Raw genomic sequence first — 272,972 nt, forward strand, 5'->3', positions numbered from 1 at the left:
CCCATTGGCTCAAGCCCCCCTAAAATATTCTTAAGCCCCCCTAAATAATTTGGTGTTTGTTTATTTATTTATTTGTTTATTTATTTATTTTTTTACAAATACATGCCGACATATTCATTATAAAGTGGCCCGAATATGAGTTTAAATAAATAATCATTTAACCTGTCATTATATACTCAGTTTCCCCTCACTTCATAGCGTATGGTAGAGAGCCCCTTTAATGCGTCTGTATCCAATCCATTCCACTTGTTCATATAGAAAATGCACACATCACTCAAAATCCAGTCTGCATTTTCTCTGCGACCTTGCTTGCGGTCCTTGGACTTGTTCATATAGAAAATGCCCACATCACTCAAAATCCAGTCCGCATTTTCTCTGTGACCTTGCTTGCGGTCCTGCAGGTGTACGAAGCACATTAGCACACAGCACTGCAGAACAAGAACGTGAACGGATGCAAAATGGACATAAGAAAAAAAATTTCAAGACAGTACGTATTCATCACTGCTTGTAGTAAAATGTATTAGCTCCACTTTACACCAGGTTTGTGTTTTACAAAAAGTTACATTCCCGCTCAAAACAATGCTGCTACTTAGTTAGCTAGTTAGCCTGCAATGCATCATGGAGGTCCTGGTTATTTATAAAGTTAAATGTGCTCTCTTTTTTTTACCATTTGCTATCTTTGGGGTTACTTCCTTCTGGAGCATCAGCTGTTTCTCACTTTACAGTACACATGGGGGAGAACAGGAGCTGAGCTCATTCATGTATGACTATCATCAGTAGATAATAATAATAATAATCACTCCACAACCCCTATTGACCTGTAGGAGTCAGGGCAGAGGAGCCTCTACTGGAAAGGTGAGTAGGAGATTAATGATACATATAAATAAATATTAAAACAATTTTTTTTTTTAAATGGCTTATCGATAAGCCATTTGTTTTATTTATTTCTGGTTGGATCATGTTTACTATTGGTCCTCCTAATTGTCAATCATTCTGGTGATGTTACGTAAGGAGGTATATATATATATATATATATATATATATATATATATATATATATATATATATATATATATATATATGTATGTGTGGGAAAAAAATCACAAGACTATTTCATCTCTACAGGCCTGTTTCATGAGGGGGGGTACCCTCAATCATCAGGAATCTCCTGATGATTGAGGGTACCCCCCCTCATGAAACAGGCCTGTAGAGATGAAATAGTCTTGTGATTTTTTTTCCCACACATACATATATTGCGCTCTACTACGGTATCGAGCACTATTTTTTGGATAACCTTATTAAGACATATATATATATATATATATATATATATATATATATATATATATATATATATATATATATATATATATATATATATATATATATATAATTTATTTATATAATAGATTGTATTTGTAATCAACATTTGATTCCAAATCTCAAAGTGCTACAGATTTACGACCATTGGCGTTGTTAGGCCTATTTTGGCGTTGTAATATATAACTAAATAAAAAATGGCTTATCGATAAGCCATTGGTTTTATTTAATATATATATATATATATATATATATATATATATATATATATATATATATATATATATATATATATATATACAAACCCCGTTTCCATATGAGTTGGGAAATTGTGTTAGATGTAAATATAAACGGAATACAATGATTTGCAAATCATTTTCAACCCATATTCAGTTGAATATGCAACAAAGACAACATATTTGATGTTCAAACTGATAAACTTTTTTTTTTTGCAAATAATCATTAACTTTAGAATTTGATGCCAGCAACACGTGACAGAGAAGTTGGGAAAGGTGGCAATGAATACTGATAAAGTTGAGGAATGCTCACCAAACACTTATTTGGAACATCCCACAGGTGAACAGGCAAATTGGGAACAGGTGGTTGCCATGATTGGGTATAAAAGTAGATTCCATGAAATGCTCAGTCATTCACAAACAAGGATGGGGCGAGGGTCACCACTTCGTCAACAAATGCGTGAGCAAATTATTGAACAGTTTAAGAAAAACCTTTCTCAAACAGCTATTGCAAATAATTTAGGGATTTCACCATCTATGGTCCGTAATATCATCAAAGGGTTCAGAGAATTTGGAGAAATCACTGCACGTAAGCAGCTAAACCTGTGACCTTCGATCCCTCAGGCTGTACTGCATCAACAAGCGACATCAGTGTGTAAGGATATCACCACATGGGCTCAGGAACACTTCAGAAACCCACTGTCAGTAACTACAGTTGGTCGCTACATCTGTAAGTGCAAGTTAAAACTCTACTGTGCAAAGCCAAAGCCATTTATCAACAACGCAAAGTGGAAAAGTGTTCTGTGGTTTGAAGAGTCCACATTTCAAATAGTTTTTGGAGACTGTGGATGTCGTGTCCTCTGGACCAAAGAGGAAAAGAACCATCCGGATTGTTATAGGCGCAAAGTTGAAAAGCCAGCATCTGTGATGGTATGGGGGTGTATTAGTGCCCAAGGCATGGGTAACTTACACATTTGTGAAGGTACCAATAATGCTGTAAGGTACTGTAGAGGATGCCTTCTAGTGGGTTCTGCAGACCACCACACACTGCCAGGAGAGCCCAGGATTGAGGGTATAACACTGTTTTATTGTCATATAATCGTGCCAGTCTTTTGCTTTCCAGTAGGGATGGGTCCGGCAACACCGATGCATCGGCGCATGCGTCAAGCTCATAGAGCAAAACCCTGTGTCGGTGCGCGTACCGCTTTTAGAAAGTCACGTGACCGATCATGAGCTGTTTTGGTCACGTGACCGATACGCAAACTGTGTCGCACTGACGCCTCCTCTGTGCCCTGTGAGCGGGTCTTTTCTTCAGCCGGAGAAATAATAACTAAGAAGAGAAAGCGTCTAAAATTGAATACGTTGGAAAAACTGTTTTTTTTTTTTTTAATAAAAATGTGTAAAAAAATAAATAAATAATTTCCCAGTCCACAAGCATCCTCTTTCACAACACGTTCTCTTAGATTTCCATGTTATGATACATGTTCTCATTATTTATTGACTGTATCTAAAAAAGATAAAAAAATATATTTTTATTTAAATGAAGTTATGAAATAATCCTAAATGAAATACAATGACTTGGTTTATATTATTGTATATACTAGGTCATAAAATCAGTGTCAGTTGAGTCGGTCCATAGGTTGCCTGTAGGGATTTTTAATGTCCAGCAGATGTCAGTATTTAGTGACACAGTATCGACACCGTATCAATACAGTTTCGCAATGTGTCAAAACGCTTTATGACGCCTCATCAACCCATCACTACTTTCCAGCAAGGTGTCTGTTTGCGTCCGTTTCTCGCTCGCTCTCTCTCGCTCCCACTCCAGCTCCAACAACGTGTCTCATCCCGGCTGCTGCTAATAAAGGCGACAGGTGATTAGATAACAAGGCCCACCTGGGCCATTTACACACCTGTCGCTGTCTTCGAGGCCGGCCTTGGCACACCCCATTCCGCGGCAGGCCCGCAGGCCACGCCCCCCTCCACAGGTACATACAGGTTTTGGAGCAACATATGTTGCCATCCAAGCAGCGTGTTTTTCATGGACACCCCTGCTTATTTCAGCAAGACAATGCCAAGCCACGTGTTACAACAGCGTGGCTTCATAGTAAAAGAGTGCAGGTACTAGACTGGCCTGCCTGTAGTCCAGACCTGTCTCCCATTGAAAATGTGTGGCGCAATATGAAGCCTAAAATACCACAATGGAGACCCGGGACTGTTGAACAACTTAAGGTGTACATCAAGCAAGAATGAGAAAGAATTCCACCTGAAAAGCTTCAAAAATAGGTGTCCTCAGTTCCCAAACATTTACTGAGTGTTGTTAAAAGGAAAGGCCATGTAACACAGTGGTAAAAATGCCCCTTTGCCAACTTTTTTTACAATGTGTTGCTGCCATTAAATTCTAAGTTAATGATTATTTGCAAAAAAAAATTAAGTTTCTCAGTTCAAACATTAAATATCTGGTCTTTGCAGTCTATTCAATTGAATATAAGTTGAAAAGGATTTGCAAATCACTGTGTTCTGTTTTTATTTACGAATTACACAACGTGCCAACTTCCCCCGTTGTGGGTTTTGTATATAAGAACATATTTTAGTGGATTCTTTAACCTTGGAAGAGGTCAATCTGAGGAACTTTCAATGAAGTCAAATCAGTCTTATAACCATTTATGGTGCCCCCCAAAAAATGTGTTATGTTTCCTGACTACAATGACATGTTGGCGGACACTGACATCACATTTTTATCCCCTCCTGTGATCTGTGTACCTGTACAAAAATACACATTCCTCCAGTCTCATTCCGCACTGATGCAAATAAAACCAGTCTGACAAAGCCGCGCAAATACCAGACACTCCAAAAAAGATCTGCCAAGATTAATGGAGGCACTGGTGTTTTCATGCAGTCAGCTCACTTTGAAGGGGCCACAAGTATGTGTGCCCCCATGTCGGTTCCTTTGTGTGTGTGCGTGTGTGTGTATGTGTGTGTGTGTGTGTGTGTGTGTGCGTGTTTGTGTGTGTGTGTTAAGGGGGCTCCAGCTTCAGTCAGTCTATGGAACCTGATACTGGATGACTCCCCATCACAAGAATGTGAGTTTCCTTCTCTCTGAGCATCTGGCCAGGCGCCCAGCCACATCTCCGTGTGTGTGTGTGTGTGTGTGTGTGTGTGTGTGTGTGTGTGTGTGTGTGTGTGTGTGTGGCTATTTGCCCCTTCTGAGCCTCTTTCAGCACACTGAAACATTCTTTGAGTCTTTCTTAGGCCATCGGCCTTCTAGTCTTTTGCTAGTCCCTATTGTTCTTCATCTTTATGAGTGTCTGAGGGTGATGCAACACCAGGACAAGGTCTAGGACAGGGATGCAACACAACCATGTGCAAGATCTTTTTTTTTCTTCTTTTTTTGGGGGATAATACCGCGCTTAGCCATGAACGGATGAGGTCGCAAATGGGTTTTCATTGTTGCAGATTGAAGGAAACTCGAGTCGTTTGTTTTGCTGAGAGTACGTTCACACTGCAGGATCGGATGTCCAGTTCAGATTTTTTTTGGTCAAATCCGATTTTTTTAGTGGCCGTTCACATTACAAAATAAAATGCAATGTCTAATGTGAGGGGCAGCACGGTGGAAGAGGGGTTAGTGCATCTGCCTCACAATACGAAGGTCCTGAGTAGTCTTGGGTTCAATCCCGGGCTCTGGATCTTTCTGTGTGGAGTTTGCATGTTCTCCCCGTGACTGCGTGGGTTCCCTCCGGGTACTCCGGCTTCCTCCCACCTCCAAAGACATGCACCTGGGGATAGGTTGATTGGCAACACTAAATGGTCCCTAGTGTGTGAATGTGAGTGTGAATGTTGTCTGTCTATCTGTGTTGGCCCTGCGATGAGGTGGCGACTTGTCCAGGGTGTACCCCGCCTTCCGCCCGAGTGCAGCTGAGATAGGCTCCAGCGCCCCCCGCGACCCCAAAGGGAATAAGCGGTAGAAAATGGATGGATGGATGGATGTCTAATGTGAATGTAATCTGATCCGCATGCGGACATGACGTCATGACATCGCACGCTCAGCAGTGTTTACGGAAGCAAACATGGCTTCCACTCCAGTCGGTCTCAGTGTTGGCGCATTTGTGGCAATTTCAAGGATTTTGGCCAATCAAATTCAACATTTTCTGAGCAGAATTATTGCACGTTGATACAGGTGTGTCAAACGTATTTTAGCCCAGGGACCGCATGGAGGAAAATATGTGCCGGACTATTAAAATCATGGCATTAAGACAAAAAAAAATAAAGACAACTTCAGATTGTTTACTTTGTCTTACTTTGGCCAAAAATAGAACAAACACATTCTAAAAATATTACAATAAAAATATAGAAAAAAACATCGGCAGCGGTAAAGTTTAGATCCATGAAGGAAAGAAGAAAGTGAATGAATGTTTATAACTGAATACATGCATAAAAATGTGTTTTCTTTTGTATTATTTTTTTAAATTATTTAAGTAGCGTTTATGACAACCTTTCTCCAAAACACAATATAGAATGTGAGATATAACAGGATAATGCATTTAATTTATATTTGTTTTCAAAACGGTTACAAAAAAGTGGGACCCAAAAAATGTTATGTGAGACCCAATTTTTATGACTTGATGGGGTCCCTGGGACCCCGTTTTGAAAATTCCTAGCACCAACACTGATGAAGTATTGGTGCGTGCAAAACAGCAGCACACGGCTGTGGCCTGTGGGCCAGTTCTAATACTACTCAAATATCATCCCGGGGGCCATAGATAATTCAGTCATCCAGCCCGCGGCACATGACTTTGACACATAGGGCGGAGAAGATTAAGAAGGAAGAGGACTAGTATTTTGGCTCTCGCAGTTTTACTGGATATTTTGCTTCGATGTCTGCTTGAAGAGCGAGCAGTCGGAGTCAGTAATGGTGGAAGTTTCACGTGAGTTGCTGAAAGTTATGATTTTCACCTGTTTTCTGCTACGTTGTCAACTATTTATCTTGTAACGGTCTACTTTGGCGACTAATTACGACGCTGATCGCTTTTTAATGACGTTCTGATCGGAAGAATGCGACCTGAGTGTGGGAGTGTTCACATTGAGGACACATCGCATATACGGTATATCCAATTTATATCCACATATGAAAGAGGCCTGGGTCGGAAATGAAAAATGTGTAATTGCACTGTTCACACTGACAGGAAAAAATCCAATACAGGTCACATATGGGCAAAAAAATCGGAATTGTGAACAAGGCCAGAAAGCATTCATCCAGATAAAAATAACCCTAAGTGCATCCAGAAGGTATTAACAGCGTTTCACTTTTTCCACATTTTGTTATGTTACAGCCTTATTCCAAAATGGCATAAATTAATTGTTGTCCTCAAAATTCTACATACAATACCATAATGACAATGTGATTTATTTATTTTTAAATTTAGAAAATTTATTAAAACTGAAAAAAAAACACATTTTCATAAGTATTCAGACCCTTTTCTTAATATTTTGTTGATACACCTTTGGCAGCAATTACAGCTTCAAGTCGTTTTGAAAACGGTGCCACGAGCATCACATTTTTATTTGCAGCACCTCTCAAACTCCATCAGGTTGGATGGGACATGTTAGTTTTCACCCAGGATGTTTCCCTACATTGTTGTATTTGCTACCAAAGGTGCATCAACAAAGTATTGAGCAAAGGCTGTGAATACTTATGGACATGTTTTTTATTTATTTTATAATGCATTTGCAAAAAAATAAAACACCTTTTCACATGGTCAATATGGGAATTTTGGATATAAAAATATAATATTTTTCAATGTGGAATAAGGCTGTAACATAACAAAATGTGGAAAAAGAGAAGCAATGTGAATACTTTCCGGATGCACTGTATGTTGGAAATATTTGGAAGTTCAAAATTCTGAGACTTGTTTAGTAATCAATACTATACAAGCCCATAACATGCGTGAAGTGGACATATTCACATTTACGGCCTACATTAGCCCAGACGTGACATCTATTTAATGTGATTTGTCCTCTCGCCAGTAATTAATGACAACGGCCACCTTTCACAAAAGAAATCCAGTCCACCCTCGCCACATTGTGCTTAAAATATTGCGACTTCAGTACATGGCAGCTTTTTTTAAATAATATTCTGCATATTTTCAGCATAATTAAGTGTTAACTTAGGTATTATTTTCGTCTTTTCAGTTTTGCCCGATACCGATATTAACCCAATACGATATCGCAGTACATACTTTTATCATTTTGTAGTGTGGACTGTTGGAAAAAGCTTCATCAGATCAAATTACTCAGAGAAAAATGGTTGGTATGAAAAACAATAACTGTTTGACAGATGTATGTTTTGAATTGGAGTGAAACACATTTTCTTGGTGACGCCTCGTCGTCACAAAACTTCTTTAAAACAAATTCATGACCCAGAAAGTACAAAACCCAAAACCAGTGAAGTTGGCACGTTGTGTAAATCATAAATAAAAACAGAATACAATGATTTGCAAATCCTTTTCAACCTACACTGCAAAGACAAGATATTTAATGTTCGAACTGGAAAACGTTATTTTCTGCAAATTTTAGCTCATTTGGAATTCGATGCCTGCAACATGTTTCAAAAAAGTTGGCACAAGTGGCAAAAAAGACTGAGAAAGTTGAGGAATGCTTATCAAACACTTATTTGGAACATCCCACAGGTGAACAGGCTAATTAGGAACAGGTGGGTACCATGATTGGGTATAAAATCAGCATGCATGAAATGCTCAGTCATTCACAAACAAGGATAGGGCGAGGGTCACCACTTTGTGAACAAATGCGTGAGAAAATTGTCCAACAGTTTGAGAACAACATTTCTCAACGAGCTATTGCCAGGAATTTAGGGATTTCACCATCTATGGTCCGTAATATCATCAAGAGGTTCAGAGAATCTGGGAAAATCACTGCACGTAAGCGATGATATTAAGGACCTTCGATCCCTCAGGCGGCACTGCATCAAAAAGCGACATCAGTGTGTAAAGGATATCACCACATGGGCTCAGGAACACTTCAGAAAACCACTGTCAGTAACTACTGTTGGTCGCTACATCTGTAAGTGCAAATTTAAACTCTAATATGCAAAGCGAAAGCCATTTATCAGCAACACCCAGAAACGCCGCCGGCTTCGCTGGGCCCGAGCTCATTTAAGATGCACTGATGCAAAGTGGAAAAGTGTTCCGTGGTCTGACGAATTCCCATTTCAAAATGTTTTTGGAAACTGTGAACGTCGTGTCCTCCAAGACCAAAGAGGAAAAGAACCATCCGGATTGTTCTAGGCGCAAATTTCAAAAGTCAGCATCTGTGATGGTATGGGGGTGTATTAGTGCCCAAAACATGGGTAACTTACACATCTGTGAAGGCACCATTAATGCTGAAAGGTACATACAGGTTTTGGAGCAATATATGTTGCCATCCAAGCAACGTTATCATGGACGCCCCTGCTTATTTCAGCAAGACAATGCCAAGCCACATGTTACAATAGCGTGGCTTCATAGTAAAAGCGTGCGGGTACTAGACTGGCCTGCCTGTAGTCCAGACCTGTCTCCCATTGAAAATATGTGGCGCAATATGAAGCCTAAAATACGACAACAGAGACTCCGGTCTATTGAACAACTTAAGTTGTACATCAAGCAAGAATGGGAAAGAATTCCACCTGAAAAGCTTCAAAAATAGGTCTCCTCAGTTTCCAAACGTTTACTGAGTGTTGTTAAAAGGAAAGGCCATGTAACACAGTGGTAACAATGTCCCTGTGCCAACTTTTTTGCATTGTGTTGCTGCCATTAAATTCTAAGTTAATGATTATTAGGAAAAAAAAAAGAAATTTCTCAGTTCGAACATTAAATATCTTGTCTTTGCAGTCTATTCAATTGAATATAAGTTGAAAAGGACTTGCAAATCATTGTATTCTGTTTTTATTTACGATTTACACAACGTGCCAACTTCACTGGTTTTGCGTTTTGTAGAATAATGTAGATGCGTTTGTCACTGGATACTTTGTATTACATTTTATTCGACCCCTTTTACCGTATTGCATTTGCACTATCTTGTTCAGCACATTCATTGTTTATGTTCTTTGTTTGTTTTTGTTTTTTTCTGTTTTGTTTAGTTTTTTGCTCTATGCTTTTTAACCTGTAAAGCACTTTGGTTCAATTTAAAAGTTGTTGAAAACGTGCTCTATAAATAAAGTTGACTTGACTTGACTTGACTTGTAAATAATATGCAACTATAATTATTTGATACTTCTTTATATTAACAAATGTGCTGTTTTAAACAATATCTATTTAGCAATGTATTTTGAAATCTAGCACACCTATTATGGGAGTGTAGCTTATGTGCTATTGTGTGCTTAGCTGTTGTGTAGAAATACCAATTTAAAAATACCAATGTATTACTTATATGAGGACATTTAGATGTTCACTGGTTGTCCGGCTTGCACAAGTAAACATGGCTGCTTGTAACGGAGCTTATGTCGGAGACTTTAGATGCAAGCCCATTATCGATTTTCTGCTTCTTTGATGATATCGGACCAATATTTTATCTCAGATTGGAATACTCTAGTGATTTTCTAGTATGTTGTGTCGATCCATAAAGATATTCACCAAGCAAGCGTCCTTTACGGGTGGAGGGTGAACATCGCTAACAACAACACAGCGGCTAATCTTCACGGTATCTTCTCGTCTTGAACCGTCAATCAAGTTGACCAACATTTGGTACAACAACTTTTTGATGGACTACATCTACAACCCCTGCCTCGTCAATAACACATCTCCACATGGGTGAACCTTTGACGCGAGCGATATCAAAAGACGAGACGTATCAGGAAGAAAGAACGCTAACAACACGGTTAATGGTTGTAGCTGCGACTCTCAATTTGACCAACTTTTTGCGGAATAACTTACGCCCGTGATTTTAGCACATGGAAGCCTAGTTCTAACTTAGAGGAATTACCTGGGATGTAGGGCTGGACGATTATGTCACAAATAATAATCACGATTATGTTGTTTAATGTTGTAATCACGATTAGTTACAAGATTGTTAATTCATTTGAAAACATGAGTATTTATTTTACAACCAAAACTCAACTTTAGATATAGTTAAAAAAAAACTGGTAAAAATAGTAATAATAACAATATATTTTAAAAATAGCAATATAAAAAAAAAACCAATCAAATTATTTTTTTCCTGTTTGTTTTTAATGCAGTTTTTTAGATTTTACACTTATTTTAACACCGTAGAGCAGGCCTGGGCAATTATTTTGACTCGGGGGCCACATTTAGAGAAAAAAATGTGTCTGGGGGCCTGTATATATATTTTTAGGAACACTAATACAAAACCTCACAATAATGTCTGATTGAATGCTAAAAACGTTATGACAGACCGCCTTAAAAAAACGTAATGGAATTTTACATTTTTCTATGAACGATAAAACACTAAATATTGACAAAATATGAACGTCACACCCCCTTTCGGTCGACATATTTTACAATCAAGTGAAACGCAACAAAAATGCAATAAACAGTGAAATATGAACGTGAAGGGTACAAAATAAACCCACCTACAATCTGATACATCTGATATTTGCTGAATTCCCCCCAGGAATCAATAAAGTACTTTCTATTCTATTCTATTCTACACATCACTAAGCTTTAGAACTTTGTTGTGAAAATCTCCTTCAACGTCTGTGGAAACGCTTCCCACCCACATTGCTTGGTGCCTCGTCTGAGCTGCTGTGACTTAGATGACCATAGTAACTAATTAGATGACTATAGTAACTAATTAGATGACCATAGTAACTAATTAGATTACCATAGTAACTGGTATATCATCCATAAGCGCAGATTCCAACCATTGAAAGACTTAGTATAGTTCAAGACTTACGGCCATTAGAAAACATCACTGCACATCACAATGGCAGCTACACTTTACATCTTAAACATCTAAAAAAATTATTTGGGAATGTCCGGCGGGCCAGATTGAAAAGCTCAACGGGCCGCATGTGGCCCCCGGGCCTTAATTTGCCCAGGTCTGCCGTAGAGTGTGTGCTTTTTGTGTAAAATACAATTCAATACAATGTTTCTTAATTAAATGCAAAACTCACATTTATTGGCGCAACACATTTTGAGCAGTATTTTAGGTCAAAGCATAATAATTGTGTAAATATATCAATAAGTGCTTTAAGTACATTATGCTTGTGGAAGGTACTTTCTTGAAGGGGGAAAGTGTTCTGTGAGCTTGACCAGTAAAGAAGCGAGGCTTTAAAAAGAAAAAGAAAAAGAGGGAACCTCTCAAATTGTGACCACTGTTTGTAGATTAATGTAACGTCGACGATGTCGTTCACAACAACACATGCAGATAAGATGTGGCTGTCTCGACATTGTTTCATTTAGGACGGCCTGCGTTTGAGTGTGTCTGGAATAAATGAGCGCTACCGGACTAATTATTTCCCCAAATAAATGTCTCTCCTCTTCACAAGGACAACATTTTACCAACATTTATGTCAATTTTACTGATATTATTTGGCGTTTATCAGCGGAATCCATTTTATTGGCCAATTGGGTGACTCCCGTCACAGTTTCGTGAACCCGGAAATCACATGCCTTCTTATATTGAGTTTAGTGATTACTGATTAGGCATACTTGCACTGTGTCAAATAAAAGTAGCAACCATGGTGAGATCCCAAACTTCTAGTAGACATGCTCTTTTTTCACTCATTTGCTTCTCATCAGTTTCACTGTCACTAGCTCCAGAATTTGCCCATTAACCTTTTTTTTTTTCTTCCAATTATTATATTTTAATAATCGTGACAAGCCATAATCAAAATTGAAATTAAAATGGGTTTAATTGTCTAGCCCTACTAGGATGTGACAAAGTATTTTCACGTTGTGGCCGTGTTGTAGTGGCCGGGTGACGACCATAGCAAGGACACTTGGGGGGGGTCCTCCGGACTACAACTGAGTACTGTAATCTACAGCAGAACTACTATATGGCTGTTATTTCCTGTTTAGAGGGCTCTGATTATGTCTGAAAACATATTTAGAAGGTCGTAGGCAGTTTGTTTTAATTTACTTTGCGCCTTTCTTCCCGTGACCCACTCGTCCAGAGGTGTCAAAGTCATTTTCACTGAGGGCCACATCGCAGTTATGTTTGGCCCCAGAGGGCCGCTTCTAAAAGTGGATACTATTGTCACACAATTGTTTTTATGCATTTTATTAGTAGATTTTTTAAAAACTAAAATGTGGTAAGTTGCAATGTTTTCACCTCAAAATGTAGTGTGTATTACTGTAAATGGAAAAACACTACAGCTGTTTTTATGGTAAAAAAAAAAAAAAAAAAAAAAGGCAGCTCAGTTGCCAGAATTTTACTGTAAAATTTACATTTGTTTTTTTTTTACTGTAAATTAAAAAAAAATGCAATTTTACAGTAAAATGTTGGCACCTGAGCTGCCAGTTTGTTTGTTTTTTTAATACCGCAAATCAACAACTGTATGATTTGTCTGTGTTTTACTGTAAATGCCAAAACGGCACCACAGTTTATTACTGTAAAAAAAAAGTACTGTTTTTTTAATTTTGAGAAAAATGCTGCAAAAACCATAGTACATTTTCACAATTTTACCAAGAAATCTACTGCTACTTTTACATTGCACAAATTGATGGATAACTTGCTTTGAAATCATCATTATTAGTATTTATTTCTATTTAAAAAATACTTTGAATGTTTGATAATATATTTTTGCATAATTAGACAATATTTAAGTTAGCATAATTTGCGATGACATGGAGTACGTATGTATTTTTTTCTCCCAAAATAGAAAGAAATAATACATTTAGTAAGAAAAGTTACAGTACTTTATTGATACATATTATTTCCAGGCTTTCGAGGGCCAAATAAAATGAAGTAGAGGGCCACATCTGGCCCCCGGGCCTAGAGTTTGACACCCGTGCACCAGTCAGTAGAGACTTACACACTATCACACTCCTGCTGGTGTATACAGGCACAAGACAACACTGCAAGTATAAAGTCTAACCACAGGGGGCAGTAACGCTCCACTTTCCAACCTCTCTCTCTCTCTCTCTCTCTCTCTCTCTCTCTCTCTCTCTCTCTCTCTCTCTCTCTCTCTCTCTCTCTCTCTCTCTCTCTCTCTCTCTTCCTCCCTTCCTCCCTCCCTCCCTCCCAGCTTATGAGCAAAATCACTTAAATGTAGGAAAACACAGTAGCTCAATGGAGAACGTGCATTTTTCTTTCAGTTTTGTCTGTCGAGAAATGTAATAATTGGGGTTTGGATAACAAGGCATTGATGTGAAGATCCATGAAGTGAACATGCTAGTTGGGAGTTAGCGTATGAGAGAAAGCACAAACTTTGCCACCTTAAGTGTTATGCAAACTCAAAGAAAGAGAGTTGAAATACAATTTCATTGTTATTATTATTATAACATTTAAATTCCCTTCTTCAGTTCTGATGAAGTAATGGCACTTCTCATTTAAAACAATTGAGCACACTGCAAAAAAACAGCCAAGATGGGGAAAAACCAAAATATCTTATCATAATAGTTATTTTCTCAGTTCTAAAATGTTTAAACTAAACTAGAAAAATATGAATATTCATGCTAAAATTAAGATTAGTCAATGACTAAAAATAAGTAAATTAAAACTTGGGACATTTCTAGAATTAAAATGTTCAATCTTGGCAAGTGGCAATGCATTTGCAGTGCAGACCTTATTATTGAACAACTTTTACGGTACATAAACTCCAATTGACCAATCAATTATTAAAATTCACATTGGAAGTATTAGAATGGTCAGCACCTGGCAGCTTCATCCACCTCTGCATGCGCTTTAAAATGGTGGTAACTTGTTCTCCTCAGCTGTTGGTGTGAAATGCGTGCATGTAATGCCTGCCGTACTGTTGTCAACAGCGAACATCCTGTTTGCCGTAATGGTGACTGAGCAGTTTAATCCTTCCCGCTGTTACAACATTGGTTCTGTTGCTGCAGTGTTGTGCAAAACATGTCATGTATCACGTGGTCAAAGAACACAATGCAATGCAACGTAATATAATGACACATTTGTATGGTGGCCGACAAGGGCAAACATGCAGAACGTCCAGAACACATGCAATATGGGGGTAAATACATCTCATTAAATCGATAGCTTTGTAATAGTGTTTTAGAAAAGTTTAACAAGCACAGAAAATGTTATTTTTTACTCAGCCATCTTTCTTCTGGACATCCTGCCCATGTATTTGTACATCCCTCTCAAACCTGGCACCACTGGTAGGGCTTACTTCCTGTTAGCATGTTAAGTATGGAGGGCCAAATAGGACACATTTTAAATGATTATGACATTTTAAAATAAATATGTAAATTTGTTATTAATTAAATAAATTAACAATTAATTAAATTCATAAAATATAGAAATCATTAAATAATGAAATATAGTTTTATTAAATTAATATATAGTTTTATATTGATTAAATTAATGGCACATTTAATAATACATTTATGTATTTAATAGCAATTACAATTAGTTGATGACACATTCAGGTAATTACTTAAAGAAATATTATTTAACCTATTTTTTCCCGTTGGGTCTCGATAGCTAACTTCATCTTACTTCTGTTGTGTTTTCATTGTTATTAACCACATGCGTTAACATGTGATTAATAAAAATAAATTATCGCGTTATCAAATATGAATGAGGGAGAGTGGGGAGAGTGGCTGTGCCGCAGTTGGGAGAGTGGCCGTGCCAGCAACCTGGGGGGTTCCTGGTTCAATCCCCACCTTCTACCAACCTCGGCACGTCCGTTGTGTCCTTGAGCAAGACACTTCACCCTTGCTCCTGATGGGTCGTGGTTAGGGCCTTGCATGGCAGCTCCCACCATCAGTGTGTGAATGTGTGTATGAATGGGTGAATGTGGAAATAGTGTCAAAGCGCTTTGAGTACCTTGAAGGTAGAAAAGCGCTATACAAGTATAACCCATTTACCATATATGAATAAAGATTAATCACATTGGGGTTGAGGCTAAAAACGCGTGCATTGATACACGGTCTGTGATCACGCTTCAAAACAAAACTTTCATAAAACGGAGGTAATTTGTTGGTATTGCAGCGACAAAGGTTTTTATCAAGTTTAATATACCATCTTACAGCAAAACACGTACTCGAGGTCGGTGCCACTAACATGAATGCTACATCGACAACAAGCAGAGGAGAATGCTACGCTTGGCGGTTTACCTGCGTCAATGTTGTCAACAATAGCAGCACAGTTAAGTTAAACAATGCCTTTCCTAAAGGGACAACTACCGCATGTAAACCACTTAACATCAGTGAAGACCAAGTCCTGTCATTCATGTAAACGCAGCTGATCTGTCGCACAATGTCTTGGAGAGGCACAATTACTAATAAACTGTACTACAGTAATAAGAGCATCAAGTTGCAAGTACCGGCTTGGAGAACATTAGGCATTTGTAAGTAATCACTACGACCTCTGGTCGCATTGTACCAAAAAAAGAGATCAGCATTGTCATCTGAAAAAGGTAAACAAGCTTGTTTGATTCAACAACTGGTTAAACTAAAGAAGAGTAAATGGTGCACTATGTTAAGTTTTTTATGAGTGTGTTTACTACATTATTGATTAATAACTTTACCTACTTTGCAATATTATTGCAAAAACAATTTAAATGTGCAATTAATTCTTATTATACTTACTGTCACCAGGTTTTGAGCAAATCAATGACTTTCAATTCAGTAAAACATTAAAAAAAACACGTCCCCGTATGACATTCTGACTACTAAATTACATTTGTATCCAAATATTGTGGTATTTTCTTCTAGAGTGTGAATAATCTGATTTTAAAAATGAATCACTTGACAGCCTCAGTTATAACATTTAAAATTTCAGAAAAACCTATCTCTCTTTAATTATTAATGCCTTGTCATATCTACGGTTAAAGGTTAATGGATGTTCCAGCTATGATTAGCACATGCAGGATACACATGCATTATTATAAACATGTGCTCTTAAATAACACAGGGAAATTATAAATTACATTTGCGGTGGTACCTCAACATAAGTGCCTTTTGGCACTAATTGCAGCCATTAGTTGGTGTAGAAAATGTCACATTAAACTTGTAAGAACCGCCCAAAACAACTGGTCTTACTTGCTAGCATTAGCTTGTACTAGAGATCCACATAACTTTGTTTGCCAACCTTTAGGAATGAATAAAGTCAGTGTGATGAACAGTGCTGAGAAAGAAGTGGATGATATTCATTGACTTAAAGAAAGAAATCATCACATGATGAAGCAATTTGAACATTATCTAGGCGGACGGCATTTATCCATGAAAATATGGAGAAGCCGCAGATGGTGTGTTTGACGGAGAAGTAGCTGTAAAGAAATAGCATAGAAGTCCACTTTACATCAGGGATTTAAACTTGTTTTTACTGGGAGCCACATCACAGTTAAGGTTACCCTCAAAGGGCTGCATGAAACAGTGAATAATATATGAATATGTATATACGTATAAATACATGTACAGTATATAATTGCCTATGCATTTGATTATTATATATTTTGTACGTATGCTGTAAAAAAAATCTCAAGACATTTCTGTAAAAAACAGAATTTTACCGTAATATTTGCAGTTGTTTATACCGTATATTACTGGAAATGGGATGGAAAAACAGTACCACAATTTTTTTTGCAATACAATTCATACCTCAGCTGCCAGTTTTATACTGCAAAATCTATGATGGTTGTTTTTATACTGTATTAGTGTAAATGGAAAAACGGTACCAAAGTTATTTTTATTGGAAACAAAAAAACAAAAAAACTGGCAGCTCAATCGCCAGAATTCCTTTTGTCATTTGCTTTTAAATCATAAATCAAGCAGATATTTAAGTATTTAGTTTGGAACATTTGAAAATAATAACACTATTAATTAGAGCTGTGAATATTTGGGCTCCACACGATTTGATTGGATTCCATTCTTTGGGGTAACAATTCCATTCAGAATCGATTCTCGATTAAAAACTATTCTTGATTCAAAATCAATGCTTTTTTAATAACATTCGGTGCACGTTCTATGATTAACTACATTCCTCCATTAAATAAACAGTTCGGATACATTTCTATATTACTTAAAAGAAAAACGGTTTTGTTTAATGAAATTCTACCCAAACATTTAATAAAGTCAAACACAAATAAGGCAACAAGAAAAGTATCCAACATTTCTCGTTTCTAAAGTAAATCTGTACAGCAGATATGGGCATCTTCATCAACTATATGATTTATCTGAGTTGCTGGACGGGACAGATGTAAATAATATTAAAAAATATATATATATAAACCCCCGCGACTCCGAATGGGACAAGCGGTACAAAATGGATGGATGGATGGATATCATTTTTTTAAATTAATTTTTGATTTTTTTAATCGATTAAAAATTGTTACAGGTAAGAATCGCGATTAATTCGTAAATCAATTTTTTTTTGGACACACTTGATAGTAAAATGTTGTTGCATAATTAGATAATATTAAAGTTAAATGTATTTTAAATGTATTTTTTTCCCAAACAAATACATTTAGCAAGAAAAGCTAAAGTACTTTATCAACGCATATTATTTCCAGGCGGGCCAGATTTGGCTCCCGAGCCTTGAGTTTATTACATTATTTCCTAAAACTACTGTAGTTGATAAAAGTAAATCTTATTATATTATTTTATACTAAAAGTTTGATTTTCTTTTTAAAAGGCATGGTAGATGTTAAAATTGTGCTTCTAGTTTGGGAGGGAGGGCAAAACAGCATCCATCCATCTTATACCGCTTGTCCCTTTTTGGGGTCGCGGGGGGGTACTGGAGCCTATCTCAGCTGCATTCGGGCGGAAGGCGGGGTACACCCTGGACAAGTCGCCACCTCATGGCAGGGCCAACACAAATATACAGACAAACTTCACACTCACATTCACACACTAGGGACCATTTAGTGTTGCCAATCAACCTATCCCCAGGTGCATGTCTTTGGAGGTGGGAGGAAGCCGGAGTACCCGGAGGGAACCCACGCAGTCACGGGGAGAACATGCAAACGCCACACAGAAAGCCCTCGAGCCCGGGCATCGAACCCAGGACCTTTGTTAAAGTTAAAGTTAAAGTACCAATGATTGTCACACGCACACTAGGTGTGGCAAAATGATTCTCTGCATTTGACCCATCACCCTTGATCACCTCCTGGGTGAGGGGAGCAGTGGGCAGCAGCAGTGGCTGCGCCTGGGAATCATTTTTGGTGATTTAACCCCCAATTCCAACCTTTGATGCTGAGTGCCAAGCAGGGAGGTAATGGGTCCCATTTTTATAGTCTTTGGTATGACTCGGCCGGGGTTTGAACTCACAACCTACCAATCTCAGGGCGGACACTCTAATCACTGTATTGTGAGGCACATGCACTAACCCCTTAAACCACCGTGCTGCCCGATTCAAAATCAATACTTTTTTAATAACATTGGGTGCCAGTTCTATAATTAACTACATTCCTCCATACAATAGATCTGATACATTTCTATGTTACTTAAAAGAAAACTGGTTTTGTTTAATAAAATTGATAAGTCAAACACAAATAAGGTAACAAGAAAAGTATCCAACATCTCTCCTTTCTAAAGTAAAATATATAATTGTTTTAAATCAATTTCTGATTTTTTGAATCGATTAAAAATCCTTACAGGCAAGAATCGCGATTCATTTTTTGGACACACTTGAGAGTAAAATTGTGTTCCATTATTATATAATATTAAAGTTAAATATATTTTAAATGTATTTATTCCCAAACAAATATATTTAGCAAGAAAAGATAAAGTACTTTATTATCGCATATTATCTCCAGGCGTTTTAAGACCGCATAAAATGAGGCCAGATTTGGCCTCCTGAGACTTGAGTTTATTATTACATTATTTTATAAAACTACTGTAGTTGATAAAAATACATTTTACTGCCTTGTTTTTATACAATACGTCTTATCTAAAAGTTTGTATTTCTTTTTAAAAGACATGATACATTGTGCTTCTTTTATGGGGGGGAAAACACCAGTTAAGATGATTTCAATGGGAGACATCGATTTGACAGGGCAGCACGGTGGAACAGGGGTTAGTGCATGTGCCTCACAATACGAAGGTCCTGACTGAGTAGTCCTGAGTTCAATCCCGGGCTCGGGATCTTTCTGTGTGGAGTTTGCATGTTCTCCCCGTGACTGCGTGGGTTCCCTCCGGGTACTCCGGCTTCCTCCCACCTCCAAAGACATGCACCTGGGGATATGTTGATTGGCAACACTAAATTGGCCCTAGTGTGTGAATGTTGTCAGTCTATATGTGTTGGCCCTGCGATGAGGTGGTGACTTGTCCAGGGTGTACCCCGCCTTCCGCCCGAATGCAGCTGAGATAGGCTCCAGCACCCCCCGCGACCCCAAAAGGGACAAGCGGTAGAAAATGGATGGATGGATGGACATCAATTTGACATACAAATGGTTTGAGTTAAGCGCTCTGTCACAAAACCAATTACTGTATTTTCCGTGTTTTAATGTTTTTCTAAATTTAAAACACTTCCTTGTGGTTCACCTTCGACAGCGTCTTCTCCCCGTCATCTTTGTTGTAGCGGTGTAGCGTACAATGACGGGAGTGGAAGAAGTGTCAAAAGATGAAGCTAACCGTTTTAATGACATTCAGACTTTACTTCAATCAACAACGGAGCAGCATCTCCTCACCCGTGGCTCACTAGTGCAATAACAACGCCGAAAATGTGTCCCATGAAAAACCGTCCGACCGGAACTCTCAAATAACTAAAGTTCCTTGGGTGAATAATGTAAACTCACTATACCGGTATGTTTTAGTGCTTTCATGGCGCGTTTACTGACAGATATAAGTAAGAACTTTACACTACTTTATATTAGAAATGGCAACAACTGAGGATGAATGTCCCATAACAAGAAGATAGAGAAAAAGAAGAAACTTATCGAGTACACACGGCACGGACTACAAAGGCGGACACGCGCACATTTTCAGGACTTATGCAGATCCTAAATACAGATCAGCAGGTACCAGAAGGTAAGAAAAGTTGCTTTTGCATAATACTGCGAAACAAAACGCCAGCTAATACGTCTTACCTTAAACACACACCATAATAATACGACTTCATAGTAGCAAAGTCATATTAAAACATTTTGATGTATTTTTGAGCGTAATGTTCTATATTTTCAATGGAACATATAACATTTTGGTGCTTTTGCAGTCTACTGGTCACACTTATCATTTAACCATGTACCAGCAGGGTGGCAGAGGGGTTAGTGCGCCTGCCTCACAATACGAAGGTCCTGAGTAGTCTTGGGTTCAATCCCGGGCTCGGGAACTTTCTGTGTGGAGTTTGCATGTTCTACCCGTGACTGCGTGGGTTCCCTCCGGGTACTCCGGCTTCCTCCCACCTCCAAAGACATGCACCTGGGGATAGGTTGATTGGCAACACTAAATTGGCACTAGTGTGTGAATGTGAGTGTGAATGTTGTCTGTCTATCTGTGTTGGCCCTGTGGTGAGGTGGCGACTTGTCCAGGGTGTACCCCGCCTTCCGCCCGATTGTAGCTGAGATAGGCTCCAGCGCCCCCGTGACCCCAAAGGGAATAAGCGGTAGAAAATGGATGGATGGACCAAATAAAATAGCTTCGAGGTTGGTAAGCACAACCAACATTATGCCGTACATTAGGCGCACCGGGTTATAAGGCGCACTGTCGAGTTTTGAGAAAATGAAAGGATTTTAAGTGCGCCTTATAGCCCGAAAAATACGGTATGCGTTGAGGTACTCCTGTACGGTTTGATCATGGTTTTTGTATTGTCAGACGTTTTATCCACCAGCTAACTGTTTGCCGGGTCAGTAACAGTTTGCACATTGTGTTCTGGCACACCGATGGACTGGCAGGGAAGACTGAACTTTGGCAAGACCGCTAAAAACAAAACACCATGAAGAGTCGTGCTCCCCTTGAATGGACTGCAGGATTCTGTTCGCCTCCTTAACGTCCAATAAACTGCACTTCTTGCCGACCCAAACACAACACGGCGCTTTAAATGCGTGCGTTTATGTGTGTGAGAAGACAAAGGCAGATTTGTTCGGAGCCACGTTTCATCCTCATTACACTTTGTTTATGTTGCGCACTCACTTCCTCACCTCTCTCTCTGGTGACGTTTTCATTCAGTGCACATAATGTCATCAACGTTCACACGCTCGCCATCCATCACTTATGACGTGCGCTGCGGCCCCAACAAGACGAGAACTTTGCGGGGCTAAGTAAACACAGATCGTACCAGCATGCTGATTAGGGGGGGGAGTCATTTGGATGAAAGTCAAGACTGGAGATGATTGAGGTCTGGGACTGAAAACCCATCTCAGAGGCAACCGACGAGGAAGACGGAGAAGCCAAGTCTTAGCTCACAAAGAGAAGCGAGGGTAAAAATCAGACGGAGAAATTGAAAGCAGACAGGAGAGATGAGGAGAAGGAGGGAGAGAAGAAGACAGAACGTAGTTGGGTGATGGCTTCCAGCTGCATGGCCCCCGTCCAAAGCAACACACACTGAACCAAAAGTTGCAAGTCCGACATCATGGAACGCTGTGACATTGTATGGTAGCAATTGTGACATACATGATTGCGCTATTCCATAAAAAAACAAAAAACGTATGTGAACGCAAGATGAAAAGAAGATTCCAATCCGTTTTTGTGGGATCAATAGAAACCAAAGGAGTGAGGGGTCACAGGTTTGCAAACCAAAACGTGGAAATCTGGGCCAGTCGGTGGGAAGAAGTCAGTCTGCCTATTAAAGGGAAATTATTAAATCCAGACTCCAGGGTGCAGAGACGGCAGGCCATGTGCATGTATGAAGCCCTTAAGGGAAAACAGAGGTCTTATGAACTAAATAGGTTTGCAGGGAAGTGTACAAAACACAAACGGGATTAGGAAGTAAAAGAAAGGCTATGCGGCAAGGAGATGCTAAGCACAAGATGTTAAAAAAAAAAAAAAAAAAAATAATCCAGCAACTGACAAATGACCAAGCTGAACTAAATACAACCTTGATTAACAATAGAAATTAGATGCACTTCTAAATAGGGGGTACTGTTCACATTTGAACCAATACGGTACCGACCCCCGGTACCTGAGAAGCGATACTCAAGGGTGATCATTTTCAATGCTTTTCTGTGTGTAAATAAATATTAATTGTATGGGCAGCACGGTGGTATAAGGGGTTAGTGCGTGTGCCTCACAATACGAAGGTCCTGGGTTCGATCCTGGGCTGGGGATCTTTCTGTGTGAAGTTTGCATGTTCTCCCCGTGACTGCGTGGGTTCCCTCCGGGTACTCCGGCTTCCTCCCACCTCCAAAGACATGCACTTGGGGATAGGTTGATTGGCAACACTAAATTGGCCCTAGTGTGTGAATGTGAGTGTGAATGTTGGCCCTGTCATGAGGTGGTGACTTGTCCAGGGTGTACGCCACCTTCTGCCCGATTGTAGCTGAGATAGGCTCCAGCACCCCCCGCAACCCCGAATGGGACAAGTGGTAAAAAATGGATAAGATCAGATTTTTTTATTGCAACATTTAAAAATGGGCTGATTTTGATAACTGCTGTCCAGTTGTTATATCTTGTTTCATTCTCACATTTCTGAATATCATTTGCAAGTATAGCAGTAGGTTGCAATTGCAGTTGCAAGTCCAAGACGTTAGATGGCAGCAGTGTATAATTTATGGTCTGTTGGTCATTTCAGGATTTGCTATCTGTTGCGCCCTACAAAGTGTTAATACTATATGTATTGTACTAATTACGCACCAGCTAGTTGATTGTAACGCGCATCTTAGTTGTCGTTTTCATTAACACGTTTGAAGGTGTTGAAATGAAAAAGTTTAAACCGCTATTGCGAATCAGTGGGGGTGTGTATCCTTGGGCACCTAACAACTCAATCCGATATTGACTCTTGGGTTGACGATTCAGAATTGATTCTTGATTCAACATACTTCTTGATTCAAACCGATTCTCGCAATGTATTATTTGGTTTAACAATTATAATGAAACTTTTTCAAAACAGGTATAGGTTAGAAAAACTCCTTCTGGTTACAAGTCTAAAAAAAAACGTCTTTCAAACAATTGTTGTATAGAAAAGTATAAAAAAGATTAATTAAAAAATAATTAAATAAAAAAAAATAAAAATAAAATAAAATAAAAAAAATAAAAAATAAAATATATATATATATATATATATATATATATATATATATATACATATATTTATTTATTTTTTTTATTATTATTTTTTTTCAAGCGATTTTTGAAAATTATGAATGAATAGGAATTGCGATACAGATGTGAATAAAAAAAAATTCTGCACCCCTACTCACCAGTAGCATGACACTAGCAACGCCTATGTACCATATATCGGTATTAAGCTAGCACATGTGTGAAAAAGTGGCACCTTACTTAACTTACGTTGGAGCGTTTTTTAAGCCAATTTCTTTGTTGGGATTGAAAATTGCAACATTACCCAGAGTAAGTTGGACTGAGTCGGCTCGAAGTGTACCAAAACATGGCACCGTTGGATTTTATTTTAATCAGCGAGATTGGGTCAGTGCCAAAACAGTCCTAGATTTGATACCCATTCCTACTTGTAGATCCTTCAAACAGGAGTGGAGGTGAAACACACGGTGACAAACAGGAACTAGAAATAATAAAATAAGAGTCTCCAACAGGAAATAATGGTGGAAACATAGGAAAATAACTCGGCTCCAAATTTGTCATGTGGGATCATGACAACAATTTTTCAACAATTTTCACAATTTTTATGTGAGACGAGAACACACGTTTTCCATTTTCTGTGTATTCTGAATAGTGACATACTGCTAGTACAAGGCGGCTAACAATGCAGGTAAGTGGATTCATCTAAAAACCACCACAAAGCTCCAATTACACACTGTGATCTGCATTATAACCACACTATAGCGACATTGGTATTCTCAGAGGAAATGCAGAGGAACTACTTTTTCTGGCGTAGTGACACATCGCCTTGCTCACACTGCTCCTCCAACCGCTAGCGAGGAGCCAGCTACTGCCATAAAATAAAGACGAAAGAGCTCGAGCTGCTTCTGCTGTATTGCCTTGATTTAGGAAATGTTATTACCAGATCATAAACCATGAATCTCACATGTAGAGGAGAAAGTTGTGGCAGCAAGCCGAGAAGTTGGTCAACTCTGAAAATTCACACACTACTAACTTCATGCAGTATGGCTCTCAACTCGGCTCTCAAAAAATAGAAAGCAGCATAACACCATCGCAACATCGCTAGGAAGCATTTTTTTTAAATCTGAGGAGTTCAGAAGTGCTGAAAGATACAACCGTCCCATCTGTCGGCATCCTCGTGAGAGCTAACATCATAAGTCACTGTTTTATGTTCTTAATTGAAATGTTTAGCACAAGTGCAACATAATAACGCTCCAAGGCACTCACAAAGTCTACCATTAGTGGTAACATGTTGTTGTCGGAAGTAGAGTTCATTCACTCTGTGAAATCAATGCGCCCTGGAAATAAGTTACAGTAATGCTTCAAATGATCAAAATACTCCGAGTGAGTAATAATGAAAGTGCATGTTACTACATTACATAAATACACGTAAAATGTTGGAGATGTTTTAGATCAGGGGTGTCAAACTCGTTTTCATTGAGGGCCACATCACAGTTATGGTTGCCCTCAAAGGGCCGCATTTAACAATGAGTAATATATGAATATACACGTGTGTGTGTGTGTATATATATATATATATATATATATATATATATATATATATATATATATATATATATATATCCATCCATCCATTTTCTACCGCTTATTCCCTTCGGGGTCGCGGGGGGCGCTGGAGCCTATCTCAGCTACAATCGGGCGGAAGGCGGTGTACACCCTGGACAAGTCGCCACTTCATCGCAGGGCCAACACAGATAGACAGACAACATTCACACTCACATTCACACACTAGGGCCAATTTAGTGTTGCCAATCAACCTATCCCCAGGTGCATGTCTTTGGAGGTGGGAGGAAGCCGAAGTACCCGGCGGGAACCCACGCAATCACGGGGAGAACATGCAAACTCCACACAGAAAGATCCCGAGCCCGGGATTGAACCCAGGACTACTCAGGACCTTCGTATTGTGAGGCAGACGCACCAACCCCTCTTCCACCGTGCTGCCTATATATATATATATATATATATATATATATATATATATATATATATATATATATATATATATATATATACAATATATATATATATATATATATATATATATACAATATATATATATATATATATATATATATATATATATATATATATATATATATATATATATATACACAATATATATATATATATAGTGAGGGAGCGGGAAAGGAAGTCGGCCACAGCCATCTGTGCCCCCGGTCTGTGAATCACTCTGAAGTTGTAGGGTTGCAAAGCTAGATACCAACGGGTGATCCGCGCGTTGGCATCTTTCATGCGGTGGAGCCACTGGAGGGGTTTGTGGTCCGAGCAGAGGCTGAATGAGCGCCCCAGGAGGTAGTATCGGAGGGCCCCGACCGCCCACCTGATGGCGAGGCACTCCTTCTCCACTGTGCTGTACCTTGCCTCCCTTTCGGACAGCTTCCGGCTGATGTAGAGAATGGGTCGGTCGACGCCCTCCACCTGCTGGGACAAAACCGCTCCCAGTCCTCTGCCCGACGCGTCAGCCTGCAGACAAAACGGGAGAGAAAAATCAGGCATGTGCAGGACCGGCTCCTCGCAGAGGGCCTTCTTAACCCTCTCAAACGCCTGCTGGCACTGCTCCATCCACTGGACCAGATCTGGAGCACCCTTTCGGGTGAGGTCAGTTATTGGGCTGGTAAGGTCCGCAAACCGGGGGATAAATCTCCGGTAGTAACCCGCCAGACCCAAAAACTGCCTCACCTCTTTTTTCGTCTTGGGGTTTGGGCAGGTCGCAATTGCCGCTGTTTTATCTACCTGCGGCCGCACCTGCCCTCCTCCCAAGTGGTACCCCAGATACTGTACTTCCCTCCGGCCAACCTGCCTGTCTCAGGGACTCGAGCACTGCCCCCACCCGCCGCATGTGTTCATCCCAGCCGCTACTCTGGATGATGACATCATCCAGGTAGGCCGCAGCGTATGCAGCGTGGGGTCGCAGCACCCGGTCCATGAGGCGCTGGAACGTGGCGGGCGCACCGAACAAGCCAAACGGAAGTGACACAAATTGGTACAAACCTTCCGGAGTGGAAAAGGCCGTTTTTTCCCTGGACTCTGGTGACAAGGGAATCTGCCAGTAGCCCTTGGTTAAATCCAGTGTCGTGAAGAAACGAGCAGCGCCCAGCCGATCCAGGAGCTCGTCGACCCGAGGCATTGGGTACGCGTCAAAACGTGAAATTTCGTTCACCTTGCGGTAATCCACACAGAACCGCACAGACCCATCCTTCTTCCCTACCAGAACAATGGGACTGCACCACGCGCTGTGGGATTCTTCTATTACCCCCAACTCCAGCATGGATTTTAATTCCTCCCGAACTACTTTGCGTTTGTGTTCGGGGAGCCTGTAGGGCCGAGACCGCACCGTAACACCCGGGCTGGTCTCAATATGATGCTGGATGAGGTTCGTGCGCCCGGGCCGAGGGGAGAACACATCAGAGAAGCGCTGCTGCAGTTTAGCAACATCCGCTCTCTGCGCTAACGTGAGCTGATCGTCACAGAGGAGGGGAAAGGGCGGACCAGCGCGCGGGACCTCCGGCCCGAACTCCCCCTCCTCCTTAACCACCGTTACCATGGAAACAGGCTCCGCCTCCTTCCATGCTTTCAGGAGGTTTATATGATAAATTTGGGTGGCTCCGCCCCGGTCCGAGCGCCGGACCTCGAGTCCACATCACCCACTTGCCGTGTGACCTCGAAGGGTCCTTGCCAGCGCGCAAGTAATTTCGAGCTGGATGTGGGGAGTAATATAAGCACTTTTTCTCCTGGTGAAAATTTTCTAAGCTGAGTCCCCCTGTTATACGTGCGCTGCTGACGTTCCTGGGCACGGAGCAAATTCTCGCGTGACAAGTGCCCCACCGTGTGGAGTTTTGCTCGCATGTCCATGACGTATTGAATTTCGTTTTTTGCTGGAGCTTGGCCCCTCCTCCCAGCTTTCCTTAATTACGTCCAATACTCCGCGCGGCTTCCTGCCGTATAGTAACTCAAAAGGCGCAAAGCCTGTGGAGGCCTGAGGTACCTCCCGCATCGCAAACAGTAGGGGATCCAGCCATTTATCCCAATTTGGTTTGTCCTTATGTGTAAACTTACGGATCATGGTTTTCAGCATTTTATTCAATCTCTCCACCAGCCCATCTGTTTGTGGATGGTATACGCTGGTGCGGATTGCTTTAATTCCCAATAATCCGTACAGTTCCTTTATCGTGCGTGACATAAAGGACGTGCCCTGGTCAGTCAGAATCTCTTTCGGGATTCCAACTCGGGAGATGACCTGAAACAGGGCCTGCGCTACACTCTTTGCAGAGATGGAGCGCAGGGGCACTGCTTCGGGATAGCGTGTTGCGTAATCCACTAGGACTAACACAAAGCGATATCCCCGTGTGCTCGGGTGGAATGGTCCGATGAGGTCCATACCCATTCTTTCGAAGGGGACCTCCATGAGCGGCAATGGGCGCAAAGGCGCCTTTGGGGTGGCCGCCGGGTTCACCAGCTGACAGTCCGGGCAGGCAGCGCACCAGCGGCGCATGTCTGCCCGGATGCCCGGCCAATAGAATCGGACCATGACCCGATTGAGTGTTTTATTATACCCCATGTGGCCAGCCATGGGATTGTAATGCGCCGCCTGGAAAACCATTTCCCTGCGGCGTTTTGGCACCAACAATTGGGTGGATTCCTCTCCGGTCTGAGTGTCACGGCTCACTCGGTATAATCTATCTCTAATAATCGAGAAGTGAGGGAACACCCGCGCTGCTCCCGGGCGCACCAGCTGACCGTCGATGTAATCCACCTGGTCCCAGGCCGCGCGCAAAGTTTCATCGCGAGACTGCTCGAGCGGAAAATCCTCCATAGGGTGCCAGTGGGGGGCCGGGGGGGCTTCCCGCGAAGCCCCCACCGGTTCCCGCTCGGCAGTATCGGACGGACCCGCGTCACCACTGAGAACCGCGCGGATGCTCCCCTTTCCTACGGTCCGTGAACGCACCCCCACACATTGTGTCAGTAAATGGTTAAACCCCGGCCAATTTGTACCCAAGATTACGGGGTGCGAGAGGTGCGTACTTACGGCTACCTCGACCCTATGCTTTTGGCCCTCATACCAAAAATTTCTACTGGCACCATAGGGTACTCGTGCACATCCCCATGAACACACCTGATTTTTAGCCGTGTTGCCTGCCTCAAAGCCCCGGGTCGAACCAGGTTCTGGTGGATCATGGTCTGCCCGCAGCCCGAATCCACCATCGCCTGGTATGTACTCCCCTGTATCGTTACCTTCATACCGTACGTCTCCCCCGGGCCGGGGGAGGGCACTGAAGGAGCGGCCACCCGGCTCACGCGTCCCACCTCCACCTGCGGAGGTCCTTGACGCGCGCGACCGGGCCGCCCACACCTCCAGCACGCCTGCCCAAGCGTTTGAGGGGCCGTCTGCGCGGGAGATGTTCTGGAAGCAGCAGCCGGGACCTGCGGAGACAGAGTAGAGGGAGGGTCACGTGGGTAAAAGTGGGGAATGTGTCGTTCTCTCTCCTTCTCATGTCGCACGCTCGGTCCGTGCGCCGCTGGTGTCCGTTGCTCCTCGCGGTGGACAGCCAGGTGGTTCTCGGCGAGGGTCACCGCTGCTGCGAGGTCCCGGGGCTGGTGGTACCGGATCCAGTTCGCCGTCCGCGTCGGGATCGCCTCCACAAACTGTTCCAGTAAGATCTGGTCCAGCAGTCGGCCATCTCCCTCTCCCGGCTGCAGCCAGCGCGTCGCCGCCTCTTGGAGCCACTGGCCAAAGGCGAATGGCCGGTCCTCCTTCCCCAGACGCATGGACCGGAACCGTCGTCGGTAATCTTCGGTGGTGCCTCCCGTCCGGTCCAGCACCGCCCTCCTCAGGTCCGGTCCACCGCACGCTGCGCCTCCCCCGTCAGGAGCGGCAAGAGCCGCACCCCCCACTCTTCTTCCGTCCACGCGCATGCTCTCGCAGTGGCCGCAAAAATGTCCAAAAAGGCATGGGGATCCTCTTTTTCTCCCATGCGGGGGATGGTGACGGTCGTCGGCACTGACAGTGCGCCGCCCCCCTGGTCCGCTAACGCCCGCAGGACCTGGCACTGTTGGCGGGTGGTCGCTGCCAGCTCAGAGAGCGCTCCCGCGAGAGCCGTCAGGGTGTCGTCTTCCCTTGCCTCCGGTGGTCCAGCCGAGTTGGGCGCCAAATTGTGGAAGTCCCTTACTTCCGGGTTCTTCTGGACACCAATCATGGACACGACCGCTTCGTTCATCGTGTAGAACAATGCTTTATTTTGCAATTGGTTGTCTCCGTGCTTTTCAGCAAGTGTCTGTTGGTTCGTCTGTCTCGCTCTCGCTCTCGCTCTCGCTCTCGCTCGTGCTCCACCCCTCTCTTCTTCCCGACTGCTGCTTTTAACAGAGCGACAGGTGATCAGACAAACACACTCAGCTGTGTCATCCACTCACCTGTCGCTAATCTCGAAGCCGGTCCCGACACGTCCCGCCTCGCTGCAGGTCCGCAGGCCACGCCCCTCACAATATATAAATATATAAATGTGTATATATATATATATATATATAAATGTGTATATATACATATAAATGTATACATGGACATATAAATGTCCATATATACGAATATATATATATAATATATGTGTCTATACATATAAATGTATATATGTACATATAAATGTGTGTGTGTGTGTATGTATATATATATATATATATATATATATATATATATATATATATATATATATATACATACCTATAATATATACATATATACACATATAAATGTATATATATTCATCTAAATATATGTATATATATATATATATATATATATATATATATATATATATATATATATATATATATATATATATATATATATACATGTATATACATACATATAAATGTATATATATTCATCTAAATATATAGATATATATATATACATGTATATATGTTAGAGATGCGCGGATAGGCAATTATTTCATCCGCAACCGCATCAGAAAGTCGTCAACCATCCGCAATCCACCCGATCTAACATTTGATCAGAACTGCATCCGCCCGCCATCCGCCCGCACCCGCCCGTTGTTATATATCTAATATAGACGATGCAAGGCATTAGTGAGGTTATAAAGCTTTTGCCTGTTAAAGAAAGGAGACTGATCCAACGCAGCACAGACATTCACGTGCCACGCTGTCACGACCCAGACGCACACCAGTGCGCAATCATATGGGAGCCGCGCTGAGCGCACCTCCAAGCGCGTCTCGCTGCCGGCGACGGCCGGGTATATGGCTCCGACGCTCCAGCGCCATCCATTTTCAGGGCTAGTTGATTTGGCAGGTGGGTTGTTACACACTCCTTAGCGGGTTCCAACTTCCATGGCCACCGTCCTAGCTGCTGTCTATATCAACCAGGGTGAGCCCCACCCCTTTCGTGAGCGCACTGCGCGCGGAGTGACCCCTGTTACGCGCCCCCGGCAACAGGGGTGGCGGGCAGGTAAGCTGCGCGGGCGGAGCGCGCGGAGTGACCCCTGTTACGAGCCCCCGGCCACGGGGGTGGCGGGCAGGTAAGCTGCTTACCTGCTGCGCGTGACGCCGGCCGCGGCGAAGGCGGACGAGGCGGGGTGTCGGTGCGGTGGGCGCGGTGGTGACCCTGGACGTGCGTCGGGCCCTTCTCGCGGATCGCCTCAGCTACGGCTCCCGGTGGGGCCCTCTCGGGGGAAGGGGCCTCGGTCCCGGAACCCGGCGAGGCGTCGGGGGCCTTCTCCGCTCCGTAAAAGTGTCCATCTCTTTTTTTTTTTTTCTTCTGTTGTGGCATATGCAGCAGGTGCCTGCTCGTTTTTCGTATGTGGGTAACAACATTTAACTATGTATATATATTTCCGAATTGGTTTAACTGCCACCCGCCTGAATCTATTTAAAATCTAATTTTTTTTTATTTCAATCGCCCGACCCGACCCGACCCGCTGATAAAATCTAATTTATTTAAATTTCATCCGCCCGATCCGCGGATAATCCGCGGACTCCGCGGTTGTGCCCGCAAACCGCGCATCTCTAATATATGTACATATACATATATATATACATCTACACATATATATGTATATATATATATACACACATTTATATATATACATATACACATATATGTGTGTATATGTATGTATATATATATATATATATATATATATACACACATATATATATAAGTATATATATATATATATATATATATATATATATATATATATATATATATATATATATACACACACACATATATATATATATTAATATATATGTGTACATGTATATATATATTTATATGTATACATATATTTATATGTGTATATATACACATATTTATAGGTATGTATATATATATATATATATATATATATATATACACACACATACATAGGTGTATATATATAAATATATATATATATATATCTTGTGACAATAGACTGTTGTGTTGCATCATTAGTGTTAACAGGGACAATATATATATTACAACAAACGGTCTCCTGTCACATGATCTTCCATTGTTTAGCCATGTTGTACTGAGCAACCAGGACACCTGTACAGTACCACTGAGGCTGCTGGGTCAACATCACCTTTCTATTCAGCTTTTAGTTGCCTTGCGTGACAGCTTTTGGGTTTCTGTGTTGTTTTCGTAGGTTTTGTTCCACTTCCTGTTTTGGTTATGTCTTGCAGGTTCTAAGCACTGTTCTCCGCACCTGCACTTGATTAATGATCAGGGGACTCACCTGCCACCGGATCACTAATCAGGAAGGTTTGCCTGTGAGTGTTGCAATCCATTTTCTAATTTGACTATTGTTCATGGATGGGGATGTATAGCCTTAATCGATACCAATACCAATATTGATATTCCTTTTTGATACCAGTATTCATCGGTCCTTTTTTTCGGTACTATATGTAATTTGTTAAGATAAAGATGTGGAAAAAATGCATGTTTTTATTTACAGTTTTATTCGCACAAGAGGTTGCGCACCAGCAACATAAATAAAAATAACATTACATAAATTAATATTGATGTATGGTGTTCATGTTCATTCACAGACCTTTAACATGATATCGCATATGTGAATTATATTTAATTGATATTTTCATATCAAATATGTAATATAAATCAACACAATCAATTATTATGTTTAGTGGGTGTGCATTTTGTAACAATAGGAATTGTTTTTTGTGTGTTATTCGCACAGACCTACTTAAGTGACGGAGCAGAAGCCAGTGTTGACGGCCTCCGACGTATTTGTGTCTGTGTCGTGTGTGTATTACATAATTTTGTTTACAATGTTCACTTTTATGAGTGCATTAATTTTAGCCTAGGGATTACTGGATCGCTTAGTAACTGACACCAACTCTTATCAGCGTGCGGTACCTTGGAGACGAGGAGGAAATATTGTTGTGTTACAAACTTTTGTGTGGTGTTGCTTCCTTAGTTGTGATGATTCCAAACTAAATATCATCTTCCCGTGGTCGTAGCGGCGCTTCAATTGAATGTGACTGTGTGTCATAATTACGACGGTTAGCTGGATAAAACAAAAAATACTGATAGCAGTATCATTAGTCGGTTTTCCTCGACATACCAAATTAGAAACCGGTGCCAAAGAGTATCAATACATGGTATACATCCGTATATGGTTTAACCTTCAAAAAAAAAATAAAAAATATATATACAGTATATTATCTGTACATTGCCCACCGTCTCTGCAGTCTGGGGTCACGCCAACAGCAGCGACTTCTGTTGCACACAATAAAAAAATCCAAAGAAAACCAGCTGTTGTTGTAGTTCACAGGTGTCAAACTCAAGGCCCGGGGACCAGATCTGGCCCACAACATCATTTTATCTGGCCCACAAATGCCTGGAAATGATGTGTCAATAAAGTATTTAATATTTTCTGACTAAATGTAACAGATTTTTTTTTATTTTGACTGAAAAAATATCCGCTGCTGCACACTGCTCCCCTCACCTCTAAGGGGGTAATCAAGGGTGATGGGTCAAATGTGGAGAATAATTTTGCCACACCTATTGTGTGTGTGACAATCATTGGTACTTTAACTTTATATGTACTCCTTGAAATTGCATACCTTTTAAACTTTAATAGTATCCATTATTGCAACACATATTACAGAATAGTATCATACTTTCCAAACATGTTTTTGTCAAAATAAAAATAAATAAAAATACTTAACTTTACAGCAAACTACCCATTAAATTCATAAAAATGACAATACATTTTATCTTCTTCTTTACAGCATATTACTGTAAATTGAAAAAATCTTTTGACTGACCTGCCGGTTTTTGACTGTAAAATCTACGGTTGTTGTTTTTAACGGTGTATTACTGTAAATGGAAAGACAGAACATTTGTTTTTACGGTAGAAAAACTGGCAACTAAGTTGCCAGAATAAAAAAAATAATTTGTACTGTTTTTCCATTCACAATATAATGTTGTAAAAACCAATGTAAATTTAACACAAACATTCTGGCAACTACTGTATTTTCTGCACTATAAGGTGCACCAGATTATAAGGCGCACCTTCAATGAATGGCCTATTTTAAAACTTTGTTCATATATAAGGCGCACCGCATTATAAGGTGCACCGCATTATAAGGTGCATAGAATAGATGCTACAGTTGAGGCTGGGGTTACGTTATGCATCCATTAGATAGAGCTACGCTAAAGGGAATGTCAACAAAACAGTCAGCCTGCCGATCTTATCGGCCGATAAATGCTTTAAAATGTAATATCGTAAATTATCGGTATCGTTTTTTTTTATTATCGGTATCGTTGTTTTTATTTGTTTTTTTATTTTTTATTAAATCAACATAAAAACAGAAGATACACTTACAATTAGTGCACCAACCCGAAAAACCTCCCTCCCCCATTTACACTCATTCACACAAATGGGTTGTTTCTTTCTGTTATTAATATTCTGGTTCCTACATTATATATCAATATATATCAATACAGTCTGCAAGGGATACAGTCCGTAAGCACACATGATTGTGCGTGCTGCTGGTCCACTAATAGTACTAACCTTTAACAGTTAATTTTACTCATTTTCATTAATTACTAGTTTCTATGTAACTGTTTTTATATTGTTTTACTTTCTTTTTTATTCAAGAAAATGTTTTTAATTTATTTATCTTATTTTATTCAATTAATTTTTTTAAAAAGGACCTTATCTTCACCATACCTGGTTGTCCAAATTAGGCTTTATAATGTGTTAATTCCACGACTGTATATATCGGTATCGGTTGATATCGGTATCGGTTTTTAAGAGTTGGACAATATCGGAATGGCGGATATCGGCAAAAAAGCCATTGTCGGACATCCCTAGTACTGTTTGTCTATTTACCGTAAAATGTTGTTAAAAAAATAAAAACCGCTATATTTTACAGTAACATTTTGTAAATGTAAAGATTTTACTGTAAAATCGACAGTCTACTTAAAACAATTTATATAATTAATATTGAAATCCAGAGGCAAATTCCTACATTATTTGCTGTTACAAGCGGCCCTCTGATGGCAGCCATAACTGCGGTGTGGCCCTCAATGAAAACCACTTTGACACCCCTGTTGTAGTTGACCTCTTTGCTGTTGTAGTTTTCTCCCATAACAAACTGCATTCTGCCCAATAATCCTCAATGCTGAAGTAAGACAGAAGAAGTATATGACTCTGACACTCTAAAGGCATTCTGACATTTAAACTGCCAGACTAAACTGAGGGGGAAAAAAACCAGAAAACTTAGATTTGTGCGTATGAGACGTGTGCTGAAGGACACTGACCGCTGGAAAACTGGTATAAAGCCACGTATTGTATGATGTGTTGAGTTTGCGACAACATCATAGGCGTCACCATGTGACATATGTTTGAAAGATAGCAAATGAGCAGGTTTCCTCTAATAAACCGCTCACTCCGGGCGCAGCATAACCACACAAACATGGCGCAAGCCGACGCGAACATTAAGTAGTCAAAAACGACGTAAATTACTCGGAGACGACCCGCAGCTTGTGCAGCACTTGGCAGATTGATGCTGGTGATCATGGTTTTACAACATACAAACACTGACAACAAATAAAACATGAAGATAAAACAAAGAATTATGTGTTAGTTATACGTTGCTAGATAAATTCATGAATTATTTGTCACAGTTGTTTTAATGGAGGAATCGAAACATAGTCACATGAAGACGTCGCAGTAATAAAATCATTATCATTCCAAGACAGGGCCACTCTTGGCTAAATTGGTGAGCTAAACAGAATTTTAATAACTTTATAATTAACTATTATAATAATTTCAATTAACATATTTTTACGCTTTTTATTTTATGTGATACCATTTTTTTTTACTTTTTTTAATCAAACATGAGTTTATTTGGTTAGATTTTAATAAGTGCGAATTTAAAAAAATAAATGTGAATTTATTTTATTTTAATTTATGGGGAAAAAATTATTCAATAATTTTTTAATTGTGGTAATTATTAATTTTTTTAAAGTAATTTTTTTTCTTGTATTCAAATGTATGGAAAATGAATTGTTCAATAAATAATTCCATGAGTGCGAAATAAACAATTTTAAAACTAGATTTTTTTATATATTCAAATTTATGGAAAGTAGATTGTTCAATAATTAATTTCTCAAGTGCAGAATTGTTTTTTTTTAAACATTATATATTTTTTTAAATTCAGATTTATGGGAAATACATGATTCAATTAATAATTTCTTAGGTGTGAAATAAAAGATTTAAAAAGGTGCATTTATCTGTTTCAAAGTTATGGGAAGCAAATTGTTCAATAATTAATTTCTCGAGTGCAAAATAAAAAATTTTGAAAATGTATTTTTTTATTTTATCCAAATGTATGGGAAATAAATTGCTCCATTATACATTTTTTAAGCGCGAATTAAAAAAAAAAAAAATAAAACATCCATCCATCCATTTTCTACCGCTTATTCCCTTTGGGGTAGCGGGGGGCGCTGGAGCCTATCTCAGCTACAATCGTGATAGGCTCGATTGTAGCTGAGATAGGGGGAAAATACAAGATATACAAGTCACGATGAGGTGGCGACTTGTCCAGGGTGTACCCCGCCTTCCGCCCGATTGTAGCTGAAAATAAAACATGAATTTATTTAAATTATATTTTTTTGGAAATAAATTGTTCAATTAATAATTTCTTGATTGCAAAATAAAAATATAATTTTTTTAAACGTTAATTTTTGTATTATATTAAAATGTATGAAAGATGAATTTTTCAATAATTAATCATTTGAGTGTGAAATAAACATTTTAAAAACTAGATTTTTTTTTTTTTAATTTATTTATGGGAAGAAAATTGTTCAATAATGAATTTCTCAAGTGCAAAATAAAAATTTACAAAACATTATTGTTTTATTTTATTCAAATTCAATGAAAAAAAATGATTGAATAAATAATTTCTTAAGTGCGAAATAAAACATTTTAAACGGAAATTTATTTGATTCAAATTTATGGGAAACAAATTGTTCAATAATTAATTTCTCGTGTGCAAAATAAAAAATGTTGAAAAACGTATTTTTTGTATTTGATCCAAATTGATGGGAAATAAATTAATAATTTCCCAACTGCAAAATAAAAATGTTAACATAAATGCAAGATCAATTTCCAAGCCTTCCAGACACAACTCCTACCAGCGGGGATCGATCCCAGTACCGCTGTCATACAACAAACACTAACTCTGTGCGTCACGGGGTTAAATTTGCAATTACATTTTTATCAGTGACGGAGCAGGGAGGGGCTAGGTATACGTTTTCACTAAACCTTCACGTGAAGTGCCCTGTCATTCATTAGGTGACATTTTCCATGCACCTTTTCAAGTTAAACAGGGCCCTACGCACAGTGATCTGTGGCCCTGAACATTAGCTACAACTTGCTTTGTCAGCATTTTTTTTGATTAGCAGTAGTACAGAAGCATGAGTGTACTGTTTATTATTATGGCGGTTAGATTTTGCAGTGTGCCAGGAATCATACTGAGAAATGTGCTTATTTTCCATACTTAATTTGCTAGCGACATGACTTCACTATAATACAGTGGAGTTTTACAACCATGATAAAAAGTATCACCTTTCAAGCAGGGTGCCCTTTTAAAGAGTTTATAACCTACTTAATAAGGATGTAATAAACTTGTAACATCTGTGCAAGGCTCTCATTCAACATTAAATTGAGCTTTACTTTTAACATAGTTAAACTAGTTAGCTCACATATTAAAAAATAATGTTTATTACGTAGTTAAATATGTACATGCGTATGTAGGTTATATTACGCGACCACCGCTGAACGACAAAAAAATGGAACGATTAATAGACGCACTTATGAAAACCTTCCAAAAATCTGTATTTTAGATACCCTATCAGAGTGGTTCTCTAACTTTTTTCACCAAGTACCTCCTCAGAAAACACTTGGCTCTTCAAGTACCACCATAATGACATTGAAATACAGTGGCATAGTAGGCATAAGTAATCATTAAAAACAAGGCAGAGGTTTTATTTAACAACAAGTATTTTTATTATTTTTGGACACTGTGACATTACACACATTTTGAACAGTAACACTGTGTTTGAAAATAGGAAAATACAGCACTGTTCTTTAATCAAATGATTCTTTGGCGTACTACCAAATGGAGCCTGTGTACCACTATTAGAGAATCACTGCTACATAACCTATAATATGCCTCTCAGGTTTTTTTAAACACATTGTCAACTGTATTGGCAGGCTACTTAACACTATCACTGATAAGGAAGAAGAACTTGGCGAGTCAAACCTCACACCATGGATGTCCAAAGTGCAACCACGGCTTGGTTTTTTTTTGGCACGTTCTGAAAATTGGATGAACTCATTGTTAATGAGGTATAATACAGTGTTTCCTAAACATAGGGCCGGGTACCCATTTAACAAATACATTTATTTTTTTAATCGCAATTAGAAGTTTGTAAAAATAATACATCCAAAATAAAGGATTTGCGCACAAACACAAAAAGAGATTTCGAAAACAAAAGGGACAGAAAAACGGATGCTATGGTTGTTATTTTGTTTTTGAAGCAGTGAGTATAATCATCAGATTTTCCAAACACTGCTTTTGTTAACATTATGTTATATTTTGGGAAGGGCCAAGACGAGGGTGCGGTTGCAGCTTGTTTGAACGCTTGCACCTTTTCGGCAGCCTCTTATCAGTGACACAAGCAAATTTGTAGAACGCAAAAAACATTTTACAAAAGTTTACTTGGTATTTATTAGTCATTTAGTACTAGGGATGGGTACCTTTCACATTTGAATCGATACGGCACCAATTTACTGGTACAGGTACCAACTTTTGGTACTTCTGTGCGTGTTCATGTGTGAATAAATGTTTAGCTTTTTTTTAATGATGAAATGTAATTGTTTATTTTAACATTTAACAGTGAGGTCATAATGATAACTGTAGATTTCTTAGACTTCCGAGTCCCATTTGCAAGTATTGTACAGTAGACTTTGCATACAGTCGCAATTTCAAGATGTTAGATGGAGTAGTGTATAAACTACGATGTGTTGCCTTAGCCAGCAAGTAGTCTTTCCCATTAAGCCGAATCTAGTCTTGTGTTGTGCCCTAAAAGGTGTTTATACTGTAAGTATTGTGTGTTTGATTGCATTGTGCATCTTAGTTGTAGTTTTGCTTACCAAGTTTGTAGGTGTTGAAATCGCCATGTATAATCGCTAATGCTAATCAGTAGCATGCCTATGGTAAATCCAATGTGTATTAGCATCAAGCTAGAGCATTTTGGAAAATGCTGGAGTGGTTTCTATCAGGCATACTTGCTTTGTTGGCATGGAAATGTGCAACACTACCTAGAGACAGTTTGGCTGAGTCTGTCTGTTTGAGCCTAAAGAAGTACAAAGTTTGCTACCCATCTCTAATTCTATTGCATTCTACAAAACCCAAAACCAGTAAAGTAGGCACGTTGTGTAAATCGTAAATAAAAAACAGAATACATTGATTTGCAAAGACAAGACAAGATACTTAACGTTTGAAGCCATTTATCAACAACTCTCAGAAACGCCACCGCCTTCGCTGGGCCCGAGTTCATTTACGATGGACTGATGCAAAGTGGAAAAGTATTCTGTGGTCTGACGATTCCACATTTCAAATTGGTTTTGGAAACTGTGGACATCGTGTCCTCTGGACCAAAGAGGGAAAATAACCATCCGAACTGTTATAGGCGCAAAGTTCAAAAGCCAGCATCTGTGATGGTATGGGGGTGTATAAGTGCCCAAGGCATGGGTAACTTACACATCTGTGAAGGCACCATTAATGCAGAAAGGTACATACAGGTTTTGGAGCAACATATGTTGCCATCCAAGCAATGTCTTTTTCATGGACGCCCCTGCTTATTTCAGCAAGACAATGCCAAGCCACATTCTGCAAGTGTTACAACAGCGCGGCTTCATAGTAAAAGAGTGTGGGTACTGGACTGGCCTGCCTGTAGTCCAGACCTGTCTCCCATTTAAAATGTGTGGCGCATTATAAAGCCTAAAATACCACAACGGAGACCATGGACTGTTGAACAACTTAAGCTGTACATCAAGCAAGAATGGGAAAGAATTCCACCTGAAAATCTTAAAAAATAGGTCTCCTCAGTTCCCAAACGTTTACTGAGTGTTGTTAAAAGGAAAGGCCATGTAACACAGTGCTAACTTGTTTGCAACGTGTTGCTGCCATTAAATTCTAAATTAATGATTTTTAGTTTCTCAGTTCAAACATTAAATATCTTTGTGAAGACGTCTCTGTCTCGGGTTCTTCTGGGACCACAGGAAAGGGCACAACACTTTGGGTCGGCGTTTTACAATTCTTTTAATTATATTCTCACACAAGTCTCTGTCGGCTTTTCAGCTCTCCTCCTCCTCACAATGTCTCTCTTTTCCGGCTTTTCAGCACTCTTCCGTGGCTTTTCATCTGCTTTCCAGGTCCCTCTGCCTCATGGTCTCCGACGCTGCTTAATAAAGGAACAGGTGATTAGATAACTCGTTCCAGCTGAGTCATCCACTCACCTGTCTGCTGCTTCATGGCCGGCCTCCGCACACACCCCGCCCGCAGGGAACGCGCGAACCACGCCCCTCTCCACATGCCTCCACCGCCAGATTTGAGGCCGGGCAGCCGTCCGGCCGCGCTCACTCCCCCCCAGCCCCTATAGCGGGCCGAGAGAGAAAATCGGCCACGGCCATCTGCACGCCCGGCCTGTGGACCACCCAGAAGTTATAGGGCTGTAATGCCAGATACCACCGGGTGATCCGTGCGTTGGCGTCCTTCATGCGGTGGAGCCACTGGAGAGGTTTGTGGTCTGAGCAGAGACTGAAGGCACGCCCCAACAGGTAGTAGCGGAGGGCCCCGACCGCCCACCGGATGGCAAGGCACTCCCTCTCCACCGTGCTGTACCTTGCCTCCCGGTCCGAGAGTTTCCGGCTGATATACAGCACGGGGCGGTCGACGTCCCCCACCCGCTGAGACAGCACCGCCCCCAGTCCCCGGCCCGACGCGTCCGCCTGCAGACAGAAAGGGATGTCAAAATTAGGCATGTGCAGCACCGGCTCCTCGCAGAGTGCTGTTTTTACCTTCTCAAACCCCCGCTGGCACTGCTCCGTCCACTGGACCAGTTCTGGAGCACCCTTTCGGGTGAGGTCAGTCAGTGGGCCGGTTAAGTCCGCAAACCGGGGAATGAACCGCCGGTAATAGCCCGCCAGTCCCAAAAACTGCCTCACCTCTTTTTTTGTCTTGGGGGGTGGACAGGCCGCGATTGCCGCTGTTTTGTCTACCTGCGGCCGCACCTGTCCCCCTCCCAAGTGTTACCCCAGATACTGTACCTCCCTCCGGCCAACCGCGCACTTCGCCGGGTTGGCGGTGAGCCCTGCCCGCCTCAAGGACTCGAGCACCGCCCCCACCCGCCGGACGTGTTGTTCCCAGCTGCTACTCTGGATGATGACATCAGCCAGGTAGGCAGCCGCGTATGCAGCGTGGGGGCGCAGCACTCGGTCCATGAGACGCTGGAACGTGGCGGGCGCACCGAACAAGCCAAACGGAAGTGTCACAAATTGGTACAAACCGTCCGGAGTGCAAAAGGCCGTTTTTTCTCGGGACTCTGGTGACAAGGGAATCTGCCAGTAGCCCTTGGTCAAATCCAGTGTCGTGAAAAATTGAGCAGTGCCTAGCCGATCCAGGAGCTCGTCGACCCGAGGCATTGGGTACGCGTCAAACCGTGATTGTTCATTCACCCTGCGGTAATCCACACAGAACCGCACAGTCCCATCCTTCTTCCCAACCAGAACAATGGGACTGCACCACGCGCTGTGGGATTCTTCTATCACCCCCAACTCAAGCATAGTTTTTAATTCCTCCCGAACTACTTTGCGCTTGTGTTCGGGAAGCCGATATGGCCGACACCACACCGTAACCCCCGGGCTGGTCTCAATATGATGTCGGATGAGATCCGTGCGACCGGGCCGCGAGGAGAACACATCAGAGAAGCGCCGCTGTAACCACATCCGCCCTCTGCGCTGATGTGAGCTGGTCGTCACAGGACAGCCGGGGGGCCGGGCCAGAGCGCGGGATCTCCGGCCCCAACTCCTCCTCCTCCCCCACTACTGTCACCATGGAAACAGGCTCCGCCTCTTTCCATGCCTTCAGCAGGTTCAAATGGTAGATCTGAGTGTCTCCGCGTCGGTCCGAGCGCCGAACCTCATAATCGACATCACCCACTTGCCGTGCGACCTCAAAGGGTCCCTGCCACTTTGCAAGTAATTTGGAGTTTGAGGTTGGAAGCAATACAAGTACTTTTTCTCCCGGTGTGAATTTGCATAGTTGGGTCCCCCTGTTATACGTGCGCCGCTGACGTTCTTGGGCACGGAGCAAATTCTCACGTGACAAGTGCCCCACCTTGTGGAGTTTTGCTAGCATGTCCATGACGTATTGAATTTCATTTTTGCTGGAGCTTGGACCCTCCTCCCAGCTTTCTTTAATGACGTCCAGCACTCCGCGAGGCCTCCGGCCGTACAACAACTCAAAAGGTGCAAAACCAACGGAGGCGTGGGGTACCTCCCGCATCGCAAACATTAGGGGGTCCAACCATTTATCCCAATTCTGTTTGTCCTCGTGCATAAATTTACGGATCATGGTTTTCAGCGTTTTATCTAATCTCTCCACCAGCCCATCCGTTTGCGGATGGTATACACTGGTGCGGATCGCTTTAATTCCCAGTAACCCGTAGAGTTCCTTTATCGTGCGCGACATAAAGGACGTGCCTTGGTCAGTCAGAATCTCTTTCGGGATTCCAACTCGGGAGATGACCTGAAACAGCGCTTGCGCAACACTCTTGGCAGAGATGGAGCGCAAAGGTACTGCTTCGGGATAACGCGTTGCGTAATCCACCAGGACTAACACAAAGCGGTATCCCCGTGTGCTCGGGTGAAATGGTCCGATGAGGTCCATCCCAATTCTTTCGAACTGGACCTCCATGAGCGGGGGTGGCCGCTGGGTTCACCAGCTGGCAGTCCGGGCAGGCAGCGCACCAACGGCGCACGTCTGCCCGGAGGCCTGGCCAATAGAATCGGACCATTACCCGATTAAGTGTTTTATCATACCCTAAGTGGCCAGACATGGGATTAAAATGCGCCGCCTGGAAAACCATTTCCCGGCGGTGTTTTGGCACCAACAACTGGGTGTGTTCCTCCCCGGTTTGAGTGTCGCGGCCCACTCTGTATAATCTATCCCTAATAATTGAAAAATGGGGGAATACCCGCGCTTTCCCTGGGCGCACCAGCTGACCGTCAATAAAATCCACCTGGTCCCAGGCCTCGCGCAAGGTTTCATCACGGGACTGCTCGAGGGGAAAGTCCTCAGTAGGTTGCCATCGGGGGGCCGGGGGGGCCTCCCGCGAAGCCCCCACCGGTTCCCGCTCGGCAGCACCGGATGAAGCCGCGTCGCCGCTGAGAACCACGCGGATACTCCCCTCGCCGACTGTCCGTGAACGCAACCCCACACATTGTGTCACCAAATGGTTAAATCCCGGCCAATTCGTCCCTAGAATTACGGGGTGCGTAAGTTGCGCGCTTATGGCAACCTTAACCTTATGCTTTTGTTCCTTGTATATAATTTCCACTGGCACCATAGGGTACTCGTGCACATCCCCATGAATACACCTAATTTTCACCCGTGTCGCCTGCCTCAACGCCCCGGGCCAAACCAGGTTTTGGTGGATCATGGACTGTTTTCAGCCCGAATCCACCATCGCTCGATATGTACCCCCTTGTACCCTTACCGGGACACAGTACGTCTCCCCCCGATCGGGGGCGGGTGCTGGAGGCCCGACAACCCGCAACACCTGCCCCACCTCCATCAGGGAGCACTCCCGGCGCACGTGCCCGGGCCGTCCGCACCTCCAGCACACCGGCCCTGGGGTTTGAGGTGCCATCTGCGAGGGAAGCCCTCTCCCCGCAGCGTCGGTACCCTGAAATGCACACACCATAGACATATTATGACCCCGTGTTCCCCCCCTTGTCGTCTGTCTCTGGGTGTGTGTGGGTGCACACACACACACACACACACACACACACATGCATGGAAACACCAATCAGTGTGTTCCCAGATGCAGCCCACACCTATCAGTTTATGGTTTTGCGTAAAGGCTAACACCCCCCCAGAGCGGGGCGAGTCGTCGGCGGGGTGCAGGGGTGGGTCCCTTGGCCGTTTTGGTTGTTGTCTCCCTCTGTACCGCCAGGTGTTCCACCGCCAGTTTCGCCGCAGCTTTGACGTCCGGGGGGCTGTGGTACCGTACCCACGCAGAGGTCCTGGGCGGGATTGCCTCCACGAATCGGGTCTCCTGGCCCCAACATCATGGCCCGGAACTTCCGACGATGGTCTTCGGGGCTGCTGCCGACCCGATCCAGTATGGCGCAGCGCAAGTTTGCATACTGCATGCGAGCGGACGCCGGGAGACTCACCGCCGCCCGCTGCGCCTCCCCCACCAGGAGCGGCAGCAGCTTCGCGCCCCATTCCTCCTCCGGCCACCTGCACGATGTCGCCGTGGCCTCAAAGACATCGAGGAATGTCTGGGGGTCCTCCCCCTCCACCATGCGTTTCATGGCGGACATTCCTCCCGCCGCCTCTGCTCTGTCCATTAATGCCTGCAGCACCTGTGTCTTCTGCCGGCTTGCCGTTGACACCTCGGCCAACACTTGGCCCAGTGCCTCCAGCGGGGATGTTGTCGACATTTCTGTGGTTCGCCTTGTTGGGTGCCACTGTGAAGACGTCTCTGTCTCGGGTTCTTCTGGGACCACAGGAAAGGGCACAACACTTTGGGTCGGCGTTTTACAATTCTTTTAATTATATTCTCACACAAGTCTCTGTCGGCTTTTCAGCTCTCCTCTTCCTCACAAGGTCTCTCTTTTCCGGCTTTTCAGCACTCTTCCGTGGCTTTTCATCTGCTTTCCAGGTCCCTCTGCCTCATGGTCTCCGACGCTGCTTAATAAAGGAACAGGTGATTAGATAACTCGTTCCAGCTGAGTCTTCCACTCACCTGTCTGCTACTTCATGGCCGGCCTCCGCACACACCCCGCCCGCAGGGAACGCGCGAACCACGCCCCTCTCCACAATCTTGTCTTTGCATCCATCCATCCATCCATTTTCTACCGCTTGTCCCTTTTGGGGTCGCGGGGGGTGCTGTAGCCTATCTCAGCTGCACATGGGCGGAAGGCGGAGTACACCCTGGACAAGTCGCCACCTCATCGCAGGGCCAACACAGATAGACAGACAACATTCACACACTAGGGACCATTTAGTGTTGCCAATCAACCTATCCCCAGGTGCATGTCTTTGGAGGTGGGAGGGAACCCACGCAGTCACGGGGAGAACATGCAAACTCCACACAGAAAGATCCCGAGCGCAGGGTCGAAACCAGGACTACTCAGGACCTTCGTATTGTGAGGCACATGCACTAACCCAGTGGTTCTCAAACTTTTTTTGTCATCCCCCACTTTGGACAAGGGGGAGTTTTCAAGCCCCACCTGCCCCCATCGCCCCAACAGAGCGCTAATGCCAAGCTTTAACATTTTAAAATTTATTGAACATCAAGTTGCATACATTCGAACTCAATAACATAAAATAACATTAAGTTCAATAATAAATAAAATAACTGTGCAGCTGTGGTATAACTTGCATCAAGTTCAATAATAAATAAAATAACTGTGCAGCTGTGGTATAACTTGCATCAAGTTCAATAATAAATAAAATAACTTCCATCAAGTTCAATAATAAATAAAACAAAAGTATTATAACTTGCATCAAGTTCAATAATAAATCAAAAAAAGTGTTATAACTTGCATCACGTTCAAAAATAAATCAAAAAAAGTGTTATAACTTGCATCAAGTTCAACAATAAATCAAAAAAGTGTTATAACTTGCATCACGTTCAATAATAAATCAAAAAAAGTGTTATAACTTGCATCAAGTTCAATAATAAATCAAATAAATGTGTTATAACTTGCATCAAGTTCAATAATAAATCAAAAAAAGTGTTATAACTTGCATCAAGTTCAATAATAAATCAAAAAGTGTTATAACTTGCATCAAGTTCAATAATAAATCAAAAAGTGTTATAACTTGCATCAAGTTCAATAATAAATCAAAAAACTTGCATCAAGTTCAATAATAAATCAAAAAAAGTGTTATAACTTGCATCAAGTTCAATAATAAGTAAAACAAAAGTGTTATAACTTGCATCAAGTTCAATAATAAATCACATAAAAGTGTTATAACTTGCATCAAGTTCAATAATACATCAAATAACTTGCATCAAGTTCAATAATAAGTCAAAAAAAGTGTTATAACTTGCATCAAGTTCAATAATAAATAAAACAAAAGTGTTATAACTTGCATCAAGTTCAATAATAAATCAAAAAAGTGTTATAACTTGCATCAAGTTCAATAATAAGTCAAAAAAAGTGTTATAACTTGCATCAAGTTCAATAATAAATAAAACAAAAGTGTTATAACTTGCATCAAGTTCAATAATAAATCAAATAACTTGCATGAAGTTCAATAATAAATACAATAAAAGTGCCACTTTGCAATCTTTGCAAAAAAAAAAGGAGGAGCTATGCATTTGGCAAGACAGGGCAAGTGACAGCACTTTCCCCCAGGAGAGCCACCTTGCTTCACTGTGAAACAGCACGGCTGTATGATCAGCTCCCATTTCCTCACACAGTGCAGAGAACAGTCGCGCTTTCAGTGGTCGTGTTTTGATCAAATTGACCGCGCTCACAACATCTGTTAAAACCTCATTGAGTTCGGGGCTGAGCTGCCTTGACGCGAGTGCTTCCCGGTGAATGACACACTGTGTGCCCGTCAGATTTTTGTTTCTCTGCAGGCGCTTGCTCTGGTTCGACGACATTTGAGGTGCGAGTCACAAATGTATATATTTGTGTAATTGTGATCCACACATTAGCCTGCTACCCATCCGCGCGAAAGTTTGTTCCGCTTAGCCCCGCCCCCATTAGTTACTGTTGCTATGTCTGTCAAACTTTCGCTCGTACCGAGAAATATAAAGCCTACAGTAAAAATAAGTACCGGTAATTTCCATTTATTTATATAGCGGATTTCACAGACAGAATCACAAAGTGATTTACAGTGTGTATAGAAAATGAAAGCATAGTAAAAAAATAATCTAAGAATATAATAATTAAAAAAAAAAATTTAAAGTGAAATTTCCTCCCGTTCCTCGCGCCCCACCTGTCATGTCTCTATTCCCCACCAGTGGGGCGCGCCCCACACTTTGAGAAACGCTGCACTAACCCCTGTTCCACCGTGCTGCCCCATCTTGTCTTTGCAGTCTATTCAATTCACAGCTCTTGTGTTGGGTCACATTTGATTGTGCAGCGGTGCCCATTAAAGTGTCCGACTCGGGTACGTGAAAGAACCGATGCAAGAACATTGGACTAGTTTTTGTGACATTCATCAGGAATGACAGACTTGACAGCTTTGTGTCAGTGTCACTTTGTAATTGACATGCAGACACACACTTGGAGCTCCTCTTTAGGTCACTTGCAGGCAGTTTGATAATTCCTTAACAGCTCCAACAAGACTGGAGATGCGTAATCCCTGTCATGAGTCAGTAAAGCCGACTGATGTTTGACATTCTCACAACTTCCTGCTCTCGCTTCACAGGCCTTGTCTGCTAAGTCAAAACATTGGCAGCTCCTATTTTTTAATTCCTTTTTTTTTTTTCCTTCTTCTTCTTCTTTACGGCTCAAAGCTCATGTGTTTTCTGTGCGACCGTGACCGTTATTAAGACAAAAAAGAAAAACACGGATCAGTCGAAGCTTGAGACGGCCCCCGCTCGCTTGCTGACAGACGTTTGGCTGGGAGGCAGATGGCCCACGGAGGCCTAAGGAGCTCCGTCTTCACCAGCCAGCAAATGATTATCTGTGACATTTCAATACAGCCTTTAGTCCAAGCTTCCGTGAGGGCTTCCCGCTCCATTCAGTCTAGTCGGAAGCCTCCTTCTAAACCTCCTGGATCCCCGCTCGTCAGACACCAGCTCAAACAATGTACAGTGTGAGGAGTGTCATGACATTTAAACTCTCGCACGCTCACTTGAAGTGACTCCATCCTTTTTCCCAGGGTGCTTTGCGCTCAGCGAGACACGGGTCCAGAGCACACTTTTGGGGGGAAATGAGATGTTGATGGCAGAGAACTCTCACAGCCTGAGGTTACGAGCCATTCTGATGGTCCTGGCGCGGATAGACTGAGTAATCAACCACAGGCAGGGTCTGAGATCTCTCACTCCTCCCTGATTCTCAAGTCCTCTTTTTGAAAAGACATTTTGGTTCTTTGTCCGGAGTTTGTGGGAACGGCTTTCCAGCATCACCGCAAGGTCCTGAATATAAAACTGCACCCCCCACCCCCAACCACCTCACATAATCTTTATGTGGGACAAGAACATACTTGTGTTGACCTGTTCTGTGTATTCTAAATAGTAAAAAACTACTAGTTAGAGGCGGCTAACAATGCAAGTAATGGGGATCATATTTGCCAACCCTCCCGAATTTTACGGAAGACTCCCGAATTTCAGTGCCTCTCCCGGGACAACCATTCTCCCGAATTTCTCCCGATTTCCAGCAGGACTTAAGGCACGCCCCCTCCAGGTCCGTGCGGACCTGAGTGAGGACAGCCTGTCGTCACGTCCGCTTTTCCTTCACATAAACAGCGTGCCGGCCCAGTCACGTTATAACATCTACGGCTTTTGGAGAGTGCACAACTGCACACACAACAAGAAGGAGACGAAGCAGAAGAACGATGAAGAGGCAGCCATGGCGACGACGAGTGACAGAGAATAGAAGGAGGATGGACAATTCAACCCTAAACTCACACCTTTCCTGCAAATTAAATTTCACAGATGCTGCCCATACCTATGCTCCTTCAAAGGCTGTGCTACTGGCTGCTAAGCATTGCACTTTCAAATACAACAATGAGTAGAGGAGTGTTATGTGTGTGTATATGTGTAAACTAATGAACACTGAAATTAAAGTATTTATTTTATTTATATATATATATATATATATATATATATATATATATATATTTGTAAAATAATATATATATATATATATAAAGCTAGAATTCACTGAAAGTCAAGTATTTATTTTATTTATATATATATATATATATATATATATATATATATATATATATATATATAAGAAATACTTGAATTTCAGTGAATTCTAGCTATAAATATACTTCTCCCCCCTTAACCCCGCCCCCCGGCCCCATCCACCGCGACCCCGCCCACCTCAACCTCCCTCCCAAATCTCCCGAATTCGGAGGTCTCAAGGTTGGCAAGTATGATGGGGAAAATATTTATGTTTGGTAGTTTTCCTGTTTTAGTCTGTTTCCTGGGTGCACCCTCTTTCCCTGTTTACTGTCGGTTTCCATGGGCACTGATTCTCCTCACCTGTCTTTGTTTGGCAATTAGTGTTCCCATCAGGTGTTTTGGTTAATCACTCCCCTTTATAGTTTTCTGTCACCCAGCATTAGTTGCTGGGTCAATGTTTGCTATAGGCAACAATTATGTTCTCCTGGTTTTTTCTACTCGCTCTAGTGATTTTTCTACACACTAGCATTCCTCGTTTTTCACCCTTGGTGACATTTTGGGTTGTTTTAGCTCCACGCTTGTTAGCGTCCTCAGTTTTGTATTTTTTGTCCTGCGTTTAATTTATTAAAAGGCTTAATCTTATCTGCATGCTGCTCCAGCTTGTTTTCTGCCTTGGAAGGAACACATGCGCCCCTAACGTAACAGATACGATATATTCCGTCTAAACAAAAAAAAGTTAAAGGACAATTGTGTACACTATGTGTGATGAAATTACTCTCTGCATTTGACCCTACCCCTTGTTCCACCCCCTGGGAGGGGAGGTGAGGGGAGCAGTGAGCAGCAGCAGTGGCCGCACTCGGGAATCATTTTGGTGATTTAACCCCCAATTCCAACCCTTGATGCAGGCAGGTAATGGGTCCCACTTTTATAGTCTTTGGTATGACTCAGCCGGGATTTGAACTCACGACCTACCGATCTCAGGGTGGACACTCTAACCACAAGGCCACTGAGCAGGTGATAGCCCGCAAAAAAAACCCTCTAACATTTAACATGTCATTTTTATAGTATTTTGCCAATTTTAGGCATTACCATAACTTATTTCCTGGGCACGTTGATATCACAGAGCGCTACTTCCATCAACAACAACAGCAAAGAAAGCCCTTTCTGTGTTTGCTACCACTAATGTCGATCAATCAATCAAAGTTTATTTGTATAGCCCTAGGGCTCGCAGATGTGGGGACCTGGAGTGGTTCATCCCGGGTCCCGACTTGGAACAGTTAGCGCCGCCTCCGTGGAAATTGATCCGTGGCCACCTGATAACCTCTCCATCAGGAGAGGGAGGCAGAGCAGAAAAGAGAGATGGCAGATCAACTGGTCTAATAAGGGGTGTATTTTTTTTTATGTCAGATTTTGTGAGAGCACTGGAGCGTTATCATGTAGCACTATTGCTAAACCTTTTAAAGTAAGAACATAAATTACTATGTCTGCTCTTACTGGGCTGCCGACGGATGGGATGGTTGTATCTTCCGGCACTTGTGCTCTCCTCGACATGCTAAATTCAGACTAATCCTCACCCCTCAGATAAAATATGCTGGGAGCAAATGCGCATTTGCTGGGTCTTCCCGTAGCGATGTTGTCGGGGGTCTACGTTGCGTTCCATTTGTTGAAAAGTATTATTTAGAATCTAGCACAACTTTTTCCAAACTCAAATGCAATATAGCGGCAGCAGAAGAAGCTCAAGTGGCTGGGATTATCTCTCACTAGTGATCGGAGGGAAAGTGTAAGCGAGGCGATGTGTTACTACGCCAGAGAAATAGTTTATCGACATGAGCTCTTACAATAACAATGTCGCTATCTATTAATATGCAGGTCACGGCATGTAAACGGAGCGTTGTTGGATGTTTTTTAGATTGCTTTATAGGCGGCATAGATGGTCCCCATTACTGCCACGTACTAGCAGTTGTTTACTATTTAGAATGCACAAAAAAGTGAAATGTATGTTCTTGTCTCACATAAGGGTTGTGGATGATGGCCACAATTCCAGTGCAGTTTTCATTTTAATGCATAATTGGATGAACTTGTGTGTAAGAACTGGACCGCCCCAGATCATTTTTTGTTTTGTTTTTGTTTGAATTGTGCTTTTTCATTAACAAACTTCTTCATTAAAAATACAAATAACTTTTTTTAAATTGGGAATTAATGACAAATCATTTTTTTTAAATATATTTTATAAACAAGTTTTATTGTGGGATAGTAACTTTGGAAAATTCCTAGGACTATCCTGGAAAAGTCTGTCTTGAATGCATTTTTTGAGGAGTATTTTTGAACACATTGATTTTGAGAGAGGATTTCAAACGGATGGTTTGTGTTCGTGTGTGGGACATTGAAACTAATTCTCTTTACTGCAGATACAGATTTATTTTCATCACTTCTGCTCGGATGGGAAAGTTTGCTTTACACGCTTCCTTTGTGTGACACTTTGTTGTATTGTCTGTTTTATCTCAGCTGACTTTGATGTCAGTTTTTTGGTGGTTGCTATTAACTGATTAATGTACCGTTTCCCTCAGTTCGGTCCCCTTTTTCATAATTTCCGTCATTTGTGCACTTTTAAGGAAATTACTTTTTTTTTGGCAGCACAGTGACCTAATGTTGGTGGCCTAGGGCAGTGTTTTTCAACCTTTTTTGAGCCAGGGCACATTTTTTGCGTTGAAAAAATGCAGAGGCACACCACCAGCAGAAATCATTAAAAAACGAAACTCAGTTGACAGCAAAACGTCGTTGTCACAATTGTTGGATATGACTTTAAACCATAACCAAGCATGCATCACTATAGCTCTTGTCTCAAAGTAGGTGTACTGTCACCACCTGGCACATCACACCCTGACTTATTTGGACTTTTTTGCTGTTTTCCTGTGTGTAGTGTTTTAGTTCTTGTGTGGCGCTCCTATTTTGGTGGCTTTTTCTCTTTTTTTGGTGTTTTCCTGTAGCAGTTTCATGTCTTCCTTTGAGCGATATTTCCTACATCTACTTTGTTTTTATCCTTCTTCGTGGGGACATTGTCGATTGTCATGTCATGTTCGGATGTACATTGTGGACGCCATCTTTGCTCCACAGTAAGTCTTTGCTGTCGTCCAGCATTCTGTTTTTGTTTACTTTGTAGCCAGTTCAGTTTTAGTTTTGTTCTGCATAGCCTTCCCTAAGCTTCAATGCCTTTTCTTAGGTGCACTCACCTTTTGTTTATTTTTTGTTTAAGCATTAAATACCTTTTTACCTGCACACTGCCGCCTGCTGTTTCTGACATCTACAAAGCAATTAGCTACCGGCTGCCACCTACTGATATGGAAGAGTATTACACGGTTACTCTGCCGAGCTCTAGACAGCACCGACACTCAACAACAACACATAATTTGCAGACTATAATTACTGGTTAGCAAAAAATATTTTTAACCCAAATAGGTGAAATTAGAAAATCTCCCACGGCACACCAGACTGTATCTCACCGCACACTAGTGTGCCGCGGCACAGTGGTTGAAAAACACTGGCCTAGGGTGTGCATGCGTGGGTTTTCTCTGCTCTCTGTAGTCCAGGGGTGTCAAACTTGTTTTAATTGCGGGCCACATTGCAGTTATGGCTGCTCTCAGAGGGCCGTTTGTTACAGTGAATAATATATGAGTATACATGTATCAGGATTCGCCTCAAGATATATAAAAAATCTGTAGATTTTATGGTAAAAACAAACAAACTGGTAGTTGCCTGAATTTTAATTTAAAATGTACTACAATATGATTTACCTGAGTAGCTGGACAGGACAAATAAAAAAAAAAAATGTACAGCAGTTTTTACCACATATTACTGTAAATTAAAAAAAACATACCACCGTTTTTTGTATTTTTAATGCAAAAAATCTGGCAAATGAGCTCAGTGCTTTTAGCAGTAAAAACAATTTCAATGTTTACAGTGTACAATTCCATCAATAGTGTGCTTTAAATTCATGCGTGAAGCAGATATTGAAATTTTAATTGATAAAAAAATATTTGAAATTTATGATAATATAATATTTGTTGGATCATCACATTAACATTTTTAATATATGCAATGGTATTCAGTGTGTGTATTTTTTAAAGTCCTGTTAAATGATTCGATTTTGTAATCAGAGCAATCACAGCTTATTATTTGCTTGCATAATTGAAGTTAAAGGTGTTGTTTGCAACTTCCTCACAGTTTTACTTTTCAGAGCAAAAAACATAACAAGAACAAAAAACATAAGAAGAACACATTATGTTACCATTGGTGGTTTAACAGAACACATTTGCTTGACAATTGTCTATATTTTTCATAATTACAAAGTTTATGTAATAAAAAATATTTTACCGGCCTGAATAAAATGATCGGTCTCGTCAACACTTATGCGCAAAGTTTTGGTGTTGGTTGCTTATTGGTACTTGCTAGCGTCATTTCTTGAATAGGCTTCAACCTGCAGTCCACACATGTACATATGTGTGGACTGCCATCTACTGGTCACACTTATCATTACACCATGTACCACATAAAATTGCCTAAAGGTCAGTAAACACAACCAGAATAATCCGTACATTAGGCGCACCGGGTTATAATGCGCACTGTCGATTTTTGTGAAAATGAAAGGATTTTGAGTGTGAAAAAAACGGTACATGCATGATTTATGTCGTATTTTTTGTGATTAATTGTACGAGTTAACAGCCAAACTTGTTTTCTGTCGAAATGGAAAGAACAACTATGTTTAGTAAGAAAAGAAAGTACTGTATTGACCTCATTTTTTTCCAGGCTTTTGTGGGCCACATAAAGTGATGTGGCGGGCCAGACGTGGCCACCGGGCCTTGAGTTTCACACTTGTGCTAGAGTCCTAAAACAGTCCTAAAAGGTGGGTAGAGTACCCAAATGTGTACTCAAGTAAGAGTAATTGTTACTTTAGAATAATATGGCTCAAGTATAAGTAAAAAGTATTTTCCAGACCGTAGAGCGCACCGGATTATAAGGCGCACTGCCAATGAATGGTCTATTTTGGATCTTTTTTCATACAAAAGGCGCACCGGATTATAAGGCGCATTAAATGGGTCATATTATTTATTTATTTTTCTAAATGGAAAACACTTCCTTGTGGTCTACATAACATGTAATGGTGGTTCTTTGGTCAAAATGTTGCATAGATTATGTTTTACAGATCATCTTCAAGACGCTTTCTGACAGTTGCTTCAGGATGCGCCGTTTTGTGGGCGGTCTTATTTACGTGGCTCACCTTCGACAGCGTCTTCTCCCCGTCATCTTTGTTGTAGCGGTGTAGCGTGCAAGGACGGGGGTGGAAGAAGTGTCAAAAGATGGAACTAACTGTTTTAATGACATTCAGACTTTACTTCAATCAATAACGGAGCAGCATCTTCTCATCCGGAAACAACAAGGCCAGAAATGTGTCCCGGAACTCTCTAATAACTAAAGTTCCTGGGGTGAATAATATATACTCACTACATCGGTATGTTTTAGCGCTTTCATGGCGAGTTTACTGACAGATATAAGTAAGAACTTTACACTACTTTATATTAGAAATGGCAACAGCGGAGGATGAATGTCCCATAACAAGAAGAGAGAGAAAAAGAAGAAGCTTATCGACTACGGCGTCAGCATGGACTACAAAGGCGGACACGCGCAATTGTTCATGATTTATGCAGATCCCAAATACAGATCAGCAGGTACCAGAAGGTAAGAAAAGTTGCTTTTGCGTAATATTGCGAAACAAAACACCAGATAATGTCTTACCTTATACACACACCATAATGATACTCGTATGTTGAAGCACATCAAGCGGTGCGGCTTCATAGCTTATCAAAGTCGTACTAAAGCATTTTGATTGATTATTGAGCGCCGTGTGCAATGTTCTATATTTTCAATGGAACATATAAAATGTTGGTGTTGTTTACTTGAGTCATATTGCCATCATAGTGCAGTCTACACGAGTCTCTTATGTTTGATGGTCACACTTATCATTACACCATGTACCAAATAAAATAGCTTTGAGGTGGGTAAGCTCAACCAAACGTATTCCTCACATTAGGCGCACCGGGTTACAAGGCGCACTGTCGAGTTTTGAGAAAAAAAAGGATTTTAAGTGCGCCTTATAATCAAAATAATTACTTGAGTAAGAGTAAGTAAGTATTCCGTGATAAAACAACTTATGTATTGATTAACTTGTGAGTAACTTTTTATTTGTTTATTAGCTATTTTTTAATGGTTCTTGGACTACAATTATAGTTGATGTGAGCGTGCGTATGTAAAACATAAAAATCATATACAATTAACTCCAGCATATTTTCTCTAGTTAGAAGTGGAGTTCTTATCGGCTGAAATGTTAAAATGTCTACTGACACAGAAGACAGCACATAATTTCAACGTTTTTTTTTACTAGTTCGAAAGCAATCATTTAAGACTTAATTTGCTGCCTTGTCTGACGTCATGTCACTTTTTACACGTTTCTATGCACTAAATTAGTCGGATTTGTCAAATAATTCACTTTCTCCTGTTTTCACGGCGACATGTGGAGTTCTAGTTTCCGTGCTCTTATCTTTGATGTGACTGATGGCCGTACGCAGTGTGCCTCTCGTACACTAGGGGGCGATTGTGGCCATTTCAGCTTGTTTAGTTGTGTGGTAACAAATACAGTAGAAGGAGAGAATGCTACATGCTAATAAGCTAAAAGCTAGTAACTTTCAGGCTCCGGATCTAACAGATAAGTACACATTTTTGCTGCTATTTAGAGCTGTTGGTAATGTTTTAATGTGTTTAAATGACACTTATAGGCATACTTGCCATACTTGACTTTCAGTGAATTCTAGCTATATATATATATATATATATATATATATATATATATATATATATATATATATATATATATATTAGAGATGCGCGGTTTGCGGACACAACCGCGGATTCGGCGGATTATCCGCAGATCGGGCGGATGAAATTTAAATAAATAAGATTTTATCCGCGCCGCGGGTCGGGTCGGGCGGATTAATGAGATATTTTTTATTTATTTTTTATTTTTTTGCGGGTGGCAGTTAAACCAATTCGGAAATATATATACATAGTTAAATGTTGTTAGCCACATACGAAAAACGAGCAGCACTCTTTGAAACAGGCAATTATTTATCAGCAGGCACCTGCAGCAGCCACAGGCACCTGCAGCACGCCACATCAGAAGAAGAAAAAAAAATGGCAACACCGGCAGCAAACGTGGTACGCGACAAACTAAAAAAGGGAATACTAAAGACCAGGGGAAAAAAAGGCCAGAAAAGTTCAGCGTGGACTCGTTTTTATGAGGTTGTAAATCAGGATGACAGCAATGCTGGCTACGTGAGTTGCAAGAGCTGCGACGCTGTGTACGTCTACGACAGTCATAAAACCGGGACATCGAACATGGTGCATGGTGCGAACAAAGGACTTCTTTCATTTAAGGTTTGTGATAAACCACCAAACTCATTCGTTAAAAGGACTCTATAGTAATATAAAGCGAATTTTTCTGGACATTATCATGCAAGAAAAGTTTATTTTTGGGACCGCGATCACCGCGTAATGATTTTTAAAGGTTGCATTACAAACATGTAACTGTCCCATGTGATCAGCCAGTGCGATTGGAAGTCCATGCTCAATTATTGCCTCCGTAAATAAAACTTCGGCATTTATCACATCCAAAGAATCTGTTTGGGCGACGAAAAACGTTGAAAGTTTTCCACTTGTAACGCTAGCAACGGCATTAGACTTGTGTTTTTTTGTCCCAAAGTGGTCTTTTACATCGCTAATTCCTCCGTGTCCGATCGAAAAATCTTGTCTGCACAAGGTGCAATTCGCGTAGTTTTCACCCTTTTTTTTTTTAATTAATGAAAAACCGTATTTTTTATCACTGCACCCGTAACCCGGAATAGGTTGATGAAAACCGTACGAATTACGGGAAAACCGGAGTAGTTGGCAGGTGCCTCACTAATGCCTTGCATCGTCTATATTAGATATAACGGGCGGGTGCGGGCGGGTGCGGGCGGATGGCGGGCGGATGCAGTTCTATTCAAACGTTACATCGGGTGGATGGCGGATGGTTGACGACTTTCTGATGCGGTTGCGGATGAAATATTTGCCTATCCGCGCATCTCTAATATATATATATATATATATATATATATATATATATATATATATTTATTTTATTATATATATATATATATATATATATGTATATATAAATAAAAGAAATACTTGAATTTCAGTGTTCATTTATTTACACATATACACACACATAACACTCATCTACTCATTGTTGAGTTAAGGGTTGAATTGTCCATCCTTGTTCTATTCTCTGTCACTAATTTTCTAACCATGTTTAACACCCTCTCTGATGATGCATTGCTGTGTGGCACGCACAAAAGTGCTTTCATCAAATGCATTAGAGTCTGGAATCTTCCATCTCTCCCTAGCATGGCCAAAAACCGGTCAATCTTTGCTTCCTGAGGAAGATCTTCAGTGCCAAGCACTTGGTAGTCCACTACTTCTTCCCGGAGGCTATCCAGGTCCAATCGCAGCTGCGGCTTGGAACTTACAAGCTGTTATGAGAGTAGCGTATGTGTGTGTGTGGCCCTTTAATATGTGAGCGTGTGAGGTGAGTGAGTCAGTGAGTGTGTGGGCGAGAGAAGAGAGGGAGCGGTAGCGTGAGTGCGGGCGGGGACTAGTTTGTTTTGTGTTGGATTGGCTGTGTGCAAGCAATCAATAAAGCAAGATTTGCAACTAATCGCCGGACTCAGGCAGGAAAGGTGCAACAAAGCGTATTTCTTCATCTTACTCGTCGTCGGCGTCGCCATGGCTGTATCTTCCTCGTTCTTCTGCTTCGTCTCCTTGTTGTGTGCGCAGTTGTGCACTGCACTCTCTAAAAGCCGTATATGTTATTGATGTTATAGATGGCAGTATTGTCCTGTTTAAGAGTGTCACAACATTGCTGTTTACGGCAGACGAACTGCTTTACGGTAGACAAAAACATGACTGCTGTTGTTGTCTGTTGTTACCGCGCTGGGAGGACGTTAATGAAACTGCCTAACAATAAACCCACATAAGAAACCAAGAACTCGCCCTCGATCATTCTACAGTTATAATGTGATTGGGCAGGCACACTGTTTATATCGTGGGAAAGCGGACTCAGGTCCGCATGGAGCTGGAGGGGGCGTGGCCTCCAGCTTCGCCTGAATTTCGGGAGATTTTCGGGAGAAAATTTGTCCCGAGAGGTTTTCAGGAGAGGCGCTGAATTTCGGGAGTCTCCCGGAAAATCCGGGAGGGTTGGCAAGTATGACTTATGGTTATTAGGATCATCACAGACATACAAAACTGTCAACTGTTTTAGGCGGTTTTGCTTACCAGTTGTCTCAAACAGCCGGGATGTGTTGGCTTCATGTCGTGTAATTAAAGTGTCTTATTTTTGGGACATTCTGACACTTGTTAAACAAGGACGTTTCTATTTTATCACACCGCTGCCTTGTTATTCCGAGCCAGGTAGCATGCCAGGCTCTGTTTGATTGGTGGAATGGAGTCAAATGTCACTACAGCTTAAGTTCCATTGGCGAAACAGAGTCATGTGACAGGGAAGAAGGCTCGCTGACAAATTACACATAATTATGATATACAATCCATTTAATTTATACAACACATTTGGAAAAAAAAAAAGTTTCACAAAGTGCTGCACAGAAGTTGAGACATACATACAAGGAGAGTCAGTAATATAAAACATTTAACTATAAAATAATGAATACATCAAAGATAATAAAATAGACTAAAATCACACAACTCTCATGCTGGTTTAAAAGCCAAAAAGTGAAATATATGTTTCAAGATGTGATTTAAAAGTCATTAAAGAGGGAGCCGTCTGAATAGCAAGAGGGATATTGTTCCAAAGTTTTGGAGCCACAGCAGAAAATCACCTCTGCATTTTAAACAGGTTTTTGGGACGACAAGAAGAAACTGATCATCTGACCTCAGAGACCTTGTACATTTTTAAAAGGTCTGTCATATATTGTGGCGCTAATCCGTTTAGAGATTTAAAAACTAACAATATTTTAAAAGGAATTCTAAAGAAGAAAAACAACATTTTATTTTTCACTAAAGAAGGGTTCGGTGAATGCGCATATAAAACTGGTGGTGTTCAGTACCTCCAACAAGGTTAAGAACCGCTGGACTAACTGCAATCGAGCGATTGAGGCCTGCTTCATTCCAATGTAGAGGGAGTTGCAGGAGTCCAAACATGATGAAATAAAAGCATAGATTACCCGCTCAAAGTTGTTAAAAGGTACAACTGATTTAATTTTTGCCAAAAATCTTAAATGATGAAAACTAGATCGTACAACGGATTTAATCTGCTGTTCCAATTTAAAATCATTGTCGAACTTAAAACCAATATTTGTGACTGTGGGTTTTAAATAAGGTATCAGGGGTTGCAGGTCACTGGGGGGAGCATTCTGTTTTACTATTGAGTTAAATAAAATGTCTCATTTAAGTTTAGAGAGTTTACCCCCAACCATGAGTTTATGTTCTCAAGACAATTTAAACATGTGTCACTTTTCTTTTTTAAAGTGACATAGATTTGCGTATCATCTGCATAAAGATGATATGATATATTATCAGTGTTGCGTTAGTTACTGAAAACCAGTAACTAGTTACAGTTACTAGTTACTTTATTTCAAAAGTAACTCAGTTACTAACTCAGTTACTTACACCAAAAAGTAATGCGTTACTCTGAAAAGTAACTATTTAGTTACTTCTTGTACTTTTTGTTTTTAAAGCTCCATTAATCCCCTTTTAGCCTTCATTTCAGTACTGTTATTGCACTGGAGAATAATACAATCTGTTGATCAACTTGACATACATTTGCATCACTCAACTCTGCTAAGCAATGTGGTCTACATACAACACACAAAGACAAAGATATGTTTCAAAGGGCCAATTTATTTCAGGCCAGAACAAACTGACAAAACTATTTTAAATAGCTGCAACATAACATACATAAGTAACAAACAGCATAATAACACTAACACTAACACTAACCACGTTAAACCCAGATTCCAAACTAACAAAGGTCTTAACTCATTCTCTTTCTATGCCACTTCAATATGGAATCCACTCCCAACAGGTGTAAAAGAAAGGGCATCTCTATCCTCCTTCAAAACCGCACTAAAAGAACACCTCCAGGCAACTACAACCCTAAACTAACACCCTCCCTTCCACATAATACCTCTTCGGATTGTAAATAATCAAATGTAGACATTTTTTCTTATACTTTCTGATCTCTCTCTCTGTGTCCATTACTTGCTATACATATCCTACCAAGTCAGACCTACACTGTTTCAATGTCCATTTCTCTGATGATGCAATTGTTGATGCTGATTGTTGATGACAGAAGTGTTGATACCAAACAAACCTAACCCCCCACGCCCCATATCCCACATCCCGGATTGTAAATAATTCAATGTATATACTCTGATGATTATCTTGTGTGATGACTGTATTATGATGTTAGTATATATTTGATAGTATATATCTGTATCATGAATCAGTGGACCCCGACTTAAGCAAGTTGAACAACTTATTGGGGTGTTACCATTTAGTGGTCAATTGTACGGAATATGTACTGTACTGTGCAATCTACTAATAAAAGTTGCAATCAATCAATCAACAACATAGCTGTAAAACTGGCTTCACCTAAGGAAGGCACACGTGACATACACAAAGCCTCACCAGGCAGATTTGAATTGTTGTTTTGGGCAGTAGACGGGATCTTTGATCCAAGACACAACTTACATTTAACTAAAATGTTCTTTTCTTTGTGCTCGACAAAAGAAAAGAAGTGAGAATATCTCATACTTGCCAACCCTCCCGAATTTCAGTGCCTCTCCCCGGGACAACCATTCTCCCAAATTTCTCCCGATTTCCAGCCGGATGTAAGGCACGCCCCCTCCAGGTCAGTGCAGACCTGAGTGAGGACAGCCTGTCGTCATGTCCGCTTGGCCAACCAAAAAGAAACCACAGAACACTAGTGTTCTGTGGTTACTTTTTTGTTGGCCAACGGTTTACGTTGTATTGCGCACCCCCCTCCCCTCCCCTCCCCTCCCCGCACCCAGACACACACACACAGAGAGCGTAGAGGAAGAATCAGAAGCATGTCGCTGCTTCGCTGCCATAAAACACGATCAGATCCTCGGTTTCTAGCCGATGCTACATAAAAAGTAACGTAAAATAACGCAGTAACGCATCATGTAGTAACGGTAACTGAGTTACTGAATATAAAAAATAACGCGTTAGATTACTAGTTACCACCGAAACTAACGGCGTTACAGTAACGTGTTACAAAGTAACGCGTTAGTCCCAACACTGTATATTATATCTTTTTTAAATGTGTTGAATGGGCAGGATGTACTCTGAAAACAGGATTGGTCCTAGGATGGAACCTTGAAGGACACCACATATCAAATAAATGTAACAATCGCAATGAAGCTCAATGTAACGGAGTAAAAGTAGCGTTTCTTCGTCAAAAAAACACTCAAGTAAAACTCAAAAGTATGTTCCATTAAAACTACTCTGACAAGTACAAAACCCAAAACCAGTGAAGTTGGCAGGTTGTGTAAATTGTAAATAAAAACAGAATACAATGATTTGCAAGTCCTTTTCAACCTACAGTATATTCAATTGGGGCGGTATAGCTCGGTTGGTAGAGCAGCTGTGCCAGCAACTTGAGGGTTGCAGGTTCAATCCCCGCATCCACCATCCTAGTCACTGCTGTTGTGTCCTTGGGCAAGACACTTTACCCACCTGCTCCCAGTGCCACCCACACTGGTTTAAATGTAATTTGGATATTGGGTTTTGCTATGTAAAGCTATGCCTGCAACTTGTTTCAAAAAAGCTGGCACAAGTGGCAAAAAGATGGAGAAAGTTGAGGAATGCTCATCAAACACTTATTTGGAACATACCACAGGTGAACAGGCTAATTGGGAACAGGTGGGTGCCATGATTACACAACCTGCCAACTTCACTGGTTTTGGGTTTTATACAATATTTTCAAATAGTTACTTAAGTAACTGTAATGGAGTAAATGTAGGGCGTTACTACTCAGCTCTGCCTAAAACATGCTCGTTAGGTTCATTGGAAAATCTATGTTGCTCTTTATTACAATATGATTAGTGGGTTAGAGCGCCACTTGGTGCTCTGGCATGTGTTAAACATCTATGCGCTTAAAAAATATATATATACATTTTTTTTTTAATTTAAAACATCCCTGAGTTCCGGTAAATGTACACACACTCTCACATCTTGTACTGCGCCTTTCTATAGCCGCAGAAATGGGAGACCTACTCCTTATTTTCTCCCCTCTTCCCTTGCAGTGGGCGTCCCAATACTTTTGAAACACCGATTAAGCTCTCAGATGGCGCTGCAGATTGAGTGGACCCCATGCAGAGCTCTTGGGCCCCCGGTAGGTAAACAGGCTCCATCCTTCTTGCAGCCAACACAAACAAACTCCCGAGTCCGACGTGAGCCGCTACTAAACCCAAATATGTTGCGGCCAGTCAGACCCGATCAGGCGGTGCACGGTGACGCTCAGGGAGGTTTTATCCTCACCTGATTTGGAGATTAAGTACGACACGAACACATTCACACACTGCGAGCACACATGAGAGAGGAAAGAGAAGTGACGTGTTATTAAAACAATATTTGGGATTTTAAATTTAATGAAAGAAAACAACTTCCATATTGAAACGATGAGGGGAGAGATGAGGTGAATGTTGAATAACTTGTAAGAGCAACCAATAGGATTTGCTGTCATTTACACACACACACACACACACACACACACACACACACACACACACACACACACACACACACACACACTCACACACACGCACACACACACACACTAAAGCATCTGCTCCCACTTTAAATAAATGAATGTGATCGGATTTGAATTCCTTTTTCCGACTCAAGACGAGTGCGAACATCTAACCCCTTCCCCTTGACTTGCACAGCTCAAATAAATGTGGTTTTTTTTTAGGATGAACCAGAGTGGTACTTCCACTTAAGAGTGTTTTGAGATAAGAGCTGTCCCTCAGCTAATTGAGTAGGGCCTTGAAAAATTGGCTGCCAAAAACCAAAATTGTTAAATTAAATTTAAAGTACCAATGATTGTCACACACACACACTAGGTGTGGTGAAATGTGTACTCTGCATTTGACCCATCCCCATCTTCACCCCCTGGGAGGTGAGGAGAGCAGTGAGTAGCAGCGGTGGCCGCGCTCGGGAATCATATAACGGGCTACTGGTGTAAATGAAAGTGTATACTATGAAATATGTGTTTTATTAATTGTTTTATGTATTTATGAAATGCAAAAGGTACATTTGTGATAGTGAGTGACTTATCCCTTGCACCTAAATTTTGGAACGTTATATTTCTAATATTGTGACTCTGTGTAATATGTTTTGATTTTGTTTGTCTTCATGTTAACATCAACTTGCCAGAGGACTGGAGATTGGCTAAAAGTTCAAGTTCAAGTTAAAGTATCACTGATTGTCACACACACACTGGGTGTGGTGAAATTACCCTCTGCATTTGACCCATCCCCTTGTTCCACCTCCTGGGAGGTGAGGGGAGCAGTGAGCAGCAGCGGCGGCCTCGCTTGGGAATCATTTTGGTAATTTAACCCCCAATTCCAATCCTTGATGCTGAGTGCAAACCCCCATATTTACATGTCAAATGTTGATTAAAATGAAATGTCCCTTTTAAAGCAACTAAATCTATCTAACATCATAATCTCTATAATTGTTATGCTTTAAATTTAAGCAAAAATTTGAGTTACAAGCATCCCCGCCATTAGTTAGCAGAGCAAGTGTCACAGTGAACCCCGTGAGATTCGACCAAAACATCCGGTAGTAGTGTAAACCACGCGGTTCAGTTTTTTGTACGAGTGTACCTGGGTCACCGGAATGAGAGACGAGCATGCTAGCTACCGAGCTAAAAGCCCAAGCTATGAACCCGCTAGCCAGCATTGCTCTTGAAGTTGTCAAGGAGTGAAGTTTACCAACGTACAAATGGCTGTTACACCATATATATATACATATATATATATATATATATATATATATATATATATACATATATATATATATATTTATATATATATATATATATATATATGTATATATATATATATATATATATATATATATATATATATATATATATATATATATATGTGTATATATATATATATATATATATATATATATATATATATATATGTATATATATATATATATATATATATATATATATATATATATATATATATATATATATATGTATATATATATATATATATACCGTATTTTTCGGACTATAAGTCACAGTTTTTTTCATAGTTTGGCCGGGCTCCAGTGCGATTTATATATGTTTTTTTCCTTCTTTATTATGCATTTTCGGCAGGTGCGACTTATACGCCGAAAAATACGATATATATATATATATATATATATATATATATATATATATATATATATATATATATAGGTATATATTCTATATATTTATTATTTTACGTTAGGTCAGGAAAAAACACAGAAGCTACTTCATCCCTACAATCCTGTTTCGTAGGTTTCCCTGAGCAGGGAAACCTCTGAAACTCAGGGAAACCTACGAAAACGGGGTCGTAGGGATGAAATAGCCTCTGTGTTTTTTCCTCACCTAACGTATATTCCACTCGACCCTGGTATTGAGCACTGTATAATGGATAAACCACAAATACCTCGACTATATTTATTATATTATATATTTATTGAGTTAAAGAAATAAATCAACAAAAACATGACGTATCACTGCTACTCTGCACTATACTGGAGCAGAATCAGTCTAAAGCCAGTAAAGATTGTTCCAATATTATCTGAACGGCAGACATTTATCCATGAAAATATAAAAAAAAGCTGCTGATGATGTTGACAGAGAAGCAGCTGAAAGGAGATATCGTAGAAGTCCACTCTCCCAGGTGACTAGTGTGCATTACTATTGCATTACTTCATAAAACTATCAGTTGTTAGTAGTACATTCTATTGGATTGTTTTTATACAATATTTATTATCTCAAATGGTTCTTTTGAAAAGGCATGCTACCCCGATAAAATTGAGTTTACTTCATTTTAATGGGGGACTTGTGTGATGATGAAGTATTTCCAGGCCGTGGCCCTGTTGTAGTGGCCGGGTGACCGCCACAGCAATGACCGACATAGCAGGCTACCGTAGTCTACAGTAGAACACACTCACAGCTAGGATGTTGGGTGAACCAAGTTTATAAGGGTGTTATTTCATGTTTACGTGGCTCCAATTACGTTAAAATAAAACGTATTTAGAAGGTCGTCAACACTTTTTTTATACTCCAACAAGGAAAACTCTCGATTTATTCGTAAAAATCCAACTTTGCGTGGATTCCTTAACCACGGTCAGGACCGGACTGCTGCAGAGGTTCTTCTAATGGTAGTCCGGACCCAGCAAGGACGAGCGCTCCAATTATTAACATTATATCCGACTGAGCTCAGCAAATCTGTTCCCCATTGAGTCCCGAACAGTTCATGGGCTCCGGCCCCTACAAACACACACACACACAAACACACACACACACACATGCACACACGCACGTCAGTGAGTGTTGACACAGTCCAGATGTTGGCAGCTCTGTTCCAAATAAAAGCGAGGCAACCAGCCAACAACCTGAACCAGTCTTGCCATCAAATGATATGTTTACAATAATACTGTTCTGGGACTCCGGAGACGCATGCACGCACTCGTGCACGTTCGTCCACGGACACACACGTGCAGTATGTCCATACATGAACAACCTCAAAATAATACTTCATCACCGCATGTAAATAAGTGACACAAATGAGGCGAAAAGCAGCATGTGTGACAAATCAATTGATCAAAAGAGACACTAAAAGATTCTCACGGCCTTGTTTGCATCGGTTTCTTGCCCACAATACTGGCCGTAGGAAAATAATAGTACAGTTATGTAATGTGCGGGCACGCAAGGCGGGCTAAGAAACAGACACACTATTGATCCCCCGCGTGAGGATCTGCATGGGTCATGTGATCATGCTCAGTGTTTGCTGCAAGCGTCGCCTTCAAGTGTTTTCAACCTGACCCATTTCTGCTAAACTTGTTGTTCTCAAACTGTGGTGCGGTACATGTAGTGCAGGCCTGGGCAATAATTTTGCCTCGGGCGGGCCAAATTTAGAGAAAAAAATGTGTCTGGGGGCCGGTATATCTATCTGTCTATCCATCTATGTATACATCAGAGGTGTGGAGTCGAGTCACATGACTTGGACTCGAGTCAGACTCGAGTCATGAATTTGATGACTTTAGACTCGACTTGACAAAATGTAAAGAGACTTGCAACTCGACTTGGACTTTAACATCAATGACTTGTGACTTCACTTGGACTTGAGCCTTTTGACTTGACATGACTTGCTACTTTCCCCAAAACCCAAAGCTTAAAAAGTTATTTGGGAGCGCTCCGTAATTTTTATTTTCTTCGTCTGTGTCTATCTGCGTGTTGTTCCTGTCAGCTGGTGTGCTCTCAGTACAATAACCAATCAAATTAGATCTACGTTGTTTTCATCACACAGCATTCATCCAATCAAATTGCAGGACAACCAATGACCAAGAGTTGTCAAACAACGCGCCAGTTAGAAACAATGATGCCAAAGTTGGTTTCATACGGGTATAAAAACTACGACTTGGTCAACAAAAAACGAATTGCCGTATGCAAATCACGTAGTTCGAATATTACAGACGGAGACGCAACAACTTCCAACTTCGTTCGACATTTGAAGTTGCACAAAGAAGGGTAAGTTTTGAATGTAAGATAACGTTTATTAGCTAAGTAACGTGACTTTTATTTGCTGTGTAGTTAAATGAGTGAGGCTGCAAACTCACTGCTAACGTTATAACCATAGACTTGTTCTAAGGGTACGCAGCATGGAGCGCTGTCTACTGGCGCAGACGAGACGCGGGGCCGCCATCTTGGAGTGGTGATCCGCTCCACTCAGTGCAATTCATTTGGCAGGAGCAATGAACTGTCAGCGCATTTAATTCATTTTACCTCACTAAATACCACTGATTTTCACCCGCTTTTTTGTCATACGTGTAGCTATGATAACAGACACATGTTTTAGCGTGTTTTATTATTCATAGTTTGCTTAACAGTAATATAATATTCTTATACGCTATAAGTGACCAGACGTCCGAGATCAAAACTGGGAATACAATCCCAGAGAAGGGGGACAAAAACGGTCAGCTATTTTTAAGTTGAAGAAACAATATGATAAGGTTATATTTACATGCGTATATCCTACATAAACAATGTATGAATACATTATCCATCCATCCATCCATCCATTTTCTACCACTTTTTCCCTTCGGGGTCGCGGCGGGCGCTGGAGCCTATCTCAGCTACAATCGGGCGGAAGGCGGGGTACACCCTGGACAAGTCGTCACCTAATCGCAGGGCCAACACAGATAGACAGACAACATTCACACTCACATTCACACACTAGGGCCAATTTAGTGTTGCCAATCAACCTATCCCCAGGTGCATGTCTTTGGAGGAAGCCGGAGTACCCGGAGGGAACCCACGCAGTCACGGGGAGAACATGCAAACTCCACACAGAAAGATCCCGAGGCCGGGATTGAACTCACGACTACATTAGATATCTATATATAGACTGTATCTCTGTTGCTGCAGCAGCAGAGAGTTTATTCTGTCTTGACACTTTGTATTGATATTTTCTATTACATTCTTCCCTTAAATGATCATGTTTGCAGTGATTGTTTTATATGTATTTTTTTATGTAAGTCGCTTTGGATAAAAGCGTCTGCCAAATACTTAAACATATATAAACACCTGAAAGTCTTTATATCAGCTAAAACCACCAATCTGTTTCACTGGATTCAGAATAAAACCAAATTCTGTCTTACCCAACAATGTTAGTATTTGAATATTGTTACTTGAAGACTTATGCCTGGTTACAATTATAATAATTATAATTTAATATATATTTTGCCTAAAATGAGAATGCATCATAATCAATGGCAGCTGGTGAATTTTGTTTTAGGTGGGGCTGAAAGTTTGTACACCAAACCCCTGTAGGGGGTCATCCTCCCCCAGAAAATTTCTTTGTGATTTTCACATACAAATATTGAAGATCTTTGCTCCTTCTCAACTCTGTGGTAATATTATTTACATAAAATGCAACCAATAGTACGTTAATGTTAAATCTTACTTGTGAAAAGTAATCCCCCGATTCCTATTTTCAACAGTCCGCTCATTTGAGCAGGAAAACGCTGAACACCATCTTTGTTTTCTACCTGTCAACTGTCAGTTTAGGTTGCTCGCCAGCTCCTACTTCAAGACGGCGGCCAAATTGCTCGCGTCACAGCAATTAATGCTGCGTCTACTTATAAGATGTCTATGGTTATAACGTCATTGCAAACACGGCAATATGTTGCGTCCACTGCAGTTCGCTACCTTAGTCATACTTTTTGTCAAGTGATTTTTTTAAGCAGGGTTGCATGAGGTACCTACACATAACGTTACGTTAGTCAATGTATCACACACAGTAACATAGCGTTAGTCAATGTATCACACACAGTAACGTAACGTTAGACGGCGATCAGCAGCACCGCGTATTTTAGCCACCTACAAAAAGACAAACATATTCAAATAAAGGTCAGTTAAAATGTATACTATATTAAGAATATGTGTACATATTGCATAGGGCAGGGGTCGGCAACCCGCGGCTCCGGAGCCGCATGCGGCTCTTTGATCACTCTGATGCGGCTCAGCTGCATACTTGCCGACCCTCCCGATTTTCCCGGGAGATTTCCGGAGACCCTCCCGATTTTCCCGGGAGATTTCCGGATTTCGATTCCCCTAGCAGAAAACTCCCTGGATTAATATTCTCCAATTTTCACCCTAACAATAATAATAAGGGCGTTCCATGATGGTACAGCATTTAGCACCCTCTACAATCTGTACCAACAGCGTACCAGCCTAACCTTTTGTTGTATGCATCAAGTGACAGCAAGGCATACTTGGTCAACAGCCACACAGGTTTATATGGCCACTGACGGTGGCCATATAAAACAACTTTAAGACTCTTACTAATAATGCGCCACACTTTGAACCAAAACCAAACAAGAATGACAAACACATTTCAGGAGAACATCTGCACCTTAACACAACATAAACACAACAGAACAAATACCCAGAATCCCATGCAGCCCTGACTCTTCCGGGCTACATTATACACCCCTGCTACCACCAAACCCCGCCCCCACCCCAACCCTGCTCCCCCACACATCAACCCCCCGCCCCCCTCCGTGCGTCGGTTGAGGTGGGCGGGGTTTGGTAGCGGGGGTGTATAATGTAGCCCGGAAGAGTTAGGACTGCATGGGATTTGTTCTGTTGTGTTTATGTTGTGTTAAGGTGCAGATGTTCTCCCGAAATGTGTTTGTCATTCTTGTTTGATGTGGGTTCACAGTGTGGCGCATTATTAGTAAGAGTGTTAAAGTTTTTTATACCGCCACCTTCAGTGTAACCTGTGTGGTTGTTGACCAAGTATGCCTTGCTGTCACTTACGTGAGCAAGCAGAAGCCCCATACAACGTGTGACTGGGCCGGCACGCTAGTTGAAGTGGGCGCTAAGTACTGTACCATCACGGCACGTTCGAGAGAATAAGGTGTGGGCCGCGTGTCTGAGACCCTTGGTTTATACATAGCACAAAGCAAAAAAAACAACCTTGTATGCAGTGTAATTTTGTTTTAAATTTCAAAATATTTTTGTGGCTCCCATTGTTTTTAATTTGTGAAACTGGTCAAAATGGCTTTTTGACTGGTAAAGGTTGCCGACCCCTGACATAGGGCCTTGACATCTAAAAAGTACAACTCTGTTCATTGTTATGTTCATGTATTTGTTATGTTTTTCATGTGTACGCACACATAAACACACAAACAGTATGAGATGAGATCAATGAGATAAGATAAGAACAGGATAGAAATTGCTGTGGAACTAGTTACAATGCAATATGCCATGGAAATACAATGTTAACACTTTTGTGCAAATAAGTACAGTTGCATTTGTTTTTTTTCAAATGTGTTTATTCTGTAAAAGAATGACTTAAATGTTTAAAATGACTGGTTAATAGTGCTATTATGAAGTGCAATGTCAGCACTATTTTTCCTGCAATTTCAAATGCCCTTGTTTTAATAAATAAATACAGCGTTTTAAAAGCATACACCATCTGTGTAAATATATTAGTCTGTGGTTAAAAGGACTTGAAAGGACTCAACTCAAAATGCAGGACTTGGGACTTGACTTGAGACTTTCCAGTCTTGACTTTGGACTTGACTCGGGACTTGCCTGTCTTGACTCGAGACTTGAGGGCAAAGACTTGAGACTTACTTGTGACTTGCAAAGCATATATATATATATATATATATATATATATATATATATATATATATATATATATATATGTATACTATACATATATATATATATATATATGTATATATATATATATATATATATATATATATATATATATATATATATATATATATATATATATATATATATATATATATATATATATATATACACTGCAAAAACTGAAATCTTAAGTAGGATGAAATATCTCAAATAAGGGTGATATTTGCTTATTTTCTGTCTGATAAGATCATTCTTCTCACTAAGCAGATTTTATGTTAGAGTGTTTTACTTGTTTTAAGTGTTTTGGTGCTAAATGATTTCAGTAAGATATCACAGCTTGTTGCTGAGATGTTATGACCTATATTGAGTAAATCATGCTTGAAACTAGAATATCAACTGTTGCAAAGCTGTGTCATCAACACTCACAAGTATAAAACTGCTTTTTTAAAGTAATAATTTCTTACTTCAAGCATGAAAAAAAAATCATGATGCCGAGCGCCGCCGGGTGGCGGGGCTCTCCCTTAGAGATAGGGTGAGAAGCTCTGCCATCCGGGGGGAGCTCAAAGTAAAGCCGCTGCTCCTCCACATCGAGAGGAGCCAGATGAGGTGGTTCGGGCATCTGGTCAGGATGCCACCCGAACGCCTCCCTAGGGAGGTGTTTAGGGCACGTCCGACCGGTAGGAGGCCACGGGGAAGGCCCAGGACACATTGGTAAGACTATGTCTCCCGGCTGGCCTGGGAACGCCTTGGGGTCCCACAGGAAGAGCTGGACGAAGTGGCTGGGGAGAGGGAAGTCTGGGCTTCCCTGCTTAGGCTGCTGCCCCCGCGACCCGACCTCGGATAAGCGGAAGAAGATAGATGGATGGATGGATGTATGTGGTTGTAGGGTATACCGGTATTAGTATAGTACCGCGATAGTAAAGAATTATATTCGGTACTATACCGCCTCTGAAAAGCAAACAAACAATTTATAATAGTAAGAGTAGTTTTTGTTTAGTTATTGTGTACTATTGAATGTGTTTTGCTGAAACAATTGTATGTAATATAAGAGAATAAGCAACTAGTTTAATTACTGTGTAGATTAGGGTTGTACGGTATACCGGTACTCGTGTAGTATCGCGGTACTAATGAATCAAAAACGGTACTATACTCTGTTTGAAAAGTACCGGTTCCCAACGGGCATGACGGCGCGCCATCACGTCATGACATTGCTGAGTTTACGAGCAGAGGAGCATTTTCGGCAGCGCACAATCACGGAGTACTTACAAGCAGACACAGTGTGTAGACAGAAAAGGGAGAACGGACGCATTTTGGCTTAAAACTAAAAGTAAAGGTGAAGTTATAACACTGAAACACCCTCAGGAAGAGGTGCTTTAAGACATGTTCAGCTAGTTAGCGGCTAACGTCCAGCCACAGTCTGCAGTGTTTTAGCTACTTCTAAATCACTAATCCTTGTCTCCATGGCGACAAATAAAGTAAGTTTCTTACAAGTATCATCCTTGCAGGACGAGGAATAGCTAAACATGTTTCACTACACACCGTAGCTCACCGACGTCACCGCTAATGACGCCGTTCCTGAATGTAAACAAACGCCATGGGTGGATCTACACCTGACATCCACTGTAATGATACCAAGTACAGGAGCGTATCTAGTCGATACTACTATGATTACATCTATAATTTTTATCATCACAAAATCTTCTTTCGTTTCTTTTTTTATTCATATTATGTTTATAAACTCAGGAAATATGTCCCTGGACACATGAGGACTTTGAATATGACCAATGTATGATTCTGTAACTACTTGGTATCGGATTGTTACCCAAATATGTGATATCATCCAAAACTAATGTAAAATATCAAACAACAGAAGAATAAGTGATTATTACATTTTAACAGAAGTGTAGATAGAACATGTTAAAAGAGAAAGTAAGCCGATATTAACAGTAAACGAACAAGTAGATTAATAATACATTTTCTACCTCTTGTCCTTAATAATGTTGACAAAATAATAGAATGATAAATGACACAATATGTTACTGCATATACAAGTTGTCTTGTTTGTTCACTATTTTATTTAAGGACAAACTTGCAATAAGAAACATATGTTTAATTTACCGTAAGATTTTTTGTTAAAATAAAGCCAATAACGCAATTTTTTGTGGTTTCCTTTATTTAGAAAAGTATCGACACAACAATAATGTATACATATATACACACAAACACACACACACACACACACACACGCATACACACACAGTATTCATATATATATGTATGCTGTGAAAATCTGCTGTACAATATGTGTGCTTGGGTCCTATTTTTAGGAACATTGATACAAAACCTCACAATAATGTCTGATTGAAAGCTAAAAACGTTATGACAGACCACCTCAAAAAAAACGGAATGGAATTTTATATTTTTTTTACTAAACGAGACACGCAGAATGTACATGAAAATAAAGAATGTGGGATTTACAATATTAACTATGAAGGATAAAACACTGAATATTGACAACATATGAACGTCACACCCCATCTCCATCGACATATTTTACAATCAAGCGAAACGCAACAAAAATGTAACAAACACAGCGAAATGTGAACGCGAAGGGTAAAAAAACCCCACCTACAATCTGATGCATCTGATACATCACTAAGCTTTAGAACTTTGTTGTAAAAATCTCCTTCCGCGTCTGTCCCTGACACCCGCATTTCAGGATAGCCGCTCTAGAAACACTCTGTGGAAACGCTCCCCACCCACACTGCTTGGCGCCTCATCTGAGCTGCTGTGACTTAGATCACCATAGTAACTAATTAGATTACCATTGTAACTAATTAGATTACCATAGTAACTAGTATATCATGCAAAAGCGCAGATTCAAACTTTTGAAATACTTTGTATAGTTCAAGACTTACGGCCATTTGAAAACATCACTGCACATCATATTGGCAGCTGCAGTTTCCATCTTAAAGATCTAAAACCAATTATTTGGGAATGTCTGACGGGCCAGATTGAAAAGCTTAACGCCCCGGGCCTTATTTTGCCCAGGTCTGATCTAGTGAATCACTTGATTAAACTGTTGTTGTTCAAACTGTGCCAAAAAGCATTAAATATACTTGTTATATAAAACCTCTGCTTTGTTTTTAATGAATGCTTAGGCCTACTTTGCTACTGTGTTTTAATATTCATCATAATGGTGTCACTTGGAGAGACATTTTTTCTTAGGTGGTACTTGGTGACATTTTTTAGGATCCACTATGCTAAAGTAACGCAAAAAAACAGTAAATAGATGCTAATTCATCTTGTTTCCTTCATGTTTGGTGCCCGTGGGAGGTAAATGTATTACTCACCTCTCCTTTATTAGGCATTCATTACAAATATTCAAGTTCATGAATCTCAATGTTTTTCTCATGACACTTGGTAAATTGCAGCTACAAAAACACACACAAGTGTAAGCCATGCATTGTAGATTAATTACACACGTGTCTCAATGTATATGTTAAGTTAAGTACCACTGATAGTCACACACACACTAGGTGTGGTGAAATCACCCTCTGCATTTGACTCATCCCCTTGTTTCACCCCCTGGGAGGTGAGGAGAGCAGTGAGCAGCAGCGGTGGCTGCGCTCGGGAATCATTTTGGTGATTTAACCCCCAATTCCAACCCTTGATGCTGAGTGCCAAGCAGGGAGGTAATGGGTCCCATTTTTATAGTCTATCTGCACAACAATACACAAAATACTTTTTTTTTTTTTTTGAAGAAAACATGAGCCTGTGCAGCTTTAAAAAAATAAGTGAAGTCTAATCATTTGAGACTTATTCTGAAATACTTAATGCACAATATAACAGTTTGCGTGGTGTTGCTCGGTAAACTCAATACCAGGGGTGTCCAAACTTTTTCCAACAAGGAAAAAAAAATGAAAGAATGCGGGTTATCCACTTTTATACTTTTTGTATATTAACGATGATTAAAAAAAATAATTAAATGCTCGTCAGTATATGCCAAACTATTGAAAAAAAACATTGCTATCTTATCATTTGTGTCATAGGTCAGTTGTCCCCAACCTGTTTGTAGCTGTGACGCTTGAAAATTGAAAATTTGAAAAAAAACCTGAAAAAAAATAAACTAAAATCGCATAACCCATAATGGTATTTTTTTAAATTTTTGTCATAAAGAAATACAATCATGTGTGCTTACGGACTGTATCCCTGCAGAGAGTTATATTGATATATAATGTATATATTGTGTTTTTTATGTTGATTTAATAAAAATAAAAATAAAAATTATTTTTTATTTTTTTTTATTTCTTGTGCGGCCCGGTACCAATCTGTTATAGGTGACAAAGCTGTATATTTCCGAACCCCTAATTGTACGAATTTGTCGAATGTTATGACCTGCCCCCACACAGGTCATGTCCTGTTTAGGTTCCTGTAATAGTTCACCTAGGTTTAGCTTTATTTCTGTTTCAGCGTTCCTTGTTTACCTCTGGTTGCTAGGGGCACTGATTTGAACACACCGGCCTCCGTTGGTTGAATGGGACAAGCGCCTGTGCCCAATCAGAATCATGCCCCTTATTCCTACCCGTCGAGCCTTGCCGGTCCTTGCAAGATTCTTCTTCGCTACTCGCAAAGGTTTATGTTGATATTAGCTGTATGCTACAGTTTACTTTTTCTGGTTAAACTATGCTAAGTTCTTCATGATATGCTATGCTAAGTTAGCCTCGAGCTCCCGTAAGTTTTGAATTCTTTTTTTCCACATCATGCCAAATGGCGACACCACAGACCGAATACAAATATGCTTTGTCGTAATGACGACTGTTCAGCGTGTTGTTGTTGTTCTGGCTTTGTCACTGAATAGAAAGTGGATGAAAGTGTTCATATTATTTAAAAAATACCATTCATACATCCGTTTTTCATACTGTAGCGCTGGCCTCATTAGGGTCGTGGGTAAGCTGGAGCCTACCCCAGCTGACCTACAGTGAGAGGCTTGATACAATATATCGGAATGTGTTTTGGAAAATAAAGTGCAAATGGAAATGGAAATACGGCGCCACCATTTTAGTCATAATTTTTGCGCTCAATGTACTTCTCTATGGCTTTTTTCATTTTGCACAATTTGAGGTTACCAAAACAACATTTACAACAACAAAAAAGTATGAATTATGTTTAGACAAGTAAATAAAACATGTTCATCTTTTTATACTATTTTCTTTTTTTACATTGACAAATGATTTTGGATTTTATTGTAGTTCTGCAAGCAAATTAATATTTCACCAAGGGGTTTTATTAGGGCTGTGAATCTTTGGGCTATGGGCCTTCAATTCTTAGGGGTATTGTTTCGATTCAGAATCGATTCTCGATTCCAAATCAATACTGTTTTAGTAACATTGGGTGCCAATTCTATGATTAACTACAATCCTTCATGAAATAGATAACAGCTGATACATTTCTATATTACTTAAAAGAAAACTGGTTTTGTTTGATAAAATTCTACCTAAACATTTAATAAAGTCAAATACAAATAAGGCAATAAGAAACACTTCTCTTTTTTAAAGTAAATTTGCACAGCTGATATGATCATCTACATCACATGTGTCAAACTTAAGGCCCGGGGGCCACATCTAGCCCGGCCCCATTATTCTTTGTGGCCCGCGATTGCCTGGAAATAATATGCATCAACTTTATTTCATCTTTATTGATTAATGTATCTACATTTTTACAGAAAAAAAGCATGAAGGCATGCAAATGCAGCTTTTAACTCAATATTGTTTGATGCAACAAGCTACAGTGGGGAAGGGATTTATACGGCCCCATTCCTGGGTAGATCTCGCATGAGAGGAAGAGTGGGGTTCATAGTTTTGCAATGCCATCTGCTGACAATGAGGGAAAGCTCCACTCTACATAGCAACTGACGCTGGGGTCAAAGTTGGAATGACGGCTAAAGCGGATCGTGCACAACCGCAATTCGTCACGTTTCGTGTGTCAGGTAAACCGCGACAAATAGTGCCTTCTGAATCCCGTTCCGACTGTATTCCTTGCCTTTGTTTGATTCAAACCCTTTTCTAATGAACATTCTACACTAGCAGGCTTTCCATTAGTTTGTTAGTAAACAACGATAACTGTGTAATATTAACATGAAGCGGCCCTCCAAGGGCTTTGGTATCTGCGATGGGGCCCAAGATTAAAATGACTGTGATCTACATCAACATGCACAAGACAGGTTTAAAGAAATACATAAAATATTTGTTTTGTTTTTTTAATCGTTTATTGAATCGTTACAAGTAGGAATTGCGATTCATTCGAAAATCAATTTTTTTTTGCACCCCTATGTTTTACATGTACATGTTTTTAAGAAGTATATATTTTGCCGTTTTGTGCATTTTTTAAAGCTGCCCTGCTGCATACTGTCATTGATCTGCTGGGAGCGTAATGAAGTGTGCAGTAACAGTAACCTACTTCATTAATATCACCTCGCCTTCTAGTGACACAATAAAAACTAACCTGGGACTTGAAATCACTTTTTAACACAAGAGGGCTCCTTCTGTGCGTCACATCATCGCATCCACTAAGAGGTATGCGTGTTCACCGCAGGGGTTCATTAATAAAATATGAGCGTATCATATAATAGACTCGTCTGCCAAATTACAGGAGACAGAAAGACGGCTTATTAGGAGATTTTGGGGGGGGGGGGGAGATGTGCAAGATGGAGACTAAAGAGAGAGATTAAGTGGCTTTTTCTCGTCAAACACTAAGAGAATCCCTTCTTGTTCCACAGGGGGGAAATATACAATGATGACACGCAGCATCAGGACCACAATCTTCCTCGGGGATATTTTACCAAGAGGGGAGAGGGACTTTTTTTCCCCTCTGTGCGACGTGTAAGAGAAAATGTGTAAGTATTTACACAACTGCATGTATTGCCCAGTTTTGCTCAGCACACTGTCGCCATGGCAACAGAGGCCAGTATTTCTATGTTTCCCTTAAAACAATTTTGGGCAGCAAGGATTGCTCTATAATAATTTCACCTTCCAAAAAAAGCAACTTAATCACAGCGTTTATTTATGATTATACCATTATTATGGTTATTTTGATACATTCATGAACATTCTGGGTCACAGTTGCACTATTCAGCATGTCCCAAAAGGATTATAAGAAGATGTTATATATTATTACAGTTTTCTAATTTGTATTTATATTTATTATATGTTGTATTTGTTATAGTTTGTCATTTAAAGTTTGTTCATTTCCTGTGTTTGAATGTCACCATTTTCTCATTAAAGAGAAAATAACAATGTTTGGAAATAATACTAATAAGCTAATGTGAGTCCCAAAAAAAAAAATATATATATTAAAATGCTGCGATGAGGTGGGGACTTGTCCAGGGTGTACCCCGCCTTCCGGCCGAATGCAGCTGAGATAGGCTCCAGCACCCCCCGCGACCCCGAACGGTACAAGCGGTAGAAAATGGATGGATGGATATATTAAAATGGAGATAAAATAAAATAAAAAAGCACAATCAGGGATATGTAACAAAAAATTATGCTATCTATAATAGACAATGTTTACAATGAAAATAATACAATTGTGATGATGTACAGAAAAATGTCAACATAATTATTCATGTATTATTATTTATAACTGATAAATATTTGGCACACATTTGCACTTTTTATTGCTATTCTAATAATTTTCTTAACTTTTGAGGACATACAGTACAGCATATGCATGTCACACATTATCAACAGTTATATTGATATCCAAAATGGAATATGTGCAATTTATTCTTAGAATGGCAATATATCTGTATTTTTAAGGCCATTGGTGATGCTCATGGCTTATTGTTCAGGACGATCGAGGAAATGCAACAATAAATGATGCTTTTTATAATAGAAGAAAATATATATAATGAAAAAAATACAATTGTGACAATGTATAGAAAATGTGAAAATAAGTATTCATGTATTATTATTTATAAATGATTAATATTCGTCACATTTGTATTGATATTCTTATATTTTTGATTTATTTAAACCAAAACAAGTGTTTCATTGAACCGACTTAAGATAATCACTTCAATTGTTGACACACGATGAAATTAGGTATTTAAATCAATAAATCCAGTTTGTTAAAATAATTTTTCAATTAAATTTAATTGAAATACTCTGTTGATCAAAACTAGCAATTTAAAAAAATCAACTCAATATTTTCTGAATTAATTTAGTCCTTTTTTTCCCTGTGTCAAAATGATATAAATTAACTCATCATCTATTATTTATTTTACTTTAAAAGCAATCAACAATAAAAAAATATTACCACATTTTTCTACTTATGCGAAAATAATAATATACCTATATGTAATTTATTCCTAAAGAAGCAATGTAAATATATATACATATACATATATGTATATGTATATGTATATATATATATATATAAACATACATCCATACATCCATCTTCTTCCGTCGCGGGGGCAGCAGCCTAAGCAGAGAAGCCCAGACTTCCCTCTCCCCAGCCACTTCGTCCAACTCTTCCTGGGGGATCCCGAGGCGTTCCCAGGCCAGCCAGGAGACATAGTCTTCCCAACGTGTACTGGGTCTTCCCCGTGGCCTCATACCCTAAACACCTCCCTAGGGAGGCGTTCGGGTGGCATCCTGACCAGATGCCAGAACCACCTCATCTGGCTCCTCTCGATGTGGAGGAGCAGCGGCTTTACTTTGAGCTCCCCCCGGATGGCAGAGCTTCTCACCCTATCTCTAAGGGAGAGCCCCGCCACCCGGCGGAGGAAACTCGTTTCGGCCACTTGTACCCGTGATCTTGTCCTTTCGGTCATAACCCAAAGCTCATGACCATAGGTGAGGATGGGAACGTATATCGACCGGTAAATTGAGAGCTTTGCCTTCCGGCTTAGCTCCTTCTTCACCACAACGGATCGATACAGCGCCCGCATTACTGAAGACGCCGCAACGATCCGCCTGTCGATCTCACGATCCACTCTTTCCTCACTCGTGAACAAAACTCTGAGGTACTTGAACTCTTCCACTTGGGGCAGGGTCTCCTCCCCAACCCGGAGATGGCACTCCACCCTTTTCCGGGCGAGAACCATGGACTCGGACTTGGAGGTGCTGATTCTCATCCCAGTCGCTTCACACTCAGCTGCGAACCGATCCAGTGAGAGATCTTGGCCAGATGAAGCCATCAGGACCACATCATCTGCAAAAAGCAGAGACCTAATCCTGCAGCCACCAAACCAGATCCCCTCAATGCCTTGACTGCACCTAAAATTATGTCCATAAAAGTTATGAACAGAATCGGTGACTAAGGGCAGCCTTGGCGGAGTCCAGCCCTCACTGGAAACGTGTCCGACTTACTGCCGGCAATACGGACCAAGCTCTGACACTGATCGTACAGGGAGCAGACTACCACAATCAGACAGTCCGATACCCCATACTCTCTGAGCACTCCCCACAGAGCTTCCCAAGGGACACGGTCGAAAGCACTTGTAAACTGGTTGGGCAAACTCCCATGCACACTCCAGGACCCTGCCGAGAGTATAGAGCCGGTCCACAGTTCCACGACCAGGACGAAAACCACACTGTTCCTCCTGAAGTCGAGGTTTGACTATCCGGCGTAGCCTCCTCTCCAGTACAATTAGTTAGACCTTACCGGGAAGGTGAGGAGTGTGATCCCACGATAGTTGGAACCACCACCCCGGTCTGCCAATCAAGAGGTACCGCCCCCGATGTCCACGCGATGCTGCAGTCTTGTCAACCAAGACAGCCCCACAGCATCCAGAGCCTTAAGGAACTCCGGGCGGATCTCATCCACACCTGGGGCCTTACCACCGAGGAGCTTTTTAACTACCTCAGCGACTTTAGCCCCAGAAATAGGAGAGCCCACCACAGATACCCCAGGCACTGCTTCCTCATTGGAAGACGTGTTGGTGGGATTGAGGAGGTCTTCGAAGTATTCCCACCACCGATCCACAACATCCGCAATCGAGGTCAGCAGAACACCATCCTCACCATACGGTGTTGACAGTGCACTGCTTCCCCTTCCTGAGGCGGCGGATGGTGGTCTAGCATCGCTTCGAAACGTCCAGAAGTTGTTTTCCATGGCTTCCCCGAACTCCTCCCGTGTCCAAGTTTTTGCCTCCGCGACCGCTGAAGCCGCACACCACTTGACCTGTCGGTACCTGTCCGCTGCCTCCGGAGTCCTATGAGCCAAAAGAACTCGATACAACTCTTTCTTCAGCTTGACGGCATCCCTTACCACCGGTGACCACCAACGGGTTCTAGGATTACCGCCACGACAGGCACCAACTACCTTGCGGCCACAGCTTCAATCAGCCGCCTCGACAATAGAGATGCGGAACATGGTCCACTCGGACTCAATGTCGAGCACCTCCCTCGTGACATGTTCAAAGTTCTTCCGGAGGTGGGAATTGAAACTCTAGCTAGACGTTCCCAGCAGACCCTCACACTGCGTTTGACCCAGCCAGGTCTGTCCGGCATCCTCCCCCACCATCGCAGCCAACTCACCACCAGGTGGTGATCGGTAGAAAGCTCCGCCCCTCTCTTCACCCGGGCGTCCAAAACATGAGGCCGCAAATCCGATGACACAACTACAAAGTCGATCATGGAACTGCGGCCTAGGGTGTCCTTCTGCCAAGTGCACATATGGACACCCTTATGTTTGAACATGGTGTTTGTTATGGACAATCCGTGACGAGCACAAAAGTCCAATAACAAAACAACACTCGGGTTCAGATCCGGGCGGACATTCTTCCCAATCACGCCTCTCCAGGTTTCACTGTCGTTGCCAACATGAGCATCGAAGTCCCCCAGTAGGACAAAGGAATCACCCGGGGGAGCACTTTCCAGTACTCCCTCGAGTGTATCCAAAAAGGGTGGGTACTCTGAACTGCTGTTTGGTGCGTAAGCACAAACAACAGTCAGAACCCGTCACCCCACCCGGAGGCGGAGGGAAGCTACCTTCTTGTCCACTGGGTTGAAGCCGGGGGACAACAAGAATTGCTACCCCAGCCCGTCCCCTCTCGGGAGAACTGGTTCCAGAGCCCTTGCTGTGCGTCGAAGTGAGTCCGACTATATCCAGCCGGAACTTCTCCACCTCGCACACTAGCTCAGGCTCCTTCCCCCCAGCGAGGTGACATTCCACGTCCCATGAGCTGGCTTATGTAGCCGAGGATCGGACCGCCAAGTGCCCTGCCTTCGGCTGCCGCCCAGCTCACAACGCACCCGACCTCTATGGCCCCTCCCATGAGTGGTGAGCCCATTGGAGGGGGGACCCACGTTGCCTCTTCGGGCTGTGCCCGGCCGGGCCCCATGGGGACAGGCCCGGCCACCAGGCGCTCGCCATCGTGCCCCAACTCCGGGCCTGGCTCCAGAGGGGGACCCCGGGGACCAACGTCCGGGTGAGGGAAATCGGAGTCTCGGTTGTTGTACTTTCATAGACGTCTTCGAGCCGCTCTTTGTCGGATCCCTCACCTAGGACCTGTTTGTCTTGGAAGACCCTACCAGGGGGCATGGAAGCCCCCGGCCAACTATATATATATATATATATATATATATATATATATATATGTGTGTGTGTATCTTTAAGGCCATTGGTGAAGTATTGAGGCATAGCCGCGTTCTTCGTCACACAGTAAATGACTGACCACCAGTCTGGTGGTGTTGTCACCGTAGGTCACATGTGTCAAACTCAAATCCCATCATTTTATGTGGCCTGCAAAAGCCTGCATCAATAAAGTACTTTATCTTTCTTACTTAATGTATTTGTTCTTTAAATTTTGATGGAGAATTGTATGTCTTTTAAACTCTGACTATGCAAAAAAACATTATGTTAACACAGGTTTCCTAAGAGCGGCCAGGACCTCAAGTTTTGTTGGCCCGCAGCATATTTTTGGATGAAAAACAACAAAAAAAATGTAAAAAAATAAATAAATAAATAAAAAATTCTGATGTAATGAGAAAAATACCATTTTAATTTTGATAGCTCAGGGGTGTCCAAACTTGTTCCACCAAGGGTCGTATACTAAAAAGTCAAAGTATGTGGGCCATTTTGAAATTATTTTATTTTGTTAATAAAAAAAAAGATAAAAACAAGCATTATAAACCGTATTTTCCGGGCTATAGAGTGCGCCCACAACCTCCAAATCTTTGAATATTTTTTTTTACATATATTAGCCACACTCAACAATGAGGCGCAGATATATACCGTTACAAAAGATTTTGTGGATGTTTATTTACATAATTGGTTCCAAATGATTTCTGTAACACGGCAGTAAAATGGCTGATCAAACAAAACGGAAGTCATCGACACGGACCCACTAGCTGCGGAAGCTAGCTCCCCATTCAGCCAAAAAGACTCAATAACTTCACACTGATGTTTTGGTGAATTTACGAAACTGAATACAAATACAATAAAATACAAAAATAATTCCATTATAAGTTAATAATACTAACAAAGATAGTTGGAAAGGTGTTAGCATATTAGCTAATGCTAACGATGCTAGCTTGACTACATTAAGATAGCACATAGAAATATGCATGAAAAAACTGCTACAGACATCACACATGGGTCGGTTTAGTAAGTATTAATTGTTTTAGTTATATTTTAAAACTTCCAAACACTATGGACAGTTATTATTCCAGTTCAATGCACGAAAACAGCAGCTGCAGTGTGTGAACTTTTCCAAATGATGGCACCGTAGCACTGACAATAACATACCTTTTCGGTGTCGCTGTCAATCTAATATGAAAACTTTTTGTTGAATACAAAACATTATGGCTGTTAGCGAAGAAAATTCCATAAAATAGTTGCATCGTTTGATAAACCACAGGGTTCAAAGGGTTGGAAAAAAGTTGTGGCCTATAATCTGGAGAATTCTGTATATTTAAAAGTTAGGGTCAGCTATGTGTTTTTAGTGACAAAGTGTATTACTAGTTATTAGTATCAAAATGTCTGCTTTTTCTCATTTCATTATCTATTTTTGTTTTTATATTTTTACTGTTTTTCTACCCCTGTAATAATTAATAATAGTGAACTTTGTCACCTATAACACAAGTTTTTTCTTTAAATATTAAACGAAATAAAAACATATCAAAATGGCCCCTGCATACCTTAACTTTTTTGGCCCTTGGTAAAAAAAAAAAAAAGAAGTTTAAAAACCCCTATATTATGATACTTTTTTTTGTCTTGTTCCCCTGAATTATGATTTCAAAGGCAAGTACAGTATGGTATCCATCGAAAAAAAGACCAATAATCAAATGCATAGGAAATTGTGTAGTACAAACCCCGTTTCCATATGAGCTGGGAAATTGTGTTAGATGTAAATATAAACGGAATACAATGATTTGCAAATCCTTTTCAACCCATATTCAGTTGAATATGCTACAAAGACAACATATTTGATGTTCAAACTGATAAACTTTTTTTTTTTTTGCAAATAATCATTAACTTTAGAATTTGATGCCAGCAACACGTGACAAAGAAGTTGGGAAAGGTGGCAATAAATACTGATAAAGTTGAGGAATGCTCATCAAACACTTATTTGGAACATCCCACAGGTGTGCAGGCTAATTGGGAACAGGTGGGTGCCATAATTGGGTATAAACACAGCTTCCCAAAAAATGCTCAGTCTTTCACAAGAAAGGATGGGGCGAGGTACACCCCTTTGTCCACAACTGCGTGAGCAAATAGTCAAACAGTTTAAGAACAACGTTTCTCAAAGTGCAATTGCAAGAAATTTAGGGATTTCGACATCTACGGTTCATAATATCATCAGGCATGGGTAGCTTACACATCTGTGAAGGCGCCATTAATGCTGAAAGGTACATACAGGTTTTGGAACAACATATGCTGCCATCTAAGCGCCATCTTTTTCATGGACGCACCTGCTTATTTCAGCAAGACAATGCCAAGCCACATTCCGCACGTGTTACAACAGCGTGGCTTCGTAAAAAAAGAGTGCGGGTACTTTCATGGCCCGCCTGCAGTCCAGACCTGTCTCCCATCGAAAATGTGTGGCGCATTATGAAGAGTAAAATACGACAGCGGAGAACCCGGATTGTTGAACGACTGAAGAAGAATGGGAAAGAATTCCACTTTCAAAGCTTCAACAATTAGTTTCCTCAGTTCCCAGTCGTTTATTGAGTGTTGTTAAAAGAAAAGGTGATGTTACACAGTGGTGAACATGCCCTTTCCCAACTACTTTGGCACGTGTTGCAACCATGAAATTCTAAGTTAATTATTATTTGCAAAAAAAAAATAAAGTTTGAGTTTGAACATCAAACATCTTGTCTTTGTAGTGCATTCAATTGAATATGGGTTGAAAAGGATTTGTATTGTCATTGTATTCCGTTTATATTTACATCTAACACAATTTCCCAACTCATATGGAAATGGGGTTTGTAATATCATGAGGGGATTATACATGAATTTATATTCATTCACTGTTAGAAGCGGCCCTCGGAGAGCAGCCATGACTGCGAAGCTGCCCCTTAGCTGCACTGGCACACTTGTCCACCAGGTGGTGTCTCCCATTGGGTACAGAAAATGGGGGGTGGGGGGTGGGGAGGGGGGGGGGGGGGTTAGTGACCAATGTTTCCAGCTCCATCCATCTTTGGAAACACAAGCAACAGAGATGAATGGAGGCTCTGCTGGGTGACACGGCAGCTTCTTGCTTAGTTGGCCTGAACTGCAACATTATCTGTGGTGAATTTATGGTTCTGTCTCCTGGTGCACTGGCTTGCCTTCGCTCATGCATCCTGACTTAATTATCAGGTCCTGTAGGCACCTCTTGCATATGTATGTGGTCACGCAGTCTAAATATGTAAACGCTTACTCGATACCCTGACAAAAAAGAAAAAAAAAGAAAAATGGACCCAATTTGTTTTTAGATTTACTACCTAATTTCAAACTGTTTCAAACAGTGCATTACATCGTCTTGTGTGTAAAATCTCCGATACAAGCAGTATTTTACAAAAGGTAAACATGCAAGGCATTGACTACCACGAGACTTGCAGCTACACAGCAGCTAAGTACACAATAGCACACAATAGGTAATAACTGTCCTTAATTGACCAGTATTGCCATCGAAATCACGTTTGTCAATATAAACAAGTATCAAATAGTTAAATTTGACTTATATATTTGAAAGTCAATCAATCAATCAATCAAAGATTATTTATATAGCCCTAAATCTCGAGCGTCTCAAAGGGCTGCACAAGCCACAACGACATCCTCGGCTCAGATCCCCCATCAGGGCAAGAAAAAACTCAACCCAATGGGCTACAATGAGAAACCTTGGAGGAGACCGCAGATGTAATATAATTTTCCCTTTGTTATTTTTTATTATAACCACATGGTGGTTATTGTTTTGGAGCGCACCAAAGAGACTTCTGTGTGTGTGCGCAGGTTGACATTTGAGCTTGCTGTTGTTGTGTTGTTTGGATAAAAAAGAGATTGTTGAGCCATTAACCACTTTTCATGTTGGTTTGATATGTACTGTATATATATATATATATATATGTATATATATATATATATATATATACGTTAGGTGTATATATGTATGTATATGTATATGTATATATGTATGTATATGTATATACTGTATATATACATGTATATGTATGTATATGTACATATATATACATATATATATATATATATATATATATATATATATATATATATATATATATATAATATATATATATGTATGTGTGGGAAAAAAATCACAAGACTATTTCATCTCTACAGGCCTGTTTCATGAGGGGGGGTACCCTCAATCATCAGGAGATATATATATATATATATATATATATATATATATATATATATATAGATATAGATATAGATATAGATATAGATATAGATATAGATATAGATATATACATATATACATACATATATACACATATATACCAGTGACGTGCGGTGAGGTTGATGGCTGGTGAGGCACTGACTTCATCACAGTCAGATTTACAAACATATGAACCCTAAAGAGTATCTTATTCACCATTTGATTGGCAGCAGTTAACGGGTTATGTTTAAAAGCTCATACCAGCATTCTTCCCTGCTTGGCACTCAGCATCAAGGGTTGGAATTGGGGGTTAAATCACCAAAAATGATTCCCGGGCGCGGCGCCGCTGCTGCCCACTGCTCCCCTCTCCTCCCAGGGGGTGAACAAGGGGATGGGTCAAATGCAGAGGACAAATTTCACCACACCTAGTGTGTGTGTGACAATCATTGGTACTTTAACTTAACTTTAACTTTACACATACAAACTGTAGCACACAAAAAAGCACATTTAATAAAAAAACGTTATTATGGTCTTACCTTTACTTATAAATGCGCCGCTGTTGTGCTGGATTAATGAACCCCCTGATGGGAGTGTTATATCAACTAAAGCCCTCACTTCAACTTTCCACGTGCAAGATTGAATCTATTTAAAAAAGTGTAACCGAGGATTTATAAATGTCGCCTATACTGTATGAAACTACAAAATAACAAACACGGAGGCTCCAGTTTACACGAGGACCACTTTATTTACCTTCTTTCAAAAACTTCCGCTCCACTCCAACGTGTCAAAATTCCGCTCTTAGCGCCTTCAAAATAAGAGCTCAAGGCATATACTGTATAACAGCGCATAACAGGAACTTAACATCACAAAGAGGAAAGCCCATAAAAATAGGTTACCAAAGTTATTTAATAAGAAGCCAAAAAGTGCAAAAACAATAATGTTCGTGTTGGAGGAGTTGTGAATTAGATACACCTGCAGTCTGCAGGTGTACCTAATGTTGTGGCCCAGCAGTCATTCGCAACTCCTCCAACACGAACATTATTGTTTTTGCACTTTTTGACTTCTTATGAAATAACTTTTTTAAATAGATTCAATCTTGCACGTGGAAAGTTTAAGTGTGGGCTTTAGTTGATATAACACTCCCATCAGGGGTTGCCGTGCATTCTACGGCGGGGGTGCAGGAGGCGAGCCTCAGCCAGTGCGTCTTTTGCAGCCGTTTTATGATCGCTCAGCACAAGAAATACTTTACACACATACAGTTGTTGACAAAATACACTGTACATTATATACCTCAGCTAACTAAACTATGGAAATGTATAATATAGTTCATATAGCAATACGGTCTCACTGCACAGCAGACCAGCAGATAGCCGAGTCCGTCCATGTTGAGGCACTGAGTGACGTGCCTCGACTGGCTGCTGTTCACCGCACCGTCTCTTCTCAGTATTTGAATGGCAAATGTAAAAATTCTGCGATTTTGAATAAAAATAATCTAAAACTGGTGAAGTTAATGGGTTGTACTTGTATAGCGCTTTTCTACCTTCAAGGTACTCAAAGCGCTTTGACACTACTTCCACAAGTTAAATGGAAAATAACTTTATAGTATAATCACTGGATACATATAACAATTTAATATATATTTTTTTCTTTTTAAATTTTTTTTCTTTCCATGATGGCAGGTGAGGCCCCCGCCTGCACGTCACTGATATATACATATACATATATACAGTATATATATGTGTATATATATATATATATATATATATATATATATATATATATATATATATATATATATATATATATATATATATATATATATATATATATATACTGTATATATGTGTATATATGTACACTTACATTATAGTGTCTTCAAAGTGTGCATTTTTCCACTAAAACAGGGACGTTTGAACTAATTATTCGTGTTTACATTGTTTTTTAAAGGGGAACCCTGCTTCACTATACAAACTTTTCTGTTTACAAACCATGTCAAAGAACTAATTAAGTTCATAAATCGAGGTTCTGCTGTATTTACTGTAGTATTCAGCAAAACTTGGAGCTTCAGCTGCTTACAGAAACTCCGACCTCGTAGTTTGAAGATAAATGTGAAATGAAGGATGAATGTAACGAACAAATATTCACTATTTACTTTGTTACATGCTGCAAAAGTCGTCAGTGAGACGGCATTTTTGTGACGTTATTCATCTCAACCCCGAGTGAAACAAATGCTCATGCTAACAGGCTAACGCCAAATCTTAAGCGTTTATGTTGTCGCCGTAAGATAAACATTGACATTAATTATTTATGTATTGTTATTTACAGCTGAAATGGATCAAAAGGAACCGCCTGACCCCAATGAATGCATCATTTACTGAGAGCACCACTTTCTGACCGTTGGACACTACGGACAAAAACCTGAGTTTTTATGTCAAATCAGGTACGTACACTTTGTTTTCAAGTCATAAAGATCTGTGGTAACACTTTAGTATGGGGAACAAATTCTAAGTAACAACAACTTAATTTAGAGTTATTTGGACACTAAGGGAACATATGAGAGTTAGGGTTAGGGTTAGGGTTACTAATAAGTAGAGATGTCCGATATTATCGGCCTGCCGATATTATCGGCCGATAAATGCTTTATAATGTAATATCGGAAATTATCGGTATCGGTTTCAAAATGATCGGTATCGGTTTCAAACAGTAAAATGTATGACTTTTTAAAACGCCGCTGTGTACACGGACGTAGGGAGAAGTACAGAGCGCCAATAAACCTCAAAGGCACTGCCTTTGCATGCCGGCCCAGTCACATAATATATGCGGCTTTAACACACACATTGGTGAGTGCAATGCATACAGGTAACACTGAGGGTGGCCGTATAAACAACTTTAACACTGTTACAAATATGCGCCACACTGTGAACCCACACCAAACAAGAATGACAAACACATTTCGGGAGAACATCCGCACCGTAACACAACATAAACACAACAGAACAAATACCCAGAACCCCTTGCAGCACTAATATTTCCGGGACGCCACAATGTACACCCCTGCTACCACCAAACACGATCCCCCCGCCCACCCCAACTCAACCCAGCCCCACCCCCCACCCCCCCACACCACGACTAATTCCACGACTGTATATATCGGTTATGGTTGATATCGGAATCGGTAATTAAAAGTTGGACAATATTGGATATCGGCAAAAAAGCCATTATCGGACTTCTCTACTAATAAGCAATAATTCTGAAGTTATTGAGGGAAGGCTCTTAGTTAATGGCTTGCTGGTTGTATAATAAGGCCATGCAGAATAAGGCATTAATTAGTACTTAGTAATGACTAATTAAGAGCCAATGTGTTACTAATTTGCATGTTAAAAAGCAACTAATTAATGGTAAATATGTTCCCCATACTAAAGTGTTAACATGTTTGCATATTATTTCTTTGGCAAAATAAATATGACCTAATATTGTGTTTATTTACACGCTATCAGTGTAGTAATATACTGGATCACTCATGCATTCGTCATCAGCCTGACTTGTGTCAACTACCCTGAACTTTGCAAACACAAAACACACACTTGTACTGGAACCTTTAGTTCCAGCTTCCAGGAACTTAAAGTCCCTGAACTTTTGCTAGAAAAGGGCCAGTTGACTGGTGACCAGGCCAGGCTGTTTCCCGCCTTACGCTTGAAGTCAGCTGGGATGGCCTCCACCTTGACCTTATGATGAGGACACACCGTACCAATAATAAAAGAATGGAGTTGTTTTGCAATGTGAGTGGAGTAAAATGCGTTTCTTCTCTATAAATATACTCAAGTAAAAGTAAAAGTATGTTGCATTAAAACTACTCTTAGAAGTCCAATGTATCCCAAAAGTTACTCAAGTAGATGTAACGGAGTAAATGTAGCGCGTTACTACCCACCTCTGCTCGCCAGGGACTTTCATCCTAGACCCTCTGTCTGTCGTACATGTGGGAATGAAGTAGTGTTTAGTGACGTGCTCATGAGATACAGGACGTGGGTTTGAGGCCATCAATTTGTGATGAAAATGAAAATCACTTAATTTTTACTCACTTTACCAGGAAATTGCCCGTATTTTGAAATGTAAATGAGGTCAGATGTGGTCTACAAGGCTGAAACTGTTTTTCAAATAGTGGGTCGGTGAGAATAGAGTATAGGGATAGATATTAGGGCTGTGAATGTTCAGGCACAACACGATAAGATTTTTGGTGGTAACAATTTGATTCAGAATCGATTCTTGATTCAAAACGATTCTCGATTCAAAATCCATCCATCCATTTTCTACCGCTTGTCCTTTTTGGGGTCGCGGGGGTGCTGGAGCCTATCTCAGCTGCATTCGGGCGGACGGCGGGGTACACCCTGGACAAGTCGCCACCTCATCACAGGGCCAACAGATAGACAGACAACATTCACACTCACATTCACACACTAGGGCCAATTTAGTGTTGCCAATCAACCAGGAATCAATACTTTTTAATAAGATTAGGTGCCAGTTCTATGATTAACCACATGCCTCCATAAAATGTACATCTCTAATAAATGTATTTATTATTTGAAAGAAAACTGGTTTTGTTTGAGAAAATTCTACCCAAAAATGTACTACATTTTTTTCGTTGAATGAAAATAAGTACTAAAATACTTGCTTGACTTATGATTTTAAAGCAAGCTATCCATCAAACTGTGAACTGTAAAAAATGTAAAAACTGTTAGCTTTCTTGCCAGAATTTGACTGTAAAATAAACAGCGACACCGTTTAAAAACACCAATCGTAGAAATTACGGTAAAATAGAATTAAAAAAAACCAAAAAACTGGCAGCTCAGTCGCCAGAATTTTACCGTAAACAGGGGTATATAAAAAACATAAAACATGAAGAAAAAAAACATGGTAAATTGCATGATAAAATTCTGGCGACTCAGCTGTCAGTTTTTATCGCAAAATATACTGAAAATGTTTTCTACAGTGGACGTAAAAAAAATGACAATAATGAAATGCATAGACAATTGTGTAACAATATCATTAGGCGAATCCTTATACAATTATATGCATATATCATTTTTACTGTTACATAACGGCGACGTGGCCCTCAATAACGAGTTTGACACCCCTGGTTTAGTGTAATTGCAGCCTGGGCGCCTATTAGCAATCTTCAACCCCCACTATAAAGAACGGTCCAAACACGAAAATTACCGTGAAACAAACACACATTGGACAGCACAAAGAGCAACTTCCTGACCGTCTCCTGGGGAATTCAACAGTGTGAAAATATAACATTTTTATATTCAATTTTACATTTATAATGAAGGTCTGTCATGGCTCTGGGTCGCCATAGCTGCTGGTAGAAGTAGATAACACATCTGATTAGATAACACATTTGGTCACGGGGGTTCAGAAGCGAATACTTTGTGTGGCCAAGCATCACCCTGACTCTACCTAAGGTAAATTGAGTTTGAGACCCTTAGTTTAAATAGACTCTGTTTTACACCACTTGACCTGCCGCTTCTCTTTTTCGCCTGTTTCTCCTGCATGGAGAAGTTACCAGGTGGCCACGCGTAATCTTTGGAGAGGTACCAGTCTGTTTTAAGTCGTGGCAGACCCTTCTCTATGACATGGATGTAGACCTCTGGACTGGACTCTCACATTGGTATGACTAATTCAGTAACTGTACCCACTTGGCATCCAAGTAGCCATGGATGAAGTGCTGGCTGTCCAGAGTCGAGACCCGGGGTGGACCGCTCGCCTGTGCGTCGGTTGGGGACATCTCTGCGCTGCTGACCCGTCTCCGCTTGGGATGGTCTCCTGCTGGCTCCACTATGGACTGGACTCTCACTATTATGTTACATTCACTATGGACTGGACTTTCACAATATTATGCTAGACCCACTCGACGTCCATTGCATCCGGTCTACCCTAGAGGGGGGTCCTCTCCAAGGTTTCTCAGTCATTCACATTGACATCCCACTGGGTTGTGAGTTTTTCCTTGCCCTTTTGTGGGCTCTGAACCGAGGATGTCGTGGTGGCTTGTGCAGCCCTTTGAGACACTCGGGCTATATAAATAAACATTGATTGATGATTGATTGATGAAGTAGGGCATTCCCCATGTCTGCAGTTCCTTCCCACTGTTTCTTCTTTGTCCCCATTTTGGGCTTTTGGAGTTTTTCCTTTGCCCGGATGCGGGTTCAGATCAGGGGATTATATAGATCAACTTTGATTGATTGATGATTGAACAATTTGCTCGTATCTCAAAAACGGTCAACTGTATTATCAAGTTTCAGTTTACTTCAGTTCAGTTTTCAATTTTAATCCCCCCCCCAGGAGGGTCATGACAGGCAATAATTGAAAAGCACTCGGCTAAAACGCAAAGTCTACCACAGTGCGTGTGTGTGTGACCCCAAAAAACTGCATGACTCCTGGTCAAGGTCCCCTTTTTTACTGCTTTTAATATCAAGTGTCCAGCTCTCGGTCCTTGATTCGGAATAACCTTCCATGCTGATGATGTCACATGTCTCTACCCAGTGTGTGAGGTCAACGTCATCTTGCCTAAGAAAAAAAAAAAAAAGGAAAGAAGACTAAGAAATATTAGATAGTGTTTATCTTGCTGCGTTCATACTTTGGTGCAGGGTCCAGGAAAGGAGACCACCAGACGGGGGACTTTTGTTCTCTCTCTGCACAACACCAGCGCTGCCAACACTTCCATCAGCACCACGGAGACACACAGGCACATTTGGGCAGCTCACCCTGCAACCATGGTAACAAGAAGAATTTTTACTCGTGGGCCGCGGCCAATAGTGTGGCACTTCCCAGTGAGCGGGGTCCAATAGGGGAGCGGTCTGCAGCCCGGCCCACTTGAAGGAACCATGATGGTGCTGCTGCAAGGGTTTGGAGATGGAGGCTTGGCTGTTGCGCAAGTATGAGAGTACGAGTGTGTGTGTGTGTGTGTGTGTGTGTGTGTGTGTGTGTGTCTGTGTGTGTGTGTGTGTGTGTGTGTGTGTGTGTGTGTGTGTGTGTGTGTTTGTGTGTGTGTGGCGGAGACTGCAGCATAAAATGAGGAGAGGAATCTCTCGGGTAATAAAGCTCATTCCCTGCAACTACCTGATGTTCAACACTCCAACACACACAGTCGTTGGTGATGTGCAGGTCGATACTGAAATACCAATACTGCCGATACCAGATCTTTATAATCTAATCGTTACTTTTGATACTTTAGTTCAGGGGTGTCCAAACTTTTTCCACCGAGGGCCGCATGCTGAAAAGTCAAGGTATGTGAGGGCCGTATTGATATATATATATATTTTTTTTAAAGTTAAAAACACATACTGTGTCAGCTTTGTATTATAGGTGACTAAGTATATTATTAGTATTATTATTTAATTAACATTTCAGCTTTTTCTTATTACATACCAATTTTTTTGGGCACTTTTTCTTACATTTTTATTGTTGTTTTCTTCCCCAGGTAATAATAGAATAACAATAATAATAATAATAATACTACGATTGTGTAACTCCATAACCTTGTGTGTCAAAAATTCTACCTGTCAAAAAATATAAACGTTCAGTTACACATTTAACAGCGTTTTTGTTTATATTTTAAGAATATTTTATTTTTATTTTGAGAGCTTTTAATATTTTACATCAGGGTGTCCAAAGCTTTCCTACTGAAAAGACAAGTATGACGGGCCATTTTGATATATTGTTTTATTTTATTTTTTTAAATGCTAAAAACAGATATAGACACAACTTTTTGTTATAGTTATATTATTATGAATTATTAGTTTTTAAATGTTTAGCTTTTTCTCATTACATTCCGATTGTTTGCTCCATTTTCTTAAATGTGTACTGTTGTTTTTCCCCCATGAAAGAATAGAATACAACTAATAATAAAATGATTGTGTAACTCCATTACCGTGTGTCAAAAATTCTACCTGCCAACAAATATCAATGTTCAGTTACACATTTAACAGTGTTTATGATGGTTATTGTAATTTTTTCAAATTAATGCATAAATGAGTATTGCATTTTTTATTTAACTAACTAACTAAACTTTGTTTAGATTTTAATTTGAGAGCTTTTAATATTTTACATCAGGGATGTCTAAACCTTTTCCACTGAAAAGTCAAGTTTGAGAGGCCATTTTGATATTTTTTTTTATTTAAAAAAGAAAAATGCTAAAAACAGATATAGACACAACTTTTTGTTATAGTTATATTATACATGATTAGTTTTTAAATGTTTGGCTTTTTCTCCTTACATTCCTATTTTTTGCTCTTTTTTCTTACATTTTTACTTTTGTTTTTTCCCTCATGTAAGAATAGAATACAAATAACAACTCGATAGTGTAACTGTATATAGTGTGTCAAAAATTCTGCCTGTAAAAAAAAAAATAAAAATTATGTTTAGTTACACATTTAACAGTGTTTATTATGGTTGTTGTCATATTTTAATGACTTCATAAATTAGTATTATTTTACTTTTTAATTAACTAACTGACTAAACCTTGTTTGTATTTAAGTATATATTTTTATTTTGAGAGCTTTTAATACTTTATATCAGGGATGTCTAAACTTTTTCCATTGAAAAGTCAAATATGAGGGCCCATAATGATATATTTCTTTTTTTTTTTGAATGATAAAAACAGATATAGACACACATTTTTGTTATAGTTAAACTATTATTAATTATCCATCCATCCATCCATCGATCCATCTTCTTCCGCTTATCCGAGGTCGGGTCGCGGGGGCAGCAGCTTGAGCAGGGAAGCCCAGACTTCCCTCTCCCCAGCCACTTCGTCCAGTTCCTCCCGGGGGATCCCGAGGCGTTCCCAGGCCAGCCGGGAGACATAGTCTTCCCAACGTGTCCTGGGTCTTCCCCGTGGCCTCCTACCGGTCGGACGTGCCCGAAACACCTCCCGAGGGAGGCGTTCGGGTGGCATCCTGACCAGATGCCCGAACCACCTCATCTGGCTCCTCTCGATGTGGAGGAGCAGCGGCTTTACTTTGAGCTCCCCCCGGATGACAGAGCTTCTCACCCTATCTCTAAGGGAGAGCCCCGCCACCCGGCGGAGGAAACTCATTTCGGCCGCTTGTACACGTGATCTTGTCCTTTCGGTCATGACCCAAAGCTCATGACCATAGGTGAGGATGGGAACGTAGATCGACCAGTAAATCAAGGGCTTTGCCTTCCGGCTCAGCTCCTTCTTCACCACAACGGATCGATACAGTGTCCGCATTACTGAAGACGCCGCACCGATCCGCCTGTCGATCTCACGATCCACTCTTCCCTCACTCGTGAACAAGACTCCGAGGTACTTGAACTCCTCTACTTGGGGAAAGATCTCCTCCCCAACCCGGAGATGGCACTCCACCCTTTTCCAGGAGAGAACCATGGACTCCGATTTGGAGGTGCTGATTCCCATCCCAGTCGCTTCACACTCGGCTGCGAACCGATCCAGTGAGAGCTGAAGATCTTGGCCAGATGAAGCCATCAGGACCACATCATCTGCAAAAAGCAGAGACCTAATCCTGCAGCCACCAAACCAGATACCCTCAACGCCTTGACTGCGCCTAGAAATTCTGTCCATAAAGGTTATGAACAGAATCGGTGACAAAGGGCAGCCCTGGCGGAGTCCAACCCTCACTTGGAACGGGTCCGACTTACTGCCGGCAATGCGGACCAAGCTCTGACACTGATTATACAGGGAGCGAACCGCCACAATAAGACAGTCCGTTACCCCATACTCTCTGAGCACTCCCCACAGGACTTCCCGGGGTACACGGTCGAATGCCTTCTCCAAGTCCACAAAGCACATGTAGACTGGTTGAGCAAACTCCCATGCACCCTCAAGGACCCTGCCGAGAGTATAGAGCTGGTCCACAGTTCCACGACCAGGACGAAAACCACACTGTTCCTCCTGAATCCGAGGTTCGACTATCCGGCGTAGCCTCCTCTCCAGTACACCTGAATAGACCTTACCGGGAAGGCTGAGGAGTGTGATCCCACGATAGTTAGAACACACCCTCCGGTTCCCCTTCTTAAAGAGAGGAACCACCACCCCGGTCTGCCAATCCAGAGGTACCGCCCCCGATGTCCACGCGATGTTGCAGAGTCTTGTCAACCAAGACAGCCCCACAACATCCAGAGCCTTAAGGAACTCCGGGCGGATCTCATCCACCCCCGGGGCCTTGCCACCGAGGAGCTTTTTAACTACCTCGGCAACCTCAGCCCCAGAAATAGGAGAGTCCACCACAGATTCCCCAGGCCCTGCTTCCTCATAGGAAGACGTGCTGGTAGGATTGAGGAGGTCTTCGAAGTATTCCCTCCACCGATCCACAACATCCGCAGTCGAGGTCAGCAGAACACCATCCTCACCATACACGGTGTTGACATTGCACTGCTTCCCCTTCCTGAGGCGGCGGATGGTGGTCCAGAATCGCTTCGAAGCCGTCCGGAAGTCGTTTTCCATGGCTTCCCCGAACTCCTCCCATGTCCGAGTTTTTGCCTCTGCGACCGCCGAAGCCGCACATCGCTTGGCCTGTCGGTACCTGTCTGCTGCCTCCGGAGTCCTATGAGCCAAAAGGGCCCGATAGGACTCTTTCTTCAGCTTGACGGCATCCCTTACCGCTGGTGTCCACCAGCGGGTTCTAGGATTACCGCCACGACAGGCACCAACCACCTTGCGGCCACAGCTCCAATCGGCCGCCTCGACAATAGAGGCACGGAACATCGTCCACTCGGACTCAATGTCTAGTTCCTCCCTCGTGACATGTTCAAAGTTCTTCCGGAGGTGGGAATTGAAACTCTCTCTGACAGGAGACTCTGCCAGGCGTTCCCAGCAAACCCTCACAATGCGTTTGGGCCTGCCAGGTCTGTCCGGCATCCTCCCCCACCATCGCAGCCAACTCACCACCAGGTGGTGATCGGTAGAAAGCTCCGCCCCTCTCTTCACCCGAGTGTCCAAAACATGAGACCGCAAATCCGATGACACAACTACAAAGTCGATCATGGAACTGCGGCCTAGGGTGTCCTGGTGCCAAGTGCACATATGGACACCCTTATGTTTGAACATGGTGTTTGTTATTGACAATCTGTGACGAGCACAAAAGTCCAATAACAAAACACCACTCGGATTCAGATCCGGGCGGCCCAATCACGCCTCTCCAGGTTTCACTGTCGTTGCCAACATGAGCGTTGAAGTCCCCCAGTAGAACGAGGGAATCACCCGGGGGAGCACTCTCAAGTACTCCCTCGAGTGAATCCAAAAAGGGTGGGTAATCTGAGCTGCCGTTTGGCGCGTAAGCGCAAACAACAGTCAGGACCCGTCCCCCCACCCGAAGGCGGAGGGAGGCTATCCTCTCGTCCACCGGGTTGAACTCCAACGTGCAGGCTTTGAGCCGGGGGGCAACAAGAATTGCCACCCCAGCCCGTCGCCTCTCACTGCCGGCAACGCCAGAGTGGAAGAGAGTCCAGCCCCTCTCAAGAGAACTGGTTCCAGAGCCCTTGCTGTGCGTCGAAGTGAGTCCGACTATATCTAGCCGGAACTTCTCCACCTCACGCACTAGCTCAGGCTCCTTCCCCCCCAGCGAGGTGACGTTCCACGTCCCAAGAGCTAGCTTATGTAGCCGAGGATCGGACCGCCAAGTGCCCTGCCTTCGGCTGCCGCCCAGCTCACACTGCACCCGACCTCTATGGCCCCTGCTATGGGTGGTGAGCCCATTGGAGGGGGGACCCATGTTGCCTCTTCGGGCTGTGCCCGGCCGGGCCCCATGGGGACAGGCCCGGCCACCAGGCGCTCGCCATCGTGCCCCACCTCCGGGCCTGGCTCCAGAGGGGGGCCCCGGTGACCCGCGTCCGGGCGAGGGAAATCTGGGTTCCTTGTTAATTATTGTTTTTTAAATGTTTAGATTTTTCTCATTACGTTCCGATTGTTTGCTCTATTTTCTTACATTTTTGCTGTTGTTTTTTTTCCACCATGTAAGAATAGAATAAAAATAATAATAATATGATTGTGTAACTCCATAACCTAGTGTATCAAAAATTGTACTTGTCAACAAATATTAATGTTCAGTTACACATTTAACAGTGTTTATTGTGGCTATTGTAATTCTTTCTAATTAATGCATAAATTATTATTATTGCATTTTTTATTGAACTAACTAACTTAACTTTGTTTATATTTTAAGAATATTTTATGTTTATTTTGAGAGCTTTTAATATTTTACATCAAAGGTGTCTAAACCAAGTATGAGGGGCCATTTTGATATATTTTCTTATTTAAAAAAACACAACTTTTTGTTATAGTTGTATTATTATTAATTATTAGTTTTTAAATGTTTAGCTTTTTCTAATTACATTCTGATTTTTTGCTCTATTTTCTTAGATTTTTGTTGTTGTTTTCCCCCTCATGTAAGAATAGAATAAAAAATAATAATTCGATTGTGTAACTGTATATAGTGTGTAAAAAAATAATGTTCAGTTACACATTTAACAGTGTTTATTATGGTTGTTGTGATTTTTAAAATTAATTCATAAATTAGTATTATTTTACTTTTTAATTAACTAACTAACTAAACCTTGTTTGTATTTTAAGTATATATTTTTTTACTTTTTTTTTTTAATTTTGAGAGCTTTTAATATTTTAGATCAGGGATGTCTAAACTATTTCTATTGAGAAGTCAAGTATGAGGGCCCATTTTGATATATTTCTTATTTTTTAAAATGATAAAAACAGATATAGACACATATTATTAATTATTGTTTTTTAAATGTTTAGATTTTTCTCATTACATTCCGATTGTTTGCTCTATTTTCTTACATTTTTGCTGTTGTTTTTTTTCCACCATGTAAGAATAGAATAAAAATAATAATAATATGATTGTGTAACTCCATAACCTAGTGTATCAAAAATTGTACTTGTCAACAAATATTAATGTTCAGTTACACATTTAACAGTGTTTATTGTGGCTATTGTAATTGTTTCTAATTAATTCATAAATTATTATTATTGCATTTTTTATTGAACTAACTAACTAAACTTTGTTTATATTTTAAGAATATTTTATGTTTATTTTGAGAGCTTTTAATATTTTACATCAAAGGTGTCTAAACCAAGTATGAGGGGCCATTTTGATATATTTTCTTATTTAAAAAAAACACAACTTTTTTTTATAGTTATATTATTATTAATGATTAGTTTTTAAATGTTTAGATTTTTCTAATTACATTCTGATTTTTTGCTCTATTTTCTTAGATTTTTGTTGTTGTTTTCCCCCTCATGTAAGAATAGAATAAAAAATAATAACTCGATTGTGTAACTGTATATATTGTGTAAAAAGATAATGTTCAGTTACACATTTAACAGCGTTTATTATGATTGTTGTGATTTTTAAAATTAATTCATAAATTAGTATTATTTTACTTTTTAATTGACTAACTAACTAAACCTTGTTTGTATTTTAAGTATATGTTTTTTTTTACAATTTTTTTTAATTTTGAGAGCTTTTAATATTTTAGATCAGGGATGTCTAAACTTTTTCCATTGAGAAGTCAAGTATGAGGTGCCATTTTGATATATTTCTTATTTAAAAATAATTATAAAAACAGATATAGACACAACTTGTTCTTATAGTCATATTATTATTCATTTAAAATGTTTAGCTTTTTCTAATTACATTCTGATTTTTTATAAAAAATGTTTAGATAAATACACAATTTTTTCAATATTAGCATATTAGCAGACACGTTAGTTATATTTGCACAAAGCATCGGTATCGCTGATACCAGCCTAAATTTGACTTGGTATCGGATCGGAAAGAAAATGAGCGGTATCGCATATCACAAAGAGTTGTCTTGCATCGGGCTCTTTAAAAACAAAAATCATTCCAGCGTCATAAACTGTCAATAAAGTCATTTATTATTTCACACAATGGATAACATGAACAACTGTAGTTCTTCTTAATAAGTGCTCAATGCAGCCAGCCAACAGAAGGACAGCAAAAAAAATGAGCTTTAATTTCTCAGGAAAAAAAAAAAAAGAAGTTACAAAAAAAAAAATACCTACAAGATCATGGAAGCATGCCGACAGACATGGATATACATATATATTGCATGTATATATGTGCTTCAGACATATATCTGTATGCTAGCAAATACAAAATATATGTGTACACTTACACATACATACGGTGGAGAATATATGCATATGCATGCGCATCTATTTACTATATATGTCAAATATTTGCAGTTTTTTTTAATATTCATACAATGTACAAAAATGCTTTATGAATTAAAAAATCCATTACAAAACCAAAATATCAAACAATGTACAAGTGTTGAAATTGCCTTTTCCTAAAATTATGTATGCATACCATCAAGTTGAGCATGCAAAGAAAAGCGAGTAAAAAGATTGACTTTCACTATACAAACTAAAGTATGCCCTCTTTGTGCTCTAATGATACATTTATTGGGTTTCTCCATGATTCGTGCGCACTTTATCACAGCAGGGAAGGGATTCATAAGGCCCCATTCCTGTGTTGAGAAAAAGGTTGATCATTTTGCAACCGACGCCGTGGTCAAAGGTGGAATTGCCACAAAACATATTTTAAGATGTGCACGCCCCCTATTCGTCACGTTTCATGTGTCAGGTAGACTGCGACGCACGGGGCCCGTATGAATCTCCTTCCTACTGGACGGGAACGGGGCTCTGTCACATAGAGGGGACCACGTTTCCAATCCGAAGAACAAAACCACTGCAGGTCCACGACAACTGGAGCAGTCTTTGCAAAACAAACTCCCCCCAGGGCCAATCGAAGTAGCGAGTGAAAGGATTAGGACAATACTTGTCAGTGATAGAAAGGCACCGGAGCGTTGGCTGGTGGCAGAGGACGGACAGGACGGACAGGAGCTCTACAATCGACGAAAGTGGGGCGGGGTCGGGCGCATGCAGTTCCAAATCACACTGACCCCGTGCGAGGGGGGATTTTAGTGCGGGTATTTCCTCTGAGAGATACCCAGACAAACGTGTCTTCATGCAACCCACATGTCTGCAGGCAAAGTCGTTGCTATTTTTGGTGGACTACCTTGGGGGTTCTCTCCTTGAACACTGTGTGGGATAAGGCATGTTTCACTGACTGGAACAACCACGTGTTTGGCATCTATATCACAACTGGGCAAATTAAGGCCCGGGGGCCACACGGGGGCCGTTGAGCTTTTCAATCTGGCTCGCCGGACATTCCCAAATAATAGTTTTAGATCTTTAAGATGGAAACTGTAGCTGCCATTATGATGTGCAGTGATGTTTTCAAATGGCCGAAAGTCTTGAACTATACAAAGTATTTCAATGGTTGGAATCTGCGCTTTTGCATGATATACTAGTTACTATGGTAATCTAATTAGTTACTATGGTAATCTAATTAGTTACTATGGTAATCTAAGTCACAGCAGCTCAGACGAGGCACCAAGCAGTGTGGGTGGGGAGCGTTTCCACAGAGTGTTTCTAGAGCAGCCAGCCTGAAATGCGGGTGTCAGGGACAGACCCGGAAGGAGATTTTTACAACAAAGTTCTAAAGCTTAGTGATGTATCAGATTGTAGGTGATTTTTTTTATTACCCTTCACGTTCATATTTTGCTGTTTGTTGCATTTTTGTTGCGTTTCGCTTGATTGTAAAATATGTGGATGGAGAGGGGGTGTGAAGTTCATATGTTGTCAATATTCAGTGTTTTATCCTTCATAGTTAATATTGTAAATCCCACATTCTTTATTTTCATGTACATTCCGGGTGTCTCATTCAGTGAAAACATTTAAAATTCCATTTTGTTTTTTTGAGGTGGTCTGTCATAACGTTTTTAGCATTCAATCCGACATTATTGTGAGGTTTTGTATTAGTGTTCCTAAAATCAGATATACTGGCCCCCAGATAAATTTTTTCAGACACATTTTTTTCTCTAAATTTGGCCCCCGAGTCAAAATAAAAGCTTAGTGATATATCAGATGTATCAGATTGTAGGTGTTTCGTTTATTACCCTTCGCGTTCATATTTCGCTGAGTTTGTTGCATTTTTGTTGAGTTTCGCTTGATTGTAAAATATGTCGATGGAGAGAGGGTGTGACGTTTATATGTTGTCAATATTCAGTGTTTTATCCTTCATAGTTAATATTGTAAATCCCACATTCTTTATTTTCATGTACATTCTGGGTGTCTCATTCAGTAAAAAAATGTAAATTCCATTCTGTGAAGTTTTGTATTAGTGTTCCTAAAAATCAGATGAACCGGCCCCCAGACACATTTTTTTCTCTAAATTTGGCCTCCCCGAGTCAAAATAAAAGCTTAGTGATATATCAGATTGTGGGTGGGGTTTTTTTTTTTTACTCTCCGCGTTCATATTTCTATGTGTTTGTTGCATTTTTGTTGCGTTTCGCTTGATTGTAAAATATGTGGATGGAGAGGGGGTGTGACGTTCATATGTTGTCAATATTCAGTGTTTTATCCTTCATAGTTAATATTGTAAATCCCACATTCTTTATTTTCAAGTACATTCTAAAAAAAATTTAAAATTACATTCCGTTTTTTCAGGCGGACTCTCAAAGTCTTTAGCATTCAATCAGACAATTATTGTGAGGTCCTAAAAATCAGATATGCCGGCCCCCAGACACATTTTTCTTCTCTAAATTTGCCCCCCCGCGAGTCAAAATAAAAGCTTAGTGATATATCAGATTGTAGGTGTTTTGTTTTTTTTACTCTCCGCGTTCATATTTCTATGTGTTTGTTGCATTTTTGTTGCGTTTCGTTTGATTGTAAAATATGTCGATGGCCCCCAGACACATTTTTTTTCTCTAAATTTGGCTCCCCGAGTCAAAATAATTGCCCAGGCCTGATCTACATTAAACTGTATATCCGTGTCAGTACCCTCCACTGCAGTGGTTCTCAAACTGTGGTGCCATGAGTGGTACGCGGGCTCCATCTAGTGGTACGCCAAAGAATCAAACACTATGTGTCATGTTACCCTGGCCAAAAATATTAAATATAATTGGTAAATACGTTTGCCTTGTTTTTAATCCATACTTAGGCCTACTACGCTACTGTATGTCCACGTTGGTCATGAAGGTAGTACTCGAGTGTTTTCTGAGGTGTAAAACGTTTGACAACCACTGCTCTACTGTTTTTAATATTTATAATACCATCCCAAGTATCCACTGACACTCCAGTCTAGTAGCGATGGGTTTAATGATTGATTCACATGGCACAACTCCTCTGTTTAACACAATACTTGCATTGAAACAGGAGTTCAGAACATTCCAACAGGCCCTTTCTTTATACATACATTTAAAACAACTGATTGTTTCTTTGTTTCCCCCCAACAAAATGTTGTCGAATGCCCAACACAACTACAAACAACAGAAAAAGACCCTCCTTTACGGATGTTGTGCATGAACAAAAATGACGGCTTTGATTCTCTATTTTTGTTGAGCTGAGTTCGAACGTATCCCTGCTAGCATCCTGAAGGTGTAACGCCAGGCAAGAATGTTTAAATGTATCCATGAAAATATGGAAGCGCTGCTGATGGTGTGTTTGACGGAAAAGCAGCTGTTACCGTAGAAGTCCACTCTCCAAGGTAAATGCTGTACTTTATGATTACTGTTTGTAGTACATTATATTGTATTGTTTTTAAACAATATTTCTGATTTAAAAAACGTTTTTTATCATGTTGAAATTGCGCTGTTTTTTTTAATTATTAATTAATTAATTTTAATTAATTTAAATGACAGATACACGTGTTTTGAGTTAAGAACCAATTTCGTAAGTTGAGGTACTACTGTCTACGGAATCGATTCACATCCAAACTGTGATTTTAATTTTTTTTATACCGATTCTAAATTGATTCAGAATTTTTAAGAACATTTGTATTTTTTTTTAAAATAAATTTAAAAATATATATATTTCAGGCCACCTCCTCGCTTACAAGTTGCACGTATACGTCGTACATCAGCAGCCATTAGGAGCTGTTTTGCAACCTGTAAACTTTTTGGAAAAGGCTTTATTAATGTTTTTTTTTAACAAATAATATATTGCGAGAAACACAATGAATCGGGAAACAATTCTGAATAGAATCGTGAGTTGTTGCAAGATTCACATCCCTAGTAAACGGGCATGACGACCTCCTCTGCGGACTATCCTCCAGACAGCCACCTTCCTCTGCGGTGTTTTTTGGTCTATTTATTTTGTCAAAGTTGAAAAAAAAATAGCCCTGTTATGCAAAAGCACAAATGTCCACTGCAGAGGACGCTGGTTCCCAGTTGTAAGTAACCCAATGTGGCTTCTACTCTACAACAAGGGTATTGTTAAAAAGAGCGAGCTGGTGAATTGGATCAATGTGGACTAGTATTAGGATTATGACTGAGAAAGCAGTTTTCATAAACTGGTGAGGGCTCACTATATAACATAGTAAGGGCCTGATCTGTACTCAAACAAATACTAACTAGCTGATTTACCTCCACTTCTTCATGAATATGCAGAAAATATGGCGTGTATTAGAACGCTGTAAGGAGAAGATTCAAATATAACCAATTAGCGCTCGAATTTAGGATTTATCAAGACTAAAACTGTTCTGCGGCCGCAGTTTTGCGTTTGAAATGTGCGTGCAAACTGGCACAGCTACGCACAAGTGGCTGTGAGAAAGGAGGTGATATCCAACATTTAAAAAAATAAAATATTAGACATAGTTTATTCAGCGATGACTTTTTATCATTTTTATAATACAAATAATGGGCTGATTATGAGTGATCTCCCATACTAAAATCTTTAATTTTTGCATGCATTTCTGGCTCACCGTCGGCGTGCTAAAAATAGCTTCTGATCGCACTTCTGCAGCGTATCCACAACATAACGAAATGCCACAGGTTGGACCATACGATGCCATAAATGCGTACTGAATTAGTGAAGTGAATTATATTTATATAGCGCTTTTCTCTAGTGACTCAAATCGCTTTTACATAGTGAAACCCAATATCTAAGTTACATTTTGAAACCAGTGTGGGTGGCACTGGGAGCAGGTGGGTAAAGTGTCTTGCCCAAGGACACAACGGCAGTGACTAGAATGGCAGAAGCGGGGATCGAACCTGGAACCCTCAAGTTGCTGGCCACTCTACCAACCGAGCTATACCGCCCGGTTGGTAGGAAATGAGTGTCTCCATGGTGACAGCCGGTATACATGCAAAACCCTTATTTAATTAGGGCACTTTTGCACAATTGTACACGCAGTCTTAGTAAATCACCCGAAACAGGCCCACTAATAGTACACACAATTGTATACGCTATTTACGCTATTTGGATCAGGCCCATAATGTAAAGTTATGTTTTCATCAGTTTTAACCCTTGTTGTAAAGTGATCTTTCACACCTCGAATGGAGTGGTACCAACGGACTGCACAATATGTCGAATGGTAAATGCTCGTTCTCCGGTCGAATGTCACTGGCGATAAGAGGACAACAAAAATCAGAAGGCACAAGTCGAGCTGCTGCAACTGAGAATCCCAAACCCCACCCAAAATGACACAGAATCTGCTGAAGTAGAACAAAGAATCTCTCTTTATATACGGAATATACACGCGTGAAGGGTTTGATGAAAGGACATGTTACACGTGGACATGAAAACAATCCTCGAGTGCACAAAGGGGATGAGGACGTTCTTTTTTTAAATAACACGTCCTCACTATTAATACTGAGACTTTGGTTGTTGTTTTTCAAAATACTGGATTTTTTGATTCTCTGTCCCAAAAAAATAGTTTTTCAGATGCAATTACAGAGAGAAGGAGGTTTGCTTATCATGAACACTGAAGGTGAGCCCGTCTCCTTTCAATTCATAGCCGGGCTTCGGTGTGACGCTTTTGGCTGCGCAGCCTGCATATACAAATTGATTAAAAGCAATGCATGCTCTCTGGAATGGAAATCCACACCATCCAAGGCCAAACAACATAAGGCGGGAACAAGCATTTAAGTGCTGCATTTGATTGATGCGAGTGTATGGTTTTTCATAGTGCATTAAACCCACTTTTAAGGTTTACCAATACAAAAAAAAAAAGAAACACACCTGATATATAATGCACCTCCCCTCTCCCGAGATATAAACACAATGTGTGACTGAATATATGTGGTTTTTTTCTTCTTCTCTCCAGCTGAAAACAAACGTGTCTTGAGTCGCACCCATGTCTGTTTTTTGGTTATAAAAAAAACGTTCATTGTCTATTGTACAAGAATTATATGGAATATACGGAATTCTACAGTCTGTGAGCTGGTTTGGCAGCCATGAGAGGAAGTTGTGCTAATGTACAGCAGGGATATTCAACTAACTTGTTTTGGGGGCCACATTTCCTTCATTTTTTTGGTCTTATTTTGTGAACAAGCGTCCTCTACAGTAGACATTTGATTTTGGTGTATTTAATTTGTCAGTTACAGGAGCGCTCTGCGTTTTTTTTTTTAAGAACCTTCTGCAAAAAAGCCAGTCAAAGATCATTTCTATGACAGTGGAATACTCCGAAATGACGAAAAAGAAGGGACATAAAATGGAGCCTTGAGGAACACCACTAGTATGACTAAAGAGGTTGAACAAATGACTACTGACTGCATCTGAAGTAAACAAGCTACGGCAACACCTTAGTTACATAAATCACATAACGGTAAAAATGTGTAACTGACAAAAAGGAGAGGACTTAAAGGGGTGGCTTGGGGAACGCCTCGGTTATGTAAATCGTAAGTTTGGCCCCCAGTGTTCTGTGTTAAACCGTCAATGCAAAGATGTGTTTATAGTGGTTTCTCTGTATGGCTCGAAAGCGCACATATTTCGCAATGCATTGTGGGGGCCGGGCAATCCATTTTTGCTGGCCAAAGATTTTGTTTACGTGGCGGCAGTATTGAGAGAGAAAGATATTGGATTAAAATGGATCACGAAAGAAAAAAAATCAAGGGACTGTACTGAGACAAACCAGACCCTGTTCCTGACTTAGGCTTGCTACCTTGAAAAAAAGAAGTACGATTGGTGGAATTGATCCATATAAACCCGTTCAATGGACAAGAGATTTGAGCAATCTGCCAAACTTGTCCTATATCTAGTCAACAGAGTCATTGACAAGACTTTCAGAAGTCGGTAAAGACTCACGGACAAACCAACTTTGGGTGTGTGCAAGACCTTGGAATTTGACATTAGGAAGAGAAGATTGCTCAAAAAGGTTCATTTTGTCTTCTTGTTCGTATACTTTTTCTAATGTACTTGTAATCAGACAATATTTTTCGGTATGTTAGATGGAATTTTTACTTGACATGTTTCGACTGGGGCAGCACAGTGAAACAGGGGTTAGTGCGTCTGCCTCACAATACGAAGGTCCTGGGTTCGATCCTGCGCTCTGGATCTTTCTGTGTGGAGTTTGCATGTTCTCCCCGTGACTGCGTGGGTTCCCTCCGGGTACTCCGGCTTCCTCCCACTTCCAAAGACATGCAGGTTGATTGGCAACACTAAATTGTCCCTAGTGTGTGAATGAGAATGTGAATGTTGTCTGTCTATCTGTGTTGGCCCTGCGATGAGGTGGTGACTTGTCCAGGGTGTACCCCGCCTTTCACCCGAATGCAGCTGAGATAGGCTCCAGCGACCCCCGCGACCCCGAAAGGGACAAGCGGTAGAAAATGGATGGATGGATGGATGTTTCGACTGTCATCTGCAGTCTTCTTCAGAAGGGTCACCTGATCACTGTGACTGTTGCCTATCAGCTGTTCTTATAGGCGTGGCCAACCAGGCAGACCTGTCAAGTCTACCTGGTTGGCTGTCCCCCCACCCGCCGCTTGATGGTTAATGGAGGATGGAGTCCCAGGTATGCGAAAGCATGAATGCAGCCTTATCTCGATTGATGGTTTCTTCCTTAGTTCGATCGTCTCCTTAATTCATCGTTTGAATTTGTTACTTTCAGTCCCAATGATTTTGGCGTTGTCCCAGTCCATGATGTGGTTATTTATTTTGCAATGATCTGATATGGCTGGTTTTAAGATTTCCTGTTCGGATTTTTGTTTTAGGCTTCTTGTAAACCTTCCAGTTGTCTCTTTTTCACATTCTTTCTGATGTTCTTTCTTCCTTGTGTTGAATGTCCTCCCTGTTTCTCCGATGTATGATTTTTTGCATGATTTACACGGGATTTCAGAAATTACATTGCATTTCTTGTCTTGTTCTTTGTCTTTTGGATGTACAAGTAACTGTTTTGTTTTGTGTGAGGTTTAACTGTTGTGTTCATTTTGTGTTTTTTCATGGTTCTGTTATTCTCCTAATGTATGGTAAGGTTATGTCCTCTTTGTTCTTTATTTCAGGTTTTTCTTTGGGTTTCTTCTTTGTTCTCTTTTCCTTGTTTTTTACTTGTTCTTCCCCTTTTTGGTGGCCCAGGTCAGATATTGGCAGTTTTTGAGTGCATTTTTGATGTGTTTCTCTTTTTTTCTATCTTGTTCTTCTGTTATGATGTTGGCCTGTTCACAGAGTGTTCTCACGACTGATAGTTTGTGTCAGGTAAAGATTCCATCTAATATACCGAAAATATGGTCGGATTACAAGAACATTTGAAAAAGTATAAGAAGTATAACTGTCGTTATTTCAGAGGTAAGTCAACAGTACTTGTCACTGTGTGGTGTCCCCTGAAGAAATTCCTTTTAAACTAAATATATTTCAAGCCTGAAATACACACTGCATTAATGTTGGATATATTAAAGGTCTTCTCAGTTATTGATTGATGAACCGGGGTATTGCTTTTTTCCAAAATACTGTACGTTGTCTGTAGCCCGCAGCTAGCTTAGCTAATGCTAACAACCTACTAAATGCTACGTGTGAAACAGAATAAAACATGCTTTGATTCAAACTTACCAGTGTGAAAATGCCATGAACACACCAAGAGGTACCAGGTGATGGCATTAAAAGTGATGTTCGATCGTCTATAATATCCAGGCTATTCGCAGTCTCTTTATTAGCTCACTAACCAGACTTTCTTGGCTTTACTTTCACACTGGAAATGAGACAATCTCATCAAATCAGGGGTTTTTTGTCCAAGAAGCAATCATAACAAGCATTGCGTCCTTCTCAAGGCGTTCACTCGATCACAACTGAACTGTTTAGTTTGTCTTAGACAACTTTATCAGTTCATGCTCATAGACTTAGATTGGTCAGATCTAGTCTTAGACTTAGAATGGTCAGATCTAGTCTTAGACTTAGATCGGTCAGATTAAGTTTTAGACCTCGATTGGTCAGATCCAGTCTTAGACTCAGATTGGTCAGATCTAGTCTTAGCCTTAGATTGGTCAGATCTAGTTTTAGACTTAGATTGGTCAGATCTAGTCTTGGACTTAAATTGATTAGATATAGTCTTATACTTAGATTGATCAGATCTAGTCTTAGACTTAGATTGGTCAGATCTACTCTTAGACTTAGATTGGTGATTGGTGAGAAAAACGAATGTTGACTTCACTACGATTGGGCAGAACCATCCTTGCCCAGACTCACCCTCATGGTATTGGAGTATATATATTTGGGGTTTTGGCACCAGCCTCCAGACTAGATCTGACCAATCTAAGTCTAAGACTAGATCTGATCAATCAAAGTCTATGAGCATGAACTTCTAAAACAAACCAAACAGTCCGCGCCATATTTGGAACTTAGTAAAGAAACGAACAAAACTTTATGACAGAGATTTGCATTCAGCCGTGTAAATAAGCTATTCATAAGCCAGCAAGGCCCACAATGCATTGCGTTTCCACGTCACAACAGGAGCATTCTTGTATTTTTAGGAATTTTCTGCAGAAATGTGTGTCGCCCAAGTTTTGAACTGAACTGGGAGCCGGTACGGTTTCATTCCCTGGCCGGATTTGGCCCCGGGGCCGCCAGTTGAATAGCCCTGATGTACAGTTTACGACAGTCTAGTCTACCATATTGCCTTGAAGCGGGAAGTAGGGTGCGTAGATCGGGGAAACGGGGTGGAAGAAGAGCAAACACTGAAGCGACATGAGCACAAACACTAGAGGATAAGTAGAAGGGGAGGGTGGCTTAATTACTGCTGGATTCTCTTTGACACGCTCCCTTAGAAAGGCAGAAAATATGCTGAGCTGCACAGTTTTATATGAACCGTAACCCCCCTCCCTCCCTCCCTCCCCTTGCTGGTAAATATATGGCTGAGGCCACATTCAGATACAGGATCATAAAGTACCATACACATCACTGTATCAGAGACAGAATATCCTATGCTAGCATAAGTACCACACAATAGTGCCGTGTTTTTAAACGTAGGTCCAAGGAATCTTTACAAACAAGTGCTCCCGAACCAAAGTGCACCATGAGTCCCGGGCTTAAGGGCACTGGATCTTTCAAAGCTTGTGTTCTATTGATTGGAGGGCGCCCATAAGTCGTCCCCGCTGTGGCCCCTGCCTCTGCGTTTGCCCCCCACTGACCGAGCCTTGTGGACCACCTTCTCGATGGTCGCCGAGATGGAATCGTGGTCTTTGAGGCTGCCCGCCGGCTGGTCGCACCTCTCCAGAACAGGCATCCCCTGAGTCCTGCCGTCAGCTCTCTGAGCGGAGTCCAAACCGCCGCCATCGCCCCGGTTCCCCTCCTGTCCGTCGGCCGGCCCCGCGTCCAAGGGCTGCTTCCGGGGCCGTCCGGGTCGTCTCTTGATGACGTTGTTCCCCGTTTTGGCTTGTCGCTGCAGGCGCTTGGCACGGAGGATCTTCTGCACATGCTCGAAGTTCAAAGAATGCATCCTCCTCACCTCCTTCTGGATCTGTTCCACCTCTCGACGCTTATACCGACGCTTACCGGGAGCACCTGGGAGAGTCAAAAAACAAAACAAAACAGAAAGGTAAATAAATCTCCAAGTTCTTTGATTAAAATGAGAAAGCCCTGCAAAGCCAAGGAGGAAACGATAGCAACTTTGCTCAGGAAGGGAATGTCTTCTTTTTTTTTTTTAATTTTACTTCAGCTTCAAGAGCTTCCTGGTAATTTTGACATATTCATGTAAGCCTTTCAAAGCCCAGCTGAGCCAGGAGAGCAGATCCTATCCTGTAATTGTGTGCTGGAGAGCAGAGAGGAGGAAACTGGCAGAAATGTCTCCTTCAGCCATTTAATATGTTTCCACACAATAACAACCCCGAGCATCTGGAGCAGAGGCTGCCAAAAGCCTTCTAAAGTCGCACATGTAATTAACGCCGCAATTTCTAATTTCCTTCTTGATTTCAGAAAGCCCTTTTCTGTCTCTGTCGCTCTTTTTGTTTTCCATTGCTTGGACTACATCGCCCTCCCTCTCTGTCTGGGCTTTCATTCCAATGAACCACTGCCAACATGGAGGAAAAGCGCAATCAGCCACTCGTCCCCAAGCAGCCTGCAGACAGAATGCTGTTTTTATTTTATTTTATTTTTTACCATTTACTCGTTTTCCATCATGCAGTTTCTCTTGCCAAAGACTCCCACATCTGCGGTCGTCTACATATTAAAGTGTGGTAAGCTGAATACAAATACAGTGATACCTCAACTTAAGAGTGTTTGGTCTTTTGGCTTATTATGCTTTAAGTTGCAAGCAGTGTTCTGAAAATTACTTTAAAAAAGTCATTAATTATAGTTACTTTACCAAAAAATGTATTTAAATACTAACGGAATTACTCCTTAATAAATTTAATTAAATACTACGGAAAGTGATTTGTAAGTTACTTTAAAAAAAAAATATATATATATATATATATACATATATATATATATATATTTATTTTTTTTATCACTTTTTTGAATATTATGAATGGACATTGAATTGGGATAAAAATAGTTCAGATGTAAATCGATTTTTTGTGCAGCTCTAATTACATCATTAAAAACTGTATATGTTAGTAGTGCATTCTGTTGCATTATTTCACACAATATTTCTTCTTTGAAATGTACTTTTTACATGTTAAAAATGTGCTGTTTGGGAGTTTGGGAGTCAATTCATTTTAATGGGCAAGGTTGATTTGAGATACAAGTGTTTTGAGTTAAGAGCTAATTAAGCTCATAAGTTGAGGTACTACTGTATATTTTGAAGGCTAAGATTGCATTTCACCCAGGTATTATAGCTTCATAAATAGTACTTTGTACCCTTGACATTTGGCTCTTGCATATCTATTCGACCCTGGAAAAGGTACTAACAGTTACCTCAGGAGTTGTATAACCTTGTGCTGCCTTGAGGGAGAGAAATAGACTCACGACTAATGACTAAAGACTAATGTACCAGTATAGTACAGTATTTTCATAAAAATATTTGTTTATTTCAACTATTTTTCCTAAAACAAGCATTGATGCCATTGATGCCCTTTTGACTTAAAAAAAATGCATTCCTTTATCTAATTTAATGACCACAATAATTTGTTCCATCAAATCATTATTCTTTTTTAAATCAGTTTAATCACACTTTTGTATTTGGATTAATCATGCATAAACACAGGTTGTTACTCGCTAGCATAATTAATTAATTAAATAAAGGAGCTCAATATTTCGACACAAATGCAGTTTTATGGTCAGAATGTCCTACGGGAACATTTTTTAAATGTTTTACTTGAATGCATGTCATTTATTTGTTCAAAAACTTGGTAAGTATTTTATCTAAATTCCCATCAGGGTGGATTTTGAAGTGAAATTTGTACTGATCACTGACCATATAAAAACCTGCGGCGCCTTTCATGTAACCATCTGCAGTTAAGGTCAAAGAGTGTCTACATGTAAAATAAATTGCTTGAGTAATCTGTATTTATATGATAAATACAAAACGTATTTGTGATTAATTACATGAGTTAATTTGTTATATTTGGCACCTCTATTAATAATTATCAATAGTTTTAGGTGTTCTTTCCATTTTCAATGAAATCCTAACTGTAACCGTCCAGTTATTTACTTTTTCCACTTGTTTGGAAAAGGCAATTAAAATAAAGCTAGCCGTGTCCCAAGACCTTTGCATATTAATGTATCCATCCATCCATCCATCCATCTTCTTCCGCTTATCCGAGGTCGGGTCGCGGGGGCACCAGCCTAAGCAGGGAAGCCCAGACTTCCCTCTCCCCAGCCACTTCGTCCAGCTCTTCCCGGGAGATCACGAGGCGTTCCCAGGCCAGCCGGGAGACATAGTCTTCCCAACGTGTCCTGGGTCTTTCCCGTGGCCTCTTACCGGTCGGACGTGCCCTAAACACCTCCCTTGGGAGGCGATCGGGTGGCATCCTGACCAGATGCCCGAACCACCTCATCTGGTTCCTCTCGATGTGGAGGAGCAGCGGCTTTATTTTGAGCTCCCCTCGGATGACAGAGCTTCTCACCCTATCTCTAAGGGAGAGCCCCGCCACCCGGCGGAGGAAACTCATTTCGGCCGCTTGTACCCGTGATCTTGTCCTTTAGGTCATAACCCAAAGCTCATGACGATAGGTGAGGATGGGAACGTAGATCGACCGGTAAATTGAGAGCTTTGCCTTCCGGCTTAGCTCCTTCTTCACCACAACGGATCAATACAGCGTCCGCATTACTGAAGACGCCGCACCGACCCGTCTGTCGATCTCACCATCCACTCTTCCCTCACTCGTGAACAAGACTCCGAGGTACTTGAACTCCTCCACTTGGGGCAGGGTCTCCTCCGCAACCCGGAGATGGCACTCCACCCTTTCCCGGGCGAGAACCATGGACTCAGACTTGAAGGTGCTGATTCTCATCCCAGTCGCTTCACACTCAGCTGCGAACCGATCCAGCGAGAGCTGAAGATCCTGGCCAGATGAAGCCATCAGGACCACATCATCTGCAAAAAGCAGAGACCTAATCCTGCAGCCACCAAACCAGATCCCCTCAACGCCTTGACTGCGCCTAGAAATTCTGTTCATAAAAGTTATGAACAGAATCGGTGACAAAGGGCAGCCTTGGCGGAGTCCAACCTTCACTGGAAACGTGTCCGACTTACTGCCGGCAATGCAGACCAAGCTCTGACACTGATCATACAGGGAGCGGACCGCCAAAATCAGACAGTCCGATACCCCATACTCTCTGAGCACTCCCCACAGGACTTCCCGAGGGACACGGTCGAATGCCTTCTCCAAGTCCACAAAGCACATGTAGACTGGTTGGGCAAACTCCCATGCACCCTCAAGGACCCTGCCGAGAGTATAGAGCTGGTCCACAGTTCCACGACATTAATGTATTTCAACTGTATTCCTTTCGACATCTCAAGACTAACTTTCCCATACAGTTGATGAGGTATGGTGAAATACAGCATGTGAAGCTGTAAAGTACTGTACATTCCGGACTATAAACCGCAAATGTTCTCCTAATTCATGGATTTTTCTTCGGTGGCGTCTTCGCTAACGCCATATGGAAAATAGTTTTTTCAAAAGTTTGCCCACTGCAGGTGGCTCTTCTGTTTAGAGCTTTGAACCGGAGGAACAATTGCCGTTCCGTCTTCTCAGTCTTCCATAGCGTTACTACTCGAAATGACTCTTCATTCATCACTTCAAGCAACGCGTGTATGTTTTACAATGTAACTAAAACAATATTATACTTATTACTCATGTGTGATGGCTGTAGGAGTGTTTTAATGCTTATTTGTACATGCTATCGTAATGTAATGAAGCTAGTGTCGTTAGGAATGCCCTCCCGGTAACAGTTAGAGATGCTACCTCAGTAGAAGCATTTAGGTCCCATCTTAAAACTCATTTGTTTACACTAGCCTTTAAATAGACCCCCCTTTTAGACCAGTTGATCTGCCGTTTCTTTTCTGCTCTGCCCCCCTCTCCTGCATGGAGAGGTTATTAGGTGACCACAGATGTTACAGATGATGCGCTAGCTGTTCAAAGTCGGGACCTGGGGTGGACCACGCATCTGTGCATCAGTTGGGGACGTCTCTGCGCTGCTGACTTGTCTCCACTCAAGATGATCTCCTGCTGGCCCCACCATGGACTGGACTCTCACACTATTAACTAGATCCACTCGACGTCCATTGCACCGGTCCCCTCCAAGGTTTCCTATTGTATCCCATCGGGTTGAGTTTTTTCTTGCCCTGATGTGGGATCTGAGCAGAGGATGTCGTTGCGACTTGTGCAGCCCTTTGAGACACTTGTGATTTAGGGTTATATAAATAAACTTTGATTGATTGAGTTTGCATGTTCTCCCCGTGACTGCGTGGGTTCCCTCCGGGTACTCCGGCTTCCTCCCACCTCCAAAGACATGCACCTGGGGATAGGTTGATTGATGACACTAAATTGGCCCTAGTGTGTGAATGTGAGTCTAAATGTTGTCTGTCTATCTGATGAGGTGGCGACTTGTCCAGGGTGTACCGCGCCTTGCGCCCGATTGTAGCTGAGATAGGCTCCAGCACCTCCCGCGACCCCGAAAGGGATGAGCGGTAGAACAAGAATGGATGGATGGATGATTGATTTGAGGTTAGCATTAGCTAATATATTAACACGTTTTCGACTGTCTGTGTTAGCATTATAAATTTACAATGGCATTATTTTTGTATTGTTTTAGTTTCATGAGTTCCTCAGTAAATTCACCAAAACGTCACAGTGGAGTTATTGAGTCTGTTTAGCTGGAGAGCTAGCTAGTGGGTCCATGGCGATGGCTTCTCTTTTGTTTGATCAGCCGTTTTACTGCCATGTTACAGACATCGTTTGTAAACAATTAAATAGATATTTAGAAAAAATGTATGTGTAAATAACTAATTTCATAATGTATCTGCGGCTTATATATGGAAAAAAATAATTGTTTCTTCCAAAATGTAGTGGTGTGCTCTTTAGTCCAGAAAATATGGTATCCTTTTCTTACATTTGAAAGGATAAAAAGAACATAAAGGTGCAAATGAAGAGACCGAGAGTCCTTAGCTCCATTTTGACGGATTTGCTAATGAAGTGAGGAGAGAGGGCAGATAAAGTAAGGCTTGACCACCCTCCATTTACAATTCAGAAGAACATCACATTCTATTGTCGCTGAAGAATTCAGGGCACACAATGAAATTAGTGTAATGCAGAAAGCAATAAGTATCAAGAGTTTATGAGCTGCGCATGTTATCAGCTCAACTAAGCGCTCTCTCTCTCTCACACACACACTCACACACACACACACATGCACACACACACGCACACACCAAGTAGATGAAATTTATGAGCTGCATACACGGAACATAAAACGGGTGACCTTCAACAGTGCGAGGGTCCATATAGCACTGAGGACTTGTTTCTCTGCGGAATAGTAAGCTCCCACTGCACACACACTGCAGGTTTGATCTTTGCCGTGTCTTATTTTATACCATCCTTCTTGGCATCATGAATACGTGTAAGCGTGGGACTCAAAGGAAATGCACCTCATTAATTCAGGACAGAACCTGCGTTAGTGCGAGTATGTATATGAGAAGTGTCACAAGCGACGAGACCTGCTTTAAAGGAGAAATACCATTAAAATGGTGCATGTGATATTGTAAGGATATATTTAATATGAAAACACCTTAGCTATGTACACTGCGCGTGCACGAGGGGTTCTTTGCCTGCGTGTGCGTGTCCGCGCACATGCGTGCACACGCGTGCACACGCGCTTGTATTTTAATTGGACTTAAGCTGTGAAGTGAAGCAGTAAGTCATGCTAGAGGAGGGGCAGAGGGACTAGGGAAAGGAGAGGGTAATGGGGGAACAAGGGGGAGGGGAGACCTGGAAAAAAAAAAAAGGGAAGTGGGAAAGAGGGGGAGGAAGACGTGTGCATGGATGTGTCGATTCCCAACCAATAGTAGAAAATAGGGAAACCTGCAAAAAGGAGTGTGAAAGAGAAGTAAAGTGGGAAAATGCAAGGAGGATGTGCAAGGTTTGAGTTGTGTGTATGTGAGTCATCCGTTCTGGATCCCCTGCGGGTGGCGGCGCAGGAGAGGGGAGGGGGGTACTCTATCGGAGCCCCTGGACTAGGCCCCAGTCATTAAACCCCTGGCTGCCAGCCAGCTCTTTTAACACAGGCAAGGGCCTTTTACGGCGTGTCTGTAGAAAATAAATCACACTGTGTGAATAATATATCTCTGGCAAAGGCATTGGCAGGAGCGGAGGGAGGGAGCGGGGGTTGGGGGGGTGGGGGGGGGCAAGATTGGTGAATTATAGTTGTCTCCATCCATGCATTACGTTCTCTTGATCCCAAGCCAGATGTGCTCAAACACAGAAGAATTCAGAATGTTGGAGGGGGAAAGCATATTGGTTTAGTTGTGGTATTTCTGGACTACACCGCCTCTTTACATGCGTTTAAGAGTACTTCATGCTTGCGTGTTAAATTAAAACTTGGGAACCCTGACATGGCGGAATAAAAATGTGATTAAATTGATGCCCCATTAGGAAATCACCTTGTTATATATACCACTAAGGAACAGAATAAGGCATTAGACACCAATTATATTTGTAAACATGCTCCCGTTTGACTAAATCCAATATCCTGACTGCTTGCACTGCACTTTTAAAATTAGATTTTGAACATGTCCGGTGTTGTTTTGATGCTATAGCTATTTAACAAGCAGGGAAGGAATTCCCACCAATGCCAACCAGGCTAATGTTGCAGTTCAAAGACTGATTTACACACACCCATTAAATCAGTGACATATATATTCACTGTGGTGTACGGCAAAACAAGTAAAAAACCCAATAAAGCGTAACAGGAAGAGCCACTATATTTTGTAGTATGCGTGTACACAGTGTGGAGTAGTAACGTAAGGGCTCATGCCTTGTGTCAGAGGTTCTTACCAGAAAGAGGAGGGCTGGAGCACTCGTTCATCTGTCCTGTCTCCTGCCGGGCAGACTGCAATGACATTAGGCCTTGATCTCCGAACACACTGGGTCTCATCTTCCTGCTCCTCGAACCACATTCATCCTCTTGTGACCCCAGGAAGAGAAAGGACGTGGATTCTGGCTGCTGTGATTGGCTACTGTAGCTATTCATGAAACTGTTAGTAGGCGGTCCAGTCTGACGGGAGTGGAAGTGGTTGTCGGAAAGAGAAGGTGAGGATAGCTTTTCTGATTCAAACATCCCCAATGTAGATCCCAGGCTTGGGCCTCTACTGTTCGCCCTCTGCTTCTCCTGATGCTTTGCAGGGCCTAGACTGGATGAGTCACTCAGCATGTTGCGATGTGAACTGGCCTTTGCCCCGCTGAAGAGGCCACCCAACTCCTGACAGTCTCGTGGGGAAAGCAAGGGCTCGTCTTTGTGCTTATGTTTATGCTTGTGCTTCCTCTTATGTAGGCGCATGCCTCCGAGACCACCTGAACTGCCATTCCCCAGGGATCCTAAAACCTCTCCTCTTGCTGAAGGTCCCTGAAGTTGACCACTGACGCTGCGATGTTTGACCCCTGCCTGGAGCTTTGCGTGGCCATTGGAGTGGAAAGCCTTGGGGGGAGGTACAGCAGGTCTCATAAAGGGTGATGGGGCGACATGTCCAAGGGAGTGGTGAGGCAGGTAGAACGGGGTCGCAGGGGGGAAGTAGCCTAGACTTAGATGGGGTGTGTAAGGCATGGCATACGGTGCATAGTAATTTCCCCCTGCCAGTGGATAGCCATATCCTTGAACAAAAGGTAGCTTCGAGGCAATGGGCTCACTGGCTTTGGCTGGACGACCCCGTCTCCTCTTGGCCTTTAGTTCAGCACTCCTGCGGATGTACGGACTGGAGTTGCAGGGGTATGTGTCATAGGTGAGCGGGTAATAATGGTGGAAGTTGAGACGGAAAATTGAGGGATAGGGATGCTGTGGGTAGCAAGTGTATCTTCTGTGAGACACTTGTAGCTCCTGGAGCTTTGACACAACCTAGAAGCAAGCAGTTCAAAGTGGGACATGGTTAGAAAAAAATGGAAATTTGACAGAGTTCACATTTTAGAAATTGCAAAAACAATGTATTACCTCCTCTAACTCAGAAAGAAATTGAAGATGATCCCGACTCTGAAGACACTTCCTCTTACGGCGATTATGTTTTTGCTTCTTCTCCTGTTGGGTAAGGAAGTTGTCTACTGTAGCTACTTGTCGTTCACTTCGAGCTCTACTGCCTTTGGCGGATGCTTCCAGAGCAGCAGCCTCGGTAGCCTCAAATCCACACAGATCAAATGAATACCTGAAACAATACAACACAACACTTTTGAAACACCACTGCTGTCAGATTGTCAGCTGATGTGAGTAAAAGTACTGCACCTGCGTCGAGAGGCGGGGCCTTTCTCAGTCTGATCTGAGGTGCTGTTGTTGTCAGTCCCAATCCCGCTGTCACTGGGAATAGTCTCTTCACTGTGGGACTCACTGATTGGAGACAAGGTGACCTCCTTCACTGATGCACCTTCCGATAGTTGAGAGGGTGAATTAGCGAGGAGACGGGGAGGTGACAGTTTCCATCCCCCAGACAGGAATCCTCTTCCTTGAGGTTTGGGGGGTAGGGCTGAAATGGGCTGCAGACTAGGCATAGTGGAATCAGAGTGGCTGGCTCGCATTGATGGTGCACTGGAGCAGGGAGAGGAGGTATTTGATGCCACAACTGAGCTCTCATACAGACTGGACATTGAGGCGCACATGGACGGCTTGTCCCTTTGTGATTTTGGAAGATTGGAGCCTTGCATTTCAGCTCGAGGTTTCCGGCCTCTCTTTTTACCAATGTAGATGGTTCCTCTCTTGCTGACATTTATTTGTTTTCCTAGACGAGCCTCAATGGTGGATGCCATGGCACTCATAGCAGAGGTAACAGGTGCAGAAGGAGACTTCATGTTGGTCTTACTGGAGCTCGACAGGATCTCATTTAGGATGCTCTGCATTTTACCAAGCTTAACTTTGTTCACTGGCCTTGAATTGCTTTTTCCACGTTTTACCTTCAGACCGTTATCATCCGCACTTGTTGCTGTTGGTGGCATCTGCAGTAATGTGTTTGGTGAGTGTGTCTTTCTCCTGCGGTTCAGCCCTGCAGCAGTTTCTTGTGTAAGGGGGCTTGGGGGGGAAGTGGACGTGCCCTCGTGGATGGTCTCCACAGTCAGAAGGGGCTGCTTTTTGGGGCGTCCTCGCTTTCTTTTGATGGGCATATGGACGGTCAGGCTGTCAGTATTTGTATAAAGTGGACTAGAAGGAGTGATAGGGAAGGCAGACGGTGGGTCGGCTACCATTGATGGACTACTGCAGATGTCTCTCTGGGGTGAGGTGATGCTTGTGTGGGTTTTAGCTTTCAGGTAAGACCATCTGTCTTTACCCTTGCTTGATCTAGAACTCACTGTCGAGATGGTGCTGTGACTTGGGCTAGGACTCAAGGTTCCCCACGGTCTGGGGCTGGGGCTTAAGTTTGGCCTGGGCTTAGGGCTTGGACTCATACTTCCCCTGGGGCTAGGACTGGGGTTTGGGCTAGGGAGTCTGGGATTTGTGGGGATGATAGGTTTGTTCATGTTAGGAGCAAGATCTCTGTGTTTATGTGTATCAGTGTTGTTCTTGGGACGGTCCAAAATGTTCTTTTTCATTCTGTTGATACTAAAAGTTGATTCTGGATCTGGCCCATTCCTAACTGCTTCATCTCTTTCTGTTCTGTCTACCTTTTCTCCCTTGTCTCTTTCATCACCTTTATCCAGTCTATCATATTTTTCTATCACCTGTCCACTGACGTCAAGCTGACTTGAGAGCTTGGAATCATTTTTGTAAGTCTCCATCTTATGAGCGACTTTGGATTCTGGAGGTTTATGCTGGTGTTTCTCTGTTGTGTCAGAGTCCTGTCGCTGCCGAGATTTTTCTTCAACAGAAAAGGACTCATCAAAAGAAGGCCTCCTTCGCCTCTTTCTTCCTTTTCCTTCCTCTGTCAGCATGGGCATCCCTCTATCCTCTTCAACCCCTCTCCTGCCAGGAAGTGTTCGCTCTCTTTCATCCTTCCTCCTTTCCTCTCTTTCTTCCCCAAACTGCTCAGTCATCTCCTCCAGTCGGTACCTTTGCCTGTCCTCTGTTTTAGATGGGCTCCCTGTTTCTTTTTCAGACTGTCTTCCCCACTGCGTATCAGGATTAGAAAGCATCTTCTGGGAGTCCTTCCTGCCATACTTCCTCTTGATGTTCCCAAAGAGCTGTTCGGTAACTTCCTGTATACCTCTCCCCCTGGATAAAGTATACAAAGAACAATAAGAATAAGACGCTGATGTAGAAAAACATTTCATGTATAAGAAAAAATGCACAGTCACTCGATGAAATCCTATTCAAACAGTCAAAACGCTTCCTCTTTAACATTTGTTTCTGTCACAATGAGAAGTGTCACAGCTCAACTCAAACGAAGGTCTCGTTCACACTACACGTCAATTCCAATTGTTTTGCCCATATGCGACCTTTATAGGATTTTTTTTATGTCAATGTGAACAGTGCAATTCCAACTTTTTCATATCCAACCCAGGCCTCGTTTGTAGGTTGATATAAATCCGATATATATGCGATGCGTCCTCAATGTGAACACTACTGCGTTTAGGTGATAAGCGCCGTAATTATTCGCCAAAATAGACGGTTACAAATAAATAGTTAACAACGAAGCAGAAAACAGGTGACAATAATATGTTTTAGGAACTCACGTAAAAGTTCCACCACTTCTGTCTACGACTGCTCGCCCACAGACATGCTCTTTAAGCAGACTTGGAAGCAAAATATCCTGTAAAACTGCCACAAATCCTAGAAATTGCCACAAATGTGCCAGTAGTGAGACCGACTGAAGTTGAAGCCCTTAAATACTGCAGTGCGTGCAACGTCATGACGTCATGTCCGCCTACAGGTCAGATGCATTTACATTAGAAATTACTTTTTTTTTTATTTGAATGGCCATATAAAAAAATCGGATGAGACAAAAAAACAGAATTGGATATCCGACCCTGCAGTGTGAATGTAGCCTAAATCAACAAACTTGATTTGTTGTCCCTCGGAGAACAAGTAAACTTACTTTTAAAACCATAAATACAGTATTTGCCAAAAATTCAATCAATCAATCCAATTTTACTTATATAACCCTTAATCACAAATGTCTCAAAGGGCTGCACAAACCACAACGACATCCTCCTCTGATCCCACGTCAGGGCAGAAAAAAACTTAACCCAATGGGAACAACGAGAAACTCTGGAAAGGACCCCCCCCCAAATCCCCACCCGCCGGGTGAACGATGCAGTGGATGCCAAGTGGATACGGTTAATAACGTACGAAAATGTTAAGAGAAATGGAATTTAATAGTCCAGGCGCAAAAAAACGATAAACGGACTCTGAACTCTTGAGTACCACTAAATAGTTTACACTCGGGGTGTCCAATCTTTTTGACTTTGGGGCCTCATTGGGCTAAAAGCCAACTATATATGCATACAGTCTATATATATATATATATAGACCAACACAACACTCCAATACGTGCACCATGACAGCAACCATCCACCCACCACCACGAAAAGAATACCTACCGGAATCAATAAAAGGCTATCGATGCTGTCATCTAGCAAAGCTGAATTTGACCAAGCAACCCCCCCGTACCAAAAAGCCCTTGATGAAAGCGGATACAATTTCACCCTCACCTATGAACCCACGCCAGGAAACCAGCCAAAAAAGAACAGAAAACGAAACGGCATCATCTGGTACAACCCCCCATACAGCAAAAACGTCTCAACGAACATTGGACACAAATTCCTCAACCTGATTGACAAACACTTTCCCAAAGACAACAACCTAAGAAAAGTATTCAACAAGAACAACATCAAATTGAGCTACAGCTGCATGAACAATATACGACAAATCATCTCAAACCACAACAAAACAATTGCAAATGAGCCGTCGACCCCCAGTCAGAACGACTCCAAAACCAACAAAGCATGTAACTGTTGAAAGAAACCTGATTGCCCCCTCAACGGGGGATGCTTACAAACATCAGTTGTCTACCAATCTAAGGTAATACGCAAGGACATTAACACATCCGACACATATGTAGGATTAACCGAGGGTGAATTCAAAACCAGATGGAACAACCACAAGGCTTCTTTCAGGAACAAAAACCTGCGAAATACCACAGAACTCAGCAAACACATTTGGGACCTCAAAGACAATAATGTTGAATATTCAATAACATGGCAAATTCTTGCATCCAGCACACCTTACAATAGTGGTAATAAAAGATGCAACCTATGCTTGAAAGAGAAACTGTTTATTATCTACCGTCCAGACCTGTCATCCCTCAACAAGCGCAGCGAAATTGCAACAACATGCCGCCATAGACGGAAACACCTCCTAGGTAACACATGAACCAATCACCACGCCCCTAGGCCAGCCTGTACCCACCCACTCTGTGCCCTATATAAACCATGGTATGCGAATGCTCCCATTAAAATCTCCTGACGATTGAGGGCACCCCCCTCATGAAACAGGCTTGTAGAGATGAAATAGTCTTGTGATTTTTTTTCCCCACACATACATATATATATATATATATACACATATAACTAGTATTAATATAATGGATGTATAATCAATATAATAACATAATAAAAGTATATGAAAGTTTGACTTCTACCTTGTTTACTTCCATGACACTTTTCTTAAAGTTTTGTAATTACAAATATCAAGCAGGTAATATGCGCCAAGCATTTTTCCTATAATGCTTTTTAGTGGATTTAAATGGGTGTAATTTTGAATTATGAATAGAGATGTCCGATAATATCGGTCTGCCGATATTATCGGCCGATAAATGCGTTAAAATGTAATATCGGAAATTATCGGTATAATTTTTTTTATTATCGGTATCGATATTTTATTTTTATTTTTTTAAATATTTTTTTATTAAATCAACATAAAAAACACAAGATACACTTACAATTAGTGCACCAACCCAAAAAAAAATCTTCCCCCATTTACACTCATTCATACGAAAGGGTTGTTTCTTTCTGTTATTAATATTCTGGTTCCTACATTATATATCAATATATATCAATACAGTCTGCAGTGATACAGTCCGTAAGCACACATGATTGTGCGTGCTGCTGGTCCACTAATACTACTAACCTTTAACAGTTAATTTTACTAATTTTCATTAATTACTAGTTTCTATGTAACTGTTTTTATATTGTTATACTTTCTTTTTTATTCAAGAAAATGTTTTTAATTTATTTATCTTATTTTATTTTTTTATTTTTTTTTAAAAGTACCTTATCTTCACCATACCTGGTTGTTCAAATTAGGCATAATAATGTGTTAATTCCACGACTGTATATATCGGTTGATATCGGTTTCGGTTGATATCGGTATCGGTAATTAAAGAGTTGGACAATATCGGAATATCGGATATCGACAAAAAGCCATTATCGGACATCCCTAATTATGAATGTTTTTTTTTATATCCACAAAGTTCATTGAAGGTTGTGTTATGTGTGACCATGTGTGTGGACTTTTTATAATTAATTTTTATCTTATTTTAAATTTTTGCAGTTTATTTGCGCCATGATTAGGAAAGGTTGTTTGGATTGGGTCATATTAGTTAATGCTGTGCTGTCCTCGCATCAAAATACAATTTCTGGTCATTGACCTGATTTACTTACGCCGTCCACAAGATGGCAGCAATTAGACAGTCAGATTTTCGAAAATTAAGCTGGGGGGTACCCTGCGGGCCTGATTCCTTATTATTAAAATCATGAGGTCTTACGGGCCGTTGTTTGGACACACCTGGTTTACACCATTCTCTACCAGGAGATAAATCTAGTTTTCTGCAAAAGCGACTTACCGGTCGCATTTCTTCAGAAACCGACCAGCGCTATGCTGTCTTTGCGGCAAAAACAAGACAAATCAATCAGAACCAATCAGCGCATCGAAAGTTGATGACGTCATCCATCCAATCAGTGCTCATGTTCGCTCGCTTTGTGTAATTTTTGCCCTGACTGCAACTAAATTAAAGCATCAATAATGAGGAACTTTGATGAAATCAGTAAGTGTGTGGTGCCCTCGCCTACTGGGCGTAAAGAGAGACACTATCCTGATAAATCAAAGAGGTCCGTGAGCAAGAAACCTGTGCACGTAAAGTATAGGATCTGTATATTAAAATTAATGTATCACAGTGATGGAATAAGCATCCATCCATCCATTTTTTACCACTTGTCCCTTTCACGGGTCGTGGGGGGTCGCTGGAGCCTAAGCTGCATTCGGGTGGAAGGCGGTGTACACCCTTCGTCTGAAAATACTGATATATTTTCACTCATATTTAGGGCGAGGTTGGCCCCATATTGGATTACCGTATTTTTCGGAGTATAAGTCGCACCGGAGTATAAGTCGCACCTGCCGAAAATGCATAATAAAGAAGGAAAAAAACATATATACTGTAAGTCACACTGGAGCCCGACCAAACTAGTCTGTTTTTGCAAAGAAACGTTGTTTTGAGTTATCTGTTTTTGCTGCAAAATATGTACAAAGTTATCAAAATTCAATTGCATTTTTTCAAATTGAGACTATCATTTTGGTTTTTAGATACGGTTCAGTTGGAACTAGTGTTGTAACGATAGTAATATTTTGGTGCCAGTACCAGTCCTAAAATAATTTTTCTAAATAAAGGGGACCACAAAAAAATAGCATTATTGGCTTTATTTTAACAAAAAATCTTAGGGTACATTAAACTTATGTTTCTTATTGCAGTTAAGTCCTTAAATAAAATAGTGAACATACTAGACAACTTGTCTTTTAGTAGTAAGTAAACAAACAAAGGCTCCTAATTAGTCGGCTGACGTATGCGGTAACATATTGTGTCATTTATCATTCCATTATTTTGACAACGTTATTAAGGACAAGTAATTAATTATTTATCTACTTGTTCATTTACAGTTAATATCTGCTTACTTTCTCTTTTAACATGTTCTGTCTACACTTCTGTTAAAATGTAATAATAATTTATTCTTCTGTTGTTTGATACTTTTTTAGTTTTGGATGATACCACAAATTTGGGTATCAATCCGATACCAAGTAGTTACAGGATCATACATTGGTCATATTCAAAGTCCTCATGTGTCCAGGGACGTATTTTCTGAGTTTATAAACATAATATACATTTTTAAAAACGAGGGACCGGTACGTTTCAGAGACGGTATACCGAAAATGATTCATTAGTATCGCGGTACTATACTAATACCGGTATACCGTACAACCCTAGCTGGAACCCACATCAGCAGGATGGCTGTGTTATGAAAAAACGTCGGTTTACTCAAAACAAGGAAAATGGAGATATCTGTTTTTGCGCCTGGACTCATCAATTCCTCATTGCCATTTTGTGCCGAGATGAAATATCCAGGAAAAGTGGGAGAAATGGACCGCACCTGCTGAGAGAGGTCAAGTTGAGAATACTGGCATCTGTAACAACTGGTAACTGCAGGTCTGGAGTCAAGGATCTTTGAGGTGAGTGGCTTTGAGTCACAGTTCTTGAGAAAGGTGCGTTCGAATCCATCAAAGAGCTCCTACTGGCCCCCGCCTGTTGTGCGGCTGGCTCGGAATCCGCAGGGTTGGCTTGAGAAGCAGAAGGTGCTCTGAACGCGATCCAGTCGGGACTGCCTTGGTGCTGAGAAGCGTGTTGGAACTGTTGCGTGGGGGTGTGTTGTATCGGTTGTACGAGGGAAAGAGTGGGTGCGGGGAGTGGAGTGTTGCGAGGCTGGTGTTTAGGTGGAGAGGGATCTCCCAGTAGTTGCAACAGGCCTCCTTGAACAGACCGGAACTGGCGCTCGTACGTCTGTGAATGACAGAGAAAAGAAACAATGAAGGGTTATTATAATCAGAAGACATGATGATTACAAAAGGTATGATAACGATAAAGGACCATTAAACAGTAACAATTTCCTGTGTTCCCAATATATGGCCACGAAGTGAGGTAATGCCACTCAGTTCCCATTTTTATGTGTACATATTTTTGTCAGCACAGAACGTGTCATTGATTTGTTGTGCTCTGAGATTCTTCTCCCTTCACTGCAGGTCTGACTGAGACTTTTAATACAGCTTGTGCGCACGAGCAAACAGTGCAGAGCCAAACAAAAGGCTTGTTTACAGAGCAATTAAATTCCTGTGGCAAGGATGTTGCATGCTGCGATAGCTGGGGGGAGCGAGGAGGGGGCGGTAGGGGTGTGTGAGTGCAGACACAGTGTATAAAACACAGTAGTGGAAGTTGGCGGTGTCCTTGTATGCCCTTTCACTTGTCTACACAGAACTAACTCCAATTGGTTCTTTTTTATATTGTTCTTTTTGCTACCGCCACAGAATCATGTTTTGTTAAAGTTAGTTTCCATCCAGGCATTTAGTTTTAAATGTTTTAAATGCTGTGTGGATGGGGGTGCGGGGTGCAGTGAGGTGTCAGGGTAGGGGGTGGCGGTCAATATCAGGGCTGCAGCTATCAATTATTTTAGTAATGGAGTAATCCATCAATTAGTTTCTTCAATTAATCGGACTAAACACAATTTATAACCTCAATGCATATTTTAGGTAAAACAATTCAACTTGTCTCAACCTTCATTCTTTTGTTCTAATAAATGCACATCATCAGCATTGAAATTGCACCACTTGCGTTAACACACACACAGATCGGACCTACACCTCTGATGTGCGCTCCACTACAGCGGCCGTGCGGAAACTAAGTCTGCATGTTTAAAGTTCCCGGCACTCCATGCAGTCCAGATTTCATAGATTTTTTTTTTTACTTGCCCTCATTAAAGGCCTACTGAAACCCACTACTACCGACCACGCAGTCTGATAGTTTATACATCAATGATGAAATCTTAACATTGCAACACACGCCAATACGGCCGGGTTAGCTTACTAAAGTGCAATTTTAAATTTCGCGCGAAATATCCTGCTGAAAACGTCTCAGTATGATGACGTCTGCGCGTGACGTCACGGATTGTAGAGGACATTTTGGGACAGCATGGTGGCCAGCTATTAAGTCGTCTGTTTTCATCGCAAAATTCCACAGTATTCTGGACATCTGTGTTGGTGAATCTTTTGCAATTTGTTCAATGAGCAATGGAGACAGCAAAGAAGAAAGCTGTAGGTGGAAAGCGGTGTATTGCGGCCGGCATGCAGCAACACAAACACAGGCGGTGTTTCATTGTTTACATTCCCGAAAGATGACAGTCAAGCTTTACCATTGGCCTTTGGAGAACTGGGACAACAGAAACTCTTACCAGGAGGACTTTGAGTTGGATACGCAGACACGGTACCGTGAGTACGCATGTAGCTGTGGCTTCCAAACATTTGATCGCTTGCCCGTACGTGCGTGCCGCTATGTACATGTCACGTACGTAACTTTGGGGACTTTGGGGAAATATATGTGCTGTATGAACTTTGGGGAGGTGAACGGTACTTTGGGCTGTGGGATTGAGTGTGTTGTGCAGGTGTTTGAGTTGTATTGGCGGGTTATATGGACGGGAGGGGGGAGGTGTTTGTTATGCGGTATTCATTTGTGGCATATTAAATATAAGCAGTGTTGGGTTAGTTACTGAAAAACAGTAACTAGTTATAGTTACTAGTTACTTCATTTCAAAAGTAACTCAGTTACTAACTCAGTTACTTACACCAAAAAGTAATGCGTTACTGTGAAAAGTAACTATTTAGTTACTTCTTTTTTTCTTATTATTTTTTTAAAGCTCCAATTAATGCCCTTTTAGCCTTTATTTCAGTACTGTTATTGCACTGGAGAATAATACAATCTGTTGATCAACTTGACATGCATTTGTATCACTGAACTCTGCTAAGCAATGTGGTCGACATACAACACACAAAGACAAAGATATGTTACAAAGGCCAATTTGTTTCTGGCCAGAACAAATTGACAAAACTATTTTAAATAGCTGCAACATAACATACATAAGTAACAAACAGCATAATAACAGCATAGCTGTAAAGCAAGAAAGGCACACACTACATACACAAAGTCTAACCAGGCATTTTTTCCTCAAGAAATTCTGACACAAAATCATGTCTGAAGCCCAGAACACTCTACACATTTCCCCAGTTTTAGTTTAGAGATAAGGAAAGATTGGCCTGGCCCACTAGCATCCCTCTTTATGATTGACAGAGTGTGTTTCAGAGTTCTGAAAGATGAGCAGAGGCAGAGTTAATCCTTACGTGGTGAAGTGTCATTGGAGTCTCTGTCTCTCTTTACTAGCTTCGTCGAAGCATGTTGCTATGTAGCTTGTTTCAGCAGATTTGAATTGCTGTTTTGGGCAGTAGATGGGATCTTTGATCCAAAGCACAATTTACATTTAACTAAATTGTTATTTTCTTTGTACTCGACAAAAGAAAAGTAGTGAAAATATTTCCATGTTAGCAAACTCGACTTCTGGCTCCGCCATGATCAGACACGCCCCCCTCCCCCCTCCACACACTCACACTCACACTCACACACAGAGCGCGTGTCTCTCTCTCTTCTCCGGCTTGTGACACAAGAAGAATCAGAACGATGACACAGTAGCCCTGCGATAAAACACACTTTATACTACAAAAAAAGTAACGTAAAATAACGCAGTAACGCATCATGTAGTAACGGTAACTGAATTACTGAATATAAAAAAATAACGCGTTAGATTACTAGTTACCGCCGAATCTAACGGCGTTACAGTAACGCGTTACTTTGTAACGCGTTAGTCCCAACACTGAATATAAGCCTGGTTGTGTTGTGGCTAATAGAGTATATATATGTCTTGTGTTTATTTACTGTTTTAGTCATTCCCAGCTGAATATCAGGTCCCACCCGCCTCTCACAGCATCTTCCCTAACTGAATTGCTCCCACTGCCCTCTAGTCCTTCACTCTCACTTTCCTCATCCACAAATCTTTCATCCTCGCTCAAATTAATGGGGAAATCGTCGCTTTCTCGGTCCGAATCGCTCTCGCTGCTGGTGGCCATGATTGTAAACAATGTGCAGATGTGAGGAGCTCCACAACCTGTGACGTCACGCTACTCGTCTGCTACTTCCGGTAGAGGCAAGGCTTTTTTATCAGCGACCAAAAGTTGCGAACTTTATCGTCGATGTTCTCTACTAAATATTTTCAGCAAAAATATGGCATTATCGCGAAATGATCAAGTATGACACATAGAATGGACCTGCTATCCCCGTTTAAATAAGAAAATCGCATTTCAGTAGGCCTTTAAACAATCAATTGAAGCGACAGACTATAAATCAAAGATTGTTTAAAGTCAAATAACGATATAACCCAGCAGGCACAAGACGTTGATACAACGTAGGGTTGTCCCAATACCAATATTTTGGTACCGGTACCAAAAGGTATTTCGATACTTTTCGATACCTTTCGATACTTTTCTAAATAAAGGGGACCACAAAAATGGCTTTATTGGCTTTATTCTAACAAAAAATCTTACGGTACATTAAACATATGTTTCTTATTGCAATCGAAGAACAATTTTGTCCTTAAATAAAATAGTAAACCTACAAGACAATTTGTCTTTTATTAGTAAGTAAGCAAACAAAGTCTCCAAGTAGTTACAGGATCATACATTGGTCATATTCAAAGTTATCATGTGTCCAGGGACGTAGTTCCTGAGTTTTTAAACATAATATACATTTTTTAAAAAGGGATAAAAAAAAATTGTGACGATAAAAAATATTGATGTAATCATAGTAGTATCAACTAGATACGCTATTGTGCTTGGTATCATTACAGTGGCTGTCAGGTGTAGATCCACCCATGGCAAGGGGTGCTACCTTGCTGTTAGCGGTGAGCTATTGTATCCTCCTACGGTGTGTAGTGAAGCATGTTTAGCTATTCCTCGTCCTGCAGGGATGATACTTGTAAGAAACTCACTTTATTTTCCTCGCCATGGAGACAAGGATTACTGATTTAAAAATAGCTAAAACACTGCCGACTGCGGATGGATGTTCGCTGCTAGTTAGCAGGCCATGTCTTAAAGCACCTCTTCCTGAGGGCGTTTCAGTGTTATAACTTCACCATTATCGTTAGTTTTTAAGCCAAAATGCGTTCGTTCTCCCTTTTCTGTCTACACACTGTGTCTGCTTGTAAGTACTCTGTGATTGTGCGCTGCCGAACATGCTCCTCTGCTCTTAAAACCAGCAATGTCATTACATGACGACGCGCTGTCATGCCCGGGGACCGGTACTTTTCAAACAGATTATAGAACCTTTTTGATTCATTAGTACCGCGATACTATACTAGCACCGTACAACCCTAATACAACGTTGATTATACATACATGTCTTTTAAAACTGACTTCGCAGCAACGTTGCAAAATAGTTGTATTAGTAAATTGAGACAACGTCCAACGTTGGATCCACATTGTTGGTTGGGAAATGACAACATTTCAAAGGTCAAATCAACCTCACAACCTGACAATGAATAAACGTTGTCAAAAAGCATGTTGTTTCAATGTTGTATTTGTGTTGTAGAATTGTGGTTGGGAAATGACCAAAATGTAATGTTCAAATCAACCTCACAACCTGACAACGAATAAACGTTGTCAAAAAGCATGTTGTTTCAACATTGTATTTGTGTTGTAGAATTGTGGTTGGGAAATGACCAAAATTCAATGTTCAAATCAATGTCAGAAGTCAACATTGATTAAATGTTGTCAACGTTTCAACGTTATGATTGAGTTGCTCAAGGTCAGGACCTAATTCAACAAGTTCTCAACGTTGTTTCAATGTCTTGTGCCTGCTGGGAAGCATTAATCATTAATAAAAATCCCAACTCCATTGATTGATTTGTAAATTTGTTCTGTTTTGAGAATCACATAGACTGAGTAGTCATATTTAAATGTTTTAAATAAAATTAATAAAGCATATTTGTATTACAAAATGTATTTGAGTTGTAGAATTGTGGTTGGGAAATGACCAAAATTCAATGGTAAAATCAACGTCAGAACCCCACATTGATTAAACGTTGTCAAAAAGCATGTTATTTCAACGTCATGATTGAGTTGCTCAATGTCAGGACCTACTGTAATACAATAAGTTCTCAACATTGTTTATGCCAACTCCATTGATTAATTTGTAAAAAAAATGTCTCTGTTTTGAGAATAACATAGACTGAGTAGTCGTATTCAAACGTTACAAATAGAATTAATAACCATGAATTGATTAACGTGGACCCTGACTTAAACAAGTTGAAAAACGTATTCGGGTGTTACCATTCAGTGGTCAATTGTACGGAATATGTACTGTACTGTGCAATCTACTAATAAAAGTTTCAATCAATCAATCAAAATGCATATTTGTTATAGGTTGTTGTCAGGCACCTGACCATTTGTCCCGCATGAGAAAGATAAAGCTGGAGTCCAATTTTTTGTCATTCGTTTAAGAATAACAATTACTCTCTTTGTCATCAATTACCCGCAACTATGTCTTGAAATCGGACGACTGCAGGCTATGTCTCGTCTGACCCAGAGCACCAGAGAGACGGGTAATAACGGCGTTTGAGCAACCCCCTGATGTTGTTGGGTGCTGAATTAACAACAATGTTAGCGCCACTAAAAATGTTATGGTACATCCATCCATCCATCCATTTCCTACGGCTTGTCCCTTTCGGGGTCGCGGAGGGTGCTGGAGCCTATCTCAGCTGCATTCAGGCGGAAGGCGGGGTACACCCTGGACAAGTCGCCACCTCATCGCAGGGCCAACACAGATAGACAGACAACATTCACACTCACATTCACACACTCGGGACCATTTAGTGTTGCCAATCAACCTATCCCCAGGTGCATGTTTTTGGAGGTGGGAGGAAGCCGGAGTACCCGGAGGGAACCCACGCAGTTACGGGGAGAACATGCAAACTCCACACAGAAAGACCCCGAGTCTGGGGATCGAACCCAGGACCTTCGTATTGTGAGGCACATTCACTAACCCCTGTTTCACCGTGCTTCCCCATTATGGTACAACATTTCCTAACACAAACAAACTAAACAAAAAAAAAACCTCACCAATTCAAGCCTTGTTCGCGTTGCTTGCCACTAAATTAACTACAACATTCTTACTGTTTCCTTAAAGAAAAACAACTCAAAAACCAGCTGTTTACTGACGTTCGTTATGTTTAATGAAGGCAGAGAGGGAGGCAGGCGGTTTAAGACAGTTTTACTGTTCAACACATAAGACAAATTGATTTCGTTTTGTTAACAGAAAATAATGAACAACCACATTTAGGCGTGCGGGAAATGGGAATTTGAATTAAGCCTAGTATTGTTTGTCATGCCATATACACAACATCAGTGACATGCAGTCAGGGGAGGCAGGTGAGGCGGGGCCTCATGTGCCATCATGGAAAGAAAAAAAATGTAAAAAGAAAAATAAATAATTAAATTGTTATATGTATCCAGTGATTATACTATAAAGTTATTTTCCATTTAACTTCACCAGTTTTAGATTTTCACATTTGCCGTTCAAATACTGAGAAGAGACTTGCGGTGAGTCAGCAGCCAGTTGAGGCACGTCACTGAGTTGAGCCTCACCATGGATTGCGCAATGACCCGGCTAACTGCTGGCCTGCTGTGCAGTGAGACCGTATTGCTATATGAACTATATTATACATTTCCATAGTTTAGCTAGCTGAGGTATATAATGTACAGTGTATTTTGTCAACAACTGTATGTGTGTAGCGTATTTCTTGTGCTGAGCAATCATAAAACTGCTGCGAAGACGCACTGTGTGAGGCTCGCAGTAATCCCGCCTCCTGGTGGTAGAGGGCGGTAGTGATCCCAGAGATCATTCTTGCGACTACTCGGCTGCAGAAGAAGTGACAACAAGCAGCAACAGTTAGCAGCGATCGTTTGTTTTTTCCTCTTGCCTGGACTATTAACATGGAGGATTACATATCTAAAATAAAACAGTTTTCCAAACTGGACTTTCAATCGAAGCAGGAGGTAATACTTAAAGGAAGATCTCCATCGAGACAGAGAGACTTTTAAAACTGAAGAAAGATAAGGAAGACTTCTATAAACAAGTTATCGATGCTTTTGTTCAAAAGGAGCGGCGCATGGACTTCATTTATAAGTAAAGGTAAGACCATAATAACGTTTTTTTTTAATTAAATGTGCTTTTTTGTGTGCTACAGTTTGTATGTGTAAAGTTAAAGTTAAGTTAAAGTACCAATGATTGTCACACACACACTAGGTGTGGTGAAATTTGTCCTCTGCATTTGACCCATCCCCTTGATCACCCCCTGGGAGGTGAGGGGAGCAGTGGGCATCAGCGGCGCCGCGCCCGGGAATCATTTTTGGTGATTTAACCCCCAATTCCAACCCTTGATGCTGAGTGCCAAGCAGGGAAGAATGCTGGTATGAGCTTTTAAACATAACTCGTTAACTGCTGCCAATCAAATGGTGAATAAGATACTCTTTAGGGTTCATATGTTTGTAAATCTGACTGTGATAAAGTCAGTGCCTCACCAGCCATGAACCTCACCGCAGGTCACTTCACAACATACATAACTTCAACTATTACAACGTGGAAAGCAATTATCCATCACCACACTTTGTTTGCATAATGTGCAGCTTCACAATGCACGTCATTATTTGTTGTCAAAGTCAAAGGTCGCGTTAGGTTGTTTTTACATTTTGCAGTGGTTAACCTTCTTTTATACTTGTATGTTAAGGAAAGTTACAAGGTTATTTAAACATTGACAGTTCTGTTTTTTTTATTGATTTACAAAACATACAATATCCTTCAAACCGTCTTACACACTTCTCACTCAGCTGAATGTCTCTCCTACAAAGGTAAGGGCATTGGGTATACATCACCCAGAGAAGATCTTTCAACTAAGGACGCTTGTCTTGAATTAAAATTCCCAAAGACAGCGATAGCACGATAATATAGTACCAGTGGGGATCGGTATCGAATTCGGTACTTTTATAGGCACTGACGGAATTCTGTCGGTACTACCGGGTATCGATACATTTAAAATCAAACGGTGCAATACTTCGACACCTTTGTGGCGTCCCATCTGGTTGCAGACTAAACACCTGCTCAAGGAGACAATCACTCAAGCACCATTCAGGGTGGACTTAACCAAAGTCCCTCTAAGTAATGTTGCCATTTTCAACACTAACAAAGCAAGTATGTGGTAAAAAATGCTTGAACATAAAGTAAGGCTCCACTCTTCAAAAATGTGCTAGCTTGATGCTAATTTACATTGGATTTGACCTTGAAAGGCTACTATTAGCATTAACGATTTTACATGGCCATTTCAACACCTCCAAATGTGATAATGATAACTACAACTCAGATGAATATTACACTCTAACAGCTGGTGTGTAATAAGCACAATACTTACAGTATAAACACGTAGTAGGGCGGAACATAACACATTCAGCCTCCTGGACAAAAAATTACGTCCTAGTTAGACAACATACGATAGACAGCCTACATCAGGGCTATTCAACTACGTAATGAAGAGGGCTACAGTTTCAAGAGCCCAAGTGCTCAGGAGCCGGACATCGAAATGTGGATGTTTTGTCAGAAAGTTCCTGTGCAGATTATATTCCTTTGAGACTACGTTTACTTAATTGCAAAGTAAACACATCGGCTTCCACACTGCACTGTCGATGAATTCATTATTCTGCCCTTGCTGTTTGTTTACAGCGTGTGCAGCTAGACAGATTGTTAACTGCATGAAGAAACAGAAGCTCCAGAAGTTTTGTTGATGATTGATGTTCCCTATTTTGAATTATTTTTCTTTCTCAGTTTTATTTCTTCACACTTTCTCCTTTATTTAGGTGTATTAGACTGAAATTATAAACATAAAGTAAACATTACAAAAGTATAACGTCCATTGTGTATTTTCCATAAATAAAATAAGTATTAATACATTCACACAATTAACTACAGATATGTATTCATATAGAAATTTAACAACATCCACAGCAAACATAGCACACTGGTGGCTCAACCCAAATAAATCTAAAGTGTAGCGTTATCGACCTGTACTAGTCAAATTCAGCGCTACATGTATTACACAAGCTTTGATCGCCATAGTCACTCAGCCAAAACACAACACGACATCGAATAAAAAAGACATGACAAAGTCAGCAATTTCAATACATTCATACTTTGTTAAAAATCAGATTGCCGCGATTTATTTTAATTTTTTTAGGGGTCGATAGCGCCATCTTCTCCTGAAGTACTGCATACATGAGCAACCCTAGTTTGAATGGTTTTATCAAGCCTATTTGGGTGATGTTCAGCAGGCCAAATTAAAAGCTTTGGTGCAGCCTGTGGGCCGTCAGTTGAATAAACCTGTCATACACAGTACTGCCATCTTAAAGGGGAACATTATCACCAGACCTATGTAAGCGTCAATATATACCTTGATGTTGCAGAAAAAAGACCATATATTTTTTTAATCGATTTCCGAACTCTAAATGGGTGAATTTTGGCGAATTAAACGCCTTTCTATTATTCGCTCTCGGAGCGATGACGTCACAACGTGACGTCACATCGGGAAGCAATCCGCCATTTTCTCAAACACCGAGTCAAATCAGCTCTGTTATTTTCCGTTTTTTCGACTGTTTTCCGTACCTTGGAGACATCATGCCTCGTCGGTGTGTTGTCGGAGGGTGTAACAACACGAACAGGGACGGATTCAAGTTGCACCAGTGGCCCAAAGATACGAAAGTGGCAAGAAATTGGACGTTTGTTCCGCACACTTTACCGACGAAAGCTATGCTACGACAGAGATGGCAAGAATGTGTGGATATCCTACGACACTCAAAGCAGATGCATTTCCAACGATAAAGTCAAAGAAATCTGCCGCCAGACCCCCATTGAATCTGCCGGAGTGTGTGAGCAATTCAGGGACAAAGGGCCTTGGTAGCGCGGCAAGCAATGGCGGCAGTTTGTTCCCGCAGACGAGCGAGCTAAACCCCCTATCGACCCTAGCTTCCCTGGCCTGCTGACATCAACTCCAAAACTGGACAGATCAGCTTTCAGGAAAAGAGCGCGGATGAGGGTATGTCTCCAGAATATATTAATTGATGAAAATTGGGCTGTCTGCACTCTCAAAGTGCATGTTGTTGCCAAATGTATTTAATATGCTGTAAACCTAGTTCATAGTTGTTAGTTTCCTTTAATGCCAAACAAACACATACCATTCGTTGGTTAGAAGGCGATCGCCGAATTCGTCCTCGCTTTCTCCCGTGTCGCTGGCTGTCGTGTCGTTTTCGTCGGTTTTGCTTGCATACGGTTCAAACCGATATGGCTCAATAGCTTCAGTTTTTTCTTCAATTTCGTTTTCGCTACCTGCCTCCACACTACAACCATCCGTTTCAATACATTCGTAATCTGTTGAATCGCTTAAGCCGCTGAAATCCGAGTCTGAATCCGAGCTAATGTCGCTATAGCTTGCTGTTCTTTCCGCCATGTTTGTTTGTGTTGGCTTCACTATGTGACGTCACAGGAAAATGGACGGGTAGTTAAAATCAGGCACTTTGAAGCTTTTTTTAGGGATATTGCGTGATGGGTAAAATTTTGAAAAAAACTTGAAAAATATAATAAGCCACTGGGAACTGATTTTTAATGGCTTTAACCATTCTGAAATTGTGATAATGTTCCCCTTTAATGTCTTGGAAGGGCAACTGCATTGTAAATGAGACTCAAATGTACTAAAAAAAACCAGCTATTAAAACTGAACAGCACAGGTATTATAATCAGCTCATTTTTAAAATTTTAAATCAAAAATAAAATTTTATCATCAAACAATCAACATTCATTAACACACACAAAAGTAACTAAGACTGGTATCGTTAAGAACTGGTATAGATTCAAGTACCGGAAATTGGTACCGTATCGGTTCAAATGTGAACGGTACCTAAGTATCAGTCGTCAATATTCGTAATAATCAAAATCTTGGTCATACAGGAGCAGCATGGATGTCAATGGTCCATCAGAAATGCTAGGAATTGATAGCCCACTTAATTGTTTCTGCAATATGTGTTATAAGGGTTATAAAAAAAAGAAAGAAAGAAAAGGTTTCCTATTCCAAGTACCGTATTTTCTGGACCATAGGGCGCACTAAAGGAGTCATATTGTGATTTTTTTTTCAAAATTTAAAACATTTCCTTGTGGTCTACATAACATTTAATGGTGGTTCCTTGGTCAAAATGTTGCATAGATTATGTTTTACAGATCATCTTCAAGGCGCTTTCTGACAGTTGCTTCAGGATGCGCCGTTTTGTGGGCGGTCTTATTTACGTGGCTCACCTTTGACAGCGTCTACTCCCCGTCATCTTTGTTGTAGCGGTGTAGCGTGCAAGGACGGGAGTGGAAGAAATGTCAAAAGATGGAGCTAACTGTTTTAATGACATTCAGACTTTACTTCAATCAACAACGGAGCAGCATCTCCGCATCCGTGGCTCACTAGTGCAACAACGCCGGAAATGTGTCCCGTGAAAAACCGTCCGACCGGAACTCTAATAACTAAAGTTCCATCGGTGAATAATGTAAACTCACTACACCGGTATGTTTTAATGCTTTAATGGCGAGATGTAAGTTAGAACTTTACGCTACTTTATATTAGAAATGGCAACAGCAGAGAATAAATGCCCCATAACAAGAAGATAGTGAAAAAGAAGAAGCTATGGTGTAGGCACGGACTACAGTGGCGGATGTGCGCAAATTTTCAGGACTTATGCAGATCTCAAATACACATCAGCAGGTACCAGAAGGTAAGAAAAGTTGCTTTTGCATAATATTGTGAAACAAAACGACAGATAACATGTCTGCTTATGGGTGCCATTTTGTGGTCCTTATACACACACCATAGTAATACTTGTATCTCTGATTATGGTAGCCGTAATGGGCCGACAATCCATCAAGCGGTGCGGCTTCAAAGTCGTACCAAAACATTTTGACAGATTTTTGAGTGCCGTGTGTAATGTCCTTTATTTTCAATGGAACATTTAAAGTATTGGTGTTGTTTACTGGCGTCATATCGCAGTCTACATGTATCTCTTATGTGTGACTACCATCTACTGGTCAGACTTATCATTACACCATGTACCAAATAAAACAGCTTCGAGGTCGGTAAGCACAACCAGAATTATTCCGTACTTTAGGCGCACCGGGTTATTAGGTGCACTGTCGATTTTTGAGAAAATTAAAGTATTTTAAGTGCGCCTTATAGTCCAAAAAATACGGTATTAAAAAAAAAGAGTGTTTTCAAAACCGCGTAATTAATTTCTATAGTTTAAGATTCAATAACACAATCCAATGGGAAAGGATGGGTGATTATTTCTATTGTCACTATTATTATTATTCCTCAAAATCCACCAGGCCTGCTACTCAACCTCAGTCGTTGCATTATAATTATCTTTCACTGAACCGCTTACAAACATTATCCTTGCCCCGCGGTGACAACGTGTTTTTCTACATACGACAAAGTCCACTTGGAATTCCACGCCTGCGACTTTTACTTGGAACCACTTAAAGAAAAAAGAAAAACCCGGGGAATGCAGAGGCCTGACATGCTGCGTTCTACAACAATACCTGCTTAACATGTCATGACGGCATCACCGCCGGCTGCTGGAAGATGAGAAATGGAGCGTCGGACTGACTGCCTTTTGTGGTCGAGCTTGTTATTAACAGACTCAGTATGATGCAACAAGACACTGTTCCTCTGCGCTGCAGGGAGATGTAACCTAACCACAGGCGGGACTCTCAGCATGTACACATTGGCACGCACGCATTATGACATATTTCACTCTTTTTTTGCTCGATTAGTTACAAACACGTACACGCGCACAGCCAGGGCACCAATTTTAATCAGGATGGCTCAGAATCTTGCCAGATAATTAGCTTCTTGCAGACAGATAGGCTGCGCTGAATATATAATACAATCATCACAGTGTACTTACAGGAAGAGAAAGTGCTTATTTTCTATATTTTAGCTTGCCAACGTCTGGTTTTACCCTCATTTCATCAACCACTTGCTTTTTTGTCCCCATCTCTCATCTCTCTCGCTCTCTGTCAGGCAGTGACACTCGGGTTGTCCTTGCACGCATGCTGCAAAGGCTGTTTGTAATGGCGCATTCTCATACCCACTGATTAACCCAACACGCAAGCTTGAGAACACACACTCATGCAATCAGTGAGCAGCATGAATGATTAATAAAGCCGGAAAACGCTCGTGTGCACATAACACACACACACACACACACACACACACACACACACACACACACACACACACACACACACACACACACACACGTTCTTGTATTTGTTACCTTATTGAGACCTCCGTAAAAAGCCTACCTCTTCAGGACCACCCTTTCTAGATATATACATTTTTTTATTTACAACCTTAATAATATATTCATACTATGCAAATATAAAAATTTAAACTTTTAGTTTATTTATTCATTCATTTTTTGTTTGTAATTGGTTTTTAATCTTCATTATTTACTTCAAGTTATTACAGTATGTCTCTATATACTGTAAATAGCAAATGGGTTATACTTGTATAGCGCTTTTCTACCTTCAAGGTACTCAAAATATATATATATTTTTTTAAATTAATTTTGGCCAAAGAGGGCGCAATTAATTTTCTTACACACACTTGTTATTACATATTTTGGCCAGAGGGGGAGCACTTCAAATGTTTACACCCAGTTGTTATTTTATATGTTGACCACAGGGGGAGCACTTTTAAAACCGACACAATCAATCAATTTGAAAAATCTCTCTAATTTTGATAGATTTCATCACCAGGGGTGCAGACATTCTCTATTAAATGCAATGGTTTTCCGTATTGGGACCATTATTTATGTCTAGAGATGTCCGATAATGGCTTTTTTGCCGATATCCGATATTCAGATATTGTCCAACTTTTAATTACCGATTCCGATATCAACCGATACCGATATATATAGTGGTGGAACTAACACATTATTATGCCTAATTTTGTTGTGCAATGTAACTTTACCATGAATTGATTAACGTAGACCCCGACTTAAACAAGTTGAAAAACTTATTCGGGTGTTACCATTTAGTGGTCAATTGTACGGAATATGTACTGAACTGTGCAATCTACTAATAAAAGTTTCAATCAATCAATCAAAAACAAGGTTTTCCAAAATAAGAGAACAACTTCAACTCAAGTTATGGAAAAAAGTGCCAACATGGCACTGCCATATTTATTATTGAAGTCACAAAGTGCATTCTTTTTTTTAACATGCCTCAAAACAGCAGCTTGGAATTTGGGACATGCTCTCCCTGAGATAATCCTGATACCCACTACAACTATGGGAAATACTATACTTTGACTTTCACAAAGTGCATTATTTTTTATCTTTTTTAAACATGCCTCAAAACAACAGCTATAAAAACAAAGATTGGGGGGGGGGGGGGGGGGGGGGCGTTGGTGGTAGCGGGGGGTGTATATTGTAGCGTCCCGGAAGAGTTAGTGCTGCAAGGTGTTCTGGGTATTTGTTCTGTTGTGTTTATGTTGTGTTACGGTGCGGATGTTCTCCCGAAATGTGTTTGTCATTCTTGTTTGGTATGGGTTCACAGTGTGGCACATATTTGTAATAGTAAGTTGTTTATACGGCCATCCTCAGTGTGACCTGTATGGCTGTTGATCAAGTATGCCTTGCATTCACTTATGTGTGTGTAAAAGCCACATATATTATGTGACTGGGCCGGCACGCTGTTTGTATGGAGGAAAAGCGGACGTGACGACAGGTTGTAGAGGACGCTAAAGGCAGTGCCTTTAAGGCACGCCCCCAATAATGTTGTCCGGGTGGAAATCGGGAGAATGGTTGCCCCGGGAGATTTTCGGGAGGGGCACTGAAATTCGGGAGTCTCCCGGGAAAATCGGGAGGTTGAAACCGATACCGATAATTTCTGATATTACTTTTTAAAGCATTTATCGGCCGATAATATCTATTTATGTCCTAACTTGTTCACCGGTCCTCATATCGACGGTACTTTTCCTTGTTTATGTCTCAAGAAGAAGAAATACAAGAATACACACACACGCACACACACACACACATTCTTGTATTTGTTACTTTCTTGAGACCTCCGAAAAATGCCTACCTCTTTAGGACCACCCTTTCTAGATATATAAAGATTTGTATTTACAACATTAATAATATATACATACTATGCACATATAAAAAAGGTAAGCTTTTAATTATTTATTTTTCCGAATTTTTTTGTTTGTAATTGATTTTTAATTTTTATTATTTACTTCAACGCATTACACTATGTCTCTATATACATATATATTTTAATTTTTTTTAATTAATTTTGGCCAAAGGGGGCACATTTCAATTTCTTACACATACTTGTTATTTCATATGTTGACCAGACGGGGAGCAATTTTAAAACTGACAGTCAATTTGAAAAATCCCTCCTTTTTTGGACCAGCCTAATTTTTATAGATTTTACCACCAGAAGTGCAAATGAGACATTCTCAATGGTAGCAATGGTTTTCCATTCGGTCATAACTTGTTCACCGGTCCTCATATGGATGCTACTTTTCCTTGTTTATGTCTCAAGAAGGATATACATACAAGAACACGTGGTGCAACTGTATGCATGTGTGCAAGTGGAAAAGAGATACCGGGGGTTCATGGACTATAAGATGACAGGCAACCGATACACGCGCACTTTCTCATTTTACTTACTGCTGCAGGTTAATGCAGGGCAAAGAAAACAGACAGCCCATAAGATGGAGTTGTTTCCGGTGACACTGATGCACACACAAACATAAACATGCTCGCAAAATGTACGCTCCCTACTCGCCACAAAGTGGCCACAGACCGATAATAAAGACACAAAGCATAGATCTTGCGCTTACCACTGAGAGGAGTGAGAAATACAACAACATGAACACAGCCCCCCTTCCCAGTTAAGGTTGATTTACTGGCACGAGTTCAGCTTTTTTGTCCTCAGCTTCGTCCCCTCTAACCTCTCCTCTGTGCCACCAACAAACCATGATTCCTTTTCACAGAAAACCAACTCTAACAGTCACACACATGACAAGAAAAGCACTTGGAGAGAGCAGACCTCTGCCAATCAATAGCAAATAATCCTTAAAAAAAAATCAGCCCCAAAATCAAATAAATTGATCCTTGTCCAATTTCGGACATTCCCTGAGAGTTTAATCAAATCCGGTCATAACTTTTTGAGCTATTTTGCTAAGCAACAAACAGACAAACAAACGCCAGCCAATATATAACGATCAATCAAAGGATGAATACAAATTTATTTTTTCTTTCCAAACGGGCTGCAACAGGGTTCACTCCAGCCGAATGAATTAAACAGAGTGAACCCTCTTGTCGGTCATCCGCTCTCTTTGTTTATGGCTACGTTCACACCGCAGGTTAGTATGTCCAATCTGATTTGTTTTTGTCAAATCCAACCTTTTTATGTAATCGTTCATATTACCAAAAAAATGTGGTTAGTGTGAACTAGGGTTGTACGGTATACCGGTACCATACTAATGAATCCTATTTGGTACTATACCGCCTCTAAAAAGTACCGGTCCCCGCCCCCATTTTTGTTTTAACGGGCATGACGGCGCGTCGTCACGTCATGACGGAAAATATATTTGAAGCCAGCGAAGTTAAACATCAATTTGTGAGGTATTTACATGATTAAAAGTTATATTTGTTAGTTTCCGAAGAAACAGCATTTTTTTAAACTGCTATAGAAATGTCCACTGTAGAGGACACTGCTTCTCATAAAGTAAACATTGAAAGTAAACATTATTGTTTTACACTTGTTACACTTCACTTCCTGCTTATGACATTCCAAGCCCCCACCTTGGCGCGCCCCCGCTGCGCAGAGGATTCTGGAAGATGTAGTTTATTTTCAGACCTAGGCAACGCTAAAGCGCCAGAAAAAAAACTACACTGTCCAAGTTTTTGTTTGATACCATCACAGGTCAGGACAATATTGTGGAGGCTTTGAAACCGAAATACCGCGGTATCTACAACACTGTTACATCCCTACTAATTTTTCAACTATTTATGTTGCAACACTTTATTTTGGAAAATAATTATTTTTGATGACAAATGGTCAGATGGATGCGGCTCGATCATTCAGAATGCAGTCACATTGAGTACATAACCGATTAAAATCTAGAAAAGAAAAATTCGGAAAATGATTGAAATGAAATTGATGTGCTCCTCTCTGAGCTGCCACCTTAACGTGGTAGAGGAGTTTGCGTGTCCCAATGATCCTAGGAGCTATGTTGTCCGGGGGCTTTATGCCCCCTGGTAGGGTCTCCCAAGACAAACTGGTCCTAGGTGAGGGATCAGACAAAGAGCAGCTCGAAGACCTCTATGAAGAAAACAAGCAAGGAACCCAGATCTCCCTTGCCCGGACGCGGGTCACCGGGGCCCCCCTCTGGATCCAGGCCCGGAGGTGGGGCACGATGGCGAGCGCCTGGTGGCCGGGCCTGTCCCCATGGGGCCCGGCCGGGCACAGCCCGAAGAGGCAACGTGGGTCCCCCCTCCAATGGGCTCACCACCCATAGCAGGGGTCACAGAGGTCGGGTGCGATGTGAGCTGGGCGGCAGCTGAGGGCAGGGCACTTGGCGGTCCGATCCTCGGCTACAGAAGCTAGCTCTTGGGACGTGGAACGTCACCTCGCTGGGGGGGAAGGAGCCTGAGCTAGTGCGCGAGGTGGAGAAGTTCCGGCTAGATATAGTCGGTCTCACTTCGACGCACAGCAAGGGCTCTGGAACCAGTTCTCTCGAGAGGGGCTGGACTCTCTTCCACTCTGGCGTTGCCGGCAGTGAGAGGCGACGGGCTGGGGTGGCAATTCTTGTTTCCCCCGGCTCAGAGCCTGTACGTTGGAGTTCAACCCGGTGGACGAGAGGGTAGCTTCCCTTCGCCTTCGGGTGGGGGACGGGTCCTGACTGTGGTTTGCGCTTACGCACCAAACCGCAGCTCAGAGTACCCACCCTTTTTGGATTCACTCGAGGGAGTACTTGAGAGTGCTCCCCCGGGTGATTCCCTCGTTCTACTGGGGGACTTCAATGCTCATGTTGGCAGCGACAGTGAAACCTGGAGAGGCGTGATTGGGAAGAATGGCTGCCCGGATCTGAACCCGAGCGGTGTTATGTTATTGGATTTTTGTGCCCGTCACAGATTGTCCATAACGAACACCATGTTCAAACATAAGGGTGCCCATATGTGCACTTGGCACCAGGACACCCTAGGCCGCAGTTCCATGATCGACTTTGTAGTTGTGTCATCGGATTTGCGGCCTTATGTTTTGGACACTCGGGTGAAGAGAGGGGCGGAGCTTTCTACCGATCACCACCTGGTGGTGAGTTGGCTGCGATGGTGGGGGAGGATGCCGGACAGACCTGGCAGGCCCAAACGCATTGTGAGGGTTTGCTGGGAACGTCTGGCAGAGTCTCCTGTCAGAGAGAGTTTCAATTCCCACCTCCGGAAGAACTTTGAACATGTCACGAGGGAGGTGCTGGACATTGAGTCCAAATGGACCATGTACCGCGCCTCTATTGTCGAGGCGGCTGATTGGAGCTGTGGCCGCAAGGTAGTTGGTGCTTGTCGTGGCGGTAATCCTAGAACCCGTTGGTGGACACCGGCGGTGAGGGATGCCGTCAAGCTGAAGAAGGAGTCCTATCGGGTTCTTTTGGCTCATAGGACTCCTGAGGCAGCGGACAAGTACCGACAGGCCAAGCGGTGTGCGGCTTCAGCGGTCGCAGAGGCAAAAACTCGGACATGGGAGGAGTTCGGTGAGGCCATGGAAAAAGACTTCCGGACGGCTTCGAAGCAATTCTGGACCACCATCCGCCGCCTCAGGAAGGGGAAGCAGTGCACTATCAACACCGTGTATGGCGAGGATGGTGTTCTGCTGACCTCGACTGCGGATGTTGTGGATCGGTGGAGGGAATACTTCGAAGACCTCCTCAATCCCACCAACACGTCTTCCTATGAGGAAGCAGTGCCTGGGGAATCTGTGGTGGGCTCTCCTATTTCTGGGGCTGAGGTTGCTGAGGTAGTTAAAAAGCTCCTCGGTGGCAAGGCCCCGGGGGTGGATGAGATCCGCCTGGAGTTCCTTAAGGCTCTGGATGCTGTGGGGCTGTCTTGGTTGACAAGACTCTGCAGCATCGCGTGGACATCGGGGGCGGTACCACTGGACTGGCAGACCGGGGTAGTGGTTCCTCTCTTTAAGAAGGGGAACCGAAGGGTGTGTTCTAACTATCGTGGGATCACACTCCTCAACCTTCCCGGTAAGGTCTATTCAGGTGTACTGGAGAGGAGGCTACGCCGGATAGTCGAACCTCGGATTCAGGAGGGACAGTGTGGTTTTCGTCCTGGTCGTGGAACTATGGACCAGCTCTATACTCTCGGCAGGGTCCTTGAGGGTGCATGGGAGTTTGCCCAACCAGTCTACATGTGTTTTGTGGACTTGGAGAAGGCATTCGACCGTGTCCCTCGGGAAGTCCTGTGGGGAGTGCTCAGAGAGTACGGGGTTTCGGACTGTCTGATTGTGGCAGTCCGCTCCCTGTATGATCAGTGCCAGAGCTTGGTCCGCATTGCCGGTAGTAAGTCGGACACGTTTCCAGTGAGGGTTGGACTCCGCCAAGGCTGCCCTTTGTCACCGATTCTGTTCATAACTTTTATGGACAGAATTTCTGGGCGCAGTCAAGGCGTTGAGGGGATTTGGTTTGGTGGCTGCAGGATTAGGTCTCTGCTTTTTGCAGATGATGTGGTCCTGATGGCTTCATCTGGCCGGGATCTTCAGCTCTCACTGGATCGGTTCGCAGCTGAGTGTGAAGCGACTGGGATGAGAATCAGCACCTCCAAGTCCGAGTCCATGGTTCTCGCCCGGAAAAGGGTGGAGTGCCATCTCCGGGTTGGGGAGGAGATCTTGCCCCAAGTGGAGGAGTTCAAGTACCTTGGAGTCTTGTTCACGAGTGAGGGAAGAGTGGATCGTGAGATCGACAGGCGGATCGGTGCGGCGTCTTCAGTAATGCGGATGCTGTATCGATCCGTTGTGGTGAAGAAGGAGCTGAGCCGGAAGGCAAAGCTCTCAATTTACCGGTCGATCTACGTTCCCATCCTCACCTATGGTCATGAGCTTTGGGTTATGACCGAAAGGACAAGATCACGGGTACAAGCGGCCGAAATGAGTTTCCTCCGCCGGGTGGCGGGGCTCTCCCTTAGAGATAGGGTGAGAAGCTCTGCCATCCGGGAGGAGCTCAAAGTAAAGCCGCTGCTCCTCCACATCGAGAGGAGCCAGATGAGGTGGTTCGGGCATCTGGGCAGGATGCCACCCGAACGCCTCCCTAGGGAGGTGTTTAGGGCACGTCCGACCGGTAGGAGGCCGTGGGGAAGACCCAGGACACGTTGGGAAGACTATGTCTCCCGGTTGGCCTGGGAACGCCTCGGGGTCCCACAGGAAGAGCTGGACGAAGTGGCTGGGGAGAGGGAAGTCTGGGCTTCCCTGCTTAGGCTGCTGCCCCCGCGACCCGACCTCGGATAAGCGGAAGAAGATGGATGGATGGATGAAATTGATGTGTAGTATGAACAAGGCCTCTGTGGGTGGAAGCAGGCCCACGAGCATACACACAGAAAGAAGTTCAGCCTCGTAATGAAATGTAAGCTAACGTAGTAGAAATAATCCGGATCACCCTCGAAATGTAATCACTGGGTCTGTACACCATTCCGGACATTTCCTAAAAGTTTAATCAGAATCCGTTCATAACTATTTGAGCTAGGTTGCTAACTAACACACAGACAAACCGCTAACCCAAGCAAAAACATATCCTGACTAGAAATAGTCTACTATACAAGCAATGGCCGGTGCCATCTGAGCAACCTTTTTCTATTGACAGAACATTTTAAATACATTAAAATGACTCTAAATAACCGCAAGTTTGTACCTGAATATATGACAAATGCATTAGTGCCAAGTTGTGACGTCACATATAATGGTTTTCATTTGTACATCAAGTTGTGCATATGTATTGACTGATGGTGCAACATGATATTATACCTCCACTGAGGGGTAATACTTTTAAAAGGATGTTTGAACATAGCCTCTTGTCAAATTTTATGATGGGTAAAACACCTTTGATTAATAAACTTTTGGTGGTTTCCCGCTACAAGATAATACCTCAGGCAACTGCAAAAAAAAACGTGCCGCATTGAATCCCTCGGTTGGAATGATAATAAAAGACAACAATAATGGAGGAGTGTTTACTTCTCAGCCTGTGGCTTTTTTCTTAGAGGAGAATGAGGTCAGAAAAAAGAAAGGGACCGCTGCAGCAAAGTGGAGAACGTGGAGTGTAATACTGCAGCATTGAGATCTAATGGTAGTCAATGAGCGACGAGCAGTGGTTTAGATCCCCCACTGGGTGTTGACTTGGCACACCGAACCCTGGCTGAACATGGAGTGAAAAGACGACCTGGGGCAGTGATCTTAAATCGTATAGTCAGTCCTTCCGGATTTCGCTGGCTTTTTTTGTAACTGTTGCAGCCTAAACATTCTGTATTAGCAGTAGCCTTTTTAGAAAGTTGCTGCAAAGGTGCAATTTTGTGAGACTTTTTTTCAACTTGTGATTTGAATCGTTTGTTATTCGCATTCTGAGTGTTCCTTGTAAGAGTTACCTCAAGAACCAAAGGATATTAACATTTGGAAAACAAATACAGTATTGATGTTTTACTCGTTTTATACTGCACAGACCTAAAAGTAGACACTAGATGGCAGTAACAGCACATACTCATAGGGCTGTAGCGGTATTGTAGGTATTTCCGTTTCAAAGTCTTCACAATAATAATGTGATGTCTGACGAGGCTGACGGTATCAAACATGAACTTTTTTGTTGTTGTTTCCAGCTCTTTAACGTTGGCCGGGTCTGGAAATAAACATCTCCCAGAATCCTCTGTGTCGCGCGGGGCACAGAGGTGGGGATGTGGAACGACGTAAGCAGGAAGTGAAGTTTGTTCGTAGTCGATGAGAGGATTTTTTTTTTTTTTGGGACATTTTCTGAAAAATGCCATCCAAATCTGTCCATAACTGTTTGAGCTATGTTGCTAGCAAACACAAACAAACCCTGGCGAAAACATAACTTATATGGCGGAGGTAAGAAAGTATGCATTCTGCAAAGCAATTCTTGTGTCTCGAGCGTTTCCGAGGCGACACAGAGCCAGCCGGTCACATCACACCAAATAAAATATATAGTCATTTTGATAGTATGCTATTATAGCTAATATAGACACTTACATCATGTGTTGCCTTCCTTACAACACGTATTTAAGACTTTTAAAGTCATTTTGATAGTAGGTTATTATAGCTAATATAGACACTTACATCATGTGTTGCCTTCATTATAACACTTATATACGATTTTTAAAGTAATTTTGATAGTAGGCTATTATAACTAATATAGACACTTAAATCATGTGTTGCCTTCATTATAACGCTTAAATAAGACACTTAAAGTCATTTTGATAGTAGGCTCATGTAGCAATATAAACACTTACATCATGTGTTGCCTTCATTATAACACATATAAGACTTTTAAAGTAATTTTGATAGTAGGCAAATAAAACTGATATAGACACTTACATCATGTGTTGTCTTCATTATAACACATATTTAAGACTTTTAAAATCATTTTGATAGTAGGCTAATATAGCTAATATAGACACTTACATCATGTGTTGCCTTCATTATAACACTTATATAAGACTTTTAAAGTCATTTGATAGTAGGCTATTATAGCTAATATCGACACTTACATCATGTGTTGCCTTCATTATAACACGTATACAAGACTTTTAAAGTAATGTTAATAGTAGTCTAATACAGCTAATATAGACACATACATGATGTGTTGCCTTCATTATTACACTTATAAAAGATTTTTAAAGTCATTTTGCTAGTAGGCTATTATAGCTAATATAGACACTTATATCATGTGTTGCCTTCATTATAACGCTTATATAAGATTTTTAAAGTCATTTTGATAGTAGGCTAATATAGCTAATATAGACACTTACATCATGTGTTGCCTTCATTACAACACTTATATAAGACTTTTAAAGTCATTTGATAGTAGGCTATTATAGCTAATATCGACACTTACATCATGTGTTGCCTTCATTATAACACCTATACAAGACTTTTAAAGTAATGTTAATAGTAGTCTAATACAGCTAATATAGACACATACATGATGTGTTGCCTTCATTATTACACTTATAAAATATTTTTAAAGTCATTTTGCTAGTAGGCTATTATAGCTAATATAGACACTTATATCATGTGTTGCCTTCATTATAACGCTTATATAAGATTTTTAAAGTCATTTTGATAGTAGGCTAATATAGCTAATATAGACACTTACATCATGTGTTGCCTTCATTATAACGCGTATATAAGAATGTTAAAGTAATTTTGATAGTAGTCTAATACAGCTAATATAGACACTTACATCATGTGCTGTCTTCAATATAACACTTAATATTTTTAAAGTCATTTTGATAGTAGGCTAATATAGCTAATATAGACACTTACATCATGTGCTGTCTTCATTATAACACTCATATAACACTTTTAAAGTCATTTTGATAGCAGGCTAATATAGCTAATATAGACACTTACATCATGTGCTGTCTTCATTATAGCACTTATATGACACTTTTAAAGTCATTTTGATAGTAGGCTAATATAGCTAATATAGACACTTACATCATGTGTTGCCTTCATTATAACGCATATATAAGAATGTTAAAGTCATTTTGATAGTAGTTTATTATAGCTAATATAGACACTTACATCCTGTGTTGCCTTCATTATAACACTTATATAACACTTTTAAAGTCATTTTGATAGTAGGCTAATATAGCTAATATAGACACTTACATCATGTGTTGCCTTCATTATAACATGTATATAAGGCTTCCATTTCTTTGCGGCTCCAGACAAATTTTTGTTTTAGTATTTTTGGTCCAATATGGCTCTTTCAACATTTTGGATTGCTGACCCCTGCACTAGATCAAGGAGGCGCTTCTCCTTTTAGCTTCAGAGTCGCTCACTTATTGATTTTAAACGAGACTAATGGTTAAGCCTTAGCGTGGGTTCGCCCTCTCCAAGTGCTCTTCATGATCTTTATTTGCACTCCCACTGGCTTGCAGCAGAGGGCAGCAGTATGGACATCATCGGCAAATTCCAGGTTCGAACCCCTTCTCTGTTCCTGTCCTGCCAGGTTGACCTAACATATATTTACTACATTAGCAACACCACACCCAAAACGCATCGGAGCGCTCCAAAGCTAGGTCTGGGGTCAGCGCTGCCGATAAATAACACGCATGGGTTTTTACCACCCAAATGGGTAAAGGCAGATATGGAAGTGTGCAAATTCCCTCCCACCGGTGATGTAACCACCAGAGCGCAGTGGAGGAGGTCATGGATAATAAGTGACTAAGTGCTGCAATCACCCAAGTGAGAGGCGACAAATCACTTGAGTCAGCACATTGTCAAACGCTGACAAAACGCACGGAGGCATTATCGCCGTCACTCTGCAAGCAGGTAAACAGTGGTGTAGATGAAGAGAAATATTTTATTTTTTTGGCTCTGTAACAGCCCCTCCCTCCTGCTGCTTTGCTCTGCTGCAGCCTCTTGTTTTCCACTCTTGAATAAACTCACAAGTGGAACTTTTCCCTCATGCACACACTGAGGCAACCCTAGTGCATACCGGGAAAGAACACCCTACTACACGGGCACACCCAGCTCTCACACACATGCACGCACACACACACACACACACACACACACACACACACACACAAACATGCTGCCCTTCAAATAGTTTTTCGCAGCCCTTTATTTGGCAGCATGCCCGGTGGTTAGAGTGTTTCATTTTTCCCTGTGTATGGAACTGGGCAGCTGTCCAGACAGACACACAAAGAGGAGGAGAGGGGGAGGCACGGCAAAAAAGAAAAAAAGGGTAGAATAGGCGAGGGGTGGGGGTTAGTGAAAGAATGAGAGCAGCAGCAGCAAGGGAGGGGAGGTAGAGGACCAGCAGAAAAACAAGGAGTGAGGTAGCTGGAACATTTGCAATTTGTTCCCTCGGACGCCTTATCATGATATGATCCACTTTTTTTTTCTTTCTTTTTTTTTTTTCCACAAACACTCCCAACTCTTGTCTCAAAGTACCCCCTGTGACCTTGAGACCCCCCCAGTCTCATCCCTTCTTTCCGTCCCCACTTTCTGCCCCTGTGGGAACTAACACCCCCTCTTGTCTCTAGCGCCATTCAGAGCACCGCTTCCCTGTGATCCCTGTTTCTGACAGCTCCGCACTCACACACACACACACACACACACACACACACACACACACACACACACACACTCACACACACACCACACACACACACACACACTACATACACATTCTTGTATGTAGTACCTTCTTGAGACCTCCGAAAAATGCCTACCTCTTTAGGACCACCCTTTCTAGATATATAAAGATTTGTATTTACAACATTAATATTATATACATACTATGCAAATATAAAAAAGGTAAGTTTTTAGTTAAGGATTTATTTTTTTATTGTTTTGGTTTTTAATCTTCATTATTTACTTCAACGTATTACAGTATGTCTCTATATACATTTTTTTTTTAATGTTTTTAATTAATTTTGGCCAAAGGGGGTGCATTTAAATTTCTTACACACACTTGTTATTTCATATGTTGGCCAGAGGGGGAGCACTTTTAAAACCGACACACAGTCAATTTGAAAAATCCTTCTCTTTTGGGACCACCCTCATTTTGATAGATTTTACCACCAGGGGTGCAAACGAGACATTCTCTATTAGATGCAATGGTTTTCCCTATTGGGACCATGATTTATGTCCTAACTTTTTTACCGGTCCTCATATGGACGGTACTTTTCGTTGTTGATGTCTCAAGAAGGGAGAAATTACAAGAACACACACACACACACACACACACACACACACACACACACACACACACACACACACACACACACACACACACACACACATTCTTGTATCTGTTACCTTGTTGAGACCTCCGAAAAATGCCTCCCTCTTTAGGACCACCATTTCTAGATATATAAAGACTTGTATTTATAACATTAATAATATATACATACTATGCAAATATAAGAAAGATATGTTTTCAGTTACGGATTTTTTTATTTTATTTTTTTTTTGTAATTGGTTTTACATCTTCATTATTTATCATTTATCATTTATTATTTACTTCAAGTTATTACAGTATGTCTCTATATACATATTTATGTTTTACATTTTTTATAAATTTTGGCCAAAGGGGGCGCATTTCAATTTCTTACACACACTTGTTATTACATATGTTGGCCAGAGGGGGAGCACTTTAAATTTTTACACGCACTTGTTATTCAATATGTTGGCCAGAGGGGGAGCACTTTTAAAACCGACACACAGTCAATTTGAAAAATCCCTCTTTTTTGGGACCACCCTCATTTTGATAGATTTCACCACCAGGGCTGCAAATGAGACATTCTCTATTAGATGCAATGGTTTTCCGTATTGGGACCATGATTTATGTCCTAACTTGTTCCACGGTCCTTTCATGGAAGGTACTTTTCCTTGTTGATGTCTCAAGAAGGGAGAAATTACAAGAACACACACACACAGACACACACACACACAAACATTATTGTATTTGTTACCTTGTTGAGACCTCCGAAAAATGCCTACCTCTTTAGGACCACCCTTTCTAGATATATAAAGATTTGTTTTTACAACAATAATAATATATACAAACTATGCAAATATAAAAAAGGTAAGCTTTTAGTTAAGGATTTTGTATTTTATATTTTGTTTGTAATGGGTTTTTAATCTTCATTATTATTTCAAGTTATTACAGTATGTCTCTATATACATATTTATTTAGTTATTTTTATTAATTTTGGCCAAATGGGGCGCATTTCAATTTCTGACACACACTTGTTATTACATATGTTGGCCAGAGGGAGAGCACTTTTAAAACCGACACACAGTCAATTTGAAAAATCCCTCCTGGCGCGGTTGGGAGAGTGGCCGTGCCAGCAACCAGAGGGTTCCTGGTTCGATCCCCAGCTTCTACCAACCTAGTCACATTTCCTTGAGCAAGACACTTCACCCTTGCTCCTGATGAGTTGTGGTTATGGGCCTGGCAGCTCCCACCATCAGTGTGTGAATGGGTGAATGTGGAAATAGTGTCAACGCGCTTTGAGTACCTTGAAGGTAGAAACGCACTATACAAGTATAACCCATTTACCATTTACCACCAGGGGTGCAAATGAGATCTCTACTTTTTGTTTTTTTGTAATGTGCTGAAGGCCGATGACAAACGAGTCACAGACCACAGATGGCCCCTGTGCCGCACTTTGGGCAACCCAGCAGTAGAAGCTAACTGTTAATGGCCACTATAGTCTTAGTACCGTAGTGTATTTGTTCATCCTATGGTCACATATGGGACGCGGGTTGTCTTACGTCAGCACCGGAAGTCGTAAAATCAGCTGTTCACCTGGCGGGGGTTTTTCGGGGATGAATAGGGAAGTCCTTCTTTAGCTGCCGTCTTTTTTTATCATATATTGCTGCCTTTGCACCTGTCAATGTTTACTTTTGCATGCACATTAAATCAACCAAAAAGCTTGACTTTGGAGCAATGTTCACGGACTCTAGTATTTGGCTCTCTATTAGATGCAACGGTTTTCCGTATTGGGACCGTGATTTCGGTCCTAACTTGTTCACCGGTCCTCAAATGGAAGGTACTTTTCCTTGTTGATGTCTCAAGAAGAGTAGAAATACAAGAACACACACACACACACACACACACAGTCCCTCTGCAAACAAACACCATGAATTCTAACAGGGCTTTGTAGCCGCAGCACTTAAAAACCTGACTAAAAAAGGGGGGGGGGGGGGGTGCAAAGGAGGGAAAAGTGAGAGAGAGCGGTGTTGATCTTGCAGTCACTCTCACAGGAGCCCCCCCTAGACCACCACCACCACCACGTCCCCCTCCACTCCACCCCCCCCCCCCCCCCCCCCCCCCCAACCCCTCTTGTCCCCGTTTCCCCGTTCCCTCGTTCTTCCCACCAGTTCTCCCGGGAATAAAGACTTCCATTCATGCGCCCGAGGAGACCCACAGCAGGGGAGAGAAAAGAGGGAGGAGAAGGAAAAGAGGGTGGGGGGGTGTCAAGGTGGGACACTGTGGATCACTGGGATCAGGGCACAGTACCATAAAATAGCATGTACGCGCGTGCACGTCTGTTTTCGCTCCCTCCCCCCGAGACAAAGCTTCACTATCTCCGACCTGCTGACATGTGTGCCAGCCAAAGCATCTTCTGGGAAAGTCGGGTGGGAAAGTTTGGAAAAAAACGGGACTCGATTCAGAACGTTTAGCGTCAAATAAATGACTTGTGGCGTGTTCTGGTGTTTCTGGCGGTGTAGGTTTGCAGGTAGTGATTGAGTGATTGTGCAGAAATATGGGGAAATAACTACAAAAGTACACTATATTCATTAACCGTGTTACAAAATAGATCAGTTAGAATAATACATAATGTTGGATATAGAGAACGTTCAAACCCTTTATTCATTGAATCGAAAATACTGAAATTCCACGACATAGTCAATTTGCAAACAGCTAAAATTATGCACAAAGCAAACTATAATCTTCTACCCAAGAATGAACAACAATTCTTCTCAACAAAAGAGAGGAGAAGTATAACCTTAGAGAAAAATGTAATTTAAAACATTTGTACGCACGTACAACACTTAAGACCTTCAGTATATCAGTATGTGGAATTAAATTATGGAATGGATTAAGTAAATAAATCAAACAAAGTACTAATATGATCCACTTCAAGAAACTCTTCAAACTTAAAGTGTTTACAAAGTACAAAGAAGAAGAACCATGATAAACATTCTGAATTTATTTCAACCATCCATTCATTTTCTAGATAATCTTACTTATCTCACCATATGAAATATTACGGAGCCCCTAAAGGGACATGGGGGGAACAAAATTTTTTAGATATGTATCTCGTGCGCACGAGAAACTCTCTTTTGTTTTAGTAGTACTTCCTGTTCCCTTGTTTTGCAGCACCTTTCACCTTCTGCTTAGTTCCATGCAAGTGCACCTGTTTTCTATTAGTTAATTAACTCTATTTAGCCTGTGTAACATGTTGCTCCTTGCCAGCGCTGGATTACTGTTTTTTATTAGTGTGCATTAGGGTTGTACGGTATACCGGTACTAGTATGGTATCGCAAAATCAATGCATCATATTCGGTACTATACCACCTCTAAAAAGTACCGGTAAATGTTTTCGTTTCGAATCTTTTTTTTCTTTTTTCTTTTTTATATTATGTTTATAAATTTAGGAAATACGTCTCTGGATACATGAGGACTTAAATGATGACCTTTTTATGATCTTGGTATTAGATCAATACCCAAATTTGTGGTATCATCCAAAACTAATGTAAAACATCCAAACAACAGAAGAATACGTGATTATTACATTTGAACAGAAGTAGGGCTGCAACAACTAATTGATTAAATCGATTAAAATCTATTATAAAAATAGTTGGCGATTAATTTAGTCATCGATTCGTTGGATCTATGCTATGTGCATGCGCAGAGGCTACTTTTTTATTATTATTTTTTTCATATAAACCTTTATTTATAAACTGCAACATTTACAAACAGCTGAGAAACAATAATCAAAATAAGTATGGTGCCAGTATAGTGCCAGTATGCTGTTTTTTTCCAATAAAATACTGGAAAGGATAGAAATGTAGTTTGTCTCTTTTATCCGATTATTAATCGCATAATCGAAGTAATAATCGACAGATTAATCGATTATCAAATTAGTTGTTAGTTGCAGCCCTAAACAGAAGTGTAGATAGAACATGTTAAAAGAGAAAGCAAGCAGATATTAACAGTAAATGAACTAATAGATTAATAATTAATTTTCTATCGCTTGTCCTTCATAATGTTGACGAAATAATAGAATGATAAATGACACAATATGTTACTGCATACGTCAGCAGCTAAATTAGTAGCCTTTGTTTGTTTACTTACTAATAAAAGACAAGTTGTCTAGTATGTTCACTATTTTATTTAAGGACAAAATTGCAATAAGAAACATATGTTTTATGTACCGTAAGATTTTTTTGTTAAAATAAAGCCAATAATGCCCTTTTTTTGCAGTTCCCTTTATTTAGAAAAGTATCTAAAAGTATCGAAATACATTTTGGTACCGGTACCAGTACCAAAATATTGGTATCGGGACAACCCTAGTGTGCATGTATAACTCTGCTGCCGCTATGTGCCTTACAGTAGCCTTCGATTTCTGCCATTGTTAAAGAATGTTTTCTTTGTCTTGCACGCCGCCTTCCGTCTCTGCATCCTGAGGTCACGCCTTTAGCCGACAGGCACCACCACCTTGACATTTGTGCAGTGGCAGAAGTGTCTGTGTGCGACTAAATACAACTTTGATGTTGTTTCCCGGGGTTTTGTGTAAGTGTACGCTGATTTTAAAGAACACGCCTAGCATATCACAATTAACATGATGACATTAACAAGCTTTTGATTGGACAAAATGTGCGTGATCCGGTTTTCCTGCGTACAGACACGGTTTACTGTTACTGTTTGAGTGGATTGAGATTTTTTTTTTTTGAAGAGGACACAACCTCAATGGACAGTTTCCCTTTGCTCTCTGCCGAGCAGAACCCGGATTTAACGCACAGCTGTGGGTCTGCAATAAAACGTCCCCCTCCTACGTTTACAGCAGTAATACTGCAGATTGAAGTGCTCCTAAAGATAGGAACGCAGCACACAAGAGTCTCCTTGTCAAGCTCTCTTCAGACAAGCGCGCGGTGAAATGACTCAATCTGAAGAAAAGCCTGTGATTGGCTGAATTGAAGCATGTCATTAAGGCCCAATTGGAGGTTGCCTCGTGCATAGTAATCACAGACACATTTACTTGCTATACAAAGTGTACGTATAATCCCCACAATTAGCGTTAATGGTGTGTGTGCAGGCATATGCGAGTGGGGTTGGCGAATAGTACAATAGAGGAGTATTTCGTAGTGATATGTACCATTTACTTCTTTCATAGGCAATGTGGACATCCAGTATAGAGAATTATGCATGCACTTGTTCATCCCAAAGGATAAGTAGTCTCACACACACACACACACACACACACACACACACACACACACACACACACACACACACACACACACACACACACACACACACACACACACATCTATATTGAAGTAATTTAACTGGTGGACTCAAGTATGGTATATTCAAGTATTAGCAATCCATGCGTTTGAGGGACCTGAGCTAAAAGAATTTCACACAACATCCTCAGACCACTTCTCTACGAACGGAAACAATTAGCGGCCGTAAGCTGCCCTAAACCGTAAGGGATGACTTCCTGTGTAGAATGATGGGTAATTCAAGACAGAAGCTGTGCTGAGATTAAACACTTCCTCTCTGACAAACTGGGGTCTCTAAGGCGTAGCTGACCTGAGTGATTGCTTATTCACACGTAATGCATCACTGTCTCGTTAATGATGCTACTTTCTGACCGTGTCCTTTAACAACTTGGAAGGCATAAAAAGCATAAACCCTTAAACTACGCTATTGTTTGAAATAGTGTTGCCTGCAGAAACACAAGCAGGTTTGACAATTTAACAATGTCAACGCCATATTCAAACATGCGCTTTATTCTCTTTTGTTACAAACAATTGTTTGAGTAAAACAAAGTCAAAAGTACGCAATAAGTACCGTATTTTCCGGGCTATACAGTGCACTCTCCAAACTATAGAAGAAAAAAATATTGTTCCATATATGAGCTGCATCGGACTATAAGCCACAGATATATATGTTGCGGAATTAGTTATTTACACATAAATATTTTGTAAATGTTTATTTACATACCTAAATTGTTTCCAAATGGTGTCTGTAACAAGGCAGTAAAACAGATGATCAAACAAAACAGAAGCCATCGTCATGGTCCTATTAGCTGCGGAAGCGAGCTCTCCAATCAGCTAAACAGACTCAACAACTCCACGGTGACGTTTTGGTGACTTTACTGAGGAATTTGTGGAACCGAAACAATACAAAAATAATGCCATTGTAAGTTCATACCTAAATTGTTTCTAAACGGGGTCCATAACTAGGCATTAAAACGGATAATCAAACAAAACAGAAGCCATCGTCATGGACCTACTAGATGCGGAAGCTAGCTCTCCAATCAGCTAAACGGACTCAACAACTCCACGGTGACGTTTTGGTGAGTTTACTAAGGAATTTGTGGAACTGAAACAATACAAAAATAATGCCATACCCAAATTGTTTCTAAACGGTGTCTTTAACAAGGCAGTAAAACGGCTGATCAAACAAAACAGAAGCCATCGTCATGGACCTACTAGCAGCGGAAGCTAGCTCTCCAATCAGCTGAACAGACTCAACAACTCCACGTGACGTTTTGGTGACTTTACTGAGGAATTTGTGGAACTGAAACAATACAAAAATAATGCCATACCGAAATTGTTTCCAAACGGTGTCTGTAACAAGGCAGTAAAACGGCTGATCAAACAAAACAGAAGCCATCGTCATGGATCTACTAGTTGCGGAAGCTAGCTCTCTAATCAGCTAAACGGACTCAACAACTCCACCGTGACGTTTTGGTGAATTTACTGAGGAATTTGTCAAACTGAAACAATACAAAAATAATGCCATTGTAAGTTTATAATACTAACACAGACACTCGTAAACGTGTTAGTATATTAGCTAATGCTAAAGACGCTAGCTTCATTACATTACGATAGCACGTGAAAATATGCATGACAACACTCCTATAAATAGCACACATGGAACGGATTAGTAAGCAGAAATTGTTTTAGTTACATTGTAAAACTTACATTGAATGAAGAATCCTTTCGAGTAATAATCCTATGGACGACTGAGAAGACGGAACGGCAATTGTACTTCCAGTTCAAAGCTCTAAACAGAAGAGCCACCTGCAGTGAGCGAACATGCAACAACAACTTTTCGGTGTATTTGCTTGCTTTTTAAAAACTATTTGCATTATGGCCGTCAGCAAAGGAAAATCCATTTCATAAGCCATAGGGTTCAAACGGTGACGTCTTGGTGAATTTATTGAGGAATTTGTGAAACTGAAAAAACACAAAAATAATGCTAATAATACTAACATAGACACATGTAAACGTGTTAACATACTAGCTAATGCTAACAAGGCTAGTTTGATTACATTGCGATAGCACGTACAAATAAGCACGAAAACACTCCGACAGACATCACCCATGGGACGGTTTAGTAAGTATAAACATTTAGTTATACTGTAAAACTTAAAAACATTTCTTGGAGTGATGAATGAAGAATCCCTACGAGTAGTAATGCTAGAAAATTAATGGCACTCCAGTTGAAAAAAAAAAAAAAAGCACTAACTGTCAATGGAAGGACACTGCAGCACCTGCAGTGAGCAAACTCGTCCAAAAGATGGCACCATATCACAAACAATAAAACAATTTTCCCCTAAATTTTAGTGGGTGCGGCTAATATACTGATACACTCTATAGTCCGGAAATTAACGGTACTTTAAAAAAACATATTTGTTATCAGTATTATTCTGGCATTAAACATTTTTGATTTGAATTATTTATTTCAGACATTTCTGAAAAATACAATACACAATATCAAGAAAAGTATGTTATCAACATAGTATCCAAACATATCTGAAAAGGAGTAGAATGAAGCACAATCTTATCCAAGTCTATTCATTTTTCTGGTATCGGCTTGAAACAAAAAAATACAACGTGCGGTTTTCATCATCGACTTTTTTACTGTTACTTTAAACTGATTTGTTCTTCTATTCCATTTTTTATGCAGTTTTTTTTTTGTAATAGCATTTTTAGAATTTTCAACGGGACGTTAAAATATTTGCTGCAGGCCGCAAATGGCTCCCGTGGCCCCTTTTTTGGACAGTAATGGGTTAGATAGCAGCGCTGCGTTTGAGTGCTGCTGGGACAAATTTGGTTGTTGAAAACGTCGATGACTGACCAAAATATGTGGGGAAATTAGTAGAGGTGGGATTCTTTGGGCACCTCACGATTCGATTCGATTCTGATACCTGGGGTGACGATTCTATTCAGAATCGTTTCTCAGTTTGACATGATTCTCGTAATATATTATTTGGTATATACATTATTATAAAACCTTTTCACAACAAGATACAGATTCCGACTTATACTGTACGTGCAGTGTTGGCCTAAAAACATATTTTTAAAAATGTATATTTAAAATTGTATGTACAAAAATCACAGAATCTAAATAATAATAAAATAGAATAGAGCAACACTAACTCCAACCCAATCCCAGCTGTGGAATACTTAGGTTATAAATGTACAAAGCAGTTGAAAAGCAGTGATGGGCAGTAACAAGCTATATGTAGCTAAGCTACGTAGCTTAACTACATTTTCCAGTAGCTTGGCTACTTTTTTAACAAGCAGCTTTTCCTGTAGCTTAGCTACTTAAAAACCCATGTAGCTAGGTAGCTTACATCAAAACTACAAGCTACTGTGAATCCAGGGCAAAAAAAAAAAAATGGAGGAAATCCAATGAGCTAGAACAGTGTTTTTCAACCTTTTTTGAGCAAAGGCGCATTTTTTGCGTTGAAAAAATCCAGAGGCACACCACCAGCAGAAATCATTAAAAAACGAAATTCAGTTTATAGTAAAAAGTTGTCGCAATTGTTGGATATGACTTTAAACCATAACCAACCATGCATCACTACAGCTCTTGTCTCAAAGTAGGTGTACTGTCACAACCTGTCACATCACGCCGTGACTTATTTTGAGTTTTTTGCTGTTTTCCTGTGTGTAGTGTTTTAGTTCTTGTCTTGCGCTCCTATTTTGGTGGCTTTTTCTCTTTTTTTGGTATTTTCCTGTAGCAGTTTCATGTCTTCCTTTGAGCGAAATTTCCCGCATCTACTTTGTTTTAGCAATCAAGAATATTTCAGTTGTTTTTATCCTTCTTTGTGGGGACATTGTTTATTGTCATGTCATGTTCGGATGTACATTGTGGACGCCGTCTTTGCTCCACAGTAAGTCTTTGCTGTCGTCCAGCATTCCGTTTTTGTTTACTTTGTAGCCAGTTCGGTTTTAGTTTCATTCTGCATAGCCTTCCCTAAGCTTCAATGCCTTTTGTTTATTTTTGGTTTAAGCATTAGACCCCTTTTTACCTGCACGCTGCCTCCCGCTGTTTCCGACCGCTACAAAGCAACTAGCTTTGCTGCTACCTACTGATATGGAAGAGTATTACACGGTTACTCTGTCGAGGTCTAGACAGCACCGACACGCAACAACAACACATAATTTGCAGACTATAATTACTGGTTTGCAAAAAATATTTTTAACCCAAATAGGTGAAATTAGATAATCTCCCACGGCACACCAGACCGTATCCCACGGCACAGTGGTTGAAAAACACTGACCTAGAAGATGAATAGGAACATCCATACATACAGAGAAAATCCATGATGATTGGTTTGTGTTCATACGATGAGTCATAATTGGCTATGGTTAGAGCGAAATATTAGGGAATAGCAAATCAGAAGCAAACTAGGGCGGGTCATCGAAACTAGTAAGCAAAATTCATAAGTCACATGATGAGGAGAGTGTCGGAGAAAGAGGGATGCTTCAAGCTGACCAAAAAAAAGAAACATACTTGAAAATGGCAGAGAGATTTTCTCCCGCACATTAGAAGATGACAACCAGGAAACCCACAATAATGCATGTCCTTGGCCTTGTTTAGACAAATGTATGCATTCAGAGAAAACCTTACTTTTCAGTTGTTTACTATTTCAACCAAAATCATAACTGCTCTCTTCATCGAAGACGTCCAACACAAATTTAGGAACACACATTAAGGTGAGTTGAGTTCATGAAAAGTTTTACTGCACATAACCACTACCAACTGTTACCAAACAACACACAAGTTATTGTTTTTGACAAAATATAGATAGATGCTGTTTTTTTTTAATTCATTTTTTACTGTAGGTAGAGAAAATGAATACCATTATATGGGAGAGTCAAAGAAAAGGCAAACTAGATAAATACATACAGTGGGATCCAGGTAACCCCTATAGGTAGTTGTAGGGTGTCCCCAGCTAAATGACAGATAGTTAATAGCAATTGACCCTTATTGGGTTCATTTGTACACTCTCAGTTACATTAACATTGATATTATACAACTGGCCCATAGATATACATATTGTTAAATGTAGCTTTGATGTAGCAAGCTACTTTTGTCGTGTAGCTTGCTACAATTCTCCTGGGATAGCTTCCCCTGTAGCTTAGCTACATTTAATCGAGAGTAACTTGTAGCTTAGTTTACTACATTTTCCATGTAGCTTGCCTATCACTGTTGAGAAGACATACAAATAAAATATTTATTAAATACAATACTAAAATAAATGAGAAAAAACAAATTAATAAAAGCAATTCATAATATCAATATTCATGATATTTGTTTGTTATTTTTGTTTTAAAAAAGTATTTAAAAAATAACAAAAATGCTACTAAAAAAGAAAAAAATTGAAAAAATATGAATAACAAAATTTTATTTATTTCAATGTATTAATTTTTTTTTTTAAATATGAAAAAATAAATGGGAATTAAATAATTATCAGTATTATTACTTTAATCGATTATGAATCAATTTAGAATTGGGGTATCTAAAAATCACTATTTGGATGTGTATCGATTCAATCGATTGGTTGAATTTCCATGAATTTGCATGAAATGGCGCCAAATCCTGGTTGGGACTGGCTTGTACACCTTCTTATAATATCTCATATTCCTCACACCCATGGAAACGTGCAAAGGACACGGTCTAAGCGGCGTGGGCGGAGCACAAGATGTTCGGCGCTAAACAAAGAGGAGCCGTAATTGATTATGTCAAGGATAATTCCTCTCGAAAAAAGACCTGGTGATCTCCGGCTAGTCAGCGGGAATGGTGGCGGGTTAGCGAGCCCGTGTAATGGCATCCCCTGTGACAGGCAGAATGGGCAAAGTGAGACACAATAGTCTTAACCAATCGCACTGCCCGCCTCCCTTCAGGCCTCCTCACACAAACAATAAACGGCTTTGTGCGAAACTGCACTCCACTTGCTTCACTTCACACACACGCTAAGCAGCACTAACTTGCAACGTTTCACTCACATCAACATACGTGCATTTAATAAGAATTCAAGCTTGTGCATTTTGTTAACAACTTTGCGCCGAGCGCGCGACGTGTGCTTTTGCACATGACTGCAGCTGCCCCCCCCGCCTCGATCCTTCCTTTAAAACGGCACCCCTCCTCGTTGTAGGTGAGAGGTCACATGCAGTGACATTCCTCTCGGTCTGAAAGCGAGCGAGCTTTGCGGCGAGCCAGGGGAAACATAGCGAGAGATGGAGAGGGCCAAAAAAAGGCAACGGAGCACAGGAGGTAAAAGGTGAGGAGCACGGGGGATTTGGGAATGTGTGTGTTGAAATGGACCACTAAACAGGAGACTCTAGTGACTCTCTTCCCTGCCTCATAGAAACAGCTGTTTGTTTAGTCTGAGCAGCCCCAAGGGACGGACACGCAGACAGAGGGACAGACAAACACAATTATAGATTTATTAATGTCCAGATCCATCCTTAAAAGACAACTAGAATAAATAAACATGCAACTACAGAAGGATTACTTTCCAACGCCTTGTACTAAAACAGCAGGGAACAAGGAGGAATGACTCCCATAACACAAGAGCGTATTGTATTTGGACAATCACATATTGGAATTGATGCCTCCTTCCAGGGGGTTGCCGTTTTGTTATGTTTTTGAGTGGACTGGTGGGTTATTGCATTTTTGTTACAGTTTGTTTTCCTTTTTTTGTTTTTCCTATTTTGAATGCACAATGTTAAACATTCAAAACATGAATTTAAAAATATGCATGACGAGATGGGTTGTAGCATTTGGTGTTGATGCAATTTGAGTTTGGCAGAAGTTGTGCATGTTTTAAAGGAGTCATATTAAAGCATCTTATTTGAATATTCCACAACATTGTAAATGTGAAAACTGTGTCAATTAAACCATTTGCTATGTTCCTTTATTGGAGTCTTTTTGATGTATTAGTTTGTTTTTTGTTGCATTGTCTTGTCCTTTTTGGGTTTTGTTTTTCGGGTTTTATTGGTGCTGCAATTTTCAATTATTTGAGTAACCGTGTAAGACAGGGGTGCCCACACTTTTTCTGCAGGCGAGCTACTTTTCAATTGACCAAGTCGAGGGGATATACCTCATTCATATATATAATTTATATGTATTTATTTATGAAAGAGACATTTCTGTTAACAAGTTAAATGTGTTTAATGAGAACACAAGCATGTTTAACAGATAAAGATTCCTTTCTTTCATGAAGACAAGAATATAAGTTGGTGCATTACCTGATTCTGATGACTTGCATTGATTGGAATCAGACAGTAGTGATGATAACGTCCACATTTTCAAATGGAGGAGAAAAAAAGTCCTCCTTTCTGTCCAACACCACATGATAGTGGTTGGTTTTTGAAATCTTATTTGTCCAGCTTCTATACTTGTTTTTATTCACTTTACAAGAAATACATTGGCGGCAAACTCCGTAGCTTGCTAGTTTGTGTACGCCCGCGTTCTGAGACTCTTATTTTGTTAGCGCAGGCAGGATGAAGCACTGCTTTTATTGTGAAGACAGGGACTGTGCAGTCGGTCTTTAGAATTTTGACGGCAGGTACGGCGCGATAGTCTGTTGAGATAAAAAGTGTTTCTCGCCTTGCTGTCGGTCATCTCACAAAACCCTTGGGGGCTGTGAATGTCAATCAAGTGACGAAACTGACGTCTTGGTGAAGATTGATGATCACTAATTTTTAGGTCTATTTTGTCAATGCCTGGCTGGCGAGCCACTGACACACCCTCCACGATCGACCGGTAGCTTGCGATCGACGTAATGGGCACCCCTAATGTAATACATAGATCAGTTTCTTTAAGTAATCGAATAAAACATATTTTACAGCCTCAGTGCATTTTTTAGGAAAAACATTTGGGAAAAAAAGATTTTCCTGCTTGTCATAACCTTCATTTTTTTTTAAATGTGTTTCTTACAAGTAGTAGCATTATCATTGGAGGAAAGGAAATATGCCAACCAAACACTGTAGGATGATGTACTAGTTTCTTCAAAATAGCCACCCTTTGCTCTGATTGCTGCTTTGCACACTCTTCGCATTCACTCGAAGAACCTCTTGAAGCTCACCGAGAGAATGCCAAGAGTGTGCAAAGCAGTAATCAGAGCAAAGGGTGGCTATTTTGAAGGAACTACAATATAAAACGTGTTTTCAGTTATTTCACCTTTTTTTATTAAGTACATAACTCCACATGTGTTCATTCATAGTTTTGATGCCTCCAGTGACAATCTACAATGTAAATAGTCATGAAAATAAAGAAAACACCTTGAATGAGAAGATCTTTGGTATCGGGTATCTGTGTCATCCTCAAGCTCGGGTCCTCTACCAGAGACCTGGGAGTTTGAGGGTTATGCGCAGTATCTTGGCTGTTCCTAGGACTGCGCTTATCTGGACTGAGGCTTTAGATGTTGTTCCTGGGATCTGTTGGAGCCACTCTCCCAGTTTGGGTTAGGGTTACTGCTCTAAGAGCCCCCACTACCACGGGTACCACGTTAGCCTTGACCCTCCACATCCGTTACAGCTGCTCTTTCAACCCTTTGGTACTTATATATAGATAGATAGATAGATAGATAGATAGATAGATAGATAGATAGATAGATAGATAGATAGATAGATAGATAGATAGATAGATAGATAGATAGATAGATAGATTTTAATAAAGTCAAATACAAATAAGGCAACAAGAGAAGTATGCCAAACTTCTCTTTTGTAAAGTAAATCTGTACAGCAGATACGGACATCTACATGGACAATATAATTTGCCTGAGGACAGATTAAAAACATATATTTTTTTATTTGTATCTATTTATCTATTTATTTACATTGGGATGTCCTGCTGACCAGATAGATTGTGGACACTGAGGACCCCTTTAGTGCTTTAGCTTTAGTGTTCACCTCCACTCTGTTTTTTCTTGATCACCTTGCTCGGCCAGATGTTGGGGCGGAGCCAGTGGACGCACCTCAGGCTAATCAGGCAATTAGGCCTTCTTCTGCCTGGTTGCCACTTTGTTGTGGTTAGTTTTTTGTTCATCTAATTTGTTTTGTACTTTTTTTCTTTAGTTTTGTTCTATACTTTTTGTTGATACTTTTTTGTTCTGTTACATTTTTTTCTAGCATTACATTTTAAACTTTGTGCTTCACCTTTTGTTTGTTTTAACTTCTGTATTTTGTATATGCAACAGAAGAAGTAATAAAACTCTACTTCGCGTCTTGGGCCCCAGCCTCACAAACCATAACACCATTACCAATACCATTTTAATTCCAATCTTGACTAAATAAAAAGCTCAACTCTGAGTTATTGATATCAAATTTCTGCATTTTCTTTGTAGAATGTCATTAAAAAGTTGTGAAGTTCCAGCTAGTCAACCAACAATTTTGGGGGCATTTGGAAACAGATTTTAAGCCGATTTAAGCCATTAACCACATATGAGTGATATTGTTATTATAAGCGCCAATGCAGACGGACTATTTAAGCGGCACATTGATAGCATTTAGCTAATGCTAGCTTACGCTGCTATTGTTGACACACTATAAGCCGACAGCTGCTTCTGCTTCATCTCAAACTTGCTAAAAGTCAATTCTAGATTATTATTCATGCATCTCTCACCTGCTAATAGACAAAAGTGGTCATGGTCTGGACAGGCTGGTTGACTTTCACATCCCCCGAGATGGCGAAATAGACCCCACAAGACGCTTCCTGTAGGAACTTTTTTTAACCCTTTGCGAGGATTGCGATGGAAATGGAATTTTGATCGAAACGGAATCATGGGAACGTTCCATCGGTCGGCATCCCAGCTGGAGTGAAAATATTACAGTAAGTGTTTGTTTTATTCTGGTTTGTTATTGTTAGCACCTAGCAATGCTGCGGACGCTATTGTCACAATGAAACTGCAGTCATCACTCAGCTTCTGAAACTTATTGCTGATCCTCTTTGTGTTCGGGCTCAAAAAATATAAGGTCCTGGATCATAATTTTTCCAAAAGTAATAGTTGTCTCTCGAAAAGTCTGCTTGATTAGCATTGTTGTTGATAGGGAAGGGATCTTTAGTTCCTAGTGAAATGACAAATGGTTTCGTCATTATCTCTCAAAATGACTCGGGAATCTTGTGTGAAATTGATACTATTTTGATCTTATTTATTTATTCGCAAACTTTGGAAGTCTTTTGGTGTTATATATCATATATATATGATAATAGCTTCAATATAGAGGCAACTTGTTTTCCACTATACTGGTACTTTAAGGCACATTGTCCTCCGTTCAAACTGTGCATAATTTCCGGCTTTCATCTCTTATGTGTTCATAAGCGGGTTTCCCCTGAAAAAAAACCAGCCCATTATTACTTTTAAATACTTTGATCACTGTACTACTTCTCGGAAAATAAGACTCATTCATTTTCGTGGTTACACTAGACTAAACGTAAACAGAAAATAATGTTTTTTCCAAAATATTGCACATTGTTTGTCACCCGCAGCTAGCTTGGCTAACGCTAACAGTCTACTAAATGCTACCTGTGAAACAGAATTAAACGGGCTTCGGCCTTGTTCGCAATGCAGGTCAACTAAGATTTTTATTTGGCCCATAAGAGACCTGTATCGGATTATTTTCATGTTCGAGGGAACAGTGCAATTCCGAATTTTTCATATCTGACTTCTTTTGTATGCGGATATAAATCGGATATATATGTGATGTGTTCTCAATGTAAACGCTCCCGCGCTCAAGTCGCATTCATCCGACCAGAACGTCATCAAAAGGCGATCTATTCACCAAAATAGACAATTACAAAATAAATAGTTGACAACGGAGCAAAAAACAGGTGAAAATATTATGTTTTAGGAAAGTTCCAGCACTCCTGTCTCCGACTGCTCGCCCACAGACACGCATCCCATAAAACTGCTAGAGCCAAAATACGTGTCCTCTTCCTTTAATCTTCAGTTTGAATATGCAGTGAACACACCAACATGTACCAGGTGATGGCGTTAAAAGTCATGTTTGATCGTCTCACGGCTGCTATCCAGGCTATTGGCCGTCTCTTAATCAGCTTCATAACCCCACTTCCTTTGGCTTTGCTATCATGCTTGAAATGAGAAAAATCTCAGCAAATTCTTTCTTTACCTGAAGCGATCATGACCACGATTGTGGCAGTTAACGATGCCGCTCATTCGCGCCATTTTTTAACTTTTAAAGTTAAAAAAAACTCTACTTTAGCACAGCCATCAACAATGCAATGCCTTACCACGTCACACTTCCAAGCCCTTTTGCTTTTTTGGACACCAGATTGCCACTGTCCTCCTTGGTGTCACTTTCACACACACACACACACACACACACACACACACACACACACACACACACACACACACACACACACACACACCTTCCGATAGGCACGTCCAAGGCAGCTGATGGGGCCATCAGATTTCACTGACAAAATCACTTACGCCTCAAGTGAGACACAGTGAAAGTCAATACTGCACCTGACTCTCCATCAACCCTAACCTACACCCCTCTAAATCCCACATGGACCTTCTCTCAAAACCACTTGCCCTCTATTTGTGCACACACACACACTCAAAGATAAAGCACAGCGGCAAAAGCACAGTGATGTTTCCCTGCACTTCCCTAATTTCTGCTACTGAATTCATCGAGTGCAAACCCTAATGAACTTAGCATGTATTAGCATCTTTAAAACAGGCTGTTCAACCAGGACTTTTCACCACAAGACAACAAAATGCCGAATTCAAACATATATGCTCCACAGACTTTTGCAAAAATCACTAACTTTTCTCTATTAAAAAAAAATGACATTTTGGAAATTTTAATTCTGAGTAGTGTGGGTTGCTTCAAATCTACAGCACGATGTACTCAGCAGCCTTCTGCGATAATGATACGTATCACGGCATATTATTAGTAATATAAATGATAATAGAACCATTTTAAAACGGGTTACAAAGGCGCCTAATTTGGTTGCTGACGTTTGGAGTAACACATTGCGTCATTTTGCCTTACTTTTTTGTAAGGGGCGCCGGAAGTTGGCAGACCTGTCAATGATCCTGTTCTGTCTCCCTGTAATGTTTGTCTGATCTTGAATGGGATTGTGCTGAAAATTGTAATTTCCCCTTGGGGATTATTAAAGTATTTCTGATTCTGATTCTGATTTAAAGTTGTATAGATTGTATTCCGTCACGTGACTTTTGAAAGGGAAGTAAAACACCAAACCAATATGGCTACTGTGCAGCAAACAGAGTGCAAACTATCTAAGGCTATGTCTACACTAAGCCGGATAACCCCTTAATAGAATAATTATTTAGCCTAAGCCCCGTTTCAGCCACGCTAAACCATCGTTTAAGGCAGTGTTTTTCAACCTTTTTTGAGCCAAGGTACAATTTTTGTGTTGAAAAAATCCGGAGGCACACCACCAGCAGGAATGATTAAAAAACAAAACTCAGTTGACAGTCATAAGTCGTTGTCGCAATTGTTGGGTATGACTTTAAACCATAACCAAACATGCATCACTATAGCTCTTGTCTCAAAGTAGGTGTACTGTCACGACCTGTCACATCACACCGTGACTTATTTTGAGTTTGCTGTTTTCCTGTGTGTAGTGTTTTAGTTCTTGTCTTGCGCTCCTATTTTGGTGGCTTTTCCTCTTTTGTTGGTATTTTCCTGTAGCAGTTTCATGTCTTCCTTTGAGCGATATTTCACGCATCTACTTTGTTTTAGCAATCAAGAATAATTTCTGTTGTTTTAATCCTTCTTTGTGGGGACATTGTTGATTGTCATGTCATGTTCGGATGTACATTGTGGGTGCCGTCTTTGCTCCACAGTAAGTCTTTGCTGTCGTCCAGCATTCTGTTTTTGTTTACTTTGTAGCCATTTCAGTTTTAGTTTTGTTCTGCATAGCCTTCCCTAAGCTTCAATGCCTTTTCTTAGGGGCACTCACCTTTTGTTTATTTTTGGTCTAAGCAATAAACACCTTTTTACCTACACACTGCCTCCCGCTGTTTCCCACATCTACAAAGCAATGGAAGAGTATTACACGGTTACTCTGCCGAGCTCTAGACAGCACCGACACTCAACAACAACACATAATTTGCAGACTACCATTACTGGTTTGCAAAAAGTATTTTAACCCAAATATGTGAAATTAGATAATCCCCCACGACACACCAGACTGTATTTTACGGCACAGTGGTTGAAAAACACTGGTTTAAGGTACCCCTCCTTGCATAATTTTTTATACGGGTAAGTGCGCCGTGTATTTCTTGAATCTCCGGCACGTAGCTTTGTATGGACTCATTGATTGTTTACAAACTGAGTTCAGAGAGGAAGTGATGCCAGAAAGACCGCGCCCCACAGCTTCATAACAACCGGAGATAACCACTGGAAAGATGGAGGCGAGTCATCCAGACATGCCCGTGTTTCTCGTTCTTCTACATGTACAGACGCTTGTGGAAATCACACATGAATACCTTAAGAGAAAGCGATTGCAGCTGTTTCGGATACAACACATCTTAGACGGTAAGACAACTTTCGAATGTCCAGGTCAACTGTAATTCAACTTACCGAAAAACTTTGTCCATTTGTCGAAGGAGAGTCAACGAGAATGTGGGCCCCCGTGGATGTGATAAAAAAGGTAGCGTGTGCTTTTTATTACCTGGCCCTCAAGGGAAGACTACGGAAAACATCAAAGGCATTTGGACTGGCAAAGCAGACTGTACCAGTTATTGTCCGCCATGTATGTTGCAGACTCAACGTCTAGGTCCAGAGTATATAAAGTCACCAAAAACGAAAGGACAATGAAGGTGAAGGCAAAAGAGTGAGGAGTGTCCTGACCAGATATCTAGATCCCATGATTGACTGACGTAACATGTTCTTTGTCACATTGTTTACATTCACATGTCCAATAAAGATTTGATTAATTCATAATGGCTCAGGTGTGATTCACTACAATAGGGCCCCGCAACACACTGGATTACAGTTAATTGAAATACCACAACACTGAATATTGTTCAGATAAGTTAAACTTTATTTAAGAACTTACACACAAAGCAACATTGGAGGTGACTATGACGTGCACATTTTCCGCGCATACGTACTAGGTCGCGTTGCGCCGGCGGACGGAAGGGGGGAGGGGGTCTTGAACAACCATTGCGTGTGTGTGTGGACAAGGATAAGGTTAGGTGGGATTTACTCTGGATAACCTTAGCCGGTTAAGCGTAGAAGGGGCCTAAGAACACAAGGTGCCTAAATCTTACCATTAAAAGCAGACAGTAGCAAAAAAATCTAACTATTCAATTGAATCTATCACTATACTATACTATCACTATACATTATCAAAAAAGATTTGTCCAGTGATCAAGGATTATCCGTTTACGCGTTCCCAGAAATGTCAAAATATCGTGTGCTCAAGACGCCATTCTTCACGACAAAAAAGAAAAAAACTTGGAAAAGCATGGAGGTCTACAACTTCTTTGTGTTGCTGGGTCGAGGAAATTGGTATCAAGACTCTCCCGGATAAATCATGCCTCGTTTTTGCTCAAGTAAGGTTGCATTTCATGATTTAATATCACGTCTACAGCCATGTTTGTTGCCTTATTGTTGATACACGCGGCGTTTACGAGCATGCGTATTTTCCTCGTCTTTATCAAAATATAACTACAGATGTCAACATTGTGAATGTGCTGAAAGCTTCATTTATGACTGCTGCCTTTGGTAAGAGCTTAACTCTTAGGTTTTGCTCACATTTGCTTTCTTTTATTTAGACTCGATGAGTTGGTGCTTTTCGAAACACTTGCAGCAAAACTGTGTTTTAAAAACTTAGCAACAGGATGAAATACAAATAATATCAAGATAGTACTTAAATGGGAAATGTCAAACAATAAAACTATAACAAACAAACCTTTAACAAAGAGATCACTGCAAACTTGTGCGTTCTTCGAATGGATCTGCTTCCTTAGACTGGAGTGTGTGCCACTTTTCTCGTCATCTTTCATAAAATCTTGCACTTTTTCGCCCTTCTTCATTACCTCTTGAGGAACTCTGAAGAAACATTTATCCTTTTTGCGATTTAAAGGGTTCCAACAGCCTAAAACAACGCAAGCATTGGGCATTTTTCCTCGGGAAAGGAAAAATACTATTAAAATTCAAAAGTATTTTATTTTGTCTTATATTACCCAGTAAATTATTATTAATCTACTTGCTAATTTATTGATAATATCTAGTGACTTTTTGTTGTAACATGTTTCCATCTACACTTATGTAAATAAGCACTTATTCTTCTGTTGTTTAGATACTTAACATTAGTTTTGGGCGATACTACAAATTTGGGTATGGATCCAATACCAAGTTGTTACAAATATATAAGAACTAATACATGATGTATTCTAGTAAGTGTGGGTCCCATGTAGGGATGTAATGACTCATCGGTTTTACTATTAACCATGATTGAAAACATCATAATTATTTAATCACTAAGGCACCACACAGCAGATAGGAGCAAAAAATCAAACTATGCAATTTAATCTATCACTATACTATACAATTACTATACATTATCAAAAAAGATTTGTCCAGTGATAAAGGATTATCTGTTGGTCGCGTTCCCAGAAATGTGAAAGTATTGTGTGCTCCAGACGCCATTCTACACGACAAAAAAGATGACAACTTGGAAAAGCATGGAGGTCTACAACTTCTTTGTGTGTTGCTGGGTCAAGGAAATTGGTATCAAGACTCTCCCGGATAAATCATGCCTCGTTTTTGCTCAAGTAAGGTTGCATTTCATGATTTAACATCGCATCTACAGCCATGTTTGTTGCCTTATTTACGAGTATGCGTATTTTCCTCGTCTTTATCAAAACACAAGTATAGATGTCAACATTGTGTATGTGCTGAAAGCTTCATTTATGACTGCTGCCTTTGGTAAGAGCTTAACTCTTAGGTTGTCTTAGGTGTAATGCACTGGTTTTGATTGATTGATTGAAACTTTTATTAGTAGATTGCACAGTTCAGTACATATTCCGTACAATTGACCACTAAATGGTAACACCCGAATAAGTTTTTCAACTTGTTCAGTGTTTCCCACAGGACAGGCATCTATTTGTGGTGGTGTGGTCGGGGGGGGTGGGGAGTGGCGGCGGCAGCGGCGATGACCAAGAAGAACGCGGAGTTGGAATATAATTACAACATTTTATGTACATATTTATATACAGATTTGAACAATTAGTTTATCACTGAAATATTTATTAATTGTGGTTCTGAAAAAAATATATCTTATAAAATATAAAAACTAAAATGTCTCTTAAAGCTCTGCCCCTTTAATTAGTGCATACATCATCTGTGTGAAGGAGTGAACATCCAACATTAGAATTTATTACTAACGAGCAGAACCGCTCTATGTACAGTGCCGTCTAACCTTAAGCGGCAGCAGCTCAACACATGCAGATTTCAACGTTAAGGTTTTTTTCTACTTGCCCGACTTCTCAAATCTACTTGCCCCAATATTTTTACTTGTCCTGTCTAGATTTTTTTCTGGCTGTGTAGTGCTCATGGCTTATATGTTACTACAATTATTATTATTATCTATAATTACATTTAAATGGCATTGCATACATGTAAAATTAAATGCTATTTCACATTATTTGACCAGTAGCAGTTACACCCATCTGAATAGGTCAGCCACCTGTTTAAAGCCCGATCACAGTTGAAATCTTGAAATGAAGGGCCTTTAATGGCCAAAACATTAACCTGGACAACATTTTAACAGCTGGTTGGCTCAGATTTTATTATTTTCATTGCATTCACATGCTGCAGTGGACAGTGGACAATTTAGCTTCAGTATTAATGCAGTATCTGAAGCACTGTCTCCACGTGTGTTTATTGACAACAGGGTTATAACCTGGACACGTTAGCTCGTCGGTATGGTAACAGGTGACTGTTACTGCGTGCGTCTGCCCCGGCCCCCGAGTCAAACGGCGGCGGTGTTAATGAAGCAGCATCAGGCTGCTCACCGTCAGTGAAACGCTCGGTGAAATCGCGGATTAACGTTAAATATATGACAAGCCGCGAGCGATGCAGCTATAACCTATCTCACCTGGTAGAGCACCCGCTGCGGCGACCCAGTTCGATTCGCTTTGCTCCGCGTCAATCCCCCCTCTCCCGTCTCTCTCCAGCTGTCCTTTCAAAATAAATGCATTCAAATCCCGAAAATAAAAATTAACAAAATCCGAGTCGTGCTGCACACTGCACAGGTTCGGACCACTTTTGAACTTGTTTGCCAAGACGTCTTACCCTCGTATTTTGATCCGGTCGGTCCGTTCTTCTTTTACTTCGTCGTCTTCTTTTTCTTCTGGCCCACCAGGTGAATTAAGTGCTATTGGCGGAGTTACAATGCATAGTAGGCTACCGCCACCTGACTGCACCGGAATTGTAACTACAAGCAACATTCACAGACAGAGTCTCATTGCTTTTATGAGCGGTCGATCGAGTCAAAAGCCGAAAAATCTATTTGTGGTGGACGTAATTCTTTCGTGGCGGGCCGCCACAAATAAATTAATGTGAGGGAAACAGTGTTGTTTGAGTCGGGGTCCACGTAAATCAATTCATGGTATCCCACATTGTCAAAATATTCTATTTATCTCCAAAATATGACTGACTAAGCTGTTTCTTCTTCATGAGAGTATACACTGAGCTAGACTGGCTTTTATGGCGTGGTTACATCTGCCTGAAAACCAACAAGGACCCACTGGGATCGGGCACAATGGTGAATGAATGGGGCTTGACCTCCAAGATGCGGAGCGAAGACGGCTTGTGTGTGTCTGATTGAGGAATTAGCTACAGTCCCAGCCAAATGGTCAGCACACACACACACACACACACACACACACACACACACACACACACACACACACACACACACACACACACACACACACACACACACACACACACACACACACACACACACAGCAAATCCATCCCAGAGGGAAGAAAGCAAAGGCCAGACTCCAGTTGTCTCAACCCTGACCTACTCACACAAACAAACAATTCAGTGCACACACACACACACACACACACACACACACACACGCAAATGTGGAATCCAGCTATCACCTCAACTTTTGAATGTCCATCAGGGTCAAAGTTCATCTCTTCTTTAGCATTCCTTTGTGTGTCCATGCGCGTTTGTGTGCTGACTTGGAGTGTAGCTGCAGAGCTGATTAGTGGGCCATCTTGTTTAGGCTGATGAAGAAGAACGTGCAGGACTTTAAGTGGTTGCCGGTGAACAGAACGTGTTTTGTCTGGACGCTCTTCAGGTTTGAGAGTCGGCCAGAGGCAGATCAGAGGTTAGACATGAGGTGTGTGTGTGTGTGTCTGTGTGTGTGTGTGTGTGTGTGTGTGTGTGTGTGTGTGTGTGTGTGTGTGTGTGTGTGCCAGTTTGGGTGTCGGTGTGTGTTTCAAGTGTGTACTGGGTGTGTATGGGGGTCAGGCACAGATGGACAGCTGGTGTTTCAACAGTGCTAAATCACTCACCCCTCCCCAGCACACACACACACACACACACACACACACACACACACACACACACACACACACACACACACACACACACACATTTCCCATCCCCCTTCGACCACAGGGAAACGCCCCTTAAAGCATTCCCAGCTCTTTTTCTCTCAAAGAATCCCAACTGAAGACACAATAAAAAGCCAGGACATTTCCCCCCGCGATGACACCAGACACCGAAAATGTGAGAGTTTGGTCAGGCCACATTAGAGGTGATCATTTCATAAGCACAAACGTTCATAAATCACTCCCTGGAAGCAAAACCATTCACGCATACGCACAAAACTGACACACACAAGCCTATTTTATGAGCTCATCAAGTCCCTCAGGTCACCAACCGCCATCCCAGCCAAGGATAAAGAGCTGACATCAAAAGGCTAACCATTTTGCACACACACACACACACACACACACACACACACACACACACACACACACACACGTCGCGACCACTGTGTGCAGCATTCATTTCCTTGTGAATGCACTTGACTAACACATAATAATCCTAAATACCGCTGGGAGACCATGCCACGACACACACACACACACACACTGCCACGGGGACCACCAAGCAGAGGGGGCTGTCAAGACCAGATAAGTGTGTCTATCATCACCGTACACTATGAATAAACACACACACACACACACACACACACGTGTACATCCACAACAATAACAACAACACACAGACTGGGCCACACTCCTGGAAAACAAGCTCTGGCTTATCTCTCCCCCCAGATAGTGAAATGGATTAAGAGACACATTTGGTGCGTCCTGAGAACTGGACAGATAACCAGGAGAACACTCACTCTAACTGCAATCTGGACTCAACATGATGTGTGCGTGGGTGTGTGTGTGTGAGCTGGAGCGACGGATGTGTGCGTGTGTGTGTGTCTGGAAGACTGATGCAGTGGTTGACCCAGGACCCAATCTGTTAGAACACACGCATTCATCTTGAAAACACACACAGCATGGCCAGACAAAGAGCTGTGTGTGAGAGGACGTCCAGCATGTGTGTGATGTCAGCTGGAGACAGAGAAGGGAAGAGCATCATATCCCATTTATGCATGTGTGTGGGTTTGTCCCCTGACACCGGGAGTCTGCATGTCGTTATAAATGTCTACGATGAAATATCATGCATTGCTTTGCGCGACTACTCTTCTTTTTTTTCTTCTTTTTTTTCCTGCACTTCCCTAATTTCTGCTGTTGAATTAATCTTTAATGAACTTAGTGTTTATTAGCATCTTTAAAACATGCTATTCATCCAGGACTTTTCACCACAAAACAACAAAATGCCGAATACAAACATGTATTTTCCACAGACTTTTGCAAAAATCACTAACTTTTCTCTATAAAAAAGGACGTTTTGGAAATGTGCACTCTGGGTTCTTAAAATCTACAGCATGATGTATACAGCAGCCTCCTGCAATAATGATATATATCACGGCAATTGTAATATAAATGATAATAGAACCATTTTAAAACGGGTTACAAAGACGCCTAATTTGCACGTGACTTTTGAACAGAAGTAAAACACCAAACCAATATGGCTACTGCACAGCCAACATTTTTAAAGGGGAACATTATCACCAGACCTATGTAAGCGTCAATATATACCTTGATGTTGCAGAAAAAAGACCATATATTTTTTTAACCGATTTCCGAACTCTAAATGGGTGAATTTTGGCGAATTAAATGCCTTTCTAATATTCGCTCTCGGAGCGATGACGTCACAACGTGGCGTCACATCGTGGCGTCACATCGGGGAGCAATCCGCCATTTTTTTTAAACACCGAGTCAAATCAGCTCTGTTATTTTACGTTTTTTCGACTATTTTCCGTACCTTGGAGACATCATGCCTTGTCGGTGTGTTGTCGGAGGGTGTAACAACACGAACAGGAACGGATTCAAGTTGCACCAGTGGCCCAAAGATGCGAAAGTGGCAAGAAATTGGACGTTTGTTCCGCACACTTTACCGACGAAAGCTATGCTACGACAGAGATGGCAAGAATGTGTGGATATCCTGCGACACTCAAAGCAGATGCATTTCCAACGATAAAGTCAAAGAAATCTGCCGCCATAGGGTATGTCTACAGAATATATTAATTGATGAAAATTGGGCTGTCTGCACTCTCAAAGTGCATGTTGTTGCCAAATGTATTTCATATGCTGTAAACCTAGTTCATAGTTGTTAGTTTCCTTTAATGCCAAACAAACACATACCAATCGTTGGTTAGAAGGCGATCGCCGAATTCATCCTCGCTTTCTCCCGTGTCGCTGGCTGTCGTGTCGTTTTCGTCGGTTTCGCTTGCATACGGTTCAAACCGTATGCAAGCTTCAGTTTCTTCTTCAATTTCGTTTTCGCTACCTGCCTCCACACTACAACCATCCGTTTCAATACATTCGTAATCTGTTGAATCGCTTAAGCCGCTGAAATCCGAGTCTGAATCCGAGCTAATGTCGCTATAGCTTGCTGTTCTATTCGCCATGTTTGTTTGTGTTGGCTTCACTATGTGACGTCACAGGAAATTGGACGGGTGTTTATAACGATGGTTAAAATCAGGCACTTTGAAGCTTTTTTTAGGGGTATTGCGTGATGGGCAAAATTTAAAAAAAAACTTCGAAAAATATAATAAGCCACTGGGAACTGATTTTTAATGGTTTTAACCATTCTGAAATTGTGATAATGTTCCCCTTTAAACATTTACATTTGATCTCAATTCCGTACACTTCTGCTGGAATTTTAATTTTCCTGAGGGAACTCTCCTGAAGGAATCAATAAAATACTACCCATCTATCTAACAGAGTGCAAACTATCTAAGTACGCAAGGTGCCTAGATCTTAACATTAAAAGCAGATAGGAGCAAAAAAATCAAACTATGCAATTGAATCTATCACTATACTATACTATCACTATACATTATCAAAAAAGATTTGTCCAGTGATAAAGGATTATCTGTTGGTCGGGTTCCCAGAAACGTCAAAGTATCGTGTGCTCCAGACGCCATTCTACCCGACAAGAAAGATGAAAACTTGGAAAAGCATGGAGGTCAACTTCTTTGTGTGTTGCTGGGTCGAGAAAATTGGTATCAAGAGTCTCCTGGATAAATCATGCCTCGTTTTTGTTCAAGTAAGGTTGCATTTCATGATTTAACATTGCGTCTACAGCCATGTTTGTTGCCATATTGTTGATACACGTGGCGTTTACGAGTATGCGTAATTTCCTCGTCTTTATGAAAATATAACTATAGATATTAACATTGTGAATGTGCTGAAAGCTTCATGTATGACTGCTGCCTTTGGTAAGAGCTTAACTCTTAGGTTTTGCTCACATTTGCTTTCTTTTATTTAGAGTTGGTGCTTTTCGAACCAATTGTGGCAAAACTGCGTTTTACGAACTCCGCAACAAGATAAAATACAAATAATATCAAGATTACACTTAAATGGGAAGAGTCAAACAATAAAACTATAACAAACAAACCTTTAACAAAGTGATCGCTGCAAACTTGTGCGTTCTTCGACTAGATCTGCTCCCTTAGACTGGAGTGTGTGCCACTTTTCTCGTCGTATTTCGTAAAATCTTGCACTCTTTCGCCCTTCTTGATTACCTCTCGAGGAACTCTGAAGAACAGCCTAAAACAACGCAAGCATAGGGTATATTTCCTCGCCCAGAACTCTATGACAGGAGATGTTCGCTGGCCCACCACTTTGAGTCTATTATTTTCTCTTATATTAGCAAGAAAATGATTATTAATCTACTTGCTAATTTATTGATAATATATAGTTCCTACTGTTGTAACATGTTTCTATCTACACTTATGTTAATAAGCACTTATTCTTCTGTTGTTTGGATACATTAGTTGTGGGCGATACGACAAATATGGGTATGGATCCAATACCAAGTAGGTACAAATATATAAGTACTAATACATGATGTATTTTAGTAAGTGTGGGTCCCAGGTAGGGTTGTACGGTATACCGGTGCAAGTACAGTATCGCAATACTAATTAATCAAAAACAGTACTATACTCTGTTTGAAAAGTACCGGTTTGTTGTCACATTGTGACATTGCTGGTTTTATGAGCACAGGAGCATGTTCGGCAGCGCACAATCACGGAGTACTTACAAGCAGACACAGTGCAGACAGGAAAGGGAGAACGGACGCATTTTGGCCTAAAAACTAACGATAATGGGGAAGTTATAACACTGAAAAGCCCTCAGGAAGAGTGCTTTAAGACATGGCTAGCTAGCTAGCAGCGAACATCCATCCGCAGTCGGCAGTGTTTTAGTTACTTCTAAATCACTAATCCTCGCCCCCATGGCGACGAATAAAGTGAGTTTCTTACAAGTATCATCCCTGCAGGACGAGGAATAGCTAAACATGTTTCACTATAAAGCCAATAATGCCATTTTTTGAGGTCGCCTTTATTTACAAAAGTATCGAAAGGTATCAAAAAGTATCGAAATACATTTTGGTTACGGTACCGGTATCGGGAAAACCCTAGTCCCATGTAGAGATGTAACGATTAATCGGTTTTACTATTAACCGTGATTGAAAACATCACAATTATTAAATCACTAAGGCACCACTACACCATGTGTTTAAGTCCTAGTCGCCCACTATAAACAGACATTATACTGGTATTTTGTTTTCGGTACAACCTGCACAGGAAAATACACAAGTTATACCAGCGGTGCACACGCTTAGTAAGATAAATTAGATTAAAAATGTCAGCAGGACAAAGCAGCAAATTTTTTCCACCCCAAAAAAAGTTGAAGTCGTCAGTGTGGGAACATTTTTGGGTACTTAAAAAATGACTAGGTAGCCATTGAAGACAATGGCTCAAAAGCAAGTTGCGGCTAAAGGATGTAACACAGCCAGTATGGTGCAGCTTTTACGGGATCACCATTGAGCTTTACAGTGAATGACGGAGAGTACATAATAACCAAAATAAATTATGTCAGTGTCAAGTTACTTCATCAAGAAGTGACTTAAATATAAAGGTGTCACTTAGTTTAGCATTAGTCTGTTGAGTGTCAAACTCATTTTAAATCAGGGGCCGCATGGAAAAAAAATCATGGCATAATAACTTAAAAATACAACTATGACAACTTCAGATAGGTTTCTCTTTTGTTGTTTACTTCAGCCCAAATTACAACAAACACATTCTGAAAATGTACATGTCACAAATAATCGTCTTGACAAAACACATCAAGTTGCTGACCCGTCTCCGCTTGGGATGGTGTCCTGCTGGCCCCACTATGGACTGGACTCTTACTATTATGTTGGATCCACTATGGACTGGACTCTCACAATATTATGTCAGACCCACTCGACATCCATTGCATTCGGTCTCCCCTACAGGGGGGAGGGTTACCCACATATGCGGTCCTCTCCAAGGTTTCTCATAGTCATTCACATCGACGTCCCACTGGGGTGAGTTTTTCCTTGCCCTTATGTGGGCTTTGTACCGAGGATGTCGTTGTGGCTTGTGCAGCCCTTTGAGACACTTGTGATTTAGGGCTATATAAATAAACATTGATTGATTGATTGATTGAAGTTAGTTGAAAATTCTCAGGAGAAAGTTGGTGCAGTTTTAAAAACACCATGAAGAACACAATGAACTAGGGTTGTCTCGATACCAATATTTTGGTACCGGTACCGGTACCAAAATGTATTTCGATACTTTGCGATATTTCTACTTTTCTAAATAAATGAGACCACAAAAATGGCATTATTGGCTTTATTTTAGATACAAATCTTACTATATAAACATATGTTTCTTATTGCAATCAAAGAACAAATTTGTCTTCAAATAAAATAGTGAACATACTAGACAACTTGTCTTTTAGTAAACAAACAAAGGCTCCTAATTTGTCTGCTGACATATGCAGTAATATATTGTGTATATTATTTTGTCAACATTATTAGGGACAAGCTGTAAACATGTATTATTAATCTACTTTTTCATTTACTGTTAATATCTGCTTACTTTCTCTTTTAACATGTTCTATCTACACTTCTGTTAAAATGTAATAATCACTTATTCTTCTGTTGTTTGATACTTTACATTAGTTTTTGGTGATACCACAAATGTAGGTATCGATCCGGTACCAAGTAGTTACAGGATCATACATTCATCATAATTTAAGTTCTCAAGTGTCCAGGGACATATTTCCTGAGTTTATGAATATTATATGATTTTTTTTTTAAAAGGAAAAAAGATTTTGTGAAGATAAAATAGTTGGATATAATTATAGTAGTATCGACTAGATACGCTCTTGTACTTGGTATCATTACAGTGGATGTCAGGTGTAGATCCACCCATGGCATTTGTTTACATTCGTGCGTGCTAGCTTTTGTTAGCGGTGATGCCGGTGAACTATTGCATCCTCCTACGGTGTGTAGTGAAGCATGTTTAGCTATTCCTTGTCCTGCAGGCATGATACTTGGATTAATGGATGGCAATAAGGTGATGAAACATTCTAAATTGGTTACCTTGTTTACTTAGGCACGATAGCCGCGGAGGAGACAGAATGAAAGAAGTGTCCGAAGGAGGTGCACACAAAAGGGAGGATAAGAGGATGTTGGATTGTGTTTATATCAGGGGTGTCAAACGTACGGCACGAGGGCCAGATCAGGCCCGCGAACAGGTTTTATCCGGCCTGCGGGACGAGTTTGCTAAGTATAAAAATGAGCCGACATTTTTGAAAGAAATAAACTGCTGTTCTAAATGTGTCCACTAGATGTCGTAATAGCAATTATTTGTATCTTTGTAGATGATGCAACATATGTAAAAAAAATTAAATAAACCACATGATGTTAGTGCACCAGTCGAGGAAAATGAGCAAACTACATTACTGATTGCCTCTGATTGTTAGTCAGTTTGTTAGCAACATTACTCAAAAAGCTATGGAGAGATTTTGATGAAATTTACAGGAAATGTCCGTAAAAAAAACCCAATTCCTCTTATCTACTACGAACACACTTTTGCGCAGAGGATTTTGGGTGATGTAGTTTATGTTCAGACCGGCCAACGCAAAAGCACCAGAAAAAAACTACACTTGCCAAGTTTCCGTTCGATATTGTCACACGTCACATCAAGAGTGTGAGTATTTTGAAACCGCAATATCGCGGTGTCTACAATACTGTTACTCAGGCTACAATCACACAGTCTCAGGCATGTGAAATGTCCACGGAAATCAGCGTTTTTAAACATTAATTTTCAAGTTAAAATATCATGATACGATCTAAACACAACTTGTTGAACCTCAGCCGCAGGTACTCGCTGTTTCTCTTGCCTAAACGCTGTACGGAGTCGCAGAACGGGAAGAAGATCAGGAGCACCGAAACAAGCTCGCTCGTTAGCTCAACGTCTAGCTCGCTTACTTGTTGTCGCCTCCGTTCGCTCTCCGAAGCACAACTTTGACAGCTGTCTACTTTACTGCTAATCATATTTGGATGATTACAAACCGAACACTGTTAGTTCCGAACCAGTTGTAGTTCTAGAGTGGTTATTAGTAGCTAGCGGGAAGGTATAATTTTGACGTGACGGATGTAAACAAAGTGTCAGGCTTGTTACTGACAGTTTGGTTATGTTTTGGGTTTTCCTCTGTGTTTGTGTTTTTTTCCTGTCAGCGCTCTTATTTTGGTTCCATTTCCTGCATGTCTCCCTGAGCGCTTGTTTCCCTCACCTGTCCCTGATTGGCAGCCTGGCACAACTGGTTGCAGTTGCCAATCAGGCGACTATTTATGCCTGCCTCGCCCTCCAGTCAGGGCTTGATGATTGTATCCTGTTACCTGTTTCCTGCCTCCTGTTATCCTGGTTCCTGTTGGCTGATTCCTCTTTCCTGTTTTCCCTGCATGTGCACTTACCAGTTGCACTATTTGGTTTTTTTTCCACATTAAAGTCATGTTTTCCTGCGCTAAGCCTGCCATATCTGCATCTTGGGGCTCAAGACCGACAGCAGTCCCTCACAGAATCATCGAGCCCTGACTGGAGGGCGAGGCAGGCATAAATAGTAGCCTGATTGGCAACTGCCACCAGTTGTGACAGGCTGCCAATCAGGTACAGGTGAGGGAAACGAGCGCTCAGGGAGACATGCAGGAAATGGAACCAAAATAAGAGCGCTGACAGGAAATAAACACAAACACAGACGAAAACCCAAAACATAACTAAACTGTCAGTAACAAGCCTGACACAGAGGTCACAATACCAGAAGTATATAACCCGAGGGGGCGAGGCTACAAAAAAGTGTTGCCAAATGGAAAACATTTTCTGAGTTCTTTGCATGCATGTTATAGAATTGGACATTACATTTTCAATGACACTAATGTTAGTAAATTATCTACTAAAAAAAAAAAATCTGTGGTACATTACATGGGACATGTAAGTGTCCAAAAGAGGTTGGTAGATGACATAAAATCTAAATGTAAGATAAAGTGTGATAGTGTAAAACGCAACCCATTGGAGGAAATGTAGTCTTCCATCCATCCATTTTCTACCACTTATTCCCTTAATTTTCAAAATGTTATTTAGGGGTTTATAAATAGCTGTGATGATAATGTAAATGAGGGATTTCTAATCACTGCTATGTTGGAATGCGTATTAATATTGATACTGTTGTTGATATTCATTTTTGTTGGACTATGTTTGGATTGTTTTGTATCATGTTTGTGAGTCCTGTCAATTGCTCGGTTGATTGGTATTCCGAATGTCGCATGGCCGGGTTTGGTTTTGGAATTAAGATTGTATTATTATTGTATTATTGTGTATTATTATGTTGGACTAAATAATAATAATAATTTTAAAAAAGAAAAAGAAAAAGAAAAAAAGAATAAAAAATAAAACAAAAATAAAATGTTATTTTGGGGTTTGCGTGGCAGCACTTGGTACTGAGAGAATTTGTCCTCTTTTTTTTCTCAATCTTCCTCTTTTTTTCTCACATCCGCGCAGTCTAAATCTACAATCGTTGCATCCTTAACCCCATGGAGGAAATAATTTTCTAACTCAGGAAGTGACATCACACCTCCACATTTTCCTTTATTTGCAGATGTTGCTTTGGTGTCTTGAACTGGTTTGCTGACTTCTGATTGGCTAAAATGACCTTACTGTAGACCAGGGGTTTCCACACTTTTTCTGCAAAGTAAACAAAAACTGAATGCTGGACGACAGCAAAGACTTACAGCGTGTGGAGCAGCAGACGGAGTCCACAAAGTACATCCGTACATGACATGACAATCAACAACAAAATAGGGGCGCAAGATAAGAACTAAAACACTACACACAGTAAAACACCAACAAACTCCAAATATGTCACGGCGTGATGTGACACTGAGACAAGAGCTATAGTGATGCATGGTTGGTTATGGTTTGAATTCATATCCAACAAATGCGAGAACAACTTTTTTTTGTCAATATCGGCGGCTGAGTTTCATTTTCTAATTGCTGGTGGTGTGCCTCGAGATTTTTTCAATGAAAAAAAAAGTGCCTTGGCTCAGAAAAGGTTGAAAAACACTGGTCTGGAGTCCCACTTGTTCCTTTGGCCAAGGTTGGCCTTTAGACTCAGAATTATTCACTGATGATGGCCAGAAAAGTTTAGTAAAAAGTACATAAATCTATGAAAAGAGGGTTTTACATTATTTCCATGTCTTTATCCATGCTTACCTTCCTCCCGCTCGCTTTCTGTCTATTAGAGTCAAATCTCTATATTAATGTGTATCTATTGTATGCCGCCTCCCCCCTCGCCTATTCACCGCGCTACCACGCGCACATACACACTCCTTGTGAGAGGGGCCCCTTAACCAGGCTCTCCATATGCCTGACCCCCACCTCCTAGGCCCGCTTCTCCTCTCCCCATCCCCTGCTCACACTTCTCCTCCGTTGTCGCTGCCCCGTGCAGCCATCTGCTGCGAGACAACAGTGGGTGAGAGCGTATGGACGCAGTGGCGGAGGAAGAGGAAGACACGAGCGGAGGAAAAAAGTGAAGATAGAGCGATAGAGAGCAGAGAGAGTTGACATGGACACGATACAATAGGAAGCAGAGAGGCTGTCCATCTGCTCCCCTCCTCAGCACCAACACCCCCTCCTCTCTTGACACACACACACACACACACCACAAAGAGAGTATTTAACCTCAACACACACACACATATGGAAGATAGAAGTGGAGGGGGGGAGACCGAGGCCTTAACCCGTTCCTCTCCACTGACTCTGCCTGTGATACAGCCGTGGGCTGGCAGGTGATGAGTGGATGGAGGGAAAGCGTGTGTGAGGAGCAGGGGGGGAGGGATGGAGGAACCAATGGAGGCTTGAAAGTGATCTGAATCAACACCAACACGTCCTATACCGGCCCCCTCCCCTCCATCAACATTAAGACTCAATTGGGACCAGCTTGAACCCCCATGCCCCGTCACTATGACAACCTCTGTCAATCATACAGTAGCGATCCAGAAGGGGGCCCGACGGTGCCAGATTAGGTTTGGCAGCCCAGACGTCTGGATGCAGGCTTCACGTCCCTCATCTTATTCACTGACACAAAAACTGTAACAAACACTAAAATGTATTTGTGGTCTGACTGTAATCACATCAGACTCTTGTCTTTCACTTTAGACTAGGAATATTCAATTGCACCGTGTCGTTTGCCGATAATAGCATCCATCACAGCTTGATACTTTTAGCTGCCAAGAGTAGGATCACCATCATGCCAAAGACTTTTAATTTGGAGAAACCATATTTGGTACCTTAAACTTAAGTTGAAATGAGCCATGAGCGATTTCTATTTATTTTGATTCTAAATGTATTCATGATTGTAAAAATCAATTTGAAAAATGTATTTTATAAAAAATACACTAAATTAACAAATACAAATTAATTATATATATATATATATATATATATATATATATATATATATATATATATATATATATATATACACACACTGTATATATATGCATATATATGCATTTATATCTATTTATATATATATATATATATATATATATATACATACAAACATACATAGATACATACATATATACATGCATAAGGCAACAAAAGAAGTATCCAACACTTCCCTTTTCTAAAGTAAATCTAAAGTAAATCTGTACGATATATACGAGCTATATGATTTGAGTGGACAGGATAGATTTAAAAAAGTAAAAAAAAACATAACACAAACATTCCTAATTGTTAGAAATCCCACTGTTTAATATGTTTGTGTTTATGCTTCACTGATGACAGTATTTGGCCAGCGCCATTTTGTCCTACTAATTTTGGCGGCCCTTGAACTCACCGTAGTTTGTTTACGTGTTTGTTTCTGCTGCCACAGAAAGACGTGTTTTATGCCACCCCTTCTTTGTTTCATTTTGTCCGCCAAACGTTTTATGCTGTGCGTGAATGCACAAAGGTGAGCTTTGTTGATGTTATTGACTTGCGTGGAGTGCTAATATTCTATGCTAAAATGCTATTTAGGCTAGCTGTGTGTACATATTCCATCATTATGCCTCATTTGTAGGTATATTTCAAGTTAAAGTTAAAGTACCACTGATAGTCACACACACACTCGGTGTGGTGAAATTACCATCCCCTTGTTCCACCCCGTGGGAGGTGAGGGGAGCAGTGAGCAGCAGCGGTGGCCGCGCTTGGGAATAATTTTTGGGGATTTAACCCCCAATTCCAACCCTTGCTGCTGAGTGCCAAGCAGGGAGGTAATGGGTCCCATTTGTATACTCTTTGGTATGACTCGGCCGGGTTTTGAACTCACGACCTACCAATCTCAGGGCGGACACTCTAACCACAAGGCCACTGAGCGGCTCATTTGAGTTAATTTAATTTCCTTTACTTATGCCCTCTGTGTATTTAATTTATATCTGCATGTGTCATGACACATTATCTGTATGTAATATTGGCTGCATAGTTGTTTGTGTGCCATGTTGTTCCAGACCACAGAAAACATTACCCAGCTTGCAAAGATTGTAATAAATCCATTAGAAGAAGACAGCCTGTCCTTCCCTAACTTGGACACACACATCTATACCTTTGGCAGCTTTAAGCCAGTCATTTCCAGGAGTTATCTCACCCTCTGAGACACTTACTTAATGCGTTGCCTTCATTATAACACTTATATAAGGCTTTTAACTTTTTGCGGCTCCAGACAGATTTGTTTTTTGTGTTTTTGGTCCAATGTGGTTCTTTCAACATTGTGGGTTGCCCACCCCTGGACTAACTCAGCCTGCGATTGATTAATTAGGGATGAAGTCTTTCGTCAATGTATTGTACCTGCCCAAGCAACAGTTGGCCGCTTGTAGAAATGCAAATTGCTTATTGACAAGGCCCCACAATCCAACTCGAGGGCCATTAGACGCCAGCACAAGAGAACTGTGTCCAGCGTCATGTTGACTACATGACACCTTCGCTCCTGCTGAGCCTGTCGAGCTCAGAGCCATTGAGATGGCTGTCAGGTTTCGACACACACACACTCCACCGTGTAGGTCAACACACTCTGCAAACACTAGATTCCCCCAAGGACCTGTACGTACACAGTGTCACACGCACCGAACACCAGTGCCTGTGTAACGGGTGCGATGGGGGGGTGAGAAGGGGAGACAGGAGGGGTCTGCGTATGACCACAAATGGAGAGAGCAGACACCAGCTGTCACTTGCTTATGTCAGCCCTATTCTCAGCTCCTGTGTGTGTTCGTACGTGTGTGTCAATTTGATCTCAGCTAGCCGTGACCGGTTTCAATTACACAGCAAACTTTGACCCTGTGTAACTAAGCAGCTACTGAGAAGGTGGAGCGTAGACGGTACAGTAAGGAGTGGTTGGTAAAAGAGGTGAAAACTTGACTGCAGACTCACCCTTTTTCTGGGCGGTCCACGTTCTTCATCCTTTTGACCCCGCCCTCCTGTCCGCCCCTGACGCCCCCCTTTGCCCTCTCCGGAGGGAGGTCGGATGGTCATCCTGATCTCCGGCGGGCAAATATAGTTCTCAAGGTTCTTGGGGGGCTTCTTGGTGCGCTTGGTGGTCTGGATCTTCAGCTTTAGACTTCCTTCCTGGAAACTTGCTTCCTTGATGGAGAACTCCTGCTCTTCCAGAAGCCCCTCCCCTTGCTCTTCAAGGCCCTCCCCTTCGTTGATGCCACCATGAATCACATTGTCGCCGCGTGCTGAGCCGACACCTCCGGCACCTTCGCCTTCATTCCGCTCCGCCCTGCCTCCCTGTAACTCCGCCTCTTTGGGTCGGGCCGAGCCAACCGGATCCCTTGGCTCCATCCACTCACCCGCCAGAGCCAGTAAGGATGGGGGGAAGCAGTGGCAGCCAGCCAATCGGAGAAAAGACAATGGAAGTCTGTCGGACTGCTGGGTTTTGTTGTCAATCGGCTATTGGGGTTGGCTTGGTTGGCCCACGGAAACCTTGGGAAGCCAGCGACAATCTGAGGAGAAATCAGGTGAAAGATTAGCTTGTTTTATAATGTTTTTAAAAATACACGCAGGGTTATCACCAGCGTTAATTTTGACAGCGCTTGTTAATTTTGTTGTTGTCATAGTTTTGTGAATAAAATGTATTTAACTTGTAGTCAAAAATAAGTCATCTTGAGTGATTAAGTTTTAGTCTAAGATATTTAACAACATTTTCGGGAAGCTAAAATAACACAAAAATGCGTCTACTGAAATATAAATTAGAACAGTGGTTCTTAACCTGGGTTCGATTGAACCCTAGGGGTTCGGTGAGTCGGGCTCAAGGGTTCGGCGGAGGTCAAAACACACCCGACTCATCGTGTAAATAAAAACTTCTCCCTATCGGCGTATTACGGATACGGCAACAGTTGTGAGTTCATGCACTGTGCTGGTTTTGTTGTTTGAACAAGGTGATGTTCATGCACGGTTCATTTTGTGCACCAGTAAAAAAACATGGTAACACTTTAGTATGGGGAACATATTCACCATTAATTAGTTGCTTATTAACATGCAAATTAGTAACATATTGGCTCTTAACTAGTTATTATTAAGTACTTATTAATGCCTTAATCGGCATGGCCTTATTATAAGCCTAACCCTATAACCCTGGCCCTAACCTTCTAACCCTAACCCTCTAACCCTAACCCTAACCAAATAACTCTAAATTAAGTCTTTACTTATAATATGTTCCCCATACTAAAGTGTTACCAAAAACATATAACTTTGTCTTGCCATTTTCTACCGCTCACCCCACGCGGGGGTGCTGGAGCTTATCTCAGCTACAATCGGGCGGAAGGCGGAGTACACCCTGGACAAGTCGCCACCTCATCGCAGGGCCAACACAGATAGACAGACCACATTCACACTCACATTCACACACTAGGGCCAATTTAGTGTTGCCAATCAACATATCCCCAGGTGCATGTCTTTGGAAGTGGGAGGAAGCCGAAGTACCCGGAGGGAACCCACACAGTCACAGGGAGAACATGCAAACTCCACACAGAAAGATCCCGAGCCCGGGATTGAACTCAGGACTACTCAGGACCTTCGTACTGTCTTGAATTTGAAAAAAAAAAACATTTTATTTTTCACTAAAGAAGGGTTTGGTGAATGCGCATATGAAACTGGTGGGGTTCGGTACCTCCAACAAGGTTAAGAACCACTGAATTAGAAGAAAGAAGACATTGTTTAACAAAAAAGTGAACTTTGCAGTTTGTCATGTTTTGCTCCACGTGATAAAAACAGTAAAGCTCCCGACGGTTAGTATTACCGTCATAAATTAAAATGATCAAAAAAACGTGATTGATAGCTGCAACTTGATTAAAACCCACGGACCAAGCTTAAATGCTAACATGAATACAAGAGACATTAACGTCTTTCCCAACTAAGAAATGACACACCCGAGTATACAATTATATAAACACTTCACTGTCTGAGAAATTGAGCTATTGACTTGTGCACATTGAACATACAAAAACAAAAATGTACAGATTCTGGACAGGGAGGACGAATTGAAGGAAGCCATCTATGTCCAGGTTGGAAAAACCACCCCTTAACAGAGGAGGTGGTCTGCGACACCACCTGTCACCCACACACACAACACTGTGGTTTCAACCATTCCTAAAAGGCGCTGCGATTTAGCCTCCAACAAATAACAGGAGCTAGGAACATTCATTTGTGACATTTGTTTACAACTGAATGGAATGCTTACGCGGGGGATTCCGACTATTTTGGACTGGTAGTAGTCGATCTGGTAGTAGTTGTTCTGCCACACAATACTTCAATGCTAACGAGGGGAAATTACACTTCAACAACTGTCGTTGGCTTTGACAGTAGGATTTCTCGTTTGAAATAAAACAGTTGTTTTTCTCACTACGATAGGGCGAAACCATCCTTGCCCAGGCACACCCTTCTGGGTTTTGGAGTAAAAATATTTGGGGTTTTGGCACCAATCGCTGGACTAGATCTGACCAATCTAAGCCTATGAGCATGAACTGATGAAGCCTACTCGGATGAGTGGCGAAACGTCTCTAAGGCAAACCAAACAGTCCAGTTGCGATTGATTGAACGCTCTGAGATGACAATGACCTGGATCAATGAGAACATTCATAGACCGTCTGATAGACACACTTTTTGAAACTGAAATAATATATTGGAACCCTCAGTTTTCTATCAATACTTTGTATAAAAAGTCCTCATTTTTAACAGTAGTAACAGGTAATCCTGTGCTAGTAGCCATTTTGGCATGGTTTGTTGTAGTGACATAAAGTTGTCACATACAAAAGAGTTGAACATATAGTTTATTGGCATTGTTTGCTATTTTGTTTTTGTTTCGTTTTGTCCGGTAATTTCGTCCTTGTTTTAGTCATCGCACATTTGTTTTGATTAGTTATTGTCTTATTTTAGTCAAGGGAAAATGGGTTGTTGACGACAACTGAGACAAAAATTGACCCTGATCACCACAGAGCTGTACAGGCATGTTGAAACGCTCTAATTTACTTTTTCTCCCAAGCAAAAACAAACATTTATGCCTCGCTTGACAGCCTCTCCCAACATCCCTCGCTCCTTTCCCTCATTTGAGCCTCATGAAGCAAAGCTATGCAGACACTAGTGATCAGTGCAGAATAAGACATTCCTCTCTTTTGCTCCAAAACCAGGCTGAAGTTACCCTGAGGACAAAAAAGAAAGAAAAATGAAAGAGCTGACTTCTGTTTTTTTTTCTCTCTCTCTCTTTCCTTTCACCAAAGCAGGCGAGAAGGGAGGTAATCACACAGAGGGAATGGGAAGGCAACACAGAAAGACGAAGGGAAGGAATCTAAATTCTTTCCCCAGATGTGGTTTACGAGCTGGTCTGGAAGCACCAGTGTCAGAACTTTTTTTTTACATACGCATGCAGTGGCATATCTGCACACTTGCATGGGAACGAATCCTGCACACTTCTGCAAATGAATGTGCATGCAAATGATAAAATAATAAACGTGCACGAGTGATGAAATACCTGCTCTCTGAAGAATAGAGGCTATGGAAGCCATTTTGCTGAGGGCTTGTATCCTTGAACATACAAGCATTAATAAATGCAACACTGGACTACACTTCTTTTTAGGGACGTTCCGATCAGGGTTTTATGATGCGGATTTCAATACCAATCAACCATAACTGAGATTGGCCGATACTAATACCGATTATATGCATTAACTGTAAATTGTTCGATTTATTTATGGTGAGTGCTATTGACAGTCTAACAATCTCAACCTGGTATTTAAACTAGTTCCTTATTCTCTTTAAATGTATACAGTCGTTCAAGCATAACAAAGTAAGTAGTACACGATAAGTAAACAACTACTATCTAATCCTTATTTAAATCCTGTGGTTTTTGCCCTCAAAGAGAGTTAATGTCTAATGTTGGATCCATGTTGTTGGTTGGGAAATGACCACATTTCAATGGTCAAGTCATTGTCACAATCTGATATTGAATAAACGTAGTGAAAAAGAATGGTGCTTTAACGTTGTATTTATGTTGTAGAACATTAGTTGGGAAATGACCAAAATTCAATGGTAAAATAAACGCCTGAACCCGACTTGGATTAACATGTCGTCAAAAAGCATGTTGTTTCAATACTAGGTTTGAGTTGCTCAACGTCAGGACCTAATTCAACAAGTTCTCAACGTTGTTTCAATGTCTTGTACCTGTTACTACCCTTGGTATTAACACCAACAATTTATGGATCGATCCGATCCTCCCCTTACATGCCGTGTACTGACTGTGGCAATTCTGACACAATAACAGTTATTGTAATATTATCCTCTCCTAATAGTTTTATTAATCTACCGTATTTTTTCGGAGCATAAATCGCACCGGAGTATAAGTCGCACCTGCCGAAAATGCATAATAAAGAAGGGAAAAAAAACATATATAAGTCGCACCAGAGTATAAGTTGCATTTTTTGGGGAAATTTATTTGATTAAACCCAACACCAAGAATATACATTTGAAAGGCAATTTAAAATAAATAAAGAATAGTGAACAACAGGCTGAATAAGTATATGTTATATAACGCATAAATAACCAACTGAGAACGTACCTGGTATGTTAACGTAACATATTATGGTAAGAGTCAGTCAAATAACTATAACATACGTTTACCAAACAATCTGTCACTCCTAATCGCTAAATCCGATGAAATCTTATACGTCTAGTCTCTTACGTGAATGAGCTAAATAATATTATTTGTTATTTTACGGTAATGTGTTAATAAATTCACACATAAGTCGCTCCTGAGTATAAGTCGCACCCCCGGCCAAACTCTGAAAAAAACTGCGACTTATAGTCCGAAAAATACGGTACTTGTTAATTTCATGTTAATATCAGCTTACTTTCTGCTAAACTTAACTAAGCACTTATTTCTTGGTGTTATTTCAAGTGTGCTTGCTCTCGGTGTGTAACATGTTTAGCTTCGTCCTCCAGTGATAATGATCCTAAGAAATGCAGTTTATTTTCCGTAATGGTGGTGATTATTATTAACTCCACACTTTGTTTAGAGACACATAAAGCTGCTAGCCGCTTGTCAGCTGGGGGACTAAAAATAAATACAGTATCAGCCAGAGAGGATCAGCGTTTGAAATCTGCATTTAATGGCATTAATCGGCAATAGGGATCACATACTTTTTCAGGAAAATCATTCGATACCAATCTGTGGCCGATCTATGGGGAATGTGATCAGTCAAGAGGGATGACTGAGCTGCATTTTAGTTGATAAACTTTTGCATTTGTGTGAATCCAAGTTACACATGATTTCACTAAATGGGAATAAATAAGGTGTTTTAAACTTTACAGGAAGTTAAGTGTAAAACAGTTTCAGCCCGATCACCCTTCCCTACCCTGTCCCCTGCTGACCCATGCATAGACCGCACACTACACTAATTTGTGCACCAGCATGTAAACAACATTCCAATACTGCAACTTTCCTGACTTTGTGGTTTATTTCAAGTCCCTCTGCCTATTTCCTATTTCCATAGTTTTTATTAACTAGAATAGCACTATAAGACTGCAGATCTTCACCAGCCCCTGCCTGCCAATAATAAAACAAGTGTTGGATCCAGACGGTGATCTGGATCATCCCCACAATGTAATCACTTGTTCCTTATCCCATTATCTATTGCAGAATGAAAGAAATTAAGCCTTTTGTCACTCATCCACTAGTTTCGTCTCTGTGGCCTCTGTGTGTAGGCCTGGGCTGATGTTCAATAAGTCAAATCACCAAACAATAAATGAAAATGTAGTCGTTAATTTTTTCAGCGTCAATACCCACCACATGCATGCGTTGTCACGGGTTCTACTCTTTTGCATCGGTTTCAGCAGCTGCGGGCATTTATACTAGATGCACATAAACTGTAGTAGTGATAACTGCTTTAAAACGCCAGAAGGTTAATATCACCGTATTAAATGAAAATGATCAAAAAACCGTGATTGATTACTGTCGTTAGCTTGCCAGCTAGTTTAAATGCTAACATGAAAATAAGAGACAATAACATCTTTCTCCATTAAGTAACGTCATAACCCAATCTAAACCTAAATACACACTGTCTAAACAACTAAGATACAGTATTGACATTGAACATAAAGGCTGTGCTGTCTTTGCACAAAGTGATCAATATAAACTCTAGGAAGTGAACATGCGTGACGTCACATAAAACCAGAAGTGAAACCAACAGATCGCCCAATTTGCATTTATTAAAAAACAGTCTGAAACATTAACAAATTGAAATTGAAGAAGATTAACATACTTATTGAAACACACAAATACACATAATATGGCTCTTATGAAGCCAGAACAATATTTGATGTTTCCTCTGCCATGAAAGTAAATTGTGTGGCTATTTATTTTAGTTATTAAAAAAAATACAACTTGTTTAAAAAAAAATTGTGTGTGTAAAGGTACTTTTTGAGCACATTCAACAATACTGGGATAATAATAATAACCACAATAACTTTATTGTGCCCTTTTATTTATTGTTTTGGTTGTGTATATTTGAGGGTCCCCCACCCCCTCCTGAGCAGAGACAGAACCTACTTTTGCTTTCGGTTGTGATTTTTATTAAAGTGCAACATTTTTATTATATTTTATTTGTATTATTTGTTTGTTTTATTTAATTTGGATGGTTAAAAGTTTACATTCCAATTACAATGTTAAGATATACAAAAAATACAAGTGTATTGTATTTGAAAGGGCTTACTTGCAGTATTGTTATCATTTCATCAGTGGTCAATTTGGTCTCAAAATAATTTTGACAAAAATATTGTTTGTCAGCAATAATTTATAAGTCAATATATCATTGAGCAAAATTTGTTATCGGCCCAGGTCTAAAAGTTTGTATTGTAAACGTAAGGTTTGATCAGCCCCAAAATGTCATGACTTGTTCCTTATCCCATTTTGGGCATTTTCTGAAAGTTACATGAAACTTTGCCTGTAACTTTTTGAGCTACCAATAGCTCAATCATCCACTGTCTTTGTCTCTCTGGGGCTTCTAGCATCCACACACACATGGACGTAAACATAATGTCGGTAGGTAATCTAGGTAACGTATTGTAAATGATCCAAATAAGGCCCATAATCTAATCAGTGGTCATTTTATCCCATTTTGGATAATTCCTGAAAGTTTCATGAACATACTTGTTTGAGTTACTTTAACTCTTTACACTGAAAAACCAACGGCAACAGTTACATAACCCCCTGGCGGAGGTAATAACTGGTTGTTCTGTTTGGGTAGTAGTTGCATGAATGTTGCATACATGCATGACCAAGTGTATTGCAGCTTTTGACTTTGTTGTTTATTCAGAACCATTCAGTTTATGTTTATCCTTCAAGGTGGTGTTTATGATTAATAACTGGTGGGAGAATGGTCACAGTGGCTATAAAATAGGTCCAGGTTGAATACCAGGGAATAAACCATTAAAGGCCTACTAAAATGCGATTTTCTTATTTAAAGAGGAATAGCATGTCCATTCTATGTGTCATACTTGATCATTTTGCGATATTGCCATATTTTTGCTGAAAGGATTTAGTAGAGAACATCGACGATAAAGTTTGCAACTTTTGGTCGCTGATAAAAAAGCCTTGCCTCTACCGGAAGTAGCAGACGATATGCGCGTGATGTCACAGGTTGTGGAGCTCCTCACATCTGCACATTGTTTACAATCATGGCCACCAGCAGCGAGAGCGATTCGGACCGAGAAAGCGACGATTTCCCCATTAATTTGAGCGAGGATGAAAGATTTGTGGATGAGGAAAGTGAGAGTGAAGAACTAGAGGGCAGTGGGAGCGATTCAGGTAGGGAAGATGCTGTGAGAGGCGGGTGGGACCTGATATTCAGCTGGGAATGACTAAAACAGTAAATAAACACAAGACATATATATACTATATTAGCCACAACACAACCAGGCTTATATTTAATATGCCACAAATTAATCCCGCATAACAAACACCTCCCCCCTCCCATCCATATAACCCTCAATACAACTCAAACACCTGCACAACACACTCAATCCCACAGCCCAAAGTACCGTTCACCTCCCCAAAGTTCATACAGCACATATATTTCCCCAAAGTCCCCAAAGTTACGTACGTGACATGCACATAGTGGCACGCACGTACAGGCAAGCGATCAAATGTTTGGAAGCCACAACTGCATGTGTACTCACGGTACCGCGTCTGTGCATCCAACTCAAAGTCCTCCTGGTAAGAGTCTCTGTTGTCCCAGTTCTCCACAGGCCAATGGTAAAGCTTGACTGTCATCTTTCGGGAATGTAAACAAAGAAACACCGGCTGTGTTTGTGTTGCTGCAGCCGCCCGTAATACACCGCTTCCCACCTACAGCTTTCTTCTTTGCTGTCTCCTTTGTTCATTGAACAAATTGCAAAAGAATCACCAACACAGATGTCCAGAATACTGTGGAATTTTGCGATGAAAACAGACGACTTAATAGCTGGCCACCATGCTGTCCTAAAAATGTCCTCTACAATCCGTGACGTCTTGTGCCGGCGTCATCAAACCAAGACGTTTTCAGCAGGATATTTTGCGCGAAATTTAAAATTGCACTTTAGTAAGCTAACCCGGCCGTATTGGCATGTGTTGCAATGTTAAGATTTCATCATTGATATACAAAACTATCAGACTGCGTGGTCGGTAGTCACTAAGTGGGTTTCAGTAGGCCTTTAAGCTTGGCCCAGGCTCACCTCAACCGTGCGTACTATGCTTCAGCACGGCATGGTACACCTACACTCGTCAAACTACTTTGAATGTCAAGCAGCCCAACAAATTGTAGTTCCCGTTCATCCTAAAGGTGTTTGACGAGGTTGAGGTCAAGGCTCTCAAGTTCTTCCACAGTAAAATCATCCAAGCATTCCTTAATTGACCTTTCTGTGTCCACTGGGATACAGTCCAAAGTGCCTTTCCCAAACCCACATTTTTTTAAGCACAGTATTGTCCAAAGTGTCTTCATCAGAGCACAACTGTTAGCCAGAATAATTCTCAGCTCCTTCCTAGTCTGTCCCCTCTGTACCAGCCCAAGCTACTGTACTCACAGCTGATCTCCGTCGTAATACCCAACAAGCCTCACACCACATGCCTACAGTGTGATTGAATAATCATAATCCACAGCAGTATTCCAACAAGACCACACAAACGGTGTGTAATCCACAGGAAAAGAATGGAGGTGGGTGTTCTGTACTCCATTTACAAAATAAATGGTGCTTTCTAATGTATAAAACATTATTCATAAAAGTTCAGAACACCCCAGTGTGGTATTAAGAAGCCATAAAGAACCCTCGAGGCGGGTTTGCATGTTTAACCTCTTGAACTTTAACGCTACCGACATCCATTTACTTTACACATGAACAAATACATTTTATGATTGATTTCCTGTCTTCCTGGAAGCCGGTTGTTGTTATTGAGTGCAACGCAGTGTCACAGACATCAGTTAGGAGTAGAGGACTCTTGTTGCTGGAGCCTAACACATTTTGTTTGTCGTTGCAGTTGGATTTCTGCTGCTTTTTTTGGCCGTCCGTAATCTCAGACATCAACGCCTACTTTACACGGGAGAGAAGGGCTTGGCTGGGTGGATTTCCACACTGCGACCAGGATCGTATTGACAAGTTACACAAGTTAAATAGAAAGTTTGATGCAGGATCACCAAAGGATAGCACAGATAACAAGAAGTTGATGCATGATCGATCATTCCCGGATACAGTTACAAGAATTAAAAGTAAATGGACACTTGGCCAAAACACCAAAATAGAGTGTACATTTTCTATGTATCTATTTGTCCAGAGTAACATTTGTGAGGACAAAGATTACTGATACAATATGTTGTAGTTCATCCCAAAGGTGTTTGACGACTTGGAGATCAAATTCTTCCACACCAAGGGTCTAATCTACTAAAATCAAAATAACAAGCAGGGTTTCCCCTACATGTAATTGATTGTGGGGCACCACCGCAGCAAAATAAAAGCCACCAAACCTTTAAAATGAGGGTTTTTTACCAGAAAACAAATTTAAGTCACATATTGTATAAATGGATATACATATAGCGTTTATTATGTACGTACTATTGGTCAGAATTAAATTGAAAAAACATCTCAAATATAAAAATTTACCTCTCGGCCAAACTTTTTGATTCCAAGTGCCAAAGTGAAAATGTGCTAATGGGCCGCGGGCCAAAAACAGCGATTTTAAGTGTAAAACACAAATAGCCTGAATGATAAAGTTCCTTTAAATCAGGGCAAATATGATGTATCTATGAAGGGCTGCCTCTGGCTAAATTGGGACTCTTAACACTTCCCTACAATATTTTCACAATTTTTATATTAGTGTGAAACAATGTTCACACTATTTCGCTCAAACTTTAATTTAATCACATACTTAAAATGATTACATGGAAAATAAATTGTTCAATAACTGCGATTGGCGGGCAACCAGTCTAGGCCGAAGTTAGCTGAGATAGACTTTTGCTTACTCGCAAAGTGTAACAGAGATTTGCAAACTTAGCATCTTGCCAGCACTTCAATCCGGGAAGTAACGCCACGGACGATTGAACAGGACAGAGCTCGGATATGTGTGCGGTAAAATTTCACATGAAGCGCCCTATCATTCACTGATTATCATTTGATCATTTTTTATCATAGTTATTATTTCACATGTGTCAATTCATGAAAAATAGGGCCCATAATAGGTCGCAGGGCCCTACGCACAGCGCAAGATCTGTGCATTAGGAACGGGGCGGCTCTGGCATGAAAGCAACTAGTTAGCCATCAATGATTGTGTGAGCTTGAACTTGTGTTTCTCGCATATTTAGGGACCGAGTCCCTTTGGGACAGAGGACCCTATTGTATTTCTAGCGTTTTATTAATATTATTCTGCCGCCTCTTTGAGCTGTAATTTGACCCCCTTAACATGCTTCAAAACTCACCAAATTTGACACACACATCAGGACTGGCGAAAATTGCGATGTAATCAAAAAAACCAAACCCCAAAACTCAAAATTGCGCTCTAGCGCCCCCTAGGAAGAAAACAGACAAAACTGCCTGTAACTCTCAGTAGGAATGTCGTAGAGACATGAAACAAAAACCTCTATGTAGGTCTCACGTAGACCTAGATTTCATTCCCTGACAACCCCCAGCAAAAATCAACAGGAAGTTTGCAATTCCCCCTTCAAAACAAAAGTTGAGTAAAAACAGTCACCTTTTTTCAAACATTATCTCCTCTGAGCACGTTTGTCGTTTCGGCTTTAAACTAACACAGAAGAGAGATTGAACCCTTCTGATTAAAAGTTGATGAAAGAGTTTTAATTACTGCTATGGTTTGGATTTTATGAGCCCTGAAAGAACCGCTGCGCTGATGCTTCTGCGCTGCTGTCGTCTCAAGATGGCCGCTTAAAAGCAGGAAGCACCAGCGTGACCCCACAATGCAGAGAAGGTAGGTACTGTGTGGGTAAAGATATGTTGACTGGGTGAAAGAAGGAAGCACCAGTTTGACTCCAGGATACAGAGAAGGTAGTTAATGTGCAGGTAAAGATATGTTGACTGGGTCAAAGAAGGACGCACCAGTTTGATCCCAGGATGCAGAAAAGGTAGGTAATTTGCAGATAAAGATATGTTGACTGGGTGATGGCAGGAAGCACCAGTGTGACCCGAGGATGCAGAGAAAGTAGGTAATTTGCGGGTGAAGATATGTTGAATGGGTAAAGGCAGGAAACACCAGCGTGACCCCACTATGCAGAGAAGGTAGGTAATGTGCGCGTGAAGCTATGTTGAATGGGTGAAAGAAGAAAGCGCAGGTGTGGTCGAGGCAATGCAGACAAGGTAGGTAATGTGCAGGTGAAGATATGTTGAATGGGTAAAGGCAGAAAGCACCAGCGTGACCCCACTATGCAGAGAAGGTAGGTATTGTGCGGGTGAAAATAGGTTGAATGGGTAAAGGCAGGAAGCACCAGCGTGACCTTACTATGCAGAGAAGGTAGGTAATGTGCAGGTAAAGATATGTTGTATGGGTGAAAGAAAGAAGCACCAGTGTGATCCCAGGATGCAGGGAAGTTAGGTAATGTGCAGGTAAAGATATGTTGAATAGGTAAAGGCAGGAAACACCAGCTAGACTCCTGGATACAGAGAAGGTAGGTAATGTGCAGGTAAAGATATGTTGAATGGGTAATGGCAGGAAGCACCAGTGTAACCCCAGGATGCATAGAAGATAGGTAATGAGCAGGTAAAGATATGTTATATGGGTGAAAGCAGGAAACATCAGCGTAAATAATCGGTCCCGTCCATCGCTGCTTGCAGCTTAAATTTAACATTGTAATTGAATGTACACTTTTAAATACCAAGTAAAATAAAACAAACAAATAATAAAAATAAAATATACTCTGTCTGTAAGCAACATTTTGCACTTAAAGGAGCCATATGTACAAATGTCATGTCAAGTCATCATTAAATGGCCCAGATATGTCAAAAGGCATTAATAAATCATGTTCTTTTCGAATACCTCTATAACTGATAACAGTAGTTCAGCCGGGATATGCTCATTTCAAAATTAGATTTGCAGCCCCGAAATATTGTTATTGTTTTAATTTCGATGTCTCGCCCTCTACTGTTTGACCAATTAGAATGTCGGTGAGTGTGTCACACCCAGGTTGCCAGTTACGCGCAGCCCTCTTCGTCTGCCTACTGCCACTGGTAAAGTTACTAAACAGGTCAGACCTTAGTAAATCTAAAAGGCGTCGTTACGATTCTCAACTTATTCATGACAAAGCCACGAACAAAACGAGGATTTGTATCTGGGATGCCTTTGAAAGATGGAGACGATTGAAGGCGGAAAATATTTTTTCATCTGACGCCAAACTTGCTAATTTCCTCCTTGATAGGTAGGTCAGGCATTTATGTTTTGTTATTACTTGTAATTAGGGCTGCAACAACTAATCGATTAAATCCATTAAAATCGATTATAAAAATAGTTGCCGATTAATTTAGTCATCGATTCGTTGGATCTATGCTATGCGCATGCGCAGAGGCATTTAATTTATTTTTTTATTTTTTTAAATAAACCTTTATTTATAAACTGCAACATGTACAAACAGCTGAGAAACAATAATCAAAATAAGTATGGTGCCAGTATGCTGTTTTTTTTCAATAAAATACTGGGAAGGATAGAAATGTAGTTTGTCTCTTTTATCCGATTATTAATCGATTAATCGAAGTAGTAATCGACAGATTAATCGATTATCAAATTAATTGTTAGTTGCAGCCCTACTTGTAATACATGGAAATGGACATTTGGTATGTAAACTATAGTGTCCAAAACAGTCTATGATCTTGTCTAACAAAGCTAGTATGTTCCTGCAACCAATGCTTAGTGTGATGGTGCTTCGCTCCTAGTGTAATGCTTAACATGCTAGCCCGGTCAATGACACAACGACATATATGCTAACGGAGGAAATATATGCCCATTAGCTTGTATGTCGATGTGTATTCCAACTGACAGGACAAAATATATGTTCGACAAATAAAACCTATATGGATATGGGTAGTGTCAGTGCCTATTTCGTTCTTAATATGCTGATACACTGAGGAAATGGATTCCAACATTAGCACGGCAATGTGAAACGTATGGAGACAGCCAAATCACATGATAAAATGATTCCTCGTTGATTCGCAGGTTTCTCTGCTCTTCAGGGGATTTTTTAAATCCCCTGAAGAGCAGAAAAACCTGCGAAACAGGCTTGTAGGCATAAAATAGCCTCTGTGTTTTTTCCCGACCTAACGTATATTCCGCTCTACCCCGGTATTGAGCACTGTATAACGGATAAACCACAGAAACCTCGACTATATATATATATATATATATATATATATATATATATATATATATATATATATATATATATATAAATATACACACACACGTATATAAGCTGTGACAATTTGCTGTACAACATATGTGTGCTTGGGTGCTATTTTTAGGAACACTAATACAAAAACTCCCAATAATGTCTGACTGAATGCAAAAAAACGTTATGACAGACCGCCTTAAAAAATAGAATGGAACTTTACATTTCATACTGAATAAGACACCCAGAATATACATAAAAATAAAGAATGTGGGATTTACAATATTAACTATGAACGATAAAACACTGAATATTGACAACATATGAACGTCACACCCCTTCTCGATCGACATATTTTACAATCAAGTGAAACGCAACAAAAAGCAACAAACACGGCGAAATATAAATGCGAAGGGTAAAAAAACTAAACACCTACAATCTGATATAATATCACTTGCAGAGCGTTGTTGTAAAAATCTCTTTCCGCGTCTGTCCCTGGTGTGATTCACTACAATAGGGCCCCACAGCACACTGGATTCCAGTTAATTTAAATACCACAACACTGGATATTGTTCAGATAAGTTACATATTAACCTACTCAGTGGCCTAGTGGTTAGAGTGTCCGCCCTGAGATCGGTAGGTTGTGGGTTCAAACCCCGGCCGAGTCATACCAAAGACTATATAAATGGGACCCATTGCCTCCAAGGTTTGGAATTGGGGGTTAAATCACCAAAAATGATTCCCGGGCGCGGCACCGCTGCTGCCCGCTGCTCCCCTCACCTCCCAGGGGGTGATCAAGGGGATGGGTCAAATGCAGAGGACAAATTTCACCACACCTAGTGTGTGTGTGACAATCATTGGTACTTTAACTTTAACTTTTAATATTAACAACTTTCACACAAAGCATCATTGGAGGTGACTATGACGTGCGCATTTTCTGTGCATGCGTACTAGGTCGCGTTGCGGCGGAGGGGTAGAGTGGGGGGTAAGGGGGGTGGTCTTAAACGACTATTGTGTGTGTGTGTGTGTGTGTGTGTGTGTGTGTGGACAAGGATAAGAATAGGTGAGATTTACCCTGGATAACCTTAGCGTGATAACCAAGGGGCCTTAGATTACCATAGTAACTAGTATATCATGCAAAAGCGCAGATTCCACCCATTGAAATACTTTGTATAGTTCAAGACTTCCCGTAATTTGAAAACATCACTGCACGTCACAATGGCAGCGTCAGTTCTATCTTAAAGATAAAAAAAGATTATTTGGGAATGACCAGCGGGCCCGGTTAAAAAGTTTAACGAGCCCGCGGGCCTTAATTTGCTCAGGTCTGAGGTACAGTATAGTGCAAAATATATCGCAATACAGTCATGTCGCTAATCCCTACATGACACTATGGTCCACTTCAAGTGGACACTAAACAAAGACTAGATCTAAGCCCATGTGACCCTGTTTGTTCCTCAGGAGCCTCCCTGGCCCTAATGTCAGCTTGGTGACTCGCCATCATGGCATGTGTGAAAAGCCACCCTACCCTGTCATGTGACCGAGCACAATGACAGGAAAAAGAGACAGCTGCCAACCCCGACATCCCACGCAGACATCCACCCGTCCACGGGCATTGGACAGGAATCGACCTACCACCACCACTACCACCACCACGACTCAGCGTGACAACATAATGTCGACGTTGACTTATGGCAATTTTGGGTCATAACTGCGTAAACTACTTAGCTGGGTCATGTCTGTCCCTCCTCCCCCACTCAGTGCTCGCGGCCCTAAGCTGTGTTAGTTCTCTGTTACTGGCAGGCAGGCACAATTTATGTAAGACTGACCCCTCCACGGGCCTCCCTCGCCTGGTCCAAGCCTCGCTGTCTCCTCTACCAAACACACAAACACACACACACACACACACACACACACACACACACACACATATACATACGAAGCCTCAGACAGCAGTTTGATTGTGAGAGGCCAGACTCGCTGCATAAATAGCTTTATTATGTTCTCCAAACTGCCAGCAGGGCACCAGCTTCTCTCTCAAACAGCATAAGGATGTAAAAAGGCTGCGAACGAGACATGTCGTTTTTACCTTTTTTTATATAGACCGTTATGACAAAGCAGCGATGATGACATGCAGATGGGGCAGAGCTGAGAAGGTGAACGATACACACGTACAGGCAAAACCTACGTACGTGTGTGTGTGTGTGTGTGTGTGTGTGTGTGTGTGTGTGTGTGTGTGTGTGTGTGTGTGTGTGTGTGTGTGTGTGTGTGTGTGTGCAGGAGAGAAACACAGTGGGGGAGAAAGGGGGAGCAAGAGATGGCAACAGAAACACAACCTTTTAAGGCAGCACAGTGCTTGAGGTGGACTCACAAATAGCTCACACACATGCACACACACACACACACACACACACACACACACATGCACACAAGCATGTGTGATTATTATATTTTTTTTTTGGGGGGGGGCCATCTTTGAGGGATCACGAACAGTGCAGGTGTGCCGTTTTCATTTTTCATGTTTCTCAACCTCTCCCCCATTCCCATCCAATCACATGTAGGGATGCTTCCAGACGTTCAATCTTTGGACTGGGGGAACAATCAAAAAAAAGGAACAGCCCCAGATTTTCAATACCGCTACAGCTAGAAGTGTCATTTTCCGCCCTGGAAATCTATTTTTTCAGAAGGTAGCCTGTTTCTCAACATGTCTGTATTAATTATTCCCTGCCGTGGTTTGTTGCATAGGTGTTCATCTGCAAGGATGACTGTTATTTTATTTAGAAAGCAACCTTGAATCACAGATTTGAGCCCTGCGTCTTATACAAAGGTGAGGCTAATCTATGGATTTGATTTTTTTTTTCTCGCAATGGCCAATTTATGGAATGGATTAAGCAAAGAAACCAAACAATGTACTAAAATGATCCACTTTAAGAAACTGTTCAATCTCAAAGTGTTTACAAAGCACAAGGAAGAAGAATCCTGATGAAACATCTAGAACAGGCGGGCCTGAACAGGTTTCATCCAGCCCGCTGGATGTATAATAATGAGCCAACATTTTTGAATGAAAGATGCGACTTTCTGTTCTAAATGTGTCCACTAGATGTCGCAATAGCAATTATTTGTATCTTTGTAGATTATAGACTTAGACTTAGACTTAGACTTCCTTTTTATTGTCATTCAAATTTGAACTTTACAGCACAGATAAGAACAAAATTTTGTTACATAAGCTCATGGTAGTGTAGGATAAAAAAGCAATAAGGTGCATATATAAATAAATAAATATATATAAATATATATATATATAAAATAAATATATATATATATATATATATATAAATATATATAAATAAATAAAGAGATTAATGTACAGATAAATATATTGCACTTTTTCACATGCGTCCACGTTTATGGATGTATGTTATATTGTCTTTTTTATTCCAGCGAGTTAATCCATTTTGGGGGGAGTTGAGGGGATAATTTAATTATGGTGCGTTCAAGAGTCTTACGACCTGAGGGAAGAAGCTGTTACAGAACCTGGAGGTTCTGCTTCGGAGGCTGCGGAACCTCTTTCTAGAGTCATTATGCTACATATGTAAAAAAAACAAAAAATAAACCACATGATGTTAGTGCACCAGTCAAGGCAAATGAGCAAACTACATGAATAACATCCTGTAATTTGATTTTGATATTATTATTTTATCTTGATTGATTGAAAATTTAAGTCTAAATCAATAAAAGGAAGTCTAAGTCTAAAATTAACACCAATAAGTTGACTGAGTGACATTATCACATAATTTATTCAGAATGTATAAATAACGACAAATAAAGATAGAATACAATTAACCGTAATATGTACGTGTAAAAAAAAAAAGCAACATTAATTTTTAAACAAAGAAAACAATCTGAAGTTGTCTTTATTTTTAGATTATTGTGCCGTGATTTTACCAGTCCGGCGCACTTGGGAATAGATTTTTCTCCATGTGGCCCCCGATCTAAAATGAGTTTGACACCCCTGATCTAGAACCTTTTTAAAAAGGGAGAACATTGTATTCATCTCATAAAGGATGAACTAAAAACATCAAAGACTTTTCTATTTTTGTTACAAGCACCGTTAAGAAACAACTAAGATATGTAAATAAATATCTACAAAATCTTTCTATGTAAATATCTAATTTCACAACGTACCAGTATATATCTGCGGCTTACAGTCCGGTGCGGCTAATATATGAAAAAAACTTTTTTTTTTTCTTTTGAAATTGAGTGGGTGCGGCTTATAGTCCAGAAAATACAGTATATATTTTTAAATGAGCAGCATTTGATATTGCCTTTCATTTTTACCATGCAAGAAACTGCCTTGATTTTAGTTGATCATGTTTTAATGAACTGATAGTAGGGGTTTGATGGACACAGGAAACAATGACAGAAAGATTACAATACAGTTTGAATTTTGACAGGCACTTTAATTATGAGCTGAGGTCATCAAGAACTTATAACAACTTATATACAAAAAAAGAGAACATGTGGTTGCCAATTTTGGGTAAAGGATATGGTTGTCTACATATGGAGCCAGACCCTATATAGCATGGTCTATGTCAGTGTTGTTTGACTATAGAGCAGGGGTCCATTGTTGGGCCGTGAGCGCCCCCCAGAGGGCCGCAAAAAAAATGTTTTCTCAACTGTGGTCCAGATGGGTCGCAGCGGTACTCAGTTGTAATACACGTTTCCACCACTTGTGGCAGTAATGACAATATCAAACAAACAGAGGAAGTCTGTAGCTAAAGTCATAGAGAAGTTTCTTAAGCGCAAAAATTATGACTTAAGTGTTGAAGCTGTATTTTTATTTGCACTTTAATTCTATTGACAGTTCAGTTAAGAAACATATTCATTATTATTAATTGTAATTATTGTAAGTAAATGTATTTTTCGTTATTTATTTACAAGTCCCTACTATTGCAGAATATTTGGTTAATTTTTTTTTTTCTAAGAAGCCTGACCTAAGACTAAGGTTTATGTGTTAAATAAACAATAATCTTTGTGATTAACGCATGATTTCATACAATTTGACAAGTTTGTAAAGTAAGTAGGTTGGACAAAATTTTTGAATATAATTAAAATCAAGAGTACGATTACAAATTCAGTGATCATTTTTAACCCCAAGGTCAAAAAGGTTAAAAACCCCTGGTCTATGTAATGGTCAATGTTACGTGCACAATTTACTTCAGTTACATAGAAATTCCTTATATCACAAAATTGGTTCTTTAAAAGAGTTTGTAAATAGAAAAGTTCAAATATTGAAGAATGTGTAAATATGAATAATGGGTTACAGTTTTAACAAAAGTCCATATTTTAGTAAATGTTTGTACACTTTGAACACCGTATAAAGAGCTATACAGTACTGTATATCCAACAAACACGACAAGGGGATAATGGATCAACTTTCTATTTAATAACAAACCGCCCTGCTGACAGGCATACACAGTGTCACTAGCCCTGTGGCGCACTCAAAAACCCTTTAACTTTAACAGCCAGGTCGCTACAATGATTAAGAATAAAAAATAAATCCACTTTATCATGCCAGTTAATCTTCTTGGCATGCGGCAAAAGGGAGGAAGAGGGAGGAGGAGGACTTTGGATACTTCCGGAATGTCTCAAACCACATATCGCTTGTTCGTTGTTTATTGGACTCATACTGACCAAGCAAAACGAGAAAAACGCTGTAAAAAACACACAAAATAGCATTTAACGCAGTCGCTAATGGCTGTGCTGCGAGGTACACAATTGGTGGATGTAACGTTCGTACCCTCAGGCTATGTCTATACTAAGCCGGATAACCCCTTAAATGAAAAATGACTTAGCCTAGACCCCGTTTCAGCCACACTAGCCCATCGTTTAAGGTCCCCCTCCTTGGAAAAATTTTTACACGGGTAAGTGCGCCATGTATTTCTTGAATCTCCGGCTCTTAGCTTTGTATGGACACATTGATCGTTTACAAACTGAGTTCGGAGAGGAAGTGACGCCAGAAAGACCACGCATCACACAGGAAGTGACGTCAGAAAGATGGAGGCGAGTCATCCAGACATGTCCGTGTGGAAATCACATATCAATACCTTAAGAGAAGCAAACGCGCGACTGCAGCTATTTCGGATACAACACATCTCAGACGACAATATAGGCGGTTGAGCGACGGTTTTGGATAAGGCATTTATGATTGTCAATGAATGTGTTGTGCCAGAGGAACGGCAAGAGAACTTTCGAATGTCCAGGTCAGCTGTGATACTACTTCGTGAAAAACTTTGACAAGGGAAGACTATGAAAAACAGCGAATACGTTTGGACTGGCAAAGCATACTATCAGTTATTGTCCGCGATGTATTTTGAGCATTTGCTCAACGTCTAGTTTTGTACTCCATAACTATTGTGAAGCCATGAAGTGGTTGCGGCCGTCGAGTACGACAATTTCAGCCTACAAGCACAGTGTCTTGTTGTTGGTTGTTGTAAAATGTTCTTTATCACAGTGTTTACTTTCCCATATCCATTAAATATATGATTTGATTGATTGATTGAGACTTTTATTAGTAGGTTGCACAGTGAAGTACATATTCCGTACAATTGACCACTAAATGGTAACACCCCAATAAGTTTTTCAACTTGTTTAAGTCGGGGTCCACTTAAATTGATTCATGATACAGATATATACTATCAGATATATACTATCATCATAATACAGTCATCACACAAGATCATCACATTGAATTATTTACATTATTTACAATCCGGGGTGTGGAGTGGGGCGGGGGGGTTGGGTTTGGTTGTTATCATCAGTCTTCAACAATTGAGAACAGAGAAATGGATATTGAAACAGTGTAGGTCTGACTTGGTAGGATATGGACAGCAAGTAGTGGGCAGAGAGAGAGAGAGAGAGAGAGAGAGAGAGAGAGAGAGAGAGAGAGAGAGAGAGAGAGAGAGAGAGAGAGAGAGAGAGATCAAAAGGCATGAGAAAAAGTATCTGCATTTGATTGTTTACATTTGATTATTAACAATCCGGGGAGGGTGTTAGTTTAGGGTTGTAGCTGCCTGGAGGTGAACTTTTATTGCGGTTTTGAAGGAGGATAGAGATGCACTTTCTTTTATACCTGTTGGGAGCGCATTCCACATTGATGTGGCATAGAAAGAGAATGAGTTAAGACCTTTGTTAGTTCGGAATCTGGGTTTAACGTGGTTAGTGGAGCTCCCCCTGGTGTTGTGATTATTGCGGTTAAGGAAGTAGTTTGACATGTACTTCGGTATCAGGGAGGTGTAGCGGATTTTATAGACTAGGCTCAGTGCAAGTTGTTTTACTCTGTCCTCCACCCTGAGCCAGCCCACTTTGGAGAAGTGGGTAGGAGTGAGGTGGGATCTGGGGTGGAGGTCTAGATGTAATCTAACTAGCTTGTTCTGGGATGTTTGGAGTTTAGATTTGAGGGTTCATGTATGATGGCTCAGGTGTGATTCACTACAATAGTCTAACAGTTGCTGATGGTGAGGCAAGCAAGGCTTACTGTTAAAAGAAATGTGGCAATAGTCTACATTGAAACACAGGGTAAAGATACACTTCCCGGTCAGAGGTGACTATGACTCGCGCATTTTTTTCGCGCATGCGTACTAGGTCGCGTTGCACCGGTGGACCGAGGGGGAGGGGGTCTTAAACGATGGCACTGTGTGTGTGTGTGTGGACAAGGATAAGGTTAGGTGGGATTTACCCTGGATAACCTTAGGTGTAGAAGAGGGGCCTCAAACAAGGCTCGTACACCAAAGCACATTTGTTTCTGTGGTTGGTAAATCGAAAAGCTTGTACAATTGAGGTTCCACTGAAGCAAAATGTAATGTTAACAGGTGGACTCTCAGAGTTCCAGCTTAAGGCCTCCCCCCCAAAAATTCCCAGATCTAGATAATAATTTGAATGGATTAATTAACCAGATCCACTCACCCAGTCATACCAAATCTACACAACAAATTGAAACAAAATCTGTCAAAAGGTTGTTGAGTTAGTCTTGTAAGATACAAACATAACATATGATATACTTCATTAAATCTCTTATGAGGTAATAAATAGTAAAAGTGTTATACTTGTACAGCGCTTTTCTACCTACAAAGTACTCAAAGCGCTTTGACAGTATTTCCACATTCACACATTCTCACACACGTTCACACATGGCGGGAGATGCCATGCAAGGCCTTAACCACGACCCATCAGGAGCAAGGGTGAAGTGTCTTTCTCAAAGACACAACAAACGGGAATAGGATGGCGGAAGCTGGGGATCCAGGAACCCTCAGGTTGCTGGCACGGCCGTTCTACCAACCCAGGCACGGACGGTAAGATTTTGGTTCAGGAGCCATGGGGTACTGTTCAGCATAGCAAAAAATAGCAAAAAAAAGAAAAATATCCATTTAATTGTGGTGGCCAGCCACAAGTAATTTGATTGGCCGCAACTAAAAACAAATTGTAGAAAAAAAAATTATGAAATAAATAAATACAGTACAAGGTAAAAGTTTGGACAGACCTTCTCATTGTAATGTGTTTTCTTAATTTTCATGACTATTTCCATTGTAGATTGTCACTGAAGGCATCAAAACTTTGACGCTTGTGAAGTGAAAACTATTTCAGGTGACTACCTCTTGAAGCTCATCGAGAGAATGTCAAGAGTGTGCAAAGCGGTAATCAGAGCAAAGGGTGGCTATTTTGAAGAAACTAGAATATAAAACATGTTTTCAGTTATTTCACCTTCTTTTGTTAAGTACATAACTCCACATGTGTTCATTCATAGTTTTGATGCCTTCAGTGACAATCTACAATGTAAATAGTCATGAAAATAAAGAAAACCCATTGAATGAGAAGGTGTGTCCAAACTTTTGGCCTGTACTTGTATATTTAAATCCTGTTCCACAAAAAATGTGTTTTAAAATTAGAGTCTGAGATTTGAGCAAATGGCTTTTGTAGCTAGGCAGCATACACACACACACACACACACTCACACACACACGCACAAATACGCACACATACAAACAGTGCAGACAGCAGCAGGCAAGGCCTAGTAGTACAATGTTAGCATCAATATTAATTTCAACAGAGTTCGGTGATTAGTTTAAAACAAGTTTAAAACAATCCCAATGCTAAATTTCATTAGCCTGTCAATGGGCTCGTTAATTGTATGCTAGCGACGTAAGATCTTGTATGGTTGTATTTTGCGGTTGCTTTAAGGGCATAATTCACCACAACTGTTTACCGTATTTTTCGGAGTATAAGTCGCACCGGAGTATAAGTCGCACCGGCCGAAAATGCATAATAAAGAAGGGAAAAAACATATATAAGTCGCACTGGAGTATAAGTCGCATTTTTTGGGGACATTTATTTGATAAAACCCAACACCAAGAATATACATTTGAAAGGCAATTTAAAATAAATAAAGAATAGTGAACAACAGGCTGAATAAGTGTACGTTATATGATGCATAAATAACCAACTGAGAACGTGCCTGGTATGTTAACGTAACATATTATGGTAAGAGTCATTCAAATAACTATAACATATAGAACATGCTATACGTTTACCAAACAATCTGTCACTCCTAATCGCTAAATCCCATGAAATCTTATACGTCTCGTCTCTTACGTGAATGAGCTAAATAATAATATTTGATATTTTACGGTAATGCGTTAATAATTTCACATATAAGTCGCTCCTGAGTATAAGTCGCACCCCCGGCAAAACTCTGAAAAAAACTGCGACTTATAGTCCGAAAAATACGGTACTTGACTTTGTCATCATTATTCACTGCCATTGTTCGATTGTGCACATAACAATGTTGTTCTTGGTTAGCATTCATATATGCAGTTAAGAGCGAGTAATTCGGAGCGGCCCCTTTAAGTGACCGTCAGGAGATTTACCCAAAGGTGGGAGTTTGTTGTGACCGCTATTTTGAGTCGCTTGATGTTAGGAGTCATTCATTCTTGTCTTTGATGAATAAACGACGCACACGTTTTTGTGTGTCAAAAGATATTTCAAGTTGTCTTGTTTTTGCGTTACAAGCGCAACAGTATTACTTTTTTCACTTTATACACTGCAAAAAGTCAGTGTTCAAAAACAAGAAAAAAAAATACAAAAATTAGAAGAATTTTATTTGAACTAAGCAAAATTATCTGCCAATAGAACAAGAAAATTCGGCTTGTCAAGACTTTCCAAAACAAAGTAAAATTAGCTAACCTCAATGAACCCAAAAATACCTTAAAGTAAGTATATTCTCACGAATAACAAGTGCACTTTTCTTGGTAGAAAAAGAAAAAAAGACCTTTTTGCTCAATATGTTGAAAAATATTCTTAAATTAAGTGCCGTATTTTTCGGAGTATAAGTCGCACCTGCCGAAAATGCATAATAATGAAGGAAAAAAACATATAAATCGCACTGAAGCCCGGCCAAACTATGAAAAAAACTGCGACTTATAGTCCGAAAAATACGGTAAATTTTCATGCTTGAAGTAAGAAATTACTACTTTAAAAAAGTATTTTTATACTTTGAGTATTAATGACACAGCTTTGCATCAGTTGATATTCTAGTTTCAAGCATGTTTTACTCAATATAGGTCATAAAATCTCAGCAACAAGCTGTAATATCTTACTGAGATAATTTAGGACCAAAACACTTAAAACAAGTAAAACACGTTAACATAAAGTCTGCTTAGTGAGAAAAATTATCTTATCAGAAAGAAAATAAGCAAATATCACCCTTATTTGATATATTTAATCTTACTTTGATTTCAGTTTTTGCAGTGTACTAAGCTGTATTGCTGTATTGTATGTGCACTTCATAGATGTGATAAACGGTGCTGTATTTTTGTTTCTCAGTTTTTGTGATGCTGCTGACTAACAAACCAACAGAAAATCAATAAAGTACCATAAAAAACAAGATATTTAGGCCAAGAAACAAAATGATCAGCACCTACAGCTAAAGTGCCCTTAAGCAAGGCACTTGAATCCTCAAATCGCCCCCTATAGAGGTGCTGGAAAGCTGCCCACAGCTTATTTGCTGTGCTTAATACTGTGATTAAATGCAGAGAAAAATATTTCCGTTTCAGAATGGGGATGGACATAATAATCAAGTAACTAGAGATGTCCCAATCCTGATCATGGAATCAGATTAAGGGACCATATTTGCCAAGCCGATCTTTAGCGCAGCTGTGTCCCAGTGTTTACATGTTCAAAGAATGTACTCATGAGAAAGACTCACGTTCAGGGAGACGCAATTCAATTTCCATATTGCTTGTTACACACATGGAGGAGTTTCATGAAATCCAGGAGGGTGCATGTCTCGCCAAAACACCGGCTCGAATTTCACAGCAAGCTATTGGACTGAAATATGTAATACTTTGTCTTTGGTAATTGGCGAAAAGATTGAACCGAATCCTTTAAGCGGACTATTTGGGGTGGCTCCTTTGTCATTTTTCTTAGCAAATCGAAAAATAACTTGGTAGCATTTCCTATTTTTTTTGGCTAGAGGACTAGTAAGAATCATTACTGGAAATGCATACAGGGAACCCAAAAACCCAATATTCAAACAGTTAAATTTATAAAAATTTAATAAACTGGCAGAGTATATCAATCCATCCTTTTTTCTACCGCTTGTCCCTTTCGGGGTCGCGGGGGGTTGCTGGAGCCTATCTCAGCTGCATTCGGGCGGAAGGCGGTGTACACCCTGGACAAGTCGCCACCTCATCACAGGGCCAAAACAGATAGACAGACAACATTCACACTGACATTCACACACTAGGTACCATTTATTGTTGCCAATAAACCTATAGCTGAGTATAATATCCTAAAAATTATGTACAAAGTACATGCAAAAAATGTACCAAACAACATTCAAAAGAGATTTGTAAAAAGAGAAAGGCATTATAATCTGAAAGGAACTGAGATCTTTAATAAATCTTGATTTAGAACAGAGAGGGAAGTCTGGGCTTCCCTGCTTAGGCTGCTGCCCCCGCGACCCGACCTCGGATAAGCGGAAGAAGATGGATGGATGGATGGATTTAGAACAATGATAATGGAAAGAAGTATTTCAATCAGAGATGTTAGATTATGGAACAAACTTGACAGTGGAACAAACTAATGTAAATCTATTTTGTATTTCAAAAATATGTAAAAATCATGATGAAAAGATATGACTGAGTAGAATTATTTCTTAATTTTTGGTTCAATTGTTGTTAAATGAAAATATGGCTTTGTAGTCGCCAACATTGAAAGTCAATTGTGAAATAAGGGACAGATATTGTACGTTTTTAACTTCTTTCTGCTCCTTTACATTCATATTTTACTTTAATGTTATGTTGATGTGATTTGTTAATAATGAAATAAATAAACGGAACTGAAGTCATTGTGCTAAAGTGGAAGGCTGCAGCGCCTCCCTGCCACACCCGCTGGATTACAGATATTCTTTATTTCCTTAAATTGGAGAAAATTAGGCTGACATTTAACGTTTGTTGTGTGAATCTTCAGGAAGTATGGGATTGATATGGAAAGTAATTTAACCCCAATTGAAAAGTGATTGAAAGGTAGATAATTGATGAGCCTTTTGTCTGCTTTTGTGTATTGCTGCACCGTGTTGGGGAGTGCGGTTGTCTGTGGCTTCATGTCAATGTTTGCCTGTACTTATTTGACTGATGCATGTTTTTTGTGTGTTTTTTTTCTATTTTAATTTAAAATTTTATTTCATATATGATTTTTGTGGGTTACTTGTTTGGGGGCAAATAAGATTTGACATGTGTTTAATTGTATTCCCGGATTGTATATGTCAAAAATTCAATAAACAAATGTGAAAAATAAAATAAAATTTGACAACATGATGCATCTGTCCACAGTGTGAATCCGCTTCTATTTTTCCATGGCAGAAAGTTTCTTCCAAGTATCATTGTCACTGGATGACTATAGGAAAAGGAATGGCTAAGCATGCTACACACAATGACAAAGCTTCAATGTAAAGTAGTGGTGGTTGATATCAGTATATGAATGATACTAAGGTGATAAGATCGATATATTACTTTTCCTCGTTCATAATATTAAAAAATAGTTTTTCGGGGTCGTTTTTGTTATTTTTTTACAAAACTTAGGGACTAAATCTTTGGATACACAAAAGCTTTGAGGGGAAAACCGCATATGATTTAAATGGGAGCTAATAGTAGTTTTTGCTTGTGTTTAGTTATTGTGTACTAGCCACTTAATTTAAAAAAATCATGTAGCATTCAATAGAACAAATACAATACAACAATAGGAAGTTCTACATTTGATAAAACATACTTTATAAAAATGTGGTAATGTGTTTACTTACTTGTTATAAAACATTTTTAGTTCTATAATCTATTGTCAAAGTATTGGATTGGGTGTCATGTTTTCATGTGACAGTTTGGACTTAATTATTAGTTGCCTTAGTTTCTGTACAATTTCCTGTCCAGCGCTAATATTTTTGTTTTCCAATTTCTGTTTGCCTCCGCCTCTTCTTTTGTCTGAGCACTGGCTCCCTAACCTGTCCCTGATTGCCAATCTTTATGCTTTTCATCTTTGAACTCGACTGGCTCATCTTTGCTTGGTTAGCGTTCCCTATGCTTCCTGTGCACTTCCCTGCTGCACTATTTCTTTTTTTTTAGTTAATACATTTTACCTACCCTTTGCCTGCCATCTTTGCATCCTGGGGTCCAGACCAACGAAAATCAACACAGAAACATAACAAAAAAATTGTATTGGGAAACAAAAATGTTGATAGGGACATCCCTATGAGCAATTGTGGAAAAAATTAAGTGTAATGCATGGTTGTAAATGATAAATGGGTTGTACTTGTATAGCGCTTTTCTACCTTCAAGGTACTCAAAGCGCTTTGACACTACCTCCACATTTACCCATTCACACACACATTCACACACTGATGGAGGGAGCTGCCATGCAAGGCGCTAACCAGCACCCATCAGGAGCAAGGGTGAAGTGTCTTGCTCAGGACACAACGGACATGACGAGGTTGGTACTAGGTGGGGATTGAACCAGGGACCCTCGGGTCGCGCACGGCCATTCTTCCACTGCGCCACGCCGTCCCTCTGCAGCCAGCAGAGGCACTGTGGAGTCGGTCTCTTTTTCATGATTGCAGCCTACATCCACGTACAACTCCCTCGGGCAGCATTTTCTGATCAACACAACACCGAGATGCAAACGGGAGAGCGATAATTCCATCCCATAATTGTTCATGTCCATCACAGTTGAGCAAGGGAATGTTGTCAAATAAACTGTGCTATAAATGTTCAAAGCTGTGCAATAGGGGTTGGGCATGTACGCGTAAGCAGCAGTGCATTATGGGATCCTTCCACCATGTTGGAAATACCCTTCACTTCTGGAAATAGTTTAGTGGCCCTCGCCTAAAGAAATGGGATTGTTTTGCTGTGTTACCAGGTGCTCCAGCTTCTCTCAGAATAAGAGAGGAGAGAAGAGAACTGGGATTACCTTTCACCGCTTTCCCGCTTGGAGAAAGGGAGAAGGAACAGCGTATGGCTCCGGTGGCGGCAGTTTGTCGGACAACTATAACTTTTGATAATATTTCTTCTTAAGTTGAACATGTAATGTAATATAAACAGGCAGATCTGCATTACAGAAGCTTGTGCTACTGACCATGTTACTACATCACACTTAGCTTTTGAACTTTTGTTTTATGCAAAAAGTTTGGTGATATCTGAATAACTTGTCATGTAAGTTATTTAAAGGTTATGATGAAAACCAATAATACGTGCAACGAGGGTTGTCCCGATACCAATATTTTGGTACCGGTACCAGAATGTATTTCGATACTTTTCGATACTTTTCTAAATAAAGGGGACCACAAACAAATTGCATTATTAGCTTTATTTTATCAAAAAATCTTACGGTACATTAAACATGTTTCTTATTGTCCTTAAATAAAATAGTGAACATACTAGACAACTTGTCTTTTAAGTAAGCAAACAAAGGCTCCTAATTTGACTGTTGACGTATGCAGTAACATATTGTGTCATTTTCCATTCTATAAAATTGTCAATATTATGAAGGACAAGCAGTAGAAAATTGATTATTAATCTACTCGTTCATTTACTGCATCTGGTTATTTTCTGTTTCAACATGTTCTATCTACACTTCTGTTAAAATGTAATAATCACTTATTCCTTTGTTGTCCTGATACTTTACATTTGTTTTAGGTAATACCACACATTTTGGTATCAATCCAATACCAAGTAGTTACAGGGTCATAATTTGGTCATAATATAATTCCTCATGTGTCCAGGGACATATTTCCTGAGTTTATAAACATAATATAAATGTTTTTTAAACGAAAAAATATTTTGTGATGCTAAAAAGTATCGATGTAATCATAGTAGTATCGATTAGAAACGCTATTGTACTTGGTATCATTACAGTGGATGTCAGGTGTAGATCCACCTATGGCGTTTGTTTACATTGTGACGCCGGTGAGCTATTGTATCCTCCTACGGTGTGTAGTGAAGCATGTTTAGCTATTCCTCGTCCTGCAGTGATGATACTTCTGGGAAACGTAATTTATTTGTCGCCATGGAGACACAGATCAGTGATTTAAAAGTAGCTAAAACACTGCAGACTGCAGATGGACGTTAGCCGCTAGCTAGCTAGCCATGTTTTAAAGTATCTCTTCCTGAGGGCGTTTCAGTGTTATAGCTTCACCTTTATTGTTATTTTTAAAGCCAAAATGCGTCCATTCTCCCTTTACTGTCTACACACTTGGTCTGTCTGTGTGTACTCAGTAATTGTGCGCTGCCGAATATGCTTCTCTGCTCGTAAAACCAGCAATGTCATGGCGAGACGACGACGTGCCGTCATGCCCGTTAAAAAAAAGGGGCGGGGTAACCGGTACTTGTTAGAGGCGGTATAGTACCGAATATGATTCATTAGTATAGCGGTACTTTACTAGTACCGCTATATCGTACAACCCTACGTGCAAGGCAACAGCTAGCCCCCGAAGTGTATTGTCACGTACCTGTGAGTATACGACAGAGTTGTCATTTTCTGCCCCGAAAATTCCCAGGTCCTGCACCCATCCGTTTGTAAATTGACCATGACCTTCAAGGCACTTGTCATTTTAAAATGATCAAAAGTGTAGGCACTCACGCCACTAATCAAGTAGGCAAAAATCTCACTGGGGCTACGAAGGAGTTCATCCAAATCCTTGCTCCGTGTATTTTGTCCAATCAAATAAGGGTCTACATTAGGGGTGTCAAACGTACGGCCCGCGGGCCGGAACAGGCCCGCGAACAAGTTTTATGATGAGTTTGCTAAGTATAACAATGAGCCCAAATTTTTGAATGAAAAAAACTGCTGTTCTAAATGTGTCCACTAGATGTCGCAATACCTACTCAGTGGCCTAGTGGTTAGAGTGTCCGCCCTGAGATCGGCAGGTTGTGAGTTCAAACCCCGGCCGTGTCATACCAAAGACTAAAAAAATGGGACCCATTACCTCCCTGCTTGGCATTCAGCATCAAGGGTTAGAATTGGTGGTTAAATCACCAAAAATGATTCCCGGGCGCGGCACCGCTGCTGCCCACTGCTGCCCACTGCTTCCCTCACCTCCCAGGGGGTGATCAAGGGGATGGGTCAAATGCAGAGGACAAATTTCACCACACCTAGTGTGTGTGTGACAATCATTGGTACTTTAACTTTAACTTTAGTAAATATTTGTATCTTTGTAGATGATGCGACATACAGTATGTAACAAAAAAATAAACCACATGATGATAGTGCATCAGTCGAGAAAAATGATCAAACTACATAAATAACATCCTGTAATTTGACTTTGATATTATTTTTTTTATCTTGATAGATTGAAAATGAACACCAATGAGTTGACTGATGAACATTATCACATCATTTATTCGGAAAGTATAAATAACGACAAATAAATGTAAAATACTACTAACCGCAACATGTAAGTGTAAAAAAAACAACATTATGATTTGTACATTTTCAGAATGTGCTTGTTCTATTTTTAAACAAAGAAAACAATCTGAAGTTGTCTTTCTTTTTAAGTTATCGTGCCGTGATTTTACCAGTCCGGCCCACTTGGGAGTAGATTTTTCTCCATGTGGCCCCCCATCTAAAATGAGTTTGACACCCCTGGTCTACAACGTTAATCATATTACGCCTATACTGGCTCACCTGCACTGGCTTCCTGTGCACTTAAGATGTGACTTTAAGGTTTTACTACTTACGTATAATATACTACACGGTCTAGCTCCAGCCTATCTTGTCGATTGTATTGTACCATATGTCCCGGCAAGAAATCTGCGTTCAAGGAACTCCGGCTTATTAGTGATTCCCAAAAAAAGTCTGCGGGCTATAGAGAGTTTTCTATTCGGGCTCCAGTACTATGGAATGCCCTCCCGGTAACAGTTAGAGATGCTACCTCAGTAGAAGCATTTAAGTCCCATCTTAAAACTCATTTGTATACTGTAGCCTTTAAATAGACCACCTTTTTAGACCAGTTGATCTGCCGTTTCTTTTCTTTTCTCCTCTGCTCCCCTCTCCCTTGTGGAGGGGGGGTGGGGGGGGCACAGGTCCGGTGGCCATGGATGAAGTGCTGGCTGTCCAGAGTCGGGACCCGGGGTGGACCGCTCGCCTGTGTATCGGTTGGGGACATCTCTGCGCTGCTGACTCGTCTCCGCTCGGGATGGTGTCCTGCTGGCCCCACTATGGACTGGACTCTTACTATTATGTTGGATCCACTATGGACTGGACTCTCACAATATTATGTCAGACCCACTCGACATCCATTGCATTCGGTCTCCCCTAGAGGGGCGGGGGGTTACCCACATATGCGGTCCTCTCCAAGGTTTCTCATAGTCATTCACATCGACGTCCCACTGGGGTGAGTTTTTCCTTGCCCTTATGTGGGCTCTGTACCGAGGATGTCGTTGTGGCTTGTGCAGCCCTTTGAGACACTTGTGATTTAGGGCTATATAAATAAACATTGATTGATTGATTGATTGAATTGTCTCTACATTCCGATTTTGTGCCCCGTTCGTCAGTGTTTCCCTGTAATTCCCACTTCTTTTGTTCCACTCAAGTATGTTTGCGACTTCAGTTTTACAATGCGACCCCACTAATGCCGAGAGAAGCGGTAACTGTTTACATTCGGGGGTATTTCCAAAATGCCGGCCACTCCACCCAGCATGCTTAGCGGCTCCCACTCCCTATCCCGTGTAGCACCATCCGCGGCCTTCCGCCCCGTGGCAGCAGGTGAACGTTAACGTTTGAACAGCAGCAGAAGCCACAAAATGGCTGTCAGCAAAATCACCTCTGCTTCTCCCCAACTGTCTTCCTCCTCCTCCTCCTCCTCCTCCTCCTCCTCCTCACTCTGTTCATTTGCCTCTTCTCAGTGCTACCTCACCCCTTCTACCGCCCCTCTCTCGCCATGCGAGCGATGCCAAAAGGTGATCCGGCGCTGATATTCCGCTAAGAGAACCTGCCAACACTTAGATTTGTCCTTGGGTACCATTCATATTCCCTCCCCCTTTTCCTTGTGATCCTATTTCCACCCAGCTCAGATGGGGATGCACCTTATTGATTCCTCATGCTTTCATTTTAATATTGCATGGGAGCCTCATTATCTAAAAGGGATTTATTCTGGTTGGGTCTTTAAAGCCGCAACATGCTGCTATAGTTTTACCTGTTGACACAAGGATCCCATTTAGTTCCACCTCTTTACAAGCATCTCTCTTCATACGTCCGTCATCCTTATTTTTCCAGACGTCCATTGGCAGCGCTTCCACCTCACATATCCTACAGACCCGACCAATTTTCCACACGTTCCCCAGCTAATTCAGGCGTGTCTATTTATCTTCCAGGGCTGAGGTTGGCGGGGGCCGCTGACAGCCGCTGCTTACTTGCTTTTCCCTCCCGAGCCTCACCTGCAGACGTACAGTACAACGCGGCAAATCACTGGGAGCTGCACCGTGTCACGCAATACGGCGAGGCCACGTGAAACCCTTCTGGGTCGGTGATGAACGACGCCTCAGAAGGAGGCCAATGAAAACCAAACAGAGCATCTCCACCTCTAATAAAACGAGTAGCAATCACATATTTGCGCAAAAATCCATAGCAATTTAATTTAAAGAGTCCAGGAGAGCGCCACGGCCATGTGCTTTCATGTGCCCCATGACTGATGCTATAGATGGGGATAAAAGGTAAGACAGTTCATCATTGTACATTTGGGACTATCTTCACGCTCAAAAGTGCTGTTCTGACTTTTACAACCTAAAAAGTCCCTCTAATGACAACAACATTGGCCCTTATTTCAGAAGCTGCGGACCTGAAAATGATATCTACAGGTATTTTTCGGACTATAAGGCACACTAAAATCCTTTATTTTTCTGAGAACTCCACAGTGCGCCTTATAACCCGGTTCGCCTAATGCAGTGTTTTTCAACCATTTTTGAGGCAAGGCACATTTTTTTCCATTAAAAAAATCCAGAGGCACAGCACCAGCAGAAAATGTTAAAAAATTAAACTCCAGCAGGTCGTCGTGCCTTATTTTGAGTTTGTTGGTGTTTTCCTGTGTGGAGTGCTTTAGTTCTTGTCTTGCGCTGTTATTTTGGTGGCCCTTCCTGTTTTGTTGGTGTTTTTCATGTTTTTCTTTGAGCGCTTTTCCGTGCACCTGCTTTGTGTTAGCAAGCAAGACTATTTACGTTGTTGCTATCCTTCTTTGTGTGGACATTGTTGATTGTCATGTCATGTATGGATGTACTTTGTGGACGCCGTAAGTTTTTGCTGTCGTCCAGCATTCTGTTTTTGTTTACTTAAGTTAAAGTTAAAGTACCAATGATTGTCACACCCACACTAGGTGTGGTGAAATCAGTCCTCTGCATTTGACCCATCCCCTTATTCACCCCCTGGGAGGTGAGGGGAGCAGTGGGCAGCACCGGTGCCGCGCCCGGGAATCATTTTTGGTGATTTGTAGCCAATTCAGTTTTACTTTCATTTTGCATACCCATTGCCTTTTCCTTTCCCTTTTATTCATTTTGGTGTAAGCACACTGCCTCCCGCTGTGGTCTGCATATTGGGCTCACAACAAATCATCCTCGTCTCACCCGACACATTCCGACTTTTACAAAGCAATTAACTACCTGCTGCCACCTACTGACATGGAGTATTACGTGGTTACCCTGCCGAGCTCTACACAGCACAGACACTAAGCAACGGCACATTATTTGCAGATTACAATTATTGATGTGCAACAAAAAAAAAATGTTTGGACCAATTAGCTGAAGTTGCATAATTTCCCACGGCACACCAGACAATATCTCACGGCACACTAGTGTGCCGCGGCACAGTGGTTGAAAAACACTGGCATAATGTACAGTATAATTCTGATTGTGCTTACCGACCTCAAAGCTATTATATTTGGTACATGGTGTAATGATAAGTGTGACAGTCACACAAAAGAGATACGCCAGTAAACAACACCAAAACTTTAAATACCAAAGACTATAAAAATGGGACCAATTACCTCCCTGCTTGGCAGTCAGCATCAAGGGTTGGAATTGGGGGTTAAATCACCAAAATGATTCCCGAGCGCGGTCACCGCTGCTGCTCACTGCTCCCCTCACCTCCAAGGGTGTGGAACAAGGGGATGGGTCAAATTAAGGCTGGGCGATATATCGAATATACTCGATATATCGTTTGTCTCTGTGCGATGTAGAAAATGACTATTCTGTGAGTATTCGAGTATAAGTTGCTTTTAGCTGCGGGCATTACACTACAGGCTTTTCTCCCTCTTTCTTGTCTCTCCTTCTCACAGAGACATAAAACAACGTCATACGCCCTCGCCGAGCAGAGAGGTAGCGGCATGGGTAAGGTTAGCTGTGGCAGGTGGTGCAAGCGGGAAGATGTTGAACAGACAACCGTAATATGTAAAGTATGCGGCAAAAGCGTTGCTACAAAAGTAGCAGCACTACTAATTTGTAGCATCATTTGAAAAGTCACGCGGTAGAGAATGAAGAGTGCTTGAAACTCTGCATGTCAACATCTCTGTTCGGTGCCACACCCACAAAATGCTGAAGCAACCAGCACTGACCCAATTGAGCCTGATGTCTTCCATTTTCAAATCAACACCGTATGAAAAAAATTGTCAAAAACAGAAGGAGATTACGTCGACAGTAACCTACCACATAGCGAAGGACATACACAGAATGATTTCCTATTATGCAGCTAATTTTTATTTGACAGTTTTTGAAATATCTTGCGTGACATCATGCACAAAAGTGCACTTTAATTTAGTGTTGTTTTGATATGTCATCTTAGTGACATCATTCACAAAAGTGCACTAATAGCGTGTTTTAAAATGTCTCCGACAATCTTGAACTTTCTGTTTTGTAAATGACATGAATGTTTGTGCCACTGCTAAACAACTGTTTAATAAATACAGTTTTGGTAAATTGACTTAGTTGTGGTTTTCCCTCTCTAAAATTAGCATATATTAATGCAGTATGAACAAGAATGTTTTAATGTAGACACATAGAATCACCATACTGGTGTTATTATATGCATCAAGTGTTAATTCCAGGCTAAGGCAAAATATCGAGATATATATTGTGTATTGTGACATGGTCTAAAAATATTGAGATATTAATAAAAGGCCATATCGCCCAGCCCTAGGTCAAACGCAGAGAGTAATTTCACCACACCGACTGTGTGTGTCACTATCATACTTTAACTTTTTAACTTTGAATGTTCCATTGAGAATATAGAACATTACACACAGCGCTCAAAAATCTGTCAAAATGTTTTTTAAGTAAGAATTTGGTAAGCTATGAAGTCGCACCGCTTGATGGATTGTTGGCACATTAAACATACAAGTATTATTATGGTGTGTGTATAAGGACCGCAAAATGGCACATATTTAGTCGACATTATTTGGCGTTTTGTTTTGCAATATTATGCAAAACCAACTTTTCTTACTTCCTGGTATCTGCTGATCTGTATTTGGGATCTGCATAAGTACTGAAAATTTGCGCTAGTCCGCCATTATAGTCCATGCTGACATCATAGTCATAAGCTTCTTCTTTTTCTCTATCTTCTTGTTATGTGGCATTCATCCTCCGTTGTTGCCATTTCTAATATAAAAGTAGGGTAAAGTTCTTACTTATATCTGTCAGTAGACTAGCTATCAAAGCGCTAAAAACTGTAGTGGGATTACATAATTCACCAACGGAACTTTAGTTATTAGAGAGTTCCAGTCGGACGGTTTTTCACGCTACACATTACCGGCTTTGTTATTGCACAGTAAAGTCTGAATGTCATTAAAACAGTTAGTTCCAACTTTTGACACTTCTTCCACTCCAATCCTTGCACGCTACACCGCTACAACAAAGATGACGGGGAGAAGACGCTGTCAAATGTGACTTGAAAATGATCTGTAAAACATAATCTATGCAACATTTTGACCAAAGAAACCACCATCACATGTTATGTAGACCACAAGATAGTGTTTTAAATTTAGAAAAAAATCATAATATTACTCCTTTAATGCGCCTTATAATCGGGTGTGTCTTTTGTATGCGCCCTGTAATCCGGTGTGCCCTATGGTCCAGAAAATACGCTAATAATTTTAGGCTTGTTTTCAAAACAATATTTTAGAACACTCACTTTTTAGCTCCAAAATGTGGGCGGGCCTGCTGACGTCACCTACGGCACACTGGAGGCAAATTGCGTAGCATGTGTTTTGGTAACATCTTCATCCTGAATCACGATAATTTTGCGCATAATTTGAAGGAATGATCAAATATGGCTGCCAGATGCATTATTGCAGGTTGTAGCAATACAACTGAAGAATTAGTTTGCCTGCGTACATTTCCAAATGATGGGAATATGAGGAAAGTATGCACCTCGGGAGTGTATTTTTGCAGTGCTCATTTTAATGATTCTGACTAAGAAGAAGGGTTTTGGTCAGAATTTGGATGGAAAACAATTTAAAGTACCAGTAAAGTGGAAAAACCAGTTGACTTTATATACTTAAATCTGTTTCATTGTATCCATTAAACCATGTATTTACAATCCGCAATATATGTGAAAATACCGTCTAAACATCACAAAATGCCACAAATTCATTTGGCCATTTTGAATATTCCACTCCGAATATCTTCGGCAATGTCTGACCATATTATCAGATCAGTCATACTGGAAATACACAAAAATTTAAAAGAAATGTGATGTTTATTAAAAAGTACCAATGACTGTCACACACACTAGGTGTGGTGAAATTTGTCCTCTGCATTTGACCCGTCCCCTTGTTCACCCCCTGGGAGGTGAGGGGAGCAGTGAGCAGCAGCGGCGCTGAGTGCCAAGCAGGGAGGTATATATAGTATGGTATGAGTCAGCCGTGGTTTGAACTCACAACCTACTGATCTCAGGGCGGACACTCTAACCACAAGGCCACTGATCAAGGGTACTCTGTTGTGCCCATTATACCCTCTTTAAAAAACATCCATAAACCGCCCACAATATTCCATTTACATGTCGTGACCTGAAAAGTAACCAAATATAAGCGATATTGTTATTATAAGCGCAAACGCAGACGGCCTATATTAGTGGTGCATTGATGTCAGTGCGCTAATGCTAGCTTGCGCTGTTGTTGTTGACACACTTTTTTTGCTTCGTCTAAAACTTGCTCAAATGTAATTCTAGATTATAATTCACACATCTCTCAGCTGGTAGTAAACACATGTGGCCATGGACCGAGAGGCTGGTCGACTTTGACATCCCCCGAGATGGTGAAAAAGACGCTATTTGCTGCACTTTTTTTAACCTTTCGTGAGAATTGCGATTGAATATTCATCTAAACGGGATTATGAGAGCGTTCTGTCGGTCGACATCCCAGCGAGAGTAGAAATTGTACAGTAAGTGTTTGTTTTATTATGGTTTGTTATGGTTAGTTTGTATGTTTGATGCTATAGCGTTTCAATAAATTAGCATTCAGCTTTTAACTGCTTCTAACACTTTTAACTGCTGCTGTGACCCAAGGTCACCTTCATATTTACACTGTTGACTGTCAATCAGAATGTGCAATAATGTAATGTTACTTACTGTGCCTTGCATATAACATTATTTTTATTTTTATTTTAGCTAAGTACCGTGTGACTTGTTGAAGGGTGGACTAGCAAAGTAAGATTTTCATTGAACGGCAAACTGTCTGTTTAACTGTGCATATGACAATAAACAATCTTGAATTTTGAATCTTGAATCTAAGACTTATAGCTCATCCTCTTTGAGTTTGGGCTCAGAAATATAAGGCTCTGGATCATAACTCTTCCAAAAGTAATCATTGTTGGCTCTCACAAAGTCTGCTTGATTAGCATTGTTGTTGCTGGGGAAGGGATCTGTGGTTCCTAATGCTATGTCACGTGACTGGCATTCACGTTATCTCTTAAAATGGCTCCGGAATCTCCGTGAGATTTTTACTATTTTGATCATATCTATTTATGCGCAAACTTTGGAAGTCTTTTGGTGTTATAAATCAGATATACATGATAATAGCTTCAATATAGAGGTGACTTGTTTTTCCGCTCAGCTGGTACTTTAAACACTCAAGCCTAATGCAATCCCAAAAATCAGGAGGACCCTTGAGGGCGGAAAGACTGAGTTAGAATATGTGGGAAAACAGAGATTGTTTTTTTCCGAAAACATGATAAAAAGAAGGTAAGGCACTTGTATTCTATTTTGTGTTCGGTTCTACTGATGTATTCCTCAAGATGCTTGAGGTTATGCTAAGAAACACAGGCTATAATGACTATAGAATCGACAATGCGCCTTATAACCCGGTGCGCCTAATGTAAGTACTACTCTGGTTGTGCTTACTGACCTCGAACCAATTTTATTTGGTGCATGGTGTAATGAAAAGTGTGATTAGTAGATGGCGGTCACACATAAGGGATATGTGTGGACTGCAGATTGAGGCCTGTTAAATAGCGAGTATCGGTAAGCAAGCAAGACCAAAACTTTGATGTTACATTTAGAATATAGAACGTTACACACGGCGCTCAAAAATCCGTCAAAATGTTTCAGTACAACTTTGGTAAGCTACAAAGCTGCACCGCTTGATGGCTTGTTGGAGCATTACGGTTACCATAGTCAGGCGTACTGTGCTTCAACATACAGGTATTAATGTGGTGTGTGTATAAGGACCCTAAAATGGCAACTCTTAAGGGACATATTATCTGGCCTTTTGTTTCGCAATATTATGCAAAACCAATTTTTCTTGCCTATTTGTACCTGCTGATGTGTATTTTAGATCAGCGCAATGCTCGAAAATGTACATGCGTACGTACGTAGTCCATAAGCTCCTTCTTTTTCTCTATCCTCTTGTTGTGGGGCATTCATCCTCCGCTGATGCCATTTCTAATACATAGTAACGTATAGTTCGAATCTAATCTGTCAGTAGACTCGCTATGGAAGCGCTAAAATATACAACAAAAGATGAAGACACTCTCAAAGTGGGGCCACGTAAATAAGACCACCCACAAAAAAGCGCATCCTCAGAAAGCCGCTTGAAGATTGTCTGTAAAACATAAACTATGCAACATTTTGACCAAAGAACCACCATTACATGTTATGTAGACCACAAGGAAGTGTTTTAAATTTAGAAAACAAAATCATAAGATGACCCCTTTGATGCGCCCTATAATCCGATGCACCTTTTGTATGAAAATAGACCTGAATAAACACGTTCATCGACAGTGCGTCTTATCATCTGAAAAATACTGTAATCATGGCCCAGGCAACAACAACATGCAATTAAGTGATCAAAGTAATAGTTTTACATTCCTTTAGCCACACTGTCTATGCGGGGAAATGGGATCTAGTTCTGTAGAAAACATCACACCAAGAGGGGCGGCATATCCAGTCTGGCGAGGGGAAGGGGGGTTTCATGTACAGTTAGTTATCTACCCATTACTCAAAACCTAATTGATATTATGGGAAATGACTGGAAAATGAAAAGAGCAAACAAATACATAGAGAGACCTTCTGTGTGAAATTTCACTCATCAGGACGCTACAGGTCCTTTAAGAGCACCTGTATCGTTTTCTTACCCAAGAGCTCAATAATTAGTGCTACATTAATGTAGATTGTACCTTGAGGGCAGGAAATAAGACTCCACTGCCCTACATCCACTCCAGTAACAGAGCGTTGGAGGCAGTAGGTGAACAGCAGGGTCTCAGCGAGTCTACCATCAAAGTCTAAGCAACACCTGATCCAATTCCCCTAATTACCAAGGTATTACTGTGTAATAATAGATCAAGTGGGAGAACGTCACATTGTCAAGTGTATGACTTTCAATACGGTGAAACCTCTGTGGTTGAACACAAGTCTTTTAGGATGCGGGTGTGGGCTATGAACGTTTTTAATAATGTTTAAGAAAAAGAAGTTAATACAGAGGTCCCTTGTTTATCACGACAAATGGGTTCCAGGCCTGATTGTGATAAACAACTTTCCGCAAAGTAGGATTATTATTATTAATAAATTTAATATTTTGTTAGTTAGAGCATAAAAAACTGTTTGCGACCTTTTAAACATTTTTAATATTATTAGAGCCTTCTAAACATGAAATAACACACTTAGAGTCATCTTTAACATTGTTTCATCCAAAATAGTAGCCTGGAGTGTGTTCTACTGTAGACTACAGTACTCACCATTAACCTTAATGGTCCTCCAATCATCATTATGTGCTATTGTGTTTACTTTAGTTACTTGCTATAAAACCTGTTCAGTTATATAATCTGTTGTCAAAGTATTGGATTGTACTCACATGACAGTTTGGACTTTAATATTAGTTTCCTTAGTTTCTGTTTTGTTTCCTGTCCAGCGCTTTTATTTTTAATGAAATTTCCTGTTTGCTTCCTTTTCGCCACTACTTCTCACATGTTCCTGGTTGCAAATTAAAGTGCTTTTTGGATCAGCTGTGCTTTTTGCTTTGCTTTGCACCTAAATGTGTATGGCTTTTCTTGTACTTCCTGTGCACTAGTTTTTGATTTTTGTTAATAAATACATTTTACCTGCCCTTCGCCTACCGTCTCTGCATCTTGAGGTCCAGACCAACACACAACCTTAACATGACATATGCAGTATCCTTGCTTTGCATGTGAACTGTGTTATTTTCCCCACTTTCGGGATATGTATTAGTCAGTGCTTTGACTTTGATAACAAGTGACATTGTCATGATCTATAATGACAATTGTTATTAGTTTCTTGTATTTTTCTTTTCTTTTCTTTTTTAAATTCCTGTTTGGCATTCTAATATTTGTTTCCATTTTCTGTTTGCCTTCTTTTTGCCTCTACTTCTGAGTGCTGACTCCCTCACCTGTCCCTGATTGGCAATCAGGACACACGTGTTACTGGTTGCCAATCAGGATGCTTTTTGGATCATCTGTGCTTTTTTCTTTGCTTTGTACCTAAACACGCATAGCTTTCCCTATGCTTCCTGTGCACTTCTTTTTATCTATATATACATTTTACCTGCCCTTCGCCTGGCGTCTCTGCATCTTGGTGTCCCAACCAACACACTAGCTTAACATCACATATGTCTCAAATAGCAGTCTTTTTTGCTTTGTATGTAAACTATGTTATTCTCCACGTGTTAGCCAATGCTTTGACTTTGATAATAAGCGACATTGTCATGATCTCTCATGACAAATATTATTAGTTTCTGGTATTTTGTTTTGTTTTATTTCCTGTCCAGTGCTCCTAATTTTGTTTGCAGTATGTTTGTTTTCTTTTTGTCACTACGTCCCGATCATCGGGTCTCTCACCTGTCCCTGATTGGCAATCAGGACACACTTGTTTCTGGTTGCCAATGAGAATGCTTTTTGGATAATCTGTGCTTTTTTTTTCTTTGCTTTGTACGTAAAACGTGCATCGCTTTCCCTATGCTTCCTGTGCACTATTTCTTTATTTTTGTTAAAAACTACATTTGAGAATGCTTTTTGGATAATCTGATGAGGTGGCGACTTGTCCAGGGTGTACCCCGCCTACCGCCCGAATGCGACCCCGAAAGGGGCAAGCGATAGAAAATGGATGGATGTGCTTTTTTCTTTGCTTTGTATGAAAAACGTGCATCGCTTTCCCTACGCTTCCTGTGCACTATTTCTTTATTTTTGTCAATGACTACATTTCCTTCGCCTGCCATCTCAGCAACCTGGGGTCCAGACCAAGACACTACCTCAACATGACATATGCCTCAAGCTGCAGTCTCCTGGCTTTGTATGTAAACAGTGTTATTCTTCTCACTTTTTCCGGATATGTGTTGCAAAAAAAGTTGCAAAAAGCCAAAGAAAAAGTGAATCCAATGACCAGAATCAATCAATGGATGAATTCCTCATGGAATGTGTATATGGGGAGGGAACAGCAAAGTTAGTACTGACTTTTTTCTTCATTTCAAGTTAAATGTGAGGTTGTAAGGTCCCTTAAAGCTGAAAGTGCAGGTACTTGGTGGGTACATAGCAAGGTCTTAAGGTGGCATTATCAATAAAAAGCAGACATAATTCAGATTAAACATTGACTGTATTTAGAGGTAGGAGAAGGCCACTTACTCATGTCTAATGTTGTCACACACTGGGCTCTGACGTGTAAATTATTCATCAAGATCATTTACAATCCATTTAGACACGTTTTACCCTGTAAATATTAGTTTCTGGTATTTTATTTTGTTTTATTTCCTGTCCAGTGCTCCTAATTTTGTTTCCAGTACGTTTGTTTCCTTTTTGCCACTACTTCGGAACGTCGGGTCTCTCACCTGTCCCTGATTGGCAATTAGGGCACGCATGTTCCCGGTTGCCAATGAGAATGCTTTTTGGATAATCTGCGCTTTTTTTTTCTTTGCTTTGTACGAAAAACGTGCATCGCTTTCCCTACGCTTCCTGTGCACCATTTCTTTATTTTTGTTAATGACTACATTTCCTTCGCCTGCCATCTCTGCAACCTGGGGTCCAGACCAAGACACTACCCCAACATGACATATGCCTCAAGTTGCAGTCTCCTGGCTTTGTATGTAAACAGTGTTATTCCTCTCACTTTTTGGGATATGTGTTGCAAAAAGTTACCAAAATCCAAAGAAAAAGCGAATACAATGATCAGAATCAATCGATTGACTGAATTCCTCATGGAATGTGTATATGGGGAGGGAACGGCAAAGTTTGTACTGACTTTTTTCTTAATTTCAACGGAAATGTGAGGTTGAATCCGGGTTTTTTTTCCCTTACTTGGGGTGCATTCAAGTTTAGAGGTCCCTTAAAGCTGAAAGTGCAGGTACTTGGTGGGTACATAGCAAGGTCTTAAGGTGGCATTATCAATAAAAAGCAGACATAATTCAGATTAAACATTGACTGTATTTAGAGGTAGAAGAAGGCCACTTACCCATGTCTAATGTTGTCACACACTGGGCTCTGACGTGTAAATTATTCATCAAGATCATTTACAATCCATTTAGACACGTTTTACCCTGTAAATATTAGTTTCTGGTATTTTATTTTGTTTTATTTCCTGTCCAGTGCTCCTAATTTTGTTTCCAGTACGTTTGTTTCCTTTTTGCCACTACTTCGGAACGTCGGGTCTCTCACCTGTCCCTGATTGGCAATTAGGACACGCATGTTCCCGGTTGCCAATGAGAATGCTTTTTGGATAATCTGCGCTTTTTTTTTCTTTGCTTTGTACGAAAAACGTGCATCGCTTTCCCTACGCTTCCTGTGCACCATTTCTTTATTTTTGTTAATGACTACATTTCCTTCGCCTGCCATCTCTGCAACCTGGGGTCCAGACCAAGACACTACCCCAACATGACATATGCCTCAAGTTGCAGTCTCCTGGCTTTGTATGTAAACAGTGCTATTCCTCTCACTTTTTGGGATATGTGTTGCAAAAAGTTACCAAAATCCAAAGAAAAAGCGAATACAATGATCAGAATCAATCGATTGACTGAATTCCTCATGGAATGTGTATATGGGGAGGGAACGGCAAAGACTTTTTTCTTAATTTCAACGGAAATGTGAGGTTGAATCCGGGTTTTTTTTCCCTTACTTGGGGTGCATTCAAGTTTAGAGGTCCCTTAAAGCTGAAAGTGCAGGTACTTGGTGGGTACATAGCAAGGTCTTAAGGTGGCATTATCAATAAAAAGCAGACATAATTCAGATTAAACATTGACTGTATTTAGAGGTAGAAGAAGGCCACTTACCCATGTCTAATGTTGTCACACACTGGGCTCTGACGTGTAAATTATTCATCAAGATCATTTACAATCCATTTAGAGACGTTTCACACAGGCGACGGAAGGGATGACAGCCTCCCGGGGAGCTGTCACGCGCTCCGGGGATACACTTATATGCTTTTTCACACAAAACCCCCAGGAAAATGGCGTCAAGGTTGCATTGGAAAGGGAAAGAGAGAGAAAGAGAGAGAGAGAAAATGTGCGAAGTGGGACTTGCAGCCGATGCGATGACAGAAAACAAGAATCCAATCAGAGACGCTTGCGTCCCAACTCCAAGCGGGCTCTGCGGCTGGGCTGGCCCGACACAGCGCCTGTCTGACCCCGGGCCGTCTCGCGGGATCCCGGCCAGTGAGTGACCGAGCGTCGCCGTGTAAAAAAATCCCTCGCGAAATCCAAGAAGCGGCGTTAAAAAAAAAAGGCTGCTAGCCGGAACAAGCACGCATCCGTCTGCCAGGAAGCGCCACGTTCAGGACCGAGGAGAGAACACGGGAGACCGGGGAGATTTGACGGTGCCTTTGCCCGCTCTGCACTCTCTCGCTGCTGCTCTGCTCTGCATTGCCGATGCGTGAATGTCAGAAGCCTGAGCTTGTTGTCTCGCAATGATCTCACCGGCGCAGAGGAAGAGGAGGAGCGACATCGCCCCCATCTGGCAACCACTCGCACTGCGCGCAGTCTTTGGACCGGCGTTGACTGGCCGTGCCAGCAACCTGAGGGTTCCTGGTTCGATCCTCGCCTTCTACCAACCTCGTCACGTCCGTTGTGTCCTTGAGCAAGACACTTCACCCTTGGGTCGTGGTTAGGGCCTTGCATGGCAGCTCCCGCCATCATTGTGTGGATGTGTGTGTGAATGGGTGAATGTGGAAATAGAGTCAAAAGGTAGAAAAGCGCTAAACAAGTTAAAGTTAAAGTACCCATCATTGTCACACACACACTAAGTGTTGCGAAATTATTCTCTGCATTTGACCCATCACCCTTGATGGCCCCCCTGGGAGGTGAGGGGAGCAGTGAGCAGCAGCGGTGGCTGCGCCCGGGAATTATTTTTGGTGATTTAACCCCTAATTCCAACCCTGAGATGCTGAGTGTCAAGCAGGGAGGTAACAGGTCCCATTTTTTATAGTCTTTGGTATAGATGTCCGATAATGGCTTTTTTGCCGATATCCGGTATTCCGATATTGTCCAACTCTTAATTACCGATTACGATATCAACCGATACCGATTCATACATTTGTGGAATTAACACATTATTATGCCTAATTTTGTTGTGATGCCACGCTGGATGCATTAAACCAGTGGTCCACAACCACCGGGCCACGGCCCGGTACCGGTCCATGGACCGATTGGTACCGGGCCGCACAAGAAATGTAAAAAAATATATACATTTTTTTTTTTTTTTTTTTTTTTTTTAAATTAAATGAACATAAAAAACACAGTATATACATTATATATCAATATAGATCAATACAGTCTGCAGGGATACAGTCCGTAAGCACACATGATTGTATTTCTTCATGACAAAAAAAAAATAAAATACCATAACCCCCCCGGTTTGTGGGACAATTTTTCAAGCGTTGACCGGTCCGCAGCTACAAAAAGGTTGGGGACCACTGCATTAAACAATGTAACAAGGTTTTCCAAAATAAACCAACTTAAGTTATGGAAAAAAATGCCAACATGGCACTGCCATATTTATTATTGAAGTCACAAAGTGCATTATCTTTTTGTAACATGCAACAGCAGCTTGGAATTTGGGACATGCTCGCCCTGAGAGAGCATGAGGAGGTTGAGGTGGGCGGGGTTGGGGGGGGCAGGGTTGAGGTGGGGGGCGGGGGGTAGCAGGGGTGTATATTGTAGCGTCCCGGAAGAGTTAGTGCTGCGAGGAGTTCTGGGTATTTGTTCTGTTGTGTTTATGTTGTGTTACGGTGCGGACGTTCTCCCGAAATGTGTTTGTCATTCTTGTTTGGTGTGGGTTCACAGTGTGGCGCATATTTGTAACAGTGTTAAAGTTGTTTATACCGCCACCCTCAGTGTGACCTGTTTGGCTGTTGATCAAGTATGCTTGCATTCACTTGTGTGTGTGAAAAGCCGTAGATATTATGTGACTGGGCCGGCACGCAAAGGAGGTGCCTTTAAGGTTTATTGGCGCTCTGTACGTCTCCCTACGTCCATGTACACAGCAGCGTTTTAAAAAGTCATACATTTTACTTTTTGAAACCGATACCGATAATTTTGAAACCGACACCGATAATTTCCGATATTACATTTTAAAGCATTTATCGGCTGATAATATCGGCAGTCGGATATTATCGGACATACCTAGTCTTTGGTATGACTCGGCCGGGGTTGGAACTCACGACCTCAGTATAACCCATTTACCATTTATCTTGGTTACAACACCATCGACAGCGGGACTATTATCTACTACTATCGGAATAAAACTGGACTCACCGGTGACGGTGGCAGAGAAGAGGACTGTGGAAACACTAGTGAGCATCATGGATGAAGCCAGTCACCCTCTGCATAGCGTTATCAGTAGCCAGAGGAGCCTGTTCAGTGCTAGACTACTTCATTCCAAGTGCAGGACTAATAGACTCAAAAACTATTTTGTCCCACTTGCCATCAGACACGACTCCTCGCTGCGTGTGCAGTCATTTTTATTGTTGTTTGAATCAAACAGTCGCTTCGGCGCTACGTCACATCTATGAAATCCCGCCCGGGGATCCTGATTGGTTCATTATTTTTTGCTATCTTGAAGGAGTTTGCATTGCCCTCGATCCCAGATCCTTGTGTGGAGCTCAGCGAACTACAAGGATCTGGCGAGAGTCAGGTTACTTCCATCCATCCAGCCATTTTCTACCGCTTTTCAACTTTCTATTTTACAGGGGGAAAAATCCATGTACTGTATGCAATTCAGTGGTCAGGGCCAGCAAGGCCTTCTCTGCTGGCCTAACATAACCAGAAATCCTGGTCAAAATTAAAGATACAATTATTTTTTTATTTACTTTCCCTAAATATCTAAATGTATTCATATCCTCTTCATGTCATATTATGCTCCTTCCAGTGTTGTTGTTTTTAGTTTTAGTTTGTATCCAATCAGAATTCAGCAAGCTTATGTTGCCATGCTGTACCAAATCTGCCTGAGGCCTTCAGAATCAACAATACAGGCGTCCGTGCACTGTAAGTGAACGGGCACATACAGTTGATAGACAGTTGCGATAGCCAATCAGATCACGAGTTGTTGTCTGTAAGGTCTTCCTGATGGCCTAACGTTGAACGTGACATTTACACGCCCTGTGATTGGATACGTCATCAGGACCGTTAGCGAATGCATTTGAGAAAACATACAGTTGATAGACAGTATTGATAGCCAATCAGATCACAAGTTGTTGACAGTAGCTGTTAACTCTTGTTTAGTGTTGTAACTATACCAATATTTTGGTACCGGTACTAAAATGATTTCGATACTTTTCGGTACTTTTCTAAATAAAGGGGACCACAAAAAATTGCATTATTGGCTTTATTTTAACAAAAAATCTGAGGGTACATTAAACATATGTTTCTTATTGCAGTTAAGTCCTTAAATAAAATAGTGAACATACTAGACAACTTGTCTTTTAGTAGTAAGTAAACAAACAAAGGCTCCTAATTAGTCTGCTGACGTATGCAGTAACATATTGTGTCATTTTCCATTCTATTATTTAGTCAACATTATTAAGGACAAGTGGTAGAAAATTAATTATTAATTTACTTGTTCATTTACTGTTAATATCTGCTTACTTTCTCTTTTAACATGTTCTATCTACGCTTCTGTTAAAATTTAATAATCACTTATTCTTCTCTTGTTTGATACTTTACATTAGTTTTGGATGATACCACACATTTGGGTATTAATCCGACACCAAGTAGTTACAGGATCATACATTGGTCATATTCAAAGTCCTCATGTGTCCAGGGACATATTTCCTGAGTTTATAAACATAATATACATTTTTTAAAAACGAAAGAAGATGTTGTGATGCCAAAAAATATCGACGTAATCATAGTAGCATCGACTAGATACGTGCCTGTACTTGATATCATTACAGTGGATGTCAGGCGTAGATCCACCTATGGCGTTTGTTTACATGTTGATGCCAGTGAGCTACGGTGTGTAGTGAAACATGTTTAGCTATTCCTCGTCTTGCAGGGATGATACTTGTAAGAAACGTACTTTATTTGTCGCCCTGGAGACCAGGATTAGTGATTTAGAAGTCACTAAAACACTGCCGACGACGGATGGACGTTAGCCGCTAGCTAGCGAGCCATGTCTTAAAGCACTTCTTCCTGAGGGCGTTTCAGTGTTATAACTTCACCTTTATTGTTAGTTTTTAAGCCAAAATGCGTCCGTTCTCCCTTTTCTGCCTACACACTGTGTCTGCTTGTAAGTACTCTGTGATTGTGCGCTGCCGAACATGCTACTCTGCTCGTAAAACAAGCAATGACTGGTACGTTTCAGAGACGGTCATTGCTCAAAAAATATTAGTAAATCAAAATCAACATTGTTATGAATTATTGACCTATTTTAGGCTCCAATTACTTCACATTAAATATTCCACTTTGAAAATTGTTGGGAGTGCGTTGCATATTTGTTTGTTTTTGCCATAAAAAAAAACAAGATTTTTTGGCAAAAAGGGCATAAAACATCAAAAGTAAATAAATAAATAAAACTTTATATCAACAGATAGATCATTTTCATGACTGAGACCCTATTTATATATACTTATATATACATATTTAAGGCTCCCTTAAGTTTGGTCCCAGGGAGCTGGAAGGGTCTCAGTCATGAAAATGATCTATCTGTCGATATAAAGTTTTATTTACGTATTCATTATTTATTTGTTATTTTACACGTCTATTCACGCAAAATAAGGCCCCCTACAGGCCCCACTTTGGGCACCCCTGCTCTAGTGCAAATACTATTAGAAAAAACACAAAGTGGAATGAAAGAGCAAATAGGTGTAAAGTAACGGGGAAAAGTAGAAATGTTTACAATAAAAACTAGTGATACTGAATGTTTTTTTTGTTTTTTTTCAAGCCACTACCGACACCGATTACTTTCTGCTTCTCAAGAACGATACCAATAACTGATTAACTTAAATCTATTATACTTTAGATTTCACATTTAAATGTAATATTTTCACATGCACCTTTCTTTGGGGCAGCTTCTTCAGCATATGCTACACAGGCTTTCAAAACACAGTCATAGATATGCAGCCGGTTCAGGTGGCTGATAAGGTTTGATGTGTTGAAGCGTGATGTTTTTTTGCCTCTTGGCAGAATGTTTTACGGAACATTCCGTGCATGCAAAATGTCTCTGAAACACTGAAGAAGTCCCAAACGTTCGTCGCCGTGTTTGTTTAAAGTGAGCTCAGGGGAAGTTTGCGACAGGATTTGGAGAAAAGGAGCGCCAGATATGCTCATCTTAACCCAACGACAGCACAGTACGAGTAATCTCGTCTCATTGAAGTTATTTTTGCTGACATACAAGCTGTTTTAAAAAATATATGTACCGTATTTTACGAAGTCGCAGTTTTTTTCATAGTTTGGTCGGGCTCCAGTGCGACTTATTTATGTTTTTTTCCTTTTTTATTATGCATTTTCGGCAGGTGCGACTTATACTCCAAAAAATACGGTATATGCTTTGAAAATAAAAAGGCCCGTTTATTTTTCAGTATGCAGCCCTCAGTGGAAAATTGCTTTATTTTTGAATGAATCTGGATTTTTAATTGTAATGAAAATGTATTCAATAATATATGTTATTTAATAATTTATTTTATATATATTTTGAATTTGTCATCAAAAAGTATTGATTTTGACTCTAGAATCGTTTTGAATTGAGAATCGATCTTGAATCGAATCGTTAGCCCCAAGAATCTAATCGAATCAAATCATGTGCTGCCCAAAGATTCACAGTCCTACTGTATACTTATTAACATGAAATTAAAAAAAAAAAAAAAATTAAAGTAATATAGATAATACTAAAACAAAGAATAACTTTATCACTAGTTTGTAACAGAAAATATTTAAAGAGAATAAATTTTGCCTGAAATATAAAAATGTTTTGACTGACTTGAGCCATCTGATACTGAAAAATAAAATGTAATAAACTAAATAAATAATTATAAATTCTAATTGATTAGCAACATTAACTCAGGAGCACCATATATGAAACATTTTAACCTACAAAAACAAAAAAATGGATAAAACAATTTATCAACAATTTCTCTTTTAATGAATGCAAATGAGGAAGTCAGGATTAATGACTACAATGAGCACGTTCTAGAGTTTTTCAAAGCGGGGTTTGATGCATGATACTGCATGATACTGATAAAGCATGTACCCTGGCATTACATCCCGCCTCACTATTTGAGAAAACCTGCACTAACCCAACATGTAGCACTAATGCTAAGTACTTAAACAGGAAATACGAACATAACAAAATAGTCACATACAATGCTGACTGATGGGATGGTTGTATCTTTCAGCACTTGTGCTCCCCGTATAGACGATAATTTCAGCATAATCTTTACTCCTCATGCAAAAAAAACCGCTGGTATGAGACGAACATCTTGCCTTGTCTTCCGAGCGATGTCTTGGGGTCTAAGTTGAATTTCAAACTTCTCGTCTTATGGCCACAACCTTCTACTTCCAGGTGAAAGGCATGATTTTTAATCTCACATTAACTTTTACAAACTTAGAGGTGAGTCGGCAGTAGCTATATCAGTAGTTAGCTTACGTTTTCCCAGGGGCCGGAGAAGCAGTGTGAGTGCGTGTTACTGAATTGGGGCCCGAATTTTATATGGAGACCTATTCCCCGTTGCGAAATTGTTTTACACTTTTTTATTTTTGTGGATAACAATTTTTATACATCTTAAATTAAACGTTAATTTAATGTTTTTTTATCACTTTTTTGCAACTGTTTAACAAAATTATAAACAATAATAACAGTGGATGTCATGTATTGAAAAATAAGTAAAGAATGAAAAAGTAATAAATGATTTGTTTAAAAACTACAATAAAATGATATCAATCTTATATCTGGAAACACTGGTATCTGTGCCTTTTATAGAATGTGTAGACGCAATTTTAAAATTTATATATATATACTGTATATATATATATATATATAGTGGAAGAATGGCCGTCCACGACCCGAGGGTCCCTGGTTCAATCCCCACCTAGTACCAACCTCGTCATGTCCGTTGTGTCCTGAGCAAGACACTTCACCCTTGCTCCTGATGGGTGCTGGTTAGCGCCTTGCATGGCAGCTCCCTCCATCAGTGTGTGAATGTGTGTGTGAATGGGTAAATGTGGAAGTAGTGTCAAAGCGCTTTGAGTACCTTGAAGGTAGAAAAGCGCTATACAAGTACAACCCATTTACATATATATATATATTTATATATATATATATTTTTTTTTTTTTTTTGCTGCTTTTATTTATTTATTGAATTTACTGAATATGCACAAGCACTGTTTTAATATTATGTGATAATGCCTTTAATACTGTATTTTATTTTGTTTTGTTTTATGTACTGTATGTGATTGTAAGTCTACTTGGACCTTGGAGTCTGCAATAAAGCTAGATATATTTAAAAAAAGAACTTGGACTGAATGAGATGCATGTTTTGTACTAATCATGGGAAATAAATTGTCAATCATCATCATTCAATCATTTTTTTTAGTGCAAAATAAAATTTTAACATCAAGAAAACATTAATTTGTACTGATTCCCAACTCATCTCCAACCATGATTTGAACCTGGTGCTTGAACCTTGCAAGACAAATATTAATGCTCTGCAACACAGGAGCCTATGTGACTATAAAGGTATATATTGTTTTATATATTATATTCCTATTAGGGTTGTCCTGATACCAATAATTTAGTACCGATGCTGGTACCAAAATGTATATCGATGCTGTTTGATACTTTTCGATACTTTTCCAAATGATTGGAAAAGGGGCTCTGTACCGAGGATGTCGTTGTGGCTTGTGCAGCCCTTTGAGACACTTGTGATTTAGGGCTATATAAATAAACATTGATTGATTGATTGATTGAAATAAAGGGAACTACAAAAAGTGTCAATGTTGGCTTTATTTAACAGAATATCTTACACTACATTAAACATTTAGAGTTAAAGAACAATTTTATAAGGTTAAAATATAAATTAAAAGGCATTGAAATGGCATCGACCCTGAAGGGAACGTCTACCCTGTGCTCCTCGACTACAGTCTGCACCGGACCGAACAGCAGGACAGGTGTAACAACTACATTTTTACCTGCCACTCTTCAAACTCCTTGTGCAGATCTGAATGCTTATTATTTAAATGTTTGCCTAAGTCTGAAGCAAAGGTGTTAATACTAATCGCCACATTTAGTGAGGCGTGTTTCAAAGCAGCTGTTGTGAGAGTAGCGTATGTGTTTGTGCCCCTTTAAGAATGGCAGTATGTGGGGTGAGTGACTAAGTGAGTGGGCAAGTTAGGAGAGGTAGCGCTAGCATGCAGGAGTGTCAATAGCATGGTGGATGTCCGGGTGTGCCCCGTGGAAATGATAAATAAAGTGACCACGTTGTAACTAATCGACGACCTCGTCATTCCGACCAAAGAGCGGAGATTTACGGACCCATTGTAAAGTGAAAGGTCTCCTCTGTGCTCCTCGACCACGGTCTGGGAGCCGACAAGCAGGAAAGTTGTAAAACAGTTTAAAAGCGTCACCATTATTGTTAGTTTTGAAGACCAAATACTTCACCGCCCTCTTTATTAACCAGTAGAATTGTAGTTTCTGCCATTTTTCCTCTCTAAAATGCTATTGCTTGTATGCACTTTGTGTGTGCGTTTTGACACACTCAACATCATGCACCTCGGCTCTGTAGTCACCGCCGCAAAGCGGCACTCAGATGAAAGAACGGTACCGGTATTTTTCAAAGGTGGTATAGTACCTATGATTAGTACCGCGATACTTTATTAATACCGGTATACCGTACAGCCCTAATTCCTATCAGTGACAGAGCAGGAAGTGGCTAGGAATATGCGTTGAAATGTCATATGAATCATCCTGTGAGTCATATGTCATAAGAATCGAGCCTGCTGTGTGTAGGCCGAGCGTCCCTGGGTGTAGGACAAGATAATGTCCATGTACTGTATGCAATTCAGTGGTCAGGGCCAGCAAGGCCTTCTCTGCTGGCCTAACATAACCAGAAATCCTGGTAAAAATTAAAGATACAATTATTTTTTTATTTACTTTCCCTAAATATCTAAATGTATTCATATCCTCTTCATGTCATATTATGCTCCTTCCAGTGTTGTTGTTTTTAGTTTTAGTTTGTATCCAATCAGAATTCAGCAAGCTTATGTTGCCATGCTGTACCAAATCTGCCTGAGGCCTTCAGAATCAACAATACAGGCGTCCGTGCACTGTAAGTGAACGGGCACATACAGTTGATAGACAGTTGCGATAGCCAATCAGATCACGAGTTGTTGTCTGTAAGGTCTTCCTGATGGCCTAACGTTGAACGTGACATTTACACGCCCTGTGATTGGATACGTCATCAGGACCGTTAGCGAATGCATTTGAGAAAACATACAGTTGATAGACAGTTTTGATAGCCAATCAGATCACAAGTTGTTGACAGTAGCTGTTAACTCTTGTTTAGTGTTGTAACTATACCAATATTTTGGTACCGGTACTAAAATGATTTCGATACTTTTCGGTACTTTTCTAAATAAAGGGGACCACAAAAAATTGCATTATTGGCTTTATTTTAACAAAAAATCTGAGGGTACATTAAACATATGTTTCTTATTGCAGTTAAGTCCTTAAATAAAATAGTGAACATACTAGACAACTTGTCTTTTAGTAGTAAGTAAACAAACAAAGGCTCCTAATTAGTCTGCTGACGTATGCAGTAACATATTGTGTCATTTTCCATTCTATTATTTAGTCAACATTATTAAGGACAAGTGGTAGAAAATTAATTATTAATTTACTTGTTCATTTACTGTTAGTATCTGCTTACTTTCTCTTTTAACATGTTCTATCTACACTTCTGTTAAAATGTAATAATCACTTATTCTTCTCTTGTTTGATACTTTACATTAGTTTTGGATGATGCCACACATTTGGGTATTAATCCAACACCAAGTAGTTACAGGATCATACATTGGTCATATTCAAAGTCCTCATGTGTCCAGGGACATATTTCCTGAGTTTATAAACATAATATACATTTTTTAAAAACGAAAGAAGATGTTGTGATGCCAAAAAATATCGACGTAATCATAGTAGCATCGACTAGATACGTGCCTGTACTTGATATCATTACAGTGGATGTCAGGCGTAGATCCACCTATGGCGTTTGTTTACATGTTGATGCCAGTGAGCTACGGTGTGTAGTGAAACATGTTTAGCTATTCCTCGTCTTGCAGGGATGATACTTGTAATAAACGTACTTTATTTGTCGCCCTGGAGACCAGGATTAGTGATTTAGAAGTCACTAAAACACTGCCGACGGCGGATGGACGTTAGCCGCTAGCTAGCGAGGCATGTCTTAAAGCACTTCTTCCTGAGGGCGTTTCAGTGTTATAACTTCACCTTTATTGTTAGTTTTTAAGCCAAAATGCGTCCGTTCTCCCTTTTCTGCCTACACACTGTGTCTGCTTGTAAGTACTCTGTGATTGTGCGCTGCCGAACATGCTACTCTGCTCGTAAAACAAGCAATGACTGGTACGTTTCAGAGACGGTCATTGCTCAAAAAATATTAGTAAATCAAAATCAACATTGTTATGAATTATTGACCTATTTTAGGCTCCAATTACTTCACATTAAATATTCCACTTTGAAAATTGTTGGGAGTGCGTTGCATATTTGTTTGTTTTTGCCATTAAAAAAAACAAGATTTTTTTGGCAAAAAGGGCATAAAACATCAAAAGTAAATAAATAAATAAAACTTTATATCAACAGATAGATCATTTTCATGACTGAGACCCTATTTATATATACTTATATATATATATATTTAAGGCTCCCTTAAGTTTGGTCCCAGGGAGCTGGAAGGGTCTCAGTCATGAAAATGATCTATCTGTCGATATAAAGTTTTATTTACGTATTCATTATTTATTTGTTATTTTACACGTCTATTCACGCAAAATAAGGCCCCATACAGGCCCCACTTTGGGCACCCCTGCTCTAGTGCAAATACTATTAGAAAAAACACAAAGTGGAATGAAAGAGCAAATAGGTGTAAAGTAACGGGGAAAAGTAGAAATGTTTACAATAAAAACTAGTGATACTGAATGTTTTTTTGTTTTTTTTCAAGCCACTACCGACACCGATTACTTTCTGCTTCTCAAGAACAATACCAATAACTGATTAACTTAAATCTATTATACTTTAGATTTCACATTTAAATGTAATATTTTCACATGCACCTTTCTTTGGGGCAGCTTCTTCAGCATATGCTACACAGGCTTTCAAAACACAGTCATAGATATGCAGCCGGTTCAGGTGGCTGATAAGGTCTGATGTGTTGAAGCGTGATGTTTTTTTGCCTCTTGGCAGAATGTTTTACGGAACATTCCGTGCATGCAAAATGTCTCTGAAACACTGAAGAAGTCCCAAACGTTCGTCGCCGTGTTTGTTTAAAGTGAGCTCAGGGGAAGTTTGCGACAGGATTTGGAGAAAAGGAGCGCCAGATATGCTCATCTTAACCCAAAGACAGCACAGTACGAGTAATCTCGTCTCATTGAAGTTATTTTTGCTGACATACAAGCTGTTTTAAAAAATATATGTACCGTATTTTACGAACTATAAGTCGCAGTTTTTTTCATAGTTTGGCCGGGCTCCAGTGCGACTTATATATGTTTTTTTCCTTTTTTATTATGCATTTTCGGCAGGTGCGACTTATACTCCGAAAAATACGGTATATGCTTTGAAAATAAAATGGCCCGTTTATTTTTCAGTATGCGGCCCTCAGTGGAAAATTGCTTTATTTTTGAATGAATCTGGATTTTTAATTGTAATGAAATGTATTCAATAATATATGTTATTTAATAATTTATTTTATATATATTTTGAATTTGTCATCAAAAAGTATTGATTTTGACTCTAGAATCGTTTTGAATTGAGAATCGATCTTGAATCGAATCGTTAGCCCCAAGAATCTAATCGAATCAAATCATGTGCTGCCCAAAGATTCAGTCCTACTGTATACTTATTAACATGAAATTAAAAAAAAAAAAAAATTTTAAGTAATATAGATAATACTAAAACAAAGAATAACTTTATCACTAGTGTGTAACAGAAAATATTTAAAGAGAATACATTTTGCCTGAAATATAAAAATGTTTTGACTGACTTGAGCCATCTGATACTGAAAAATAAAATGTAATAAACTAAATAAATAATTATAAATTCTAATTGATTAGCAACATTAACTCAGGAGCACCATATATGAAACATTTTAACCTACAAAAACAAAAAAATGGATAAAACAATTTATCAACAATTTCTCTTTTAATGAATGCAAATGAGGAAGTCAGGATTAATGACTACAATGAGCACGTTCTAGAGTTTTTCAAAGCGGGGTTTGATGCATGATACTGCATGATACTGATAAAGCATGTACCCTGGCATTACATCCCGCCTCACTATTTGAGAAAACCTGCACTAACCCAACATGTAGCACTAATGCTAAGTACTTAAACAGGAAATACGAACATAACAAAATAGTCACATACAATGCTGACTGATGGGATGGTTGTATCTTTCAGCACTTGTGCTCCCCGTATAGACGATAATTTCAGCATAATCTTTACTCCTCATGCAAAAAAAACCGCTGGTATGAGACGAACATCTTGCCTTGTCTTCCGAGCGATGTCTTGGGGTCTAAGTTGAATTTCAAACTTCTCGTCTTATGGCCACAATCTTCTACTTCCAGGTGAAAGGCATGATTTTTAATCTCACATTAACTTTTACAAACTTAGAGGTGAGTCGGCAGTAGCTATATCAGTAGTTAGCTTACGTTTTCCCAGGGGCCGGAGAAGCAGTGTGAGTGCGTGTTACTGAATTGGGGCCCGAATTTTATATGGAGACCTATTCCCCGTTGCGAATTTGTTTTACACTTTTTTATTTTTGTGGATAACAATTTTTATACATCTTAAATTAAACGTTCAATCAATCAATCAATCAATCTTTATTTATATAGCCCTAAATCACAAGTGTCTCAAAGGGCTGCACAAGCCACAACGACATCCTCGGTACAAAGCCCACATACGGGCAAGGAAAAACTCACCCCAGTGGGACGTCGATGTGAATGACTATGAGAAACCTTGGAGAGGACCGCATATGTGGGTAACCCCCCCCCCCTCTAGGGGAGACCGAAAGCAATGGATGTCGAGTGGGTCTGACATAATATTGTGAGAGTCCAGTCCATAGTGGATCCAACATAATAGTAAGAGTCCAGTCCATAGTGGGGCCAGCAGGACACCATCCCGAGCGGAGACGGGTCAGCAGCGCAGAGATGTTCCCTGCCGATGCACAGGCGAGCGGTCCACCCCGGGTCCCGACTCTGGACAGCCAGCACTTCATCCATGGCCACCGGACCTGTGCCCCCCCCCCTCCCCCTCAAGGAAAAGGGGAGCAGAGGAGAAAAGAAAAGAAACGGCAGATCAACTGGTCTATTTAAAGGCTAGAGTATACAAATGAGTTTTAAGATGGGACTTAAATGCTTCTACTGAGGTAGCATCTCTAATTGTTACCGTTTTGTAACGTTAATTTAATGTTTTTTTATCACTTTTTTGCAACTGTTTAACAAAATTATAAACAATAATAACAGTGGATGTCATGTATTGAAAAATAAGTAAAGAATGAAAAAGTAATAAATGATTTGTTTAAAAACTACAATAAAATGATATCAATCGTATCAATCTTATATCTGGAAACACTGGTATCTGTGCCTTTTATAGAATGTGTAGACGCAATTTTAAAGTTTATATATATATACTGTATATATATATATATATATAGTGGAAGAATGGCCGTCCGCGACCCGAGGGTCCCTGGTTCAATCCCCACCTAGTACCAACCTCGTCATGTCCGTTGTGTCCTGAGCAAGACACTTCACCCTTGCTCCTGATGGCTGCTGGTTAGCGCCTTGCATGGCAGCTCCCTCCATCAGTGTGTGAATGTGTGTGTGAATGGGTAAATGTGGAAGTAGTGTCAAAGCGCTTTGAGTACCTTGAAGGTAGAAAAGCGCTATACAAGTACAACCCATTTACATATATATATATATTTATATATATATATTTTTTTTTTTTTGCTGTTTTTATTTATTTATTGAATTTACTGAATATGCACAAGCACTGTTTTAATATTATGTGATAATGCCTTTAATACTGTATTTTATTTTGTTTTGTTTTATGTACTGTATGTGATTGTATGTCTACTTGGACCTTGGAGTCTGAAATAAAGCTAGATATATTTAAAAAAAGAACTTGGACTGAATGAGATGCATGTTTTGTACTAATCATGGGAAATAAATTGTCAATCATCATCATTCAATCATTTTTTTTTAGTGCAAAATAAAATTTTAACATCAAGAAAACATTAATTTGTACTGATTCCCAACTCATCTCCAACCATGATTTGAACCTGGTGCTTGAACCTTGCAAGACAAATATTAATGCTCTGCGACACAGGAGCCTATGTGACTATAAAGGTATATATTGTTTTATATATTATATTCCTATTAGGGTTGTCCTGATACCAATAATTTAGTACCGATGCTGGTACCAAAATGTATATCGATGCTTTTTGATACTTTTCGATACTTTTCCAAATGATTGGAAAAGGGGCTCTGTACCGAGGATGTCGTTGTGGCTTGTGCAGCCCTTTGAGACACTTGTGATTTAGGGCTATATAAATAAACATTGATTGATTGATTGATTGAAATAAAGGGAACTACAAAAAGTGTCAATGTTGGCTTTATTTAACAGAATATCTTACACTACATTAAACATTTAGAGTTAAAGAACAATTTTATAAGGTTAAAATATAAATTAAAAGGCATTGAAATGGCATCGACCCTGAAGGGAACGTCTACCCTGTGCTCCTCGACTACAGTCTGCACCGGACCGAACAGCAGGACAGGTGTAACAACTACATTTTTACCTGCCACTCTTCAAACTCCTTGTGCAGATCTGAATGCTTATTATTTAAATGTTTGCCTAAGTCTGAAGCAAAGGTGTTAATACTAATCGCCACATTTAGTGAGGCGTGTTTCAAAGCAGCTGTTGTGAGAGTAGCGTATGTGTGTGTGCCCCTTTAAGAATGGCAGTATGTGGGGTGAGTGACTAAGTGAGTGGGCAAGTTAGGAGAGGTAGCGCTAGCATGCAGGAGTGTCAATAGCATGGTGGATGTCCGGGTGTGCCCCGTGGAAATGATAAATAAAGTGACCACGTTGTAACTAATCGACGACCTCGTCATTCCGACCAAAGAGCGGAGATTTACGGACCCATTGTAAAGTGAAAGGTCTCCTCTGTGCTCCTCGACCACGGTCTGGGAGCCGACAAGCAGGAAAGTTGTAAAACAGTTTAAAAGCGTCACCATTATTGTTAGTTTTGAAGACCAAATACTTCACCGCCCTCTTTATTAACCAGTAGAATTGTAGTTTCTGCCATTTTTCCTCTCTAAAATGCTATTGCTTGTATGCACTTTGTGTGTGCGTTTTGACACACTCAACATCATGCACCTCGGCTCTGTAGTCACCGCCGCAAAGCGGCACTCAGATGAAAGAACGGTACCGGTATTTTTCAAAGGTGGTATAGTACCTATGATTAGTACCGCGATACTTTATTAATACCGGTATACCATACAGCCCTAATTCCTATCAGTGACAGAGCAGGAAGTGGCTAGGAATATGCGTTGAAATGTCATATGAATCATCCTGTGAGTCATATGTCATAAGAATCGAGCCTGCTGTGTGTAGGCCGAGCGTCCCTGGGTGTAGGACAAGATAATGTCAAGTGTCAAATTCTCTTGTGAGCATAAATATTTTAAGGAATGCAAACATAAGAAATATAATATTCCTCCCCAAAAAAGCAACACTTCTTTTCAATACTCAGCCCTCCATAGTCCGTTTGGGTCCTAACTAAATGTGTAAATCCCCTCATATGCTGTTTTATAGTTTATTTTTTTATGAGAAACACTATGCCACCCCTTGGGTGAATCTATAAACATGCTTTATTGTCTTTGTCTCCACAGGACATGTTTGGCTCATTAACCGCGACTAAAATGACTATAGATGATGCTGACGAGCACGGCGTAATTGAACATATGTGTTCAGCGAGACAACACAATACCACGGTCTAATATGTATTTTTTTTCTAATATGTGGAAAACCACATCAAGCCGTTCCGCCACTTCATCATTGTCAGCCGCCGCGTTGATATTGTGTTCTAATGCAAAACTTGACCTTCCATGTATGGACAAATGTCCCTTTAACATTAACAAACTATGCAAATTGTATCAGGCGACCTTTTCTCTCTGTGTGCCCCTCGAATGCAGCGAGTGTTTGTGTGAAAGTGGAATAATCTCTGAGAGGTATTTCATCAGCCCTGCTGGTATTTGTGATTGTGTGCTCAGCAGCATATCAAGGCGCAAATTGAAAGCTCTAAATCTACATGGGCATTTTAATTTATTCATTTTAATTTATTTTTTTTCTATTTTTTTTATGCTTTCCCATAGCCATTTTGTGTTTTGTTGTGTTTATTTTAATTTAAAAAATATATCATTTTTATTTACTTATTTTTCTTTTTTCAAATTATTTTTAAATGAATTTATTTATTTATTTTCTGTGTGTGTGTGTGTGTGTGTGTGTGTGTGTGTGTGTGTGTGTGTGTGTGTGTGTGTGTGTGTGTGTGTGTGTGTGTGTGTGTGTGTGTGTGTGTTCTTTTGTGATTCATAATATGGGCCTCGACATATGATTCACAGCATTATGCATTCGGAAGGTTCCTCTTGTCAAATTGTCATTAATTATGAATAAGTCTATTTGTTTATGTTATATTCACTGTCTATTTTTCATGAAGGACATAACATGGAGAACAACTTTAAAATGTTGCCTTATTTCAGGTGTTTTAGCTGGCCTTTGACGATAATATGTGTGTCCTCTCCTATTTCTCTCCTAATAAAAGTCACAAAAATGACAATAGAAGTAGTCATACCGTAAAGAGTCCATCGTTCAGTGTTTGCATGATACTGGCGGGAAATGTCTTGGTCACATTTTGACTTAAAGTGTCACGGTAGAGGATGGTCGCGGTTTGAGTGACCACAAGATGCAGGGACAGTAGGCAAAGTGCATATAAGAAGGTATTTTAATTAGTACTCAGCAGGCAAACATCAGAAGGCACACCAAGAACATTGGTAACAATAGACAAATATTGTCACAAAGAAGGCGAAACTGACAACGATTGGCTAATGCTAACGTACGCCGCTATTGTTGACCAACTAAGCCGGCAGCTGCATCTGCTTCGCCTCAAACTTACTAAAAGTAGATTCTGAATCAAAATTCATGCTTCTCTCACCTGGTAGTAGACAAATATGGCCATGGACAGAGAGGCTGGTCGATTTTGACATCCCCCCAGATGGCAAAAAAGACCCAAAAAGAGTAACTTTTTTAACTCTTCGTGATTAACAGAATTATGTAAACATGCCGTCGGTCAGCATCCCAGCAAGAGTGGAAATTGTACAGTAAGTGTTTGTTTTATTATGATTTATTTTGGTTAGTTTGTATGTTTTATCACCGAGCTATGCTGCTGATGCATGCTTTTATTTCAAGTCGCCTGGACTACTGCAATGCACTTTATGCAGGCATTAGCCAAAAAGCTCTCTCCCGGTTGCAGTTAGTCCAGAACGCGGCAGCACGACTTTTAACAGGGGCCAGGAAACGCGAGCATACAACCCCAATTCTTGAGACTTTGCACTGGCTCCCTGTTCATTTTAGAATTGATTTTAAAATCTTGCTGTTTGCTTTTAAAGATTTGCATGGACTGGCACCTCATTACATCTCGGACCTCATCCAAATTTACACTGTTGCGCGCGCTCTGAGGTCCGAGAGCCAGCTCCAGCTCGTGGTGCCCAAGACCAGACTTAAAAGCCAGGGGAGACAGGGCCTTCTCTGTGGTCGGCCCTAAGCTCTGGAACACTCTGCCCCTCCATGTTCCAACTGCTCCCACAGTGCAGTGTTTTAAGTCTTGTCTTAAGACCCACTTTTATTCTCTGGCTTTTAACAATATGTGAGTTGTGTGGTCCTCTGTGTTTTTAAATTTAGATTTGTATTTATTGTTTTAATTGGTTTTACCCTTTAAAATTGTTTTTAATCATATTTATTTTTGTATTGTTTTTATATTGGTTTTATATTTATTTATTTTTTGTTTTTATTCAGTCATTGGTGGAGCTAAGGATAATATTTGAATATTGTTTTTAATATTGTTGTGCAGCACTTTGGAAACATTTTTGTTGTTTAAATGTGCTATACAAATAAAGTGGATTGGATTGGATTGATGCTAGTGTCACAAGAAAGCTGCATCCGTTTAGCGCTCGACTTCTAAAACCTATAGCTCGTCCCCGTCGTGTTCGGGCTCAAAAATATAAGGTTCTGGATCATCATTTTTCCCAAAATAATTGATGTTGGTTCTCACAAAGTCTGCTTGATTAGCATTGTTGTTGATGGGGAAGGGCTTTTTGGATCCTAATGCTATGTCACAAATCACGTAGCTGGGTTGATATTATTTTGATCATATCTTTTTATTCGCAAACCTTTATAGTCTTTCATTGTCATAAATCAGATACACATGATAATAGCTTCAATGTAGAGGCAACTTGTTTTTCCACTCTACTGGAACATTACGTTGCACCTTAAAACTCATCTCTATGCTCCAGCTTTTAAATAGACTGTTTTAGACCAGTTGACCTGCCGCTTCTGTTCTTTGCCCCCATCTCCTGCAAGGAGAGGTTACCAGAGGGCCACAGATAATCCCTGGAGAGATACCAGACTGGAGGACATGCTAGCCGTTCTAAGTCATGACCCAGGGTGGACCGCTCCTCTATGACCTGGATAAAGACCTCCTACGACCCTTTGCTTGACCCCAATGTTCTTGACTCTCACATTATCGTGAACAATTCATAAAAACTGTACTCACTTGGCATCCATTGCAGTCAGGTGGAGGGTCCCCACATCCGCGGCCCCTTCCCAAGGTTTTGGTGTTTTCTTATTTAAGGGTTTTGAGTTTTTCCTTGCCTGGATGTGGGTTCAGACCAGTGATGTCATTGTAGTTCGTGCAGCCCTTCAAGGCACCTGTGATACAGGGCTATATAAATAAACTTTGATTGATTGATTGATTGAAAGATTTTGTTTTGGAATAACACATACGTGTTTCGTAATTGCTCGCTGTGGCGAGCTCACGACTTTTCCAACATGTCGTGGTTGGGTGTGGGGGTGAAGAATTCTTGGAATTGGTCTTTCGGAATTCATTTTCAAGCACAAAGGTCCAGGGAAAGCACTTTGCAGTCTTTGCGATGGGAAAGTGATCAGCCATGGTGGCAAGGGTTGGTTGTCATGGAAACAGCTTTGCGAGGGACGCTAACATGCAGAGAAGAAAATATTGAGAAATTAAAACTACAAACTGCCTGGTGAGTCATTTTTCATTAATTATTACTCTTAGTAAATTATAATATGGCATATTGCTGTTGACAAGTAGATATTATGTCAAGTGATTTTAATCATGATTTAAAATACTAAACCCACTAACTTGTACTAGATCTAGTACTGCATGGCCACAGTTGCCTAAAAACACTAACATTTATAATCATGTATTTATTACAATTACATATAATACAAAGTTTCATGTTGTAATTGAGCAAACTTAAACTTGTAGCAGACACCATGGATGCAGTCTTATATCCATGACTTTACTAAGTGACTCACTAGGTTCCCAAACTTTTTGACTCGGGGGCTGCATTGGGTTAAAAAAATTTGGCCGGGGTATATATATATATATATATACATATATATATATATATATATATATATATATATATATATATATATATATATATATATATATATATCAGTGACGTGCGGTGAGGTTCATGACTGGTGAGGCACTGACTTCATCACAGTCAGATTTACAAACATATGAACCCTAAAGAGTATCTTTAGGGTTCACCGTGCGTGACTGCTCGCCGACTGCTCGCTGTTTCGAAAAAGCTAAGTATCGTTCTATTTGTGTGCTTTTAAATTGTTCTGCAGCTTTCTTTATTACTTTCTCAACATATTTAGTAGTACTATTTAACTTGCAAATCACCCGATCTCTGTCTCTCCACCCCTCCCGCAGCTAGCTAGCAGCTAGCTGCTAAGCTAACGAAGCTAGCGCGGAGAAAGGCGTCGCCGGGCGCCGGTCAGAAGGAGTCTACTCCTGCACACCGTGACCAGGACTTCTCGGAAGACAGCAGGAACTTCACTCGGTGACAGAAAAACACCGTGAGTATGGCTTCCTGCGCGTCTTGCACCTTACTCACGGAGAGGCTGGCTCTGCTAGAGGGCCGTGTCCGCCAGTTAGAGCAGAGTAATCTCGTAACTTTAGATGTTGCGGACACATCTGCTAGCGTTAGCTGTAGCGAGCTAACTAGCCCAGCCTGTAGCAGTCCTAAGCGGCCTACAAGCTACGGTGTACCGGTTGAGACGCATAATAGATTTAGCTCTTTAGCTAGTCCTACACCCCAGTCTACCGGGCACCACACCTTAGTCATAGGGGACTCCATCACCCGAAACATAAAGCTTAGCAAACCAGCCACAATTAAGTGCATCCCGGGGGCCCGAGCACCTGACATAGAGGCTAATCTTAGGGAGCTAACTCGCAACAGGCCTAGTAAACACGTACGACAGGCTAATCGCACCACTAGTTATGCGAATATAGTTGTACACGTTGGCTCCAATGACACTAGAATGAGACAGTCAGAGATTACAAAGAGAAACATAGCCAGGACTTGTGATCTCGCTAGAAAGATGTCCAGGCATCGAGTAATTGTCTCTGGCCCCCTGCCTGCGAGAGGCAATGATGAGAGATATAGCAGATTAGTCTCGCTTAACAAGTGGCTGGCTAGCTTCTGTAGACAACAGGGACTAACGTTTATTGATAATTGGCCCTCTTTCTGGGGCAAACCAGGCTTGCTGATGAGGGACGGCCTTCACCCTAACCAGGAAGGCGCCATCATCCTGTCTAAGAATATAGACTACTGTTTAAGTCACATTTGACTAACTACACTAGAGCAAGCCCGGTCACAGGCAATTACAGAGCCTGCTAGTCCGGGTGAGGAGTCAGTTAAGCTAGAACTAGCCAGCGCCAGGCTGGATAATTCCTGTACGCATAGCAATTTTCTTAGAATAACACACAACTCACATAATGTGTTTTCTGTTGTGAATGTGTCCGGGGTAGATATGCATTCTACTGAGGTGGCAAATCATGATGCGTTCAGTCGATCGCAGCATCAAGCAAACAATCTGAAAATTCCCGTCGTATCAATTCCTAGATATGGTCGAAACTATTTAAAGTGCACTACGTATAATAAACGCAACATTATTAATATTTCTACTACGGATAATTTAAACAAAAACTCGTCAAAACAGCCCAATACTTATAATATGGGCTTTTTAAACATAAGATCATTGTCTCCCAAAACGTTATTAGTTAATGAGGTCATTAGAGACAACAATCTTAACGTCATTGGTCTTAGCGAAACCTGGCTCAAACCAGACGAATTTTTTGCGCTAAATGAGGCATCTCCTCCTAACTATACGAATGCGCATATTGCCCGTCCCCTTAAAAGGGGTGGGGGGGTCGCACTAATATACAATGAAAACTTTAACCTTACCCCTAACCTAAATAATAAATACAAATCGTTTGAGGTGCTTACTATGAGGTCTGTCGCACCGCTGCCTCTCGATATGGCTGTTATCTACCGCCCCCCAGGGCCCTACTCGGACTTTATTAATGAATTCTCAGAGTTCGTTGCTGATCTAGTGACGCACGCAGACAATATAATCATAATGGGGGACTTTAATATCCATATGAATACCCCATCGGACCCTCAGTGCGTGGCGCTCCAGACTATAATTGATAGCTGTGGTCTTACACAAATAATAAATGAACCTACGCATCGCAACGGCAATACGATAGATCTAGTGCTGGTCAGGGGTGTCACCACCTCCAAAGTTATGGTACTCCCGTATACTAAAGTAATGTCCGATCATTACCTTATAAAATTCGAAGTTCTGACTCATTGTCAACAAACTAATAATAATAATAACTGCTATAGCAGCCGCAACATTAATGCCGCCACAACGATGACTCTTGCTGACCTACTGCCTTCGGTAATGGCACCATTCCCAAATTATGTCGGCTCTATTGATAACCTCACTAACAACTTTGACAATGCCCTGCGCAAAACCATTGATAGTATAGCACCGCTAAAACAAAAAAGGGCCCCTAAAAGGCGCACCCCATGGTTTACAGAGGAAACCAGAGCTCATAAATTATCATGTAGAAAGTTGGAACGCAAATGGCGCGCGACCAAGCTTGAGGTTTTCCATCAAGCATGGAGTGATAGTTTAATATCGTATAAACGCATGCTTACCTTAGCTAAAGCTAAATATTACTCAAATCTCATCCGCCTCAACAAAAACGACCCTAAATTTTTGTTTAGTACAGTAGCATCGCTAACCCAACAAGGGACTCCTCCCAATAGCTCCACCCACTCGGCAGATGACTTTATGAATTTCTTTAATAAGAAAATTGAACTCATTAGAAAGGAGATTAAAGACAACGCATCCCAGCTACAACTGGGTTCTATGAACACAGATACAACTGTATCTATGACGGATACTGCAATACAAAATAGTCTCTCTCTTTTTGATGAAATAACATTAGAGGAACTATTACAGCGTGTAAGTGGGATAAAACAAACAACATGTTTACTTGACCCACTTCCTGGGAAACTTATCAAGGAGCTTTTTGTATTATTAGGTCCATCAGTGCTAAATATTATAAACTTATCACTTTCCTCTGGCACTGTTCCCCTAGCATTCAAGAAAGCGGTTATTCATCCTCTGCTCAAAAGACCTAACCTCGATCCTGACCTCATGGTAAACTACCGACCGGTGTCCCACCTTCCCTTTATTTCGAAAATCCTCGAAAAAATTGTCGCACAGCAGCTAAATGAACACTTAGTGTCTAACAATCTCTGTGAACCTTTTCAATCCGGTTTCAGGGCAAATCACTCTACGGAGACAGCCCTCGCAAAAATGACTAATGATCTACTGCTAACGATGGATTCTGATGCGTCATCTATGTTGCTGCTTCTTGATCTTAGCGCTGCTTTCGATACCGTCGATCATAATATTTTATTAGAGCGTATCAAAACACGTATTGGTATGTCAGACTTAGCTTTGTCGTGGTTTAACTCTTATCTTACTGACAGGATGCAATGCGTCTCCCATAATAATGTGACCTCGGACTATGTTAAGGTAACGTGCGGAGTTCCTCAGGGTTCGGTTCTTGGCCCTGCACTCTTTAGTACTTACATGCTGCCGCTAGGCGACATCATACGCAAATACGGTGTTAGCTTTCATTGCTATGCTGATGACACCCAACTCTACATGCCCCTAAAGCTGACCAACACGCCGGATTGTAGTCAACTGGAGGCGTGTCTTAATGAAATTAAACAATGGATGTCCGCTAACTTCTTGCAACTCAACGCCAAGAAAACGGAAATGCTGATTATCGGTCCTGCTAAACACCGACATTTATTTAATAATACCACCTTAACATTTGACAACCAAACAATTACACAAGGCGACTCGGTAAAGAATCTGGGTATTATCTTCGACCCAACTCTCTCCTTTGAATCACACATTAAGAGTGTTACTAAAACGGCCTTCTTTCATCTCCGTAATATCGCTAAAATTTGTTCCATTTTGTCCACTAGCGACGCTGAGATCATTATTCATGCGTTCGTTACGTCTCGTCTCGACTACTGTAACGTATTATTTTCGGGTCTCCCTATGTCTAGCATTAAAAAATTACAGTTGGTACAAAATGCGGCTGCTAGACTTTTGACAAGAACAAGAAAGTTTGATCATATTACGCCTATACTGGCTCACCTGCACTGGCTTCCTGTGCACTTAAGAAGTGACTTTAAGGTTTTACTACTTACGTATAAAATACTACACGGTCTAGCTCCGTCCTATCTTGTCGATTGCATTGTACCATATGTCCCGGCAAGAAATCTGCGTTCAAAGAACTCCGGCTTATTAGTGATTCCCAGAGCCCAAAAAAAGTCTGCGGGCTATAGAGCGTTTTCTATTCGGGCTCCAGTACTATGGAATGCCCTCCCGGTAACAATTAGAGATGCTACCTCAGTAGAAGCATTTAAGTCCCATCTTAAAACTCATTTGTATACTCTAGCCTTTAAATAGCCCCCCTGTTAGACCAGTTGATCTGCCGTTTCTTTTCTTTTCTCCTCTGCTCCCCTTTTCCTTGAGGGGAGGGGGGCACAGGTCCGGTGGCCATGGATGAAGTGCTGGCTGTCCAGAGTCGGGACCCGGGGTGGACCGCTCGCCTGTGCATCGGCTGGGAACATCTCTACGCTGCTGACCCGTCTCCGCTCGGGATGGTGTCCTGCTGGCCCCACTATGGACTGGACTCTCACACTATTATGTTGGATCCACTATGGACTGGACTCTCACAATATTATGTCAGACCCACTCGACATCCATTGCTTTCGGTCTCCCCTAGAGGGGGGGGGTTACCCACATATGCGGTCCTCTCCAAGGTTTCTCATAGTCATTCACATCGACGTCCCACTGGGGTGAGTTTTTCCTTGCCCGTATGTGGGCTTTGTACCGAGGATGTCGTTGTGGCTTGTGCAGCCCTTTGAGACACTTGTGATTTAGGGCTATATAAATAAAGATTGATTGATTGATTGATTGATCTTATTCACCATTTGATTGGCAGCAGTTAACGGGTTATGTTTAAAAGCTCATACCAGCATTCTTCCCTGCTTGGCACTCAGCATCAAGGGTTGGAATTGGGGGTTGAATCACCAACAATTATTCCAGGGCACGGCGCCGCTGCTGCCCACTGCTCCCCTCACATCCCAGGGGGTGATCAAGGGGATGGGTCAAATGCAGAGGACAAATTTCACCACACCTAGTGTGTGTGACAATCATTGGTACTTTAACTCATTGGCGTTGTTAGGCCTATTTTAGGGGGGCTCAAGCCCCCCTAAAATATTCTTAAGCCCCCCTAAATAATTTGGTGTTTTTTGGGGGGGTTTTTTACAAATAAATGCCGACATATTCATTATAAAGTGGCCCAAATATGAGTTTAAATAAATAATCATATAACCTGTTATTATTCACTCAGTTTCCCCTCACTTCGTAGCGTAAGGTAGAGAGCCCCTTTCGTGCGTCGGTATCCAATCCATTCCACTTGTTCATATAGAAAATGCCCACATCACTCAAATTCCAGCCCGCATTTTCTCTGCGACCTTGCTTGCGGTCCTGCAGGTGTACGAAGCACATTATCTTCCTTTACAATGAGTGAAGCTGCACAAAACCTTTTGTGTGCAATTGTAAATCATTTATTTTTTTAAATTTGTGTTTCTTGTAGAATCTATATAAAGTAATATACATAAGCCTATTGTTAAAATAATGAAAAAAACATCATTAAATATATTTGTTTTATTGTATTGTTACATTAATAGCTGTTTTATTATTATAGGATGGCTTGTTAAACATTTAATAGGATTTTCAGAGGGAGGAAAAACCAAGACATTTAATATAAAATGTAAAATGAATAAAATACATAAAAAGAAAAAGAAAATATATGGTTAAAAGCCATCGTCCCGGGGAGCATTTCATTTCGTCCCGTGCATTTTTTTAAAATAATAATAATAACAATGAATAATTTCTAAGTCTTTGTTAGCCGTTTGTGAAGTTTTGTGCTCGTGCGTAACATTCGCTCGCATCCTGTGCATCTCCTGGGGGCAAAGCCCCCTAGTCCTTAAAAGCTAGTGACGCCCCTGCTTTAACTTAACTTTAACTTTACACATACAAACTGCGTAGCACACAAAAAAGCACATTTAATAAAAAAAACGTTATTATGGTCTTACCTTTACTTATAAGTGCGGAAACAGTGGTGTTCGTGTTGGAGGAGTTGTGAATGAATGAAATATGAAATCCGTGCTGCAGTCTGCAGGTGTACCTAATAATGTGTCCTTGCAGTCGTTCACGGCTCCTCCGGCGCGAGCAATGTTGTTTTTGCACTTTTTGGCTTCTTGTTAAGTGACTTTTTTTGGGTGGATTCGGTCTTGCACGTGGAGGGTTTGGGTGTGGGCTTTGGTTGGTGTGGCGCTCCCGTCTGGGGGTGCAGTCTGCGGCGAAGGTGCCTTAACCAGCACCAGGTGGCGGTGTTACGCGAGCCTCAGCCAGTGCGTCTTCGCAGCAGTTTTATGATCGCTCAGCACAAGAAATACTTAACACACATACAGTTGTTGACAAAATACACTGTACATTATATACCTCAGCTAACTAAACTATGGAAATGTATAATATAATTCATATAGCAATACAGTCTCACTGCACAGCAGACCAGCAGTTAGCCGAGTCCGTCCATGTTGAGGCACTGAGTGACGTGCCTCGACTGGCTGCTGTTCACCGCACCGTCTCTTCTCAGTATTTGAACGGCAAATGTGAAAATTCAGCAATTTTGAATAAAAATAATCTAAAACTGGTGAAGTTAAATGGAAAATAACTTTATAGTATAACCACTGGATGCATATAACAATTTACTTTTTTTTTTTTCTTTTTACTTTTTTTTTCTTTCCATGATGGCAGGTGAGGCCTCGCCTCACCTGCCTCTAGTGACTGCACGTCACTGATATATATACAAACCCCGTTTCCATATGAGTTGGGAAATTGTGTTATAAACAGAATACAATGATTTGCAAATCCTTTTCAACCCATATTCAATTGAATGCACTACAAAGACAAGATATTTGATGTTCAAACTCATAAACTTTTTTTTTTTTTTTTGCAAATAATAATTAACTTAGAATTTCATGGCTGCAACACGTGCCAAAGTAGTTGGGAAAGGGCATGTTCACCACTGTGTTACATCACCTTTTCTTTTAACAACACTCAATAAACGATTGGGAACTGAGGAAACTAATTGTTGAAGCTTTGAAAGTGGAATTCTTTCCCATTCTTTTTTTATGTAGAGCTTCAGTCGTTCAACAGTCCGGGGTCTCCGCTGTCGTATTTTACGCTTCATAATGCGCCACACATTTTCGATGGGAGACAGGTCTAGACTACAGGCGGGTCAGGAAAGTACCCGCACTCTTTTTTTACAAAACCACGCTGTTGTAACACGTGGCTTGGCATTGTCTTGCTGAAATAAGCAGGGGTGTCCATGAAAAAAACGGCGCTTAGATGGCAGCATATGTTGTTCCAAAACCTGTATGTACCTTTCAGCATTAATGGTGCCTTCACAGATGTGTAAGTTACCCATGCCTTGGGCACTAATGCACCCCCATACCATCACAGATGCTGGCTTTTGAACTTTGCGTCCATAACACTCTGGATGGTTCGCTTCCCCTTTGGTCCGGATGACACGATGTCGAATATTTCCAAAAACTATTTGAAATGTGGACTCGTCAGACCACAGAACACTTTTCCACTTTGCATGAGTCCATCTTAGATGATCTCGGGCCCAGAGAAGCCGGCGGCGTTTCTGGATGTTGTTGATAAATGGCTTTCGCTTTGCATAGTAGAGCTTTAACTTGCACTTACAGATGTAGCGACAAACTGTATTTAGTGACAGTGGTTTTCTGAAGTGTTCCTGAGCCCATGTGGTGATATCCTTTAGAGATTGATGTCGGTTTTTGATACAGTGCCGTCTGAGGGATCGAAGGTCACGGTCATTCAATGTTGGTTTCCGGCCATGCCGCTTACGTGGAGTGATTTCTCCAGATTCTCTGAACCTTTTGATGATATTATGGACCGTAGATGTTGAAATCCCTAAATTTCTTGCAATTGCACTTTGAGAAACGTTCTTAAACTGTTTGAGTATTTGCTCGCGCAGTTGTGGACAAAGGGGTGTACCTCGCCCCATCCTTTCTTGTGAAAGACTGAGCATTTTTTGGGAAGCTGTTTTTATACCCAATCATGGCACCCACCTGTTCCCAATTAGCCTGCACACCTGTGGGATGTTCCAAATAAGTGCTTGATGAGCATTCCTCATCTTTATCAGTATTTATTGCCACCTTTCCCAACTTCTTTGTCACGTGTTGCTGGCATCAAATTCTAAAGTTAATGATTATTTGCAAAAAAAAAAAATGTTTATCAGTTTGAACATCAAATATGTTGTCTGTGTAGCATATTCAACTGAATATGGGTTGAAAATGATTTGCAAATCATTGTATTCCGTTTATATTTACATCTAACACAATTTCCCAACTCATATGGAAACGGGGTTTGTATATATATAGTCGAGGTTTCTGTGATTTTTTTCCGTTAAAAACAGTGCAAAAACAGTGCTCAATATCGAGGTAGAGCGGAATATACGTTAGGTCAGGAAAAAACACAGAGGGTATTTCATCCCTACAAGTCTGTTTCTCAAGTTTCTCTGCTCTTCAGGGGAGCAGGGGAGCAGGGGAGCAGAGAAACCTGCGACCACTTTTTATAATCAATTCGGAACATTTTATTTTTTTAAATCATGTTGTTTCATATATTACCGGTATTGCTTTGTTTTTCCTTTTACTTACTTTTCAGTAAAAGAACTGTGACCTAATATTGTCTGTTCATTTACATGATGTCCGTATAGAAATATAGTATACCACTCCGTCATCACTCTGATTTGTACAAACTCCCCTTAACTGTGAAATGTGGTGGAAACACAACCCGCAAGTTTATATTTTGGTGGAAATGGGCCTAATTACAATATAGATCGGTTGGTAGAGGGGCCGTGCCAGCAACTTGCGGGTTCCAGGTTCGATCCCCGCTTCCGCCATATTAGTCAATCCCATCGTGTCCTTGGGCAAGACACTTTACCCACCTGCACCCAGTGCCAACCATACTGGTTTAAATGTAACTTAGATATTGGGTTTCACTATGTAAAGCAGGGGTGTCAAACTCATTTTAGATCGGGGGCCACATGGAGAAAAATCTACTCCCAAGTGGGCCCGACTGGTAAAATCACGGCACGATAACTTAAAAATAAAGACAACTTCAGATTGTTTTCTTTGTTAGATTGTTAATAGAACAAGCACATTGTGAAAATGTACAAATCATAATGTTGTTTTTTTTACACTTACATGTTGCGGTTAATAGTATTCTATCTTTATTTGTAGTTATTTATACTTTCTGAATAACGTATGTGATAATGTTCATCAGTCAACTCATTGGTGTTATTTTTCAATCTATTAAGATAAAAAAGATAATATCAAAATCAAATTACAGGATGTTATTAATGTAGTTTGATCATTTTCCTCAACTGATGTACTAACATCATGTGGTTGTTTTTTTTTTACATATGTCGCATCATCTACAAAGATACAACAAATTGCTATTTCGACATCTAGTGGACACATTTAGAACAGCAATTCCTTTCATTCAAAAATGTTGGCAAATTTTTATACTTAGCAAACTGATCCCGCGGGCCGGTAAAACCTGTTCGCGGGGCTGATTCGGCTTGCGCGCCGTACGTTTGACACCCCTGATGTAAAGCATTTTGAGTCACTACAGAAAAAGCTATATAAATATAATTCACTTCATTTATTATCATAATTACGTCATTATTTTTCAAAAAAATTGGAACTTCAAACTAATATTTTTATACATAAATACACTATTTTCTTTCAATTGCATTTTTACAGAATTTCTCCACAGGAAATGCCTTCCAAAGCATTTTAAAAATGGTAAAATCTCTTCAACTTAAGGGGACGACGTGTCCCCTTGACCATCAGCTGATATTTTTCAATGTATTCTACCTCACTGGGTTTCCTGTTCAAAAGTGTCACTTGAATGCACCACATTTTACTGCTCAAAACATGTTAACAGTTTGAGTTGACTTGCTCACTGAATATATAAGAACCCACGCCGCCTTTCAGGTTACCATCCGCGGATAAGGTAAAGGAGCATGTGTGGTCTAAATCAGTGGTTCTCAAACTTTTTTCACCAAGTACCACCCCAGAAAACACTTTGCTCTACAAGTACCACCATAATGGCCAGCATTAAAATACAGTAGCATAGTACGCCTAAGTAGTCATTAAAAACAGGGCAGATAATTGATTTACCGAGTATACTTGATATCTTTGGCCACTGTGACGCTACACACAATTTGAACAGTAACACTGTGTTTGAATATTTAATTAAGTTATTCTTTGACGTACCACTAGATGGAGCCCGCGTACCGCTGTTTGAGTATATGTTGGTCTAAACACATTGCGTGATTAATCTGCGTATGTACATGATTAACGCGATAATTTTTTGTGTTTATTCACATGAGTTAATTTGTTATTTTTGACAGCCATAACAAATACTATTGAAAATAAACACTATTTTATTTTTAAGTAGATGAGACAATTCCTGAAGGAACTGCGTGTGAATGCTCCAATGCTGAAGTTGAACTGAAATGCTGATATAATGTAGTACGAATGGTAAGAATAGTTTGAATGTTGGAATGGTTTAAATGTAGAAGAATTGGAATTTCCAGGAAAACCGAATTTTGGTTTGGAACTTGGGAAAGGGTTAGTTTGAATGTCCAGGATGAGTGGAATGTGTTGATGTTGGAATGGTTTGAATAGGTTGAAAAATGTGGGAATTGTGCAACTTAAAAAAATGTCCCATTCATTTCAAATGTTTTTGTCAAATGGTTTGACAAAAACAGACTATCTTTGAATCTCAGTGAAACTAAAATAATGCTTTTTGGTAACAGTAGAAGAGAAAGTCAAACACAAATACAAATAGACGGAATAGAAATTGAAAGAGTAAATGAAACCAAATTTCTAGTTATAATGATTAATGATAAATTGCACTGGAAATCTCATGTAAAAAATATACAACATAAAGTAGCAAGAAACACGTCAATAATGAATAAAGCAAAACATGTTCTAGACCAAAAATCACTTCATATTCTCTACTGCTTGCTAGTGTTACATATCTGAGTTATTGTGCAGAAATATGGGGAAATAACTACAAAAGTACACTTCATTCATTAACGGTGTTACAAAAAAGATCAGTTAGAATAATACATAATGTTGGATATAGAGAATATACAAACCCTTTATTTATTTAATCAAAAATACTGAAATTCCACAACATAGTGAATTTGCAAACAGCTAAAATTATACACAAAGCAAACTATAACCTGCTACCCAGGAATATACAACAATTATTCTCAACAAAAGAAGAGAAATATAATCTTAGAGAAAATTTTAATTTAAAACACTTGTATGCACGTACAGCACTTAAGACCTTTAGTATATCAGTATGTGGAATTAAATTATGGAATAGATTAAGCAAAGCAATCAAACAATGTACTAATATGATCCACTTCAAGAAACTCTTCAAACTTAAAGTGTTTACAAAGTACAAAGAAGAAGAACCATGATAAACATTCTGAATTTATTTCATCCATCCATTCATTTTCAAAATAATCTTATTCATCTCACCATATGAAATGTAACTTACTTCACCGAGTATTATTTATTTATTTTTATTGTGATTACTTATGGAGTATATTGTGAATAGATTGAGAGCAGGAAGTGAACAAAAGTTTTAGCAACTGTTATGTAAAAGAAAAGGGGTAGGATTAAATAAGCTCTGCTTCTTCCTACTCCTTTTCGAGTACCGGTAAGTTGAAAAGAGAAACTGGAAATAAACTCAAACTCAACTCAACTCAACTCAACTCAACTCAATGGGAACTTCCTGGAAATTTGAGAATTTTGTGAAAAGCAGGATTAAAAAAAAAAAAACGATTAGGAATATGAATGTCCCGAATGAGCTGAATGTTGAAGTAGGAACAGTTTTTTAATTGAAAAATGGTATTACGTAATTTCTGGAAAACCGGGAATTTTTCAAGTTCTTAAACCACCTTTGTTTTTTGTCCTGACTAAGAGAAATGTTTTGACATTTTAACGGTTGAAATGGGTTCAAAAATGTGAAAGGAGTCATCGCACTAAAAAGGTTGGAAATAAGGTTAGAAAAAAACAGGAATTCCTGGAAATTTCTTGAACGTGGGAAAATGGTTGTTTGAATTTCCAAGATTAATTGAATGTGTTGAAAGTGCAATGGTTTGAATCGGTTGAAAAAAAATTGGGAATTGTAGAAGTTTGAAAAATGGACAATTCATTTTGAATGGGGAACATGTCCCTAAAATTGGGAATTCTAGGAAATCCGGGAATTTTTTTTATAATTGTTGAAAGGCAGCACACAATTCCTGAACAGGCTGAATATTTTGAAGTTGGAACAGTTTTAATCAGATAAAAAATGTGAGAGTTGTGGAACTTTGAAAAATGTCCCATTCATTTCAATAGGAACTGAATGGAAATTTGGGGATTTCGGAAAAAAAGGGAAGTTTTTGGAGAATGCTAAAAAAAATTGAATGTTCTGAATGAGTTTGGCGTTGGAATTTTTCAAATCGGTCGAGAAATGTTGAAGTAGTTACATCTTTAATTGAGAAATGGTATTACGGAATTTCGGGAAAGTCGGGAATTTTTTAAGTTCTTAAACCAATTTTGTTTTTTGTCCTAACTAAGAGGAATGTTTTGACAGTGGGACAGTTGAAATGGGTTAAAAAATGTGAAAGGAGTCATCACACTAAAAAGGTTGGAAATAAGGTTAAAAAAATCAGGAATTCATGAAAATTTGTTGAACATGGAAATATGGTTGTTTGGATTTCCAGGATGAATTGAATGTGTTGAATGTGTAATGGTTTGAATCGGTTGAAAAATTTGAGAATTGTGGAAGTTTGAAAAATGTCCCATTCATTTCAATGGGAAAAATGTCCCTAAAAACTGGGAATTCTAGGAAATCCGGGAATTTGTTTTATAATTGTTGAAAGGGAAAACACAATTCCTGAACAGGCTGAATATTTTGAAGTTGGAACGGTTTGAATCAGATAAAAAATGTGAGAGTCGTGGAACTTTGGAAAATGTCCCATTCATTTCAATAGGAATTTAATAGAAATTTGGGAATTTCGGGAAAAGCGGCAAGTTTTTTGAAAGTGCTAAAAAATATGAATGTTCTGAATGAGTTTAGTGTTGGAATTTTTCAAATCGGTCGAGAAATGTTGAAGCAGTTACATTTTTAATTGAGAAAGGGTATTACGGAATTTCGGGAAAACCAGAAATTTTTCAAGTTCTTGAACCAACTTTGTGTTTTTTCCTGACAGAGAGGAATGTTTTGACAGTGAGACGGTTGAAATGGGTTAAAAAAATGTGAAAGGAGTCATCACACTAAAAAGGTTGGAAATAAGGTTAAAAAAAAACAGGAATTCCTGAAAATTTGTTAGACATGGAAATATGGTTGTTCGGATTTCCATGATGAATTGAATGTGTTGAATGTGTAATGGTTTGAATCGGTTGAAAAATTTGGGAATTGTGGAAGTTTGAAAAATGTCCCATTCATTTCAATGGGAAAAATGTCCCTAAAAATTGGGAATTCTAGGAAATCCGGGAATTTGTTTTATAATTGTTGAAAGGGAAAACACAATTCCTGAACAGGCTGAATATTTTGAAGTTGGAACGGTTTGAATCAGATAAAAAATGTGAGAGTCGTGGAACTTTGGAAAATGTCCCATTCATTTCAATAGGAATTTAATAGAAATTTGGGAATTTCGGGAAAAGCGGCAAGTTTTTTGAAAGTGCTAAAAAATATGAATGTTCTGAATGAGTTTAGTGTTGGAATTTTTCAAATCGGTCGAGAAATGTTGAAGCAGTTACATTTTTAATTGAGAAAGGGTATTACAGAATTTCGGGAAAACCAGAAATGTTTCAAGTTCTTGAACCAACTTTGTGTTTTGTCCTGACGAAGAGGAATGTTTTGACAGTGAGACGGTTGAAATGGGTTAAAAAAAATGTGAAAGGAGTCATCACACTAAAAAGGTTGGAAATAAGGTTAAAAAAAAACAGGAATTCCTGAAAATTTGTTAAACATGGAAATATGGTTGTTCGGATTTCCATGATGAATTGAATGTGTTGAATGTGTAATGGTTTGAATCGGTTGAAAAATTTGGGAATTGTGGAAGTTTGAAAAATGTCCCATTCATTTCAATGGGAAAAATGTCCCTAAAAACTGGGAATCCTAGGAAATCCAGGAATTTGTTTTATAATTGTTGAAAGGGAAAACACAATTCCTGAACAGGCTGAATATTTTGAAGTTGGAACGGTTTGAATCAGATAAAAAATGTGAGAGTCGTGGAACTTTGGAAAATGTCCCATTCATTTCAATAGGAATTTAATAGAAATTTGGGAATTTCGGGAAAAGCGGCAAGTTTTTTGAAAGTGCTAAAAAATATGAATGTTCTGAATGAGTTTAGTGTTGGAATTTTTCAAATCGGTCGAGAAATGTTGAAGCAGTTACATTTTTAATTGAGAAAGGGTATTACAGAATTTCGGGAAAACCAGAAATTTTTCAAGTTCTTGAACCAACTTTGTGTTTTTTCCTGACAGAGAGGAATGTTTTGACAGTGAGACGGTTGAAATGGGTTAAAAGAATGTGAAAGGAGTCATCACACTAAAAAGGTTGGAAATAAGGTTAAAAAAAAACAGGAATTCCTGAAAATTTGTTAAACATGGAAATATGGTTGTTCGGATTTCCAGGATGAATTGAATGTGTTGAATGTGTAATGGTTTGAATCGGTTGAAAAATTTGGGAATTGTGGAAGTTTGAAAAATGTCCCATTCATTTCAATGGGAAAAATGTCCCTAAAAACTGGGAATTCTAGGAAATCCGGGAATTTGTTTTATAATTGTTGAAAGGGAAAACACAATTCCTGAACAGGCTGAATATTTTGAAGTTGGAACGGTTTTAATCAGATAAAAAAATGTGAGAGTTGTGGAACTTTGAAAAATGTCCCATTCATTTCAATAGGAATTTAACAGAAATTTGGGAATTTCGGGAAAAGCGGCAAGTTTTTTGAAAGTGCTAAAAAATATGAATGTTCTGAATGAGTTTAGTGTTGGAATTTTTCAAATCGGTCGAGAAATGTTGAAGCAGTTACATTTTTAATTGAGAAAGGGTATTACAGAATTTCGGGAAAAACAGAAATTTTTCAAGTTCTTGAACCAACTTTGTGTTTTGTCCTGACGAAGAGGAATGTTTTGACAGTGAGACGGTTGAAATGGGTTAAAAAAATGTGAAAGGAGTCATCACACTAAAAAGGTTGGAAATAAGGTTAAAAAAAAACAAGAATTCCTGAAAATTTGTTAAACATGGAAATATGGTTGTTTGGATTTCCAGAATGAATTGAATGTGTTGATTGTGTAATGGTTTGAATCAGTTGAAAAATTTGGGAATTGTGGAAGTTTGAAAAATGTCCCATTCATTTCAATGGGAAAAATGTCCCTAAAAACTGGGAATTCTAGGAAATCCGGGAATTTGTTTTATAATTGTTGAAAGGGAAAACACAATTCCTGAACAGGCTGAATATTTTGAAGTTGGAACGGTTTTAATCAGATAAAAAATGTGAGAGTCGTGGAACTTTGGAAAATGTCCCATTCATTTCAATAGGAATTTAATAGAAATTTGGGAATTTCGGGAAAAGCGGCAAGTTTTTTGAAAGTGCTAAAAAATATGAATGTTCTGAATGAGTTTAGTGTTGGAATTTTTCAAATCGGTCGAGAAATGTTGAAGCAGTTACATTTTTAATTGAGAAAGGGTATTACAGAATTTCGGGAAAACCAGAAATTTTTCAAGTTCTTGAACCAACTTTGTGTTTTGTCCTGACGAAGAGGAATGTTTTGACAGTGAGACGGTTGAAATGGGTTAAAAAAATGTGAAAGGAGTCATCACACTAAAAAGGTTGGAAATAAGGTTAAAAAAAAACAGGAATTCATGAAAATTTGTTGAACATGGAAATATGGTTGTTCGGATTTCCAGGATGAATTGAATGTGTTGAATGTGTAATGGTTTGAATCGGTTGAAAAATTTGGGAATTGTGGAAGTTTGAAAAATGTCCCATTCATTTCAATGGGAAAAATGTCCCTAAAAACTGGGAATCCTAGGAAATCCAGGAATTTGTTTTATAATTGTTGAAAGGGAAAACAAAATTCCTGAACAGGCTGAATATTTTGAAGTTGGAACGGTTTGAATCAGATAAAAAATGTGAGAGTCGTGGAACTTTGGAAAATGTCCCATTCATTTCAATAGGAATTTAATAGAAATTTGGGAATTTCGGGAAAAGCGGCAAGTTTTTTGAAAGTGCTAAAAAATAGGAATGTTCTGAATGAGTTTAGTGTTGGAATTTTTCAAATCGGTCGAGAAATGTTGAAGCAGTTACATTTTTAATTGAGAAAGGGTATTACAGAATTTCGGGAAAACCAGAAATTTTTCAAGTTCTTGAACCAACTTTGTGTTTTGTCCTGACGAAGAGGAATGTTTTGACAGTGAGACGGTTGAAATGGGTTTAAAAAATGTGAAAGGAGTCATCACACTAAAAAGGTTGGAAATAAGGTTAAAAAAAAACAGGAATTCATGAAAATTTGTTGAACATGGAAATATGGTTGTTCGGATTTCCAGGATGAATTGAATGTGTTGAATGTGTAATGGTTTGAATCGGTTGAAAAATTTGGGAATTGTGGAAGTTTGAAAAATGTCCCATTCATTTCAATGGGAAAAATGTCCCTAAAAACTGGGAATCCTAGGAAATCCGGGAATTTGTTTTATAATTGTTGAAAGGGAAAACACAATTCCTGAACAGGCTGAATATTTTGAAGTTGGAACGGTTTGAATCAGATAAAAAATGTGAGAGTCGTGGAACTTTGGAAAATGTCCCATTCATTTCAATAGGAATTTAATACAAATTTGGGAATTTCGGGAAAAGCGGCAAGTTTTTTGAAAGTGCTAAAAAATATGAATGTTCTGAATGAGTTTAGTGTTGGAATTTTTCAAATCGGTCGAGAAATGTTGAAGCAGTTACATTTTTAATTGAGAAAGGGTATTACAGAATTTCGGGAAAACCAGAAATGTTTCAAGTTCTTGAACCAACTTTGTGTTTTGTCCTGACGAAGAGGAATGTTTTGACAGTGAGACGGTTGAAATGGGTTAAAAAAATGTGAAAGGAGTCATCACACTAAAAAGGTTGGAAATAAGGTTAAAAAAAAACAAGAATTCCTGAAAATTTGTTAAACATGGAAATATGGTTGTTCGGATTTCCAGGATGAATTGAATGTGTTGAATGTGTAATGGTTTGAATCAGTTGAAAAATTTGGGAATTGTGGAAGTTTGAAAAATGTCCCATTCATTTCAATGGGAAAAATGTCCCTAAAAACTGGGAATTCTAGGAAATCCGGGAATTTGTTTTATAATTGTTGAAAGGGAAAACACAATTCCTGAACAGGCTGAATATTTTGAAGTTGGAACGGTTTGAATCAGATAAAAAAATGTGAGAGTTGTGGAACTTTGAAAAATGTCCCATTCATTTCTATAGGAATTTAATAGAAATTTGGGAATTTCGGGAAAAGGGGCAAGTTTTTTGAAAGTGCTAAAAAATATGAATGTTCTGAATGAGTTTAGTGTTGGAATTTTTCAAATCGGTCGAGAAATGTTGAAGCAGTTACATTTTTAATTGAGAAAGGGTATTACGGAATTTCGGGAAAACCAGAAATTTTTCAAGTTCTTGAACCAACTTTGTGTTTTGTCC

The 272,972-nt window shown here is 40.4% G+C and overlaps 1 protein-coding gene and 1 long non-coding RNA gene across 3 annotated transcripts; one reads left to right on the forward strand and one right to left on the reverse strand.

Annotated features, from left to right (window-relative positions):
* Nucleotides 1–62,962: 62,962 nt before the first annotated feature.
* LOC133623305 (uncharacterized) lies at nt 62,963–92,718 on the forward strand. Its single transcript, XR_009817871.1, has 4 exons — nt 62,963–63,072; nt 77,912–78,028; nt 89,294–89,408; nt 92,528–92,718. It is a non-coding gene; the product is annotated as an uncharacterized lncRNA (long non-coding RNA).
* Nucleotides 92,719–108,477: 15,759 nt separating this feature from the next.
* Nucleotides 108,478–235,498, reverse strand: setbp1 (SET binding protein 1). 2 transcript variants are annotated; one of them, XM_061986480.1, is made up of 7 exons: nt 234,933–235,498; nt 190,680–191,254; nt 127,304–127,710; nt 120,183–122,096; nt 119,898–120,105; nt 118,751–119,804; nt 108,478–111,818 (listed from the first exon to the last, which is right to left on the reverse strand). In XM_061986480.1, exons 2-7 carry the CDS (start codon nt 191,091–191,093, stop codon nt 111,376–111,378), a joined length of 4,440 nt encoding a protein of 1,479 aa, XP_061842464.1. In that variant the 5' UTR covers nt 191,094–191,254; nt 234,933–235,498; the 3' UTR covers nt 108,478–111,375. The 2 variants fall into 2 exon arrangements, with proteins under 2 accessions (XP_061842464.1, XP_061842465.1); XM_061986481.1 differs by lacking the exon at nt 234,933–235,498 and adding an exon at nt 234,119–234,692.
* Between the last annotated feature and the right edge of the window lie 37,474 nt (nt 235,499–272,972).

Source organism: Nerophis lumbriciformis, linkage group LG12 (genome assembly GCF_033978685.3).
Source record: "Nerophis lumbriciformis linkage group LG12, RoL_Nlum_v2.1, whole genome shotgun sequence".
NCBI classification, from domain to species: domain Eukaryota; kingdom Metazoa; phylum Chordata; class Actinopteri; order Syngnathiformes; family Syngnathidae; genus Nerophis; species Nerophis lumbriciformis.

Coding starts and splice junctions, on each gene's coding strand:
- setbp1 (XM_061986480.1), bottom strand. CDS start 191,093: ATGGAGCCAAGGGATCCGGTTGGCTCGGCCCGACCCAAAGAGGCGGAG. Junction 127,711..190,679: donor GTGGACCGCCCAGAAAAAGG/GTGAGTCTGCAG, acceptor TGTCATTCACAG/ACGTACGAGCGCCAGTTCCG. Junction 120,106..120,182: donor GGCCCCGCCTCTCGACGCAG/GTGCAGTACTTT, acceptor GTATTGTTTCAG/GTATTCATTTGATCTGTGTG.